The sequence below is a fragment of the Pollachius pollachius genome, assembly GCF_949987615.1.
Source record: "Pollachius pollachius genome assembly, chromosome: 1".
Lineage (NCBI taxonomy): Eukaryota > Metazoa > Chordata > Actinopteri > Gadiformes > Gadidae > Pollachius > Pollachius pollachius.
This window is the reverse complement of record NC_136934.1, coordinates 16,771,095-17,006,094: the sequence shown is the minus strand read 5'-3', so window position 1 is coordinate 17,006,094 and position 235,000 is coordinate 16,771,095. Positions and strand designations below refer to the sequence as shown.

The following is a 235,000-nucleotide window of genomic DNA, read 5'->3' as shown; positions in this document are numbered from 1 at the left end:
ATGGATGACTGAGTTTGTATCCAAACATTCCAACATGCACTGCTCTGCCATCCTGAGCAGAATGCCCCTGCAGCAACCAATCAGCCCTGGCCTTTTATCGCCTTGCTGTGGGGGTGTGTGTGTCAGTGTGTATTTGCGTGAGTGCATTTTGTGCATTGGTGTATGTGGACCCCCTCTCCATTCACACACACAGACACAATCACACACACACACATACACACACACACACACACACACACACACACACACACACACACACACACTCGCTCACATTCATTTTGCATGTCTTGCTCAGATGGTGCTTGTGTGTGCCTGGTGTGTGCATGCGCACACACATGTTCGCATTTGTGTGTTTGTGTGTGTGTATGTCCTCACGGCACCGCATCTCTGATTTATCGTCATAGAAGCAACTCACCCATCTCCTGTTTCCCTTCCTTCTTTTCTTCTCTCTCCCGCCCTCTTTCCATTTTTCTCTTTCTGTCCATATCACCTAACTCCCCAATCCATCAATCCGTCTCAATCAATTGTCTGATCCATTCTCCCTCCATCCATTTCTTTCTCTCTTTATCACTAGCTCTCTTTTCTCTCCTTCTCTCCATCCATCCATCCTTCTCCCTCTCTCCCTTCTCTTCTCTCCCCCCCCCCCCCCCCCCCTATTAACTTCCCACAGGGCAGACAATTTCCTGATTCCCATTGAAGTGGAAAGATTTCAGATTTGATACATCACCCTCATGTGATGTGTGCATGCTTCAGAGGGCAGTGTGGCGGAATGGCAGCAGGGAGGGAGGGGAGGGAGGAAGAGGGGGGAGAGAGAGAGAGAGAGAGAGAGAGAGAGAGAACGGTAGATGAGAGGACATGCTGAGATGTTCAATGGTTGGTTACATGGGTGGATGGATGGGTGGGAGTCGCTGTGGTGGGTGTGGGGGTGGCTGGGGGTTTGGGTGTGGGTGGGTAGATGGATGGATGGATAATGGAGGCGCATTGAGACAGAAGTGGAAGATGGAGGTGGAAACTGAAGGAAGACATGTGTTTACTTTTTTATGCTTTTAGTGCGTTCAAGGCATGTCATTGTAACTTTTGCTATTTTTGGGTTTTGTATAATTTTTATTTTTATAAATTCATTGCCTGCATCTACCCCTTACTCTTGCATTTCTGTATTTGTATGCCCTATTTTATTTTATTTTTTGATTCAACGTTTCTCATTGTCGTCAATCATACTAATACTTTCTTAATTCTAGACAAAGAAATAATCAATAATAATAATAAGTGGAAAGTAAGAAAATGGGATGAGACTTGTAGGTCCAAGATGAGACGAGAAAGAGAGGGAGGGATTAAATGGAAAGAAGGGTAAGGAGATTTGAAGGAGAGAGAGGGCAGGAGAGATGCAGGTTAAAGATGAGTCTGTCCATTGCTCATGCGGTGTGATGGGTAAAATGAGTATGGTCTGTTTATCATGTTTCCTCTGAAATGGAGAGCGAGTCAAACGGATAAAGGGGGAGGGAGGAAAGAGAGAGAGAGAGAGAGAGAGAGAGAGAGAGAGAGAGAGAGAGAGAGAGAGAGAGAGAGAGAAAGTCACATCACATCACTTAAGCTCCACTGTCTCCTGAATGTCTATGTGAATTTGTGTTTACTCTGGTGTTGAGGTGGGCACTACCAAGCACCCACACATACACACACAAACACAAACACACTCACACACAAACAAAAATACACAGATATGCGCATGTGCGTGTTCACACCAGACAAAGTTTATTTGATTGCGCGCAAATGTATGTAAATAGTCAGTGTGTGTGTGTGTGTGTGTGTGTGTGTGTGTGTGTGTGTGTGTGTGGATGAGTTAGTGTTTGCACAGAGGGCTTTCATCGTTCAGTCTGTAAGTGTATCTTGGAACATGAACTGCAATACCAGTTCTACGGCTGAAACAGTGCAACCAACAGCTTTGCCTACTTTTATCAAAGCCAATATTAATTGAATGTTTTACATACATTCATCATAAATACAACACAACCTGACACACCCATTAGGTGTACATCAGTGGATCTGCTGTCATAGGAGCCCTCAGTGATGGATTACAGGGTTAGGGTTGAGGGGGTTGTGATTGTGGATATGTGAGTGAGTAGGTGTGTATGGGGAGGTTTTCCATCTTCTTGATTAACATAATATAGTTTTATCCATGCATTTCCTGACGGTCATTTGGGACCCGGAACACCGGTGTGACAAAGTTGACTGAACCTCTCAAAATTCCAGGAGAGTTGTGGTCAGCAATTGTATATGTTCAAATGCCATACTGTTGAGGAAAACCAAAGGTCTTGAGGCAATCAGATGAAAAACACAATATTTATGATAGTCATAGTTTTAAATCTGTCCAATCTCTCCGAAAACTGAAGGTTAAGTAACACACTACAAGGTTGTCCGACCACTCCAATTTAACCTGTATTATCGTAGTTGGTGTAAAGCCACTTCAACTACTCTAGGAACATTCCACCTTTGTGAAACATACCTAAGTCTATTTTATACCTCAGAGGCTGTAAAGTGTTATAACAACCTCTACTAATCCCTGAAGAAAGCATATTGGAACTGTTCATTTCAGATATCTTCAACTCATCCAATTGTCTAATCAATATTATATTTGATGTTAAAGATGCTGTAATAATGTAAGTGCTATTAATAATTAATAATTAGTAATTTGTTGAATCAGGGCTTGATTTCCGTGATTGGCCCATTCAGGGATTATTTTCTGTGATCGGTCCAGTTGCACTGAAACACTATTAAAAAGAGGGGGACTTTTTTTGTTTATTTACTTTGATGTTGCTCTCTTTCACCCTTTTCAGCAGTCTCTCTGTATAACTCTCGGATGTACCTACCGCACCTTGTATTGATTTGAATGATCTCGATCCGATGGGGGAGAATCCACCGTTCTAGGCTGGTAAACTGGTGGATACTGCCCTCTGCTGTAAGACAAAGTGAGCGGGGGGGGGGGGGGGAGGGGTGAGAGAGAGGAGGAAATAGATAATGTATGTTACTTAAACCTTCTCACGCCCATAATAAGAAGAATAATTCTACGTCTGCAGTGTGTGAGTGTGTGTGTGTGTGTGTGAGACAAACACACACACACGTCAGAGGTTTGACTTTCGAAAGTGTGTGTGTGTGCGTGTGTGTGTGTGCGTGTGTGTGTGTGCGTGTGTGTGTGTGCGTGTGTGTGTGTGCGTGTGTGTGTGTGTGTGTGTGTGTGTGTGTGTGTGTGTGTGTATGCTTCATACAATACTTATAGCCATTACTCATTTACTTTGCTGGCCAGAATTCGTAAATAGTAAATAAATTAAGTAGCCTAGTAATGCCACAATCTGTCGCTCCACGTTGCCCATGCGCAGCTTGCCATAGTCGGAATCTGTAGTACCTCAAGTGTCAGCGAAGCAATTTTAAACACGCAAATCGTTAATGTTATGCCTTGTCTTGTTACGTTCCCACAACAGTTTTGAGGATGTACGAGTTCCGTTCTGTGGCACTTAATTTTTCTTCAAGTTGCCTACTGGAGAATGTGTGTGGATAACGCCAGAGACACAACCTGCGTGATCTGACAACACACCCCAGCGTCGGCCGCGAGCGCACGGTAACATATTAGCGGGGAAGGGGCTAGCTCCCAGCTAACTAGCAACCAGCTAACTATGTCCGTAGCCTAATTATACAAACACAAAAACGTCCGCATTTAGCTCGAATGGCATCTAGCTCTTCGACCACTGTCTAAGAACAACATGACTATGTGCAGCAAGCAAAGTCAATGCAGTCATGTGTTTATTTGTATGAGTTTTGTCAACACTAAACTTGCTAGCTAACGTAGCCTGTTATCACGATAGCATCACTAGCTAATGCCGTCATATGCATTTTTTGTAATTGTCAGTATGTTTTTAAGAGTAGTTGGTTTGTCGGATTTACAACAGAGGATACTGCTTATATGGAGCGGTAGATTAATAAAGTATGTCTCTAAAGTTCGTCTCTAGTTGTTAGTTCTCGTAAAACTTCATCTTGTCTCCTCGCACATTTTTGCATTGGAGCCATTGATTTGTATAGTAAACATGTATTCCATTCTTATTAACCTAGCCAGAAAGTAGGCGTCAGAGATGTGTATTTATTTTATATTTTATACCGATTTTTATAACGTTTGGTTAGCTAGAATATTATAGTAAAAACCTCGATTACCTTCTTGGATTGTATATTTAAATACCATCATCAACTTTGGTTGCTTTTCTCTTTTCAGACAAACTACCCCACTCTGGCACCTAGCCAGCCATGAGTGCATCGTTTTTAGAAAACCACCACGTTCACCGAAATGCCAGTCAACTCCCCGTGTTCATCAACTGATGCCTGATTGCCTAAACAGGGCAAATATATGTCAATAGTCATCCATTCTCTTCAGTATAGAGCTAAGGCTGCGCAAAGGTCAACATGTCCATCACCAACACACCTACAAGCAATGATGCCTGCTTGAGCATCGTGCACAGCCTGATGTGCCATAGGCAGGGCGGTGAAAGCGAGACATTTGCTAAGCGAGCCATCGAGAGCCTGGTTAAGAAACTGAAGGAGAAGAAGGATGAGCTGGACTCCCTTATCACAGCCATCACCACGAATGGGGCGCACCCCAGCAAGTGTGTTACGATCCAACGGACACTCGATGGACGGCTTCAGGTGAGGAACTTGTTGTTTATTTAAAGGATCCCCTTTAGCTGATGCCATTGCAATCAGCTAATCTTCTTTGGTTCCACACCTGACATACTGTCATAACACACTCCATGCAAAGAATGTTTGTTGTTGTTTTTTGCTCATGCAGTATGCGGGACACTATATCGATGAGGTTATGAATAAACCACTGCACATACTCGGGTCTATATATTCAACTTCATAAACGTTGTGTTTTATTGAGTTATTGTTCAATTCCTGACACTCTATTGGACAATGTTTAACTGATTTACAAATTAGCTATATATTGGTTTGTGAATTATCAACAAAGGACAAAGGGAACCACAGTTTTGGAGTTTAATCTTGGCCATGGCTACACCCGTCCTGTGTGGGTTGTTAGTCTCCAGTGTCCCCCCATTTGACCCTTGGTTGGTTTCCATCCAGGTGGCTGGACGTAAAGGATTCCCGCATGTGATTTACGCCAGGTTGTGGCGATGGCCCGACCTGCACAAGAATGAGCTGAAGCACGTCAAATACTGTCAGTTCGCCTTTGACCTCAAGTGCGACAATGTCTGCGTGAACCCCTATCACTATGAGAGGGTGGTCTCCCCAGGCATAGGTGAGGCGTCCTCTCAATATGATTGTCTATAACATGTTTTTTGTTGGAGTTTTTAAACACTTTTAAACCTCAGGATAACAGTTTGTGTGTTCCCAGTCCAAAATGAATAAAGATTTTAGTGTGAAATGTAGATTTTGGAGTATTTCCTTTTACAATTGTGTTCATATAAAATGCTACAGTGTATGACATTTTACATTAGTCATACAAAAGTGAATTCACATCAGTATTTCAGTTCAGTGCAGCTTTAAAATGTATCCTGCAGATATTGTAGTTTTTGAACCAAATACTGTTTGTTCACAAGGAACAAAAATGATATGTTTGTTCAAATTATTGTGTTCAGCCTTCTGTTAAGTATACAGGTTTCAGCGATTTGTAAGGTGACGTGGCACCTCTACCTCGCTGTCGCCAAGCCTCCCCATTGACATGTGCTTTCTGATCTTGGTTTTCAGACTTATCAGGGCTGACTCTGACCAGCTCTGGCCCCAGCTCAGGGCTCATGGTTAAAGACGAGTATGACTTTGATTCTCCGCCTAGTTTGCCCTCCATGGAGGGGGGACATTCCCTCCAGACCATCCAACACCCCCCCTCCGGTAGCCGCCCGGGCCCCTCCGAGGCCTTCGGCTCCCCGGCTCTGCTCCCCCTGTCCGAGGCCTCCACCTCCGCTTCGTCCTCCTTCCCCGCCATTGCTGCTGGAGCCGGGAGTAAGACACAGATACAAACATGGCAGCATCTTGTGTGTCGGTGTGTTATAGGTCCATGCAGAAATTTGGGTTTGAACCCAGAAACTTTCGGTAGAAAGTTAAACTAACTCCAACTCCAAAAAACAAAAAACTAACTCCAAGCTAGACTATCGTCATCAATATTGCATTTAAATTCCCAGCCAACAAATCATAAAGAGCGCCTTGGCAGTGTATTTGTATTTTTGTGACGTGTGTTTATCTGGGTAATGTTTGTGTGTTGATCATTTGTGAGTTTTCAACAGACATCTCTTGCTCCCATAGATGCAAACGCCAGCTGGCCTCGGAACAGCAGCTTCCCAAACAACATGCCCCCCCACCATACCAATGGGCACCTCCAGCACCACCCCCCTATGCCGCATCCCGGGCCCTACTGTAAGTTCAACATACTATAGATCCCAACACACTGGGTTTATATGGTAAATGGCTCAACTCTCTTTTGCGATAGCTGTCAAATGGGAAAAATTGCAATTCAAGTCTAAGGGAAACCTTTTTCACAGAAGGATGACAATGTGCCTGTCCGTTCATGTCAGAGAATGTCAGTATTCAACACATCAGCATGCTACAGTTAGCTTCCTATACTCTAATATAGGCAAAAATACTGTAATGAAAAAAATTCAGCATCGGTATTAAACGGTGGCCGTCTCTGTGACGACAGAAACGGAGACAGAGGGACACGGACAACGATGCGTTCCAGCTCATGGAATTACATCCCCATTAAATTGAACCACACAGTGAAAATACAATAGAGTACCAAGGGAGAATCATTTTCCCCAGTACGACTGGTTTGATATGACAGCTGCTGTTGCCAGTTTGCATTTGACCTTTTTAGATTGTCTTTAATTTACTCTGAAGACTGAGTCATTCCCTCACCCCCACAACAAAACATTGTATAACTCATGGGCTTTTCCTTCTAGAAGCCAAGCAATGCTGTGGTATTGCTCATTTAGCCCCACCCATCCTCCCAATGTCAAGCTGTTACCATATTACGCCATTTTCCCGACACGATGATTCAACAAATAGAGACAATAAAACGCTGACTTAATGTTTTTCTATCAAATTCAAGGACAACCCTAGAAAAATGTCAATTATAATATTAAAAGATAAAACCTGACTCTTTTTTTTCCTAGGGCCAGTGCATAATGAGCTAGCCTTCCAGCCTCCCATATCCAACCACCCAGGTAAGGTATCGTGGTGACACTTGCCTAACCGGTCATGAGAGCGGAAAGCGGTTTTGCTAGCAGTATTTTTTTCAGTAATGTTCCCCCCTCCAATGCTGCAAGGAGGAGAACAATCAGCTTTTAACATTAGATGGAAAGGTCTTCTGTTTGGTTTTAACCCTGGACCCCGGGTCCAAAGTACAGGATCTGATCCCACATGTGTGTTTCATGTTTGGGTACATTGCAGGTTGAAATGTGTGTTAAAGGTTCAAATGGGCATATGGCCTGTCTTAGAGATCTGAAAGTTGCCAAAGTGTGGACATCTGGGGTCTTGTTTCACAACAGCACTGTTGGTGCTTTGATACGTGAACTTCAGATGAAGATGGTACTCTGGAGTGGTTTAATTGTTCTCCTATCATTAACTGATTGCGACGAGAAAACAAAAGCTCTCGGCCACCATTACAGGAGGATGACAGGGAAAGGATCAGCTCCCTGTGTTTGAAATTCCTGGCCTACTCAGTGGTAAAATCTAAGGCCAGTGTAGTGCTTTGTTTTTAAGTTGTTTAAACCCACATTGTTGCTGGGAAAAGGTGATGGTTGTTAATCATAACACCCTTTAAAATATCAAGAACCCCCCCTTATATAAATCACACAAAGCTGGCTAGCATCTTGTTTTATTCCTTCACGATCGGATCAAGTGATTCAAATTACAGACGAATGATATGCAGAATGACATTCCGTGTGTTCCCCCAGCCCCTGACTACTGGTGCTCCATCGCCTACTTTGAGATGGACGTGCAGGTGGGGGAGACGTTCAAGGTGCCCTCCTCCTGCCCCGTCGTGACGGTAGACGGCTATGTGGACCCCTCCGGTGGGGACCGCTTCTGCCTGGGCCAGCTTAGCAACGTCCACCGGACCGAGGCCATCGAGAGAGCCAGGTAGGCACCTGCCCGACACGCCCCAGATCTAGTAGGCAATTTGTACTAAAATTGGTCCCGAAATGGCATACTAAGCACATATTAAGGGATTTGATTATTTTTTTGGTGGGGATATTCAACTTTGACTTTACTCTTATGATTGCCTTACTTGTAATTTAAAATATACACTTACAAATTGGCATAATTCCATATGTGTCAAATAGATTTTAAAAATGCAATACAAACAATGCCTGTCATTGATGATTCAGAAAATAATTGGATACTTCAGAATCTTTTTGGGATGATCCACTAATGGCCGCCATTATGTGCCTGTATTAGCTGAGTGAAGTCAGTCTTGCTCTCAAAAGGAGTCGGCGTCCGATAGATGTGGGTGAGGGATTATAAGTCTTCCTGTGTCTGTCTGTATTCCTACTGAAATCTACGGTTCCCGCTGCCAAGTTGGTTGAGTCTCTGGGAATTGTCTCCCTTACTACTCTGTACTTCCATCCGCTCCAACTTAAAATCGTAGAGTATAAGGAAAACAGTAACACGCATTCTTTATTTTAATAGGATATATGAACATTTCACACACGGCAGTCACAGAATCCCAGGTCCAAAAATAATTTCTTTCTCCAAAATATCACTTAGAGCAAGGGCTTGCATTGTGGAATAATAATAGACTGGGTAGCCCCGCCCATTCTGCCGGCGATTTGAGTTCGCCCTGCACAACGGTCTGGAGAAGAGCAATACATTTCTTTCTGTTTCCGATACGTTTTTGCGGGAGCCAATCACAAAGCTGGCTTTACCCCTGGGCGCGCTATTGGCTGGTTTAAAACAATGACGACAGGGAAGCGACGGCAAGCAGCCAATCGAGTACAGAGTCAGTTGAATTAGGCCCGTTGATCACGCCTCTTGTGCTGAAGAAAATGGCAGCAGCTTCCCCAGACCAACGTGCAATCTACTATTGAGCTTGGTCTGGCATTAGCCAGGCTAGAATAATAAAGCAAACAGTATATTGTTTGCTTGTATGTATTGTAACAGAACCCCCTTGTAATGTATTAAATCAGGAGTTCATGTTACAACTAGCCTTGCTCAAGGGTACTGCGGCGGTACGCAGGTTACAAACCACTGCCCTATACAAACCCCTATATTTCCGTTTCCTCCCAGGCTCCACATCGGTAAGGGAGTGCAGCTGGAGTGTAAAGGCGAAGGGGATGTCTGGGTGCGCTGCCTTAGCGACCACGCCGTGTTTGTGCAGAGCTACTACCTGGACCGAGAGGCGGGGCGCGCCCCCGGGGACGCCGTGCACAAGATCTACCCCAGCGCGTACATCAAGGTGAGTGCCCCGGGCGCACCCTGCTTGACCGCTGCTCGGAGGCTGCCCTCTGACGCACACGTGGTACTCGTCCGACACATCGTATATGTAGGAATTACAAAAGAGATATTTTGTTCACAGTGAGGGATTTCTTTCTTTCTTTGTTTTGACAGAAGTTCACAAAAAGGGTTTTGATAATATTCCTAAATTAATATGAGAATCATTCTTATCATTTATACCAAATCAATCATTTTAAAATGAATACCGCTATCATTTACTAACCATCACTATCAACATTGTATCGAGTACAGTTCCAGACAAGCATTGGAGACGTGGATGAAAAAAAAGACCGTCTATGAACACGAACCATCACAAGCTAGGCGGGCCATCAGAATTCCCGCCGACCTAAACCGGTGTGTGTCTGTTCCTCTCCCTTGCAGGTATTCGACCTGCGCCAGTGCCACAGGCAGATGCAGCAGCAGGCCGCTACAGCGCAGGCCGCCGCCGCCGCCCAGGCCGCCGCCGTGGCCGGAAACATCCCGGGGCCTGGGTCGGTCGGAGGGATCGCCCCCGCCATCAGTACGCAAAAGACTGTGTGTGTGTGTGTGTGTGTGTGTGTGTGTGTGTGTGTGTGTGTGTGTGTGTGTGTGTGTGTGTGTGTGTGTGTGTGTGTGTGTGTGTGTGTGTGTGTGTGTGAGAGAGTGTAACGGTGCAGCTCTCTCACAGTGCTCCTGTCTCGCCGTCCAGGTCTGTCGGCGGCAGCAGGGATCGGGGTGGACGACCTGCGGCGCCTCTGCATCCTCCGAATGAGCTTCGTGAAGGGCTGGGGCCCCGACTACCCGCGGCAGAGCATCAAGGAGACCCCGTGCTGGATCGAGATCCACCTGCACCGGGCCCTGCAGCTGCTGGACGAGGTGCTGCACACCATGCCCATCGCTGACCCACAACCCCTGGACTGAGACCCACACACACGCTCATACACACACACAACCGCAGTGGTCTACAACCAAACCTTAGTTTTCTTTTGGTATAAAGGACTCTCTTTTGAGAGGGAAATGCCAGGGGCCCCTTGAACAGTATGAGTCGTGCTGTCACACTACAGAGCCCACCGCCTCGCAACGGTCGATGGAGAGGCTTTTCTTGGTCCTAATTCTTTCTTTGGGACTAACCCTTTTTCTTAGGAGAGCAGAGACACAGAGAAACTTGAGCCATGGGCAACAGGCGTACATGTGAAAATGTACATTTATTTTTGATAGATGTCGACGGGAATGCTAAACTAAGGATATCGGGAGTGACTTAAATTAGCTCCGGCTGTATTACAGCCTGCGGACTTCCTTAAATTATGATAGTGAATTAAAAAGAATGAAACGGTGTGGGTTCCTGGATGTAACTATATCTAGTTAATCTTGACAATCAGTATTCATAGGACCAGACGAGGAAAACTTCATTCTGGTCATAGCCAGTTGACGGCAGCCGGTCCGAGTGGGATCAGGAGTCCTAGAGCCATCTTGTAGTTGATTGAGGTCATGTTAGCTTCTCCCGGTCTGCTAACATACAATCATCTCACTGTTTTTAGCTCTAGGCCGAGGTCAGATTATTCAAAACTGTAAATGGTCATTGTTTTACACCTGGTAGTTTGGAAATATTATTTGAACTGAATCCTGCAATGTCAGAGTCCCAATATGTGGTTATTATATGAAATGCTGATGCCAGACACAAAGTTCAATGACTGACTTATCCCAAGCATTTTTTTTTTAATCGTATCACCATTAAATCAGTTCACTAACTCGTTTGGACAAACAATTGCGAAGAAATGGGTATAGAAGTGTCCTGACATTACTGTTGATCGCAGTTTCTCTTTGGCTCTAATTAGCCATAATTAAGGCCTATGAGAAGAGTGGTTGCTATAAACTATGTTACAGAGATTGCACTGTCGCTGTGATATTTCGTTTTTCTTCAAATCAGTAACCCCTTCACATTGGTTTGTATAAAGATTTATACTGCTTCCTCTTATTTTCTTTGGCTATATTAAAGGTGAACAATCCCATCTATTTGAAATTGGGTAATTATCAGATTTTAAACAATGCTAAAAAATAATGGTGTAGGGGAATTGTGTTTATCCATTTTCTTTTTTTTACACACTGTATAAGAAATGCCACAAAACCTATTTGCTTACTGAATTTTACTGATGTAGGCTGTTGATCTTGCCCATCAACCAGTTAGTGCACTGAAGATGTCCAATAGAACTGGATTTTAACATTAGAATGTTATTTAAGGATTTTGATATTTTAAGTTTGCCTCTGTATAGGTATTATCCTGGTCTACTGATAAATATAAAATACGTGATGACAGTGGTTTCCCAGCACACCAGTTACACTAATTGGTGTTTTGTTTTTGGCACTTTATTTTCTTTGTTTTAAAATCTTTAACATTCAGTAATTTCCTCTTGAGGAAAATAAAGTAAGGATCTAGGTTTTAGTTCAGTAACTAAAAATGCTAAACGTATGCAGATATATGACACTAGTGACACCTTCATCCGGGTTTCAGCCTTTCAGCAGATGGATTTACATTTTCACCTTTTTTATTTTAGTTTCTGGGTAGCCTTTTTTTTCACCATGTAAATAACCTGTTTTCTTGTAAATATTTGCATGAAATTATACAATATGTTCTAAACATCTTGTATGCCAAACCCCAGGCCACTGACGGTACCATTAATCAACCAGGTGCAACAATGAAAAGTATCTCAACTGTATTCCTGGTTTTACCTTCCCGTCCCGATTAAACAAACAGTTTTTTTGTGATCACCTGCTGCCTTGATTCTATTGGTCAGTATACCAGGCTCGTAAATAAACCATGAATTGCAAGTCATTCTGATCCATGAGCTGTAATAACTACATTGATTCTGCAGTTTAATTAAATAATTTGGTTATATGGTCAGATTTGGTTATGCACCTGTATGTTAGGGAATTTCTACACTCTTTTTTTCTTCATCTTTTTGACCATTGAACTTTCCTTTTATATTTTTGTTGGCAGCTTGCAATGCTGTGGTGGACTTGGAATCAAAGGATTAAGACAACAATTTACATTTTGCTCTGTGTAATGATGCATTGAAGAAGCAACAAAACAGGATTTTTTTTTGCAGGACAAGTTTGGGATAACATTTGCTGGATGACATGTAGAGGAATGACCAGATATCTGATATTGGACTCTTAAGTTGACTGGTTTGGTATAACTTGGGAGATATAAAATGGGAGCCTCTACAAACAGCCTTGTGGTGACTGGCCTATTGCAGAACTTAGTTGAACTGTATTTCTTATGTGAGAAACTCCTTAATAAAAATGGCTTGATATTCTACCTTGTGATCCTTCAATTATCTTCCAAATGAATACAAGTTAACTGGTTTCCCATTCTACCATGCAGATATTGTGATGTATGTTACGATTCTTTTATCTTTTTATTTTATCCAAAAGGACCAGTGCTGCTACTACCATATCAAAGCACACATCAAAAGACCTTTTCAAAGTGGAGTCATTGTAGGATAAACACAGGTCATTTGTAACACCATTATGGGTCTGCTACTTTTATGTAGCAGAGCAAGGGTAGACTGACCTCAACTCCTTTACTATCTGGGCCTGCTACATAAAAAGGGTAGCCCCATAATAAGTGTAATGACTGACTTCTGTGTGTACCCTACAGCGATACCAAGGTGAAAAGGGTCTATTGGAGCCAATACAAAAAAGTTTTTTTGTCATAGAAAAAGTAGTTTAAATCCAACTTTGAAAGGGCCTACATGAGTGGTCTTTGGCAAAGCCAAAGCTGACAGGTACTGGTTCTTTAAGATGAACACCACTCTTGTTAATCCGAGGGCAGCTAGGCTCCAGATTTGGTCCGATCCATTTGACAGTGTGTTTAAAACAATGCCTGAAAGCATCAACTGATCCTCTTTCACGGTTCACGGTTCATCCCATTTTTGCAGCCCCTCTAGCAAGCCTCCTAGTGACCAACCAGAGCTGCTCTCAAGCATGTGATTGGACTTGTGTTTACCCACCATTGAAATATATCTGTCAAGTTTGAAAACAGGAAAAACTCCCTGAAAAGAAAAGGGATTTATGAATCTTTTCGACCACATTATAAATGCAGATATTATTTTTTTGGCTTCATGTGGCTATGGCATGATCAACATACATTTTAAAGGTAAACTATAGTATTCAAAATAATGTCATGTTTTTGATAAACAAAACCCTTCCACCCCATCATTTCCCTTTCAGAAACCCCTTAATCTTTCCGAGATTTTCCTACATTGCCTTAGAGTTGGGAGAGAAGGTCTGTGCTTGCATCTGGAACACCTGGTCAGGGGAACTGAGTGAATCACAATCCGTCTAACTTTAAACAGAATCTTTCTCCAAATCCTTGTTTAATCCCACCTCGTAACTTTATTTTGGGAGGTTGACTTTTTTCTCGTTTCACCTTTTAAACTACTTTGTTTTGCCATTCTGCAATACAAACACTCTAAATAAAAATGTATTGACCCCAAAAGTCACATTTAAACTGAACTTGGGACAAACGCATTACAGGGATTCAAAACCTTTGTGGAGAGGGGGAGATACTGTACAACTTGCCAAGTAGTCTTAATGGAGCTAATTTATTGAAGAAATGGGCAAAAGAAAAAAGATCTATGGCTGAATGTTAGACCACCTATGATGGTATATGGTCACACTGGTTCCGGCTTTATTTGCAGTTGTAATAACCTGAATTATACATTTAATTGGTTGCATATTTTGCAAGATGGGGTGATCATTTTCAATGTATAAATCACAACAACATACATATTCTGAGATGGCTTTAAATGAAACCGTCTTTATTAGGTAACTATAATATCAGAAAAATAAAACTCTCAAATTCTCTTTACAGCAAATATATAATATCAGTGCTTTGGCCAAAATAACTTAAGAGGCCATTATAAAATATAGTCTGCTTTTAAACTCCCGACTTAATTTGAAGAATTTATATGCCATAAGACTCCCCCCTACTTATATACATAAAAGATGTAGTAAAATTAGCAAAAACCGTTTAAACTGTTTGTACAGCTCAATTATTATATATATCCATATATAGATATATTTCTAACATAAATTGTACAATATACCTTTCTTAAATTTGGTGGCGTATAGACGAGAGGCCTTGGAACCGTGGCCTCTTTACAAACAGTTGCAGTGTGAAGTTTACATTGGCGGCTCATGATGAAAACATGCTTGTGTTGCACATTCCATTTCCACTCAAACAACCTGCATCTACCAATACTATTATTATCATCATCAATACTGTCAACAAAAAAAAGAGGAAAAATAGACTACAAGCAAATAGAATGGCAGCCTCCTGCACTGATTTTCAACTCATCACTGCTAGTCATCAATTAAAGTAACAAAAACAGAAAAACTCATCTGTAAACATTTTAATATACATCTATATATATATATATTTATATTTGTCTATATGAAATGTAACAAAATAAAAAATAAATTCTCTATCAGTCATTAAACAGCAATAAAAGTATAAGCCATATGGAGAAAAAACAAAGCATCACTCAGAGATTATGTCAAGCAAGCGGTTATATTGCATTCCATCGGAAGAGAGAGGGCATCCCTAGCCCGCGAAGCTGTGCCTCTATAATGGACGGACAGAAGGCCTCACTAAATGGAATAGAGGCAGAGAGCATTTTGATTAACCTCGGTTGTTTCAAGAAAAAAATAAAATAAAAAAGGCAAATGGGTGCTTTTTTGCACTGTTGCGGCTCATTATTGATAACGCTTGGATGTTCTACAAGACATCTAAGCGAAAAAAAAAGCAATTCAATTACGTCCAAATACTATCCCACACACTCCACTACTGCTGGAGTAAAGTCTCGTTAGCCTTCCACAGCAACGACGTTACAATGTGTAGTGACAAACTGGATCAGGGTAACCTATCCTGGTCTTAATGTACATCGTGGGCGTTTTATCACCCCACTTTGGGATGATGCTACAACCCAAGTTTATTTTGCGGAAACTTGTAGAAAAGACAAGATGGTAGTGTGACCGCAAATAAAGAAGAAGCATGAAAATGTTAAGTGTGCCGTTTGGGTGCACAATGCAGTACAAAGAAAATGTGACTAACAATACACTACGTCGAATCACAAGGATAATTATGTCAGTTCAAAATATGTAAAGCTGTCTTAAGTGTGAACTGATGATAATGGGGATGAACATAATTGTATTGGGTTTAAAATAAAATAAATGTCTGCCTGGAAAGTTGAAGCCCAATTCAAGGAATCAAGAAGTGTTTGAGTTACCCAACATGCACTAGGCGTTTACTCAGGTACTCCTCAGGTACCCTGATGATATAGTATACTGATGAAGTACGCCAAACGACTTGCAATCATGTGACTTAATAGAAAACATAGCGGCGTCTTCTTAGCCTAGGCCTGGTATGGCCCTGGTTAAAAACAATGACCACCATTTGGAAAACGTCCCAACAAGACTGAATTGAACTTGATGCTCTTGATTCTGCCAAACTGCCAGCTACCCAACTGCACAGCACAAAGAGATGTGTGTCATGGCCCCTCCGCACTCACTCTAATGTGTGCAGAACATCAGCCCCCTGGTCACTAGGAGTGGGATGTTTACATGGAAATCAATCAATATTCAGGATAAACGTATTAAAATGGCCGCAATCCAGGCAATATGGAATGTTAACATGTATGATGGTGGCAGAAGCGTACTTAAGAAAATAAAATGTATGCCCATAATAGGGTGGCAAGAATTATATATATATTTTAAATGGCTCTTGGTAGAGGGAGGAGTGTGTAAACATTCAAAATAAAATCTTCAAAAATAAAATGTTTGTAAGAACTAAGCGAAACAAATCTGTGGTTTCAAAAATGGATAATTAAAAAAATGTTTGCAGAAATGTGTTTAAGAATTAAAATGTTAGAAGAATAAGACTCCGGTCATGTGTGTTCAGGGTGCTGTTCAGCTGAGGTCTGACTACGGAGCTGTTGTGGCGGTACTCGGAGGCTTCCCATAAAAAAGGCCACAAATTAGTTAAAAATATATTGCCGTTGTGTTTCCAGAGAACCAGTTAAAAGTTTCTCTTTTTATCTCAACGCAATCAGGCACGAGTAACGTGTAAACAGACGTGTAGGCTTAAGGAAGCCATGGAAAGCAACATGGCGGAAGTGAACGAGGATCAAACACAGGGGTACTCCCGATAGGAAGCCATTAACGACCTCACCCCATACCTTTGGTTGTAGGAGGAAAAGAGGGATGCACGTCTGAACTTTCAGTTTGGAGTGATGTTCGTAGGTTTTAAGCCACTTTTGCCTCAGGTTAAAAGGGGACTTTTACATATTGGCATTGCTTCGGTGGTCATTCTGGAATACATTATGCTCACTTATCCAATGCGCAATCGTTAAAACTCATTAGTTTGTTGCAAGGAGCATTAGATACTCGCGCATCTTTACAGCTAATGCTACCATCGGTTTAGGCTCCGATTCCACCATGACTGTGATAATCTTTTGATCTTGAATGCAAAATTTGTATAGGTTGACAACAAGTTATTTTTGGTCAAGACTATGTAAACACTTCCCTATACTTCCTCTTTGAGGTCAATACCAAAAGGACAATGGATGAGGGGCAACGCAAGACACATTAAAAACAATGGCAGCAAAAAAGAAAAGGAAAAAAAAGGAAAAACGTATGAGATGTACGGATGACAAAATCCAAACTGCTCTTACAAACTTGGTTCTTCACCTAGAGGACTCTTAGAACTCAAAGTTTGCTCTCAAGTCCAATAAATTCAATGTATTCGGGGAGAATAAAAAGAAAAAATATATATATTAACAATATTAATAAAAAAAACATTCCACCCAATGCTACTTGGAGGGTCTTAACCCCTCCACTTATCGATATTCAATCTAGGAAGAAGACTTCACAATAACAGGCTCCTGTACAGGATGGCCCCCCCATACCCAACCTTTCCATTGAAATAAAAAGATGCTCGTACCTCTACCCTGTGGTTTCCCCCTGCGCTCTGGGACAAACCCCTCCCGCTCAATGCCTGCGCTTAGTCCCCAGTGCTCGGCCCGTTTCGTGAGACCCCCCTCCTCCACACACTCCCGTTGCAATTTTGGCCTAGAAGTGGTAGGGGGGGAGGGGGAACCACAGTCGTTGGCCACGCATCACGGGCGATCCTCACGACAGATGGGGGGGCCGGGGGGGGGGGGGGGAGGACAGGGCTGGCGAGTGGTAGGAATCACATGTTGCGGAGCTGGATGGCCTGTGTGACCGGGTAAAAGCACACCGGGCACACTGCGTCTGGGCCGTGGCATATCCGCGTGGCACACTCCATGCAGAACAGGTTGTGGCCGCACGGCACCAGGGCCGCCACTACCTGGCTCTCCATGCAGTGGATGCAGGTCTCCACGCCTCGCCCTGCCGCCGCCGCCGCCGCCGCCGCCGCCCTGTAGGGGAAGGATGAGTCGGGGGGCGAGGACGAGGACGCGGACGCCGTGCTCTCGCTGGAAGAGGAGAAAGCGGGGCCGTAGCCCGAGAAGCGGTGGGACTCGGGGCCGCCGGTGGAGCCCAGGGGGGCCCGCTGGACCCGCTGCGCCTGCGGGTGCTCCAGGGCGTCGGTGCAGAGGAAGGTGGGCGAGAGGCGCGGGGTGCCCGGGTGGCTGGTCTGGAGGGAGAGGAGAGGCGTTACTGCATAGACCACTAGGGCTGTAGGGTTCACTTCTGGACCGGCTTTGGAACCCCGCCACCTGGCAACCTATCACAATAGTACTTCAACTATGTCCATGGCTTTCAAGGATTTTAACTTTTGCTCATTACAAATTATCAAAAATATATTAAAATACACATTACACACCAGCACGGGGACACAATACCTACGGACATTTTCGGGAATTGAACCTTGCAAACCCCACAAACCTGAGTTTTGCCAGCCTCATGGGCCTGATGTTCCACATAGGAGCTCCAGACGGGGGGCTGGGGGAGAGGGGTGGAGCCCGGGGCAGTGGAGATGGTAAGGGGATCAAATCCTGAGGCGGGGCCGCCCCCTCCGGTTCCACCCATCTCTTCGGACCCCAGGGGTTGCGCAGCATCGCCAAACCAGAAGCTCGCCCCTGCGCCGCCGCCGCCACCACCAACACCGCCGCCGTTGTTGTTGTTGTTGTTGGTGTTTGCGTTGACCGAGCAGGTGGGGCTAAAGTCAGCCATGCGGTTCAGGTTCCCGTTGCCGTAGAAGGAATCGGCCGAGCTTGAGCCACTCCCTAGGGAGCTGGAGCTGTCGTTGCGATAGGTGGAAGACATCTTGACGCCGCCGCTGAAGTTGCCGTTGACTTGCGGAGTGCCACCGCCGCCACCGGTCACGCCCATAGCGGGCAGGCCACTGGCGGCCGAGGCCGCGGCATTCGACTGAAGCCACGCGGCGTGGCCCATGCCCGCAGCGGCCGCCGCAGCCGAGAGCCCCTCGAAGCTGACGTCGGTGCCGTTGAAGTGGAAGTCGTTGTCGTCGACGCCGGGGAGCTCCATGCCGCCGCAGGTGCCGGTCCGCAGGGCGATGTGCGCCTCGATCTCCTCCCGCGCCCGGTCCACGTTCTCCGGCATGCCGGTGACCTCGAACACGGGCTCCTTGTCCCGGCTCGGCGTCACGATGTAGGTGTGGGTCTGCTGCTGAATGCGTTTGATGGTTGCCCCTGAAAGGTGAGCAAACGCAAAGTTTTGGTGTGGAAAGATGGTGCCAAAGATAAGGCCAGTTGAGAAACCAAGGCCCCGTCCACACAGAGCCGATTTTTTGGTGAAACTGCATAAGTCACCACACATTTCTGAAACCTTGTCCCAGGGTGGTTTCAAATAAAACCGGACCTATGCGGTTTTGTGTGGACACCTGAAACGCAAACAATGACGTCATTAGCCCCCCACCAGCTGGGGGACGTCTGAGTTGCGTTGATTTTTTTATTTTTTTTTTATTTGTATTCTTGTAGCTTTAAATAGCCCCTTGATCAATTTAATTACCAACTGTACATTAAAAAGTATTTCTGCTCAATTTAAAAGGTTGAATCTCCCCGTGACTAAATGTTTGCGTACAGGCTTGATGCGCTCCAGTTTTTTCTGTGGAGAACCAGCGCCTTGAATATTTACTACAGCGTTTCTACAGCTCGATGCGGTTTCACAATGACTCCGTCTTTACGGAGATATTCCTGAACCGCATAAAACAAAACTGGACCGTTTTCGCCTGTTTTAGCTCCATGTGGATGGGTCCTAAATAAATATGCTGAATATCAGTCACCGTTCATACGTCCTTCGGATTCCAAATAAAGAATTATTTTGTCTTGATACAAAATAAAAGCCTGAATCATAATATTTTTTTAACAAGAGGCAGTGTTTCTGCAACAAAATATATACCAAAAACAAAGCTTTATTTTTCTAATACGGATGGCTTATCCATGGAACTGTATCATTGGGGAATATAGATAGGCGTGAATCTTAATAATAGGGATTTTAGAAATGCCTACAAAAAAACAAAATTGATTTGGTTTTACATTTACTCATTTTTAGAAAACCATCTTGTCAGAACCTAGTTTGTGAGGCAATTTTTAAATTTTCTCCAAAGCCTACACAGCCTTTGTTGGACTTTTCAGCCCCATTTAATTTTTGTTGCACCAGGATCAAAGTTTACTTTGCTTGAGTCCCGAGTTCACTCAAGTCTGAAAAGGAAGTCTCAAGCCATGTCCAAAGTCTACAAGCCAGAACACAACAAAAACTAATAGTAATGAGAAAAGAAAAGACGGGGACCTTCTATGGCTCACATTTAGAAATCCCATCTCCAACGTAAACACATCAGCCCAAAAAAAGTAGCAACCTACCTTTTGGACCCACTACCAGCCCCACAACCCGATATGGAACCCGAACCTAGGAAGAACAATGAAATAAAACGGATAACAAAGAATATATATTAGTATTATTAGCAATACAGGTTCAAAAATGAATCTAAAAAAATACATATACAAATCATTCGTGTTCTCGTTTTTTTTAAGCATTGTTGACATTATCCATATATAGATGTTTATTATAGATTGATATTATATCTGTTCTGCTCATAGAACCAGGGCAGATTTCTTTACACACCTGAATTGTGGTTTGGCCGGGGAGGGTGGGGGCCCCTGGGAGCCCGGGGCCAGCCACGACTGAGAGGGGGCCCGTCTTGTTCCGAGAGGCTCTGATGAGTGAGAAGTGCTCTGCCGCAGACAAGATCTCCCTCTTAGCCATGGCAACATCTTCCTTGCGCCCAGTGACAACAAAGACAGGCTGGTCGCCCCTCACGGGTGTTTTGATGTAGGTGTTGGTTTTGGCCCGGAGGGCTTTGATCTTACAGCCTGCGGAAGGGAAAGATTATGGTCAAAGTAATTATACAAATCATCAACAGTAAAATACCCAACAGAACATGTTCAAAATGCAAGCACGTTGAAACACATGTTACACATTTCAAGTGACTCTTGGAAATCAATGATCTTAATTAAGAACTGATTTCCGACCTCCCTGTTAATGTTTATATACATTTTTCTATTTTTAAAAATGTTCTCACATACTGTTCAAAAGACTTTTTGTTTATAAAAAATAACACCAGTAGTTTCCTGTGGTGGTCAACATGAAAGTGTTGTCTACCCTCCCCCAACTTGGACTACCTCGACATAGCCATACTCTTCAAGCCATATAGTATATAAACCAACCCATTTCTTCAAGTTAAGAGTTGGTGATTTAGGAATTCCCATTAAGGCCCGTCATGTAGCTACATGTTTAAGCAGCATAACGTCAGTGTGTCACAATAAGCTTAACATATGCTTTGGCTGATGTGGCAATGGTGACCAACATTTGTCCATGAGACAAAGCAAACGAAGGGAAGCACAATGCGCAAATGACTGCATCTTAAACGTTTGCGAGGGGAAAGGAAATATGTCTTTACAAGTAACAAGTACACATTGTTAGACCCAGACCTCCTTATGATAACAATTGTTCAATCAATAGTGTTTCATCTGGAATGAAATTTCTTTCGATTAATTAGCATTAAGCTGCTTTGATCAAGTTTTAACTTGGTGGTGTCGGCTAAAACTGCAGTGACTACTCGTTTTAATGTGAAAATGTAATTTCAATCGCATTGCATTAATACAGTCAGATCCTGAGTAATGACATACGATTTAAAGATCAAAGCAGACTCCAAAACAACCAACCTTGTCTGCCAACGATCTCTGCGACGTGTTCAGAGCTCGGCACGGCCACACACTCAGTTGTGTTGACGCTTTTTCTCCTCATCAACAAAGACTGCTCCATTTCATAACTTGATTCTCCTCCATACATTTCCGACGGCAAAAGTATCATCCCGTTTGCCGAATGTAGGCCGCCCGCGTCATCCAGGTCATCGTTGTTGTACAACAAGATAGTTTCGGCCGGTGGTGGTTCAATCCCAGACGGCATGACAGACTCTCCTGGCCCCAGGAATACGTGGTGGTTGTGGGCCTGTGCTAGCAGCGTGCTAGCACTCCCATTTAGGTTACCCTTCCCATTGTTGACTGCAACTTCTGACTCTTCATCGGTCGCTACTGCACCATTTTTTTCCTCAATCGATTGATGAATCGACAGGGGCTTCAGGTCTAGAACTGCACCGAGAAAGCTATAGCTAGGAAAGCTGTCACCGGCTTGTTCGGGTGTCTGGCTATGCGTGCCCTGGTCGCCGAGGCCTATGCCGGCGAAAGCATGGACTAGCGGTGGCGGGACCTCCGACTCTCCCTCTTCCGTTTCCAACAAAGCCGTGCTACTAGGCATAGTGTTGCACTTTAAAGCGATTTGGGAAAATAAATATTATGATAGTTAAATCGAGAATGGAAGCGACTTCACACGGTTTTCCATAAAACTGCTACTACCGTCGTAATATATATGGCTTTTGTTTTGTCTTGCCAGCCCTTCGTGCAGAGCAGACCTCCTCCCTCCTTCTTTTGACTACATTGCCCAAATCCCGTGGCACTAATTTACGCGAGATTGCGCCGTAATTTGGGTTTTCTGGAAAATAAAGAAAACTCGACCATACTTTAAAATTGTAATCAGTGGTGCAAATCTAGGTAATGTAATTTGAGGTCACATTAAATAAGTAAATACATAAATATGTATATGAAGTAAATAAATCAGGCAATATTTCTATATAAATACAAATGAATAAGTCAGTTAATATATTGTAATAAATAAGTTTTTATTTAAAAAAGGATGTTGCTCAAAATAACTATTTTTTAATTAACTTTTGTTAATTTCACGGGATTTCTATTTCAAAATCCCACATTATTTATTAAATGCCACGTTTATTTAATCACGGCACATTTCCATCGGTTGTGTTCAAATAGGTGGGTCTAGTTATCTCGGACAACACAAAAGTAGCGAGCTTCATCTATTCATTTCAGAGCCATATTTATCGATTTATTTTATTTTATTTTATTTATTTTTGAACCAAATGGCATTCCATACAAATCATGATATAAAACGGTTGACCAACTATTCAATATGTCAGACCACCATACGATAAATAATTGTTTGAGACAAAAGCTCTTTTTTGATTCTTATAAAGTACGATAAAATGGTACTTTAATAAAAACAGACCTAAATACAGTGGTAAATCATGTTTTTTTTATAGGCATCATATAAAATGAATCCCAATGCATTTTTACTATGCCATGCTGGTTCATCCTTAGTGCGTTTCTCATATGTTATGTATGAGTATTGCCTACTAGTATTATTTTGTATTATTAAGTATTGCTGTTGTCCTATTATTGTTGAAAAATGAGGAAAGGTATCAAACACATTATTCTCTTCCCCCAGTGATGTTTATTTGGTTTGTAAGAATAAAAGGATACCAGTGCATATGATTTATTTTTTAGAAATGCGTTCAATTTGCGCAAAGAGGCCGCAAGGGGCGGACTTCTAAAAACGTTAGCCAATGGTAACTCACGTCGATACAACGTTCTTAACCTACTATTTGGCACATCCGGGTGAGCGATTTGGGTGAGTGTATTATGGCTACTGCAACAAAATATATTTGGATGAATCAAATGTTAAATCTATCTTTTTTTAAATGACCTCGAATCTGATCATTCCATTGACACATACAATATGATATGACCAACACTTAACCGTCTCCTCTCGTTGGTTTTCAATTAACCGGTATGGCTAGCTAGAGGACTAGCATACAGCTACTTCTAGCAAGCTAATATCAATGTCCGGGTTTGTTGTAGTAGATAATTCACGTTATAATGCCAGTCTGTACTAATTCATGTTGGTATTGCTTTAATTTAACTGATACGCCACTCTTTTTTCTGAATATATATTTTAATATAACAGCCGCGAAGATGTACGGAGCTATTCGGGTGCTTCTGCAGGCGTTCTTTGCCCAGCTGCTCTGTGGGTGGGTTCTGGGTTCAGAGCTCACGTTTGAGCTGCCAGACAATGCTAAACAGTGCTTCTACGAAGATATCATCATGGGCACCAAGTGTACACTGGAATTTCAGGTTTGTATGTTTGTAGTTCTACTTGACTGCGAGTGACTTGACTTCCACAAATATTAAGGTGTGTATAGTAACCGCTGTCATAAGGCGGAAATGTGCTCGCAGGTTTAAAAGTGTCTTTCTGTATTTCTGTCAGGTCGTGACTGGGGGTCATTATGATGTTGATTGTCGTCTGGAGGACCCTGATGGAACTGTCCTCTACAAGGAGATGAAGAAGCAATATGACAGCTTTACATTCACCGCTGCCAGAAATGGCACCTTCAAGTTCTGCTTCAGCAATGAGTTTTCAACTTTCACGCACAAGACTGTCTACTTTGACTTCCAGGTTGGGGAAGACCCCCCATTGTTTCCTAATGAGAACCGAGTCACAGCTCTCACACAGGTAGGTGTATTTTTCAGTTGGATACAAATTAAAATTGTATTTCCTTGTTGAGGAAACCTCAAGCAAAACAGCATTTGAAACAACCAATGCTTTTGATCAGTGACACAATTCAATTGGGCCCAAAACGGGCGGGGCTTTTCCCACTGGTGATGTTTTAATTTAAGTTTGTTTTTTTTACAAAATGAAAAGTCTGATTATAATCAGTAGTGGGAAGCATTATACATCCAAAAAACTTACTTTACTTGCAAGCTAATTGACCTAGGCAGAAGAGAAGAGATCACATATAGAGACAAAATGAACGTGAAAATGACAAACCAAAGCAATTTGAGTAAGCTAACAACAATGTGTTAATGCACTGATTTTTATTAGAATTGTTTACTGCCAAATGTTAAAAAAGGAATGATTACAATCACCTTTATATTCTTACTGGGGACACAACAATGGTTTACCCGAATGGATAAAACATTACAGAAATTACAATTTGAAGTGTATGGCGCTCCTTCTATAAGCGTACTTCTCCAACAGCAGTATTGCCATTTCCAGGTTTTCAACCCTTTTTAAATCGCTTCCCAGCATCAGTTTCCCACGCCAATATTTATTATAGATTTGCCCCCTTCCTTCTCGTATTCATTTGTTCTATTATTGAGTTCGGCTTGCTCTTTGCTGCTTGCAATGTGTGTTTCAGGCAGAGCTGGCATGGGATGATTCCTAGATTTTTCTCTGTATTAGCTCTGTGTTTCAGCTCCAATTCAATGCACCATGTGGATCTTTCTTCCTGTATTCTAACCTATAACAATACTACCCCCCCCCCCCCCGTTGCCAGATGGAGTCGGCGTGTGTGTCCATCCATGAGGCTCTAAAATCCGTCATTGACTACCAGACACACTTTCGCCTCCGGGAGGCCCAGGGACGCAGTAGGGCCGAGGACCTCAACACCCGTGTGGCCTTCTGGTCCATCGGTGAAGCCTTCATCCTCCTTGTGGTCAGCATAAGTCAGGTGGTCCTGCTGAGAAGCTTCTTCTCAGACAGGAAGACCACTACGACACGTGTTGGATCATAATCAACTTGTACTCCTGGGATCGTTTTCATCATCTTTCTTTTGGCTCAATACATTTGACATTTTAGCAAACCATAAGTACTTGACATTTGAATTAGGTCCTGTTGTTTATTTTTGTAAATGTTTTCCTTGGTGCTTTATTGGTCCCCCCCCCCCCCACCGTTAATTTCACACTTATTTCATTTAAATGGTGCACCTAAAAACAAGGTTGAGGAAGGTCGATGGAAACATTAAAGATTCAAGTTGTTTAATTTCTTCCTCCTTCCATTGCCAAAAAAAACAGCAATGACTCCCTCCTGTCTGGTGTTAAAATTGTAACATAAATTATTAACTCCCTAAACACATATGGCAGACTTCAATGTTTGTGGGCTGCTTGGATAATGATGATGGAGCTAGCCATTCATTTTACTTTTTAATCCTTTTTATGTTTCCAAATTAGATTTTATTGAGAGGAATCCGTGTGTACAGTCATGATGTAACATCCAAGTTAGAACAGACCTTGTTTTGACGTTATTACAAATATGGGAGTTGAAAGTTATTTTTTCTTTATAATTCATATGTATTTTAGGTTGTGTTTTGAAGTAAAAAATGGATATTAACTTTGTTTTGATGCCTGATCATTTACTACAACTTGTTAAGAAAAGGGTTTGGGCCTCAACATCAGCCCTTGTTGTGTAATTTATGAATTGCATAAACCTATTTATTCTGTGATATCAAATCGTCCTCATCTTTCTTAGTACACTGGTATAAAATCTTATTGTATTGTTTGTCAAAAGATTGGGATGAGTGTAACATATTATTTCAAATTCTCATTTGTAAATGTTCAATCCATTTTCCTTTTTGTTTTGTAAAAAGTAAACGTGTGTGTTGGGTTTGGAAAGGTTAAGCAACACTTCATGCAATTCATGTTTTTTAAGGGGCTTAGATCTTTAGTGGAATCACCTTGGTAGAGTTTTGCTTGCACATGAGTGCATGTTAGTGGGCTGTGACCAAAAATGTTTTGTTTTCTAGCCTCTTCAAAAGCAAACTGTCAAATGTACAATTAGGATATTATTTATCCTTTTGACATACAATAAGTTTCTCTCTGATATAAATGGTCTAAATTGTGGTGGTAAATGGTTAATTGATGAAAACTAAACATGGATTTCTTTCACCCATTATTTGGTATGACTTGATTGATCCCTGTACATGCTTTGTTCCACCTGGCTGTCTTCACAGATTGCTGGAAATATTCATTCATCTTTATTAAAAGGAATTGAATTTTTGCCACTCATTTATTGTGTTTATTGAACATTTATTTTGTGCAAAGTTACTTAAAATCGCAATTGACCTGTTATGTCTTCTTCAAACATACAGATGGTGCCATAATACTAGAAGTAGCTATACTTGTATTGAAAAGCATTTTAGAATGATTTTCTGACCAACTGTTTGTGGCAGCATATCAATCGATTATGGGTCACGGACATAGCATTTTAAGCCATTAAAACGCATTTTGGCGGAAATCCCCATAGTTCCTTTCAATCGGTCTCTGATCAAAATAGTCGCTCTGTGAAATCTAGGATGCTCTGTGATTGGGCTGTTGACACGTCAATCGGCCAAGTGGGCGAGAGAAAAGACTGCATTGTTTTCGATTTGACAGTACTTAGTCGTGACCGTCGAGGGAAGCAGTGGGTGGACACTGCCCTAGTAATCTTTCCTTCCTCCCGAGACAATAATCGAGACAACTTGCCTTCGGATGACATATATTTGTTGTCTCCCGGATAACATCGCCTGTCGTGCCTCGGTGATAAGGAGGAAGAAGCATTGGTATTTGACATACTGAATTACAGAAGAAACGTCGTTTGTGGCTAAGCTAACCCAGCTAGCTAACTACTGGTAGCAACGAGTGGGGGTGGATTGCTTTTGGCCTTTGTCTTATTTCACACAAAGAGGAAAAGGGGAAATATAATGTCTAACAATGGCGACGACAGGTATGTGTAAAGGAGAAAGACATTTTGGAAAGTAAAAGTCGATGGCAGCGACGCGAGGACAAAACAGTTTCTAAGTCAGCTAGCTGCTGAGCTATCAAGGAAGTTGAAAACACACGAGCCATTACTGCAAACTATTCACTGTGCGGAGGGGGCAGGTGAACGTATGTTATGGCCTTTTAAGATACTAACACTCGACTGTTAACGTTAACGTTCCTGTCACCAAGCGGAAAACATAATTTGATAGACGGGATTGCCTTCCCACCTCAGCTATTACTGAGATTCGCTCATAGCTTGCAGTAAACAAAGGGTTCCACCGGTGTTCACCATAGGCTCCACTATAACATTCACCCATCATTTAGTCACACAATTAAGTGACCGGAGATGGATCTAAAAACGGCAGTATTCAACGCAGCCAGGGACGGTAAGCTCCGGTTACTTCAGAAACTACTAGAGAACAAAGATGGACACGAGGTGACCAAGCTGATGGGAGAAAAGACCAACGGAGCCACTCCACTTCTGATGGCCTCACGGTACGGACACCTGGACCTGGTGGAGTACCTTATCGAGTGCTGTAGCGCGGCGGTCGAGGTCGGGGGTTCGGTGAACTTTGACGGGGAGACGATCGAGGGAGCACCCCCGCTGTGGGCTGCGTCGGCAGCTGGTCACCTGAAGGTAGTCCAGTCCCTGCTGGGCCATGGGGCCTCGGTCAACAACACGACATTAACCAATTCAACCCCCCTGAGAGCGGCCTGTTTTGATGGCCACCTGGACATTGTGAAATATCTGGTGGAGCACAAGGCAGACCTTGAGGTGGCTAACCGACACGGCCACACTTGTCTAATGATCTCCTGTTACAAAGGACACAAAGAAATAGCGCAGTATTTGTTGGAGAAAGGTGCAGATGTTAACAGGAAGAGTGTCAAAGGTGAGTATCTTAACACCAGCTTCTACTGCATTGTACTGTCCCATACATGCTCAACTCACTTTCACGCTCTTCACGCAATAAATGACTTGTCTTCTTTACCCATATGCCTTTCTATAACATATACAGCTTTAGCCACAACATTGAACTGTTGTGAATTTGTGGAAACATGCCAGGCTCCTATCATTTTTTTTTTTTTTTAATTCTGTATTATAAATGACTTGGTATTGACCCATTGCACAGTCAATCTGGTTTAGGTTTATGGTATTTCACATTACACAAGTTCCGAGGTATACGTTGTTTTTTTTTCTAAGGCCAAGTGAATTTGTTTTTACTAAATAAAACACTTTGATGGTAATTGCTTGTTATCATATCTTATGACAGGTTGGTTTATTGGTTCCCTTTCCAAAATTCACTTCCATTATATAATTTAAGGCTCTAAAAGTTGGATATTTAAAAAACGATAAATTCCAAGCTCATATCAACATTTTAAAAGTGGAATGGAGTCTCTTGGTGAAAAGTTGTGGAAGGACTAGGGTCCCACCATTTGTAAGGATGAATAAAGCCTAAGAAGAACAATAGTTGAGCGATGCATGCAGCACTCGCCTAATGATTGAGTAACGTTGATAATTGTGTCTGCTTTTAGGAGGGTGATGAGGTGACGGTCGCCTGAAGAAACCCACAACATAAAATAGCTTTTAGCATGATTCCCTGGGTCAGATGCTATGACGCGTCATACCTGGCCTCCATCTTTGCCCATGCTGTTATCCAGCTCAGAATGGAACTTGTGTCCTCTTCGATTCCAAACATAGCTAGGGCAGAAGATCTGATGATCTGGTTTCACATCTCCTGGTTGACATGATTCTCTGGATCTTTACTACAGGGGTCCATGAGTGTTGACTTGTAGGATAGCTGATGATAAGTGCATTAGTGTATGGTTCTATAGGGCAATCAAACTAGCCTATATACAAATGTTGACTTTTAATATTACATTTAAGACGTTGCAATGGGTTGTTTGTGCCAAAAACTCAAATGATTGGCATATTCTTTCATTCTTTGTCGTTACCTTTGTTACATTCAAATATGCTCTTTAATTTGCTTATTACTGAGGGCTTTTACCCAGCAAAATCCTCAACGGCTGACTGTCGTGTGATCATGTGAGTGATCAGATTGTGAAGTGGGAATTGTAGTCTCTCTTATACTGGAGACTACAATAAGATAACATTGACTTGTGGTTTGGAGAAAATCCCATTTACTTCTGCTGCAACTCAATCATTGCAGTAGCACACAGTACAATTGCTTTGAGTTAATTAACAATTTTGATCTATAGATATGAGGGTTTTCGTAATCTTTTTAGTTTTTACTATATAATACATTATTTATTTTTGGCGTTCAAGAAAAACGGTTGTTGACATCAGATAACTGCACAAACAAGAGCTGGCTGGCCAGGGTCAGGGTTGGTGCATTACACAAACTGAGGTGGTCAGTACCAGCTGGCACAGAGTGCTGACCCAATAGCCCTTGTGGCCATTTGGCCAACAGGATTTTCAATAAGAATGTGCTGGACTTCATAATTTACAGCAGTTATTTGAAGTGAACTCTGGATATGTCTTTTCAATTGTTTTGATTGCAAGAAAAATCCCAACATCCAATCAGGAGCTATAATTTCGCCCATGACGCATCTCTACATACTTGTCATTCCTCTGTCTATTACATAGTGTTTAATACCATTTCAGTTGTCTGTAGTAGAACCAGGGTTCAGTACACGCCCGCTCCATTGTGGGACTCCTCTAACAGGCCCGTTTTCTCTTGTCCTCCCCCAGGCAACACAGCCCTGCATGACTGTGCAGAGTCCGGCAGTCTGGAGATCATGCGGATGCTCCTGCAGTACGGGGCGTCCATGGAGCGAGACGGCTACGGGATGACGCCACTGCTCTCAGCCAGCGTCACCGGCCACACCAACATCGTGGACTTCCTCACCACGCACCAGAAGGTGTGTTTGCCCCCTCTTTTGTTTTAGTTTCTGGTACTTCTAGCGTTTTGTTTCATGCCGTTGGTATGCACCGGGCGGTGGCAACAAGAACGTTGTTGCTGCTTGTTTTAAAGATTAATGATGAGCTCTTTGGTGTTGTGGACTTCTATTGGAAGATCCTCGGAGGCATGCAGGGCGTGTCGCATGTCACCACTGGTATTACTCAATCATTTCCTGAGTCAAATGCAAACGTGTGCAACGATTGAACGTGTGTCAATATTAGTGGATTACCGTTATTTGAGGAGTTCTCTGATGAATGCTAGTAGGATGCAGGTACCACCAGAAACCTGTTTAATCAAGGTTCCTCTGGCAACTGCTTGACGTGTTTCATAGGGCATTTCTTAGCACTATACTTTTGGTTGATGCGTTTGCCAAATGTCTGATATAATGAGGACCTAATGTTTGTTCCAGACGAGCCCCAGGGAGAGGATTGACGCCCTGGAGCTGTTGGGTGCCACGTTTGTAGACAAGAAGCGGGACTTGCTGGGTGCTCTAAAGTACTGGAAGAGGGCCATGGACCTCCGCTACATAGACAGTAACAACATCGTCCAGAAGCCTGAGCCCAAGCATCTGATCATGGCATACGACTATGCCAAGGAGGTAAGGCTTTTGTGGTTCAGTAAAGTTTTTACAAAGTAATTAGTGTTGACATTCGGAACTGAGAATCATCTGCTGGGAGATCATCATGCTGCTTCATTTTCTTTTGTATTTTATTATTAATGTTAACATTAATCTTGACGGGACTTTTTATTTTTTATATACAGGGGTCATTGTTCAGTCGATAGTTGCACGATGTAGAATATAATTGTGAAAGATAGTGGTGATAAGTGAGCAGCATGACCATCTTCTCTTATGCAAGACCAGCTGGCGGTCTGCGTCATTGTCTCTCCTGTGTCCGGTTTTCCAGGTCACCAACGGAGAGGAGCTGGACGGCCTGATTTCCGACCCGGACGAGATGCGCATGCAGGCCCTCCTGATCCGAGAGAGGATCCTGGGACCCCAGCACCCGGACACGTCCTACTACATCCGATACCGCGGCGCGGTCTACGCCGACTCGGGGAACTTTGAGCGCTGCATCAACCTGTGGAAGTATGCACTGGACATGCAGCAGAGCAACCTGGATCCCCTCAGCCCCATGACGGCCTCTAGCCTGCTCTCCTTCGCAGAGCTCTTCTCCTTCATGCTGCAGGACCGGGCCAAGGGCGTCCTGGGCACCTCGGTGTCCTTTGAGGACCTCATGGGCATCCTGACCAAGAGTGTGCTGGAGATAGAGCGGGCCGTCAAGCAAGTCGGGCCGACGCCCCCTGACCCCGCCCAGCTGAGCAAGGCCCTGTCAATCATTCTGCACCTCATCTGCCTCCTGGAGAAGGTGCCTTGCACAGCGGAGCAGGACCACTTCAAGAAGCAGACCATTTACAGGTGGGGGTGTTTATGTGTTTGAGAATAAAAAGGTAGTTTGATACAGGATGAGAGCATTACAAGCTGGGCCGCTATACAGTGATCACCTCATTTGTTTGAGCTCATTGATTTGGGACGGATCACTCAAACTCAGACTTTATAAAGTCATCCTTTTGATCAAGTGCGGAAGAAACTAGGACAAGAAGATAAATGCAAGAAGGGTTCTTTGGGCATGAAACTGATAAGTCGGTCTGTAGTCAAAATATCTTTGTTGATTGAAATGAAACCACTCTACGACCAATTGATTGGTCGATAGGTAATAATGATAATAAAAATAATACATTTATCAAATTAATCAGCGTATCAAGTAATGCTGTTTGGAGAATGTCAGTGGGTCTGACATTCTCCAGACCCCCTGAGACCACTGACATTTGCAGTTGGTCTCATTGACTTGCATTGAGGCAAGAGTGTGATGATGTCACACGCTGCTATCACGAACACAAACATTTCGGGTGTCGCCGAGCTTAACAACGTCAATATTTAACCTAGAAACACAATGTCGAGCTTAAACAGTTACGTTATTTCTTCGGTTACACTGGTGCTAAAATGATTAATCGATTTGAAATGTGATTGTTATATATTGGGCGTTTGTGTTTCCAAGTCCGACTCAGTCATGGAAGAGAATATAGTGTCGCACACCGAATGAGCCACAAAGTGCCGCGTCTGATTTTGATTTTAGGTTCTGCTCTGGGTTTAATATAATGGTGCCAATGGATGGTGCAGGGATTCGTGCTAAGATGTCCCTTCTGATAAGTTCCCTCAAAGTCTATCCACATTAAACACGAGTGTTGACAGAGAATCGCGGATACAAGAACAATGTTATTTATGGCTTACAATTTTAGAGGGTATGCCTACATGTGTTTACTGACATATCTAGTGATTCTTTTTGTGTTCCTTTTTAACCAAAGGCTACCAGACCGACAAATTCTTTGGTGTCAATTAGTTTGGAAACGAGTAAATGTTCAGTATTGTACTTTACTTCCTTAATTTGGGCAAGTACAAAGTTGTGAAAGCCGGGGTGTTTTGACCTCCCGTCATTTTTTGTGAAACAATATGATTAATTATGAATGAAACTATTGAAGGCTCTGTACATTCACTCAAAAATAAACACATCTGTCTGCATATATCCTTGCCGGCCCCAAAAAATATTCATAAAGTTTAACCTTTTTTTGGCTTATGAAAGTAACCCCTGTGATCAAGTGTATACCGGCTACAGCCCTACTAATTAGTACTGTATTACGTTGTCGTCAGACCACTGCTTCATTGTCTATTGTAACGCTGGGTCTGTCTCCTCTTCCCTCCAGGTTCCTGAAGCTGCATCCCTGTGGGAAGAACGGCTACAGCCCCCTCCACCTGGCGGTGGACCGCAACACCACCTGTGTTGGCCGCTACCCTGTCTGCAAATTCCCATCCCTGACGGTGGCCTCCATCCTGCTGGAGTGTGGTGCGGACGTCAACTGCCGCGATGAGGATGACAACAGGTGCTTAGAGATGCTTTAAGAGGGCTTTTATTGGGTCGGGTGATGGATGGTTTGGACGGAGGCCCGAGGTTCAAGCATTTCATTACTGTTGGTCCCTGCACCCGTATGGGTTATTAATGTTAATAGGACAATGAAGCTGAAACTTGGGCCGTGAACTAGATATTTATTATGTTTGACTCCAGCGACACAAATGGTGAAAACCAAACCAGCCATTTATTTTATTTTATCCAAAGCGACTTACAATAAGTACATTCTTCATAAGAAGTGAAACAATATATCGCTGTCGGTACAGTAAAGATATTCATAGAGCCAAGTGCAAGTACTAACAATCGCTAGGCTAACCAATTCCCCGTGTACAGCAATGCTAGCAGCTACTGCAGATGTTACACAATTAGGTACTATGAATAAGTGCAATGTAGATTAAGTGCGTACATTAGGTGCCAGGACGTACAACATACAATGGTGGCCGGAAGGGGCTGGGTAGCTATGCAGAGTCAAGGTGAACTCTGAACAGGTGAGGTTTTTTTTAATATATATTTAAGGACCTCAATGAGGTAATTTTAAATTATAAACATTTAGGACATCACCCCTGTATATAGCCTTTGGTGTTGGTCTATTGGTTCTATTAAGTTTGGTTTTAGTATCATTATTCTGATGCAGTGCTGTTTACCTCTTGTTCACGTCGAAACCGCGTGCCAGTCAGCTATGGGGTTTATCAGGATTCCATTCCGGCCTAAGTGTCTGTCAGTGATCTAGCTATGTTTTTATAAGCATTGTGCATCAGACCAAGCCAGAGACTTTCGAGACATTAATTAGGTATGCTGCCTTTCAGCACTAGGTGTCATGGAAATTTTTCATAATGGCAACGCATCCACTGAGCCATTGCAATATTCCTGACATTCACATAGACATAACATTATCTTTACTACTCCCAACCCGTCTACACCTCTCCCTGTATCATCGCCAGTGTAGCAATCCTCCACCCAGGTGGCTGCCACACTCCACCTATACTGGGCTACTACAACAACCAGGACACAGGGTGACGTAGAGTTTCTTGATCGTTCTGTTTCTCCTCAGCCCGCTCCACGTGGCGGCGTCCAACGGCCACCCAGACATCATGAACCTGCTGATCTCGGGCGGGAGCCACTTCGACAGCACCAACGCCTTCCAGCAGTCGGCCTGCGACCTGCTGGACAAGAAGGAGCTGGCCCGCAACGTCATCCAGCCCATCAACCACACCACCCTGCAGTGCCTGGCGGCCCGCGTCATCGTCAAACACAGCCTGCACTACCGGGGAAACATTCCAGAAAAGCTGGAGTCCTTCGTCCTGCTGCACAGATAGTCTGCCCGGGAGGACGCCATCGGGGTTGGGGGGGGGGGGGGGGGGGGGGGAATTTGACGGGCGCTGACAAGCTGCACTGCCCCCTCCTCCATCTTACATGGTCGTCCGGCGAGAGGGGGCTTGCCTGGTGGAGACACCAGAGCGGGTTAGGACGACTGCTCGCTAGTTGGGAGCGCGTTGGGATCCAACGCACCTCAATGGAAACTTTCCGCCTCTTTGGACGGGTTTTCAACGGGAAAAAAAAAGACGATGTCTCGACTGACCCAACGGAGCTGGATTGGGTGTTCCGTATGTTCTGCCTAGTATCTTCCATGGCCACGGAGAAGGATTGAGACTGGCCGCAGTCTTGTGGGAGCGCATCACGAGTGGATTATGAAATGCAAAACAGTATCTCTGGATGAACTGCGCAACAGGCTTCAGTGTTCTTTTTATTTTGTTCTTTGGAACACATTTTTAGTCATTGTTCCAAATTCCACAAGGCTATTTATTGATCTAATCTTGAGAGACTTATCTCTTCCATGGCCCGGATTTGCATCGAATGTCACTGGACCTTTTCAAATGGATGAGGATGTGTCAAATCAAGCTGGGACTTCAGGTTTTCCCCTGTCTTTGGTTTGGTTTTACTGGTCCCACAGCTGTTGCCAGTAGCCATGATGAACCCTTTCCTCGAGGCAGTGGTTTCAGCATCTCGCCCATCTTGCTCATTCAATGCATTCATAGCTCAGTGGCTTTCATGCGCGTTTGGACATTGGCCAAGTGGTGTGGATCCACACAGTGCAGAAAGTCCACCCTTTCTTTTTCTTATGTTGTCCCCTTTTTTGTTGTGTATAAACAAAGCTTTACCCGAAGGGTCGAACGTCTGCAAACACCATAAGTGCTTTATCCTTCCCTATGCACAGGCCAGGCTGTTTGGAAAGAGAGACTGTTCTGTGCCGGCACTCGTCTGTGCAATATTTTCCTCTTTATGATTTTTAATGTTGGGTTTACCTCACCACTGCCGTTTTTCTGGTATAGCCTCCATCTTCCGAAAGGAGGAGGTACATTACAACATGTGTGTTTGTGGGTGAAAGATTGTGTGTGTGTGTGTGTGTGTGTGTGTGTGTGTGTGCGTGCGTGCGTGTGCGCGCGCGCGCGTGCGCTTGCTTGAGTGAGTGTGGGAAAGCTGTCTGCCTGTTTTTGCAAAGTCTATTTGAGCATAAAAAAAGAGATGTATCAAATCAGCCCGGCTCTGGCTGGGCGGCCGTGATGCAGGACCACAGAGCCAGGCTGCTATGAGAGGGGCCAGCAGGGGCCAGCTGTCTGCATCCATCAGCAGTGTGCAGCCCTTGTGCACTCAGCATGACCTCCTTTTTGTTTTTGTTATTTTTTTCCCTCAACGGTAAACCCCTGAACATCGTCATCGTTATTCAGCAAGCTCAATAGAATGTCTAGATGCATGTGCAGGTTTGAGTACATATTCTCACCTTGTTTTAACTACAGCCAGACTCCTTTCTACAGCGACCAGGCGTATATTTTAACAACCGTAATGAAATATTTTTACCAGAATGCTGACAAATCCACGTTAATTTTCTATAGCCATCACTGAACTTTGAGCTATCGAGGGAAGGGATGCCTTGCTGTGAGATGAGCTTTGTGAAATATCTTTGCACATTAGCTTTAGGTGTGTGTGGTTTTCAAAAGGGCTTTTCGTAACTCGTAGGTTTCATATTTCAACTTATTTAATAATTCAGAAGGTTCAAAACCAGAGATAAATTGTATTGGGGGGTTGGGAAGGGAGGGGGGTACTCCAAGGGCAACTTCCTTTGAATCTGCACTTTACTACAACTAAGTTGAAGATTTAATATGGCATCAATCAAGTTCATGTTTTAAGAACCCATTTGAAAATAAACCCTTGTTGCACTTGTCTTGTTGTCCTGGAGTCTTCAATGCATGTATCTATGGAACTTCCAAAGGGTTTTTGATTTAATATGAATACTTTTTTTTTTTTTTTTACAAATAGTATGCGGGGGGGGGGGTAATCCTACAATACAACTCCACAAAGTACAGGGTTCACGAGTAAGCATGGATTGTTAGTTTATTTCTTACGAAATAAGTTTCCATACCATGCAATTTTGAGTTTATTGTCATAGCAAAGCTGTTGAGATAGCTGTCTGGGAATACAGATGCTAATTATAAATTAGAAACCATTACAGCGAAAGGTATTGAAATTATTTATGCATCTATATTGAAGTACGATGCCCTCGCTGCCTCAAAGTTTCAAGAGTCACGTCGGGCCGTGGTACACTTCAGGGAAGGGGACCATGGGCCTCGGGTCTCCATGTGATAGTTGAGCCCCCTGTTGGGTGATCCCAACCCCCCCTTATCCCCCATAAACCAGAGTGGAATGCAGAACGCTCCTTTACACTGTTTTAATTAAATCGGACATCCACAATTGTACCGCTGGTGTGTCAGTTTAAAAGAAGTGCATTTTTTTAATCAAACGAAAGTTACAAGGCGGCACTTTTTAATGGCGTTAACGTTTTGACTAAACATTGTCAGCTTTTGACAGTGTTTAAAGGGGTGTGCTGATTAGGTCTCCACCCCACTCCCTTTTCCTGCAAGTGATCTTACTGAGAACCTTAAACACTATGCTCAACTAAGCACCATTTGAGCTCAAATAGGTGAAATTATCATAGGTTTAGAGCGAGCTCAGCATCCACTTACTCTAGATATTCTGAGACATGTTTTATTTAATGATCAATAGACCCATTGACCTGTACCTTTTTCCAATACGGCCATCGTTTTTTTTCATTACATGTCTTGCTCTTCTCTTCTCCTAATGTGCAGGTATGCTACATTAGGAGAAGAGGTATGCTATACTGGAACGCTTGAATTCCCTTTGGGGGGTGTTTATCGATCTATTGCCTTTATGGGAACTGAATTTATGTGTCCCCCAGTACTTTGTTTCCATCTCCATTTCCTCAAAACTATCCTCGACTACATTACCAAATGAAAAGGCAAAAGGTTATGCACCTTTCCCCTGCGACTGACGGCTGCAAAGACCCGTGCCCTTCTATTTACATCTGTGGACATAGCGTGTAAGCGAAACCATGTTCTTTAAGTAGAATCGCCTCTTCCACAGTGAATGCAAACTGTTCCACAGAAGGACACGCACCAACAAGCTTCTCCTAATCCCCCGGAAAGTTGACTTTAGTTCCAAGAAAGAGACACAAGTTATTTTTCAAAAAGAAAAACTTGTTCCTCAACTTGTTTGAAGATCTCAATCAAAGAAATAAAACGAATGGCACAAATTGTTGGGCGTACCTGCATATTGACAACACTTGAATATAACATAACATAATTAATTAATAATCAACTCCTCCACTTCCCCCCTCCACTAGGTCACATTATACCTGTGGCTGTTACCTTTGTACTTCTGTGGCCAGGAGCAGCTAGAATGTCACACCTATCCCCTGAATGTTCTGTCTCGTGAATCAGTGCCGGGAAGGAGTGGGTCTCGTGGGTCTATCTTTTGAATCTGATGGACCCACAAATGTTCGGTACAAGAATGCTTCTTCCTTGTACCGAATCGGTACAAGGAGGAAGTAATTTTAACAAAGGATATCGGTAAAGGATGTTGTAGTGAAGCCAAGAGAGATGGTTGTGATTGTTTTATCCAGCCTCGTATCTCTCTTCATCTCTCTTGATCTGTCTGTATAGTTTGTATGTCTAATCCTGTATCTGTCCATCTATCTATCTCTTTATCAGTCTATCTCTTTATCTCTATCAGTCGATCTGGCTGTATACTCTTTATATCTGATCACTTTCCCATGCTATGGCTCTTACCTCGCCTACATATTAGGCAGTAATGCTGAGGCGAGTCATTGATGGTAATTGTGAACTAAAGCAACTCGCCTGTTCTGTCCGGTCTCTAAGCTGTAGAAAAAGTCAGGACTTGTCACTGCAAATGTTAAACATGTGAGTGTCTGTGGCACAGTTTCCCTGAACCCAAGACCACATGTGAACCACGGAGTCAACCGCAGGGGTTACAACAGTTACAGGGCCATAGAAAGGTGTTACAAAGAGGAAGATTGGGTAGATATTAATTCAAGTTTTTGACCTTAAGCCAAATGTCTCTTTGAGGATCCTACATAGAGAAACGACAGGATGGCAGATGTAGGAGGCCATGGCAGGTTAGCGTACATCTCAAATCAAAGCACTTGTGTTGCCAGTTGGTGATGCCTGGCTCCGGGGGTGGTCTAGCGAAGCTTGAAAGGGGCAGTTCAACCCCTAGCCGAAGATCCCCGGGGTTAAAATGCCACGGGTCCAACATCATCGAGGTATCCTGGGCCTTGAGATAAATGTTAAACCCCAACCTACTCCTCAGTGTCCTAAATCAAGGTCTCACTATGACCACTGGTGGCTTTGTTTAACAGTGTTTCAGTAATGATTAAAAAGGCATGTGAATGTAGACTGGCATGGACGTAGGCTGCAGATTGACACAAAACACAGTTCAAATTCACCCTGACCGAATCAATTCCGACCAGGCCAGTCCAACCCTTCAGACACCAACAACTAAACGTACTCTACTGCTGCTAAACATATTCTGCAGGAGTAAGGGCACATGGGAAGGGGATTTTCCCACTACGATCCGTACAGCCGTGATCCCTATAACCACCATGGCACCCACAGTACAATAGGGATGGAACGCCTGTGGAAGTGCAGATATTAGTCCCATCTGAGGTCACCCGCTGAGCCACCGCAACCTGCCTAACAAGGTCCTCGACGGTAAGACATACCTGACACAAACGTCACTCGCTGTCGTCTGTGACTCTTCTCATTATGGCCCCGTAACGCTGAGGGCCTTCAGGGAGTGCTCTGGCCACGGTCTAATTCTGTCCTGTGTCTATATTCAGGTCTATGGAAGGTTGCCCTACATTAAGCCTGCGTTCTCTGTCTGTCTCTGGGTCCCCACAGGTAGACCGGCCCGCTGCCTCTCTCTGTCATTAGACACCCGTCTCTCCTCTTTCTCTGTCTCTCTCTCTGTCTTTCTATCTTCTTCACTGTATCTCTCTCTCTATTATGTCTTTCTATTCCCTCTCTTGTTCTATTTCCCCAATATTTCTGTCTCTCTCTCTCTCTCTCTCTCTCTCTCTCTCTCTCTCTCTCTCTCTCTCTCTTTCTGTCTGTCTCTGTCTCTCTCTTTATGTCCCTCTTCTTCCTTCATTTTCTCCCTGTTCACCCTCTTTCTATTTGTCTCCCTCTCTATCTCCCTGTGCACCTGTATCACTGTCTTTAAAAGTCTCTTTATACCTTTGTTGCTTTTCATTTCTCTCTCTCACTACCTTCCAATACAGCATTAAACATTTCAACAATGTGTCTTTCAGTTACCTTAGTTGTCCTTATCTTGCACGCTGTTTTTCTGAGTTTGTATCTTTTAACTTTTTCTCTGAAGCCTATTGCTCTGGTCTCTGTATTTCGTTACCAGGGCAATAGCAGCTTTGGGGCGGTTGAGTTTAAGTGATACACCTTCATATTTGATAAAACTGAAATCAATCCAGGTTTGTCATATCCCATGAGGGTATCAGAGGCACACACCACCATGTGCATGGTGAAAAGCCTTAAAGGTAGAGATGTTTTAGATGTTCTTTAACCGTTTAACCACTCTCCTTTATTGGTAAACCAATATGAATCTCATTTCAATGTTTGTGAATCCGTAAAGTTGGAAGGTAACTATCGTTCAACATGTTCAACATTGCAATGTTTTCAATGTGGATCGTTCCAAGCCTGTAACCCATGCTTTGTAAAGGCAGCCAAACTGTTTTTCTATCAGGGTTATAATAATGACTTGGCAAATCTCAACAGTAGATAACACGAAGGGTGTTGTGCACCATGTGCACTGAAGTGAAGTTTGGCTCTTCATTTAGATTCATGGACAGCCCTTTAGACCTAGGATTGAAGAGCACCTGCTGGACGTGAAAAACGGAATGAAGTGTTGAGGGAAAACGTGGCGATTGCATAATATGTTCTGTAGCCTCTTGAGTTAAAATAGATAGGCAGGGTATTAGCATGGGGATAAGCCGTTTGAATTTGATACTGATGTGGTCTGGACCAGGGACTCCGGCCGCAAACTCTCTCTCTCACACAACCCGCACGCACGCACACACGCACACACACTCATGCACATGCAGACACACGCACACATGCAGACATGCACCCACACAAAAAAGCACACACACACACGCATGTAGACATACACATAACACACTAACACCATACACAAACAGCACACACACACGCATGTACATGCAAGTACACACACACACACACACACACACACACACACACACGTCAGTGTGTGTGTCTGTGAGTGTGAGTGTGTGTGTTGTTCTTGCACTTTCACACAAATGCTTTCCACCTTGGATCAGCTGTCAACACATATACAAGAGGAAAATAAGAAAGTGGCATGGCAATAGTAACAGTATCCTGCTGTTGATGATCTGCCCCTGGCTTCAGCCAATTAACTTCCAGCGTTAAAGCATTGGGAGAGCCCAGAGACAGCCCAAAAAAAGCTTACTTATCCCCCCCCCCCCTTTCCCCACTGGGCTTCCTTGATGAGAGGACAACTGGACGTCAACAATGACGGGGTTGTTTTGTTTTACAACTACTGTAGTGATTGCCGATTCCTTATTATGCATGACTTGAGACATTTTCCTACCAAGTTCCAATAGATGTATCAATAATTGACTGTTTGTTTGTCTGTCTGTTTGTTTATTGCGTTGTATAACGCAATAAAACACCTGATGGTGGTATCTGCTATGGAGCTCCCTCGGCCCCTTGGTTCTCCGTCTATTCAGGGCAGAGTAGGAACTAGACCCTTCCCGGGGCAGATGAAAAAGGAGGACATGTAAAGAGTCTTGTGGGAGCCCTGATCCGAGGACCTCAGCCATTTCAACTATTTACTGCAGGCATTCTCACTGCCCATGTCTGCACCAACATTTGTGGACATAACTAGCTTAGATGAATTATGTAACCCAGAGGGTAAAACACACTGTGTTACATAATTGGGGACGTCATGAATGCAATACAATACACCTGCATACAATAGTAGGGTTTTTATTTTGTACTGTGATAATGATTGATAATTTTGAGGGAATTATTTAGATAAACAAATGTACTATTTACTTTAAGATAAAATCACTGTCTGAAAGACTCTGTAACACTTTAAATCTGTAATTAACCATTAATCAACCATTAACAAGTTCATGCATTAACAAGCCTTAACTATTAACTAACAGCTTATAAACATCTAACTTATGGTTGAGTAATAATTTACTAATAGTGTTCATGTTAACTAATGGTGTTGGTGTTAACTAACGTTATGGTGTTATTCATTAAGGTTAGGGTTGGGTTAGCCCCAACCCTAACCTTAATGAATAAATGAATACCTTAGCTATGAATATCACTAGATAATGATTACTTGACCATTAGTTAACTGTTAATTAACATTTAGTTGTTACTTACTGCATTAACTAAGGTAAATTAATGGTTAACTATTGTACACTTGTTCTAAAGTGTCACCTACGACTCTATTCTAAGCTTGCCGTCAACATTCTGCCTGACCAACAAAAATATAAATTGTAGAATAACAATTTGGATTAATTAATGAATTGGAAATTCAACAAAGTCCAAAGCACAGCTTACTGTGATCATTGAGTATCATCAGTATACCATACACAGTCATTTGTTCAATTCACATGCATAGCCTGAATATAGATGACTTAAGGGTGTTTCCCTTTCTATGAGACCCTTGGTTATTACTGTTGTTAATTCTGTGCAGGAAGCAAAGGAAATAACATAGCAGCTATGAGTCACCGCTGACAGGGAGTGCCACTCCGAGACGAGACTCACTTTATCTAAGGTTGCCTCCCTATCTGGTGTACCTGAGCAGAATGGGCCTCCTCTGCTGAGTCAGACCAGCAAGGTCGGTTAGGTAAGCAGAACGTGTTGCAAATGGAAAGATAAAGAGAAGTTTTCAATGACATGGATGCTGAAAAGCATGCTGGATCTATGCTGGTAACCAGACATCATTGTGTGCATGAGTGTGTCTCATGCATGAGACTTGACGGAAGACAACCGATACTACAGACAAAACCAAAGTATCCTTTACTTTACGACTATGTAAATGCATCGACATATGCACATGCACCGTCCCTCGCACACACACACACACACACACACACACACACACACACACACACACACACACACACACACACACACACACACACACACACACACACACACACACACACACACACACACACACAGAGACACGCACACATGCACATAGTCACTCCTTCCCACTCTTTCTATCACCAACTCTTTCTATCTCTCTCTCTCTCACTCTCTCTCTCTTTCTCTCTCTCTCCATCTCTCCCCCTCCCCTCTGCCTCTCCCTCTCCCACTCTCCCTTCCTCCCTCTCACCCCTGTCTCTAAGGGGCTGTGTGAGTGTGTTTATGTTGTCTAAACTGGGCCGGCTCTATTTCCATGAGGGCCAGGACCTGGCGGGCCTGGAGCTGGGGGGATCGGGTGGCCTCGGGACAGACGGGTACTCCTGGCTGCTGGTGTCTGTTACCTCAGATCACACTGTCAAAGCTGACCCTCACACTGCCTCTCCCACTCTCTCTCCCACTCTCTCTCCAGGCCTCTCTCTCTCTATCGCTCTCTCTCGCTCTCTCTCTCTCACACACACTCTCTATGTTTCTCTCTCTCTCTCTCCCACTTTCTCTTTCTCTCTCTGTCTTTCTCTCTATGTTTATTTATATATATATATATGTCTCTCTCTCTCTTTCTCTCTGTGTTTATATCTCTCTCTATGACTCTCTCTCTCACTCTCTTTATCTCCCTCTCTCTCTCTATATCTCTCTTATTCTCTTTCTCTCTTTCCCTTACCTGCTCTCACACTTTATGTCTTTGTCCTTCCTTATACTTTAGCTTCTCTCTTCCTCTCCATTTCTATATCTAGGACTCCTTTCTCTAATCCCTTCAATGCTCCCCTCTCTCTGACTCCATCTTACAGCTCCCCCCAATCTCTCGCCTTCTACTTCTCTCCCGCTCCATCATCTTTGAGAAACAACGACCTAGTTCACACCCGTCAACATAGGTGATTCTTCCTCTCCCCCAGCTAGTCTATCCTGAAGGGTCTCCCAGGGCCCCATCCTATGTCCAATTCTGTTCTCCGTTGAGATGCTGACCTGTGGTCAAATTATTATAAAAATCACAACATTTCCTTCCGTTGCTTTAGAGATGACAGACAGCTTTATCTCCCCCTGAAACCAAGCCACCGGTGTAATCAAAAAATTTAGACATTTACATTTAGGGCATTAAGCGGATGCTTTTTCTTCAAAGTGACTTACAATAAATAAATTTGTCATAAGAAGTGAAACAATATATTGCTTGTTTCACAGTCCACCTCATGGATTGCTTTAAGAACATCAAGGGTTCGATGACACAAAACTTTCTGCAAATGTTCCAAACAAGGCTGAGGTTATCCTGTTCAGCCCTCCTGACTCCATCAAATCGATCACCAACAGCCTGAGCAACCAGACCACCCTTGTTTGAGTCTATTTTGAAAACTTTGGTGGGATATATGAACCCGCCTCTTTAAAAAAGGTCCACAATGCCGCTGCCAGGCTCCTGAGCGGTACCTAGAAGAGGGACCATATCAACCCTACGCTGGCCTCTTTTCAGGCTCATGTTGACAACGTCAGTGGGTGTGAGACGTGCCTAAGAAATGAATTTGACTGAAGAGTTTGCATCTATTTGACCTCATCAGACAGTAACCTTATCTGCAGCCATCTCGGATGCTTTTGGATATTTCAATTTATACTTACTTATTGTAGTTCTAATTTCTATGGACTAAAACATATCCCAGCAAGACATCATCAAATATGTTAATGGTCCTTTCAATAAAATTATACTATGCAATACAATGTTGGCTTCAACTGGCAAGAAGACTATTTCAACTTCATTGATCACAATAAAAACTCCAACTTTGGGAGTTTGTTAAAAAGTAATTTCAGGGAATTATCTAGAACAACATAGTATATAGCTTATTACATTATCACAGTGAATCTGGAACTTGTCTATGGTCGTAATATTAAGTTTTGATCTTTCTTTGAGTGTGTTTTGGAAAGATTATACTAGAATATATTGTTATTTTTCAAGCCATGCGAAAGATAGGACCAAACACTTTCCCTTACATCTCTTTATACTTTTTATAATCTCAATGTATTAGATCCTTCTACGGCAGCAGCAGGAACCACTACCACACAACAACTCCTATTGCAACGCAGCAAATATGCACCAAAACTTCAACCAATTGCTGGCATGCAAGCAATCAGCTCCTCTCTTAGATCCTAAATTAGTGTCACACGCACACACACACAGACACACACACACACACACACACAGACACACACACACACACACACACACACACACACACACACACACACACACACATACACACACACACACACACACACACACACACACACACACACACACACGCACACGCACATGCGTGGCCTGTAGAGAGTGCACTGTTTCACCCTTCTGGGACCCTCTAAGAACTGAGTGCTATCTTGGGAAAAACTTCACAACAAGTTGTTGCTTATTCAAATGTAAAATGGCACAACGCAAATATCTTTGAATATGTTTCTCTTTGCAAATGTGATATATTTTTGGATGAGAGCTACTCCTACTCACTTCATTGACTGAGCTGCAGGAGTCTAGCAGGGGGAAAGTAGCACATCACTTGGCGGAGAATGTGCTTCAATGGGTGACATTTAATGCTGATTGCCCTGGCCTTGCACACACACACACACGCACACATGCACACACAAACACACAAACGCGTACACACAAACACACACACACAAACAAATACACGCAAACACACACAAACACGTACGCAAACAGACATACACACACACAAACCAACACTCACACATATACGCACACACTCATTCATGCACACATTCATAACACAAACATTGTGTTTGTGTAAACACTTAAATATATATGTGGTAAAAATATGAAAACTATAAGGTCTCACCATCTCACTATATGTCTGCATATTTTGAATACGACTGATATTAATTTGGCTGACATGTTCTCTTGCTGAGGCGAACACATTTACTGGGCAAATACTTTTCTTTACTGGCCTGCCCAAGCTGAGCGTTTACAGCAGGGGTCATGCATGGTGAAGAGTAGCAGTGAAGTCCTCTAAACTCGCAGAGAGCAGAGGTTAAGTAACAGCTAAGGTTACAAGCTCTTCTTGGGAGGTGTGTTGGACAAGAGCTTCAATGCCTCATAATGGGAGTGAAACTACAGTAATGAAAGACCTTGTGGCATAAGCACAGATGGCCCGGCTTGGGGAGGTTTCTAAGATTGGAAGTGCTGATACAATGTAATTTAATAAACGATCCCTTCAGACCCCTTCTCCCAACACCCCCACAACCCTTTCCTCTTCCTGCCCACCTATGCTTGATATGTAGGTTGACTGGAGTTCCTTGGATTATAAACTTAATGACTTGGAAGATGAACCGCTCCAAGATCGGCATTTGGACAGCTATAGCCCTCCCCTCAAATCAAATTCAAATTCATTTGTTCAGTGAAGTTTATTCTATAACACGTATGTAGGTTTATTCACTGTGAATTTCTCTTTTTCAGTTTCCTTTTTAGAAGATCTTATCAAGAGATTCAACATATTTCTAGATATCCAGCCAACATTGTGTGAGTTTGTCACTGTGGGTCCGTGTGTATGTCTAGGTGTATGTGGTTGTGTGTGTGTATGTGTGGTGTGTGTGTGTGTGTGTGTGTGTGTGTGTGTGTGTGTCTGTCTGTCTGCGTGCAAGCGTGCGTACATGTCGTTGTGAGAGTTTGTGGTTTTTGAATGTACATGTCTCTAAATCTTTAGGTGTCTAATAGTTCAAGCATTTAAAAGCATACTTTTGTCTGTGCATGTTATGCATGTAGTCTATGTAGTGGTTGGTCAACATTTTTAACCATTTAACCCTACAAAGAGGGCAATAAAAATCCAATAAACATTGAGCAACAGCCTTAAAGCGTGTGTGACTAGAGTTACACACAAACACATACATGTAATGTGTTTACCAATGGTAATACATTTGATAAAACATGAATTAATGCACTAGCAAATTTAAATTATTGTGTAAAATTAATCCCTTTCAGTTATAAATATATTCTCCCTAACTTCTGTATGCCTTATTGTGTGTTCTTAGTCTCATAGAGCACAAAGCCTACTTCCTATGTTTTACTTAAGTCCCCATATGTCAAAAATAATGTTTGTATTTAACCTATTATCCCAACATGCTGAACATGAATTTGTGTGTGTGATGTTTCCACAAAGTGGCTGCAGAAACAGACATACACTTTCAAAAGCCTTCGACCCTTGGTAGATACCCAATATCTGAGCTCAATAATGGATAAGAAGTTGTATTTCTCTTCTCTCTCTCTCTCTCTCTCTCTCTCTCTCTCTCTCTCACGTCACACTCTCTTGGCTGGAGCGCATAGTAATTATAGCTGCAGGACAATATAAAAAATAATGGTTCAGAAATAACTAAGGTTGGACCAATGATTTGACAAATTTACAGATGCAGAAGTTGGATCGTTAAGAAATTATGCAATGCCTATAAAGAAGGCTAACATCACATGGCCTGTGTATGTCAATCAAATGTACCATGATCCTATCATTTCCAAGAACAGTGTGCATGTGTTCAGGATATTGGTAACTCACTTTGGTGGTAATTGTTGCTGTCTTGGATGAATGTCTGCTGCAATAGATTTAACAATATTGCATTGCAAAATTAATCAAAACAAATAATTGTAAGGATTGCTATTTGTTCGAATATGACAGGGATTATAGATTGATACTATTACGTTTATGGAGAGGTAGGTGGCACTAGATACAGATGACATGGGTCAGAAGTGGCCAGTGTATAGTACACCCAAATGAAACAGTAACAGTGACCTCTTCTGGCCAAAACAGTCACTACAGCAATATTCTGAGTTTAAAAAGTTGGTTCTACATACAATTAAATATGGCCGCTTTAACAACAGCAGGGCTTGTTGATGAACATCATGAGGTAATAACTTTCATTAAAACCAGACATAAAATAATACTTTGCCAATAAATTGTTGTCTTTCAGACGGTAAAGCGGTATTGTTCGTTGTTGCCCGTTGCTAACAACAAAGTGTCGTCGTTATGTTGGGCTCTCGTTGCTTTCTATTGAGGTAACAGATATCGTTACCTAGATCCTCTTATGAAATAAGATTTCATCATGATGTTTACCATGTTCTAATTATCACCGTTCCCTATTTCACAAGTAAGTTTAACTACGTCGAAAATGACCGAAACAGGGCGACGAGGACTTCAGCATTGTTCCACAAATCAATGGAGTGGAGAGGTTGGAGGACCAAGAGGAGGCTGCAGAGTTCCTCCGGCAGGCTGATAAGATCAAGAGACAGTGAGTGGAGACACTGCCATCCATGTATTTCCAAACTGATGATATATACATTAAGTGTAAAAAGCATTTCTTAAAGAAAAGTTTTGTTTAGCACTTCAAACCTTGACATGTGAACTGCTGTCCTACGTGTTATCCTTTTTCGACAGGATTGAGAAGGTAGAAAAGGAGCGGAATCTCGGAGCTCAGTGTAAGAAGAATGGCTGGAGCGACTGGTTTGGAGAACTAGATGATATCGAGAAGGTTCTGCGGGAACACAGAGATGCAGAGAGTAGGTGCTCAATGAAAAGTCATTAATTTTAGGCAGAGAGGTATATAGATATATATCGTTATTGAGAAGGTAGTGGTTTGGATATCTTGCTCCAACCAATCAATCAGTACAGCATCCTGCCTCTCCATGTTGGACCCCACAGTTATGTATTGCTTAAGAAGCCTTCTGGAAATGTAATGTGTTCTCCTAGAGATGACTCTCGAGAAGGAGCTGCTCAATGTTCATCATGGGGTGAGAAGGTTCCAGAGACAGCTCACTGACGTGAAGCCCGCACCAGAGTGTAAGACAACAATATTACTGTCAGTGTGTGTTTTCTATCTGTAAAAGTAGCTTTTACAAAGAAATAGTGGGTTTATGTATGTTCAACTTTTATAAACGTACCCCTAACAAAAATCGATCTTCTTATTAAATAGCGGATTGCATGCTAGACTAACGAAAGCACTGCTCGTGCTGTTTCAAGATGATTTTGACCCGGGTTGAACTGTTGATGCATGTTATAAAATATATCCACCCAATTTGACTTGTTGTTTAAATTTTGTATTTTCATTTCAGTGATTGAGAAGCTCAAAGAAATAATGACCGACGTGGAAACGGCCATCAGCACTTTCAAAGAGAACGAGCGCTTACGGTAAGGGGGGCTCCTCCGCTGATAAACAGCTGAACTTAGACAATGGGTTGATGGGGGTTTCAATCACACGTGAGCAGCGGGATTTTCCTTTTCTCTGCTCCCCCTCTCCCAGGTTCGAGGAGCTCCTCAAGGAGGAGAAGGCCTGCTCTCAGGAGATCTCTGCGTACGACAGGAAGATCGACACATGGCCCCTGATTGCTAGAGCGGAACTCAAAGCAGCCCCAGCGACAGCATTGAGAGTACGACCCGCAACACAATAGTGCTTTATGTAACTAACAATATATATGTATTTTTGAATGAATGGATGATGGTCTCAAGTTCCAATTTTGTGGGGACTTTGAATTAGTTGTTATTGGATTGTGTACCGTTTGACATCTCTACATCGCTTGCTGTGCTGACATTCAATAGGAAGCATGAATAAGGTAATTATTTAAATCAATTCCTTGTTTGATCCTTACAACTATTTTACACTAGCATCTGGATATATTTAAAAACCCAGTCCAGAATCCATTTAAATCTGGGCCTGCTCCCATCGTGGCTGTATATGTTGAATGGGACTCTTGAGCAGGGGCGTAGGAATGAGTTTAACGTGGGGGGGACACATATCGGAAACCTGACAGATTCGTTAATGGTTTGAACAGAAATATGTCATAAATTAACTACCGTATTTTCCGCACTATAAGGCGCACTTAAAAGCCGGTAATTTTCTCAAAAAACGACAGTGCGCCTTATAATCCGGAGCGCCTTATATATGGATCAATTGGTTAATTGGTTGATCCATACTGGTTGTAAACGGCGCTCTGTCAAAATGTTTCAGTATGAAAAACCAATAAAAACAATTTAATAATAATAATAAAATGTTTCACTACGACTACGATAAAGCCACACCGCTTGCAGCATTACGGCAATCGTAGTCAGTGCACACAGCATTTTACTGCGCTTACTCACAGTCCCAGTATCTCACAGTATCACACTCACAGTATCTTCTATGCTATGCGCCTTATAATCCGGTGCGCCCTATTTCTGAAAAATGTTCTAAAATAGGTCATTCATTGAAGGTGCGCCTTATAATCCGGTGCGCGTTATAGTGCGGGAAATACGGTACACTGAAAAAAATTCACAAATATATTTTATTCTACTAAAAAGATACATTTGTAAATGTAAAGGAAAACACATTTTGAATGGCAGTAATGAACTGATAAATATCAAGTCAATTCTTTAATTGCACGCTCAATCATCCAGTTTTTTAGAATAAGAAGCGTTGACAAGACGCTGTGTTGCGCTTTCAAAATAAAATAAAATATTTTTCTCCCCCGGTATAATTTTTAGGTGGGACAGATGCGCCTGTCTCCAATATTGGAGGGAACACGTCCCCTCCGTCCCCCCCGGTTCCTACGCCTTTGCTCTTGAGTACTACAGCAGCACCCTGAGGTTAATGCGTTTTGTTTCAGGGGTACAGGGCTACTGACTGGGACATGCCCTCTGAAGTGAGGGCCCTTGAGTCGTTTCTTCATAAGACCGGCGGCCTCCATGGTGGCTGGGACCAATACGACCACCAAGCCTTCCTCAAGGTATCCTGCCCCTGTGATTGGAGGAGAGACACAGAGCAGGACAATGTGTGAGAGATGTGCAGTGACCCTCAACTTGCACTTTGTTCATTGCTGTTTTGGGTTTGTGTGCCTGAAAAGCTTTGAACAGAGGCCGCTTTCATACTGAATAGTCTCATGGTAATAGAACATTTACAGGCCTACAATAGAAGACTCTTCCTCAACCTCCTACACCTAGTCTTACAAACGAAACTCAGGCATACTGTGGGTCGTTCCGAATCAACCTGATATACTGAGCCTCGGTTTACTGAACAATTGACCTGCATGTATTACGAGACAGACACCCTAGAGAAGTTAATAGGTATGTCCTGGGGAAGTCGGTTGGCCATCTTTTCGAAGAACTCAACTTTTTTCAACTCACCGTAAATTCCCTAATTGCGCGCGTGTGTGTGTGTGTGTGTGTGTGTGTGTGTGTGTGTGTTAAAGTGGCTTAACATTACTGCATCATTTAATCGTGGTTGTATCTGTATTGTTTGTCAAGGTGTGGACCAGGCACGCGGGGCGGCCGGCCTTGAGGAAGGAAGCCGTGCTATACCTGCCTGGGAAGAGCCTGCAGGAGGTGGAGCAGCACGAGGAATGGTACCGAGAGCTGCTGGAGCTCCAGGACCAGAAGAGAGAGGTACACCTGGGGGAATGGATACACGCATGGGACATTCAGCAGGGAAATGAAAACCCCATATTTTCTATTGCGCCATGATGAACTTTTGATGAGGTTTCCCCTTCGATAGTAACAATTCATGTCCTGACGGTTGTAGTTCTGCTCTACAGGCGATTCAGCGGTGGAGGGCCAGCCGCCTGCGAGAGCAGCATGCTAGGATACAGGGCCAAGAGGAGGTGGAAGAGGCCGAAAGGATGGAGGAGGCCAAGAACCAGGCCCAGCAGCACAGGCGAGATGCACAGCATAGCTGGTTTAGCATAGCTTGGTTATCATAGCAAAGCTTGGTTGGCATAGCATAGAATAGAATAGCACAGTGTGGCATAGCTTGGTTAGCATAGCATGGAATATCATAGATTGGTTAGCATATAACAGCAAAGCACCTTTTGGTTAGCATCGCTTGGTTGGCATGGAATTGAATAGCACAGAATTCCATATCTTGCTTAGCATCGCATAAAATAGCATAGGTTTTCTTTTTATTGATTCAATTGATTCGACTGGGACCACCAGAGGAATGAGTTTTGCTAATTGGCCTCCCAGTAGGAGCTGAACCAGGGCCCACCAGATTTCACCAATTACTTATCCACAGAAAACTTGATCATAAGTGTCATTGTTGTGTGGGAATGAAACCAAGCCAGGAGCTGTCCCCAAAGGATTGAACTGTAGATCAAAGGGGAGAATATCTGTGTGTGTGTATACGTACACACAGAGTAATTGCCTAACACTTTTTTGAACGCTAATGGGTTCAGGGAGGAGAGGCTGCAGGCAGCACGGCGACTAGAGGAGTGGAAGCTGGAGAAGAGGAGTAGAGAGGAGCTGGAGGAGAAGGAGAGGCTGGCGGAGGAGGTTCACCAGAGGAGACGGGCCAAGGTGGAGTTGTCGTTCAAATGGAAGGAGGCCAGTGGGCTCTCTTTTTTTTTTAATCTTCTTTCCTCTTCAATTGATAAAAGTGACTCAAGTGTAGGGATCGACCGAATGCCGATACCGATACCGATTTTCTTTCATCAGCCCTAGCCGCTAACCGATACGGCGATACCGATTTTCTTGAGCCGATATTTGGAGCCGATACTACCCTGGAAATCCAGAGTTCTCGCGAGAGAACAATTTGAATATGCTCACCGAGTCACTCTGGGAGCGAGCAATATACTCACTCCCCGATTCCCCTGGCCCAGAACATTAAACAATCACATCGGTGTATCTGAAATAGGCGGGCCAAAAGCATTGCTGTTTAACCGACCGGATATGGCAAGAGTCTTATCTATTGGTTAGCTTCGCTGGTCTGGATACGTCACCCCTTGTATTCTTCTGATTGGTCATAGTGTTATCCAATGTGTGTTATCCAGTGATAATTTCAAATGCATGCTTGGTGCCACCCCTCGAGTTAGGCCATTTTTATTACTCGTTGCCAAACCCTACAGCTTTCTAGATGTGGGCCTGGATTTCGAGGCTAAGCCGATACTGCTTTTAGTCCCTCAAATTTACATCATAAAAATGACACAATGATGATAACAAATGTTACAAGTCTCAATTAAAAAAAGGAACATTTATTGAACTGTCTGTAAATCATGCAAAAAGAAAATAAAAATCGGCAAATGCTGATACACGGAAAAAACGCAAATAACGGCCGATAAATCGGTCGATCACTCCTCAAGTGCTTGGAATACAAAACATGACAAAACTGTTGGTTATCTGACACATACTCTCATTCTACAAAAAATCATGAATGGAAAAAATACACTGAGGTGGGTCTATACACTGAGGTGGGTCTATACAATGAGGTGGGTCTATACAATGAGGTGGGTCTATACAATGAGGTGGGTCTATACAATGAGGTGGGTCTATACACTGAGGTGGGTCTATACACTGAGGTGGGTCTATACACTGAGGTGGGTCTATACAATGAGGTGGGTCTATACACTGAGGTGGGTCTATACACTGAGGTGGGTCTCGGTGCTCCAGGAGGAGCGCAGGCGCCAGTTGGAGGTGAAGCTGCTGGTGGAGGAGCAGGTCCGACTGAAGAGGGAGGAGGAGGAGGAGCAGGAAAGGAGCCGGAGGGAGGAGCTACAGCGAGAGGCAGAGGAAAGGAGGAGGGAAGCCACGATAGGCATCAAGCATTTTTGGGGACGGGTAAGTATCAAGGGATCAATGGGGTTTTGAATTGGATCTTGAATCGGGAGGGGCTTGTAATGATCAGCATAACGATGAGGCTGTACGGCACGCTGGGAGTTTAACTTTGGTTAACTTTATTCAAATGACTGCAATGTTCGGCCATATGGTTGGACATTGTGACTTCTTGTTTGATCACCATGCATACAGTGTAAACGATTCGAAAGGGATAAGGATTTCAAATTTGCCACAAGCATGTCCTGGTATTCATAAATATACACTTATCTTTGTTGCCATAGACATCCAACAATTCATAAATGAAAGTACATGCAAGTAAACGTTGTAGCTTTGGTCATCCTGCAGTTAGAAAAAAAAATAAACATTGTTTCACAGCCTTATCTAAGCATTTAAGAGTCTCCATTCCCCCACCTCTGTGTCCTCCCTGCTGTGTTCTAGGATCTCCACAAGGTAGAGACAAAGCTGCAAGAGAAACAGCAGAAGGAGCAACAGCAGGTGGAGAGGCAGAAGAGAATTTCTGCCAGAATGAAAGAAAAGGTAAGGGTTAATCTGAATGAAAAACCACTGGATTTCAAGTCATTTCCTCACTTTCTCAAACACCAAACACCCCACCCCCGCCCTTTGAGATAAACAAATTGTAAACAGGTTAGTTTCCTTACCCTTTGGAGTTGTGAATTGAACTTCATTCCATTGTTGAAATGTTCCACCTCCATTACCTCTTATTCACAGATGAATCAGAAAAAAACATTTGTCTTTGTAGCTACTCCAAATTTGGTTGCATCCACCAGATGACTTCATTTTAAACGCTACGAGTCTACATTGTTTTATCTCCGTAGAGGCCCTCTGGCTAACAGCGTCCACCACATGACCTCATGGAAAATCATTACTAGTCTGCGTTGAGTTACTCCCGTACAGTCTCTGGATAATGGTTTCCACCCCATGACAACATGTTATTCTACCTGTCTACGTTGTGTTATCGCTATATGGTCATCGCCGCCGTCTGATGCAATCAATTCAGGTGGAGGGTCACATGGGCCGTGACCCCTCCAGGCTTACCCGGCCAACCAAGGGATGGGAGGAGAGGATGAAGAGCGTGGAAAGCTCAGGAGGAGGAGAAGGAGGAAGAGGAGGAGGGTACCTGATGCAGATCTCCCACAGGTCTTACTCCTAGCTATTTTATGCTTGAAATTGATTTTTTATTTGCAATTATCAAATCAAATATCTTTTGTGTTTTCGGATTATGGTTGTGTTTACATAATTTTATTTTAGGTTGAACGTTATTGAATGTTTTTTAAATTGGAGCCTTCACTGTTTCTTTAAATAACCTTAAATCGTATATATTAAGAAGTATGTTAAAAGATTAAAAAGTATATATTTCATAACTTTAACTCTATTTCTTACAGGGCTATTCCTGCCTGGAGACAAGGTCTATGATAAGTGCCTATTGAAGACCAAATTGGATTCATGCAATTTTTTCTGTTTAATGCCAAATTAATTCAAGTGCAGTGACTTCACGAAAACGTTGTGCCTTGTGTGTTTTGGTTTTGGTACATAGTTTACTTGTTTTGTGTGAATAAAATCATTGTAATACAACTGTCCTGTTTTATAAGATCGCACTTCATTTAATGCTCGTAAGTAAAATAGGATTGTATTTCTGTTTGTAGCATAAACGTCATTGTTGAATGCCTTTGTATACACTTTTACTTTGAAAAATGTTAGACCGGAATATAATCCTCGTAATTCCGGTGGCAAAAATGTCGGAAGAAGGAAACCAAATAGAAGAATTTGAACAAATAGACTTTTTAAAAGATCGACATGTGCGATTCTTTCAAAGATCGCTTCAGGTGTTACCCGAGAGATATTCCTCCTTAGAAACCACCAGGTACGGCTGCCAGAATACACACTGTATCGGTTTTAAGGAACGCGACTAGCCACATGCTAGTTTAAGCTAGTCTCTGTGCCCAGAGAGATGTGGTCCTTAGGGTTGGACACATCCTTGTTGAAATGTCAAAACATGGACAATGTGATGGCTGATGCTTTACCGAATGTTGGTAGTTTGTAATGATATATGGAAGCCTATTTAGACTATTCAATGACTTATAAAATGACCCCTAATGACCAAACTTTGGTCAACAGTTCACCCGGTGACACTCGATTTGATAACTTACTGACATTGTTATTGTTCTTATCATCTTTAGGTCAATGTTAAGGATTACGGCTATTTTACCTAACGAATTGACTTTTTGTCTTGGCATGTCTAGCATGTCCTATCACTCCATTCATAGACCCATTTTAATTATTTATGAGTCATATTACTAGAATGCAAGATTCATATTTTAAAGGGCTAACCTATGTCTTGTGTTTGTCTCTCCAGGTTGACCATCGTGTTCTTCGCACTGTCTGGTCTAGACGTATTGGATGCTCTTCATGTCATTGATAAGGACAACATGATAGAGTGGATCTACTCCCTCCAGGTCTTACCCACCGAGGACGGTGAGTTTAACCTTCCAATGCGGCGCCTATTCAGCAATACACCCGACAAGTTTGAGGTCGATCGAATGAAGAATCCGAAAATTAGTTATGCTCAAATTGTCTAAACGAAAGTGTGTAGCAGAGGGAGTTTTACAGCGGTTAATCGTCACAATATTTCTATCAATAACAACTTATCAATGCCACAAGGTGCCCATTTCAATGCAGATGAAGAAGTCAGATAAGATAATGCTTCATTGTTGTTGTTGTTTTGTCCTCATTATATAATCTATTTTGCTTTGCCTCATAAACGATAGAGTGTTACAAATCCATGGTAGCCTCTTTCAAACCTTGCTTTCAGTTAAAACGTTACTCAACTGAAAGTTATTGTTTTATTTTTTTCTGGCCAAGTGCTTTTGTGTTCATGAATTATAGACCATTTCTATCTGGAAAGCTTTTAACTCTTCTGTATAGTTAATTATTTAATACATCAGCACAGTCATCACGTGATCGTGTTGATTATTTGACAACATTCCAATCATATGTTCAGTATTATGTTACCAGTTCTTTAATTGTCCTTTCATCTAAAACAAATCACATCAGCCGAGTAGATGTGATTTGGTTTTCTATTGTCTATTATCTATTGGACGTGCATTGTAAGTCCACTAGATGGCAGTCTTGTAACTTGTAACTCAGTCTAGCTTGCCTAGACTTGTGCCAAGCACTCTATTCAGCACATTGCAGACACAAAGGATGGCTTGATGCTGCTGTGGTTAGATGATGTTCACATTTTGAAGCGTCAACGTTGTGTGCAAATATGTCTGCTAGCCCTACCCTTGAGTTCTGCACCTCCTGTTCTCCCTGTAGAATCCAATATGCAGCGCTGTGGCTTTCGGGGATCATCGCATATTGGACTTCCTTACAGCTCCAAGGTATTTCCATATCTCAGGGCAATGTAAAATTACCCAGAAGCTAACCTTCTTTTGGCAGTCTTAGCTTAAACTTTGCTTTTAATCCAATACCCTTAGTCCTGACATTTGAGGTGCCTGTTCATGTACGGCAATCAAAGTGAACACAACATAAAACGTCAATGTGCACTGCTGCTCCTGTTACCCAGGGTCCAGGGATGGCCCATCCGTACGACAGCGGCCACATAGCCATGACCTACACGGGCCTGGCTTCCCTGCTGTTGCTAGGAGACGACCTGAGTCGGGTCAACAAGCGGGCCTGTCTGACCGGCTTGAAGGCGCTGCAGCTTGAGGATGGCAGGTGGGTCCAAGCACCAGAAAAACCAACTAAACGCCTACATGAGCTGAGCTTAGTTGAATCGTGACGCAGTGGTTGGACCTGGCTCTTCCAGGTCCTGAAAAGGGGAGATGTTGTAATTTTTATAGATTGTTTTATCCTTGTGCATGAGAATTTCCTCCTGGTTTTCCTTCCCTGTAGCAGACGTTCCTTTGGGGTTAATAGCGGCTTCCAGTGACCTTGAGCAAGGCATTGAACCTTTGGTTGGCCTCTGGGAACTGCACTGAAAAGTGTGTGTGTGTTAATCTTGTTGACAGTTTCTACGCAGTGCCGGAGGGAAGTGAGAACGACATGCGGTTCATCTACTGCGCCGCCTGCATCTGCTACATGCTGGACGACTGGTCTGGGATGGACATCCACAAGGCCATCGAGTACATAAGGAGGAGTATGGTGCGTACGCACTCGCACACACTCTCACACACACTCGTACACGCTTCCGCACGCACACAAACTCACTCTCACACACACACATACTCACACACACATACTCACACACAGATTCTCACCCACACACACTCTCAAACTCTCTTACACACGCTTGCGCACACACACATGCCCAGGGTACTACGATTGAGTCATTATCATAAAGACACTTTTTGGCAGGATTTCGCAATTGAGGTATGAACCTAGAACTTTTGGGTTTATTTTATCACCCTACTAGGATCTTTCTAAGAACTGAAGAGCAATAATGGGCTCACCACAAATTGTCAATTAATTGTGTGTGTGTGTGCGCGTGCATGCGTGCGTGCGTGCGTGTGCGCGCTAGACTTCCTATGCTATGCCATACCTTGAAGACCACAGTTATCGAAGCTTGCTAGTTTCTTGGCTTTAATACATTTTTTGTTTGTAAATTTGTGCAATGACAACTATTTACAAATGCCTTTTATGAAACAAAAAACAAACAAAAAATAGCTTTAAGAACATGGAGTTTTAAATAAGTGTGCGATTAAATACCTAAATACCATTGAAACTATTTAGTGGAACATCAATAGTGGCCCTGCATCTTGAGTTTCGAAAATTGTTCCATCCTATGAAATGGATCAGTTTCTGCCACATTGTCTCTGTGTGTAAAGGTTTTGTAAGAGATCTGTCTCAGTTTTGTAGCCAAGCCTGCTCTACAACCAAAGCCCCGAGAGATGATAGTTGTTATCTCATTCAACACGTCGGCTCCAGTCTAAGGTCTGACCTTTTAATTCACAAAAGAGTGGTGTATTATGACATGCTTGTCTTACACACACACACAGGAAGCAAGCTCAACTGCAGACAGCTTGTTTCTTTTTCAAAAACGTTTTCAGGCCCATCCGCCCCCTTGAGGGATATATCTGTAGATAAAGTTTCCCTGTAGTTTACACAAACTTAACCTCGCGTTCACACACTAACATTATCATGTCCATTGCCCAGATGGTAAATTTACATGTGACAAATCCCATTTTAAATTATCCTTCATCATATCCTTTGCATATATTACCATGCATGTAAAGCAGAATGCTAGACAGAAGCTGGCCATTCTCAAATGGTTGAGACGTCATCGTTTCTGTCCACCGAAGGGGCTGTAACTCTTTGTGATATCTTAATGTTATTGTCATCAGTATTCAACCACTGAAAGGGAAAACGGATATCTTCCAGACCTAAATATAGCCTAATGTATAATCTAAAACCAAATATTAAGCCTTCACTCTGTAGGTTTTACATGCAGCCATCACTTAAAAAGAGTGTAACCTATATTTTAAAAAATCACTGCAGCTGTCAGTCTTGCTTTAAATGATTTGAACTACTAAATCTCAAAGTCTAAAACCCCATCAGCCCACGACCCAGGGATTAATCCACACATTTCATTTTGTGTGTGTTTGTGAGGAACACGGCGGGAAAGTCTAATTTTCCATTCTTTGCATCTGTTTTCATAGGTTGCCTAGCAACAGTCAGTCGGCTGGCTTTAAGTGGTCGAGATAAGGAAACCCACAAAGCTTTTGTGGGATTACAAAGGATGAAACATTAAGACATGAATGCATCTTGTCTGTCTCAGAACACCCCTTCCTTGTAAGATCAGAGACAGGACGGCTTGCAGATACCTTTCAGCTAAATTGAAATAATTGATGTTTGATCTACTTGCTGATACAGCAGCATTTCAGCAGTCCCAACAGAAGTGTTTAGGTTTAAAGCATTCCTTTTGTGTTGTTTTACCCTTTTGCAGTCGTACGACAACGGGATTGGCCAGGGAGCGGGATTGGAGTCACATGGTGAGCAAAAATAACACACTCATTTGTTGTTGACCCTTATACATGCATATGATTGTATGTCTAAAGATATATGAAATTAGTGAATAGGTGTAATTGCACTTTATTTAAAATGCAACACATTTTACAATAACCATTTTTCTGTGTCCGCTGCAGGGCTCCTGCCCAATATAGTAACACATTGTTTCTATAAATAGTGTAGATATCACAGACATGCCTGCAGTCTCTTACAGTTCACTTAACATGCCATGGCAGGTTCCTAACACCTACTGGTATCTTTTATAACCACACACAAGCACATGCACACGCAAACACGCACGGACGGTGGTTGCAGTTGGATCGAAATGAGTTGGTGTGTTGCCAATGCTGGAGGCAAGAACATTGTGTAAAGTGATGGGAGTAACTGGTATGAAAGGATTAACCCTTCAAATCCTTGTGTCTGCTCGTGGTCTTATTAATCTCTACACCCCTCCCTCGAAACTTACACAGAGTTTATGACCAGTTTGATATGGGCACCCCTGGGGTCACCGTACATACTGCAGGACGGCCTGATCCCGTTTTAGATCTCGGGCCCTGTTGAGTAGCCGCTATTTTTGGCTCTACTTTCATGTAGAAATACAGTAGGCTAGAATAGACTGGGTTCTATCGCACAGCTGTAATTTACCGCTTCCTTTTAATTCTGTGATTAAAGGCTTTAGCTCATCCCAACGGCAACCCAACCCACCCTGCTGTTGAGGGGGTGACGGCGTACGTAATTGTACGATAGATTTAACCCAGCTTCCAACCCATAAATCCATGGCCTGTTTACGGCCAATACCTCCTCCGGCAAAATGTATCATAATAGTGCGGTGTAGTAGAAGGACCACTGCGTTTCACACCATCGACCACATTTTGGACTGGGCTGGGGCAGGCTGTGCATGATTGAAAAGACGGAGGCTGGTCATGTTAATGGTGTGGTGTCCATGTGTAGGGCATGAGGAGCTGAGCCAGGTCCAGATTGATGCTTTCACAGAGGCTCTGCCTTCCTCTGCCGCGCAGCCACTGGGCCTCAAGCCCATAGCACACTGCGCAGCACTGATTAGAGGACGAGGAGTGACAGGGATTGACTTGCAGGCTGATTTACACCATAACCACACACCTCACCCTGGCTAGGGTTTTTTTTGTCTCTCACCCTCACGCATCCACAGATACGCAAAGCCAGTGTTTTATACCCAGTGTGCAGGTTGTGGTGCGAAGCGATGGCAGATGATAAATGGTTAGCTGGCAGATGGGTCATTGGATGTGATTGATTGCCCATCCCTCCAATGCTGATTAACAGCTTATGGGGGGTGGGTGTACGAATACATTGCACACACATGTTTTACCATGCTTTGAGTAGCTCCTATTTACACTGTTGCATAAGCTATGATTCACCCCTGTCAATAAACTTCATTCATCTGAAAAAAGAAACATAGTATTGCTTCATGTGTTAAACATCAATGTAAACTGGGGTTTTCCATAACCCCTGTTGCTTTAACCAGAAATGTGTCCAATTTCTTCTTCTTGTTGGAAGCACCAACATGACAACATTTTATTTTGTGAAGAAAAGCCATAAGCCATTTAATTACATCGTTGTCTTAATGTAATTGAAGCATGGTAGGGTGGATACAATATCAGCACTATGCTTATGAACAATTGACATCCTATTCAAATATTGCAAGATATATCTTGCTATATCTTGGTTTAAGGTTAAGGTGTTGTCATTCCATTGACTCTTATTTAGTTATGGTCTAGTACTGCACACTGCATGGGGGATAGTGATTTGCACCCTGTCTGAACCTCAAGAACCCATATCATTGTCTGGAGTTATAATTTTTTTGTTTTTTTAAGTGTGGGTATTTTGTATTGAATGCAGCTGTCTCTTCGGCCTACTCATTCAAACCCTCTCTGTTGTAGTATCTCCCATTTGTGTGGTGTTGCAGGACCTGTCCTGGTAGCACTGTAATGTGCCATAGCCCCTGTGTATTTAATTTGCCAGCCTATCTGTGTGTGTTCAGTTAGATGGACGTTTCTGGCCTGTGTGTGTTTAATCAACATATTCTGTTTGTTGGGCAAACTAGTGGTTGGACTGGTGCTGAAAGGCTCTGGGTTCAACCCCAGTGTTTAAACCCCTAGCTCATTCATGGACTGAATCTAAAAAAAGAAGAAAAATAATTTGTAATATAATAGCACTCCCGCTCACGCCGTCTCAAGGTGGTGGTATACAGCCGACTGATCTGTGCTGTAGCCTGTGTGTTCTTAGTCTGTCTCTCTATTCTGGTAGATTGACCTTCTCTACCAGAGCCCTGTTGAGTTCTCAATTAGTCCATATGTCCTTCTGACATTCTGTCTCCTCGTCCCCTGATGGTTTGACAGTGGTTCATAACCTGTGGGTACACCACGTCCCAACTTGTTATTCAGTCTGTCTGCGTGGCTCACCGTGCTGTACCCCAGCCTATGCACTGATCTAACAAGTCTCTCTCTCTCTCTCTCTCTCTCTCTCTCTCTCTCTCTCTCTCTCTCTCTCTCTCTCTCTCTCTCTCTCTCTCTCTCTCTCTCTCTCTCTCTCTCTCTCTCTCTCTCTCTCTCTCTCTCTCTCTCTCTCTCTCTCTCTCTCTCTCCTGCCTGCCTGCTCTTAGGAGGCTCTACGTTCTGCGCCGTGGCCTCCCTGAGGCTCATGGGCCGGCTGGAGGAGACGCTGAGCGAGCGCGAGCTGGACCGCATCCGGCGCTGGTGCATCATGAGGCAGCATACGGGCTTCCACGGCCGGCCCAACAAGCCCGTGGACACGTGCTACTCCTTCTGGGTGGGCGCCACGCTGGAGGTACGGTACCGCACCACGCCCTCCGCCCGCCGGGGCGGGCCTACAGGAGGGGGAGGGCCTTTGGGTCGTACCGCCCCTTCCTTCGTTGACGCCATAGTTTTCGTCGTGCGGGTTGCATCCAACACAGCTGTTTGTAAGCGTCGAGCGGTTCATGCCCTCTCGCTCTCTCTTTCTGTTCGTGTTCACATCTATATGATGCTCTGAACAGGGCAACGTGTGGACGCAGACGCACTTGTTACCCCTCCCCCACTGTTATTACTCACGCACAACCTTGGTGCAATGCCTACAGGGAACCGAGTTGCCTTTTGAGAATCCGTTCCGTCTATTAACGTGTTTGAGCCGTTGCTGCAATCCAGTGTTAAAGTGTTAAACAATGATGCTCTATGAAATAGCATTTTTCATATTAGAGTGACACCTTTTTATTTTTAACCGTTCACAAAGTTGTGTAAACATTTTAAATGAATGATAATTATGTGTATCAATTCTCAATGAACTTCAACGATACGGAACTTCCCTATCCAATGTTAAAATGTCAACACATCAAACCAAAATTTATTTCCTCTTCCCCAGAGAAAAGATAAGAGGCTTTCCTCAACCTGCAGACACCCTTCTCTGTACTGTTTCTCCAATCCTTTTCCACTCCCTCCTCCCTCCCTCGCAGCTGCTGGATGTGTTCCAGTACACCAACTACGAGAAGAACAGGAACTACATCCTGTCCACTCAGGACCGGCTGGTGGGAGGCTTCGCTAAATGGCCCGACAGCCACCCAGGTAAATATAAACACCCAGCCAGCAGAGAGAAGGAAGGAAGGAAGGACCTTTTGTTAGTTTGAAACAGCCAGCTATTATTGTCGATTAGGGCAGCAAGCAGTGTGGATAAACAGAAATAAACAGATGTACAAAGGCACCAGTTAAACGGAAATAATAATAATAAATGCATGTTTGGTGTGAGTGTCCGGGTGTAGTGAGTTTAAACGCTAAAGAGCCACTACACTGTTTACACTTCATAAGGAGTTTCAATTGAATTGCTATCCATTGGAAAGCATTGGATCACCAAATCTCAAGGGAGAAAATGTACATTTGCGGTTCATTTCTTTCAGGACTTTTATTTACATTGGTTGAGTCATTCTCGGATGCGTTGCCTTTTCTGTCGGGGTGGCTTAACATTGAGTTTATGCCCCAAGACATTTAGTAGCGATGGGGACAGGCTCCTAACGTCATTAGGAATGTATTTCTTATTAATGCGATTATACATACAGCTGACGCATGTCTAAAAGCTATGCCAATAATACATGGAGCTTTTTTCAGCACTGTAGGAACACAGACATGGGATCTTGTTTAGCTGTGTTGTCGTTCAAGTTTGTGTGTATAATGAATGAAAGTTAGTTTTTATTTGTGTGCGTGTGTATGCTTGTGCGCTTGTATGTCGCATAACCCTGCCCAACGCAGGTGTAGAGCGATCACGGTAGTTTTGGTTACCAGGGTGACTTTGGGTCAGTGGAAAAAACAATGGTAACTCTAAACCTCAGGTGTGTGTGTGTGTGGCCATCCTGTGTGATGTCTAATTTATGACAAATGTTCTGAAGCTAGTTTCAGGCTGTGCGAGATCAAACACCCCACGAAACAAGAGCTCGACGGGGACAATGAGGAGAGAAGCTCCAACAAAACCTCCGTTGACAAAGACTAGTCTAGAGGAATATCCTAGGGCAACAAGCAGGGTTAAGATTTGGGTATCAGAAAAGGGAAAGGCTGTTGGAATGTAAGTGCAGTTGGCCTTGGTTCTTTCTATTGACATAGGTGTCGGAACCCAGGCTGGAATGAAGGGAGAGGAACTAGGGGAAAATAAAATGGCCGCCACATATAGGTGGTGTAGACTGCGGTGGCTTGCTTGATCTCGCACACTCATCGAGTTTCAGTTTTCTGTATGGGCTGAATTGTTGGACTAGAATGACTTTTATTATGAAATGGCATAGATGAGCAATAGCTAATTTCCTACTGAACTGAGCTTGTATAGAGATAATGGTTTTACCATGGAAAATCTATACAGCTGATCGGAGTGCTCATGACAGGCTTAAAGGACTGATTGATACATTGGCTAATTTGCTGTTTCATTATAATTCAATTATGGTTCCATTTACTGGTATGGCCTGCTTTTAGACGCTCCCATGGGGTTAGAGGGTATGGAGTGCAACTCTGCATTATTTATGATTCCTAAGGAAAGCAGCCAGATAATGTTCCTATATAATGTAGTGGCCGTTATATCGGTTTAACAAATCACGACAATCAACTGCTTTGAATTGATAGATAACAATCTAAAAGAGGCGGTGTTAGTATTGCTGGTGAAACATTGATTTGGTACTAAAAAAATAAGAGAAATTCTTTGATGTAAAAACCAACTTGTATGTAAGGAAATTGCCTTTGTTTACAGAGCTAGCTTGCATGCTAGCATTTTTTTTGCAGCAAGACCAGGAAATGTGTCCTGTCATCATGCTGCGATGGGTACAGCTTGTTCAGGCATATTTCAGTGTCTTTCAGTGTCATGGTCCACGACATTTGAAGCGTGTTCCAATATCGTGGACCATGACACCCACAAGAAGCATGTCTGTGTAATATAGGGACTTTGGGGAGGACAGCCTTAGAGCAGCAGTGGCAGACACTGAAGTGCTTACACACCATACCCATCCAGCACAGGTGTTGTGACGGTTGCAGTGCTGTGATGCCCCACATCATCTGACCTAGTTTATTCTCTCTCTCGCTCTCTCCCCTAGACCCGCTCCACGCCTACTTCGGCCTGTGCGGTCTGTCTCTGCTGGGTGAGCCCGACCTGATGAAGGTGCACCCGGCTCTAAACGTCACCCAGAGAGCCTTCCAGCACCTCCAGCAGCTGCAGCAGGCATGGAGGGACAACGTGAGCAGCTGTACCTGACAGCACCACCCCGATCCCCACCAACACCACCCACCCCCCTCCACCACCCAAGCCATCTCATCTCAACACGCTGTGACCACATCAGGTAGAATATTCTATTTTCTCTGAACATCCAATGGCAAAGTGTTGACGGCTTCACGGAATCAAAACAACACACGGCTGTTTTGTTGCCACGGCTTCGCGCTTTTGGCCCGTGGACCGACCCGAAGGGTCTATATGTAGACGTTTGAAGGTCCAAAGGTCAGATCCCTGAGCCCTTTTTTGCAAGAAAATGTTTTTTACAAAACATTTTCATGTTCCTGCTATCGCCCGCAAAGCCCCCATCAAAATACAGAAAAATCATGCCCCTAAGACAAGTTGATGAAGTAGAAGATGAAAGAATCAAGAAGCGGTGTTTCTAAGGATCCCCCCCTCCCATCCCCCTCAAACATCCAAACATCTCCCAAGGGCCGCACCCTTGACCTGCTTCTGAACTTGTTGATGCCTTCCAGTCATGCAGATGGCACACCCCTCCCAGCCCCCCTCCCTCAACACACCGAGCTGCTCACCAACCATCTCAACACCTTTCAAAATACTGCTACAGAGTTCCTCTTGAGGTGGTCCACTTCATGTGATGGTTGAACTGGAGTGAAATGGAGGCTAAATTAGGGCTTGCATTCTCCTTTCGTTCTCCAAGCATTTTGCAGGTATTGTTTGTTTTTAATGCAGTTCACGGACACTGGCTTGCACTCGCTCTCTTTCTCTGCCAAAGCCACACCCTTCACCTCTTTTGACATGCTCATGATCACGATCAGGAGGGGGGAATAGGAACATCATCGCAGCTGGACACACATGTAAAAACAGACGTACACATCTGCCACATGGTTCCGATCATCTAAGGTGATGGTCTGCCTGTCTGAAGGTGGAAAGCTGGTTCGGGGTACATTTACCTCATGTGCTCTGGTCGAGGTCTTACAACAAAACAATGCCCCTCCTCAACACTCTTGTTTGTTTTTTGCAATGGAACCCATCACTTAATAAATAAAGGATTCACCCTATCAATTATTTAGGCTGAACTGGCGCAGGCTAGTCTTCTCTCTCCCTAACCCCAGTGGTGTCTGTGTCACTGTGACTATATCAAATAGTGTTGTTTCTGGACTGATAACAACTACCTTAGCCTTATGACTTGTACATTTTATTCATGACCCAATTCATTATTTTATTTTTAATGTATGTATTTTTGATTTCACCATGTTTCGAATAACCTTCTCACCATTCGTTGCTTGGTTTTACTAGTATTATTTTGGAATTTACGGTTTACTGACTTACTTTACTAACTGCAGAATTTGCCTTTACTACTTTTGAGTACAATGTTCATTTTAAAAATGTTGGTGCAAATGTTATGGTTAAAATAAGATGTACATTGATTCCCGTGTGTGTGTACACGTTGAGTTATTTTGTGTTTGAATATTCATGTAGTGTGTACTAGTAAGAACCATAAATGCAAAAGAAATACAAAGATGGAATGAAATTAACATTGCAGCATTGAAATTGAAGTACTTTGGCTCAGGTGGGTCTCCAAATGCACACGAGCCAAAGTAACATGCAGCAATTTTCTCATCTTATTCTTCTACATGTGCCTCTTGTAGAATAACTCTGTTCTGTGTTTGATAAATAAATACTTTATTCTAGACTCACAGCCACACTTTGCCTGTATGGTTTTAACTTGCTCCATCAAGTCAATAGAGTACATTTGAGTTATTCTTCCAACATTTATTTGCTTAATAGACTAAGATCAAGTGCTTTGGCCAAAACGAGTTCAAAAAATATTCTCGCACGATCAATCATTTATTTGAGGGAGAAATGGGAGGGCAGGGAGGAGGTGGTGATTCAGAGGGATAAGCATGAACACTACTATCCCCCTTTTGAGAATTAAATGAATGGCTGAGCAGACACAGAAAAGGCTGCGCGGGTTTTATCGCTACATAACCAGGGCTGCGCCTCCACACTCCTGCTTGTGCTGCATCTCCTTTCCTCCCCCAACCACCGTCACCTTGAGGCCTGGAGGAATCTGAATGATACGGGGTGGACGGTAACATGTAGACACCAGAAAAGTGAATAAACTGTTATTTTTTTAATGCTGTGTAGAAATCTCCCCGGCATAGATGTAATAAATGTAAATGTGTATGAACGTTTTGACTTTGTGCGAGTGCTCGAAATGGAAAGTGGTTTAAAGCCCTAGAAATGAGATGTCAGTGTCTATATGAGGTATTATTATGGTTAGTTATGGAAACTAAGGGACTAAATTAAGTTGGATATGGGCAGTGGCCATTGTACTTATGTGAAATAAAAATGCTACCTTTTTCGAAGGACTTCGTCTTTTTTTCCCACTGCCTTTTGTGACGCTGCACTTTTAAGACATCTTTGTTATTCTGTGTAGTTTGGCATGATCTTGACTGGATATTCCCTGTGCAAGAACTTCATCTGCTAAAATAGTAGTTCACTTATATTGCTCCACATCACTTCCTTTTGGTTATTCTCTTCACCAATATGACTTGTGTGTAACGGTTCAAAGTGGGGGTATCATTATTTTCCTTTCTAAACCATGTGTTTTCCCTTATAACTTCAGAGCTAAGGGATTAACTCAAAATTGCCAGAGGATCCAATGATTAAACCCATTATTTAAACAGTATTCTTGTCATTCTGATTCCATTAATTGTATGCTAAGTATAATCTGTGGTTTTGTATTGGTCTATAACAACCTTGAGAAACAAATATATTTTCGTTAATTAATTTCTATATTAGCAATATTCCATATTTGTTAACATTTTCCAGTCATATAATTGATTTCTTATTAAACTCCATAAAGGTCTGTGCCTGAAACCTCCCACCATATGACAGCAAGCCTGTCGCCCTAATTTACTCTATTGTGTTATCATTCCTTATCATACCCCGTTTGTCCATCAGAGCAATAAACAGGCGTGATCTCCTGTTCAGACATTAGTCCTAATTCCTCTCTATTTACAACACTTATTGACATCCTATCTGGAATATAATTGAGTCATTCCTAATGAAGAGAAACCCCAAAGGAGGTGGACTTAAATCAAGCTGTACGTTCAGTGTAGCTGTTTAGCTTTAATCAATGCCATAAGGCAATTAACCAATGGCTTAAATTGATTATTGATTATCACTTGTGTATAGTGCTCGGCCACTAAATAACATGACACTGGAATATGGATTTCTTAGTCGTAGACCTACTACACTATGTCTACATGTAAAGAAATAAAAAGCGGACCCGAATAGGAATATATTGTCCATGTATTGTTACTTTTCTGTATCTTTTATCGTTTGCCTCATGCATTTTTTCAAGAGAGAACATTGAAGGAAATTAGAAATACATTCAGACGTTTGTGGGTGAATTTGTGCTGAATAAGCGTTGAACAAATTCATGACACACATTTATAGATATGGTCAGACGTTGATTTGTAGATGGGTTGCTGTTTTGTGCCATTGTGTTTCATCATTCATAGTAGGGTGCTGCTTTGTTCCAGTCCGCGTGCCCAATGAGGTGGAAGAAGCGCGCGGAGCCGAACCATCTGCTGACTCCGCGGGGACGCGCATGCGACAAGTGGCATCACCAAGACCTACGCCCAAACTTGAAGAACAAAACATTTTTACAATTTCAAGATTTTTATCATGAAAACCCAATAACATCCATATATATATATATATATATATATATATATATATATATATATATATATATATATATATATATATATATATATAGGCTATATATTGGCATCATCTATATTGGGATTATATATACATATATAAATGCAACATTACTGATATTCATTGCCCATATGCGGGACACATTTAGTTCTACATTTAATTTTTATCCTATTTCTATTTTACAACACGCGAAGGATGCGGTATTTTGCTCTTATTATAAAAACAAAACAAAAAAACGAGGGGGCAATATTATAGGCTCCTTCATGCCCCCATAACAACTTGCTGCGTGAATAACGGGTCCGAATAACGATTATCTTGCACCTGCCCACTCTTTGCCGTGATTCTTCTAATAACCAGAGTGAAGACACCTCATGTCGGGTGAATTTCAGTCATGGACGGATACAAAGAGCTCTGTATGACGAGACGGCGCTGCCCAGGGATGAGCTGACTGGCGTGCCACCCACTGGTGGAGGCGACAATAAGAGACGCGGTAGCGTAGACGCGATTCTGACAGCTGGTAGTGGCTCTGTCCACGTTCCAAACGTACAGGTTAGTCACCAACCAATCACTGATTGGTTAGCAGTGGAAATAGGCACCGCCTACCGTAAAATCGGATTAGAGACTGGTTGGTAGGGGAAAGAGGTTACCGCCTACTGTACGTTCGGACCCTGGGGTCTATTCTGACAGATGTACAGTAGTACACGGGGACGAGGGCGGGGTTTGCACTCCAAGATGATGCCAACCAAAATCTAATTGCCTTCTTTCAGCTTGGCCATATAGTGCAGCCTTTGTAGAGAAACGGGCAAAGACAGCAGGCATACACGGAACACACGGAAATTAGGATGTGGATGAGCGACTAGATTGAATGTCATCGTCTTTAGTGCGATACAAATCCGCTATAGACTTGTTATTCAGGTGTTAAAGGGCTTTCCCATTTGTTTGCTGTTTTACATTTAAATAACCTGTTATCTCTATTGCACTGAAATAATCTGCAGCCATGTCGGATTCCGAGGATATGACGGAGTTTGCCAGTATCGTGGAGAGGATAGAGAGAGGAGAGGTAAGGAGTTTGACGTGCTGGTGATTTATGATCATGACACATTAGGTATGTTGGTTACAATGCCCTAGAGGCCCCGCTGACGAGCTGTCGCTTTGATCGGGGTTTGGAAACAGCGGTTTACGCTTATTCTGTTATTATATTATATCGCTATTATATTCAATCATAGTAATTCCCAATATTAGATCTGCGTCTGACATTCTAAGCATTAGTAGGTTATTACAAACCATATCGTTTGTTCTGGCCTATTTACAAAAGAAATATGGCGAATGTTCCTATTTATAGGAATTCTCCTGGCAATCGACTATGATAGAGGGTACCCACGCACCGGCTCCTAGAAGGAGATACATGACATGCGTACACGGGCCAGATCTATTATGGCCACAAGTGATTGATTGTTTTTGTAATAAGATATAAATCAAGCGCATTCGTTGAATTTGATTAAGAATCCATTGCAATAAACACAACTGTGGGTGTGTGTTGTGTGTGTGTGTGTGTGTGTGTGTGTGTGTGTGTGTGTGTGTGTGTGTGTGTGTGTGTGTGTGTGTGTGTGTGTGTGTGTGTGTGTGTGTGTGTGTGTGTAAGAATTGAGGTGAGAGAGTTCATGCCTTTGAGCCATGGTTAACCAAAAATGTTATTACGTTGAATGCCTTTGTACTACTATAGAGCTGTTACTCATCTAATCAAATTTAAAGACCATATCAAAATTGGCCATTCTATTGTGAAATATTCCTCACAGGGACATTGATCAGACACTGATCAGAATACTTGAATTATGCGAAAGCTTTCTAAATAAATGCAATTAAGACATATTTTCCACAGGTATTAGTTAATTTCTCATGCATGTATAATCAACCAGTATATAAACAAAATTACTAACAATAAGATCAGTTTAACCCTCTCTAAAGAAAGAGGGAAGAATGTGCCTGACAGAGATTTTAAATCCTAATCGACCTTCCCCTAGTACTCTTAGTAGCTCATTTACACAATAATGAATTAATTGAGGTCCAGGCTGGGGGATCGTCGGCTGCGGATAGGTATAAGCTTCAACCAAAACTCCCCATGACTGCATTGAAACTTGATATCCCTCCAGTCGAAGTTCCTCCCCTTCTTTAGAATACCACCGGGCTCCAGCATTGTTCCTATGCAGATTTCCACCCCACGCCGAGTCTTCTACCCGCCCCACTTGGCCACCGAGCCCAGTGTGTTCAATCTGCTTGTGTCCAAACTGTAACTCAGAAACGAGTGCTGATTCACTACCGCGTCCTGGTTCTCTGCAGCGTCACTCTCCTTGATTCTCGCATATTGAGCGATTGTGGTGTCTGGCATCTCCAGTCCGCTTTGGAGAAGTTGAGATTTGGGCTCTGAAGGGCATTTAAAACGTCCACCATGGCTGCAGAAGTGCGGCGTAACTCCATCGCGGTAAGTGGTGGACCAAACAACCCGTTCATTTGGTGGGAGATGAGTGATTCATTCGTTATTTTAGTCCGAGCGCTCTAACAATCGGTCTAACTTTGGCATTAACTATAAACATAGGACGAATATTATTATGTGGTCTTCTAAGTTGGATATTCTCGTTGTTGGTGGTTGTTTCGTTAAGAGAACACATACACGAGTGTCACTCTAGACGTCGTGCTGGCAGGCTTATTTTAAACTTCCTTAAATTCCTCAACTAGTTCTGAAATGTATTATACTTGGTGGTGACTCATACGAGTAGGCCTATATCAGTATAGGCCTACTTCGATCTAATTAGTTACCATATTGATCAATTGCAGGTGGCGCAATACGACGCTCTTATGATGGGCTATTTTATGAATGGAGTCTATTGCCTAACAACCTTTTTAGTATTCCTCCGCATCTCACCATAAGCGGTTGAACTAAAGCAGTTGCTGTTCGTTCATATACTTGTAATTCTCTGCTGTTATGTAATGGCCACTGTCGATACACTTTAGGTGCTGTCTGAATGCACTTTTTGATCATGGATCAAACTATGGAGAGAACCACAAGTCCCCCAACTTTGTCAAATATGACACAGAATGACCTGTAGGCCTACTATTTGTTAATCAAAACTCTTGTGCAACTTTGCATCTAGTTCAATTCATGGTGCTCTTAAAAGTCATTTGCTGCTATATCTTTTATTCTGAGACCTCTGAAGAACATAAAAGGTCCATCGATCTTATGCTCAGCTGAAATAGCAGGACAACTGACGCCTTTGTGGCTGGTTCTCCTTCACCCCCAGGTCCCCATCAAGAACATCGAGAGGGAGCTCATCTGCCCCATCTGCAAGGAACTCTTCACCCACCCCCTGATCCTGCCATGCCAGCACAGCGTCTGTCATAAATGCGTCCGCGAGCTTCTGATGCTCAGCCATGACGACTCGTTCGACGCCGGCTCGGAGTGCTCCATGCCCGGTAGCCCGCGGTCCAGGGTGCCCTCCCCCTCCATGGAGAGACTGGACCGGCTAGTCCGATCAGGTGGGTCCCGGGGTAAGGAAACCAAGGATTTATATTGGGGTCATATCTATATATTCTTTTGTTTTAAGTTCTTGATTGAGGAGTTCATTTTATTTAACTCCCCCCTCGAAGGAAAGTTAGTCTTGGACATGACTAAATGTTGACCTTTTACATGCTGAAATGGTCTTCACTTAAGGTGAAGTGCAGTATCTGTAATGGCATTAACAGTCTGGACTGGGGGGATTCTGTCTCAGCCAGTCCAACCCTAGCATTGTACTCGGAACAGTGTTCTGGTTGGAGCACTGTACCTATTTCAGGAAATCAACACACCGTCTACCGCTGAGCATCCTGGCCATAATAGAGAATGACTCTGCTTTGTCCTGAGTGCTGCGTATTCTTCATGCAATTATCTTTATACTGCCATTTGATTCAGTTTTGAGGAGATGTTTCACACATGCTTGGACTCCTATCTTCCAAAGGCTCTGTGCAAAGTCGATAAAACAAGATTTTCAAGAAAACCCAGAATAAATCTGGTCTTTAATCTACTTTAAACCTGTAATTTTTGGATGGGGAAGTGTACTAATTATTCCCCAAAGGGAGTAATAGGGAAATATGCCCACGGTGCACATTCTTTACCAAAAGGAAACATTTGATATAAGTAGTATCGTTGGTTGTCTTAAGATGTAACTCCTTTCCAGTATAAATGGAACCGACAATGAAGATAATAGTTTCTACATCTGTTGACATGACACAATCTGTCATCACTGCTCCCAAATCCAGACCTGGCTTCTTCCCAGAACAACCACAGACCACCCAAAGCTGTATTGTATGGAACGCAAGCAACTTGCCAGCTCAGATTGGTTTTAATGACCAAGAATCAACAATCCCCCATTAAGCCCTGAATGAATTGTCTGTCTACCTTCCACTGGCCCCCGGGCATCCAGTTTCCATAGCAGGTCCCCTGAAATCATGCTAGCTCCTATTCATTTCTTCTTTCATTCATATTGCTTTTACATTGAAAGAGAAGGCTGCTGTCATTTTTACACAACCCAAGTGTGGTGTTTGGGGGGGGGGGGGGGGGGTATTGAACAAAGCACCCCTCTCAGCTCCAATGAGGTATTTCTACTCATTAGAAACGACTCAGCTTAGTGCAAAGGTGTGTGTGTGTGAGAGTGAGTGATACAATATGCTTTTAATTTCCCCCTGCATGGCATTGCTGGGACTGTGCTTGAGCAGGTCAACGTCTAAGCCTGTTGGAGTCGTGGGACAAGGCTTGCTTTCTGCTTCCCCAAGAGCTCTGGGACACTCGCCATTTCCATGAACTTGCCCTTTAATTGTACCTCTGTGCTTCCTCCTGGTCACAGCCACAATGATGCACAGTTTGGACTTGATTTGTCTATACCGTCTGTAATACTGGCGGATCACGTTGAGTATCACTAATATTTTTTTGAAGGTCAAAATGATGATGGACTGAGGGCAAAATCAGATTCGGGGGGGGGGGGGGGGGAGCTGGTTTAATGGAAAACGTTTCCCAAAAGCTTTCATCTGTTGGGAACCGGTAGAAGCGGACCATATAGATCTTATTTTAGCTCCGCCAGTCATGAATGAGTCAATTCAACATAAGCCGAATCGAGTCTATTTACAAGGGCAAAATGTCAAGTGCTACATTTGGGTTGAATAGCCATAGAGGATCTGTACCAGACCAACCTTTTACTGAAATTCCAAATTCATCTACAGTTCCAACTCAAGCTTGTTTACCTATGGCTAAGCTAACAGAGCGTTCGTTCGTCCACATGGGCTGTTGCTGGGACTATGCAGAACGGGCTTACCACTGAACTCCATGTGCATGTTCACCAGATTATCAAGCATGCCGAGTTAATGTTGTTTTCAAAACCTTGAGAGCACTTGAGCACATTACATCCCACCGGCCGCCTGTTATACATGGTCCACGTTTTAACACCAGAAGGTCACGCCCTATTGGTGGGGAGATCAGATCCTTGGTCGTCATGGTGACGCAACCTGATTGCAAGGACGAACCAACGAAGGATTAGCTGGATGAGGAGAAAGAATAGCCAGCTGGCTATATTTACCAGACCGCTGGTGAGCCTGGCCCTGCTGGGAGTCCCAGCAGGGCCAGGCTGGGACCGAGGGAGGCGCTGACTGTAGCATCGCCGGAGTTGAGTTTCTCCTCATCAGGGGTTTTATGTGACTGGAGTCTAAACAAAGCAGACGCATCTGTTTGGCTGTGCTTGCCCTCACAATTTTGAATATTTCCAAATTGTGTATTAGTTTGGCAGCTGATTCTTGACGTGTGCAATTGTGATGAGAATGACTTTGACTGTAAGCGTTCATTGTAAAAATTTGAGGAATTTTCCTACAATTTAGCTTGAAGTGTTTTTTTTTTAGCTCTCAATTGCTTCCAAAAAAGCGTAGCTGTGTTCAGAAAAACTTTGATTGCAAAGCAAACATGGTTTCCTATTTTGAACAGGACATATTTTTCTTTAATGCGATTCGTTCTTATGGTCCTTTGTTGGGACTTGATGTCTTGACTGCAAGGTTTATGAGTCAGCTTTCATCTCCTCATCCCATAATGCATCTTAAAATGTTAATATTTTAGCATCCATTTTGTGCCTAACTGTATAACATCTTTTGTGTTTTAAAGCTTGGATGATTTTCTCACTTATTCTTTATTTTGCAGCATCAACTCCAAGGCTTTTTATTTCCATCCCCGTTTTGACGGACATGTGTTTTGAGTCTTGCCATTCAACATTGCCATGTTTGTTTCTTTTGTGTTGTGCTCACCTCACCTTTCTGCCGTTGCTTCCAGCCGCAGCAAGAAGGTCGTTTGGGCATCGAGGTAGACGAGGGCACCATGTTGTGGGTAGCTTAAGTAGTGAGTACAGTCCTTCTAGTCCAGTCTTCCAACCCCTCCCCCTCCGACCTCCCCTTCTTGTGAGCCCAAGTGTGCTTCTTCTACGCCTAACTGCTCATCTAGCAAACTTAAGTTTCTTCCACTCATGAACGCATCTTGCTTAAAATATATTGTTATATTTTTCTATACATGTTTCCACACCTTTTTACACAACTTATCTTCCCTTATGCATTCAATTAGTTAGCTGAACATTCCCTTTTTATTCCCTCATATTCAAATTAAACTATGACTTGACTGTTATTTCAAGGCAAGTCATGGTAGCCTCACTGCTAGCATGAATTGCATTAGAGGTACCCTCCACTGACTGGGAGAGATTTGCTTTCCACTATCGATTTGCATCCCTTTGGGAATTGTGCTTTGCAACTGGATGAAATGTTGTGTGTTGTGAGGGAAAGTCTGGGGATGACTCAGGGCAGAAGGAAACAGAAAAATGGAGCAAAAATGGAGAACTATGTATTTAGTCTAGAAGACGGATAGGATAAGAGAGAAAAATAGAAAAGAGAGTGTGTGTGTGTGTGTGTGTGTGTGTGTGTGTGTGTGTGTGTGTGTGTGTGTGTGTGTGTGTGTGTGTGTGTGTGTGTGTGTGTGTGTGTGTGTGTGTGTGTGTGTGTGTGTGTGTGTGTGTGCGCGCGCGCTGCGGAGCCTAAAATGAATTTGCAGAGAGTCTATGCTAACCAGCACGTAAGGGAAATACCGCAACTGTTTGGGCTTGTTTTAGACATTTCTCATAGCTTCTCCTCTCGTAACTAATGTCTCCCTTCAGGGTATAAGCGCCGTTTATTCACCACTTGTTGCTTTAAAAAAACAAAAAATGATTAGGCTTGGCACACGCGTGCACACAAAAGCTGGATTTGACAGACGACACAAGCCCACTAATCATGTAGTCCCACAGAACTCCTCGGAAACGAGGCAAACCAAACAAAGCAAACGGCGCCTTTGTTTATAGATTAGGGCGGCCATGGTCTCTGTTGATACAGCGTTCTCCCTGATGCGTTAACTGCATGATTAAAGGAGAGGTGTCCTTATCCTCCTCCCACCACTGTGCTTTGATCAGACGGTCAAATATTATAGGTGAAAATACCCGTGACTTGTTTCGAATGCTCTGTACCAGAATTGCTCTCAGATTTAAGACGTGCTGACACTATTTTGTCAGGTAGCCTCATGTCCTTTTTGTAGCGATAGGTATGGAGAGACTTTCCTCCCGATGATGTAGTGAAGGAGCTCAGTGCCAACGCCCCTTTTTTTTTTTGTGCTGTCGGGCCCAGCCAGAATGTACCGGTTCCGTAATGACTAGTCGGTTTTCGCCCTTGGCTCCCCCCACCACCCCTCCCATCTGCAGAGCTGCAGACATGCACACATGCACACGGGCGCACACACGCGCACTAGCACAGACTTGTGCGTTAGCCATAGATCTATTTTTTTTTGTGCTGACCAGCCCTAACTTGAAAGCCAAGTCTGAGTGTAGCATGCAAACACGCATACCGGCACATTCATTTGCGCTTATGTGTGCGTGTGTGGATTTTATGATTTGCGTAATTATCATCAGGTCTCGTTTTCACAACTCGGTCCACATATCAGCCTAAAAGGGGTTACATCCAGTTAAAATGGTGTTGCAATACACACACATCGAACTCAAAACATGTTGGATGTTTTGCTTTGCTTGCTCTGTTTGTAACAGTAAATGCCCTTCCTTAGTTGTACCTCAGCCTTCGTTTTGGAAATGTGTTCAAATATTTCATCTAATAGTGGAACGCTGGGTATGGAATGCTTATCAATTTCATACAATAATCCAACATAGCGTTTCCTCTCTAGACCTGAAGTATTTGAAACATTTGTTTGTCCCGAATGGCTTGTCTTTTTGGCTTGCCGTTTTATGCATCATGACTTTCAGTTTGCCATTTGTGTTGATGTGCTGTGTGTGTGTGTGTGTGTGTGTGTGTGTGTGTGTGTGTGAACTTCCTTATTGCTTCTTTGTGCGATATATTCCCTTTTGTATCCACGGTTGCTGAACCTTGTTACTATGCCCCCACCTTGGTGACAAGCCCAGTGAAGTTACCAAGTGTGTATGTATAATGCTATTAAAAGCAATTCTGCTTTAAAATATATCTTGGTGTGTTATGTCAATGAGTCTGGCTGCATTGAACTGGACACATGATTTCAATATTGAAAATTCTTTGATTTCGATTTATCATCGTATCAATTTGTCATGCTATATTCTTGATCAATCATCGTCATTCTTGCAAACCTTTATTTTGACTCTGGGGAGAATCGTGATGCAAATGCCTCTGTCCAGTTCGGCATCAACACACGCAATACTTTTTATTTTATCTCCCCCTGTTTTTAATCCTTTTTGAGTGCTCTTGGTTTCCATTGGCGTTTTTTTCCCTTGATTGATTGACTATGTTCATCCACCCTTGGCCCCCGCCCTACTTTTCCCTGATGTTGTGAAACAGTGCGTCTCCTCTCTGACCGCTGTTAGGACCTAAGGGCTGGGCGAGTTTGTGACCTCAGTCAACAACGCTCACACCCTTGTGTTCTCAACAGCTGGGAAAGGGTGTGGGTTGGAGGCGATGAGAACAGACCCCATTTACATGTTGTGTGCCCCGCCCACACACCTCCTTCATGCTGGTGACTATTGCCCCCCTCCCCAAAAAGCAATCTTGGACCCTCAAAACATTGGTTTAATGGAAGCCATTTTCGTGTTGAATTTCCACGATTGCGGCCCCTCCACCTACGATAAGGCTCGGCAAAAGTCAAATGATTCATTCGATTTGAAGCTTTCTAAAGATTTCAAATCAGCAAAGCCAAGACTGTTTAGATGGGGACCAGCCTCTCCTCGTCTCCTCGTCTCACGCCTGCTCACCGCCCCCCCCCTGCCTCCTTCCCCCCACCTCCTCCGTCCCAGGTTCCATGTCGTCCCCCGGCTGGCGGAGGAACTCGGTGACCCCCCGGGTCACGGCCATCCCGTGCCCGGGGTGCCAGCACGACATCGAGCTGGGCGAGCGCGGCATCAGCATGCTGTTCCGCAACTTCACGCTGGAGAACATCGTGGAGCGGTACCGGCAGGCGGCCCGCGCCGCCGTGGCCATCATGTGCAACGTGTGCAAGCCGCCGCTGCCGCCGCAGGAGGCCACCAAGAGCTGCATGGACTGCAAGGCCAGCTACTGCAACGAGTGCTTCAAGCTGAACCACCCCTGGGGAACCCCCAAGGCCCAGCACGAGTACGTGGGGCCCACCACCAACTTCAGGCCCAAGGTAGGACCCCCCCCCCTCCCCTCCAGGGTTTCAAGCCGCTTAGTTTTTTTGTTACTCTTGAATTATGTAAACGGTTCACTTGGAGTTTTATGTCTTCGCACCTTAACCCTTTTTTTTTGTCTTATGCGGGTAAACTAATTACCTTCTCACCCTTCAGTCTGTTGCATGCATCACCTTTTGAAATAGCTGGGTGATTTACTGGTGACTAATTCCGTGTTTGAGCTGATGACTATCATGATCCTCTCACGCGACTTGGGCAACTAATCCAGTCCGCCTATAATAGATGAAGTTCTAATTTAAAGGTTACTGACATAGCCGTGCAATTCATTTGCTAGACTTGGAATGATTCAGATTCATTATTATGCTTAAACTTTATGAAATAATGTTTTAACAATGTTTTTTATTAATCATTTTAAAACAACCAAATATATAAGTGAATTGGTCTTAAAAATGTCCCTTTACAAATTATTATAAATATTTTAGCTGTACTTTCATGTTAATACTCTTAACCCATTGTAAGCCTTTTGCTGCTGTTCGCTAATCCAACCAGGTTTCCTTCCGTGGAGGCTCCAAAATCCCCTTTTGACACATAACAAATGGATAGATAAGTCAGTGTTTATTTCTACACTTAAAGGACCCAAGTAAACAGGCCTAGTGTACGCCATTAGACTTCACTATTCCCCCAAAGGTCCCAACCCTTCATACGTTACTCGGACAGATAATTGCCATTGTCTAGAATCCATCTGTACTTCGTCATCTGTCTGGCGTGATTGGTCTAATGTCCTCCCGGTAACCCCCAGGTACTCATGTGTCCGGAGCACGAGATGGAGAAGGTCAACATGTACTGTGAGGTTTGCAGACGACCCGTCTGTCACCTCTGCAAGCTGGGCGGTTCCCATGCCAACCACAAAGTCACCTCCATGAGCAGTGCCTACAAGATCCTCAAGGTACTGGTCGGCTGATTTTCCCCACCACCTGTTGTCTGAACAGCTGAGGGGGGTGGGGGGGAGATGCAGTGTCAGAGGGTCTGAAATATGGGTGTGGCTTATCGGAAGCTCCTCTAGAAGGAACAGTTGGAATCCTAGAATGTACGTGATGTTTTTGACACAACGGTTGATGCCAGTCACACGATTTGATTCATTGTGTGAAATGAGACCAGGGTGTACGAGTCAAATGTTGTACAGCTGAGCCTCAACCTTTTTGAAAACCGATCCGGCTCTGACCGCATCCCCCCACTCCCCCAGAACTGTCCATGTTCTCTCAGCCAATAGGAGTGTTCTCACCCAGGCTAGGGATTTGTCTGAAGGAAAACAACTAGGATTGGGCGGAAAAAGACAACTGGACATTGACGCTTCTGCTTGCTGGGGGAATCCCATCACCGCTGGGTAGAAGGGCATTCCAATGTATGTCAGGGTTGCTGTGCATTTAGGCGGGGGATGTGACCCAATACGCCTCTCTGCACACCACACACCCATAAGAAGGGGCACTCTACGGCTGATGCTGCCTGCAATGGTCCAGGAGAGTTGATCAATCCGGAACTCACACCCTTGAAGTGATGCATGGTTAATGTAACGGGCGTGTCCCTGTTCTATTCAACCCCCCGTTTGGGACAAAAGCCACCCACCTGGAGCCACATCCTGTTACACTGGTTCTGCTTTCCTGGCCACGGACTAGTGCGGCCATAGTGGGGCTGGGTTGCGTCCCCTCCTGCTGTAATATTAATGGCCGACCGGTGCCCAGCTCTTGGCGATTAGATTCTATTTGTTTGGAAACTGAAAACCGTACTCGCCAGCCAAGCCGTCAGACGCTGGTCAGTGGCACTGAGACTTAGGCCGTCGACGGAGTGAATCCATTTCAATCAGTTTGTTTTTTAAAGGCCTTGTGTTGGGGGAGGTTCTGGGTTGAGGGCAGTGTAGGGGATGGGTCTTTTTCTAGGGAGGATCAATCAAAACACTGAAGTAAATGTTTTGAGTAGGTTAGAGCTGGGCAGCCCCTTTCAATCTGGCGCCCCTTAATCACCTGATCCAGCTGGATGACGCTTGGCTGTTTGTGCCTGAAATCAGATCCTCCACATAGACCCAGGGCCCCAAGTACTACATATTTAATAAGATTGTTTGTACACTTTAATTTGTGCTGGTGTGTTGTATCCTGATTGTTTCGAGACTGGTATTGGATGTCTGGTCCAAAGTCAAATCTCTCGAATGCGAGTTCTTGCGAAGGAAATAACTTTCCTTTTGCAATCACTTTCCCCGTAAGATTCAATTGATTTTTATTATCTGCTGCAGTAGCAAATATCGATTCTTTGTTGCAGTTTTCTTTTGACATGTTGTTTATCGTATGCTCTTCAAGACACCAGTGCATTGATTGCATTACGGTTGGCTCACTCCATCTCTCCTGATGTTTTCCTGCTGCAGGAGAAACTGGCCAAGAGTATCCATTACCTCATCAGTAAAGAGGACCAGGTCAGGACTCAGATTTCGGATCTGGATGTACTGATCAAGCAGACTGAGGTAAGAGACCGCTGACTCACCGCGGCACAGGATTTAATAGCATGTCATGTGCTCACTCCCAGCCCCTTGGAGTGAGCTCTACCCATTGCCTGAAACATGTGTTGCATTTTAAACATTTTCTGTTTGAGGCCATTTGTTTTATGTTAAACATGTTCTATGCAAACATGTTAAAACAAGTTTGACTGTTTGCAGTCCTGAATGCGTGGCGTGTTATTCAGATGAGATGACACTGAAACGTTATACGATGAGGTCGTCGAAGTGTCCCACGAGGTAAAGGAAGGACATGTACATTTAAATGCGTATTGCAGCATAAATGTATCCTGCTGCAGGTGCTTACATGCTCATTACACATGTTTTTATAAATATAAGAATCAGCTCATTACACATGTTTTTAGAAATAAATCCTCTGCTCAAAGACAAATGGTAGTCCATAGTGTCAGTGGTAACAAAGGCTTATTGATGATATTGTTATTCCTCAAACTTGGTCATTAGCCTATTGCATCATAGTATCGACGGTTCCTAATGTTTTTCTCATTTTCGATATTTACGGTGCTTCTGTACTAATGTGCTTTTGTCCCTCAATGTGATTAACGTATCTACCAGGAAGATTAATTTTAACCCAACTATGAATAAAGTATCTACTTGAACAAGGAATGCTAACTTGCATGCAGCCACCCCTTGTTTAGGTTATATAATGGGACATTGTTCTGGTGTTTATCCCTGACTGTCGGTATTGTCCAGCCGTACAGATGGCAGTCAGTTACAATCCTTTATTGGCCTTACCAACTTAGGCCTTTCAATGATTGACTTCATCACACTCCACATTCAAAAACGATTTTATGATTCAGAGAGCTCCAAAAGCAAACTTTTTTTTTTTGTTGTATGTCGCCCGCTCTCTCAGGAAAATGGGCAACTCTCCGAGCGGGAGGCCATCGTGCACTTCGACCGGCTGTTCGAGACCCTGCAGGAGAGGAAGACGGAGATGTTGCGGTCCATCGATCAGTCGCGCAACCGACGCCTAGACCAGCTCAAAGGCCAGGTATGGTCTCAAACTGGGTGACGGGTTGAGATGGAGTGCATCCCTCTATTCCATGGAGGGCGCGTGTGTATATCACAGTGACGGACTTCATGACCTTTATAACCCACCCCCTGAGCCCTGTAAGAGCAAGGAAAACTCTGGCAATAGAGGAATCTTAGAGAAGGAAGAGGGAAGTATCTCTCCTTCTTGGAATGGATTTCAGTACCATTGGTGCTGCATGGGCAGGCATGAAGTAAATGCCAAATAATTTAGTTTAAGTTCAAAAAAAATTATAAAATAAATGAATGAAAGGAAATGGAACAACATTCTTGTAGTTAAAATTGGTGTATGCGGCGTTGGAAAAAAGTGTTTGTTGGTTTCCAAGGTGGAGGAGTACCAGGGAATGCTGGAGAACAGTGGCCTGGTAGGCTACGCTCAAGAGGTGCTGAAAGAGACGGACCAGTCGTGCTTTGTACAGACGGCCAAGCAGCTGCACGTGAGGTAAAGTGACACACGGAGGAGACTGACTTGAACAGCCGGGCAAAAGAATGGCAGAACAACACTACATATGCTGCAGACCGAGAGTCCTTCTCTTTGCCAAAACCAGAACACAGAGGCAGGCAATGGATATGAATGCATGGAAGTGTCTAAGCATTTCAAGCCATCACAATTAAAAGATACACAATTTTTGTAAAACCAGTATGCTGTAAAACTAGAAGAGCTAAACGCGCATACGTACATACATTCTCACACAAACACTGGCAAACATGCGCAAAGAGAATCTGGTTCATCCCCGATAGAACAGTAAGAAACATTTTAACAAATAATGCTCTTTGTGCTTTTAATAAAAATAAAACAGATGCATAAAAAGACACCTTTCTATGTTGTGAGGCTTTAGCCTGACAGATTTGCTGGTTGCACGCTGAATTGAGAGGACATCGAAATATTAACTTTCAGTTTAAGTTATTGCAGAGAACGTTACACACGTTTCTTTGTTAGGAGTATGTTCGTAGATTTCCAGAATGTTTAAAACCCATTATAGACATTAGTAGTGTGACTAGTGTGAAGTGGATGCACATGTCAACATTTGATTACTGTGTTTTATAAATTAAAGATAGTATAATAGTTTTGTGTGTAGTACTAAATTCCCACCGAGGCAGATTGTGGTTTAGGGCTGACCAGGACCTACTGGTGTATTTCAATGAAAAGGCATTTTCTTTTTATCCATTACAACATTTCTTTCAAAAGCTGTTTCAGTAGCCTGAAACTTAAGTTATCAAGAACGGTCTTCTTGTAAAAAACACTTTAATCATATGTATTTATTTACCAGCTTAAAATGTGTTATTTAACGCCTAATTGAATGCATTCAACCTCACTGAGTTTAGTCATGAATTTTTTGAACTGCTTAATCTGGCATTGCCCTTTTCTAGGACCCTTTGGAATTTTTTATTAGGATTTGGTCAGTTGGTTATTCGAGCACGGGGAGATCTGATTATGTATTTTGCATGACTGGCCAGTGTTGATGCATGTTTTAAATGCTTTAAACCATTGGCCACTCTAAGCTCTTTACAATTGCTAGTGCATCACATTCACCCATTCATTCACACATTCTAAACTGACCGCAGTGTCTACCGTCCAAGGGGACAGTCAGCTCGTCAGGAGCAGCTAGGGTTGTGTGTCCTGCTCAGGGACACACTTACACTTGGTTAGAAGTTGCTGGGATCTAACCAGCAATCCGCCGGTTGCCAGAAAACCCACTCTTGTTGGTTAATTATGCAGACCCACCATGCTAGTGGCATTAATAAAGGGTCTAAAGGAAAGCCAATGACTGTAAATAGAGTTTAACCAATGCATGTGCAGGAATGTAGCACTCGCTAATCCGGCTAATTGATCCTCCATTAGCAGCTTTGGCTATTTGGAGGGCTTTCGCTTTCAAAGACACAAGCTTTCATACTCCTTCTGTGTATTACAGTTCTTGTTCTTTCAAAAATTCCAATAGATATTGATCATATTATGTGATTTAACCTGGACTACTGTGCCGTGTAGCTGTTATACAATGTGTGTAATCTATGTTCAACTCACAGAGCTAGGGTCCTCACATTATTGACATCACTTCCTGTACATGTTATAATACGACACGATGACACAGCACAAACATATTGCTCCTTCCCGGTTTGTTTCAGTATTACTATCCTATACTGTACACAGACGGATCAAATGTCTCGATGCGGTCTTTCATGCTATCTTTCTTCACGTTTCTGTGTCTTAATAAATCAACTTCCTGTGCGTGTTCAGAATCCAGAGGGCCACAGAGTCTCTTAGGACCTTCCACCCTGCGTCCAACCCCTGCTTCGATGAGTTTGTGCTGGACACGTCCAAAGAGGAGATGCTGCTGAAGGAGATGTGCTTCGGCGGAGGTTGGTTCTATTTATGCATATTGTCGTGACATTTCTGTCTAGGACAGATCATACAATCAGGCTTCTAAATGCAAAAAAACACAATAGGTGTAGACAATTGATCTATTCTAATGCATGCATACACTAATCTCTCCAGCAGAATGAGCCCAGAATATGGTTCAAAGAGCAATTTAAACAGTTTCATACCCTCCCCACATTGCAATTGTCAATTTCCAAATCAAATAATGTTTACCATCCATTTGTTCTCATCAAGCAGAAGAATGCATAGGGGGATCCCTGCTCCCTTGTGACCGGTATACCCCAGGCACAAAGGTTAACGTTAGGTAACCCTAGGAACAGGTAGGGTGGCTAGACAAAAAAAAGAAAAGGAAAAGAAGTTTAGATGATTAATAGCATTTAATCACAATGGCCATAACGAGTGCTACTTTTTGATCTCATTTCAAGATATTTTAAATTTTTTTTTTTGCGTTTTTTATGACTTGGCCTGGGACATGGGAAGCTAAGCCATGCGGCCTGCATGGCTGGCACTCCTGGGTTGATTTTAAATGGGAACACAAACCATGGACCTTCAGTTCACTCAAGAAACAGCATTCAGCGCAATGGAGATATGTGTTTACATGGTTCTCTGACAGGAAGGGTCTCGGCACATGTTTTTGTGGTCATGTACTGTGGAGTTGACTAGCGTTCTGGGGTTGAGAGGAAAATGTGATGTACTGTCAATGGCCTGCTCATGAGAGAATGGAAGGAAGAATGAAAAAGGGAAGCTTTATTTTTCTGAAGATGAAGACGCTCTGTGTTCTCTGACCTTTTCTACCACGGTGACCCTTTGACGACATACACATCACTGTGCGTCTCTGACTGCTCTCGGGGGAAACTAAAGTTTTCCTTAACCATAAGAACGGCATTGATGCTGACAACAAAATTGTATATCTATCGTTTGATTTGCCTTTGTCCTAAGTATTGCTAAGTACCAAGAGTTGTTTTGAAACTGTGACTCAAACCCGTACAAGATCAAATTTATATAGCGCAAAGTTCAAATGCATCACTGACAAAAGTTAATCTTGATTCTTTATACAACACACCGTCAGAAGCACCACTAAGTCATTGTAACTAAACAGTCAGATGATACAAGTAAGAAGAAGTTGTCAGTCAAATATGTTCGCTTTGAATTAATCATTTTTGAATTAAAGTTATGACAATAAAAGCTGTACTGTAAACAGCGGCTAGCATGTCTGCTGAAATTGTTGTTGAAGAATGACTGGCAGGCTGTTGAGTCATTGGAGTTGCTAATATTTCATGTGTATATACCTTTTGGCTCTAAAGTCGTATATTTTGGAAACTGACTTTTAAAGGAAGCCCATTAACAAATTACATGAATCGTTTGCAAACTCAAGTCATGCACTTTTGGAAAATAGTTTTGGCATGTCCACCGCTTGAATCACCTCCTGTTTCACCATTTAGAATCCAACCTTATCTTAAAATCGTAATGTTATATGGCTATTCTCCTCAAAAAGGGGTTACGTTTCCGTGATGACCATGCATGAGGAGGAGAGAAAGAGGGATTGATGATGGATTTGACTTGGTCAATGGTTTTGTATGCAAAATGCTTCCTTGGCAAGGAGTAGTGCGCTTTTACCTAATGGTCAGCAAGTACTTAATGGAAAGTGGAGCCCGCCACCGCTGGCCTGCAGGGGAGCTGATGGATGTGCTTTAACCCCGGGGTCTCAGGGATAATTTAACTTATAATTTAAGTTATTTATAATTATGACGTAATTGTTCATTATGCAGATTGCAGCTAGGAGGTAGTCCATGGTAATTATGTTAAGGTTGCTTGTGTTTGTGGGGGCTGTATATTGCAGGATACAACTGCTGGCCATGAATATATTAACGAGAATGAGTTTGTTATAAAGACACTTATTTGAACAAATAGAACTAGATTACCTTCTAGTCAATGAACTGACTGCATAAGCCTATATGCAAGGTGTCTTTATACATTTGCTGCTTATCAATTATCAGTTGCGTGTCGGAATGGTGACTGGAAATACTATAGAATAAGTAGAAAAAATAGTTTCTAAAATGGAATGGGATTTTATGATGTTCTTCTATTATGTTCTAAAAAAAAAAAAAAGACCTCCAATGTGTTTGATCCATGTTTTCTCCCATGCTACGCATAAGGATCTGTTTGTTCACCAGTATACAGAACCTTGGCATCATCCTTACCAAAGGCTTTTGGCGTAGAGCCTTTGTTAGATGTTTTTCCTATGGTAAATGCCGTGTCAAATTCTTAACTTCTAGGAAGGGTTCTGAAGAAAGGGCAGGGTCACAATGTCATGTTGCAGACACTATGACTCTCTCATTCCAACCCTGGTAAATTTCAAAATGTTATAAATGGTCAAACTGTTTTCAATGGAATTTCATGTGGTCCCGAACTTTTCCATGTTGGCCTCGCTGTTGTTTATTGGAAATTGTGGTAGGAAAGACATGACGATGTTGGTAAAAGGCAACCAAAAACCAGCCGCACTGGCTGTCAGGAAAGCCGTCAAGCACCTAGAAATAGGAAGAAAGCGTCTCCCTGTGGCTTTTAAACAAGCCTTGGTGAGATCTCCGGTCAGACCGGAACCATTATCCATTCTAGACCAATAATGCTCAAGGGGTACTTGACTGATGAGCGGATATGTTTTTCCTTCCCTCTTGAAATAATTAGGTGGAGCCTCGTAGTACCAAATATTAAAAAGGAAACGTAGAGAGGACTGCAAGACAACTCCTCCTCATCAGTCGTGGTACAAATAGATTTGGCATATTATATATATTTTGTTTTTAATTGTTTGCTTTAGAGGGGATGCCCTCACTAATTAAATGGGTGTGAGGACATTGCAGATTTTGACAGTGGAAAGTAATTGTTAAAGGTCATTATAATGGTTCTTTGAGTATAGCTCCAAGCCGTGCAGCCGCCATGGAAACGCAGTGCAGTGTTTCAGTGTATTCAGAGACTTTTTACATTAAGGCTCTACTGTAGGCTGGTTAACATCAGTACTGGCATGTCTGGGCGCACCGGCCCTTTGGAAAGGAAACTAATCATGAAATGTGTATCACCACACTCAAATCCTCTCTTTATGGCCAAATAGGTGATGTCAGTTAATGTAAACCGACTTCACTTTGTCAAATTGGATTGAAGTCGTCTTCCAGTAAGGCAAAGGCAGCTTGTGATGAAAACTGGGATTTAACTAGAGATAGGAAGGGGATCCGTTTTGAACGAAACAAAAGAGGAATTTAATTTAGGAGTAGAGTGACTGGTGGGGAGCTGAGTGTGTGAGTGTGTGAGTGTGTGTGTGTGAGTGTGTGTGTGTGGGGGGGGGGGGGGGGAGGTGGGTAAGGAAAAGTGACTCCAATGTACTATATGAGGAGAAATTCCTATAGGGGGGAGTTAATCTGTGTGGGGGGCGCGACTGGCTGAGGTTCTTTCAGACGAGCCTTGGAGGAGGACAAAGATTGTAGTGGAAAGAAGGTCGTCGAACCCAGAGAACAATCACACTAGCGCTCTGATGGATGTCCTTTAAGTTTTTGTGTGGATTTGAGAATAATGTACAGGAAATGGGGAGTGAACGGTGATTGGGTTCGTTCTTGGGGCTGGAATGTGAATAGAGATGACTGGAAAAGGATAAATAGTGGAGCTGAAATGAATGAGGGCTTCTTCTTTGTACAAAGTGCATCGTCTGTATATCCGTCTGTTCGGGAACCTCTTAGCAAACACCATTAAGCAGCTCAATCCTGTCCAGATCATCTCAATACAATCCTCCTTTAGTTCCATGGCCGTTTCCAAGGGTTGTAGGCACTGAATGATTTTTATTTTCTGCCTGTTCTGAAATCTCATTGACTTTCTCTTTTGCATCTCTGCAGATGTTTTGAGTAGTTCTTGATCACTGCAAAATACGTCCTTAATCATGTAATGTGTTTATAGAGGTTATATATAGAGATTAGATCCCTTGAATTGGAAAAAAATAAATGATTCTTAGCTTTTGTTTCATATAAGTGGAGGACAGCTTTGAGGGGGCTAAGCATGTAAATGCACTAGTAGAAGGCACTAGATCTACACATTTTCTTTGAATGGAAGGTCGTTTTTCTTAAATGTTTACACTCCTTTTTTTTTTTTTTTTTGCCAATCACAGTCCCTGACCCTCCTTTGATTGACCTATCACGTAGCAGAGTTTACAATGACGCCACAATATGCTGGAGGCTTTCTGATGACCACATAGCTACGGATCACCAGCTCCTGGAATACCGCAGGTTAGCAATCTTGTCTGTGTGTGTTCATTTATATTGCCCTGCTTGCTATCTTCCCCTGTTGAAGAGTCTGATAAGCTCGGCCATTTTGCATCATTTTAAGAGTCTATAGGGCAATTGCATATCCACAATTCAGAGCCTAGTATGTTGTATTTAGTCGGTTATATTTGTAATATATTTCCACCTGTAATGACATTCGCTGACGTGTCCCCCCTATCCTCCATCCAGGCTTGGGGGCCCGGGCCAGTCCCCATCCCCGCCTCAGGAGGACGGTGTGGACTCGGGGTCCTGGAGGACCACCGAGCGGGTCTACGGAGCCAGCACCGTAGTCTGTGACCTGGAACCCGACAGCATGTACGCCTTCAGGGTCCGGAGCTGCCGTAGCTCCATGTACAGCCCCTACAGCCCGGAGGTCACCTTCCACACCCCCCCCGCCCCAGGTGACGACGGGATGGGTTTTGTTTTGAAGGACCAGATAATATGCTTGGCCGACAAGGTTTTACCAGTTCTACAGGAATGCAGTCGTGTGGTCCCCTTGTCGTTGGGTTACTGCGTGTGCTCATCTTTCACCTAGTTTACCGAGCCATCGATGGGTCTGAGCGGAATGGATCTTTTAAAATCCATACAGCTAGTTGATACTCCCCAGAAGGTCCCCTCTGCTCCAGAAGGGGCCCGTTGTTTTGTACTGTAGAATCAGTTCCCTTTGCTGGGCCTCATTGGACCAAGGTTGAGTCTGAGCCCCAATATCCACTTTAGTTCTCTGGGCATGTCTGAGTTATCATGCGTGCCAAATTTCAGGACAACAGCCTAGCAAGACATTCTTAATTTACTTTTATTAGCTTTTTTTTTGGGCTTTCCCAGTGTGCGCTCTATTCTCCAGCAAATCACCATGACAACAACCTTTTGGATTTCAGACAGCTGAGGCCACCAAAGTTGGTTGTATTTTGGAATAGTTTATTTTGTTTTCTTCCCCCCTCCCTCCCTTTGTTCCTCTCTGCTTTGAGGAGGAACCGTTGAGCCACAGTTGAGTCTGCATCTGTCCGTCACATTTAAAGCTCGCTAGGGTGCCTCCCATTGGCTTAGACCCATTTAAAAAACAAAACATAAACCGCTTTTTTAATTCTCTTTTAATGAACTGTTATCTCCACCGTCCATCTGTGGTGCTTCTTTTGGGTTTTCACACCACGCTCCAGTCTCAATACGAAAACCCTACTGGCAAAATATGAATAGCACCAGTTTATGTGCGCTCGACTTGCTCTTTTGTGCACGTTTGTTCGTCGATGCATTCAGAATGTCCAGTTAAATCTAGGTCTGATGCAGGAATTGAATTAGCTTTAAAACGGCTGACACTCAAATTGGATTTCGAAGCTCTTCCCAGAATGCAGCATATATTTAGAGAAATCCGCATTCAACATTTCCTGGCGGGGAAACCCGACCTGAAGGGGATCCTGATGCCCGCTCATAGTCGTAGCCCCTTCTGTGATTATGGCCATGCTTACTTTGCACATTATCACAGTGTCTCTTTGGTGTTGCATTCACAGCTCACTGCCACATTCCTCCGCTCGGTGACTCTTGTAAGGGGGACAGGAGGGACTCGCTGAGCTGCAGTAATGGGGTGGAATGTTTTGCACTGCTGGGACAACGGCGGGAAGGGGTGCATTGAGAGAAACCAGGAAATAAAATAAAACGCCAACATGTAGGAGGACATGAGGGCTGCTTCTCCAACATGATGAAAAAACAAAGGTGGTGTGGTTCTCTAGCTATCTACACCACACACACAATAGCTGTCGTGTGTGTGTGTGTGTGTGTGTGTGTGTGTGTGTGTGTGTGTGTGTGTGTGTGTGTGTGTGTGTGTGTAAAGCTATATTCATGTTTTAGCCATTACTTATTTCAACTTATTACACTTATAGAAGAAACCTCTATATTCTTATTTATTAAGAATATGGAAATAGTTGCTGAAAGCCTTATTTTATATTCTTGTGCTACTTCCCCATCCCCCAAAGCCCCATGAGCAAGTCTAGTCCTCGTAACTCGTGATAATCCAGGCCCAGAGTTGGAACGTGTAGTTTCTCTTTCTAACAACTTCCCCCGTCATATGGAAGTAAACTGGGTCTCCCATTCTCTTTACCCCCCCCCCTCCCCCATGTGAGCTGTTCAGCCTGCATGCGACGGTCGAGTGAGCAGGTGTTAGCCTCTGTTGGCCTACATGTTTTCTATGTTATGCTAATGACGGCCTATGGCCTAGAAGCTATTTAAAGCGCATGTTTGATTCCACACAGATGAGGTCTATAAATGCCTCATGCACGCGAGAGATGGTGAGTAAGAGTAAGGAGTGAGGTCAGGGATTTTTGCATTGCCTGAGGTAGGCCTACATGCCATAGCCATCTGATCCTCTCCCAGACAAGGGTCTTGTGTTGCAGCGCCCTCTTGTGTCAGCCTGTGAAACATACCATGTAAAGTAAAATAATATTTATTCAGTGTTATATATTAATTTATCATAAAAAAAGTATTAAATACAACAGGGCAGCTAGGTAAAAGGGAAGACTCATATTTTACACAAACAGGCAATCCATGTCATCCGTTTTTTGGGGATATCAGTGTTCTTGCGTGGAAGCAGAATCGGGACGGATATCCTTGCATGTCCTTAACCGTGTTTGGATGTTTTTAACCGACTGCGTCTGTCTCCGCGCCGCAGCGTTCGGGTTCCTCTTCAACGACAAGTGTGGCTTCAGCGCGGAGCGACTGGTGCTGAGCAAGCGGCGCGACAGCGTGGAGAGCCAGGCGGGCATGGCCTTCCTGCTCGCCTCGGAGCGCGTGCAGACCGGCAGCTACATCGGCCTGGATTACATCATAGGGGACATGGGAATCACCCAAGGACGGTAAGGGGACTGGCCCCACGAGGTTGGGGAAGACACGCTTGGCTTTTGCCCCTTAAAGTCGACCGGAGACTGTGAATGCTGCATGACATTGGACTGTTGCTGAGTGTTACAGTTCAATCCTAGTTGGGCATTGACACAGCCCCGATCCCTTCAGGGCTCTTGAGATACAGCTCTTGAGCTAATACCATCTATTCAATGATTTATTAAGGATTACAATTTGCTTTTGACTATTACCTTTTTTATTTTATTTTGATATAAATTTCAGCATTCCTATATGGTGACTCATTTTCTTAACTTTACTTAACCATTAACTTAGAAAAAACGCGTGCCTTTTAGGTACGATCAGGATTCCTATATGATGACTCATTTTCACACAGAGCCTCTTCCTTGTCCCTTCTAATGGAGTTTCTAAAAACGTTGATTTGATTTGTGGTGATTTCTCCTGAGGGTTGAGGTGTTCACTGTGATGGTTTTGCTGAAGAGGTGCACTTCTGCTTCGCAGTCCTGGGTCTTCCCCGAGGCCTCCTCCCCACTGGTCGTGCCTGGAACACCTCCCTAGGGGGGCGCACGGGGGAAGGACTCATTTCCTAGCCGGAGTAGGCAATCCAACGGTTTCCTGCTGAGAGTCCCTAGTTTTTGACTTGGTTCCCTTTAATGGAGTTTCTAAAAACGTTGAGGATTTGATTTGTGGTGATTTCTCCAGCGGGTCGAGGTGTTCGCTGTGATGGTTTTGCTGAAGAGGTGCTCTTCTGCTTCGCAGTCACTTCTGGGCATTCCGGGTGGAGCCGCATTCCTACATGGTAAAAGTGGGCGTGGCCTCGGACACCAAGCTGCTCGAGTGGTTCCACAACCCCAGAGACACCAGCAGCCCTAGGTACGCGACAATCAAATGTGTGAAGTGAAATGTATGCTGTATTAATGATTCCCAAATGAAATGTGTGTCAAAACTTTGACAAACATGACATTCTTGCAAAATTCCAACACCATTTAGTACAACACACACACACACACACACACACACACACACACACACACACACACACACACACACACACACACACACACACACACACACACACACACACACACACACACACACACACAAATTGCTTGAGGGACAAGTCTGGGTGACTCATGCCTAATCCTGTGATGTAAGAGGCCCGGTATAACCCTGTAAACGGCTTAACCGCGCACAAAGCCCTCCTCACAACATCAAGCCGCATAGACATGGGAAGGGAAACTTTATTTTCCCTACTAATGGCTCATGCTGTTGACACACATGGCTTAAAGCAACACAACGGTATCAGAATAAACCTTTGAGACAACGGGTGTACTCGGGAACATGCAAGTTCATAACATACCGCAGAGAGAGGACAAACTTGGAAACTGAGTGTTTTTAAAGGCTCAAAAAGCTTTCTATCAAATTCAGAAATGATCCTCATCATCGTCAAACCGCTTATCCGTGGTCGGGTCGCGGGGGCAGCAGCTCAAGCAGGGGGCCCCAGACTTCCCTTTGGAGCCTCGGGGGGGATCCCGAGGCGTTCCCAGGCCAGTGTGAAGATATAATCTCTCCACCTAGCCCTGGGTCTTCCCCGAGGCCTCCTCCCCACTGGTCGTGCCTGGAACACCTCCCTAGGGGGGCGCCCAGGGGAAGGACTCATTTCCTAGCCGGAGTAGGCAATCCAGCGGTTTCCTGCTGAGAGTCCCTAGTTTTTGACTTGGTTCCTCCAAGTAAACAAAAAAACCAAGACAATGTACACGACCAAATTGTCCAATACTTTACTTAACCATTAACTTAGAAAAAAACGTGTGCCTTTTAGGTACGATCAGGACAGCGGCCACGACAGCGGCAGCGAGGACGCGTGCTACGAGCTCTCCCAGCCCTTCACCCTCCTCACACTGGGCATGGGCAAGCTCTTCATCCCCAAGGCCTCGGCTTCCTCCGTCTCCTCCTCCTCCGCGCTGGTCTCCACGGCGGCCAGTGAGCGCGTGCTGCCCATGCCGCAGCGCGTGGGCGTGTGCCTGGACTACGACGTGGGCCGCGTGTACTTCTACGACGCCGACACCATGAGGTGCCTTTACGAGAGGCAGGTGGAGTGCTCCGGGACCATGTACCCCGCCTTCGGCCTCATGGGCGGAGGGAGGGTCCACCTTGAGGACTTCATCACGGCAAAGAGACTCACCTTCTAGTGGGGGAACGGGGAGGATGTAAGAAACCTGGCTGGTTTAGGATCGGGTCTTCCTCGGGGGGGAGAGAGGAGACTCTTTGATTGGAATGGGAACTGTGCTTCTCCAGGGGAGGAGTCCGCAGTTGAGAGGCGGGTGATTGTCCTGTGTGTGAGGAGGGGTACTCGGCGACAGAGTGCATGTATAACACTAGGTCTTCTGCTTCCGATGCACACCAAAGTCTCTTAACTTATCTTAATCAACTGTAACTCCACCTGGCTGTAATCAACCGCTGTTGTATACTTGTTCATTGTTTCATGATAGGGCTTCTCAGTTTGCCCTGTCGTAGTACTGTTCGCTAATCATTTTAATTGATTTAAATTATTTTATTTCTACTATTTTTATTTTCTTTTGGTACAGTCATGGGTAAATATTTGGATATTCATTGGGATCAAGTGTGTGTGTGTGTGTGTGTGTGTGTGTGTGTGTGTGTGTGTGTGTGTGTGGGTGTAATCTTGGGGAAACTTTGAAGCTAGCATCTTGGTGCCTTCTTTAGAAAATAGGTAATTTGTTTGGCTGCAATGGGCATATTTATTTGTGGTACGTTAATGCACAAAACTATAGAAAATACTGAGGGCAAAAAGTGTGATTTCATGCACAATTTCAGCACTAAAATGTTTTTCTTTATAGACAACGATTTCTTTCACTTTTTGTTCAGGGTTAGGGTTAACCAGCCTTGATTCATCTGTTCACAAATATCATCAGCTGAATTTTGCACATACTTTCTTGCACATGTTGGAATTGCTATTCACCCGTTTGTATCACCGCCTGGTTGCGTCTTTACTCTGTGTGTCGTAGGCACAATGATTGCATCACCGTCTCGTATTAACAGATCTCTCAGCAGTACTGTCTCAACTTGTCTCACAAAGTCACCAATATCATTACATGCTGACATAATAATGTTCAGTTGTTCACAACATCTCAGTTTGCACTCTGCTGCTAAAGCTGTTCTGTTCCAACATCCAGAAGCTACACCCAGGGCACCTTGAACACTGTAGAACTCGTGTTCCCACGTTTGTAGCAGCAAGTTACTTGGCCCTGCAGAGGTGAAAAGAGAGAACATCACAGCTCACTTATGCAGAACACATATTTCTGTGGCATGGCTAGCCACAGAATTAGTTTACAGTTTAAGCATTTATTTTTTTTACAAAACAAGTGCTACCACAGAAGTCCTGATACCCTTGTGGTTGCTTCTTGTGAGACGTGAACACATGGCGTCTCAGTGGTTTAGTGGTGTATCGAGCCTACCTAGCCGAGACAAACATGTAAGCGGTTGATTGGTTTTGGTGAGATCAACCACAGTGTTTAAGTCTAGAAGAGCTCTTGAGGTTAATCCTCTCAATCTTTGTGATTGGGTAAACGGTAATTTGTGCGTTTGTTTTAGTTTATGTCTGGAGGTATAAGGTACTAACTGTGTGTTTTCTCAGGTTTATTGGCCCTTGCTGGTCTCTGTTGCTACCTACCTCCTAAAGCCCTGGAAAACCTTTACTACACTACCTTTCCTCTCTGAACTTTTCTGTTGCAGCTTTGGTAGCAGTCGGTCATTTTTTCTTGCGTCGAATGAACTGTACCTTAGGCTTTTTTAATTACTATTTTAACTTGTGCATATGTGTGTATATTAGACAATAACTTGAGTCAAATAAAAGTCCATATTCAAAGTGTCCATATTTTTTATTTTCATGTTTGTTCAACCTATTTAACAATATACATTTGGTGAAAGAATTGTGTATCCAAGTAAATGTTATATTCTAACTGCCTTTAATGGGTGTGTTTTCTTTGTGGATTTTATTTTCTAATTGTTTCTAGTAACGCACTTTGCTTTGGTGTTTTACATGGATTTTATTGTAATATTTTCAACCTGCATTTGAATCAATCTTATTTAGAAAAAATGCAATACAGTGAAGTTACTCAAAAGCATATCTAAATGCCACACTTTTGTGGGTTTAAACCAATATTTTAGTTGACAAAAATTGGTGTTTCATGACCCCTCAGTTGTTCTGATTGGTTATTTACTAACTGTTATAGTTTTCCAACTCTTTCCCACATCCGAACGACGAATGCTGTACAGTCTAGTATATTTTTAAGGACTGTTTGAACACCATGAAACCAGTCTATGCACATAACAATTCGTACAGCACCTTTTTTTGGGTGGGGAATACCATTTCCTTTGTAGAATGTATTGTGGCTTTTTAGGAGAAACCAACCACTGAAATGTCACTGCATAATTCAGTGTCACAAGCTAAAGGACCACTAAAAGAAAAAGGAGTCTCAATGTCACGGCTACATCACAATCATGCTTATACAAAACCCAAAGTAGCTCCCACAATCTGATCTAAAGCTAGCACTTTAGGAGCATGACCGCACGTGGCTTGGCTCTGTCGATATGTATGATATCTATGTATGTGTGTGCAATATTGTGTAGGCTGTAGAACAGTGAGCAGGACGGTATTGTATGTTAGAACGTATTGACCAAACCATAGCAGGCAGAAGGCACAGGTGGTCACTAGTTGTCCGTGATCAAATGCTGACTACTGTACTAAGTAGATGCAAAAGAGTGGAAGAAAAAGCACAGAAAAAAAAATAGCTTGAGGTTAAAGTAGTGACCATGTTGTGTGAGCAGTGTTCTACTGATGTATTGGGATTGTGTGTGTTGTGGCTTTATACTGTAGCATGGGTGAAATGTCTGCTATAATGTCTGCCCTCTGTATTGATTTTCGAAAACGCTATTTAATTTGTAGTGAAAAGCTCTTATCAAATAAATCTAGCGTTTTTATAATCCAACCAAATGTCTCCATTTAATATTCACAATCACTGTGGTTTTACATCTACAGACACCACATGGCTTGTCAAACTACTTGTATGATTTTTTTTGTGTATTGTATAGTTAATAGGTCTTTTTTACATATGTTCACATACAAAATATTAAGTCATGCATCCACAGTCAAAAAGTAATTGTGGCTGCCTACCTACATTTGTGAGAAAAACAGTACTTGTTTACTTGTGTTTGGCATTGTGAGAGTAGAAAACATGCCAGTATTGAGCTTTCATCTCTGAATCATGCAAACCAATTAAAACGAGCTATCTGATTAGATCAGATAGCTAGATAGTGATACTCCGGGAAGATGGAGCCTCACCAAGAGGATTATGCCTGAGATGGCTAGGACGGGTTGAGGATGGAGCAGGACCACAGCACAAAAGTCGCCTTAAGATGGACACCTACAGGCAAAAGAAAACCTGGGAGGCCAAAAATCACCTGGCGCAGAACTGAGACACAACAGCTGGAACAGATGAACCTGTCATGGGGAGAGGCCAAACATGCTGCCATGGACCAAATGCAATGGAGAGTGCTCATTGAAGGCTTATGTCCCATAGGGAATGAAGAGGAATGATGATGATGACCTGATCTGATTCTAGTTAATTACCTGATGTCTTCTAAACTGACATATCGTGCTTAAATCAAACTAAAATGTTTTAAACAAATATACATGGGATTTTCGATTTACATTAATCGACAGAAATAAATACACGAATGCCACGTGCGAACATCATCTCAGGGAAAACGATGCTGCTGTCGGATAAGCCTGATTTGCTGGATGTCTCTATAATGTGTGATCTATATGCGTCAGGTGTGACACGACAGAAGATGACAAGGGATTGGCTCTGGCCATCCACCTGCTCAGGAACGGTGGGTGGGGCTGGGAAGGAGGAGAGCGGTGGAAGACGTCACAACGTAAACGCTCGTGCCCTTTTTTGCGTTGCAAACACGGAAGAGAGAAGGAGGAAAAGACATTCCACGTCACTGGCGAGTAATATCGCTGTCGGCGCAAGGTGCTATTTTTTCAAGGAATTGAAATTGCTCTTCATGTTGGATATCTTGATAGCATGCTCTGCCGGTTGGAGTGTTTTGTACGAGATAAAATACCAGTTTGTTTGTGGAGCGGCCTAGTTTAATTATACTGGAATTCCGCCGAAGGTAGGCTCATCTTGCACTACGTTACTCACGCCTGGTTAGCCAAACCGACTGAACTGTAGCTACGGGTTGTCTCATGTTGTTTCCCCACGACCTTTTGAGTTGTAATTCCCTCAACAGTCAAACGAGTTTATCCATCGCAAATGCTTCTTGTTTGCTAAACCTCTCTGTGGCAATTGGTGAAGCTTCATCATGTAGGTGATAAAACTGCACATCGAGCCCGGAAGGTCGGCTAGCGTTGTTGACTTTTCGGTTTGACAGCTCGCCTGGTTCTGTGCTCTCAGTGCTGCATCGACGGTGTAGTCCCTACCACCAGGCACCCATCACCGGCTGTGTAGTCCCCACCCTCAGGCACCCATCACCGGCTGTGTAGTCCCCACCCTCAGGCACCCATCACCGGCTGTGTAGTCCCCACCCTCAGGCACCCATCACCGGCTGTGTAGTCCCCGTCACCCGGCACCCATCACCGGCTGTGTAGTCCCCGTCACCCGGCACCCACCCCCGGCTGTGTATTCCCCACCACAAGGCACCCATCACCTAGTCATCCCCACAACTAGGCATCTTGCCATGGCCATCTGGATCCCTAAACAAGGGGTTCTCAACCTGGGCTACGCGTACACTAGGGGGAGGTACCTGAGCAGGTCCCAGGGGGTACTTGTAAATATATTGATGCTTGATAATAGTTAAAAGGAAAGCAGTTCTCTTTCGGTGTTGATACATGGGGACCCGAGCCGTTCTTGTGTTCTTGGGGCTATGGTGAAGAAATACGGTCATAGACTTGCTGAATACAGTAAAGATAAAAAAGTAAATAGATATTATACTGGGCTCAATCAGCATGTTTCAAAACGGTAGGTTTAAGCCGATATAAGGTGAAGGTAGAACACAGATTACTTGTTTTGCTGGTGTTGACAGTTGGGTGAATGTGTGGTTATATAACAAGGTTATCGTTCACGGTCTGTTGGAGCAAGTGGGGGGTTATGACTATGAATAAACTAAAGCAACAAAGACCAGATCTGTGTCCGTCTTTTGGAGGAGACAAGTCTTTTCCAAAAGCCTTCAGCGTGGGGGTCATTAGGGTTGTCTGTTCTGAGAGTTGTACTGCATGAATCCATGCGTAAAATAAAAACAGGGAATATAATCAGACTAAGCGCAAAACCAGTCCTTAAGGAGAAACACCCATTTGATTACTCCCCAGGCACACCTTCTGTTTAGTCATCTGTTTAGTCTGCAGTGTGCGTGCACATATGCTCACAAGACACAAGTGTCTTGGTAGTCTAGGCAGAACAAGGAATACAGAATGTTCGTTTAGCCTACAGTTCGCTTATTGAGAAAACTTAATGAGTGACGGTTGACTCTGGAATACCAATTTTTACTGTCATTCTGATGATGGTGGTGGCTAGAACTGAGCTACTGCTTAGCCTAGCTGAGATCTGTCAGATACGCAAGTGATCCAGCCTCATGTCAAGAGGTTGCCAGGCCTCGTTAAGCTGATGCAGTACAGTCATGAAGGCTCAAACATTATCCTGATCGTCTTACCAGCCTGGCACTGTGTCCCTTTCCGTGCTTTTCTTTTGAACTCGTTTATTTTGGCGTTGACCTTTTCCTCACTGATCTAGATTATGTGACTGGTACTATATGTCAACCATGCCTTAGAAACATCTGTGTGTAAAGAATACTGGTAGTTTAATCAACACCCCCGCAACCAGCCTCCAACACTAGATTTGCCCTAGTTTCATATACAAGTTGACTATTGTTTTTTGCATCAAATTTTATGAAAAAAAAATGGAATGACGATAAGTTTGAATACCCATCATTGAGCATTAATAAATAGCTCAGCCTGTGAACACTTGCCTTTCTAAACCTTTTATTGCCCTCTTGTCTCACAAGGGTGCCAAAGCTCCGCAGCTCTTAGATGGGGGAGTCGGCGCCGCGTCGTTCCACGCTCGTCTCTCGCCTGCCCATCTTCCGCCGCAGCAGCAGCAAGAAGCAGGACTCCCTCCCGTCCTCCCCCTCATCGGGCGGCGTCGGGAATGGCGTCCACACCTCCTCCCCCTCCAGCACCAACTCCAGCTCCGGCAGCACGGGCAAACGGCGGAGCCTGTTCCGGGCGCCGTCGCTCAGCTTTGCCTCCAAGCGCCACAGCGAGCCACGGGTGCAGCCGCCAAACCTCAACCTCACCCCTCCGCTGACGACGCACGGGGGCACGGACGCCAACGGGAACACCCAGCAGACGACGGCGCCCCCCGCCGTTCTGTCGCCGTCTGCGTCGGCCGACGGTGGCGGACGCACCAAGTCGCGACACCCCTTTGGGTTCGGCAGCCACAAGCAGAAAAAGATCACACGCTCCCTGACCGAGGATTTTGACAAGGCATCTTCCTCGTCCTCCTCGACCAATCGTAACGTGTTCACAAACTGCATCAGCAGCTCGGGGACCAACGAGGGGGACGATTCCGGTTACCTTGACGACTACAGCAAGGCAAGCAGCAGTAACAACAACAGGCGTTCGACGCGGCAGAAGAAGCAGCTGCTGCCCAAATCCTTCTCGGCAAATCACCGCTTGTCTCGCACCTCAGACCCCAACAGGCCTCCAGAGGTGACCCTGGAGCCCGCCGGATCCATCGCGGCTGCTGTTCCCACCGGTGGACTCACCCCGGGGTCCTGCCCCGGCGATCTGCTGGGCGCGGGACCCGACAGCTCGCTCCAGTCGCCCATGATGTCGGAAGACAGGACCACCGCTGTTACCCCTTCGGAATTCATCCCCATCACGGAGGACTCCGTATCGGAGGTGGAGGCTCTCCCTGCACCCAGCCCTGCGTCTGCTGAAGGCCCCGGACCTCCCTCTCTCCCTGGGGAGGAGACTGACCCAGCACCCGCTGATCCTGCTCTCCTAGTCGATAGCCTCAGCCAGCTGGACCCTACCTCCCAGGTAGAGTGCTCTGGTCCCTCTTGTATTCCTTTGGGAGCATGTCATCGATCCATCCAGGTTTGACATTCCACTGAGAGAAGCCCTGTCCAACAGTTGTCCTCCTTCCACCCTAGCACTTTGACAGACCTGATTTTGATTATAATCCTTAATGGATTATCTGGATCAGATGAGCAAATGTGTTATTAGGAGGGCAATGTGCTGGACTGGAGCCCTCCAGACTGCAAATGGAAATATTTGTTATACATTCAGTGTATAAAATAGACTCAAAAAGTCAAACCCATTACTCACTCACCTTTTAGTTGACAGCAATGAGAATGAAGGCTGAATGATGAGAAATTGAAAATAAGTAATGCTCTCTCTTATGTGCAAGGCATGCATTACTTTTGTATGAAAGAGTTGTGGATTGTAGACATCATACATCATAAAGCTTGCTTAGATTAACCCACAAACATAAACACATTTGATTTTGTATTAAGCATTTACTGATATATTTATAGATGATGATGTCTGTCTTTTTCTTTCTAGGAGTTTTCCACACCGGCCCAGTCCTGCGCCGACCAGCCTCTCCAAGACACCAGCACCCCCAACCCCACCGACTATGACACTGCTGTCTCCCAGTCAGATCCAGAGACGGCTATACCCTGCCTTCCCCTTCCGTCGCCACCGTCACCACCACCACCACCACCACCACCAACACCGCCAGCCCCAGAGCAGCTGCAGCAGCAGCAGCAACAATCACTGGTGGGGGTGAAGAATGAGCAGGCCGAGCAGAGAGCGGAAGGAGTGCAGGAGAAGAGGACGTTGTACCAGAGGGACAGGAAAGGGTCAGCGGAAGACAGGAAGTGTGGCTACCAGACGGAGACGACGAGCGAGAGTGAGGCCTGTGTGGTGCGCAGCGAGGGCTGGCGCCCCGACCCGGAGCCCACGGAGAGGAGTGGCAGGAACGCAGTCTCGGTGCAAGAAGTGGGTAGGGGCCACTGCTGCAGCCGTCAGGAGCACAGGCCCTCGCACCTCAGAAAGCCTCACGCAGGTCAGCGCACACGCACAAACACGGCACCTGTTGGCACACGCATCGAGACAAGGACATAGGCAGGCACACACACACACACACACACACACACACACACACACACACACACACACACACACACACACACACACACACACACACACACACACACACACACTAACCCTGACTCACAACCACCTACATAAATACACACTTGCTGAACCACCCGCATATGATACGTATCCATTTCACACACACACACACACACACACACACACACACACACACACACACACACACACACACACACACACACACACACACACACACACACCCCCTATCTTCTCTTGGAGACAAAACTCCATCATAGGCTGGACAAAAGATGCTTGTTTACACTGGTATCCCAGAAAACACATTGTTTACAAGTTAAATACTATGCATTGTGTCCGTCATAACTTATTCAGCCTCCATTTTTCCCCCGGTGTGTAGAGTACACCAGTGGAACAGGTCAAAATAAATACTCAACCACAATTATAAGCATAATGACCATTACTTTAAAAGATTAAAAGCAGTGCTTTCGGGGTGTTTCTAAACTGTGTGATTCCATCCTGTGTCGGACGCCGGAGATTTGTTAATGTCATGCTCGTGTTTCTCTTGAAAAGCTCTAATGTTATTTCTCAGCGGTGCCCCGGGTATCAAATTGGATTTGGTACTTTCAGAATAAATCAGAGCCCCAAGGCTACAGCTAAAAAAGTTTTTCATAGCAGTGAAGCTGTCGAACACAGCAAGCAATGGTGCTGGGAAATGATCTTCTCCTCAGGTTCCCAGTGTCCATCGACGTTGCCAGTTAGGTCTCGCCATGGTTTCCCCTCTCCAGATCGCGCTTGTTTTTGGTATATCGCTAAAATGTGAAAGATACCCATGGTGGAAAGGGAACCGCGATGTGGTGGTTGGTTTTGTTTTCTGTTATTGTCTAAATAAGGAACTGTGCGTACAATGCTCAATCACGGGGTAGTTATTGTTGTGTATTGGAACATTGCAGTGGTGTTAACAAACCAGAAGGAGTCATATACAATTTAGTTGTATTGAGCTGTTGAGATGACTAATCCAAAGTGAATTTGAACTGCGCATGGATACCGTAGGGTGGTGAACTTTTCGATTCACCACCCTACCCACTACAGTTCTGCATAGTTCTGGTATAATAAAGTGATACATATATATTTTTTCTATTAACACTTCCATGTTTCATTAATGTGGTAGTTTATGCCTGAAGAGATAGGAAGTGGAAATGATAATCACAGATAGAATAGCATATAAAAGCTCTCTCCCATGGAGTCTCCTACATGCACTCTCATTAACAGAGGGGTCGGCAGGGCAAGTTGTGATTGTTACTGCACTGTCACGGCCTCTGCTCCTCTCCCCGTGAAATTATGTGCTATTAATAGTGGTGCAGAATGGACAGCCTTTTATCCATGTAATAACTGCCCCGGTTGGCCTTCTTTATGCTTGTTTCAACACACGCACACACTTACATGCACACAGACACACATGGGCATGCATGCACATACACCCACACACAGAAGGACTGAACTCTCTGGCTGTTCACTACTCCATGGGGATACTGCTGTGATGTGGTCCGATATTCTTGGCAGCGGACAAAGGTTGCATGGTACCAAACCTAGCGCCCATTCCAATTGGCCTAGAACAATTCTCTGCAGCTCAACGTCGCTTCGAACCAAGGGTTAGGAGCCTCTGCCCAGGCTTGGCTTTGTGAGGGCGGGTTCTTGGTGAAAAATTGCCACGGAGTACCAAGGAGGGCCAATAGATGCTCTTTATCAGTATTAAGAATGTACTTTTGTTGCCGGGGGAGGAATTGATATTCTAGCGGTCGTGTTAATGTTTGTGTAAGGATTCAATGGTTGCTAAGCAATATAATATGAAACTCAATTATACGTATTATAACAGACAGCAATCATGTCTAAGGACAAACCTTGTTCTATGCGTTCGCATCGCACCACGGAAAGACTGGAATGTTGGTGAGATTGGTGGAAGGACAGGGAGGGATATCCGGATTCAGTGCATGTTTTGGATATTGGTTTGTGAGATTCTTTATCAAAAAACTCTGTGCTTCTTCTCCTTGTCGTCGTAATTTTTTAGTCATGTTCTTATGCTTCCTGCTCCGGGCACTGTATGTAGACAGCCCATATAAAGTAAGAGAATCAAAGAACCCATTCATGAGCCTAAATAAGGACAGATAGGTCCAAAAATGATTAGCATGAGAACCAATTTGGTAAGGAGAAATACAGGGGCTGGATCCCAAATGGGCTTGTGGAGCACGGACCCCAATTTGTTCCCTGACTCCACCCCTCTCTCCTCTCTCCTGGGCAGCCTCCATGTGCAGCAGTGTGAGCCCCTATCACGGCGTCATGAGGATGGAGAGACGGCTGCGCTCCTCCTCCGAAGGGGCTGGTGGACCCCGTATCCAAGGCAGCCACGGTGATGCACATGGCATCGAGGGCTTCGGTCTTATCAAGCACAGGAACAACTCCTCCTCGTCCAAACTGGGCAGCCTGGTAGGTTAAGTGTGCTTACGCGTGTTTGTGTCTGTGTGTGTGTGTGTGTGTGTGTGTGTGTGTGTGTGTGTGTGTGAATGAGAATGCAAGCGAAAATGAAAGCGAGAGTATTTGGTGAGTTGGTTGTTCCAGACCAAAAACCTGTTACAAACAATTACAAACAAAATGTCAATCATTCTTTCATAACAAAACTGAAACCCTTGTAACTGATTCCGATAGCTACCACCTATATATACTATTTAGGTTTTATTTGAATAGAGACATACAAAAACATGGATAAGTGTGAAACCGTCATCTGATGTTTGCATCATAGTGTTTTTAGCCAAAGCAAATTCACGACCCTTTTCCCTAGTATATAAATACATCAATGCAGAGCTGTCCGGAGTCCAGGCCTCCCTCTCAGCTTCTCCTGGGGACTCACAGGCCTGCCCAGGCTGACTAGGAGCTGTCATCCATCCCCGCAGAGCATCGTAGCTCTGCTCTCTCTGCCTTCCAAACCAAGACGTCTCAATCCCCATTTGCTTCCATTCAAGTGGTTGTGGTCTTTCCACTTCCTCTGTGCATTTTGTCCTCGCAATACCTTCCTGCCAGTACGTTTAGAAACTTTAGAGAAGAAGTGCGACAAGTCATTTTTACAGGGTTAAGTAAGCTAGCCGTTTTTTAAATCTCTAATACACTGCTTTACAAGAAATTTAACAATAAATCTGGGCCCCGAGGCCATGGCTAAAGGAATGATTTTCTTTTCTGTCTTAGTGGTCCAATGTGTGAAAAAAAGTCACTATCGGTGAAGTTGCCCCAAATGAATATCCCCCGGCCTCTACCCTCCCTTTCCAAGGGCTATATTGGCCTGTACTGGCTGGTATTGTGTAAGGTGCTTGTAGGTATTTCCTTTTTTGCAAAAATTCAACATTGATTTGATTGGCACCAAGGTCGATTTTTGATTGCTTTAGAGACAAAGTCACCATGGTGATTGTATTTGTTGTAGTAGATGGTGGAGGTAACAGCCTATTAACCTTTTCCGCTCATTCTATTCAAAGGCAGACATAAAGATTCTTATTTTCACTGTTTTTTCTTACACTAATAAGACCTAAAACTTTAGGGCACTCCGGTGGCTCACCAGATAGAGCGTGTACCATGAAGGCTAATTCCTGATCGCAGCGACCCCGGATTCGATTCCTCCCTGTGGTCATTTGCTGCATGTCTTCCCCTATATCTCCCATACCTTCATGTCTATCTCACTCTATAATAAAGCAGGAAAATGCAAAACAAATACAAATAAATAAATAAAAATACTTAAACTTTAGAGTATTATATTCCAATTCTGTAAGACAGTTCCGCTAGATGCCGCTCAATTCTACGCAATGGACCTCTATCTTGTGTGTAGCAGGAGCTAAGTATTAGTTTAGCTTGTATCGACAGAGTGAGCATAAATGCACTGCACAGTGCAGTTTATAAATTATGCATTATATTTAAGGTGTTTAACAAACGTGTGTGTGTGGGGGGGGGGAACAAACCCCCAGACTCGACACGGCCTCATGTAATTCACAAGTCATAATCACAAAAGTTAAGGGAATAACTTAAAGTGGAAGGAGATCATTTATCAGTGGTGTGCAGGCGGGAACTCTTTCGACCAGCATTACTCCGTCTAAACAACCTTGAGCGACTGCTGATGTCTTCTTCTTCTTGTGTATAGTACCTCCAAGTTGCTCCCCAGGATGCATGTGTGTTCCTTGGTCAGCACTTTTGCCTCCCTGTTTGTTTGTTTGTTTATTTATATTTTTGTGGGACAGGGATATAGAAAATGAATGGGGAGCTCAGATGGGGGCTGAGCACCACCCATTTGGCTTGGTTCTCTCAACCTGCACAGTCAGGCCTGTGAGGGTGAGGCGAGGGTCCTGTGAGGGCCTCTCCACACCCTGGGGCTTCTTGCTGAGTCTTTAAAAAACAGCATTCGTCCTCCAGGGTTGTGGTGGACCAAGATAATTTCTTAGCCTACACACTCTCCTCTCCTCCACCTGTGATCAGGGAAGCAGCTGCCTCCATTCAAAGCACTTTTTACGTTTAGTGGCGGAATCCAAAAAGTGCGGTTTGATCATCAGAAACATTTAGATTCCTCCTGGACTGGGGTTGTCTGTTTGAGGGAATGCAAGGGGGAAGTCTGGCTAGTGCTTTTAAATGCTTAAAGTTTTGAGCAGTACAAATTCAATACAGACTGGGTACACATACAATGTTGTTTGTAGTCGTTATCACTGCTACCTTGCATTCTCATCTTAATAATTATCATCTTTATTATTGTTTGGGTTGCTCATTCGAACCCTTTGCGACTAAAAGGAGAGCAGCTGGTATAAACCTTTCTGTAAGGATTGTAGATTTTATCCATAAACAATCGTCAACACGTCTGCACCTCAAAAGGCATATTCTTGGATGAATCTATTCAAAAATTTCACAAGCAGTCTCTCATACATTCCCTACCTGTATGATCTGTCTGTCACCATCCGTCAACCAGGCCTTGGTTACAATGGCATTGCTGCAATTCATCTGTTGTGAAATAGATCTACTGATGCACTTCAACATCTTCAGTGATGGAGGTGGATCATCCATGTATTATCATAAGTAGTTGATAGACGAAAGACAGATCATCCGAAATAACCCGTTTAGCTTGCAATTCCAAAATATGTGTGACATGAGAAATGATAACTTGCACATTTCCATGGAAGCGGATAATACAACTTCCCACTGGATGTTCCATTTAATTAGTAGTATTTCCCCCAGGCCAATACATGCTCATACTTGTGAACTACTGCAGTGCCACAGGTCCTCGAACATGGTTTCTTTCCCGCTGACGCCGCTCCCTGGATCCATGTGACCCCGCAGCCCAGAGGCATGGAAAATAAAAGTGATTTACACAGAAAACGTATGTCATTTTCATCGATAGCTCTTAATAGCTTTGGATGAGTCACCCCTCTGTCGGCTACCCGCCTTCTCTCCTCTCTGGGTTCGTGTGTCAGCCTGGCCGCTGTAACGGCATGTCGTCCCCTCGTAACGAGTGCCAAAATCCCTATGATCTCATAATATATAAACTCTAATGTGTATAAAATACGTACGGACATGAGGATTACTCTCCCACGAAACGTACATGCGAGGTTAAACAGCTGACACCTCTGGATTTTAAAAGCCTCTTTTTAAAAAAGTCTTGTGGCTCTAGGCGCCCATTAAAATAGGTAATTTAGCTCCAAATGAAGTCTTGCAGTGGAATAATATGGTCTTCATGGCTTTTCCAATACCTTGTAGCTATTAGCTCTAATGGTGTAAATATAAGCCCTGTGTTCAACTGAATTACCCCTGCCATGTGTTTGAATCCTTTTTCCATATTTGCTCCTGTCGCAATGATCCAATATTGCTCTTTCATACACAGTACAGCATAGCGGCATGTACAAATGTATTATATGGAGATTTTTCAAGATATTGCCATGAAAATCATTTCATTAGGTGTTTGGGGAACATTATTGATTAAGCATATACATAGGCATGCATCACATCACATCACAATGTATGATTTAATAGTTTGATATGATGCTAAGGTCTAGTGCTCCAACACATGGATATCAATCTGAGGTTCGAACGTGAGTGTTCCTCCACCAGCTGCAGAATTTTGTAGAATTCTTTGTAGAATATGTGCTATGAAATAGGTAATCTGGTCTGATATGAGGCCACTAGAAATATTTGATCTGTAAACTATGTTTAATCATAATTGGCCAACTACATGTGCGTGTATTCGCAGAAAATATGCATATTCAGTCAAGCCTCTTTAAATACTCAGTGTATTCTGTCTAAGCCTCATGATTCTAATTACTGACCTCATATATTTATTGCTTCTTAAAGCTGTTTATAAAAACTTCCTTAATTAATATCAAAATGTATTTTTGTCAAAAAATTCTGCCTTTCCAAATTAGGTTTCTCATATAAAACTTAAGTGATTAGAGCAAATTGAAGTGTCTCATAAAATGTATTTGGCTCCATTACTATCTTTGTCACATGGAGGTTTCATTCTTTGCAACCACTAGAGGGCAGTCCTGCCATTCCAAACATTAACTGCGCCACAATCCCAGTTTTACGACATGCAATTATTTTCTGAATATCCATCAACGTTTTTTAGGCAAGGGTATGTAAATTCTGCCTAAATGGCCTGGATATCCTGGGAAGATGAATACTACAGATGGGATGGTTGTGCATGAAATGGTTGAGTGTCATTTACTAAATTCCAGCCCCATAGCTATAGAGCAGTTAATGTATTAGTAGTTCATTCTGCAAGTAGCAGAACAATACCGTGATCCATAATCCCGACAAGTTATAGGCACATTAAAATGGCACTTCATAATAGAAATGTAGACTAGAACTAGGGACTTCTCTCTCCTTGTGAACCTTTTGTTTGATTTGTTTCACATTTTCTTTCCATATACGCTTTTAAGGGGGGTGGAAGGGTGGGGTGGGGGTGGTTCCAAACTGCTGTTATTTGGAACAAATGTGCTGTAATTTCAACGCAAATTAAATTATATCGATGTTGACGATCTGGTTTCGTTCCATATCGCGTTTAAAAAAAAATATATATATTATTTAAATATCGATAAATCGCCCAGCCCTACCTTGTAATGAAAATATAATAATACAAACCTCCAACCTTGTAACTGTTTAATTTGTTCTAATAATATTATTATTTTTGGATGAACCAAGTAGAGGTCACAATTAAATGTTAATATTCTTGACAAGCAAAATCAAAGTATTATGCAAATAATGATGAACCTTTTTAATAAATGAGCTTGGATCGTAAAAACGAATTGGCACACATTTCTAAAATGCTAATAAGTTTTCATGGACTGGATAAGGTGCAGCATTTCATAAAAGTAGCCTGAAACAAGAACCCTCACACCCATGATTGATGATGATTGATAATTATCTGAATTTCGTTATTTTCTGTTTACAATTTTTCACAATGGACGTCTCTCCCTCCCCCAGGATATGCTGAACAACATGGGTTCCTCAGAGTTGGACGAAGATGATCTGATGTTGGATCTAGACCTCTCTGACGATCAGCGCCATCGCCATGGTAACTACACAAGCTTGATTTCTTTTTACAGAAACACTCACCTGTTCTTGCACACCTGGTGGTCTTTCTCCTTGCCTTTGGGTATGCCTTACTCCTGCTGGTTCCTCTGGTAAAAACACTACTTATTCTCTTCCTGGTTGCCCTCCTTCCTCCTTAAACTCATGCCAGGCCTACCTTCCTTTTACTTTGCCCTTATGTGTCTTTTCTCTCAATAAACTGACAGATTGAACAGCTGCATTCTCTCACTTGACGGCTCTAAGTCGACACCTGCCACATGCTTTTATTGGCGCAGCTTTGCTCTAAATCTGTTATTTTGTTGTCGCTTGGGCTTTTTATCCGCTCACTTCTGACGCCCTTCACATTTCAAAAAGCGTTTCAAGATTCTACCAACAAATCTTGTTCTTGTGTGTTCTTTATGTTTTTCTAAGTTATACATGTATTTCGGGGGTAGGTCTCAGCTGAGTCAATTCCAAAACCAAACTCCACACCATCTGTTCATAAAGAACTGCAAACTGTATTCCTCCCAGTAACATGGGTTTAATGGGATTTAAAATTTGTGTACTTTTAATGTTTTATGCAACACTCTTTATTGTGTTTGACTTAAATGGGAGATGCAGGGTATTTCTTTGACTCTGACTCTGATCCAGGCTTTAGGTTAGTTTCTGTGTAATTGATTTCAGGACAATGCACATTGATGAACATGTACAGCAGTACACGTAAATGTGCCAGATTGTAGCCCGGGGGCTCCATCTGTAAATTGGATGCAGGCTATGCTCAAGATTATAATTTGACTCAACACATTTTAGTTGAGTACCAAATGCATTTTAATATGAAGTCCAAGACAATTAAATAACGATTGCTTGTCGGGATATTTTAAATGAGCAAAACAGTAACTGCCTTCATCCTAATCATTTTTTTGCTCTGGGCAAAATGGAGAGTAAACAAACACGGCACATCAACAGGGTAAGAGTAGATGATTGACACATACAGTACAAAGTCCCTCGTTCTCACACATAACCAACGCACATGCATACCGAGGCACACATACAGACAAACACACACATACATGGCTCCGTGGTTATTCGCAGCCTTTCCTTTGCATGCCCCGTTATTTCTTTATTCAGACTTAATGGTTCTGAAGGCCGTAGCATGAAATTAAAGGTTTGATAAATTGTTTTCATAAAGTCAAGTGACTAAGCCTGTGTGCTTTGAGACAGTGGAGTTACGGTCTGCAGCATGAAATTATTCATTCAAATTAAGATTTAGAGTCGGAGAGACGCACTTTGGGTCACACAGAACCTGAGGCAGCTCACACAGCCCTCACTCGAAAAAACACGCAAAGGGGCAATATGCACGCGTATTTGACCATGTAGATAAAAAGGTGGGCAAAGTGCAAGAGAGCGCACACACACACACACACACACACACACACACACACACACACACACACACACACACACACACACACACACACACACACACACACACACACACACACACACACACACACACACGCACTGACGCACTTAATAAACCCCCCTCTGCTACCACCACCAACATCATCGCTCTCTCGCACACACGCAATGACGCCCTTATTACAATCCACCTCCGCACCAACCGACGTCAGCACCATCATCGCTCTTTGCACACACTCAAAGGGGCAATATGCACGCGTATTTGACCCCGTGGGAGAAATGCAAGAGAGCGCACACACACACACGCACTGACACACTTGTTCCAAACCTCCACTGTCCCCACCACCACCACCACCATCCCTTTGAACATGTACACACACAAAATAACACAATGCACTTGGACGTCCCCACTCGCTCTCTGAATGGCACCCATCCTCGTACTCCCCTCAGGTGGCTAGTTGTAGCCTTTATTCAAAAATCTGGCAGTTTCGTGGCAATTGATGGCCGGCGGCACCCTGGACTCCTGGGCTCCGGCGTTTCCTATTCCAGCTGTGACTCCTGCCCTTTAGCATCACTCGGCGGGCAGAGGGGTTTTAACACTGGCTGGAGAATCGGCCCCATCCCAGCCCCGTCGTCAACCCCGTCCAGATGCTCCGGCTCGGGTCAACCCGGACTGCAATTAAAAAATGGACCAATTATGGTTTAGGAGTGCCTAGGGACTCGCCATTATAGTCCCCCCAAAAAGGATAATCCACCGTTGAGTCTAATAGGCTGCTTGATGCGAACGGCCAGCGCAGTATGATTGATTTCGTAGAGAGGGACCAACGGTAATGGAGCAAAGCAACTGTATTTGGATCTGTTGTGTTCAGAGATGCTTTCACGCCTAAAATAAATGTACTGATAAGTGTGTGTGTGTGTGTGTGTCTGTCTGCGTGTGCATGTATGTTGTGGTGTTTGTGTGCGTTCAGTTTCCAGGGAGGACTCGAGCCAGTCCCTCGCCTCGTGTCTGAACCTGCTCCCCTCCCCCATAGAGGGGCCCACAGAACGCCCCCCAGGGAGAGAGAGCTTCCACAGGTACCCACACACACACACACACACACACACACACACACACACACACACACACACACACACACACACACACACACACAGATTTGTCATATCGGCACTTAAAGAAATGCAAAAAACAATTACTACAGTAGTTATATCAGAGTAAACCTATAATAATAGGTTTATTATAAGTATCATGATACTTGGTGGTAGAATAGAAGTACTGTCTATTGTTTTGTGTTGTTACATTTAAGCAATTTTCTTTAAATCTGGGCTTGGCATCTGCCGCTAACAGCTTGTGTTGCCTGCCTGGATCTCATCTGGTGTTATGCTGCTCGAATATAGTGAGAGAACAATGCCGAGTAACAAATACACACACACAAGAACACACACACACACAAAGTAGGATGTTCATCTGGGTCATCTGATGTTCAACTGTGGTTCTGTCTAGGGCCCCTGGTTCTCTCACCTCCAGACTGAGACATTTAAGACAAGTTCTTATAGTCAGTGTTTTTTCGGTACGTGTGCTACTCTGTGTCGGATGCCATAGTCATCTGTCTGTATGCCGTTGGCATAAGTCCCATCCCACGGTTAGTCTGGCAAGATGTTAATTGCTCCAGATGGACTGATGTTTTTATACGCACCTTTTTCATAATGTAAAGAGCATGCTATTTGTTCATTAAATCATACACGTACAGTGCACCATTATAATAAGGCTGCGTGTTCCCGGCAGCTTTTAGGGCTAATGGACTAAAGACACAGAGGCGAGCACCGTCTACATGGAGACGAGAGCCAGAGGGAGCTATCTGGGTTAATGGCCTGGCTATTGCTGTGCTACTACCTCTAGATCCAAACCCTTTGCCCCTAAGAAGGTGTTGAAGCTGCACTGGTTAACTTTTTTGCACGGTGGCCCCCTCTGGTCTGAGTTGGAAGTGCCAAGACTAATGAGTTATTTACCAAGGAGCCAAGGTTACTGAATCAGCGGTGAGAATGCCTTCCATCCTGATTATGACGCCAAAATATTTTTATCCTATTAAACTTTCACTTGAACATTGGTAAATATTTGTTACTGCCAGACATAGGTAATTACCGGAACCTGCATTTTTTTATTCATTTATTTCCATTGGTAATAAGTTGTGCTTACGCTTACCAATACAAACAAGTGACTAATTTGGAAGGATTTCATCATGTACACACACAACATGCAGGCGTTATAACCTATGTGTCGAAGTTTGCATCAAGGTTTCTCAACAGTGGGGAGGTGTTCCTGGAAATAGTCACCTTTTTCTTCACTCTTTGGTATTTGATGGATGAATGGGGGATTTAAGGGGGGGCGGGGAATTTGATGTTGAAGGAAAAATGGGAGCGAGCCGAGAGATATTTGGGTGTAATTTCCTTTGCTAGAATCCAACATTTCATTTATTTAACCAGAAGCACCTATTTATCACAAAGGCATCCTGGACAAGATGGCAACAGTAATAAAAACATGTCACACTGTGGAACAACAGAAAACCAGACTAAAAATAACACACAAACACAATACAAAAACACCAGGGAGCGAACATTATCTTTCTGCAGGGACTCATGACAACAGGTAAGGCATCGTTGGCACGGTGAAATCGGAAATTAAATACCTCAGTAGGTCCTTTTTACCCCCACAAGGCTCCCTACCAGTACCTCTAGTGCTCAGGACAAAAGCTGGTATTCACAAAATCAGGAAGCGCCACACGGCCAAACAATGTAGACACGCACGCACACATACTGATTCGCTCAAAGTAGATACACTTTTCGTGCGCCAGTCCATTTAAGCCAGTCAGCACCTTTTTGGAGTTATTTATGAAAAGAAGGGATGAAGTCTTCTTTCTTTCTTTCTCAGTTAAAATGTATTGCATGACTGTCCTTCTTTAACTGTGGGTTTATGAGTGTTATTTGGATTGGTTGTATTGTGAGACTCTAGAACTTGCCTATGAAAGCCAACAGTCAACATGAAGAACCAATGGACAGAGATGCGCTCCACTCAAATCCAAACCACAAATAAATAGGAACTGCTGAGTGCACTTTGAGAAACCTTTTGAACTCTTCCCAGAACAAGCCTTTATTCAGGATGAAATTGTCTTCTATTCACAGACACGGCACACTGAACTGGGTTGAGGTTTTCCCAAAATTGAGGTTAAGGTTATAAAGACATTTAGGCTGCTGGGACAAAGCCTCCTTAGTATTGCTCGTCCCAGACAAGTGATATCAAAATGTCACTTCCATGAGCGTCTGCAGGGAAAGCCTTGGACACCAGATGTCCAAACTGCTCACTGGGTGCATAGTTGTTGCGTAAAGGTATTTAAGGAGACAATCAGAGCTTACTCTCTCAGATAGCTGTCGCGGCCAATACATCCCGCGCTCCCTACAGGGCTTTAACTTATTTACCAGGGCCTGGTTGGAGCAGGCTTACGGAGTAGAAGGTGAAAAGTAAATCGGCTTACTCAAAGTGAACAAGTTATGTTGAGTGCCGAGGACTAGGGTTCAAGGAATGAGTGAGAAAGCCTGCAGGATCACCCTCAACCCTCGAGTCAAGTCAGGCATCCAGTTGGCCCGACTTTTTGACTTCCCTCAAAAAAAAAGCAGTAAAGCAACTTGATGCCTCACTTAGTGAAAGTACTGGGTGTACATGGAATCCAAGCCCCGTGTTGGCTTGTCTGCTGCTCTGTGCCACCGTTTCCTGCACAGAATATTGATAAAGAGTCGGTTGGGGAAAGCTCTGATTTTGGGGAGGAAAAAGGAGCAAAATGTGTTTGCCCAAGGCTTGCTGACTCGCTCTCCCTCTTAATCTCTACCTCTCTCTATTTGTTGTTCTCTCTCTCCCCGTCTCTCTCATTCCCTCAAGGGGACATCGATTTGCTGCAGGCAAGGCAAGCTTCCTTCTTTTTTGGCACGCACGGGAGACATACACGTGCACGTGCAAAATGGTACACATACACATACAAGTTTATACACTTTACGAGTCACACAAACAGCAACACACTCACACACACACACACGGTTATACACTTACGAGTTTGCACAACACCAACATACACAAACACCAACACACACACGCATATGGTTATACACTTGCTAGTCCACACAAACACACACACAGCATCAGTTAAAGGTTTTAGCTCGCTGTATAACAGGCTCTGGCTACACTGATCATCTGCTGTCGCACAATCACACTCACACACACGCACCTACACACACACACACACTACTATAAACCAACATTGATTCCTAGATGCCTATAAAGTAGGTTCAGATATGCATATCAATATAAAGGTCAGACTACATTTAGAGACATTTAATTGAAAGGACACTTGTGGAGGACCAATAGATGGATGAGTTTATTAGTAAGATTGGAGATGGGATAAGAGAGAACGACAGAGAAGGAAAAGGGAAGGACGAAGTTAGGGAGACATCAAATGTGTTTAATATAATTTTATATAAATATTCATAGGATGACACTTGTTTCAGTGAAACACTGCTTTGAGTAAAACAAACATGAATTTGTAGGAGTTCAATAAATAAAAGTGTGCTTTTATGCTCACAAAATCAATAATTGCAATATAAAACGGTGAACACTGGAGCTGCGCCCATTTTTGGATTACCAGCATCATGTTTTATTTCTCACAAGCATTTCAATATAAGGCTTTTACTCACCATGAGGGTAAGATATAACACTTTTGCCTGCCAAGGTTCAAGAGAAAATGCTTTGACCTGCTTAATGTAACCTGCAAAATGTACACGAAAGTGGTCGTATACATTTAAATAGGAGCAGAGAACATTGATGCATCCAACTCATTACATTAAACACACTCTTTCCACCCCCCTCCTCCTGGTTCGATATGTGCCCTGCATCGCCTCGGGTAAAAGGGGAAGAGGGAGGGAGGGGGGTGGAGAGTGGTAATAAAATAGTCCACTCCTGTGAAGGGGACACCTGCTGCTGCACAGACTGCCTCGTTGTTACTCCATGGATACCTGCTCCTCCTATTAGGCCAGAGACAACCAACGGAGGATCAGGGAAGAGTTCACGGTACCACAGTGGGAAGCGCGGGTGAGGAAGGGGGTGGCGGGGGAGGTCTAAAGAGGAGCGCCGGTGTTGCCTCGAGGCAAGAATGCGACGAGGAAGATGGCTTTCTCACGGTAAACGGAGGTGCACTCCGAGGAGACCGGTACTTTCTGCCTCAGAAAGAATCCCGACATGCCCCCGTGACGGATACATTTTTTATGTGGTGGGTCAAGAAAGGATGTGTTCACAAGATGGAAAATATCCACAGAACAAACCTGAGAGAGACATTATGCCTGTCAGGCTCCAACGCAGATACTACAAGAGCCCCCCGGGTCGGAACAAGGTCTTAACTATTTAGATACATGGATTTTTAGCACGATCCTTTCCTAAAGCGTTTTGTACGTTAATTGTTGGATGGGCAGATCGTTAACAGACAGACTTGTTTGTTAACATAGGTTGACGGCGCGAGTTGTAGGCACATAACTCACAGAAGTCACATTTCTTAGCATTTATCTTAGCATACTAGGCCCTGCCTTTGTTAAAGGCGTAATGTTGTAATGAGCTTTGCCTTTTCCGCCATTGTCAGTCAACACTGAATTCTGCTGCTCGCCCCCGAAAGCCCAGAGAGGACCTCCTTTTTAATGAGTTCTCTCACCTGATTGGAACAGGAAAAAAATACCAGAATTTTGTTACTGTTTATTGTAGAGCGGAGGGAGTTGGAGATCCATGTTACTGATCAGACCCTCTATATCAGGGAGGGATGGCTGTCAGAATAGAGATTTTCAATACTTATTGTAACAAATAAATATTGCTTTAAGTACTTTTTTTGATAAAGGTGGAGCCTTAGCATTCCTCATTCAATATGAATGGTTTCACTCATTTAATATGAATGGATGCAACAGATATTAAAAACGACAGGCCTATTACAGCAGGGTCTCACCCATAGGGCATTTCCCTCAAAGGATTTTAAGCATTTACATTTTCAGACACTAATAATGAATCAATGTCTTGTTGTAATGCCCCCCCAAAATAGAAATTGCTAACATTTGGTGTGACTGTTGACAGGCCCCCTCAAAAAACAATCTTTTGGCATGGTCATAATGGAAATAGTCACATTAGTCCCATAGCAGTGTCCTATTTCCATAGTGGTTAAAGACATTATTGCGCTGGCCATCCGCTGAACGTGTTGAATATCAATATCTGTTCTCTGTGACAGCCCTGACCTCTCCTGCTCTCCCCACGTAGAAATATCCACGGAGGAAATTATTACATTTTGAGAAGTAGTTTGCCTGTTGCTATGGTTATGGTGCTCTCTGCACCGTACGCCTTCAATCCTGCTACCTTCTCTCTGTTCCTTCTTTCTTCCTTCTGTGGCCTCCGATTACTATGCAGGAGAGTAGTAGTCCAATGGGAGGACGGTCAAACACACTCAGATGTTCCAGTCTGTCACTGTGTGTAGGTGGGGACACTCAGTGAAACAGACAGTCTGTCTCTTCCGGTGTTAAACTGTCTTTACCTTCCTACCTCTCCTCCTCCCCCTCCCCCTTGTTTTGTGTTTCCTTTCCTTGTCCCTTGTCTTCTGTTTCTGCCTCTTTCTCGATTCACAGAAAAACTTTACTTGAACCCTATTTTAATCTTTTTTTTGTATATTAGATTTGACTATTTTGTTATTTAATTTAATTTGGTATTGAAACATTCCATGAATAAATGATTAAAGACTGAACATTGAAACATATTTGTAATCAGGACGGCATAAGATATAAATTATTTCTGTCCTATCATGTTATGCATGGGGAGACATTTATTTGTCAATAAGATCTGGGATTAAATTTCTTCAAATTACATTTCTCTAAAAAGCTACTTCCTGGTCCTCACACTATAAATCTAACTTATTTTTTCAATCCCTAGCTTCTGAGTGTACAGAGATGCATCCATGCGTCACAAGACTCAAGGAGTACCCTCCTGAAGCCTAGGCTGCGTATAGGCTGTTAAGTGCCCCTAATCAGAACATAGGCCAGGGACTTTCACATGTCGAAGTAATGCATGTACAACACACAGTTGGCTTGGAGACCTTGTTTTTTCTAATAGAGCATAACAAGATTTATACTGGTTTGAGATTTGTTGTCACAAGAGCTCAATAGATGGAGATGATTGGTGAGCTTTCTATTCCAATCTCTCTTTCTTTCTCTTTCTCTTTCATTTATTTATATATATATATATATATATATATATATATTGTTGTTGTTGGTAATCTTGTTTGTTTTTAATCATAGGCAAGCAGGAGATTCAGGCAGCTGAAGTAAACCAAAGTTAACACTATGATATTATTTGAAGGACACAGTAGAGGGGGGCAAAAAAGTAAAGCAAAGTGTGCAAGAGCATCCTTGCGTCGTCATCTTTGTTCTTTTTTAAGCCAGGCGCTACTAACATGACTATCCACCCACCAGGAGTGAGCCAGTGTCTTATTCCAGAGTGGTTATATTAACCTGGGACAGCATAGACCAGCCCCATGGACAGACATTACCCTCGCTCTGGTTACCAGGGTAACTAGAGGTAGGATCAGCACCATCAACAGACATTAGCCTGGGTACCAAGGTAACTAGAGGTAAGTTCAGCACCCTGAACAGATGTTACCCTGGTACCAGGGTAACAAGCTCCATTCAACACCAAAGACAGACACTACCCCCGGTAACAGGGTAACTAGAGGTACGTTCAGCACCATGGACAATTATTACTATGGGTACCAAGGTAACTAGAGGTACATTCAGCACCATGGACAGACATTACCCTGGTACCAGGGTAGGTACGTTCAGCACCCTGGACAGACATTACCTTGGTACCAGGGTAGGTACATTCCGCACCATTGACAGACATTACCCTGGTACCAGGGTAACCAGACATACGTTCAGCACCCTAGACAGACATTACCCTGGTACCAGGGTAACTAGACGTACGTTCAGCACCCTGGACAGACATTACCCTGGTACCAGGACAACTAGACGCACGTTCATCACCCTGGACAGACATTACCCTGGTACCAGGGTCAGTAGACGTATGTTCAGCACCCTGGACAGACATTACCCTGATACCAGGGTAACCATAGGTACGTTCAGCACCCTGGACAGCACATACTCCATAATTGGTGCCTCCATGAATGGAACAGATTTGGAATGGAGCCGTGCTTGGTGATAATTGTGGCCGGGGTTTTACTTTTTTTTTCTCAACCTTTTGTCTTGATTGCTGCAAAGTGGAAAATTGACTAGTCAGAAGAAGGATATTATGCTATCGATTAGTGCTAATTAGGTAAATGGTCAGACAATCTTCCCTTTGTCCTCTCCTCTCTCCTCCTCCTTCTCGGTGATGCGTCTCACTACTCCCGGTCTGTTTCCAGGGAAAAGGAGTTTTTGTGTGAAGCACTCTCTTCTCTGAAAACACTTGGAACATAGTCTAATGTTCTCCCTAAGTGGTCCTTTGGGAACACCCATTAAAGGAACATGGTGGCTTAATGTTGGCTTAGGGCTATTGTTAGAGGGACGTTATCTGTCTTTAACAAAGTTTGGGTCCGTCTCTGGACGTCATGTATGGTTTGAGTGGCTACCCTTCCACTGCGTCAAGCGCAGCTTACGTTCATGTTGAAAATGTGCAGCAGAACACTCGTGGCACACTGTTAATATTCGCAGAATTACATTGTTCTTCAAGGCGAGGACAATGAAACTGGCCAATGGGGTGTATTCTCTTGCTGTGTTTATCAGCTCTTCATTGGTCGAGGCGTCCTCACAGCTGCAATCAAATGCGCCCTTGGAGGCTCATTGTGATTAAGGGCCACACAAATAAACCTTCCCCGACTTGTCTCCGACTGTCCTGATTGGACACTCATTTCTACAACCTCCAATTACAGCCAGTCGCAGAGAGGATAAAGTCGTCTATCAAAAATTAACAGGCAGACATTTACTGGGTATTCAGCACAAGCAGTGGCGACCGTGGTTTGGTGACGGGTTCTGAAACATCAACTTATTTCGGTAGCAGAGGGAAACTCCATTATACAAATGACGTTGTATAGTCCCAAAATGTCAATATAAAGTAAAATATAAAGTTGACTTCAGCTATCCCACACTGCCAGACCATGATGCGACGTGAGGATCCCTCCAGGACCCCACAGTGACGGCTGATTACCTCCTTAATCAACATCCTGAAAGCAGCAACATTTATCAAATAGCTTTTGATTCATTCTTATTGTTAATGCTCATTTCAATTTAACTATGAAGTCATGTTGTGTTATTTTTTGTATTATTATTACTGTCCTTTCTCTTTTCTTATAACAATAACAAAAGAGAAAGGGCAACAATAATGTAGTTAAAAAAATTCAACTAATTAATAAACAAAATAATAAAGCCACTGGAATAACAATGTATTCATTTATTTGATATAATTGGATGTCTGGTGGTGGCAGTGAGAAATAAAAACAAGGGCACTACAGTCGAAACAAGTTTTAAAAATAGAAGATGAAGATATGCCTAATAAGATTTAAAATTGTGTAAAGGGAAGGGAATCATTATTTTAGCCTATCAGTTTATTAGGCGGTTTACAATTATGAGGCGGCTTCCTGTATTTAAGTGGCAGGGTTAGTAAATGACAGGAAAGTGCCCCTGCCCTTAATAGGACTTTGGTTGTTGTTGCGCTCCAGCTTTGATTGATTTTGAAATGTTCGATTTTTTCAAGTACATTTTAATCGTCAGGCAGAGACAAACTGTTGAATCATTTAAACCTTTCTTGTAAAATATCTAAAGGATTCTGTATCTCATTTCACGGTTATGTCTCATATTATACCTCTTCATAACTATGTCACTTTTTCTCTCAGCGGACATAGATCCTTTTGCCTTCTTGTTGACCATGTTGCCATTGAAATTAGCTGGTCATCATAAAATACTGTAAAATAGGCATGGGATTTTAACATAAAATATTAACATTAAAGCCTTCTCAAATTGGCCGTGGAACAAGTTAGTTGATTCGATTAAACTTTCCGGACCAATATGGAACTATCGGAAGAAAGCCCCAAAACTCTCAAAGTGACTGAACTGTACCCTGGGCGGTCATTTCTAGTGTGCTACAAATTAATACTCACTACTTGAGTGGACAGTTCTCTGCCAGAGATTATACTTTGTTTTCCGTTTGGCAATGCCTTTCGTACTTCTCAAAAACTGGAAAAACAAATGCAACACAGGGCACATATAAATGAAATGGATCTCTTTGGCACAATGAGAAGCTGCTATGGTTAATGGTGCATTTGTGTTCAGAGTTACTCCCCAGAGTAGCCCTGCTATTTTGATTTGAAAGTGGCCTGCTGTGTTTTCTCTGAGAACGGGAAAAGGGAGACCAAAATGAGAGGGGGCTAGGAAGAGAGAGGGGCGAACGAAAAGAGAGAGAAAGAGAAGGTGAGAGAGGGAGAAGGGGACAGTGTAACAACAACAACAACAAAAGCATCAAAGAGACACCTGCTGAGCCTGAGACTGAACAGGTGAATCACGCCACACGCTTTGTTCCCTGGTCAAGGGACGGTGTAAAGTATGCTGTGATCAGTGCATGAAACCACAATGACAAGGGAAATTTTTTTGAGGCTTTCTGAGACGCAGGCTGTGCTTTTAGAGCAAAATGGGCAAAACAAAAAGCGTGATTTTAAAGGGTAATGTTGGTGGTTGTTGGGTTGAGCATATAAAACAGGTTTGTCTTACATGGCTTCTGCCTAAAATGATTTTCACGCCAATAAGGGGCACTGGTCAAAGCAAATCATTGAAGAATGAGGTCAGAGAAGCCTGGCATGAGGCAACAGATGGTCCATAATTAGTCAAAAGACGGTACTATTCCTGTGCCAAAATCCTCTCAATGAACTGTCACATCTTTGACAGAGTTTTTTGGCTCATTGGTGCCATACACAATTGTGGTCTTTCTCTGGGAAAATAAAAGTGAGCAGTTGGCCTGAATTGAGGGGAAACATGAACCCTGGGATGTTTGAAAAGCATTAAAAAAAAGCATCCTATTATATGGGCTTTATGCTGCTTGCAGCGGTGTTGGATGTGTTTTGTATGGGCCGGGTCTCACACAATCAGACTTTAGATAAGTCATCTAAACTGTACAGGCAAGTTCAAATCTGAGTCTTAATTTGTTCTAGCGAAAACAAACTCGGCCACCACTAGTTGACAAAAGATAATTCTGTAAAGGGTTCAGATCAACGACGAGTACACTGCCCTCTGTGCAAATACACTCATTACAATCCTCTTTTGAAAGCTTCATCAACTCATGAAAATTAGCTTCCTTTGGTATAATATCTCCGCAATGAAACACAAAACAAAGTGCCACTCCTCCCCTTTTTAGTTTTTTGGTTTCAGTTCTGCTGTAACTTAGTATAACTGTTGGGTCCGATATTATAATGGGTCTAAAATCAACAATGGAGTTATTGTTGATTATAAGCCCTCCCCAAGCAACACATGCTTTCCATGAATGTTTTATGTCGACTTTAAAGATGCAGTCGTTTCTTTCGCCACGTCTACGCAAGCTGTGGACCACCGTGACCGGGGATCAATCCGATCTAACACGTATAGCCCGGGAGATGTTCTTTGGCATGAGAGCTGCACTAACCATCCATGTTAACAACTGTGGACCAATCCCAGGAGCTGTAGTGGGCCAGCATCCATTGGGAATGCGCTTTGAGGAATTCTCAGTGAGTCGATGCCACTGTCGATCGAAGACGAGAGGCGGAGGGGGGGTTAGAGTAAGACAATATTAGTAAGGGGTCCCCTTTGGTTAGTCCACACGCCATGGTGTGACACAGAGACAGAGCTTAGATTATCTGTGCAACAGGGGATACCATTACAGATCCCAGAAGCCTGCAAGCAAGCAGGTAGGCAAGGGAGTCGGGGGGGCTTAGAAACGTACCGCATCCCCCTTGCTCATTAGTACTTTATTCAGTTTCTTAGTTGAGTTTGCCGTTATAATTAACTCTTCAAATCTGCGTTATAATCAACGTTAAATTTGCCGCAAAATCACTCACCACCAGCTTGACTTGCACACAGCATTCTTTAGTCACGGCTCCATTTTATATTGCTGCAAAATAGTGGCATTAAACAGTGACAGCCCCAGGTAGTGAATGCGAGAGGAGCGCACCGTGTCTGTCAGGCCCCGAGAGGGAGTGACGGACAAGGACCATCATGCTCCAATATACAGCTGTGCGGCACGTGGGCCTTTGCCTCCCGTTTGCCCACAGTCATACAGTGCTTTGGAGGTACATTGGGAGTGCACCTGGATGCATGGCAGTGTTTACAATCACACACACATATATGCCTGTGTGCACACATGCACACACACACACACACACACACAGACTCACACATGCACACTCACATAGGCACACACACACACACACACACACACACACACACACACACACACACACACACACACATACACGCGCATGCAAGATCTTAATTCACGTATACTTATACGTGCACGCATGCCTGCACAGGCACACACACAAACACACATTGAAAGTCCACACACATTCATTAATTTGATTATCCTCGTAACAGTTGTGGTCCTTGCTGTCTGTTAAATGTAATTGGTAAAAAGGGGGCAGCTCTTTTTGCATAATTTCTCTCTATCTTCACTCTGTCAATGCAAACTTTGCTGTTATCATTGTGGAGAAAATGCAGTGTTCACAGCGCAGGTTGATATGGATTTAGTCTATTCCTCTCGACTGCTGTTCCATGTAATGCACCTCGGGCACACATCATCTATTTGACTCTGGGTAATTATTTGTCATTGTGCGCACCAACCAAATAGGAAGCATTATATAAAAGCTAAGTGTGGAGTGTCTGGTGCCAGAACCCAGAACCTCCGGCCGAAGAATAATATTTAGTGGTAAAATAATGAAAGTCATAAAAAGGCAGATAATTGGCTTCTTTTTTTCAGGTTGGAGGAATGGGTCACTTTTTATGCTGCTGTTGATAAATGGCTCGCAAGGGGGGATGTGTGGTTGGGGGCCGGGGGTAGGGGCTAGGACCGAGGTTAGAGGGCTGAACATTGGAATGAGGAAGAGAAGGGGACGGTAATGGCCGAGCTGTGAGTTGTGGGTGTTCGATGACAGAGTGGCGGAAGGGAGGGACAGTTATGCTTTTATATATAGACAGAGTGGAAAAGGGAGGCAGCGATGAATGTACATTAATACCAAGGAACACAAGTCATTTGGCCCAGGGGGCTAACTGAAAAGAAGAACTCTGGGATTAAGGAAAAGAGACGAATGGTATACACGACAAAGTGGGAGGGATGGGAATCCAGGAAATGAAAGGACGTAAATGCACAATGGCAGAGGAGAGGAATGACCTAAGCAGAGGAGAAGACTGAAAGAAAAGTATATTTGACGCGAGAAGGTGAGATGGAGAAAACTTAATTAAGTGAGGGAGAACGTTATGGTAAATTAATAGAGAATGCTTCAAAAAAAAGGAGAAAGTATCTCAAGCGTCATGATTTTAATTTGAGATTTAGCGTCATTTAAACCACGGACACCACTTTTGTTTTTGTAATGTGATTCTGAAATGTTTATCCAAAATATGCCAGCAGAACAAAACCAAATCCATTGTGATAATATCCTGCCGTAAGTCATTATAATAAATACATCCCTGCTGTACTGGGTACCACCACTAGATGGTGCAACGTGACATAGCATTATTTACAAGTAGGAAACCTTCACCATGTCTTACAGAACCGACGCTCCACCACCATGCTCCATAAATTATATATATATATGTATATATATATATATATATATATATATATGCCACTGCAAAATGCGACACGTGTGTGTTTGTGTGTGTGTGTGTGTGTGTGTGTGTGTGTGTGTGTGTGTGTGGGGGGGTGGGGGGGGTTGGAGAGTGGGTGAGGGAGGCATGGTGAGTGTTATCAGCTCCTGACAGTGATAAGACAGATGACCCAGGGTAAAGGAACAGCCTCCCTGCCTGAATAGCATCCATCATTTCTCAATAGACTTGTTCTCACCCACACATTCTGCAGATTCAGGTGCACCTTGGTGCGTGCAGCAGAATAATGTATGTACGTGTGTCCTTGTGTACGTGGATGTGTGGCGGGTAAATCCCCGGACCATATGCTCCAACGTATTACTATTTAAGTATACTTAAGTTACATCGTTTATATCTTCTTTCTCTGTACTCAAATATTGGGCTATATTAAACTAGCACGCACACGCACATGCACACATAAAACCTGGCATTAGGTTGAATCTCTTAATCACCTTTGGGTTGCCAGGAGTGCAATGGATAGTATAAGTCCAGATGCTTATGTTAGCATCTCTCTATTTTATCGTGAAATGTTAAACTAAAGGAATTTTTGGGATTACCCTAAATATGATCTAATTCATAGGGCTGCATTTTTCGGTAGCCTGTTAATCGTTCAATCATCTTGCTGTGAGTGAAATTACGTTGGGATGAATTACTCTGCATTTCGTTAGCATTTGATCATTCGGAACGTTAATCGGACAAGAACGCCATTACAGTGGAAAGGGCCGTGACACATTTGAACACACTCTTCTCGAGCTCAGCGGATGACGTTCTCATGGCGAGGTCACCTCACACGTGGGAGCCTGCCAGTACAACCACACCTTTTCTATTCGTCCTCGGCCTCCATCTCCCCTGCCAGCTGGGCCCTCAGAGGCTGCCGTGTGCTGTACCCTGAGTCAACCACTGGGATGACTCCAGGGAACCCACGTTAAGAGCCTGCATCTCCCTTACAAGCTGGGAATAGACCGGCTACTTGTCTGTTGTGCAACATGCTCCCAAAACTGGGAACTGATCAGTGATGAAACGCTGACACTTAAACATATGTATGTTGTGTGTGTGTGTGTGTGTGTGTGTGTTTTGCAGAGCTAAGCTCAACTGCTTGACTCCTATAAAGTCAGCAGGGAAGAGGGGTGATTGATCATGGGTTGTTGGTGATACCAGGAAAGATAGGGTTGCCATCATCTTTTTTGTCTTTATAATGAATCAAACCAGTGGGAAAAACGGAGGAGGCCGCGCTACGCTGGTCGGAGGATAACGAAAAAACAGAAATCAGCCATCTATAAAGATGCAGAGACGAACTGCCTACAACAAATTAGAAACAGAACCAGCAGGCGACTTTGACAGTTGTCCGATGTGCTTTTAGCCGACTTCCTGGGGAGGATCTGAAGCTTTGATTCCACGTTTGTTTTCAAAGCAGCTATTAGATACATTGGGTTATAAATTTAGAAAGTTTATGGGAGAACGCATCCGGATCGCAAGGGTGGGGGAAGATGAGAACAGATGGCAAGGTAAATTATACTCTGCGACGGCTGGGAAGGAAAGGGCACGGATGGGGTGGTCAAGAGGAGAGGGCCACAACCATCCAGAGATGGGACAAAGAATGACAAAGGTACAGTTTAATGGGGTTTAGTATGTTTATGTTGACATGATATACGTAGAATACGTATGTCATGTGAGTAATGGCTTGATCCAAGCCGGTCTTTGAGTGTCCTCCTGCGTTTCCTCCTGCTATCGCCCTTCTCTCTTGTGGTTGTTGTTGATCTGCAGACTGTGGGCTCTGATTCTTTCTCAGCTGTGGTTTGTGTACTTTTCATACAGTGCAGTGGTATTTAGCGTCACCTTTGTAAATGTCATAAAGAAAGCCAGCCCATGCACTCCCCTGTGTGCAATTCGGTTGTGATATCACAGAGCTGGTAGACAATAGGAATGGCATTTTACACAGCTGTGTGTATCCCAGGCATCTGATCAATGTATTGATGATCAGGAGTTCATTTTTTATATGTTATATTTTGTGTGGGCAGCTTTCATTTCAGGCCCTAGGCAGTGTTTTTGATGGGAAAGGGCCATTTCTCAAACAAAATGTACAATATCTGCCAGCCATTGCCTGTGGTCATTAAGACCTCAACAGTGAAGTGAACAGTGAGGAAACATGCTGATGCTATTGAGCGTTCAAATGATCCCCTGTTGATCCATTTCAACCAGAGAGCTTGATGATGGGTTTCACAAGCCATCAGCATCTGCAGTATAGTACTATGTATCTCCAGCTTGATAGGTTTAATGAAGAATGACTTTTATGATGTTTCTGAATCATACGCCAATTCATTTTAGCCTCCTTTTCTTTTGTCAGCGATTCACAATTTACTGGAGAAACGGAGGCAAAATTGGGAAAAAGCTTGGCTGCCCTCTAGAATCTCTTTTTGATTTGGGATTTGTGGCTGATTGAAGCAAATTCAAATATATACGTCCTAATGGGACCATTTTGTGGTCAAAAATAGACACCTGTTGATAAGTACAGTGTATAGGAAGGACTTTGTTATTTAAATGTGGTTCTTAGTGGATCACCTTGGTTTTTCCACCTTCTTTTTTAAGCAGCTTGCTTAGCAATCACCCCGGGTGCATGTTTATATTTTAAAATATTTTTTATATTGAAGCCTCAAAGTACAGATCACAGGAAAGGAACAAACCAAAGTCACGCTGACCTTGAACAACGCTGACAGAATGTGTTAGTGTGAGGAGAGGAAGCGTTTACAGGGGCCTCCTCAGCCCGGCTAGCCATCTGCAAGCCCGGGTCACCTTGCCTCCATGACAGCCCGCCGACGGCCTACCTATGGAGGAAACAGCTGAGCAGAATCCTGCCACCGCCGCAAACGTGCCGGGCTGAAGGAAGAGGCCCTCTGCTTGGACACGACAGGGCAGAGACACGGGTGGTCATGCAGGACCCCCAGCCAGTAGGCCGCGTGAAGCACCGGATGGGAGGAGCGCCGGGCAGAAAGAGGGAAAGAGTGACAAGAAAGGGGAAGAGAAGAGCGAGTGTAAAGGGCTTGTTAACCAGTGGTACCACAGTCACCGGGCTCCGGAAGCACACTGTGTTCCTGTGAATGCTGGGCCGTCTGGATGAGGATGTGCAGGCCAGATGCTCTACAGCTCTGCTAGCTGTCATCAGCTTTGCAGGCGCAAGAAGAAAACAGCCATTGAGACTCCTGAGAAGGGCCACTGAGAAAAGTTTTGATTAGATAAAAAAGAGGGTAAAAGTGTAGCTGACAGTGTATAGTTTAGGATAGTAACGACGATGGGTTTATTCTCTGCCAGCTCTGTTGTTGTTGGGGCTCGAGTGTGTGAGTGTACATAGACAACTTCTTCCATTTGCTCATTCTTCTAGTACTCCTTCAAGTAGTCATTTCATCCATTCTACCATCCATATGTCATTCATAGCTTCACCCATCCATTTATTACTTCTTCCATCCAACCATCAATCCTTCCTTCCTTCCCTCCTTCCTCCAATTTGTCCTCATTTCCTTCCATCCTTCTTTTAATTTTTCCTTCATCCCTCCCATCCACCCAATCCATTCCATCCATCCAGTCCAAGTTATTGTTTACCACTATTCATACCCATCGATGTCTGAGGCAGAATGACCCAGAGCAATGGGCAGTGACCCTTCGTCTCACATTTACTAATGGCGTGTCAGGAAGGACCACACAATGCATTATTCATCAGCCCTGATTATTTGAAGCCTCATTGGCTCCAGAGTCAAATAGTCATGCAGAAAGTTGGCAAAACATAATTACATCCATTCAGTGAAACGACCTGCCAAATACAAAGAAAAGTTCTGAATCAAAACAACGGCGACGAGGAAGCTATTAACGGAGGACGGTAAAGGGATTCCCAGCCACGCGAGGCAGCGTGACTTTCCAACCCAGCTGACTACAACCATGGGTAAAAGGAGATGCCTCCTGAATCTCATGCCAGTTCATTGCTCCATTACCTTTAACACTGGAGGCACTTCAGGATCTTGAGGTTGCGTAATATGCACGTCTTTGGGAGGAAGGAAGAATCTGCAGGAAGGAAACCCACTGGAACACGAAGAGATGATGCCAGCTCCACAGAGACTGGACCCAAATACAGAATTGCCTCGCCTTTAAAACATCAAGCCCCTATATTTAGCTAGGAGGGACTAGTTGCATAGAGCTAGCTGGCGTCGTCAAATAGTTTGCCATTTTGGAGCTCAAGTGATATTTGCCTATCCTTTCTTCCTTTTTTATTTGTCAAGCTGCATATTAACCTAGTTTCCTGGCGTCCTCGAACGCCTGGAGCGGGCGAGAGTGAGTGGGGGGGTTCAAATGTGTGTTATTGGCGAGATAGAAGGCGGGACATCCCAGCATGCTTTGGAGGGAGCCACATGGGATTATTAGCAAAGGGCCAGAGAGACGGGCTCATCCTGTGTAGAGGGAAATCGGTTCTGTTAAATGTTTGGGATATCGCTTTGTCAAATTCTAATAAGACCGTCCGTTTGCCTAACTCAAAGGGAGTGAGACAATGGAAATTGCGTTGGGATGGACCGGGAAAATGTTATAATTCATGAGCTTTTCTCAGCCTACCTATGTTTGCAGAAATTGACAGCTTGACATGTAGCTATTGGACATTGAACATCTTGAAGAAATCCCGCACGGTCGCGGCTGCTTATTTTAGTAGCAACTCACTAATGTTGTCTGCAGTCAAACAGGCATCAGTGTCAGCCTGAACTTATGAAAGATTCAGGACACTGCAGTTTTACTTCTGATCTATTTTTGGGAGGTTGAGGTTGGCATGTAAAAATAGTGCTTTATGATTTTTTTTTACATTAGCATTTATGCATCTTTTGCACTGAAAGTCAAATGGGACATCTGGCCTTAAACATTCGCTGAGAAAACTTAGGCATTCTCTATTTTTACATTTCTACTATACATATGGAAAAGGTTGTTGGATATCGCTTTCTCTCACTCACACTAGCACACACAAACACACACACGCACACGCCCACACTATCACTTTAATCAACTAGCTTACTAAACGTATGCATATATGTTTAGTGTGCCTGTCACAAACCTGTCATAATTTTGCATATATCTATATCTATATATATATATATGCTAAACATTTTATTTTGAGCCAATGGCAAAAAAATGCCCTAAATTATGGTCAGTCCAGTCAGCATTGCACAAAGCAAAGTATTATAACACAGCAGAATATGTGCGTCCTTGTCACAGATGAATGGGCTGTGTCTCTGGCTCTGTTGGTGTATTGATTGGAGATAGGCATTGTCCCCAGAACTAGCAGTGTGGTGGTTCAAAAAACTATTGCAATCTGACATTTACAGAATCATCAACAGCCTTTTTCTGCAGCGGCAAGCAAAGAAAAACACTGCAACATTCAGCAGGTCAAAGAAAGACCAGAACCTGGTATAGGCCACCCTATTACTACTCACATCCACTTCCTTTTCTTCCCTTTTGCCCCCACCCTGCCTCACCCGACCTCCAGACAGCCAAGCCGTCCAACCAGCCTGCTGCCCACCGACTGGACCTCGGCACTGGGTTTGGGAAAGGAGGAAGACCCGCTGCCACCGGGTCTGGAGGCCCTGCCGCTCAGGCTGATGCAGCAGGACTGCACTTCTGTGAAGACTCTGCTGCTGAGGCTGAGACGCACACTACAGGAGGTGAGGCGCACACACACACTCACTCCCTCTCTTACGCACATACACTCACACACATACACACCAGTTCCTTAGTATGAAGGAAAATAATCACTTAATTCATACCAATTTTAACATGAGCTTCATACTTCGAAACCAGAGATATATAATTAAACCTGCGGCAGATTTTTGTTGGGGCGGCAGAAGCTCAGGAGGTAGAGAGGGTTGGTAACCGGAAGGTTGCTGGTTTGATCCCCGGCTCCTCCTAGCTGAGGGTCAAGGTGTCCCTGAGCAAGACGCCTCACCCTAACTGCCCTCGGCGTCCCCTGTCAGAATAAGCTATAGACAGGAACAATGATGGCAACCCACCATGACTCCCGAGGGGACTCGATGATCTATTCTTCTATTCTTCTATACTATTTTAAATCTGCGAACGGAAGGAAAACAAATGCATCCTTCAACCCATGTGCTTCCTGGCCTGCCCTCATCAACACATACCCTCAGTTACAACCTATCCTCCCTCTTGTGAAGGACGCAGGTAAACCTTGAGATTGAAGTCAGTTCAGTACGTTTCTGTTGGTTTCCTCTCTTTAAATAAGAGACAGCCAGCAAATTGGACTAGCGTAGTGTACATTAGCGTTTTTTCAGTACACACGCATGCAAGCACGCGCACACAAACACAAATGTGTCTCTCTGCTCTTTAAATGTGTAATGCAAAAGTGTAACTTGAAACTATTAAGCCATTTCCGAGGATAGGGGTAACCATTCAAATTATAATCACGCCATTTATAGATGTTTTAATGGCCAATTGGAGAGGCACTCACATGTTGCAATAACAGCACTAAACCTAACTGTTAAAGGCAGGGAAGCGTTTTGATTGCCACCATGTTAAGACATGCAATTTCCCATCTCCCCATCCCACATTCTTTATAACAGAAAATAATTAGCAGCGAATCACTTCCTATGATTTAGTGTTTCTTGATTGTCTGGACTTTATTACATTCATTATTGCAGAATTGGTATTAGGGTTTTTTACCTAATTGAACTCACCATTAGGATAATCCTACAATGCAGTTTGATTAGTGGATTAAATACCTATCTGCAGTTAATATATCTGATGGTCATATGTCATTCATGGTTCTTGATTTCACATAGCTCTCGCATGTCAAAAATGATTTCAACCTGCCAAGGATACCACAGACTGGAAATAATGTTACGAGGCGCCGGAGGTATTCAAATGGGATTATGCAATAAAAATACCTTGACCCATGCATTTGTTAATCAAAGCATATGTGTACTGAAAACAAGTATTGCCAGTACACAGCCCATCTGGTAGAAAGGGATGACATCGTAGGTGTTTAATGAAATGAATTGAGGTACTCAGTAAAAGGTGTTGAAGGTGTTTTGTGGAATGAACAAAGGCGGTTAATGTATGCGGCGTAGGTGTTGGATATAATAAATGTAGGTGTTTAATGTTCATCTCGAAGGTGTAAAATTTAATGAATGTAGTTGTTTATGGAGACGTTGTAGGCGGCGTCTGCCATAAACACTTTGAATGCTGCGATACTGTGATGCGTTTCCATCCCCCTTAATGTTTGGACTTTTTGCGATAAAGAGCCTTGGTTGATGTGCGTCGGTGATAACAAAACCTTACAGAGACTCAACAAGTTGAGCTGAAAGCAAAAGCCATTAGTTCTGCCAGGCTTCCATTTTCCTGTCCTCTTCACGGCTGGCTGGGCCTTCCAGAATACACCCAATTTTAGATGCATGCATACACATTACTGCGCTTGCATGTGTATTTGCACGGCCCAGACACACACAAACGCACACAAATGCATACGCCTGCACACAAATGCGCATGCAAATGCGCACGCAATTGCACGTGCACGCACACACACGAACACTCGTGGACATATGAAAGGGTGGCCAGCCCTTCCCTAACACCCCACCATTAGTATGTCTCTGTACTCTGGATCAAAGCTTACCGTCACCAGCGGGGTTGTGGGTTGAGTTGTCCTCCGGGCCTGGGGAGATGTCCAGGACACTCTCTGATGAGTTTCATTTTCACTTTTTCAGAGGGAAATGAACATGAAAAAAAAAGAATAGGGAAGAAAAAACCATCAATAAAAGATTCTAAGTGAGAGTCGTAAGACAGAGCATGGAGGGACGTGGTGCCAGGATAGGACGAAGAAGGATCAGGGCCAGAGGGGGTTAGTGACACCAGGTCTCGACATGTACACGAACAAGGCTCTGGCCGTGCCTCTGTGCTTTCATTAACTTGCAAATTCCTCCGCCTCTTTTTCCATCGACCCCGGTGAGTCAGTGTGCCGTGGCTGAGCGGATGTAGCACGTCTCCTATCTGTTGCATCTCATCACCTTCCCCTGCCGATATCGATCCGCCTTCGCATGGGCCTGTTCCTCGCCGTGCTTCTGTTTGCTCAGAGTGGTCTATTTTGTTTTCTTCTAGGTTGCGTACTCTTTTCTTGATATATAATTTAATGTTTTTCTTCTACTCCTCTTTTCTCTTCTTCTCTTCTCTCCTGTCGGCTCATCTCCTGGTATTTTGTGTCGGCCCACTGGCGTTCGGTCACCATATAGAATCTCGGTGTTCCTCTTAGATGAAAAAGTCCACAAGCCAACCGAATAAGGCAGGAATGGATACGCTCTCAAATCGTTTTAAGCGTTTCATTTCCTGATTATACTGCTTTGTGCGTCTGATCAGGAGCTGCATCCAACCCCAAGCCCTGTTTTCTTTTGTTAGTCGTTCATCATCTTCAGACAACATGCTCCGAGGCAGACCAAGTCATTAAATCCAGCATTCCCAAGTCGTTTTTTTGCCCAATCCTGACTGAAATGCTTTTTCACTGAACCCCATCTAATTGTAGGGGCATTTGTGTGCTAAGGCTTGTTGGACAGGGCTGACCTTAAAGATGATTTGTGTGAGTGAATGAGTGCGTGTGTTTGTGTGTGTGTACATGTGTTTGTGTGTGTGCCTGTACAGGTGTTTGTGTGTATGGTATTTGTATGCATACAGGTGTGTGTGTGTGTGTGTGTGTCTGTGTGTGTGTGTGTGTGTCTTTGAGGGCACGCTCGTGTGTGTTCCCACACACATATAAACACATAGATCTTTCTTGACACATTAAGGACCTCATGCCACTGCACACCTTACGCAGTGATGGGGAGCTGTGCTTCTGGGACAGCCAGGGACAGACGATGCTTCCACTGTTTAATGGCTCAGTATCCCAGATCTCCCCTCATCTGGGGCTCCACTTAAAATAATAATGAAAGAGCACTGTTCTTTCATCTTCTGGATTATTATTAATATTATGAAGTTGTTAATTAGCATCTTTGATCAGGTTGCTTCACTCTTGTTAAAGTGTTCCATTCCTCTTATACGTAAGTGGTGGATATTCTACAGTAGTTGATGATTAGGCAGCACTTAATATGATATCACATCACGGACCGTATCGTAGAGTACCATTGATTGATAAAAATGTCCTGGGGGTTTCTTTTGTGGTTCCTGGTTTTCTTTCGTATATAAATATGGTGAGGCTTAGCGAGAGACTGAGAGAGGGCAGTAAAAGGCAGAGCATCAGCCTGATGCAGTCTATGAAGATATCTTTCAACTCTAACTCCAGGATCTTCCTCTTCATCCTTCTGTACTTATACCCTATTGTTTATTGCCACATCCTAGGCTGATGAGATTGTCATCATCATTTTATGACTCCTCTGCCATCTGGCACAGATGACATTTGGCATTGTGTGTGTGCATGAGGGTGGGGGCACACGCACTTGTCCTCGAAGAACCTCTTGTTTTTTTGCCCTTGCTCCCTGCCCATTACCCACCTGTGTCAAACTCAACAGCTGAAGTGTGACCGATGTGCTTTAGGAAGCACAGATATTACGGAACTGGTCACATACGCAAGACGGTTAAAACCTATGGAGACTGTGTGTGTGTGTGTGTGTGTGTGTGTGTGTGTGTGTGTGTGTGTGTGTGTGTGTGTGTGTGTGTGTGTGTGTGTGTGTGTGTGTGTGTGTGTGTGTGTGTGTGTGTGTGTGTGTGTTTGAAGGCTCCAGTGCAGTCCTGTGTGCTCAGTGCGGGGGGGAGGAACGGGTGGTGTGTGCATGCGTGCATGTCTGCCCAATACCATTCACAACCAATTCCTTGTATTTCATGCGGTTCAATCAATGTCCGTGGTTTTCTTTCTTACAGAGCACAGAGACGAGTCCCGCAAGCAGTCTCCAGTCTCTTCCCATCAGCCCTTGCAGTGAGAAGTCCCTCCCTCTGAAGGTAAGCTGTGGGAAGCAGTGGCCTGTATCTTTGTGATGGTCGTGTAAGGTGGTGTTGATCAGTGCATCCTGACCTTGAGGTAGCCAGATATGCATGGTGATTGTTGACCTATAAACTTTTGGTATTTGATGGTACATCCTTGAAATTAAGATAATAACCTTCATCATTTAAAAGGTTTGAAAGGTTTCATAGAAGGTCCTGTCTGGGCCAACAGACAAACTACTAATCCGTCAGCATGGTTCCAGGCTTATACTTTTACTGGGACATGGATATTACAGGCAGTTGTTGATAGGGCTAAAACAATGTCGGGGGGAGAGGATGGACACAATGTTGGGGTCACAAAAGAAAACGGTAAAACGGTAAAAAAAAAGAAAATGGTAAAAAGAACACAAAAAGGTTGGGAACCACTGGTTTAGAGTTTCGTCTGCATACGTGCAAGGGAGGTTCAACAGTTTTTGCCACATCCAAGATAACATGGATGTGGTTAATTGGGTTGTAGATGTGTGGATAGGATTGACACATGCAGAGTATTGCAGGCTCCGTCAGGCATATCTTTTGCTATCTAAACTTCCAGTGTGTGTGTGTGTGTGTGTGTGTGTGTGTGTGTGTGTGTGTGTGTGTGTGTGTGTGTGTGTGTGTGTGTGTGTGTGTGTGTGTGTGTGTGTGTGTGTGAAGCAAGAAATGCGTGTGTGGGCACTAACACATAAAACCTTCCCTGTAAAGTTTGTTTAAATACGTAGCTTAGTATATTGAGAATTGAGCGGGCATTTAAATGCAAGCTACTACATTGTTGTTAAGATCCATAAAAGGACACAGCGGTAGTTTTTTATTGAGACTCACTCATTTTCAGCAAATTAGGTGTTTAAGTATGTACGTATGTGTGTACATATGCACATTCGGAAGATTGAAAGGAAGACAACAACTATTCCTGCATTTTAACATCTGAGGTAATTGATGAAAGCATAAACACACAGATCCAAAAATTGCTATGCACACACACACACACACACACACACACACACACACACACAATGTCACAGACATCTGGGTTACACATGGTTAAAAAACAAGGGCCCTTTGACTCCGTTCTCATACTCAATAGTGATGATAAGTTTTAATATAGACACACTCACTGCGTGGCAGGTGAAGTCTCTTTATTTGCCTTCGTGGGCTTTGTAATTTGGAGTTCTAAAAAGTGTCCCCACTTGCAGAGTCAAAGTTGTTTCCACAGCTTTTGTCTGGCTGGGAAAAACAAAAAGAAAAACCCAGAAACAAATCTATGTTTGATCCTTGAGTTTCTCTTGGCCTGGTCCTTGGGAACCCGATAGAGAGCTACGTTTCCCACTCTGGCTCCTAATAAAGCAGCTTGACATCAAGCAGAATGGAGATTAAAAAGAAAAGAGAGAGAGTGAGAGAGAGACTGAGACGGAGAGAGATAGATAGATAGAGAGAGGGTGTGGCAGAAAGTCTTTCTGTCTGTGGCTTGACAGTCTCGCTTTGTCACCCTCGTCCAACAGATCTATGCAATCTATTTGAAATATATTAATCTCTGAAGGGAGGAGACTGTGTGTGTGTGTGTGTGTGTGTGTGTGTGTGTGTGTGAGAGAAAGAGAGAGACAGGCTGAGGGAATGAGCCAGCTCTGGTTTGTATTAATGGTAGGCCTCTCTCAGGGTACTGTGGGAGAAAAGGATTTAGTTAGGTGGCAGCAGAGAGAAAGGGGAGGCGAGGTGCACTTGATGGTGTTCACCGGTGTGCGTGGTGTGCTAATGTGTTGTATGTTTGGTTGCACCTGCACACACATTCATTGAGATTATTTGTGTGTCCTCATGGCTGACCTACATGGACTCTCCAGGCAGCAGGGTAAAGAGCACAAAGATTACAACAATATAGTGGAAGGTTATAATGGGACATGGCCGGGGAGAAGCTCTGACCCAGCTCTCTGTCTGTCTGTCTGGGGGTCTGTCTGTCCCTCTCTGTTTGTGTGTGTGTGTGTCTCTCTCTCTCTCTCTCTCTCTCTCTCTCTCTCTCTCTCTCTCTCTCTCTCTCAGAGTAAAGAGATGGTCTTATTAACGGGAGGAAGGAAGTGCACCCAGCACTGGGGGGATAGAGATGGAAAACGACACATCTTCTTTTTTAATATGTATCAATGCAGAGGGGTTCGTTGAGGATGGCTGCTCGGGAGACCCGTGTTTAATATCCAGCCCATGGAATCCCTGATTAAGAGTGAGCGAGGTTAGGAAGAGAAATGCAGCGCCGTGTCTGCTGTGTGCGACCGACCTCAGTCCTGCTGCTCTGCATCTCACTCCACCGACTGCCACCGTGTCTACGTCAAGTTCAAGTCCTTGATGTTGGCGCGCAGATGTAATCACCGGGCTCGGCACCCACCCACCCACATCACATCCCTCATCCGTGCCTATGTGCCCACCCAGCCCTCCGAGGCCCACTAATGAACGGTGTCTGCCAGTGCCTCCACCACGTGGAACTAATTTGCTGTCCAGAACTCTTTTCATGTGCGGTACCCCGATGGTGGAGCGAGCTACCTGGCTGCATACAATCTGCAGAATCCCTCCCCCGTCCACACATCTGAAGAGGGCCCACATCTTCTGAGGACATATTTTAGCCATGCATTCGTATTAATTATCTTTCAGTTCTTATGGACTTTAGAGCGCACTTAGTTGAGATGTTGTATCTCTGTGTCCTTGCTTGAAAAGCTGCTGCTCAAAGTAAATATGCGGTTGTATTAAATTTAAGTGTATACACTCAAAGGTATTTTTATACACAAACACTTTTTGTGTACAATACCTTCCTGTTACCCTTGAGCTGGTATTGCAGAGACATACTTATTTTCCTATTCAGTCTTTGCTCAAAGAATTTGGCCGATTGGTTCAATCCCAAGGTTAATCGTTTGACTTTTTTCTATGTCGGGATGACAATAAGAATGAAATAATAACCCTGCCCGATACACATAATCAAACCATTTCTATTTGTTTGTTTTGTGGGCACTATTGGATAACTTCCAGTTTCAGGGCAGTTTGTATTCGCTGACATGTGTTAGTCAAAACAAAGATACAGCTGTGGGTGCTGCTAAACACTTGTTTGGAATATAATGGATGTCAATGGATCGGCAACTATTCAATTTCTGTGATTTGAACAAAGACCATGGCTAATCTCGACTTGACAATGTCAACAATTAACCTGGGGTTTTAACAAACAGGCCAAATCCTTAAGTAACAAGAAAAGTACTTCCTACCTCATTGGTAGGGTATGACTCTCTACAAACCTACATGTTCTATAAGTGGCCAACTCTTCAGAGTGCATGCAGTGCGTGCAAACAGTAATTCTCAAACATACAGTTTGTTTGTTATATCGGGGCAGGTTATCCATTCTGTATAAGGACATCACAAAATGGAGCGAGATTGGCGCGCAGCAAATCGCTCAAGTGGGATAGAGAAGGAAAAAAAAACATAGCGTGTGGAGGGTAGTGGGGGCGAACATACCTGCTCCTCCGACAACGCAATGTCATCTAAAACCAAAGAGGAGAGAGTGACAAGAATAGGGAGACGGGACATCGCGAGACGGACGGGAGAGCGCTGTGTGTGTGTGTGTCTGTGTTTGCGTGCGCACCCGTGTGTTTTAGGGATGGAGGGTGAGTGTGTGTGTGTGTGTGTGTTTCATGTGACCATGGGCATCCGGGTAGGAAGCGAGGGATTTGAAGTGAGGAAGCGATGAAGTAGATATCCTGTCCTCCCGGTGTGTTCCAGAAAAGCGGGACTCTGTGGGTGTAAAAATAATCTGCCGGAGCCACTTGAGAGGCTGGCGGTGTCACGGCGCGCCCTAGTTTAGCGCCGACCCGATGCGGTACGACACCATTTCCACTCGGTTCTGTCCCACTTACATCCCCGGCTACTGTATTCCAGGAGACGGAACCGGGAAAGAGAAAGCTGTTCTCCGCTCTAGCCGCCTGCAGACGTAGGTCCCATTCACATTGTCCGGAACCCGAACAAGCGAATCAACACATCAACAAACACAACAAACATGCAAAAAACCTACACGCGTCTTTACTGTAATTTTCGTGCTTCAATAGTTTATTCAATATTATTAAGTAGTTTAAAGTAGAGCCCTTACCGCAATCACATCCTTGGCCAGGCTGGTCCACATTCTGAATGAGAGAGCGCCAACCCCCAACCCCTAACCCTAGCCTATCAATGAGTGGGAGAAGAAAACTAATCACGGGTTTCCATTCATTAGACCAGGACAATAAAGCCACAATGAAAAGCAATCAGCATCGCAAAGACTTGGCATCCGCACACAGAATATCCATGAATACTTTGGCGGACACAGAACAAACATCAAATAGATTCTTACAATGGGGAATGCACAGGGCCACAAACCCACTTGACTGCATTTATTCCCGGGCTTTATCTGATGCCAGGGCATAGCGGTAAACCAAACTGAAATATCCATCTCTCCATCTGTCTCTCTTTTGCTTTGGCCCTGTCATTCCAGATAACCTTTTCCCCAAATACTTTCTCTTTCTCTTGTCTATCCCTTGGATTAACACCTAAGCCGGTCAATTTTAGATCCTGTGTGTGTGTGTGTGTGTGTGTGTGTGTGTGTGTGTCTGAGAGTATGAAAGAGGCTAAGTTAGCTAAGTTATTTACTCCAATCCCTTTAGCTTGCCCTTAGCCGACCGGCACATTTTGTTTACTCCAGCATTTCTCTGAAACTTTTCCTCTCCTCTATATTTTGACTTACCAACTATAAACAACAAGCCATTTATACCTAACTGGATATCATGTGTATGCACTAGTTAAATAAGGGTAATAGTCTTCTTTCACAAGCCCTGATGGTATCAATACCCTTTGTCAAATAAAACTAGGATGGCCATACACGGTCCACGGATACACAGATCTGAGGATACAGGGGTGTCATGTCAGCTTTATAGGCTTGGGCGTTCATTTTCATTCATCCAACGCGCCTTCACTTTGGATGGGATGTCTCGTTGACTGTTTCTCAAGGACTGCAGTGGATGGGGACTTCTTGTTGACTGTTTCTCAAGGACAGCAGAGGATGGGGACGTCTTGTTTATGACAGCAGAGGTTGGGGACGTCTTGTTGACTGTTTTTCAAGGACAGCAGAGGATGGGAGACGTCTAACTCATGACAGCAGAGAATGGGGACGTCTTGTTGAATGTTTCTCAATGACTGCAGAGGATGGGGACGTCTTGTTGAGGACAGCTGAGGGTGGGGACGTTTTGTCTTCTGTTTCTCAACGACTGCAGCGGATGGGGACGTCTTGTTTTCTGTTTCTCAAGGACAGCAGAGGATGGGAGACGTCTTGTTTATGACAGAGGATTGGGACGTCTTGTTGACTGTTTCCCAAGGACAGCAGAGGATTGGAACGTCGTGTTGAGGACAGCAGAGGATGGGGATGTCTTGTAGACTGTTTCTCAAGGACAGCACAGGATGGGGACGTCTTGTTGACTGTTACTCAAGGACTGCAGCGGATGGGGGCGTCTTGTTTTCTTTTTCTCAAGGACAGCAGAGGATGGGGACGTCTTGTTTATGACAGCAGAGGATGGGGACGTCGTGTTGACTGTTTCTCAAGGGCAGCAGAGGATGGGGATGTCTTGTTGAGGACAGCCGAGGTTTGGGGACGTCTTGTTGACTGTTTCTCAAGGGCAGCCGAGCACGTGGGAGTCATAGGAGGGACTCTCCACCCATTCATTTGAGGGTTGATCTCGTCAATCTCATTTGCATTGCAACGCGCTCACCTGCATGCCTCCTCCGCCGCGGGGCCAGGGTCTCTCCTTTCCGTGCAGAGCTAAAACGTCAGTCTTTCATTATGATCCCTTCCCTTTGAGTGTTTTCGTCGCGGCGCTCTCTGTTCAGCGCTGTCAACAAGCAGAGCAGGCGGTCGCCATGGCGCTGATTGATCACAGGTGCGCCACTTCCCAACGCGTGGGGCGCTGCGCGCACAGCGGTCCGCGCCGATGTTCTGCTACCTTCACCTTCACCTGTGGAGGATGACGCACGTGCGCACACAAGCACGCCCACACGCCCACGTACCTACACACACCAGCGCTCCGCACATGAATCTGATGAATATGAAGAACCAGATGTCTTTTTATTGAAATTGGCTCGAGGGGACAGAGGAAGCCTAAAAAGAACGGAGCAATAAAGCCCGTCAACTAGTCGTGTTCTCTGAGCGCTGGGCAGACAACAGACGCTAAGAACAGACGTCGGTGTCTTTTTCTGCATTCCACTTTATAGTACATTCGGCTCAGGAGCTTCGTGCAAGTTGTCCTCCAACATCTGATGCAATTGAGGGTGATTTGGTTCTTTCTTTGTTTTGCTTTTTTTATCAGAGAGGATGCTGGTGCAATATGTGCCGTGTAAATATATGATATGATGAGATTAGAAATTATTAGAAAATACATTGGTAGTTCCTCTCCACTTGCTATTCAAAGCGAAATGTCGATAAAGGATGTATGGTCTCTGGTGTGAGACGATATCTACCTCTACGTGTTGTTTGTTATGTCTAGGTTGTGACATTTTTTATATTCTTTTGTATTTTTTCCCATCGGAAGAAGTGTGGCACCTTTTCAATTTTCCTCAAATGAAAAACAACAAGAATACACCTTTTTGTTTGTTTGTATGTCCACAAAGGAGCAAAGCCTTTCAAAGTATTCACAATGCCCCAGAAGTTATTTCCTGTGTTTTTCCCAGTGTCGGGGATTAGGAGGCAGCTTGATGGACTGTTCCAACAAAGAAAGATATTTTGGGCGGAGCAAGCAAAATGTAGTCATTTTACATTTCAAATCCTTAAATTCATATCACACCTCTAAAATCTGGAACACAGGTTTAAGAGTGAAATAACTTTGGAGCAGATTTATGTCCATTCCTTTGGCCATTTGTTATAAATAGGTAGTGCAGAACCCCCTACATCTATCAGAAATGATCCTCAGTGCAGCGACATTAGAAAAAGAAAACCCACACGTAGACTTTTCGTCAACCACCATTTTCTTTTCTAGGTTCTAGGTATCTGAACGTTTGTTAAGATGGCAGGGAAAAATAGTATGAATGTGCTTCCAGTACATGAACGCTGAGGATATTAAAGCCTAACAGAAAAATGACCATTCCGTTTTACTATTCTGTTTTCCTGGATACTCTCCAAAGCAAGTGACATTTAGACCCATGTCATAATGGAGCAAGTAGCGGTAAGGCATTTTGCTCACGGATGCCTAAAGGTAAACTTCAGAGAAGGGTTTCGGTTTTGCCTGGAATGGTTTGGCTGGGAGACAACCATCATCTGTCGCTGGAGTGGCAGTGTGCCTTCTTCTCTATGAGGTAGGGTGAAACAAGGGACGGAAAAGGTTAAACTCGGGGTAAGCAGGGAGAAGGAGCTCTGGGTTTATTTGAACCGCATATCACGTCTCAGGGTACCACGGAACATGTGCTCATGTGACATTTGTTCATACAATGGCAATAACCGAAATGACATCACTCAGGCTTTAATAAAAGTGCTAGTGCGTGTCATCGTGTGAAGGTCACCTAAACATCCAGCACTTTGGTATTGGGCCCTGTGTGGTCTACTGGGAGAATGTAACATTTCGGTCAGTTGTCTGTCAAATGCCTCCCCTTTTTACTCTCGCTCTCACCCTCATCCTCACTCTCTTTCTCACTCGCACTTGCACGCGCTCTCTCTCTCTAGCTATCACAACCACTCAGTTTATATGTGTATTCTCCTTAGTTGTGTTAGACCTCTTCACCAACTGCATGATAACACATGGCTTTTCAAGCCCTGTTAAGCCGTGTCCCAAGTCATGTCTTAAAGGAAAGCTAAAAAGCTGGACAAAAACAGAATTGCATACCTGCATTGTACTCTCAGACAACGCATGCACATGCTGTATGTTGAATGTAACGGGGTCTTTTTAGTAAACCAGAGCATTTATTTCCATTGCAATAGGCTGATCCCAAACAGCATGTTAGTGGTTCCAGTATACAATCAAAATGTCTTAAGTGCATTTACAGTTATGTTTTCTAAGGTAGCATTACCTTATTACTAATCATGGAGAATAATCATATGTTAATGTTGTACATTTTAATTGTATATTCGTAATGTTTCATGTTTTGGTGTGACTTTTTCATTATGCAGTTTTTCTTACTATTCTTAAGAGGCATCTACTTTTGACCCACCTCTGCAAAAGGGATTTTAACCATGATTGGAATTTACAATGCATAAAATTATCTTGTCTGACACATTCTGCATTAGGGAAAAGTGTTATTATATTATATAGCTCTGTGGATTCAGTCTTTTGTTCTTTCCCTTCAAACTGTCTTTGTTGTTGAATTCCTCAGAAAAAATATAGTTTAAACTCTCATCAAGGATATCTTGTGTAGGATATACTTAAACTTTCGGCGAAAAAAAATAACAATCCTAGGAGGTGCCCCCGTGCCATGCATAATAAGTCATAGAATAATACCTTGACCCCTGTCACTCCCAATGCATCTCAATCTGCTCTGCCCTGCTGCTCCCTGTTCGAATGTGCTTTGTAAAGCATTCAGTGGGCCACAGGGGACATTATAAACACATTAGACAATGAATAGTTGTGTATGCGTAAAATACATCTGTATTGATTTTCGACCTTACATAGGGAATGTTGGTTTTGATATGTTCAGATGGAGTTTCTTCCTATTGTGTGTTAGTGGGGAGGGTTCAGGGAGAGAGTCGTATGCACCATCATCAGAGGTTGGGTGGAGGATGCTTACACAACGCTAGGGTGCGTCTCCCTGCCTCTCTTCCTGTGCATATGTCCTTCAGCTCGATGGCTCCCTACGGCCTGCTTGTTTGAGACCGCCCTGCCTCAGGCTGGCTCTGTCCTCAACCTCTACTGTATATCTCTCCCTCACTCCCTCGCTCTCTCTCTCTCTCTCTCTCTCTCTCTTTTTTGTCCTTGAAGAACAATCTCATTCAGTCTGCCTCTCATTCTCCCCTTTCTTCCCATCGCTCTTTCTTGTTTACACCTCAACCCTTTAATGTTCTCCTCTCCCACAACACTCTTGCGGTACTCTTGCATCTCTCCTTGTTCACCTTTCTCCCACTCTCCTGTCTTGCAATATTGCTCATGTTCTCAGTTTCATAGTCTTCTGTTTCTATCTCTTTTCTATCTCTCTTTCTCTCTATCTCTCTTTTTCAATCTCTTTCTCTGCTTCTCTCTTTCTCGCTCTTTTTTTCTCTCCCTTCTTCCCTTCCCTTCCCTTCCTTTTTGTCTCTATTTCTCTACCTCTCTAGCTCTTCCCTGACCTTCTTTCTCTCCTCCGGTCTCTCTCCCTCTCTCTCTCTCTCTCTCTCTCTCTCTCTCTCTCTCTCTCTCTCTCTCTTCCCCCTCCATCCTCAGAGCTATGTCCTCTGACAGGACAGGGTCATAGTTAAGTGCCGTGTGCGTTCTGCACTCCAGCTACAGGGCCACCAGAGCCTGAAGCTCTGGTGTGCCACCCCCCAAACATCTCTTTGTGATTGGGGGGCGGTTACAGGCCAGATATTGCATTGATCGTTGTCAGTATCTTACTGCATTCTTTAATGTAACGTGATTAAGTTAACATGCTGGAGCGTCATGTGACTAATATTTCTCATGCTAATTAAGCTAATGCGGTTGAATTGGATTACATTGAGAGGGGTGTGAGAGATAAAGAGAGCTATGGTTCATAATACAATATTCACATTGCACATGGATAGCAGCAATTTAAAATAAGTCACACATAGATAAAATCCCTACACACTAGTTGCACACACAGTGCCTGAATTCTCCCAGCCTGTCTGCAAGATGTATGTCTAGCTGTAAACCCCGAGGCTACAGTTTTCCTTCCTGTGTAACACTGTTGTTGTTGTGGTGTGTGTGTGTGTGTGTGTGTGTGTGTGTGTGTGTCTGCACACACGCGTGTATGTGTCTACCCAGGATCTCAGCAGAGAGGAGGCCCTTCTTCAGCAACTACGGGAAAAGGACGAGATCATTTTCCGTCTTCAGAATGAACTGGTGAGATTAAACCACAAGACGCACACACACGTGCATACGTAAATACATAGAGGGACACACACGCACACACACACCTACCCTGATGGATGCCTAATGGAACTGATGGGGCTGATGTTTGAAACTACAACACAAAGCACTTTGTCAGAAAGGTTGTTTTTTCCACTCAACTTTGTTGAAACCTATCCGTCACACACACCCCTGACCCTTCCTTGACACCAGATTGTAGAATATCTCGATTTTCACCTCCTCCACTTTCTTAAAGTTATATTACTTTATGTCTGCCCTTGTCCTCTCTCTCTCTCTCTCTCTCTCTCTCTCTCTCTCTCTCTCTCTCTCTCTCTCTCTCTCTCTCTCACTCTCTCAGTATATGCAATGAATTATTAAAAGTAGCTTGAATGTATTTGAAGGCAATGCGCAACATGGGAATGGATTGGAGTTGAACCATCAATATTGAGTAGGTCTGATTTGTTTATTTTATTAAAAATCCTTTTCATGCAACTAATTAGACAGCCTAATCTAAATATTTGAAACACATTGTTAATGTACATAACAAAACAGAAATGCATTGAGTCAGAAAATATTTAGTTCTGGAGCTAATCATTTTATGACGATCAGTATTGCTGATTTTACTACAACTAGTGTTGAAGTAAAGAAATAGTGTTTAAAAAATATACATACTATTTTAAGTTTACTATATATATTTTAGAATTCACTGTGTCGCAGCAATCTCCTCGGGCAGTACTGCTCCATGACTGCATCCAGTATGTAAGGCATCAAATACTTCAGTCACTTCTATCTCTCCTCTTGCTCTTGGCTTTCCCCTGGCCCATGTCTCCTTCTGATTCAGTGTAATGCAAACATTGCACTGGGCCCAGGGCTGTGCCAGGCGGCATTCCAGACTTCTGAGGTCCATTCCATTGGCAATACTGATCAAAGATTTGCGACGAGACTACTTGCAACATGCGATTGCTTGCAAGAGATTCATGGGATAATGTTCTGAAACTGGGCCCTTCACTTCCCTGCACCGAGAGCTTTGAAAGCTGTAAATGCACCAGCTTTCAGTTATTCTGCTCGCCTTTTTCCGGAATCGACTGGAGGAGTTGGTGAGACCACTCATTAAAAAAACCCCACCAAATTCAAGGACTGTACTTCTCTTCAAGAGAGACAAATTACGCAGCGCTGCTGTGCTACAGGTGAGAAACGATATAAAAGGGGTGATATTTCCTGATATTTCATTGCAATGATTTCCCGTTTGAACATAAGGGGATACATGTCTTACGTTTGGTATTGCACAAACAAGTCACAGTTGTGATCCATTTCCAGCAATGTATAAATACCAGTGTAGATACTTTAATAAGGTCAATACGTTCCAAAACCTAAATCTCTTGAGGTTCCATACAATGGCTTCAGACGCAAAGTAATAGTAACACAGCTACCATCTCTGAAAACATTTTTTCTTATTGTAAATCTTTGATCTGAACTGGGCTTTAGTTACCTGCCAAAGCTAGGGTGTTTTGTTTCATCATATCTTTTTTCTTTATTTGCTTACTTTTTTTTTTTACAATTAGCTTTCACTATCTTCCTCACATTACAAAATTCCTCCTACTCCTCCTCCTCCTCCTCCTCCTCCGGCTTGTCTTCTTCCTGTCCCTTCTCCTCCTCCTCTTCCTCCTGCCTTCCAGCAGCAATTCTTTCTTTCTCTGTTTCTGAGGAGCTTCTCTCCATTTCTCTGCTGCCTCTTGTTCCTTCTTCACCAGTAAAATCACTAAATATCTGCTCCTCAGGGCACGTCTATGACTATCAATCTTTCACACACACGCGCACACACCTCCCCTCACTAACAAGTCACCGTCACATCTGCTCACAGATGTAGATGGAGATGTATAAGCATTGAGAATCTACCAGGATTTTGGTTGCTTACTACGAGCTATGTGTTCCCATGCCAACAGTGTGAATCCCTATCCAGGCATGTGTCTGTGCTGCCACAGCCCTGCCATCACATACCAGCTACTCCGCTTAGGAATATAAGGCCCCTGTCCCATACACTCCATCCGCAGATTTGTTACAACAGGATGTACTGTCTTAACTAACCCAAAGTACCGCTGCCTGCGTGCTGATCGTAAGATAGGGGAAATTATAAATACTATCAAGGCAGTTGAAATTAAAACAAAGAATATATTTGCGATGCCTGAAGACTGAAGAATTAGTTTCAGTTATGGTTACCTCAAGTGTCATTTAAAGAGGCGTGGTCATATATATATCAGTGTTTAACAACACAAGGAAAAAATCAAAGAGCTCACCCCATAGTTCATAACGGCCCGTGCTACATTTATTGAGTTGCTGAGTAACAAGTTTATGCTGCTGTTTCCATGGGATACACAGCATGGCAATGGGACAAAATTTGGTGTTTTGCTGTTGTTATCTGAAATAAATAACATTTATTTTCTAGAAATATTCTCACTGAATTTGGTAATGGCTAGAAATAGCTAGCCCGAAATGGCTTATAAAATCACTGATGGATTTTATCTGACCTTAGACTCGAGTCAAGTAAAATCCCAATTTGAGGCACAATCCAGGCTTCTTTGTTCCGCGCCTTCTGCCAAATGCAGAGGTAAGAAAGTGTAGTGGCTCAGATGTTCGACTTCCAGCCGAAAGGTTCTTGGTTCGCTCCCCAATGTCCGCAGTGTTACCCAAACTGCCTCCTTTAGCAAGATGCCAAACACCTACCTGCTAATTAATGACACTACAAAAGACTTGCTGTAAATCGCATGGATGAAAATGGCTGCTAAATGTCTAATACTTCCCTTTACTTTTTACGTGTGTGTTTCACAGGCTCCAAATTAAACGCAAGAGTGGAAAAGTACCCGCCAAGCAATTGTTTGATTACGTAACCCTGTGTTTCATTGTGTTAACTGTGTTAAGGTGTTACATCTGGGACGTGAGGTTCATATACACCTGAACGCGGAGGTTCCGGCTGCGGTTTAGTCTGAGGAGCTGGGTTTTATGTGGGATTGAGAGAGAAAGTCAGTCAGTTTGTTGTTTCCCATATCCAAAAGAGGAGAAATGCGTAGTGCGGCTAAGTCGCTATAAAGACGCAGCATTTCACATTGGAAAGGGCAGCTCATCGCAAGCTCTCTTTCTCTCTCTCCCTCGCACTCCCACGGCTCGTCTCCTCCCCGTACCTTCTGTTAAATCTGCCAGTGAAGAGCCCTTAATTATTTCTCCTAGAAGGACCTCCATGCTGGCCGCCAAGCCAGAGCTGTCACGTTTTATGAGTTCCCCCCACCTATGCCAGCTCTCTCTGGTGAAGTACTGCGCTCCAACGGCAACTTTTTGTCATGGAACACTTCTTCCCCCCATCCCCCCATCCCTCCTCTCCCCGGCGCACCCTTCCTCTAACCGTGACTAATCAACAGATTTAGATTGTAACTCGGCCTTGAAGCCAGCCCGTTATGAGGGGCTCATTGTAATGTGCGCAGAGTTAAGGTGAAGGTCAGAGGAGGAATTTAACGCATGCTCATCACTTTTTGTGCTCCCGCAACACCTGTTCTCTTTTATTTTGTTAAATAATGGTAATTCATTAAGAAACCCTCTGAATATTTAATAACCGGCACATAGCTCTTCTTAAAACCCTGGCCCCTGAGGGCCGGCGCCAAATGATGAGGGGAATTGTTATTCTCTCTCTCTCTCTCTCTCTCTCTCTCTCTCTCTCTCTCTCTCTCTCTCTCTCTCTCTCTCTCTCTCTTACTCTCTCTAACTCTGTATCCCTCTTACTCTCAATCTCACTCTTGGAATCTTTGCTCAATCTCTCTAACTCACTGTCTCAATCCAGCTCTTTTTCCATTTATTTAAATCTTAACTCTCTCTCTCTCTCTCTCTCTCGCTCTCTCTGTCTCTCTCTCGCTCGCTCTCTCTCTCTCTCTCTGTCTCTCTCTCTCTCTCTCTCTCTCTCTCTCTCTCTCTCTCTCTCTCTCTCTCTCTCACTCTCTCTGATTCCCATGAGGCAGTGAGAATTCAGTCCACCTGAAAGAAAAAACAATCAACCAGAGATGAGGCCAAATCAAGGGTCCGGTTTGGATTGATTTTTGGCTCGTTGGAAGATGCTGTATTTGAGGGAAAGAGGCCAGAGCAGCTTCTCCTGCCAGTCTTTAAATCTCACACCGAGAGCCCGTGAATTAGCAGCTGGAAAAACCTCGCGGCCGGCCCGCTGGGCCTGTCACCGTTTTTATTAGTCCCTCTCCTCTGCTGCACTTTCTGGAGAGACCCAGGGCCAATATCTGGCAGCAACAGAGCTTCTGTGCATCTCGGAACTGCTTTATGTCCTGTTCGATATCCGGGGGAAGTGGTGAAAGGGGGGGCGGTGGGAGGGTGAATCAGGGTGGGTGCTGGTGTCAGGGGTACGGTGGAGCCTTTTAGTGTTCGACTTTTTTTCTTTTAGACATTTTTTTCCCGCTTGGGGCTGAGGGTGTAGTTTTGAATGGGTGTGGCACAGAGGTTGAAACGCGAAGCTGAGAGGACATGACTGATGGGGCGGGGGGGTGTTTGTGGTGTGTGTGCAGGAGAGTGCCAAAGCTGCCCTGAGGACGAAGGACTGCCAAACGACTGACCGTACGACACAGACAGAACACACCGGCCCTGAGGTGAGCTATAGACAAGCACGTGTACACACACACACACACACACACACACACACACACACACACACACACACACACACACGTCTACCTACACAGACACACACCTACACGCACATACACACACCTACACACACACAAACACACACACACACACACACACACACACACACACACACACACACACACACACACACACAGAGAAAGGCCTACAACATGAAGATGTGGCCATTATTTGAAAAGAGTACACCTCTCTTTATGCTGATAGATCATGTTATTTTTCTCTTCTGTTCTCTTCATCCTTCTTCCTCTCCATCCATTCCCTCTACTGCAACTATTGCTTTTAATTTTTAACAAGCAACCTTTATATGCTGAACAGAACAGGCCATCAATTTTCCTCTCTCTGCTACCTTTACATTTTCTGGGTCCTTTTTTTCCGATCTTATCCCCCTTGAGTGCATTCACTTAATTTGTCTCATAGTTGATTCCCTGACCCCCCTTCCAGCTGTCCTTCCTTCCTTTCTTCCTTTCTTTCTTCCTTCAATATCTTGCAATTTTCCTTGCTTTCTTCCTTTCCTTTCTCCCTCTCTTCCTTCCTACCTTCCCAGCCTGCTTTCTCTCCTTTTCCTCCTTTCTTCTCTTCTTTGCTATGATATGGTGGCACATCTCGCTTTGCACCCGCAGAAGCTTTAAGGAATAGAGAAGTTGCTTCTAATCCATCAGGTTGTACCTATTTATCCCTAAATAGATACCGTTCTGACATTGATATTGTTGGCCCCTCGCTCACCAGTGTACGAGGAGAAGGGGCTGCCGTGAACACAACCCCCTCCCTCTCAGATGACATGGCCTCTTTGGCTGCGCTAGGGGCTGACAGTTTGGGAGCGCAGCGGACTTAATGGATGACTGTCTAAAAATGGCCACCTATTAAGGAAACAGTAGCGAAAGTTTGGGGGTTTGTGTCCCTTGCTTCCTTTGTGATTTATTTATTTATTTTATTTCTCTTTTCAAGTCATTTTGTCATCATCTCTGCTTCTGAACAATGCAGTCCTTTCTCTATGTTATCGCTGCCGTGCCTAAAGATGACAGGAAATGCCGTCAAGGGGCTAAAGCTTTGTCATTGTGTAGGAGAACAGATACACAGTGCACTGATCTTGTATAGTGTGCACGTTCACACACACACACACACACACACAAACTCGCGTTCCATACATAAAAGGAAGTGCCCATATGCCCTAGGGATAATAGAGTTGCATGTACTTTTGAGCATAAAATCTTACCCACTCAAGCTAAGAATTAAAACTGTCAAGCAAAACATCGACTTGAAACCAAACCACACCATTTTTACAACCACAGATGTTTTCTATTTTATCTGCTAATATTGCTTGTATAGATTTAGTGCACAAACACTGTTTTTTTTACTTATGACAGTGACAATAAAATCCAACCTTTTTAAGCAGTTGTTACCCTTTTGAGATATTGAGTATAAGTTCCACTTTCCGTATTTGAACACATGTTGCTCTCAGAAAGGAATTGAGGTCAATAGATTTTTTCAGTCTGGAGATGAATCACTTATCTAGCCTCACTCAGTGTCTCTCAGCACTTCTTCTCCTTCACTTGCTATCTCCACTCTCCATGACTATGGTTATTCGTAAAGCCTGTTTGTCTTTTTCTTTTTTTTGTTGTTGTACACCATCTCCCAATAGTTTTGGAATGGACTTTAGTCTCTCTCATGCACATACTCAAACGGACACACACACAGACACACACACACTCTATTACTGCTTAAAATATCTCCCTGGCGCCTTTACTGCCTAATGCACTTTTTTTCCTGAATACAGATTGAAATGGCTTTGAGTAATTGCTAGTTTGCTAGTTTGGAGACTAATGCAAGAAAATTCATGGGTTTGTCCTCTCTTGCTCTCTCTATCACTCTCCCACAGACAAATGCATACACCTTCTCTCGCTATGTCTCTCTGTTCCCCGCTCTCCCGATGCCATTAGTCTTGTATTATATCATCAATAAAACTCCTTTTGAACGTGTCCGGGTAAGTTTTGTCAAATAGGTCGCATTTAGGATGCAGACAGTATAATTCACCCATTATTGGGTGTTTCTGTGTGTGGCTCTGTGTGGCCATGTCTCAGACAGCATTAATCTCTTATTATTTACCTTGTTGCTCTTAAGAGCTCTGGCATTCAGTTCTTAAATTGAACTTTCTTGGCCTGAATTTGTAAACTTTTTGCCAACTGCTTTTGCCTCATTCAGTCTAATGTGTCCAGTGTACTTACCGGTGAGTATGTAGGTATGTATGTACAACGTTTTTTGTTCGGTCTGCAATTTTGGAGAATATCTGAATAATTTCCAGTAATCTAGTAGCCGGGCAACCATCTGCAGGCTCATGTTTTTTTTTGCTCTGAGTAATAAGATGACAATACAGTGACTATACACAGTGTCCTATTGGATGGCTGACACTGATATCTCAAATGTTTCTTTGCTCTGATTGGCTTTAGGTCTATCCAATTGCATACAGAGGCATTTTGCTCTACGCCTGTTGATAACGCCCCTTGAAAATCAAAACAGGATCCCAGAGGTTCCAGAGTAATACACATTTGCAAATTGGTCTGGCCCTGACTGGCTAGTAATCTAGATAAATTCTGTTTCATTCTTCAAAACTTAACTTACGTACTTCAGCCAAAGACATGATATGCTGTCTGGAGCCAATATTCCTCCATCCTAATTGGCTAGAGTAGATCGACAGCAGTCTCTCCTTAACAGTTGAAACTCCAAGCGCCGAGAGAGTGATAACGACGAACCCCAACCTGTAACCGCCAAGCTGCAAACGGTTCTGGAAGCAGCCGACACAACCACACTGATCGAACCGCACTCATTACAGTCCGCAAGCGATATTGGCCCCTAATCAGTGTTACTTACCGACCACTGTGATTACAAAGACCGCAGGGACACGGAGAGGGGGAGGGGTTTGGGGGACAGGGTAACCTTGCCTTCGCCACAGCTCCGTGATTAGAAAGCCGGGGCTGTGGTCGCACCGTATGGCGTTGCTATTTATTGTAGGACCAGTCCGCGGCTATCTATTCCTCCTTATGCTCCGTTCCCCTGAGTGGATGTGCTGTTAATTAGAGGAGCAGCTGGCTGTCCGTTAGCACCGAGCAGCTAGCGGCGCAGGTGACTTTACTCAGCAGTAGCTTACAGCGTGAGTGGCCTGGTTTTTAGCCCACCTCCCTCTCTCTCTCTCTCTCTCTCTATTTCTATATCACTCTCTCTTGCAGCGCAGACCTATATAGGTTACCCCAGTCCCGTGCTTTGAGGACAGTCCGCTATAGTGACGGAAAGTGTGTCTACAAGTGGGGCAGCTATTTCTACCGCTTCTACCGTTTCAGGAGGTCAACCCACGCCCACCATCACAGCCACCACCCAACACACGCACCCAAACATGCACACTAACGCAAGCACGCACGGATGCGAGTGCGTTTAAACACACAAACCCATTCCCCTTTCTATTTTTTTTGGAGCATCTTCCTCCTTTCCCAAGTCCTACTGCGGCTTTTCATGTCTTCCTCAAAGTACACAAAGTCAGCCCTCAAGAAGTTTGGGTGCTTCTCTTCTCTCTCCCTCTGTCTTATATCTTCTTTTCTTTCTTCTTCTCTTCTCTCTTCGCCTCTCCTCTCCTCTCCTCTCCTCCACTCCTCTCTTCTCCTCTCTTCTTCTCATGTCATCATCTATTCTCTTCTCCTCTCTCCTCATTTCCTTGCCTCCTCTCTTCTCTCCTCTTCTCTTCTCCTCTCCTCGTCTCTTCTCCTATCATCATCTCTCTTATCCTTCTCTTATCCTCGTCTCTCCTCTCCTCTTTTCCTCTTCAGAAACACACTAGGGACAAGCCTGTCCTGCTTTCCCCACATTTGGATCGCCCATCTTGAGCACTGCTTTTTATTAGCAAGAACACTTTCGAAAGACCACAAATCTCATTACCCCGGCCTTGTTGTGACTTTGGCTGGTGCAGAAAAGGCAAAGTGGAGAGGAAGTGTTTACTAATTGGTCAAGGTCTTATTTCCTTTGGTAAACACATAAAACAATTTGAACTATTTTCCGACTATTCTTTATTCTTAACCCAACAGAGTTTTCGCAAGAAACCAAGGCATCATTTTAAACTCCTTGTGCTTTATTATAAGGTTTCTGAATCCTCAAAAGACCGGTCCTATCTTTGGAGCGAAAAATGGTAGGATCAAAAAGATAGAGAGAGAGAGAGAGAGAGAGAGAGAGAGTACAGATGGGGTTTGTTTCTTTGTCTCTTTCTACCTTATTTCTCCTCAATCTTTCTCTGCTCCTGTGATTGTGTGCATCGATTGATTCTGTGCCAAGTTTTTCAACACCAACACCTTGATTCGTCTTCCTACAAGTTGACAACTTGTTAGTAGAGCAAGCTCTGAGAACAGGGGTGTTTTATCATGTGGATATTTGCACACACACACACACACACACACACACACACACACACACACACACACACACACACACAAAGCCTCTGGGTGCCTTTCCTCAATTCCACTTTTTCTTTTATTAGTGTAAATATCAACAGTTAGGTGTTACAAATGGTTGCTTGGTAAAATAAACAGACAAACTCGCTGCCCTGGTGCTCCTGCTAGCATATCCGTGACCCTAAGAATACTCAGCATTTATTTATCTCATAACAAGTCTTGTTCAGTACCACAAACCCCAGTGTGTGTATGTGTACATGGATATGCATGCATGCATAAATGGATATGCATGCATGTGCAGTCAGCGGACATGTTCCCTTCAGAGGCAAGGCTACACACACAGCCTTTGACACGGTTCTGCAAGTCCAAACTGCCACATGTGGGTGCTATACAAACATCTGCAGAGGTCCGCTAGAACGTCACTTTGGCAGAGCAGCAAATGCAGGCTTATTAGATTAACTATAAATTGGCCTTAAATGCATGCATCTCTTCTCAAAATTGTGAAAATTGTAGGTCATTTTCTGTTCACTAATTGGGTCAGTTCTATATTGAATTCAGTTCACACAGACTGAATGCTCACTTTAGTCTGTGTTAAGTGGGATTCAAGTTTTTTTCCCCCATTCAGTTCAGAACCCAGTGGATTCTTTTTTGCTCTAAATAATGAGGATGCATTTTTTAAAGGGGGTAGGATATCGTTTTTGAGTGATCATTCTCACAATGTTTTCATAATAAAGGTTTGATACCCATTGCCATCGCCTAACGGCCTCCTATTATGTGATAAGGGCTTTATGAAAATAGCGCTTATGGGTCATCCATTATCCTTCGAATGGCACAAAATGGAATTGAAAAAACTCAAAGACCATGGCACATGCAAGACTGATTACCTTTGCTCTACTTTGTTACACCAGTAATGCCCAGCAGTATTTTCACTAGAGATTTCTGAATGCGTCACCGGTATTCACTTGATTGCTAAACTGCCAAAAAAGGAAGAGACAAAAAACACAGACTAATGTCAAGCATTGTTTGAAATACACTTAAGCAGACAGGGGCTTGTATATATATATATATATATATATGTATATGTATATAGTGTGTATATTTTTAACCAAGTCAGAACCAATGGCTCAACGGCCGTTTGGGTTCAGAATCTGCCTGCAGTCTTGCTTTCTGTGCAATGGCAGCAGCAGAATGCAGTAGTTGCGGAACTGACATGTGTTAGCATAGCCGTGGCTAGCCTTATGCAGGGGCCGCACACTTTTATGAAGACCATTTGTTGAAGCTTTATATAGCTTGGCTGCAGGGCAGGGAAAGCCTGCATCAATATGTATGATGACATAGATCATGTGAATGTGTCTCTTCTGTGCTTTTCATAGCTGTACTCTCCTCCGCTGTGGATGAACGAGAAAGAGGGCCGAAGGCAGAGACAGGAAGTTAGAGAGAGAGAGAGAGAGAGAGAGAGAGAGAGAGAGAGAGAGAGAGAGAATGAATGTGTGTTGCTGGTAGCGACTATGTGGGCCCTGTAAACTGGATTACTTTCTGCCCTGGCTGAAGAGAGAAGAGTGTCACTTTTTCGCCCTACTTAGCTCTGTATTCTTGGACCTCTGTCGTTTCTGTTGCAGTAGTATCTCTGTCCTTTTTTTTATAGTCTTTTTCAACTGCCCAAACCATAACAGATCCTTTTTTTTCCTCCAAAATATGTATTTGGCTCTTATTAATCCCCTGGCTGCTCTGCCCTGAGCTTTCATTTGCCCCTCAAGCCGTCCATCTTCATATCTCTTTTCCCCTCCTTGATCATCCCACCTCTCCTTCCCCCCCATGCTCTCTATCTTCATGTCCCCAATTCTCAATCCTTTCTTTTTCTCTCCCTTTTTACTGTCCCTCTTTTCTTATCCATCTTTCTTGTCCTGCTTTGTCTTCTCTTCTACCGTCACCCTGTGCTTCTTTTCCCACATCTTTCCCCTCATCTTTCTGTCATCGCTCTTCCATGGCCCTTTTCCTCTTTTTCGCAATAGGTCAAAGCTTCCTCATTGTTAATACAGCTCCTTACATGTCTCTGCTCTCCTCTGCTCTGCTCTGCCCTACCCTCTCCTCTCTCCTCTCCCCTCTTTGAACCCATGATGCAGAGCGTTAGGACCTCTGTTCAGAACTCTGCGTCTGCCCATTACTTGTGTACTTGTGTGTGCATGTGTTTCCTTGTAAGCATTTTTTTATACAAGCGTGCACGTGCGTATGTGTGTGTGTTTGTGCGCGTCCATAGTGTGTTTTGTATTGGCGTGCAAAAAAAGTGAAAAGGCAGCCATATGTTATTCATCATCATCAATTTTTCCTTCTACCACACCCCAGAATGATTTATCTCTCACATGCCAAACCACAGAGAAGAATCTTGAAAGACTTTGCTAGTCACGTGGCTAATGCTTGGCGCTCTCGTTTGAATCCGTCTGATCCATGACTGATCACTTCAAGGGTTGTCTGCTGTCTGGAACACACTGTCAAATGTGTTGAGGTATTTTATTTATTTATATATATATATATATATATATATATATATATATATATATATATATATATGTATATATATATATATATATATATATGTATGACTTCTTCTCACTGTATCTAACAATACTCTGTGTCTCTTCATCCCCTTTCTGTCTCCTCATTGGTCGCCCCGTGTGTGTCGCTGTATGTTCTGTTTCCAGGGCAGCAAGGCGCACGCCGGCACATCTTTGTCGTCAAGGAGACAGCTGAGTGAGTGTCTCTGTTATGGCACCTGACTTGACCCGCCTGTAGTGGTGGTCCTGTGGATCAGTCTGCAGGGGGTCTTCAGAGCGATACTTGGTTATCATGCATGGCTCCTCCACCCAATTGACTGCAATCACACTGACTGTGTGACTTCACATGTTCCAATCACTCAAGTGATTGGAAGGATTTATTCCATTTATGAAGTTTTATTCGAAATTGAGTACAGAACGATCCCCTTAGTTGCGGTTGACATTCTAATAATGTCCTCAGTCAGTTACTTTATTACTAATTCTCTAACCTATGACTATTAAGTGTAACTTCCTTCATAAAAAGAACCGGCAGACAGATATTTGAATGGTCTTCGATCAAGGGGAATGTAAGACTGGATTGTCAGAGTTGTATGAGCACTACTGCAGAGTGAGCAGTAGAAACACAGGCTGGTGTGAGCCATGTGTGAGCATGTCAAGTCTCTGAGCATGAGGGGGCCCCTCTATTTGTAATGTCGTCTTTTCCTGTATCCTAGCCAGGAATGCTGCCTCCCTCTGCACTTATCCCCGTGCGACTTGACCCTCCAGAAATGATAACCTCAATTATGGTTCTGATCTTGTTGCGTTAACAGAACCGATATCGTTCGCATTGTATTTGTTATTCATTAGTTGCGTTGTTCTCTAATTTCATCCATTTTACTGTGATTAAGTTTCCAATAATATCAAACAACGTAATATAATTTTAAATGTATTGAGTATATAAACTGTACAGATCCTTAAAGTTGACTAGTGTTTCTTAAATACACAGTAAAACAATTTAGGATACTATATACAGTGCGAACCAGCAAAGCGTTTGACCAGCTATAGATTTGGCTATGGTTATTTTTGGATGTGTGTGAGAGATGCTCGTTTCCTCACCTGATTTACCCTTTCTGTGGTACACAGGAGAAAAACAACCATTTATCTAGACATGAAATATGTAGGACCCCAATAACACACTTAACCTCCTTCCCCTTTCCAAGTAGCAGAGCGTTCAACCGACGAGTTCAGAGTGTGTTTTCTTTGCTGTATGATACCCTGCTCAGTGCACCTCATTGCTAGTAGTTGATATTACAGAGCTTTTCTGATGGATTATACACTTATGTGAGCATTAAAATATCATAGAGAAGGTTTATGCCCCCACATTGCATTGGGCGTGTCATTAAGTGTTCAATTCGAGTACTGATTGTTTTGTGTTTAGTTCCAGTACTGGTCGCTATTTGCTTCTTTCCAACACTGGCAAATACGATCTACCTTCTCTCAATAGCGATGTTCTGTGTTAGAATGAGCATGGTCCAGGTTCCCCTAGAGCCCCGGCCTGCAGCATCCATCCCTCCTTCTGTTTGCATTGAAAACCTCAACCCCTTCCACCGGACTCTTCACTGTCACCTTTAACCCCGACTGTCACAGCCCCTCGCATCCTCCTCTATTGCCTCTGTCACCTGTGACCGAGTAACGGGCTACTCATATAGTGTGCTCATACACACACCTATAAACACACACACACACACACACACACACACGCATACAGACACACACGCGCACACACACACCTTATGTGACACATATAAACATAGATATATATAAATAGACATATATATATATATATATAGACATTGACATATGTAGACACACACACACACACACACATATATATATATATATATATATATATATATATATATATATATATATATATATATATATATATATATATATATATTGGGAGAGAGGTGAAAGAGTGCAGGTAGTAATCCTGCGGTCCACTCCATGCTGGAGCCAAATTGTCCCCAATAACCAACCCGCACTGCCAGTCAAAAACTACTGCAGTGTGTGTGTGTGTCTCTCTCTCCTTTGTGCACATTTGTGTGTGTCTCGTGTGTGTGTTTGTGAGTGCATACGTGCGTGTGTGTAGCTCCCGCACCCTGGCTGGCAGCCAGAACACTTATCTAACTGTGATCCACAGCGCTGCTCGCTGTGACTTCTAATTATAGCCTGCGCCACTCAAACACACACACACACACACACACACACACACACACACAGCCCTAGCTGGTGGATGCTCTCCTGCCTCCCGTTCACACTAATGAGGCACCCCCCCCCCCCCCCCGAGGTTGTCTCTCCCACCGGGACCAGGACCCGCTCCCCTCGACCGCCCCCCTTCTGAGCTGTACACACAGAGAGAGAGAGAGAGAGGGAGATGGATGGATGGATGGATGGATGGATGGAGAGAGAGAGATAGACAGGCAGCAGGCTAGGGAAAAGAGCATCAGCGAGGTGGAGATAAGGAAAAAGAGCAGGAGAGAGCAAGGTGCATCGAGAGATAGAAAGTGGGGTGCATAGAGAACAAGAGAGAGAGGGTGAATGATGTGATGGATGGATCTGGTGATGTGTGGGACAGACAACATGAGGGCCAGGCAGAGCAGAGAGGACCAGAGTGGAGGAGAGGGGTTTGGGGGTAGGGGTTCGATGTGGGGGGGGATGAAAGGGGCTGCCGTAGGGGAGCAAAGGAGATGACAGAGGAGAGAGAGATGGAGTACCGAGACGCAGCCAAGAGATGGAGAGACTGAGGCAAGGGGGGGAGGCGGGGGCGAGGTTGGAGGCTTGCGTTGGCTTGTGGCGATAACGGGGAAGGAGAGGAGAGGGTTGGTGTTTGTTCTGTTTACTTATTAAAAAACCCAACACACCTCAGGTATTGTTTTTGTTTGCACCTAGCCCTTTTTTTTGGCTTAGCTCTTTTTCTATTCAGTGAGCTCTTTCTCTTGTCTTCATTTGTTGACAAAATGTGACGATAGCATGGCATGAAGATTTCTCCCAAGCCGAATAATTCCTGCATCACCTTAAGAAATGTTTACACTTTTAAGTACACGTTCAACGATTCCCACTTCATTACAACCAGTCAGACAAGATGCCTGCAGTAGAGCATTGCAGTGTGTGCGTCCGCAATGTAGAGCACACTTACTTTTCTCCAAAAGCTCCCTCAAAAACTTTTATTAAGACGGTGCCACCTCTGCCACCAGCCCTGCTCCCCTTCCCATTTAATGCTGACCAAGCAGAACACACAGAAGGGGACAGAATAGGGCCAGAAGGGCCCACTGTGAGGCGCAGTGGGCCGTCCTCCCCAGCTCACCCCACAGGGCCCCTGGGGCCACGCAGGTTAGGGGGGGGGGGGGGGGGGGGGGGGGGGGGGGGCTGAGCAGTCACCAGAAGGTATGTGGGTGTCTGTGTGTGTGTGTGTGTGTGTGTGATTGTTTTTGTGTCTGTGTGATAAGATCCGTGGCCCCGTGAACAACTTTCTCTCCCCGCGGGCAGGGCAGCGCGAGGCAGGGAGGCGAGCACCTAACTGGGCCCAGATGGCACCAACAGACAGACAGACAGACAGGGGGCGGGACGGGGGGAGAGAGGGCACGTAAACCTCTTAATAACGAAGTCCCTCGCCGATGACACTGAGTGTATAGCTTGGGGAGGGGTTGGGGAGAGGGTGAGAAGAATATGAAAGGGAAGGTGAGGTCGGGCGGAAGTCATGGAGACGGGGAGCTGATAAACAAACACAGATGGAGGGATCAGGAGAAAGGGCGAGAGAGAGAGATAGAGAGAGAGGAAAAGATGGAGGAGGAGTACTGATATACCAGAAAACACGGCTTCAGTGAGTGGAGAGAAAATGTGACTCGCGGCAGCAAGAGGTGGAGTATGCTTGCGGGGAACTGTAAGTGAGAGATGGCTAATAGAGAAGTGATAGGGGAGAGAAAGACATGGTCCTTCCGGCATTGAAATGTGCTTTACTGTATGTTTCTTGTTGTTTTTTTTATTAGTAACACAATCTGCAAAGGTTGAAAACACAGAGGAAAAAATATTCAATATAGAGTTGGGCCGACTGCAAATACTGTGGTGCGAGGTCTTCAATGAGCTTGGGAGCTGACCCATAACTGGTTTTATCATATCGACTGGAGCCCTCATTCTGACCCAACAGCTCTCCCCTACCTTTCACGGTTGATAATGTATTTTTTCCTTTCAATTACGACTCCTGCTCTCTGGATCCTTCCTGTTGGTTCCCGTTTGTCATCTGCCTCTCTCTGGCCCGCACATTCACTATCAACGACCATATTTGTGGCTTGAACATGGGTTTGTGGTGTGGTGGTTTGGCATTATTAGGAGCTCAGTTTAATTGCAAAAGTGTGTCCGTATGTAGTCATTTGTGAATGCATGTGTGTGTGTGTGTGTGTGTGTGTGTGAGTGTGGTTCTTTAACATGCCTCGCGGCAATCCAGGCCATTAACCTGCAGTTTTGACTTGGACTATCTTGGTAATTTCCTTTTCCCCTATATTTCTCTAAGGGCAAACGTTTCCCTCTGCACTCCTTTACCAGGATCCATTCCCCTCACTTTGATGCTACAGCCAGCTCAGCTGTGCCTGATATAACTTGATTGGCTGTTGTAACTTTTGTTATACCTACCTCAAAGCTAAGCTTTGAAACGCATGCATTATTAAAGTTGTGCAGCCAACAGATCCTAAGCCCCTACTCAGAATGCCTTGGATCACAAACCACCAGTAGGCACACCAACAAGTTCTCACTTTGTCATTGCCATGCTGTCCGAACTGCTCAGTTTCTTCAGGGCTTCCAGACACCTGACATGTACATAGAAACAACAACACCAGAGGTCACAAAGAGCAACGTAGGAAGAGCCGGGAGGGGTTCAGTCACCTTGACTGCAAGTAGATCCAGAGCAGTGAAACCACTATGAAATACTGTGACGTTGGGCCAGGGGGGTTTATAGCAGCCGCTCGTCACGTAACTCCACAACACTGAGTGAAAAGGCCTAATCAGTTGGTAAAGGGCTTCCATGACCTACATTTACAAAGCATTGGGAGAACAACCAACAGCCCTAGGCGTTAAAACCCCTCAGTGACCCGCCATTCTAACACAAGTCACATTCACACCGTTCACAAGGGCAGTTTGCCGCTCTGATGACCAGCGTGGCAGTCAGACACAGCCGTCAGATGTTGACCGTGTCTAATCCTCCCAGACCTGACTCGCCGGGGCCCAAACCCACGTCGGTTTGGCACCAGTACTCCTCCTCTGTTCTTTCATCTTGCCGCCCTCTCTTTCCTCCGCGTTTCCTCTCCCGTTCCCCGCTTCCTTGTCCAGACCTCCCACAGTGCTGGCTCTCTCTGCCCCGCTGTTCTCCTCCAGTCGACCTCCAATCCCCCGACTCATGTCGCCTCTGGTTTCCCAGAATGCACTTCAATACAACAGGCTGGATTGGAATGGAAGTTTTAAATCAAAGTTGGCGTGTGTGTGAGTGTGAGTGTGAGTTTTCTTCTTTATGTCACATCTTTAGTGCCTTTAAATGTCTGCTTTTTTAACTGTTGTGTGTGCGTGTGTGCAATGGCAATCAAACCCCTCAATCTTGTTTGGTGTGTGTTGTGTTATGGTATGAAACCGTGTTTTATGTGAGTGCATTGTTGATGCATGCATAAATCAAAACACTTTATTCATTTGCTATCTTCTTTTGTTATGTTTTCTCCAAAATAACAAGCCTATTCCATATTATATGGAATACTATATGAAGGTATATGGTACCATCATAATGGTATGTGTTATACCATGCCTTTCTGCTTCTCCAGTATGTATTTGGCTTGTTTTCAGGATGGTCCACATCACGTGCCCGGATCTGTCGGCACACATAACCGTTCCTCTCCATGTCAGTGTCAATGTGTCAGTCTGCTTCTCCCCTCCCTCCCCCCTTGGTCTGTATTCATGTCCATGTTCATGTCGACATGCAATGCAAGTAGTCCAACCTGACAATTTCACCTTAACGTCTTCATTTGTTATGTTGTCTTGTCTCATTTTCTTTTCTTGTCTTTCCATACATCCATTCATCCATCCATCCCTCCATCCATCCACACATGTCTCACTCTGTCTGTGCTGGAAGCAGTGAGCGGCATGTGGTGAAAGGAGACCAACAGGTAGGGTGCTGCTGTCTCATTCAGGTCATGCTACAAACCTTGGGCCAAATACTGGGATTAGTAACACAAATAGTTTTCTCATTGAAGCACATGCTTTTCTAAAGCCGCTTAATTAATAAAGCAGGTAGGGGTTTTAGGCCTGACCTTGCTCCAGGATGCTTATATGTAGACCCTGGGAATCAGGGTTTGGTCCAGACCCTTATGGCTGGGAGTCAAAATACCATGACCATTGGACTATCCTGCCCTTTTCTGAGGCCAGAAAGCAATTATTGAACAACGTAATAAATCTGGGCAATATGAGGAAAAATACAACAGGAGTCTTTATTTTTTGAGTACTAGTTTGACTAGTAAGACTTCATCTTTTGGTGAAATGACTAAGCATTCCATCTTATCAGGAAAACCAGTTCCTTGCAATGTGAGTTAGGGGTACACGTGACTCGACTCTGCTCAGTAGGGTTCACGCTGGTAGCTTCTCCTCACAGATAAGTCTGCCTGTCCCCCAGGGGCTGAGCAGAGACGCCTTGCCCAGGTTTATGTATGCATCTGTAATCAATGAATCGCTATCCATCCATCATTGCTAACCCAATCATATCATAACGGCTAGGGGACTGATTTACATCTGCTGGGGTTAATATGCACTTATGGGCACATTATACCAGCATATCATTATTCTCTTGCTGTGTTGTTGTTTTTTTAATTGCCTTTTCTTTTGCCCCTCTGCTGTGGTTTTAATCTGCACTATTTAACCTATGTTCAATTACATTCACCAAATTAAATTGTATGACACAAAATGGCATAATGAGAAACATTCAGCTATTTCAGTTATCAGTTAATCAAGCAGTGGTTCAAGTGGGTCAGTATGCCCACTCTATCCACTGTCTTCACAGACCCTCTGGGGCTACATACTCGAATCAAGAGCAAGCAATCCGATCTACCCATTGCTGTAAAAAATTAACACAATTATTATATAATTATTATTAAAATATATAATTGTTTGTGTGTGAGTGCCTGTATGTCCACGTGTGTTTCCAAGTGCCTGTGTGTGTGTGTGTGTGTGTGTGTGTGTGTGTGTGTGTGTGTACGTGTGTGTGTGTGTGTGTGTGTGTAATAAAGATATGGCTGTTGGCAGCAGGGATGTCTAAAGGTCATTGTGGTGAGTGCTGTGAGTGTTGAATTGAGAGTTTTTTCCACTAACTAAATGTCATGCTCAGAGACGGGGCTATCAAACTGTCCTGGAATTTAATTCTTATTTTGTTTTGGACACAAGAGAGACTTCTCATAACATCGGGATACTTCAACATTGTTCAATTAGAAAAAAGGTTGGCTTATGAACGCTGTTCCTAGAAGTAGCTAAAACGCTATGTTTTTTTTATTCATATTTATTAATATATTTTCTTTGTCAAGTCTAGATCTATTCTAAATACACAGTTTGGTTCGGTGTTGTTAACATCTCTAAAATTAACAATAGTCAACCTCCAATAAATGGGAAGATGCATTTAATCTTACTCAGTATAAGCACAGTCAGTCAAGCATAACCTAATCCAATAACCCAGGCGTCAGTAACAAAAAGCGATCACACGAAACTCAGAACACAATACAGAATAATAATATCAACAGTCAATCCAGGCCCTTTATATTGAGATTCAGTCCAAGAGCTTTTTATGGAGGTTGTTGTTATATTGAGATTAATAGGCTGCTCAAAGCACACTTGGACAGTGATATCAGCTGCACTGGTTGACCTTTTTAAAGTTGCAACACACATACACTCACGCAGACACTGCAACACACACACAGACTTGTTCTCTCCCAAGCATGCGTGTGCGTACAAATGCACACACACAAGCATGCACGTACTTAGCACACACACCCACTTATCACCCCAATATCATTGTTTAAAGAGGTGGGAATTGTTAGGCCTATATTATCCATATAAACCACTATATATAAATACATTTTTAATAATTGCATACTGAAAATGAAGCCTTGAGGATCAACCATAGAAAGGTGTTTTCTTGCCCGCTTGATCGATGGTCGGAACAGGCGCGTGTGTGCATGTATTGTGTGGACACCGGTGTTCGTGCTCTGTGTCTGCATGTGTTTTGGCCGGCGTCCATGTGGGCCTGCACTTGTGGGTTGGAGCATCTGCCTGTCCAATTGGCTGTTTTGTGATTCCATGCACGCAAGACAGGTCGTGCTTGTGTGCAAACAACAAGTGTGCGTCTGCGTCTGCGTACGTGTGTGTATGTGCACAAGAGAGCGAGGGAGAGGCAGAGAGAGCAGCAGAGGAAGCAGCCGGCGGTGTCTCAGGATGCGAAGGGGTCTCAAGGGGGGAGAGACATGAGATTATCTTCTGAGCACCAAAAGGAGGATACTTAAACACTGACTGAGCCTTCCTCTTGGTTCCAGGGAGGGGGAGAGGGAGAGGGAGGAAGAGAGAGAGAGAGGGGGGGAGAGAGAGAGAGAGAGAGTTAAGATTTAAAGAGAGAGATAGATTCCGGCAGGGCCTCAAAGTGCCAGCCACAGAGTGTGTTTACTCCAGCACAATGTTGCTTGGAGATGTTGTGATCGTTCTCTGCAATTAGTGGCAGGTAGGTGTCCACCTTACCAACATGTGAGAACCTGTATAGTTGCATAAATCAGTAACTAAGTGAGCGAATGATTGAAGAAGAAATAATAATGAAGGAGGGAAGGATGGATAAACCGACAGGCTGGTGGATAAATGTATCTTATCTCATCAATTTTAAGGAGGCCCCAAGGTCGTTGGTGACGGATACTTTTATGGCTTGTGCAACTCTTCTGCAGAGTCTTCTTTAAAGTTCTTTGAGGTATTGTGCTTTATTGCTAGTAATTGGGAAAAGGAAAACACTGGGGCCAGCCAAAATCTGCCCACAAAATTAAGGGAGCGCCACAACATTCCCCTAATGAAGTCACTTATTCCTCTTGAAATTTCTTCTTTCAATTGTTCCTTTTCTGTGTGTGTATAGGCATATAGGTATGTGTGTTGTATCTCTGTGTGTACTCTATCTGTGCGTGTATGTGTGTCTGCATGTGTGACCCTACGTGTGTGCACAAACACTTAACACACTTTTTATGCTAACTTTTATCATGCCAAGACATAACAGCGGGGAACAAAAAGTACAATTCCAGCCGTTGCGCTAATTTTCTCGGAGGAGACTGCATTATTGTTAAACACTGTGCCAGTAGTCCGAGGGGCGCAATAAAGGCTGAGATGTCTTTTATTGGCTCCATGCTGGCACAAACAGGGCTTAATGCAATGGTTTTACTTTAGTGGTGGGTGTTTCTGCATGCTGATGACCTTAATGCGTCACTGCCAGTGGGATGCCTGTGCGCATATATATGCCAGTAGACAGGCGTTCCTTGTTATGGAGTGTCCGGTTAATTAGAGCAGGTAGATGGCTATTAGCGAGCAAGGAAGATATGCGACTGGGTGGGGGGAACCAAAGTGCATTCAAATAGAAGGGAAGTTGCGGCACATATGTTTCTTCCCCTGGAGAATAATCCAGTGAGTTTCCATGCTGCTACTTAAACATGCATAGAAGCACAGTACTTTGTACAGAAACAGTCACATAGGCAGGCACACACACAAACACACACACAAACAAACCCTCCCACACATGGACATACACGCGCACACACCCTCACTCACACACATGCACACAACTGCTCTCTGCCAACAGAACATTGAAGGCAGCAGTAATGGATTGCATTAATCTTAGTTATTACACCATGGGGCAACACTATGTTTCCTGACTAATACTCGTTATCAAAGTACAGTCAAGTAACAAGCCTATTCCCTCCTATTTCCTTAGAGTTGAAGCCTTTGAAACGGGGGCAAATGGTGTTGTAACCTGCTTACAATGAAGGGTTGATGGGGGTGCCTGGTCAAAGCTAAATTGAGGTTTGGGAATAGAAATGCAATTGATTCTGCACACTAGGACTGACATGGGAGGACACACTAGGACTGACATGACTGACAAAATTAAACCGGAATAGAAAATATCAGCATGCAGGAAAATGATGAGAGAAGGGAATACAGAATAAAGAACGCTGCAAGCAGTGTCCTGCTGTGGACAAGGTTGGAGGTAGAAACATTCTCTCTCTCTCTTTCTTGCTCTCTCTTTCTCTCTCTCTCTCTCTCTCTCTGTTCCTCCCATTATCCTCTCTCTCTCTCTCTCTCTCTCTCTCTCTCCCTCCCTTTTCTCTCCATTTTCCTTCTTTCTCTCTCTCTTTCTCTTTCTCTCCCTCTAACCAAGGTCAGAGGGAGCCACAGCAGGATCACAGGGGTCCCGTGGAGGCCCGGGTTATAACTGACAACCATAATTAGGCTAATTAGAGGAACAAAAGAGTCATTTCTGGGGCTAATGACCTGGGCAGGTCGGCCAGGGTGATGGATGGAGGGACGGAGCAGTGGAGAGGGAGAGATGGATGAGAGGGAAGAAACGGCCACCCATGTACAGCATGTGTGGGTGCCGGCTTAGGGAATGAGGGTGATATCTGGCGAAGGCAGGGGTGAATGAGTTGGCACAAGGTAAGCCTAGAGTGACAGCCGTGTCATGTATGTCGCGGGATCACAGGGTCAGAGCAGAGGGTTGGGGTTTGGTTGCCCCTGCTAACAGGACACAAACAGGTTGGGGCCCGCTACGATGCTGCATGTCCCTCCACAAGTCAGCGGTTTATTTATAGGATCGCCTCTTTGTGATGGACAGCTCGTCTATTGCATACTTGTGCCACCCGCCTCACACACACACACACACGCACGCACACGCGGACACAAACACTTATGCACGAGCACACACACTGTATACCCAGGCAGGCACTCACTTAAACCCACACATTGGATGTCAGCATTTGTATTGAATGACCTTTGGTTGAATGTTTATTAGTCAATTACGCAGCTGCAGCTATCTGGATGAGCGCACCACTGATGTTAGAAACGACAATATGATTTGTCTAGTGTGCGTGTGTGTGCCGGCCTTTATTGCCTGAGATCTTTCACTGATGTGGGGTCAGGTGAAACATGGCGGCCCAATGGTAAAGATTGACCTGAATTGTGTTCAGAGATTAATCATGGACAGTGTTGCCACTTTTTATGATTATTTGGTTGGATTTTAACAAGGTACGTTTTTAATCACAATGTTATGTTTTGTTATGTTTATTACGATTGTAGATTTTGCTATTTATTCGTTTGTATCCACGACCAACAAATTATTGCTCAATAAAAGTCTAGAAACCAATGAGGTCATGAATTAAACGTGTTTAGCACTGCTTTAGTGATCTCTCTCTCTCTCTCTCTCTCTCTCTCTCTCTCTCTCTCTCTCGCTGGTCATATCCACTTTTTTGCCCAATCTTTGACGGTTGATCGCTTCTTCATCTACTTAACTTCAAATTATGGAGGAGCTGGGGATATCAAGCAACCAGGTGCCTTCAAGGATATGAACAGACGGCTAGATGGATGGATGGATGGATTGGTGAAAGTGAAGGATTAAGCAGGTTTCTAGTGGATTGATTTACAGTGGGTCATTGTAAATTATACCCTTGCTCTTTCTCTCAACGGATAGAATGTTTTGGTGCAAGGATGTTTTCTGCTTTAGGTTGTGGATGTGAATGATGGAGCAGTTCAGTTCAGCAGGGCTAGAGGGAAGATTTTAAACACACCACCTACGTGATAAATGACTATTCACTTTCTGCAACCGATACGTTTCGGTGGAAAGATGATAGGAGGCACAAGGGAGGGGTGTCTTGGTTCCCTGCACCGGATCCACAATAGTTTAGGATTGTATCATGAAGTATTGATGCAATTTAGTAATGTTTCCTTGCTCAAGGCGGACGACAGAATATCTCTCTCAGCGCATCTCAGGTTTTTGCCTAGTTAATATTGCTGCTTTCTTTTCCTTTTTTTGATTCCTCCATCTCTTTCTTTCCCTTCTTGTTTATCTTGTGGATAACATTTTTTATTCAGGGAAACCTGTGAAAGAAATCCCACTGTTGTGAAAGTGGAGAAGAAACACACCGATAGTGCAGTAGGTACGGAAATGTGAAGTTCCACAGACATCAGACCTTTGAGTGTATAAGACAGACTGCCTCCTCTGTTTATCAATTGAAACCAACTGGGAAGAAGTTGAGTGCAAAACACAATAAAACAGGGAAATAGAAGAAGAAGAACTAAGATTCAATAATGTTGATAAAAAAGTGGTCACGTCTTTCTCTCAAGAGATGGGCCCAGGGGTTCCATTTGAGGTGCACCGCTTCGGGAGGCTCTAAATTACATTACCAACACGCATTGTAGCGCAGTACCATAAGTAGCATTTAGTCATTGAGAACGTCGTCCGAGGGGTTTATGGCTGAGAAATTTGAGAATCTAATTGCTCAATTAATTTGATGTACCTTAATAGGTTTTATAGGCCATTTCAAACAGCTCTGATGGGCTGAAAGAATTGAATGCTCAGGCTAAAAGGAGGAGCGTAATTGAATAGAGAGAGAGAGAGAGAGAGAGAGAGAGAGAGAGAGAGAGAGAGAGAGAGAGAGAGAGAGAGACTCAAGAGACAAGAAGAACAGGACGACACAGATAATGGGTTAAAATGAGATGTCAACCAAACCTATGTATAACAATAGAAACAATCGGACCTAGGAAGGACAAAGGGTAGGAAGAGCGAGAGGTAAGGGAGATCGGGAAAGAGGCCTCCTACAAACAAAACCCACTTTAGCGGCAATTTGTTTTTGTATATTAATCTCAGATGTACACCGAACACCTCAAGGCCAGATTAAAGTAAATATATGCAATACCGATCCATTTTTTGTTCCAAGTAGATCATCATTCTCTGAGTTCTCACTTTTTTCTTGTGTATAGGCTTCACAGTGTCTAATCACAAATGAGATTTTAAGATCATGGCTACAGCAGACCAGCCTTACTTGCTTACTTTTGCTGTGGAAATGAGTCCTTTGTGTTCAGCTGTCCATTTGTATTCTTTCATCATCGTCCAGTGGGCCTACTTGGGCTGGATTGTAGCACAGTAATGAGTTGCTTTGCCATGTTGCCATGTCCCTATGGCTCCCAGTAGGGCTGCCCCACCATCTGCATCTGCAGTCGGTTGGCTGATGGGCATGTTACCCGCTCAGAAAGCCCTCCTGGATGGCTCATAAAACAGTTTTTTGATTTGTGACCCACCTTGACCCAAATATTCTGCCGCTGCGGCAGCGGAGATGTAGTGGCTTATTTTGGGTCGGGCCGGAAATTGCTGCGAAGAGTTTTTCTGCGATGAGGCAATATGGCATGTGATTAGTTTGCTACAGGGGCTTCTGCTCAAAGTTTTCAATCCAGCAATTGACTAGATATTAGTGTATGGGATTTTCCCGAAATTCTCATCCTCTTTGAGGTTAAATGATTTGTTTTACTGTCTAATATAATTTTATATTACAACATGAAGACAAACAAGCTTATACCAAGTATGAAGATGTCTTAAAATTATAGATTATTTTTATCTTGATTTACTCTTTGATGCTTGGACCCTTGGCATTCAAATCCTTCGCTCAAGGATTTGAATGTATGTGCATGTATTACCCTTTTTCTCAAGCCAAAGCCAGAGTTGACACAAGATGGACACACTAGAGGGACACATAGTCACTCACACTTACAAAAATATGACTGGCTTTGACAGCAACAGATTTGCTTGCATGGATACAGGAGTCTGTGTGTGTTGACATTGGACCAGTCACTCAACCAATGGTCTGGTGAAAGCATTCCAAACATTAAACGATATCCAAGCTATTAGCATATTGAATAACAAAAATTCTGAGATAAACAAATACTGCATAAATAACTGTAGGCGCTGGAATGAAAAAGAGTCAGGTGGGAGAAGTGGGAAGTGGGGTCAGTCTGTGGTGCTGCTGGCAAATGGAGATGTTTAGAACAAGTCTCAGAAATAACGTGGCAGTAGAAAATAAATATTGAAACCAATTCAAAGTTTTGATCCACGCAAACAAATCCGATATGCAATCAAAGCATATTTGCAAGAGGAAATTGCATGGCCAAGAGTTTGCAAAGATGTTCAAAAATAGGTGTTTTCAAAAGCCATGTCTGATGTGAGCTCCAAATCAACACTTTCATTTGCTATACCATTTCCTTGTTCTCATGCTGTTCAATGGTCTTTTATTTTGGACAATATATATTTCAGAGCAGATTTATTGCCACAAATCTAATTTCATAAACTTAAAGAGTACAATGTGCCCTTTATTTAATTATACAGGCCACCATTCATTTTTCACATTAGCTCAATAAGATCACTAGAGAATGGTTTTGCCGATTTTAATGAGTTTTTCATTATTCTGTAATGGAATATCTTTTTTGTATCTAATTCTTTACAGCAATGTGGCTCCAGCAAAACTGCCACATAAAAGTTATGCTGAATGTACTATTACCGTTTGATTCACGCTCTTAAATTAATTACGGGCAGACAATCTTTCAAAGAAATCTTCCCTCGGGTAACCTAAAATATTGATCCATTGATAAGAAATGCGTCCAGCAAAAGACAATTATGTAAGGTTTGTGTGTTTTGAATCTCATGCTATATCCTACTTTTGAATGAGGCCTAGCATTTAATTCTTGCATACAAAAATATTGTATGCAGATATCGCTCTGCTCTCACTGTATTCAGTAACAAATCAAAACAAAATCTCTGGCTCCATCTGCAACATTGCGAGAAATGTGCACTTGTCGCAAGACGAGCAACGCGTGTTGGATTACATTATTGGTAAATTAGTGTACATCAGTGCCCACAGCTCGCTGTAACATTTAGCATGGATACTTTTATTTCACACTACTTCGTGCATAATGAGGCATAGTAAAGTCTCTGTAAGCCCACAGACTTTCCCAGAACGGTTATATCTCTCTCATTTTATGCAGTCAAAGACTAATTTAAATGCATCATACTCCCTTTGCTCTTGGTACAATAGAGAACTCACAAAAACATGCACGTCATTTAATTTATTAATTTATTGAACAGGGACAATGGACAGTTAGCAGCTGTCCAAGAATTAGCTACAATGCTAAATTGAATTTGTAGTCCCTGGCAGGCAGGTAATACAATGACAGATACGTTTTACAAACTAGTTTACAGCAAAAGTAAAAATTGCAATGTCCAGGAATTAAACATTATAAAATACAAAAGAGAAAAAAATTGAATAAAACAGAAATGCTTAGTACCTTAAGGGAGCCAATAGTCGCATGATTGATTTGATCTCAGGCATGACTTTAGTTGTAATTTAAAACTACTTTGTCGGATATTATTGGGAATAGGGTTCGAATTGATTGTAGCGCTTATGGAAAAAGCTGATCGACCAGATGCGGAGTACCTTGGTTGCACTCCAAAGTTGACTCTGGGGGAGGCTCTTGTTTGCCTGATGTTGTCTGAACACAGTGAATCAAATTATTTCAGAGGGGAAGGAGCAAGAGTATGGGTGGTTTTGTACATTAAACAGGTGTTTGCATAATTGACAACATTATAAATTGTCAGAGTTACATTATACTTAGAAATTATATAACACAGTTGATGGCTAACTGGCATTTTGGACAGGTGTATTTGTATAAACTGTATATCGGCTTGAGAATGTTTTTTCTTGCCTGGGACCAAGTGCTTATACAGTATGATTAGTATGAAAAAATGATAGAGTGCATGTACAACTTGGTAGCATCTGTTGATAATTGGATATCAAGGAGATAACAAGGATATCATGATGATGGACCTCCTTCTTGCCGATTGAGAAATGCAAGCATACTGTCTTGCTAATATTTAACGTGAGACAAGACTGTGTGAGCCAGTCAGAGATGCTAGACATGGCTGCCGTTAACTTATGCGACACCTGCTGTCTTCTTTTGGCATGTAGATAAATAACGGTGTGGTCCACATACATCTTGGTCATTACCTCAGGGCATATAGTAGGTAGGTCATTACCAATACACTCTTTGCTTGTGTATGTACATGAAGAGCCCGCCAACCCTTTTCTGAAATAATTGTACCCAATTATCATTGTACGGGCAGCTACAGGTGATGAATCGGTTAGCCAAGTTTCGACAAGAGGGCCAAATTTGGGTCCATAAACAGCTTTTGAAGTTGCTAATCTTTTGAGACAGCACTTCGTACATTCAATTGTCAATTGTCTTTCTTCTGCCTTTGGTTGGGTCATCTTCCACTTTCACTTAGTGCCCTGCTCTGAAATGCAAGGCTCCCTCTGTTGTTTCTTATACTGACCTCCATGCTTAATTGAGAACACAAGAAATAACTTGACCTGCCAGGTGCACTCTGGGAAAACAAGGGTAGTGCTTGGAGACTTGGAGCGGTGCCCTAGACACAGTGAAGCACAGCTCTGTATTACATATACTCTGTCAGAGTCCTGTAGCATCATGTGTTTGGACTATTCAGGGCATCTCCTCTCTGTAGTGAAATCCATCCCCTGAAGCTCCCACAGTCAATTCCAATCAATCCAGCCTACTGAGGATCAGTAAAAACGACATTGATTTGATTCGTCCTCTCAACCTATTGGCTATCATATAGGGTTATATATACACAATGATGTTCATACCATTGCCCTCTCGGGCATAGTTACCCAGCAATATAATCCTGATAGCAGCAATAGCAGAACATATTCAAGGTGTACATTAATGTCTTTCAACAACACACTCATTCCACAGATTTTTCAGTGACAGCAATAAACTGTAGGCTTGTTTCGAACCCAGGTCAATGGAGTTATTGATCACAGACTTTCTGGTTGAGCCACCACTTGCCCTAGGTTACCTCCTTCCTCCCTCTTCCCAGCACACCCTCAACCTTAACATTGCTGGCCAGCTGCAGGCTAATCTCGCTTAACTGCTTTACTCTAAGGCATTTAAAAACAAAGTTACCGCTGAGTTTGAAAGCAGGACCATGTGTGACGACTACTCATTAATGCAGTAAGGATTTAGTTTTGCCGTACTCGAGAAGAACTGTCTTCTGCTTCTTCTACTTCTTCACTATTGTCTTTGGACTGAGAGCAGTGATGTATTCTGAACACGGCTGCTGGAACCCTACTGGAGGGACAGAGACAACATCAGTGTATAATTCCTGTTTTATTCTCGCTGTGGAAGCACGCTCCCTGAGGACTGACCGTAAAACTCGCATGACCATGCACTTGTGAACATGCTAACCACAAGAAAGTAATTACACAACAAGCTCAATCAAAAGAACAGTCCCTCTGACTAATTGAAGTACCCTTAAGTGCGGGCTCCTAAGTGCTTTCTTATTAATTCTCTTTTGAAGGTTAGAATATTCCATTTTCAAATGGGCCTCATAATTGTCTTTTTTCTCTGCAGCGCATCTAGGGGTCAGTTTAAGCATGAGTGTCAAAGGAAGGTACTGCTACTACTGTTATTATTCTTTTTCATCAAATAAGTACTACTACACCCAGAAAAGTGATGTGAATACTTCACCTTTTTCTTACACCATGTAAGCAAAACAAATGTACACACAAAGCTGCTTATGACGTCTGGCTTTTCTAGATGCCATAAGATGGAGAAACACGAGGCTGCAGGGTTCCCATTTGTTAGACATTTACTAGTACACCTATAAAACAACACAAAAGCTTACCTCATGAGGGGACAGAGAGGCAACGGTTGATTTAGGGAAATTCCCATCTTTGACTTTAGATGTACCTCTAAATTGTTATCAAGACTTTTTGAAGCCTACCTCATATGCCAACAGTACGAGCAAAGAGTGCCAGTGCCACCTTGATGCACATTTTTTACCGCAAGAAGCCCATGGCCAGTGGGAAACCGTGGAAAGATAAGTCAACAACACTGCTCAGGCTCCAAGTGTGTTTATTTAGCAAACACAAAGAACACAAAAACTCAATGGAAAATGTTTTAACTGAAGAAGTTGGAAACGGAATCTGGCGTCTGCGGCTTGCAATGGGCACCCGCGTTCTGGGGGTTGAGAAACCGGAGTCACAATTGTGTAGCAAACATTCACTGCTGGTTAGATTCTCCACAGGCATTTAACCCTGAGAAATGTGTCTGCCGGAACGCCAAAGAAGAGGTCTTTTGCATGAAGGCGGCCCACACTCTAGATCTAGGTGCAGATAGAGGCCAAAGAATCGGTCGCTGTTCTGCCAAGTTCATAAGCTCCCTTCCAATATATGGAAGCGTCTTAAAACTAAAATCCCCCCTCAGGAAACTTCTAATTTCAAAATGTTCTCATAATCCAGTGGTGTATCATGCAAAATATGTTTCTCAGCTCAAATGATCTGAGATATAAAGGTAGCATTAATTAGGACATATTGTAGGCTCATTAACATTCTGCAATATCCTTGAGTTATTTTGTTCAACATAACTAAAAACAAACTTGTCTTCTTCTAAAGTACAACTATTAGGCTGCCATAACATAACACACACCTCGATACTTAATTTAGAAGTTTTGCTCAGATCAGATTTCATTGCGGCAAATGTTTGTATTCATGTATGTACGTGACCCATATCTGATGATATGAATCAACACAGAACTCTTGGCCTGACAAGGCTCTGCATGCATGCATTTACAACAACACCCCAGTGTGTGTGATCTGCATGGATGCATGAACAACCACAACAACAACAGCATCCAAAGGTGTCCTATATGCGATGCTAGTCCATGGACATAAGTCAATGTGCAGGCCAGCAGTGCAGGCCTTCATCGGTTGGGTAATCTGCTGCGGAGGTCTGTGTGACAGACCGCCAAATGTTGGGGAGGGCAGGAAAACGGCCAAAGGGAACGAGAGACGTGTGGGAGCAGGATAGGAAACCAACAGCTGAGAAAAACACAGAAACAATATGTATTCAACAACACATCAAATATGCATCTAATCTTGGAACCACACACAAAAAAATAGCATCTGGTTGGATTCCATGTGGTGTTGGTGCGCTCCACAAATCCACAAACTGAGTCGGTTAGATTCAGGCCACCGCAGTGATGTGTTCCTCAGTAAGTTCTCCCTGCAAAAGCAAGAGAGGTCTGTCTGAAATGAAAAAACTGCTCAGCAGTTTATCCTTCCCAAAAATAGGCAGGACTATATCCAACACTTAACTAGAACTCCTGGATCTCAAGTCAACGTCTTGAATACATATTTATTTTCTCTTATTGTTTGCCTCCACATTGACATGGCTTTATTTGTTATTGTAACCCACAGCCACATCTATAAGCAATCGTTGTTTTTCCATGTCTATATTTGATCGACAAATTGGTGGCCTTACTTAACTCCAATTTGTTTATAACATCAGCTGGAACGCACACAACGACAGCACTAAGTTAAAATGAAGAAGAGCGTGAGATTAACAAAGACAGAAAAGGATGGCTCTAAAACAACATTAGCTGTTAGGTGTATACTGGGAGGGAAAACTCTGTGTAACCTTGGTATGAGAAACCAGACTCACAATAACACATAGGCTAGAGAATTGTAACACACACACACATACACACACTAACTCACACACCTAATAGACGCTCACTGTTGGTAAGATATGAAGGGAGCTATTAAAAATGCAATTAACTGCAGCGGCGTACTCTTCATATGAGGAATGGAGGGAAGGCTGTGGGGATTACGTGCTCAACTCAGATGCATTGCCTAGCATGTTCTATTTAGTATAATCACTGTGCTTATGTATATTTGGGACATAAAGCTCAAGGATTTAGATATGAGGGGAAGATGAAAATGAGCACAGGCAAATAATGTTGCCGTCTTGTGGGGTTCTGCGACAGGGAGTTTCAGCAAGATGTATGGCATAGATTAACTGAACAGAACCGAATCCCAACACCCACACACGGGACTATACGAGGAGCCAAACTGGCACTTGAGGTTGACGTCGCCGTCAAATGAGTTTTATTTCGGAGAATTCCACTCACCATCTGGGGTTCAATGCAGAAAGCGTTGAGTCTCTGAAAACAATTGCGGTTATTTATTCATTGAGTCATTATTTTTGTTACAATTTACACACCCAATTCCTGTTCCACTTCTCCCAGCTGCGAGCTTATCAGTGCTTTCTATAGACGTGAGTTCGGGAAGCAAAAGCTTCTAGATTTGTCTTCTTTTTTTATCTACAGCTAATAAAAGTGCAATTCTTAGAACACGGGATCCTACCACGAGTTTCCGCAATTATTTTAATTTCTCTGCACTCACTTTCAATCTAAATTCAATTAATTTGTATTCCCGGTGGAAATAATGGAAGGAAATGAAATGGCAGGTGATCATGATAGACATTTTTTGGACTCACCGTGTCACTGTCAGTGGGCGAAAAAAAAGGCAAGTTAAAAAGGTTAACTTCACCTGCAATTTAATGCATGTCCTTATTGTGTTAATGCTGCTTTTTTTTTTTTTAATTCTGAAAGTAATCAGGTGCCAAGCAAAATTAACGTTCAGTTATCCTAGAAGTCCCCGCGTTGAGGGACTTCATTGACTTCCATTTGCTTGGCTACTAGTGCGGCTATGAAGGGAAGGATTTTGTAACAGTGTTTCTATGATAGGAAAACCAGGCCAGTGTTGCTCAGCTTGCTTTGGGAACGGTTTCCAATCATTGGTTGCAATCCCTGGATCTCGCTGATAGACACATATGGTGCATGAGACCCGATTACATGTTTCTCATTAACTCGTATGAATTCCCCTTTCGAAGTCATCTTCATGCGCCATGTATGTTGAGACCAAAGATTAGAATGCCGCTTATAGGCACATGCCTACTTACATGTCAAGAGGCCACCCATTAGATTATATTGTATGTAAATACACAGGAGACACAGGAGAGCTAGATGGCCATTTGTGATAAATATGAAGCAACGAAGCCAAGATCTTTTCATTTTCTCACTTCCACTATCTACTTCCTCTCTCTCTCTCTCTCTCTCTCTCTCTCTCTCTGCACATGCTCTCTTGCCCTCTCTCTCTCTTTGTCCCCCTCTGTCTCCCCTATGGTGTGTATGTGTTCTATATTAGCAGAGAGCATCTGACCGTGCTATTTTTGTCCTGTATGTGTTGCCGTAGGTAAAAGACCACATTTGGTGCAGCTTGTAGGTCACACTGTGACGGGGGGAGAGGGTGTATGTCATATCATACCACCTAGATGTGCACGCTTGGTGCTTGTGTGCGCTGCCGACAATCTCCTGTTGATTCAGATGACTACAGGGGACAGTTGTTTTTTGGAAACATACATACACACCTACACCCACCCACACACACACAGTGGAAGCATGAAAACACAAACAAGCAGAGAGAGAGAGAGAGAGGGGGGGAGTGGAGCAGTAGATGGAGATATACAGAGAGAGCCAGAGAGTAGGAAAGAGAGGTACTGGTACTTGGTCTGACTAGGGTGGTGTAACTGGGCCTTTGGTGATCCAGGACCGATTCAGGACACTTAGGGCTCATAACTCAGAGCAAAGTAGGGCATGCATTGCTCCTCACTTATCCTCACACTTTTTCCCTTTTCTCGCACCTTGTCGCATTCCATCTCCTCTTCTTTCTACTCCTCCCCTTTCCTCGTAGCCCCTCATCTCCTCCTCCACATCGCTCCTACCTGCTCCCCACATTCCAGCTGTTCTCTTCAGCCCGCATCGTCTACCTTTCTGCTTTTTCTCCTTTTCTCCTGTTCAAAGTGACTTTTTGCTCTGATACAAAAACAGCCATCTGTTGCAGTCCTGCCCCTGTCTTTGTTCTCCCCCAGCTCTCTCTGTCTCTCCCCCCTCTTACTCTGTCTGTCTGTCTCTCTGTCTCTCTCTCTCTCGCTCTCTCTGTCCCTCTCTCTCTCTCAGCCCTTCCCTTTCTCTCTCTCTCCAACTCCAACATGTTTTGCTCACTCTTGGTGTTTGTCTGATGTACCAGTGTGGACACAGGGTACAAGCTGCGAGTTTGATTCGTGACAATTTGCTGCAACATTAATGAAAGCACAAACCTCCATCAATATTCATGAGCGACTCTTTTGGAATCTGAACTTTCCGGATGGCCTACCGGTGAAATAGCAAGACGCGTGGGTGCGTGTGTGTAGACACACGTGTGCGCCAAACAAAGATGGGAATATTTCACTGACAAATATTGCAAATGAATATTCAGAGGCGACATCAAATCTGATGGGCATTAATTGTACTTCAGCGTATTCCCCTTTGAGCGAGTCAACTCTGCCAAGCACGCACACACTCAAACACGTTTGTGTTGACTAGTTGTGTACTCGGCATTTTTGCCTGTGTGTGTGTGTATATGTGTGTGTTTGTATGGCATATCTGAGAAAAAGGGAATTCTTGCATAGGGAATCAAGAAGTTGTTGCATAATTAATTTGTGTGTGTATGTGTGGACCAGCATGTGATTATCATCTCATGGGGAGAGTTCCCTGGAGCAAAATGGAATATTTTAAATGTCATACACAAGTTGTGAAGTAATGTCAACTTTTTACCTTAATTATAAGATTATTACTATTATTATTATTATTATTATTATTATTATTATATTATCATTATTAATAATAATAATGAAAGTATTAATTATTATAATATTATTGTTAACAAGAATATTGCTATTTTAAATTATATTAATATATAAGTATCATTATTTATTTATTATTGCATCTTTAAAAGCAAAGTTTACAAAGTGCTATAACATTTACAGTCAGAAACTTGACACTAGAGCAAGTGACTTAAGCAATGATTTGACAGAGGCAGAGATGTGTGTACAGAAATGTAAAGATATCAAGTACAGAGGGATAGGGTGAGCAGCAATCATTGAAATCCGTTAAAATATACCATAAAAATATAAATTAAACTTGCCTGTATATGTGCGTCTTTTCCACTGGCCCCACCCCACTCCATACCTCTGTTGGCTGTGCAGCCATTCAGCCTCTGCTCAGTTACTATAAACATTTTGCAACTGTAAAGTGAGGGATTTTTATTAGAAATTAGAAACCAGCAACTATTGCAAATCAGGAATCAAATCCTTCATTGTCTCAAAGTGTCACCATCAGCGATAATAGCTTCACGTTTTTGTAGAGAGTTTATTCTCAGTTCTCTTAACTTGTGTGCCATCGTTATGTTTGAGCATGTGTGTGCCGCCGCGTGGGGGGTGTAAATGCTTGCATAAATATGTTGTTCTTGTTGTGCATTGTTGGCTTAGTATCTTGGCCCTGGGCAGGATGAGGACAGAGAAGTGTAACGCATATTCAGTCTCAACATAAACAATCTGCTTTTGAGTTCCCTCTCGCTGTCTCACACACACACACACACACACATAAACACATACTTGCAAACTCACATGCAAGCACGCACGCATGACCGTACACACATGCACATTGACAACCACATACTTATGACTACACCCACACGCATACACACACACACACACACACACAGACACACACTTGGTCAATGTCATCCCTCTATTCACTCACTAGTCTTGTGTTTTCCTCCTGCTGCCTAGTGTGAGATCAGTTGGGGGTGGGGGGGGGGGGGGGGGGGGGGGGCTCAGATGGACAAATGACAGGTAGAGCTGTTGATGTGGCTGTCAGGGCCCCCAATGGCTACCAGACAGGAGACATGCTACCCTATGAGGAGGGGGTCAAAGATCATCCCTCTGTTTTCCTCTCTCTGTCTCTCGGTCTCTGGTCTCTGAGTCTCACACAGACTTGTGTTGTTTTCTGATCCTCTATTTATCCTTCGGTCCGTCCGTCGCAGTTCTGCCCTCTTTTCCTCTCTGTCTGTCTCTTTGCTCAGACTCACTCCCTCTCTCGTGGTCATTTTTTTTCTCTCGCTCTTGTTTTCATTTAGTGTTTGCTTCATGATGTCATCCCTCTCCGTGACATCAGCCCCACGGTGCTGCACCTGGGAGACGATTGCATTTTGAAAAACACACTTTCTTCTTTCAATTCACTGTTTGGTCTCTCACGGTAGAGCATGCGTTGGCGTGACCTAGTAAGTTCCATAGTGGCAAATAGATAAAGTGGCTGCTTCTTTTGTACTGTAAACCACAGAATGAGCCGTTATCTGTGTTCCTTTAGGTGTCTCCGTCCATATGTTCCCGTTGGAGATCGATAGGAGACGTAAGCGCTCACCATCGCTATCAGCAGAGGACTTTGCTTAGGCTACGAGGCAGGGAGGCTTAACACGGATCCTCGCAGCTAAAAACAACGACAAAAGCGCCGCAGAATGTAGGCTAATGATCCCAGTAGCTGGTTACACGACAAAGATTTCAATTATTCCAAATGAAAATAGTTCATTAAAATCATAATTGGAACAAAGTAACTTCTGCCGACTAATTTTTCCCTGTCCAACCTCATTTGGAGAATGGCTCACTTGGAAGGCAGGAGAATTATTCCAAAAGGGTCCTAAGGTGGTTTGCTAGGCCTTGTCGGTCATGCTCAGTGCCTCGATGAAGAGGGTTGAGGGAGACGCTAACCGAATGCTGCGAGGTTATTACGCCTCTTCATCATGTAGCACGCCAACTTGTGTTCATGTCCCAGGGTTGTGCTTGTGTCTGGCCCAGCCTGTCATCATAATCACCGGCACATCTACCGGTTGACCTGTACTAAGACCCATCCCTGGGTCCCTTAAAGTGTGAGGAGTGGAATTCTTCTGGTGTTGCTGACATGCACGGTTTTTGTCAACACAGCATGTTTTCAAACTGTGTTGACTATTCTCAACTGCCTGCTCTGTCATTCTGCCTTTTTACACACACGCACACACACACTCTCACACATACACACCCACACGCACACACAAAAATACATACATATCAGCTCATCTATTGGACAAACTAAATCCTATGCCAACCAAGCCTTATCAGCACATTTCATTATTTGTTTTCTGCCTAACTGAACGCAAATGTAGCGCACACATAGTCAGACACAATCAAAATAGAACCGGTACATCACCTTCTAAATATGTGTTTGCTTGGTTTATTACAACTCCCGTAATCATGAGACAGATGGAGATCAGGCAATCATTGCGAAGCCGTACCCGCTATCTTCGCAAATACAAACACTAGGTATTTTATACTTTTCGTCGTCGTCGTTATTATTGTTGTTGCGTGGCAAAATTCCCTCCCCTCTTTACTTTCTCTTACTTTGTACCGCTACACAAATAACCGGACCCAGCGCTGCCCTGTGCAATCAGTGTTTAACTGTTGGGGGCCGGCGGTTCCACCTGAGCAGTTGGGGGTTAATTGTTTTACTTCAGAGTCCTGCCAGTGGAGCCTCAGGGGATTTGTAACTCCCCCCCCAGTTTGCCCATAGTTCAGGATTTCATTTCTTTTTCCCCCGGGATTTCATTTCAATATTTTGGGGAGGACATGGCCGAGGGGCTGCCATTATGAGCCCAAACGGTTCTATATCTTTTGAACCTTGTAATTTACTCGTCCTCTCTTCTCTTCAGTCCTTCCGCTCTCCCCTCCCCCCATGCCCCTCCCCCCTCCCCCCCATGCCCCTCCCCCCTCCCCCATGCCCCTCCCCCCTCCGCTCTCCTCTTGGAATCCCTCCCCCTCTGGCCGGCCAGTGAGGCTGCACTGTGGCCAGCCAATTGTTTCTGCTGGGGGACTGGCACAGGTGGCCACCTCCACGTTTTCTCTAGATCACATACACACCAAGACCACGCTCTCACAATCTGATTCAAGCCACTCACTATGCAGTATATATATATATATATATATATATATATATCATTTAATATTATCTTATCTATCCATCAATATTCTCTCTCTCTCTCTCTCTCTCTCTCTCTCTCTCTCTCTCTCTCTCTCTCTCTCTCTCTCTCTCGCTCTCTCGGTGTACGTGTGCACATCTCTTTGTCTCTCTGAGTACACATGTCCTGTATTGTCTTCTTCATCTCTCTCTCCTGTGCTGTGACACGGAAGACGAGAAACCAGTTAAGAAGCTTATCTGCAGGTGGCTAGCCGGGTCTGTGTGTGTGTGTCTGGCCACGCTTGTGCGTGCACGATCAGTACAGTCAGGCTGTGATATGTGTGTAGTTCGACATTCTAAACTGTATGTGTGTGTTTGGATGTGTGTGTTCTTGTGTGCTTGCGGGGTGAGGTCTGGCTGAGGCTTTGATGTACACAGACACAGGCAGTGATTTCTGGCTTCTATCAGCTTAACGCTCCATCAGCGCTCATCATCATGTTACAAGCCTCCCTGCTCACACACACACACACTCACTCCCCCACATGGGCACGTCAAACCCTTACTTGGGTGTGCACAGTGTGCATGTGCACAGCCCCAGTGCCTTTGCACACCCCCTCACTCCAGCTCTGTGACAGTCCCTGCTGTGCATTCCTCTTTAATCTACAAAGTATCTCTGCCTTTCTTTTTCTCAAGCCCGTATTTGCCTGCCTGCCTGCCTGCCTGCCTGCCTGTCTGTCTGTCTGTCTGTCTGTCTGTCTGTCTGTCTGTCTGTCTGACTGTCTACTCTTCTTTTTGTCTGTCTGGCTACTCTTCTTTCTGTCTGTCTGTCCATCTGCACGCCTGTCTGTCTGTCTTTCCTCCATTTATCTGTTTGCCTGCCTGCCCCTCATTTTGTCTGTCTTCACCCATCTGCACTTCATGATACATGCTGTCTCCCTGTTTGTCTGTATGTCTCTCTTTCTCTCTTTCCATGTATTTTTTTTATATTTTCATTCTTTCCTTTTCCTTCTATGCTAAAAAATACACAATTTTCTTTTGCCGTCGTGTCACTGTTTTTGTCTGTTTCTTTTCTTATTCCCCTCCCATTACTGCTGTACCTCCCACCCTCTCTGCGTCTCACGACACTCTCCCTCTCTGTTGCCATCTGCAGTTTTTCCATTACGGCCCTTTCATCTTCACAGTTGTTGTTTGTGTTGTTGTGCTCCTCCTCACCTCCGGCCCCTGGCTGCATACTGGCGCTGGCCCCGGCTGTGTCTTCCTGAACTCCAGTCCCCCCCTACCCAGTGACTTCTGGTGTTGTTCACCCTTAATTGTCATCGTCTTTCATGTCTTTTAAAACCTTTACTACTCGGCCCGCCATCCTGCCTGCTTTAGTTCATTTGTATGCTACTAAACTAAGTCCTTTTCCCCTTCCTACTACTCCCAGCGTAACTCCCGCTCTTCCTCCTCCCTTCCTCCTTCTTCCCTCCCTCCTCCTCAATACATTTTTTTACCACTTTACTTGGGTTTTTTCAGACCTGTTTCCTTCCTCTCTCCTTCCTCACGGTGCTGGGTTATGGTCAAGCAGCATTTTGAATACGACATCATCTGGTTGTTGAGTACACAAACACACACACACACACCCACACACCGGACACACACACATACGTGGAGACACACTTGGGCAGACACACTCGTGCACAGACAAACACACATACTCGTGCACACACACACATACACTTGAAGACCCACTCGTGTGCACACACACACACACACACACACACACACACACGGTCCCGGCGCTGCAGCGTCTTGGCGCTGGCAGGGGGCTGGTGTGCAGTGCCAGAGCCCTCGGTGTCCATGCTCATCCAAATGACCTCATTAGGCCTCCTGGCCACCGAGTGGCGCTGGCTTTGCCCCCCGTGCCCACCTGTTCTTACTCATGTGGAAGAGCTTTTCGAGAACAAGGACATTGTGCTCCTTAGCCATAATGAGCACACGGATCGCTAGCCTGGCCAAGGGAGTGGCAAGTTTCAGGATTTACATACTTATTTTCCCCGTTGTCCCTTTCATCGCATATGTATTGTGCATATACTGTTGCATACTCATTTTGAGTACCCGTAACCGTAATAGCCCAGTTGGTTTCCAGGAGTTGTGCTCATTATGGACGATATTATAAAAAAACGTAACAAAATGTTGTTGTACTGCTTTACAACTGCAAGATGGCGAGTTGGCCTGCGATAGTGAGCTGGTCAGCAAGCAAAGCATTGTGTTAGTGTGATAAGCATTCACTGCTTATTGGCACTGGGCACACCTTCCCTCTTTGTTTAAAAACCGTGATGAATCCGCCCCTTCTCCAACTGCACTTTGTTGACGGAGGGCAGAAATGACCTGCAGGTAGGAGATTCTTATATGTTGAAATGTTAATCGATGAGATTCGAGTCTTTTCCCGACTTTTTTTTTATTCTAGTTTAAGGAATACAAAGATAGAAAAAGTCCATATTAGAAGTAATTGCAAGTGTTGACATTTTAAATGCTTAAGAACATGTATCATCATGATGAACAAGGTTTTCACACCAGACGTTGTCTGTGGCCCATTGTTATCATGTTGGATGGAAAGCGTGAAGGTTGATAAAGAAGCCAGATTAGCCTCATCCAGAGAAAGCGCTGACATTAAGAACTGTCACTTCCGACTTCAAGCTCGGTGAACTATTTAGTGTTTCTGGCCAGGCTCTTACACGGCAGAGAAAATGCCAGCCTGTTTGTGACTGACTGCTAGCAGGATTTGTTGCACAGGAACTAGCTTGAAACAAATCCAGACAGCCAGGGGCTATCTGGAATGGAGTGGGTTTGGTAGGAGGAAATGTGGCCAACGACTATCCAGCATGCTAGCACACTAGCTGTAGCCTCAAGTTTGGGCCAACTGAATGACAGTAGTGTGCAGCCTTACACAGGCACACAGGCACACAATCACACACACACACACACACACACACACACACACACACACACACACACACACACATACATACTCAAGCACAGGCACACACAGAAGAATTGGTAAATAAATAAATAACTCCTAATAATTATGTTTCATTCATGACTGAAGTGGCCGTTTGACGGGCAAAATTTTTATGATGCCGGCAAAGTCTCCTTACTTGATTCAAGTGGGAGTGAGCAGCTGTCCCTAAGCCTTCTATATTGGGCTGTGCCTCCTGTGTAGCAGCACTTTAGAATAAGGTTCCGTGCCGCACTTTTGACACATTAGCTGTGAGACGGGTTCTCTTTGCACACCTGGGCCTGTAGCTGTAATATCCTGCATGTGACAGCGAGCCAGCTGTCAGCTGCTATGTTGCAGTGTGCGCTCTATGACAGTGGGACATACCCTCTTCTTCGTCCACTCCGTCGTCCCTATGTCATTATGGTCAGACAACACGCTGCTGTTTCAGCCCTTACATTCTCTCCCGTACTATTTTCTGTGTGTGTGTGTGTGTCTCTCTCTCTTTCTCTCTCTCTCTTTCTCTCTCTCTCTTTCTCTCTCTCTCTCTCTCTCTTTCTCTCTCTCTCTCTCTCTCTCTCTCTCTCTCTCTCTCTCTCTCTCTCTCTCTCTCTCTCTCTCTCTCTTTTTCTTTCTCTCTCTCTCTCTCTCTCTCTCTCTTTCTCTCTCTCTATATGAATGACTCTCTGCATCTTTCTGTATTTGGCTATATTTCAACGACTGCATCTAGAAATGATCATACGTCTTTGGTTATGTAGTCGCCTTCTGAAGCACCGAGCTGTACAACAGGCAGGCAGGGAGGGATGGGTATGTGGGAGACGATAATGAAAGGGACGTGGACACGCCAGGTGAAGCTGTGGCTGAGAGGATTTGATCCTAGACAGGGAGACAAAGAGACAAGAGCTAAGGTGAGGAGTGACACGATAGTGGGTCGATAGATGGATTTAGATAAAACTCCAAAAAACGTGCTCTCCTGCTGTAGCAAACGATGTAACACATTTCTCGGCTTAGTCCCACAGAAATGACTTATGGATGGTTGGATGGATGCATGGTAATGTAATGGTTACATTTTCCCTATTCTTCCCCCATCATTGCCTGCAGAAACATCCACACACACAATATATATAATATAATTGCAAAAAGCTACGGTTTTGTGTGTGACAGTTTCATGCGGAAAACCTAATAACTGATGCTAAAAGAGACAGTACTCTAATAGATATTGACGGTTTTGGCCAGGCGTAGCGCAACATATTTCACTACAGTTTAAATGGGCTTTGGAGCACCAGCTGCGTGGGTGTTCAGCTCCCTATTTTTGAGCAACAGTCTGTTTGAGAACTGCTCCGAGCCGCAGAAATTCTCTCACTTCCAAAGGTCTACGAGTATTCATTGTACATTGATTGTGTGGGTGTCGCAGAGTGTAACTCATCTGAAAGAGAGGGAGAATGAGAGAGAGAAAGAGAGAGAGGGAGGGAGGGAAAATGGCAATATTTTTCCATTTGTTTGGTTTTGAGGCGTTTTTTGTTCGTTTTTTAAGGATAAAAGAGGTGAATCACCAATCCTTTACTCTTTTCTCCTTTCATCTGCTCACTTCTCCCATCCTCTCTCCTGACCATGCCTCCTTTCGTCTTCTCCTCCCTTCAACTCTGTGTTAGGAATAAAACCCACTGGGGCAGGTTATAGACAAAGTTTGCTTGTGAGTGCTTTATGGCTTTTAAGGGAGGGCTTTTATGCAAACTCTGCCATTACCACATTGCTGTTCTTCACCGCCCAATAAAAACCAAGTCCCCACCTTAAATCACTCAGATTTAACCTACCCAGGTGTGTATGTCCCCCTGTGTTGGGTCGTGCGTACGTACGTGCGTGCTTGCATACACACACAAAGACAAATGTGTGTGCGTGCATACACAAACAAACACAAATGTGTTTGTGTACAAGTGACTACCCACACACACACAAACATGGGCATGCACGTCCAGTTGATAGAGGTGAGGGATCGGGACATCGGTGACGTGGTGTGTTCTTGAGAGAGGACACCTGGGGGAGTCAATCAATTGTTGCTTCTTCTGTCTGTGCCTCAGCAGCCAGATCACAGTGAGGGACGGACACAGAGAGAGAGAGAGAGAGAGAGAGAGAGAGAGGGGCGACCGAGCGTTGAGTGTAGGCATGTGCACGCTCTGTGATTCAGCTGTATTTCAGCCCCCATCGACCCCCGCACACACATTACCTCACATATTGGAGATCTGTTGAGATGGTGTTCAGATGAGTATCTTAGCCCTAAGGAAGTCCACATCTATTGACACCGATTGACACAGTGTGGAGGTAATCCAACAGCGGGGGTATCCAAACAGTTTAGCTAACTCATTTACACCATATGTATGCCAACAGTATAAGTAACCAATAGTTTATTTACGCCAGATGCAGGCAACAGTGGAAGTGCCCAATACTTGGGCAAACCCATTTGCACAAAATGTACACTGACAGCATTGTTATTCCACAGTTCCACTGTGTAGGTTTCTGCTCTTTATATTGATTGAGTTTGTATTGCAACTCTTTGTGCTCTCAATTAGAGGAAGAAATCAGCGAGGAGTCTTGTAGTGGTTATCCCTCCATTAGAGACCATTAGAAAGCGGATCTGCGCTCCCCGTATCCCCTCTTGGAGAGAGGCGGCCGCACACTGCTTGTGTGTCAGACTGCTTGTTGCACACGGACTGCTGGTGCTTCGGCCCGGGGGGAGAAGGATGACCAGGAATAGGTGTGCCTTCAGTGGCTCAATGCAGGCGGAATTCAATCAGCGACACTTGGTTTTGGTTTAAAATAGTAGGATTTTCTACAGTTTCATGCAAAGGAAAAGTCATGCAAGCACTTGTTTATTCTCTCACTATGTATTCAGCGATGCTCCAACAGAAGAACATCTTCTTCAAAGCGAGTGTATAAGAAAAAAGGTTGTTCAAAGGTGAATCATTCATTTGAGCGAAACCAACTTGCAATGAACTACAGGGATTAGGATGGGTCTTTTAAACATGAAGCAAATCAAAAGAAGTATATACGATGTGATATGCTTTACAATTACATGCTTACCCATACATGCGAAAGCTCTCCCCTGCCCACTTCACCATCCCACCCTGACATTAAAGTGCTAATTATATCAACACAGCAGTGCAATAAAAGGTATTTTTTCCCTTATGTATGCACTTATGCACCATCTCAGAAGTAGCTAAATTAGCACACATGGAAATAGAAATGTCAGCCTTATTTTAGCCTTATTAGTGTATTCAGACGTCACATTTACATGTGACACTTGTTGCCAAAAGCCCTAAAAAGATTCAGTGATAACACAGACGAAACATACACACGCTCACACAAGCACAGATATATACATGCACGAGCACGCGCCCACTCACACACGCTTACACAAGCACACATTTACACCAGCACACAGACACGCAAACATACACACACACACACACACACACACACACACACACACACACACACACACACACACACACACACACACAGAAACTCGCTCAAGCATGCACATAGGCATGCGGCTTCACATCCTGACATACACACTCAGAGAATCGAACACATACATACATGCAAGCACACACAGAGACTTTCATTGTGTTGTATTAGGCTATGAATATATGTTATTCCCGGCCCGCTAAACTGGAATTATTCAGTTATCTCAGCTTGGACTGATTGCATGTCTGCCTTCACCAGATCTCTTTTCGACAACATTGAAGCAATGATCACATTAGAGTCAATGTGAATGTGCACTGCAGGATGTAATTAATCTTCTGGCACAAACAAGTTATTACATTATGCAAACTGATGACTGAGGTATGGTACATGCTTACTATGACCTATGCACTTTGAACTTAAACTTTATGTCTGATATTATGAATCTTACCATTTTAGGATTCACACACACACACACACACACACACTCAAAACCTCACTTTGGTAGTTCTTTGTGTGTCTCTGTGTGTGTGCACATGCAAGCGTGTGTTTGTGATTATGCACGTGTGTGTGTGTGTGTGTGTGTTAGAGAGATGGAGAACTGGGGACGTGTTGCATAAGGCGTGCAGTGAAGTGTGAAGGGGAACAGGTGGCTCTGCTTTCTGCCATCAAGCGCTATGTTCCACATTCCCTACTGTGTGCACGTGTGTGTGTGTTTGCGTTGTGTGTGTGTGTGTGTGTGTACTTTCCCCTCTGTGTGTTTCCCCCACTGTGCATGTGTGAGTTGTCCCTGCTGATTGTGTTGGGATGGCTGCATAGTAGTTTTCTTATATGTGTGTGTCTATACAAGTGTAGGTGCTTCATATTGTGTATGTGTGTGTGTGTGTGTGTGTGTGTGTGTGTGTTTGTGTGTGCGTGCGTTGTTTAGTGAGCAGGGTTCCGGTTGGTTTGGAAACAATTAGAACACGCTGCAGGAACCAAGAGAGACTGTTTTCCAAATGTCACCCAATTAACTAGCTTCATCTAGACTGAACGCACTGCAACAGTCTCCTCTCTCCCTCCCCCTCCCTCACGCTGTCCTGCTTTGTTTGTCCCTGCGTGCTTCTCCTTTCCTCTTCAGCTCCCTCTTTTGTCTTGACTCTAACTTTATTTTCTCTCTTTTTGTGTCCTCTCTGAATCTCTATCTCTCTGTCTCCTCGATGACTCTCTAACTCTGTCCATATCTTCCCATCGTTATCCGTCTATCCTCTCTCTGTCCACTCAATGTCTCTCTCTCTCTCTCTCTCTGATTATCTCCATCACTAGCTCTCCTATCCTCTATGTCTGTGTTTCTCTCTCTTTCTCTCTCTCTCTCTCTCTCTCTCTGACTATCGCTATCTCCATCGCTATCTCTCTTATCCTCTATGTCCTCTATATCTTTCTGTTTGTCTCTCTCTCTCTCTCTCTTTCTCTTTCTGCCTCGCTCTCTCTGAATGTATCTCTCCATCTCTCTCTCTCTATCTTCTCTTTCTATCTGTGTCTCTCTCAATCTCTCCCTCCCTCTCTGTCTCTCTGATGGACCGCTGGAATACATCGCTCACTTACAGCGGACAGCAAGACGCTGTTAGTTGGGAATCCTTTCTAATCAACTCTCTTTTTGTGTTTGGCCCGCAAACTGCTCATTGTTCACCATCAACAAAACAAGAAAGTGATGTAAAAAGTTTTGTTGAAAATTTTAATCTCTCTCTCTCTCTCTCTCTCTCTCTCTCTCTCTCTCTCTCTCTCTCTCTCTCTCTCTCTCTCTCTCAGGCCAGCCTTCCAGGCCGGTGGGCCGGGCTAGGCAGCAGCAGCAGTCTGGCTCTAAGGGAGCGAAGGGGAGTGCGGGTCGGGGGGGGTCCGGCTCTCGGAGGGGACCTGTCTAGCCAGCACCTCCCCCACCACTACCCGCGTCCTCCCGCCACCGAGCGCTACACTGCCAGAGAGGAGCGCCACTGCCAGGGGGTTCTAGCGCAGTCCTCAGCCCGGCCCGGGGCCTCATCCTCGGGCGTATCCCCAACTACAGCCCCAGGCTCCGGGGGCTTCAGCCACCAGGCCTCGGCTCCCGCGGGTTCCCGACTTCAAGCCTCCTTCCAGGCCGCCTCCCAGCCTGCCTACCGGCCTCCAACCCCTCCCACGGTGCCGGCCCCCTGCAGCGTCGGCATGGCCCCCGCCGGGGCCCCGCCCGACGCCAGGCAGCCAGAGGGCCCGCTCTCCTCCTCCTCTGAGTCCCTAGCAGCCGGCGGCGGAGGTCCCTCCTGGGGGGGGCGGCGGCGAACGGGCGGCAGGGACGGGCACCTCGCCCTCAGCCAGGCCCCCTGCGCCGGGGGCGGGGACGGCACCCCCGCCCCCGGCTCCTCCACCTCCTCCAGCCTCCACAGCCTGGCGGGCCGGGGGAGCCCCTGCCCGAGCACCGCCTCCGCCTCCTCCTCCTCCTCCTCCTCCTCCTCCTCCTCGGTGTCCCCCGCCACCTCCTCCCTGTTCACGGGGCGGCTGGGCCAGCCCCCCCGGGGGCCCCTCTCCCTGCACAGCTACAGCCGCAAGAACGTCTTCCTCCAGCACTCCCTGCACACGGCCGAGCTGCAGGCGCTGGCGCACAGAGACGGCTGAGCTAAGGGGCGCGCCGCGCACACACGCACGCACATACGCGCACGCACATACCCACAAATGTACATACACACACAAACACGCATACATGTGCACATTCAAACACACACATATGCATATGCGCACACACACACGCACACACGCGCGCGCGCGCACGTGCACAGACACACACACACACACAAACACACACACACACACACACACACACAAGACTTTTCTGAAGTTTAGACCCCAGCCATCATTGACATTTGAGGTTCAGAACAATGTGAGAAAAAAAAAACACAGACGCACATAACCGCACACACACACACACACACACACACACACATACAGAGACATGAGGTTTGCAGACCACAGACACATACACACTCCTACGACCGCACGTTAGGCTGTGAGGGTTAACAAGGCAGCTCAGCTCTCTGCCAAGGCCGCCTGCGCACTGTCACTCTGAGGGTTGAGATGGTTGTAAGCCTGTAAAATGGCTCACACTCACACACACACACACACACACACACACACACACACACACACACACACACACAGACCTGAGCACTGAGAAGCCTCAACATGTGCATATGCACACGTGCACTTCAGACACACACAAACCACCCACACACGCAAGTACACACTGTGACACACGCAGGCACACACACTGACACACACACTCACATCTCCGCCACCTTTGATGTCTCTCTGCTTTCTTGAGATTCTAACCAAATACCTGAGAGTTTACAAGTGGAGAGTCGGAGATTTGCGTCGTATAACTACATGTCCATAAGTGCGTTTAAAGTGGAAGGGGGGGAAAAAGGAAATGTCAAAAGAAGAAAAAAAACACATATTTTTTATCAATTTGTTGTACCATTCCAATTCATGTGCTGCTGAGGGAACCGCTCTATAGCCACCGTAGTTTGTGATGGTAAGAGTCTTATCAGAAACGGTGCCAAATCCCACCTCAGACCTCGTCAGCGCTCACACACTTTAGGTATTTCACCAAACTGCATGCTTTTTAACTGTTACCGGGAGGAAAAAAAACGTTTACTGCTGTGGACTTTTTGCACAGCAATATATAGGACAAAAAAAAGAACAGCTTACACTTGTTTTAATAATGTTAGCAGTATCCGATCTCTCCATATCCACTAGAAAAGAGAATTACGGCTTTGAAGACGTTAATATATACACACGGATGCACCTGACTTCACTGGTGCGTGTTGGTGATTTTAAGTGATTAGAGCAGTTTGATAGGACAAGTTCCATTCCTGCTGCTTGTCTTTATAGATTTACCGGCCGTCCATTAGCAGATTATGGCTTTGGTTTAAAAAAAATAAAAGGAACAGAGTCATTTAACTAAATCACACTCATTTCCACATACGGGGAAAAAAAACGAAGCATATCGCCAAAGTGCTCTGTCAGAAATATATAGAAGCTCCGAACACGATGAAAAATCCCAGACTACAAAAGATTCTTCACTCATCATTTTATGTTGCATAAAGACATTTATATCGAAAACATGAAGAGATTACATTTGACAAACATTGGGGCTACACAATGGCAGCATGGAATATTTTCAAGTAACTATTTTCAAGAACTTTCAAAACAGTAGTTTACTGGGTAGCTAGCTAATCCTTCAAACATTCTTTATCACAATGCCTACATAATGGGTCAGGTTTCCCATCATGGATAATTTGATACTAAAACAAACCATAACATGTCTGTGGTGTTTTGACTGCCATCCAATAGGGCCTGGGTTCGAGTCCTGCCATCGTCAGAAATAGGTGCTCTTGAGCCAAACATGGAACCCCTACCGATGCCCGTTGCTGGTGAACTAAACCCGACCCATTTGTCGGGCAATACTGGACAATAAGGGTACACTAATTAACCATTAACCAACATAATTGAATGCAGTAGTAAGCATTTTTATATAGCAGTAGCAGTAAGGTTTAGAATTGGTTATTTAATAATGTTTAAATTAATACATGAACAACATTTGTATGCATGAACATGATTAGTAAATGATAACCTGACCGTTAGTGAACTGTTCATTTACTGTTAGTGAATGCTGATTAATGCATTAACTAATATAATGGTTTGTTTCTGTACCCTTATCATAAAGTGTTACTCTTTGTTCGCAACTCTTTGAAGATCAGAGAAAAAAAGATCAAAAGTTACAAAACGCTAGAACTGCTGAATTTTAAAAAACATTATTAATCTCCCGCTTCCTTAATCTCTGCCGACTCCTGGGTCTACCCTCACCTCTGCCTAGCGACCGGCGATGCTGCTGCTAAATAAATAACTAAAGATGCAAATTGAAGTTTAGCGGGCCAGCCGACGCTGAGAGGTCCGCCCTGAGGTGCCCTCCTGGACTGATTCGGGCTCTTTTAATGAACCCGCTGGCTGTAGACCCGGGATAAGAATGTGCTGCGATATCAAAGCACGCCCGGAAGAGCCTCTCTCCGGGGCTGCTGAGGGGGGAGCAGGGGTTCACGGACCTCAGCCGGGCACACACAGCACTGGGTTTAGGATGGATTAATCCACCCTGTGTTGCTTGTTACCAACTGCAGCTGTTGGTGCGATTGTGTGTGTGTGTGTGTGTGTGTGTGTGTGTGTGTGTGTGTGCATGTGCATGTGTGTGTGTGTGTGTGTGTGTTTGCTTGCATATAGACTTACCTGAGAGAGAGTGTTTGTGTGTGTGTTTGTATGTGTGTACGTTTGTGTGTGTGTGTGTGTGTGTGTGTTTGCTTGTATATAGACTTACCTGAGAGAGAGAGTGTGTGTGTGTGTGTGTGTGTGTGTGTGTGTGTGTGTGTGTGTGTGTGTGTGTGTGTGGAAGGAAGGAGTTTAAAAAGCAAGGACTTGGTAGAAGTGAAGGCAGACCCATAGAAGCACAGATTTACTCCCTCTGGTCCATGTCCCTCCTTTACATGCGTCCCACTTTAACTCTGTTTCTCTCTCTCTCTCCCTCTCTCTCTCTCTCTCTCTGTCTCTCCCTCTCTCTATCTCTCTCTCTCTCTCTGTCTCTCTCCCTCTCTCTCTCTCTCTCTCTCTCTCTCTCTCTGTCTCTCTCCCTCTCTCTCTCTCTCTCTCTGCACTTATCCTCCTCTCCCCACTGTGAATGCTCTCGTTTCCGACACCTCTTTTTATCACACACCCCTTTATTCAGCCCCGATTTTCTCTCCTCCCAGGGGTCTCTCCTCACCACGGCATTGTGCCCTCTTGTCCTCTACTCTCCCCCCCACCCAGTCCCGCATCTACTCCTGTCCCTGTTTTCTCTCATTCCCTCTTTCCTTTCGCCTCGCCCTGACCTCCATCACCCTGTCCCCGTAACCCCCTCCTCCAACCCGTGTCCCTCCTCCATTCCTCTCCTTCCTCCAACCCGTGTCCCTCCTCCATTCCTCTCCTTCCTCCAACCCGTGTCCCTCCTCCATTCCTCTCCTTCCTCCAACCCCTGTCCCTCCTCCATTCCTCTCCTTCCTCCATCCCTTTCCTTCCTCCACCCCTCTCCTTCCTCCAACCCTCTCCTCTCTGTTTTCCGGCCCTCTTTTCTCCCCTTGCGTTCTCTCTGTTTCTTGTTGACTTGCTTCTTCACGCTCCATGACTTCTCTTAATTCACCCCCTATTTCTCTTAATAATCTTCCTCCATGGTTTGTTTCCTCACATACTCTAACTTCCACTTTTATTCTGTCACGCTCTCTATCTCTCCCTCCCTCACCTTCTTATAACATATCCCCCCCCCCTCCTCGTTGGCCAGCTCTCTTTAACTTGCCAGTGGGCCTATTTGCTCAGACACGGTGACGCTGTCACATTGCCTAATAAACAGTAGAATCCATCCTCGTCGGCCCACGGTTCCATTTCGGTGCACGCAAAGGTCACCGGGCGGCCATGATGTGCTAATCTCCGCTGACCTCAAACAGAAGTTCCTATCAAATGTTTCCAGACAGACCGAAATATCAAGGAGATTAGTTTGTACTGCAGCCGGGGAAAGCTTATTTTTCTTCTTCTTTTTTATTTTTCATTTATAAAGTATGAGTATTTGCAGATTCTACCTAAACTCTGAAACTCAAAGTAGAAGGTGGATTTCTATGTGTTCCCCTGATTAAATCCCATTGGAGAGAAAAGAGACTGAGGAATATCTGGCAGTCTGACAAGTCGACATAAGCCCTTTGAAAAAAAACGAGCAAAAAAAACAATGCATTAACTTTTTTTGGTTTGAAGGAAATCCTTGGAATGGCACACACATTTAAAACAGGTGAAGCGACCACAGCTGTATCAAACGCCCTTGTGTTCATAGCTAATGTTGTTCATGTTGTGATTGTTTGGTTTATTTGATGCCTTATTTTTATTTATTGTGGAAGCACTATTTTCCCTCAACCAACCCAGCACTAGTTCTAAAGATAATAATGTGTCCAGGCTGGTGACCATTTTTACTGTTTTCGTATGTGTCGTTTTGTTTATTTCAAGATTGGGACAAAAAGTGACGATTATAAGCACTGATGCTAGTATATAATTTGGGCAAATCTGCGTCTATGAATGTTTTTTAATAACAGATGCAGATCTATTTTGATGACTCGATAATCCTCAATGAAGTTGAACTGTATTATTGTACATACATTCTCGAACCCTGTTATTAATGTACAATAACTGTGAGGTTATTTTTGAAATCGAAAACACATGATAACAGGGTTTTTTAGTCCCAACGTGAGTTGGAAAGTGAAAAAAGTGTCGGTTTGCACACAAATAATATATATATCAGTGGGTGATCTTCAGCGGGTCGTCTCGGGGAGGAATCAGCTCCGGGCCGGTGGCACGCCGCCAGAAGACGTGTGTGTTTCGTTTAAATGATGACAATCCATCACAGCTGCTTCGTTAGTCGAGGAGGGCGTGTTTATTGTTTTGACTTCTAGTCGTGTCTCAGACCGGCGGTTTCCAGAGGGTTTGCTCTAACACGTGTCCCAAGGCTCTGACCAGATTTGGGATCTTCTTTCTTCCAGATCACTGTTGTGCAAAACGTGCAGCGGCTAAAAGGGAAAAGGGAATCCTTCTTCACAATGCCTTGACTGTCTTGGAGTCCTTCGACAGGCTGATTGGAAGAACTGTCCGATGGGATGCTGCTTGGATGGTCAGGTGACCTTGGGGTTGCTGCTTGGATGGTCAGGTGACCTTGGGGGTTGGTGTGTTGCTCGTACAGAATCCCTTCGCTGTGGTAGTTGACGGGTCGGTTTAATTTATTCCACTTTGGCGGTTGTTTGATCATGAACAAAATGTTGCATTGAAATTTGTTTTATGGGTTTTATCATGATTAATATTATTGTTATTATTAAAATAGAACATTGTTCCAGAAGGTTGTCGACTTTTTGTTTTTTCTGACCTTTCCTGAAAATGAGTATAGGATAAACACTTATAACACAATATCTTCAACTCCCATCTCAAATGTCATGTATTTGATCCCCAATGTCCACAGGTAGGCCTACAGGTTGAACAAATGTAACAGAATTAGCTGGCAGCTGCTCAGGATAAAAGCACCTGCTAAACAACTATGGACAACAGTAATATACACACTGTAGAGATAAACAACATATTTAGATGTACTCTGCAATCTTCAATGCAGTTCAATCTCAGCATTCCTCTTGTCCTTAAAAAACTAGGTCATTTCAGCAAGAAAGCTCCTGGTACTTGCAGAATTCTACCGGAGCAAGACTTCTCTTTCTGAGGTGATGAGATAAGAAGGTGAAGCAATATGGCAGCTGGGGTCCAATAAACAGCAGTGAGAAACCTGCATTCATGCTCATCCCTCAGGTTCAATGGATCTTTTTAATTTCATGTAAAAAAAAAAAAAGATTCCTTAAAAAAAATGGGGATTAATGTTCCACAATGCACAAATCTATGACTTCAACAGAGGAACGGTTAAACCCAATCACAGATATTAACCACAAATTATTATTTCTTAACTTAACTAATTCATGTTTCTTTGTGTAATGCAGACTGAATAACGGTAACAATTTCTTTTTCATATTGCCCCGCAAGCAATTTCAATTTGTTTTTATTTACTCGTGTCCAGGAAGTATGGAGTCTTTAGAAAATCAATTATGTTGGCGTGCCTTGTGCGTATGAATGCACGTTTGTGCGACAGAGAATATGACTGTTTACCCCTTAGGGTAAATGTGTGCTTCTCATTTCAAAAGTAACTCAATTGGCAGTAGAGATGTTATGACTGGCTGCCTTGCTTTATCTCTCTATCTCTCCCACACACAAACATACGCACATGAGCGCGCACACACACAATCAGATTGAGAGTTGTAGGGGGGTTAGGGTGCTTCCAGACAGAAGAGGCATGATGAAGGCAGAAGAGGACGCACAAAGTCCTTTGTGCTTGGCTAACAAAGTTTTTCACTTTTAACTTCCTCTGCTGCAGATTTGCCTGTATAGCAGTATATATAGCATACAGTATAGCATATAGCATACAAATGAATATATCATAAAATCATATAACATTTAATATATTGGATTATTTATTTATGTTGTCTCTGTGTATTGTTTTCTCGTTCTTTTTTTCCATGTCAAAACCGAATCGGAAAAAAATATTTTTTTTTTATACTGTACAGTACAGAAAATTCCTTGGCTGTTTTAACTGAAAGCTTATGAGGTTATCAAACTGTCTCTGCTTCTGATCCACATAATTCCACAGCATAGTGCCTGAAGACCCCCAAAAATTATGCAGTAAAATAAATAATTTTGGGTAGCTATCCTGCACTTCTGGTTTCTGGTATCTGGTTGTTATGCAGCCTGCAAGAATTCCTAGCTGCTGGAAATACTGTATATAGGTAACACAAGCATATTGTGTTGATTCTGCGTCTCTCTGGATTTACCAAGGCGGATATACAGATATCACAGAAAGTCCTGCAGTCCACTGAAATAACGACAGCAGGAATAATCTGTGCTATTGAAGTATCTTTCAAACCATTAAAATGAGCTACAGCGAATGACGCCTGTATAATAAAATAGTTCTTTCTATGCAGAGCCCGACGACCAGAAATGAAAGTCTATGTAGCAGTATATTGACTTATTGGAAAGATCCAGCACCTATGCAAATCTAGTTTCACTCGGAAGCAGACATATTTCTGGGGGAAAACAGCATTATTCTGGTAATGTGCCAGAACGGCAGCACTAGTTCTAAATTGAAGCCAACACACACAGGCTTTACTTTTTTTACATCTGCGTGAATGCAATTCTCAGTGGTTGTGTAGCATTTCTCGCCGCCTCCGTCGTCAAAGCACTTCTTTGTTTCTTGCCTCAGTTATTTTGTCTGGACTTCTTGACAGATCAATAAGGTTTCTTCCTTTCTTTCTTTCTTTCTTTCTTTATTTCAAGGCCCTACCGCTCAGTTCGCCTGTCGCTACTGGCGGGAGATAGATTAGTGGCTTACGTCTGCTTCTGCTGCAGACCGGGGAAACCTACTCCATCACTTTTCATTTGACTGTTTCTGCTTCCATGTTGATTCCAGCCGATTGTGTCACCGGTCAGGATTGTCCCCCCAAGTCATTGAGGCCTTTGGTCTGGTCAATAGTTTTAGTCTCATATTTGACGTGTGTGTGCTTGTGTTTACATTATGTATGCGTGTGTGTGTCTGTGTGTGTCTGTGTTTATGTACATTATGTTTGTGTGTGTGTGTATGTGCGTGTGTGTCTGTATGTTAATGTCTTCTCCACTTCCATTTATTCTGCCTTCCTGCGGTCCATGCCAAGTCTCCCTCGTGTTTGTCTTCCTCTACAGTCTCCCCCCCCCCCCCCCCCCCCCCCCGCTGGCCTCTTCCCCTCCAGTTGTCTGCGGCGGTCTCCTTGCTTTGACATTGCCACAGGGCTGAGCTTACAACCAACACTGCCGGCGCAAACACGCCTCTGTGCATCCACAGGGCCGCGCACTGCGCAACACAGTGTCACTGTGGATACCTGCTGGCACCACTCTGTCTCTCCCCAAGTTACCCTCCTGCTACACAAACCAGGACACAACGCGCAACACACACAGACACACACACACACACTCACACACAGACACGTACACACTCGCATACAAACAAACACACTCGCACAAACGCCACCGCTTGCAAACTGGTGCGTCGCCTGCTGAATTTAAATGACCTTCCATGGAGAAAATAACATGGGATGAAAGCAGGTGTTTAAAGAACTGAACAATGCGAGAAACCAAAAATTACACAGAGGCATTCACACACCCACACCGACACACTCCCACAAAGATGTAAAACGCAACGCAACAATAGCTGCTGCTATTTCTAATGCAGGCCCCTGGAACAGTGGACGTGGAGGGGGTCACCATAGCCCCTATGACTCAGAGCCACCAATGTTTATCCTTGGCCTGAATTAGAGATGAAAAATGTTGCCATACCCAGACAACATAATAGCTAAGCTTTTATAGCGCCAAATACAAGAGGGCTACAGTTTGGCAAGCATTGCAGTAAGCTGATGCACTGCTTCTCACTGGGGTCTATATCTGACTATATCTGACTCTCGCTCTTGCTCTTGCTCTCGCACTCTCTCTCTTTAACTGTCTGTCACTGCCACTGTCTCTGTCTCGCTCTCTGTCTCTCATTCTCTCTCCCTCTCATTCTCTCTCTCTCTCTCTCTCTCTGTCTCTCAGTCTTTGCCTCTCTCTGTCTCTGTCAATTTCACTCATTATCTGTCTCACTCTCTTTCTCACTGATGTCTCTGTCTCTGCCACGCTCTCTCTCTCTTTCTCTCTCTCTCTCTCTCTCACCCTCTCTCTCTTTCTCTCTCTGTCTCTAATTATCTTTTTTTTTGCAGAAATGATGAAATACTCTTGCCAAAGGATTTGACAAACATGGCAAAACAACAACAAATAGTTACAAATAAATGAATGATAATATAAAATCGACAACATTGACCATGAATACATTATGAACACCAAATTAGTTGATAGCCAAATTGAATTTCTGATTCAACATGAATGAGTTTGAATAGAATCAACTATCAATCATTGCAACGCATCGGTCTGTCTTGCCACACAGATATGGCAGTTTCTGATGGCAGTTAAGTTTAATTAATTCTCTCTGATTACTATTTAAGTTAAGTATTGATCTCCTACCTCTTCATATCTCTGTAGGATTTACATTGCCGTAGAAAGTGAGCTCCTGTCTCTATCTCCTGGGGACAGAATAGACACAGCATGGCTTCGGGTAGCCAGGTCTACCCGTGACGGCTCTTCCCTGTGGCCAGAGCGCTACTCTGTCAGGCATTTCTTTTGTTTTCTATAAATCGAAGTGGACAGATATGTTGCGTCTGTGCTGTCTTTATTTGGGGTTAGATGAAAAATTACCTTGACGTTTTGTATTTTCTTTTCCAGTGTCTGATGTGTTTTTGTACAGGGATAACCTGATTGGGCAGAATTGTCCGAGAGCTGTCCTGCATGCCTTGATCGGAGTGGGGGGTCACTGGATTAGAGCTCTGAAATTTTATCCATGCCAGCAAGTGGGAGGAGAACCATGCCACTTTTCTATGTGTTTAAGCGGAACCTGGTTGCCAATCATTTAAGTTCCTTAAAACAAATGAACATAAAAAGAGAACCCCTAGCAAAGTTTATTTATAATTTATTTATTACTTTATTTTATATCTTATATTTTTGTCTTTTGATAATTTGCCCCATTGTTTTATATAATTTAAGTTATCATTTTATTCATTGTGCATGGTATGTAAATAAGGTGTCATTGTCATCTCTATGCCAACGATTTTGGAAATGAATTCATTTAAAAATAAAAAAAGAAATGTAGTCCCTTCCGGCAATAGACATCATGCTCCGTGTGAGATCTCACGTGATCTTGCGTGATTTCAGTGCTGCTGAAAAAGCTGCTGTCTGGGACTTTTTAGCATAGTAGAATAGTTTCAACAAACTATTCTTCGCTTAAATTTGACCAAACTGCCACTAACAACTGTAACGTGTCGGGAGAGGACCCAAATTCAGCACACGTAGGCAGGCAGACAGTCGGTAATGACGTTCCTGGGAGGACACGCCGTGGGAGCCGGCTTCTGACAGTGCAACAGGCAGGTATGTGTGGGAAAGGCAGATCCGTTGTCGGGGGCGGAAGGCAGGGTCGATCACCGGGACAGAGACAGAGCAGCCAGGTCGGGGACAGGCAGGGTCGATTCAAGGGAATCAGTCCGGAAGACATTGGAGACACTACTATGCATGACATAGGACAATCTGGCACTGAGTGAACTGAGAGGAGAGTCTATATGCCGGGTTGATTAGTGATCAGAGGCAGCAGAGCGGAAACAGTTGAGGAGAGTTGGACCCCACACTTCACTCCTATGTGCCAAAATATCGAGCAGAAGTGATTGTCAAACTGCAAGTGTTGATATTTCTTTGTTTGTTAAAATTCTGTATTTCTACTGTGAAATTGTGTCGCTGAGAATTAACAACGATATTCAGGGCTCGAAATCTTGGGTCTTTTTCAAGCCCATGTTTGACTGAATTTAAAAAGGATGCCTGGGCTCAGTTGTAGACCCTCTTTTGAGGGAGAGAGCAGAACAAGGTCATCAGCAAAGATTAAGCAATTTGTCTCTCTGTCTACTAGATTAACACCAGGAAATGTGGTGATTTTTTAGCATGTTTGTCTGTCTCTCTCGCTCTCTGTCTCTTTCTCAGTCTGCCCGTTGTTTGGGGTACCTTGACCCCAGCCAAGGAGGTCGGAAACACAATGAGAACGGGACGGAAGCATTGGGGGGTATTAACATGCAGACCAGTTACTGTGCTTGGGTATATTAGTGTTGAGTAGGTGCTGCCCTGACAGGTTTATTAATTAAGGGCTGTCCCATCACTCTGAATGGATGTACTTCAAATGGCACCACAGATCACACTCTTAAAAGACTCCATAGACATTTTAATGTGTGTGTGTGTGTGTGTGTGTGTGTGTGTGTGTGTGTGTGTGTGTGTGTGCGTGTGTGTGTGTGCGTGTGAAATGGGGAACCTATCCCGTTGGACAGATGAAAAACTACAACAGAGCAAGCCATCAGATTTGTATTCTCTGAATTGCAAAGGTAGTGCACGCTCGTCCATAAAAGATGACGATTGATTCTGCATGGCTGGCCGTGTCCCTGACTGTCTTGCTGGGCCAGCGATGGAGCAGGGAGGTTAATACACTGATATGCACATAATGAGGTACTTGATAGCAAACAGCAACACTCGAAGACGCATCACTTGCCAAAGTTAGGGTTTTTCTCAGTGAGGGCCATTTTCGATGAAGTTATAAGACTGATGTCTCTAAGTATGAGGTTATAGACAATAAAGATATGTCCTTTTATGTCATGTTATAGAATAGTGTTTCTTTACAGTATTTCTTGGCATCCCTGCGATCTGGCTCTGTCAGTGAGGTCAGTGCGCGTCAGTAGCTTTGGTTTAAGATTTATGCCGGACAGAACCTTGACACCACAGCCAGGGAGGGTTGCAGAGTGATTGGCTGGACCGGGTCAGTCGAGAGGCACTTTGTTTGAATGGATGGCTGACAGAGAAAGGGCAGCCTGAATCACAAAACAACTTCTGTTGATGTTTTTTTGGTTAACATGCTTGTGTATGTGTGAGTACACTACACTACACGCACGCACGCACACATGCACACACAAATGCACACGCATACGCATACACGCACACACACAAATGCACACGCACACACACACAAATGCACCCACAGACACACACACACACACAAACAAATGCATCCACAGACATCCACATAAATGCATTCACATCAAAATGTTTATGTATTTTGATGTGTGTGTATTGGGTGTCATTGGGGGTGTCTGAAGTTAGGTGTGTCCATCCATGTGCTTTCATGCAACCTTCCATGAGTGCCTGTTCTTATCTTCAACCGGTCTCCGGGTAGTGATGGGCTGAGCACGGTGCCTGACAGTGATATGTCTGGCGCTGTGAAAACCTTCTGGACCCAATCATTGGAAGAAAACTCCTGATAACTTCTACAGACTTCTGTGCTGAGACAGGTTTTGGGAGAGAAGCTCATGAACACCTCATGTGGTAAAGCATGAATATCTCAATATGCATATATAAATAGGCCTGTTCCTCTATTTCAGTAATTTTTAAGATCAGTTGTTTCTTCTCAGTTTTATTTTCTCCAATCATGTTATCGTGAAGCCATCGTTTGATGACGTCAGATCCCCAAACATCTTTTGGGGAATATTACTCGGAAAAAGTTATTTTTTTCACACTGCAACTTTATCCACTACACTACACTATGACACTTTCCTCAACTAAACACAAATGAAGAATTAAGAAGCAACATGTGTTAGCTAAAGGCGTAGCACACGGAAACCATTCAAGTCCTTCATTATGGAAAGCTTTTTAGAAAGCTGCCAAAGCCTTTTGAAACATGAAACATCTCCTGTGTTAATCCCCTGTACAGAGTTTTGCTTGCATATGGAAGATGTTCATTGATTCCATTCATCATTGTTTACCAGACAGATAGCTAACATCTTTGACTCTCTTTGTTCACTCGCTAATCTGCATGTGTTTCATTGAGTTCAAACGAAAATGTTGAACTTGTAGCCAAAGAGAGATATTAGTTTCAAAGGTATTCTTTAAAGGGGGCTATTATTTTCACACAACACACTTCCCAAATACAAAGGCTTTTTTTTTTTGGTGTACAGTTTCATGCGATTTAGTCTGGGGAATTATGCCAAGGATATTCTTAAAACTATAATCCTGTTTTCATTAACATTATCATGCTCATTAGCTTAGTTTTACACGGTGCTAGCTGAGGCTTCAGCACAGTTCTGAAGCTGGTTCCCGCCACTGGATTTAGTGAGGATACACTTCTGGGCTCACCAATTATCACTGACTTAATTCCCAACATCTCTGCCATTCTCTTTGAATTTGGAGACTAACAGTGAACGTTTTCCAGGCAAAACAGTGCTTTCAACCACAGTGTTGATATCAGGCTGGCCCCAACTCTAGTGGGACATTTTCCTTTATTTAAAAATGCTCCTTTTCGGTCTGGCTTAATTTGGAGATGTACTATAGTTGCAATGAAGCTGTCAGTCTCTGCAATAATGACTTCCTGACCCCTCTTCAATTGAAAGAAGGAACAGAAGGAAAACCAATACACAGAGTGTATGATTAAAAAAATGTAAAGGTGTACGTAAACTCAATCCCAGCGTGAAGAGGTAGGAGATCAATACTTAACTTAATCCCAAATGTGTACTGTGGGCAAAAAAACAACTGATATTTACAATGTGGGTTTGCGTGGTTATAATGCATACAGAGCTTTACATTTCATGGTAATTGTTTACAATATTTCCTCAAGATGGAGGATAAACTTCATTATAAAACATCTCACACAGGTGTACAACTCATTCCATGCTTTATTATCCAACCGGTGCGATATCATGTTTCATCGTTATTTGCAATTGGTCATTCCCTGTCCTACAAAGTGAAATGCTACACCACAGAAGTAAGACAGGACTTCAGATGAGTCCCACCGCACACATAAGCACAATGGCCCACTGGTCAGAAAGAGGAGGCCTCAAAGATGACGCATTCTCCATTTGAAGTGGGACACTGCTTTCGCCCGCTTGTTTTTATTTAATAAACAGGAACCGTTGCGTGGCTGTCTGGCCCTAGCGTTCAGCAGCACTGTTGGCAGAGGCTCCTGCTGGAGACCCTCTGGGGGCGCAGGGAGCCCACTCATTGCTCCGTTGCTCTTTTCTGCCTCCAACGCACGCTCTGACAGAACAGAGAGCATTTTAGACCAGACTTTGGGGGGCTTTGACAGGACAGCAGATGGCGGTGGGTTGGGGACTGTGTGTGTGTGTGTGGGGCACGGGAGGGGGGAGGGGGGAGGGGGGAGGGGGGGGGGGGGGGGGGGGGGGGGGCGAAGATACAGTTAGCCATTGATGACTCATCCAATCAGTAGGATGAGAGATCGTTCCCTTCCTGGTCTGTACACACGCTCGGGGTTCAGCGCGTCATTATGGAGCCATTTTGAGTCCTTGGAGGAGAGAAAAGGAAGTCATTGGCATGTCTGAGATTCATATTTCTTTCCAACCAAACAATGATGTGTATGTTTAGAGAAGAAACGTACGTAACTGCGTACGTAAGACGCTGTTGAAAGTGGAAAGTGTTCCACGGGCTCTTCAATGGCGAGGGTCTGGTTTATGTGTCAAACGCTGTTCATATTAGCATTCTTCCCCTCTGTGCCGTCTCCTTCTCCTGCCACAATATACCCTCATATCTTTTCTTTTGGCGTGCTCGCCGCTTAACCGAACCCAAACACGACTCACCAAGACCGGCTACAAATCAGGAGCACTCCTTTCTTCCCCTTGACCGCAAGATGAATGGCAGCCTGTGAAAACATGGAAAGGAAAAATGTATGTACTGCTTAAATGGACTGCCTATGTCAATGATATCACCGCTATATGTAAGGAAGGCCATGAAGAGCAGCCATATGTCACTGTGTGTAGCAGCCTGTGTCCGTGGCTTAGTGCCGTGTTGCCGCGATAGAGGGGGGGGGAGAGAGGCTGGGGAAACCACTGATAGTGGAGCGACATGGGAGATAAAACCTGGAAGATATCAGGACAGAGTTGAAGAGAGAGAGATGGACCCACTGACAGATAGATGGACACACTGGCAGGCATGAAGGCAGGCAGAAAGAATAAGGCAGGCAGGCAGAAAGACGGTCAAACAGACTGACAGGCGGATGGACGAATGGACAGGGGAGGCACAGGGGGACAATCTAAGAGACAGCATGAGGCTGAGGGAGAGAGAAAAGGAAAAGAAAGTACAGCAAAAAAGATGATGTGTGTGTGTGGGGACGTATTTTTCAGCATGTGTATGTTGTGTGTTTATGTGTATGATTTTCCACACAATATTCGGGAGGAGTTTATGCAGATCCTGTGTGTGTGTGTGTGTGTGTGTGTTAGGGGAAGTCTGCACTACTGCAGCTCTGTCAAGGGACTGCCACACTGACAGCAGGCTCATTTGCTGGGTGATTATCGACGGGGTTGTTGCTACTGAGAGGCAGAAAGGCAACACACAAACACTCACACACACAAACACACACACACACACGCACACACATTCTTCCACATTAGTCCATATGGCTGGTTCCTGCCTTGCATAATTGGTTCAAACAAGAACCAGTCTGTGTGTGTGTGTGTGTGTGTGTGTGTGTGTGCGTGTGTGTGTGTGTTATTGACTTAATTTGGTTTGTGGCTTCGAAGAAACGTGATTATGAAGCGTATTTTCTGGCTCTGAAGAATTCAATGATGAAAATTATCCCAAAAGTTTCATCTCAATATTCTCTTTGTTGAATTACTTGGTAAAAGTGTTTCCTTCTCTTTGGAATGCAAGCAAAGTGCATTTATATTAACTTTGTATATTTTATGCATAATTTTGTTGTAATATGATGGTATAAGCTACTGAATTGTCCATGTAGTAGAAAAGTGCAATTATATGGTTTGTCAATGTGATTGATTTTTAAAAAGCATGAACATTAACAAACTAACATTGAAATACGTGGGATCTTCTATGCGAATAAGTGCAAGTGATTGTAAGTGATTTTCGAATTTTTTATGCATATTTTAAACAGATGCATTAATGATGCAATTAAAACAAACTATTTCAAGCGATTGAGACATTGTTGCATTTTCCATTAGTCTGCAACTCAATATCATTCAACCCTAATAACACTTTATAGGACCACAAACACACACTCCATAATGGTAATGTGGAGATATTGGAGAGAGACATCGTCCAGATGGTTGAGTTTGATCTGTTCATGTTGTAAGAAAAATGAACAAAAGGATGACATGGGCAGATGGATGAATTATTGGAAGGAGTGATGGACGAGAGTAAGCTATTTCTTATGTAATAGAAAACAGTGGCTCGAAGTGCCTTGAAGTTGTTGTATAGTAATTGATACTCCATGTGAACCAATCTCTTCTCTTAGCATGCTAATCAGCATCACAAGTGGAATTACAACTCAAGAAAGCAGATCCCTTTCCAAATCATCATTCATGATGTTAGATCCATCATCCCAGAAGCCCTGTGTGGATGAATGGAGTTGAAAGGTCACAGAGTGGCAATGCAGATTCATGCTGAGGACTGAGGACTGTTGCACTGTATTGGTGAAACCCAAGGATTTGAAAGAGGTGAATGAAGAAATCCCATCATGGAGACCCAGGTTCTAGTCTCCACACTGTCCCAGCCAACCGTCCACGCAGCCCCAACACGGTCCCAACATTTAACCATGACAGATCCCACATGTTACCATCACAGTCCTCAAATAGTACCCACACAGTCCTCACATAGTACTAACATAGTCATCACATAGTACCCACACAGTCCTCACATAGTACCAACACAGTCCTCACATTTAACCAACACAGTCCTCACATATAACATTCACAGTACCCACATGTTACCAACACAGTCCCCACATTAACCAACCGTCCTCACATGACACATCCTCACAATGCTGTGACAATTGCTAATGTTATTAGGCAAACTGTGAAGGTTAGTAGTCTGTTAGTAGACTGTTGCTAGCTGATTCAGAAGGTTTTTGGACTGTGTAATGTGATCAAAAATATCAAGAAGCCCCTGGCCTACAAGGGCTTTCACAAACTCTTACAAACTCGTTAAACACTTTAACACTCACACAGTCACGCACACACAAACACACACACACACACACGCAAACTTGCACACACATATACACACACACATACACACACTCTTTTACCGTAGCTGGTTGTGTACTTTAAAATAGTGCTATAGGTGTGTGTACTGGTGGTTTAATATGTTGTGTGTTCTGGAAATTCTTTGACAGTTTTATGTTGTCGTTTGTGTGTGTATGCGTTAATGCAAGAGAGTGAGGGTGTGTGTGTGTTACTGCGAGACAGCGTGTGTCTGAGAGAGATAGTGTATGTGTGTCTTTGTGCAAGAGTGTGTGTCAGAAAGTGTGTGCTTGCATTTGTGTGCGTCCGTGCAGGCGTGTTTTTGTGTGTGTCGTGTGAGTGTGTTTGTGAGAGATAGAGAGTGTGTCTAACCCTGTCTGTGTGTGTCCTTGGTTTCTGGAAGCAGGGGATTCCTCTTATATTAAAAAGGGCTGTAATATGATGGTGACAGCCATTCCCCCCGCTCAAAGTCATTTGGAGTTTCCTGCACACTGGTGGCAGGAGGGAGGCTGCTGGAAGATGGATGGTGTCAACCCACTGAACTCTGGGACCTGACCCCACACACAGTGGAAACACTGATGGACAGAGACAGATGGAGAGAGAAAATGGCAATCATTTTATCATATTTGTATACTACTTTGTATGAAACATATTTGTTTTTCATTTTGTGACTCAAAGTATCATTATTCTTTCAGCCCCGCTGCAACAGTCATGACAAGAAACTGTGTGTGTGTGTGTGTGTGTGTGTGTGTGTGTGTGTGTGTGTGTGTGTGTGTGTGTGTGTGTGTGTGTGTGTGTGTACTCCACATGGTCCCCCATACAAACAAAACAAAGCTAATGGTAAATACCAGAGGGCAGCCACATGTAACACTCTCTCATGAAACAGCTGAGTGAGCTATCTCTCTCATACACTCATACACTCACACACTCTCTCTCTTTCTCTCTCACTCTGTGTGCGTGTGTCGTTCTAAATGCAAAGCGTGCGTCTGTTAAATATTTATTTTGACCTGCTCTCTTGTCTCCCACGCGACTCGTCACTGTGGTCACCCATGTGTCTCATTGATAATGAAGGGAGAGAGGAAGAGAGAGAGAGACAGAGAGAGGGAGAGAGAGATTTCCTTTTGATAATGATGACCTATCAGCTCAGAGGACTTGTGCGTGTGTCGCCTTCTCTGCAGAGGGGGGAAACAATTTGACACGCTCAAGACTCACTCTTTGGTTCCTACCTGCCCCAATTAAGTGCCTGCTGTGTGTGGTTTCAGGGCTCATGATTTAACTAATCTGATTGTGTGTGTGTGTGTGTGTGTGTGTGTGTGTGTGTGTGTGTGTGTGTGTGTGTGTGTGTGTGTGTGTGTGTGTGTGTGTGTGTGTGCACGCTTGTGTGGGAGAGATAGAGAGAGAGAAATCCTTTTATGCCCAGATTCTCTTCAAGAAAAACACCTATTTTTGTCTCCAGTATGCCGCCACATTGCCGTTTCTCTGTTGAGTGTTGACTGACTTGCTCTTACACTGGAAACAAGGTTCACAGTTGACTCTTTGTCCTCTTCTCTGTTGATGTAAATGAAATGACAGTCAATTTAAAGCTGTGTTCCCTCTCTTCCCTCTTCTTTTGTCCTTTATTTTTGAAACCTCTCATGCATCCACTGAATTCATCTCACATTAATTAGAAAATATTGTGCATCAGCTCACAAGCATATTCCAGAATATTCTGTCCCCTGCAAATGCCATTGTAGGGTGATTGTTCTTAATGGAATTAACACAAAATGGGGAATTTATAATTGGATATTAAATCGTCATGCTAGTTTGGTTAAACGGATAAATAGTCAGGTTGCTAAAAACGTTTGGATCACGCCTTAATGTTACCGTGATGGTAATGCTATCCTTCTTCTTCGCTTCTGCTCTGGAGCTCCTGTTGCTAAAAACACACACGCACACGCACACACACACGCACACGCACACGCACACGCACACGCACACACACACACACACACACACACACACACACACACATGCGATATGCTTAGAATTAGTCAAACTCAATTGAGATTAACCTGTTTTCCGTTCATATGTGACACATAACTGAAGCCACTTTAATGTGACTATAAATTCCAATATTGTCATCGGCAATACCTGTCAGATACTCTCTTAATCTTCCCTTTACGATGTTTTGACTAGCCTCAAGCTATGTGGGTTTTAGGCTTTGCCTTAGAACACATACGCACACCTATATATGTGTGTATATATATATATATACACACACACACACACACACACACACACACACACACACACACACACACACACACACACACACACACACACACACACACACACTGAGTAGTCATTTTGAAAAGGACTGCTTAGCAGTTGCTATGATTCTACCCCCTCTCTAATTAGATGTTGACTTAGAAAGCTGTGCTTATAACTCAATTGACCACGACACATATTTCCTGGGCCTGATTACGTGCATTTTCTTTCGTCCCATTATGTTTATCAAAGGCCATAACTAAACACACAATAACTCAGTCGTGATATGAAGCAGTACTGGATTCACTATTGGCCATTGATTTATTGATTATCTCTCCACAAATTAATTGCATTATACTGTATATAGTATTACCCAGGGTACATGAATCTGCTGTATTTCGATGTAGTTGCATCCGTAATTATTGCACAGATGTCTTTAATTGGTCACGGTAGGTAACATTAGGTTGTATGTTATTTGAGATGCTGTTTGTACATTGTGAGCATGTTCATGTGTGTTGATATGTACATGTATGTGTGCCTAAAGGTTTATAAACCAACATTTTGTAAGATATTATAGAGCCAATGAAATCTACTCCTCAGCCCTACTCTCCTTCATTTTGCTTGAATTGAATTAAATGACAATGTTGCTAACATAAGTTAACAGTTCAGTTTGAAACTCATCTTTTCCACTCGTCATTATCTTCAAATCCAAATAAATAACAATGATGACTGATGGCGCTAAGACTTCTAGATTTATAAACAGCTTGGAGTGATATTAATGTACACCCTTGGTTCAATTGATAATCATCCGCTAGAGAAAACTTGAATTGGGTGTTATCAGTGGACCCTTTTCGCAATATGCACCGATGCAAATATTGGGATAATTTACATGAGTGCTTGAAACGTCTCTGGCTAACATATTCTAAGATTTAATAGCATACCTTCCCTGCTTCTCTTCAGGGGGATGAGGGAAGAATATAGATGGCCGAAAAGGAGGGAGGAGAGTGAGAGAGATGGCCGTAAAAGGAGGGAGGAGAGGAGGAGAGGAGTAAGAGTGCCATGAGGTGAAAGCTACCAAACCAGAGGGAAATATTAGGCACACATCATTATGTCAGGTTCCCAGGGTGCCGAGTGAGGCGTTATTGGTTTTGGCATCCATATATGAAATGTTTTTATACATCCCCATATACATAGATATATACTCCCCGTCAAAAAAAACATGAGGCTCAACACCCAGGCCACTGCTTTTATCCACAGTTTTAAATAAGTCATATTGAAAGAATAGGAGAGAGGGACATGGGGGGGGTAACATTTAGGCAGGATGTGTGTGTGTGCGTGTGCGTGTGCGTGTGCGTGTGTGTGCGGCTGGAAGCCTTGAGTGTCAGTCACACTCACTCCAGATTCCAGTGGTAGCTCTGACTTGAGGCCTTCTAACAATGAGGCTAAAGCAGTAGCGCACGCTGTTCTAAGTGTTAACGTCCCCAGCCGACTGCGTCTCCAGGGGACCCTAATGATAAGCGTCACCATGGCGACAGCAGCGTGTCACAGACCTATCGTCCGTGGCGCTCAACGACCACCTGGTTTGCCTTTGGTTAGCCGTTACACGCCATTTCAGAATGACATCACAAGGAGGAGTGTTCATCCACATCGGAGCTGACTGGTTTGTGCATTCTGTGTTTCTATGGCGATGCAGTCGTTTACATGAATACAACTAGCTCATTTACATTTTACTGAAGGAAATAAGTGCAAGTCTGGTGTTTTCTCCAAATGGGCATAATAAGCATTGCATTTTTGGACTTTGTTTTTCAAGAAGGGCCAGTTACACTAACAAAATTAATTGTAAATATCACTAGGACATTGCATTTATTTGGCAATATAACATAATAATTATGTGTCCCTAAAGTTAACCAGAGATATGGATTGGATAGCACAATTAATTTCATGTTTTAGCACCTGCCAGTGCTATGGAACAAGTTTAATTTTGAGCATCATGGCTGTTGTATTTAAAACAACATTTTGAGACCAACCAGACCAAACCTAATCTAACATAACAAACTACTTTGCCTATCATACACTAAAACTAAGGTTAACGTCTAAAGTTATGGTGAACACCTTGAATGCAGTTTTTTTTCTCTTTCTCTCTCTCTCTCTCTTTCTCTCTCACTCTCGCACACTTTGTTCTCTTGCATATTGTTGGTAGTTTGTGTGCGTGTGTTTGTGTCTGGGAAGACTCACCTTGGGGAGAAGGCCTCTGATTTTCCTAAGGAAAATCTAAATGCGTACGCCCTTGAAATTTTGCAAGCTAAATTCAAGGGGAACTCACCTTTACAAGTTATAATATTTCATGAACATGACACCCAGCAGATGTTACCAGACCAGTAACCCACCACCATTAATATAGAGGGAGTGAGAGAGTGTGTGTGTGTGTGTGTGTGTGTGTGTGTGAGTTTTTTTATAGGAACGGGAATCAGCAAGGACCTCATGATACAACATCACTATAAATTAGGAAATTATATCACAATTCATTTGTGCGATTTCATCTTTTTTATGGTGTAACCTATGGATGTAAGGTTAACATCAACATTTTAGGCTTTCATTTTTGGATGTATTGTGTATGCAAATGTGTGTGTCTATACACATGCATCATTGTGCACCTACCATAACCTTCTAGATTCATGCAGACATTATTTTCTGTTCTGTTATTTCTCCCCTTTTATTATTATCCTGCAAAGTGTCCTATCTAGTTTGTTTACACGGTGAATTTGCTTCATTTAAACAGTCTGCTGCGGCAGAGCCATCGCTGCCTTGAGAACAGCAGACTGGTGTTACTAAACGGGCACTGCTATTCAGTGTGGATTACAGGAAAACTTGTTTTCACCACACCTGCATAATAGGTAACAACAGTAATTGGCTAAATGTCAGCAAAGATATGGGGGATCGGGTTTTAATCGCAGTGAATACTAAATATATAAACACGATGATGATGAGGAGGAAGATGATGATAGCTATACTGTGTGCTCATAGTGTGTAAATGAAGGCAAAGCCAAAGAAAGAGGGGTTTGCTTGACTTCTTCTCAGGTATGGCGTGTGAGAAGTAGCAATGCTATTTTACACACGTTAACAAAGAAAATCCTTGTGTTTTGTAACACTCTTTATTTTTAGACCCTATTTATTTATTCAAGATTTGGAGTACCGACAGACCGACTAAACTCTTTGAACTGGTCTTGTATTGAACAAGCTAAATTCAGGATGTAAGAAAGGCTCCGTACAAGTACACTGTATAATGTTATATAGCAGAAAGTTATAGTGAACAAAAGAGCCTTTTTGTGGCCCAGAGTTTTACGATGCTGGATTGCTAAAAATATTTTGAGATCCATAGTCCCATCCGGGGGCAGTTGCTAAATGCGCATTGGAGGAGAAAGCTTGATCAAATGTTTCCCATGAATGTATTGTAGGTATCTGCCAGGTGGAACATACCCGGTCGAAGTAAAACATAAATCACTGAAACGGTTACCCTTGAAAGGTATAATATGAAAATCTATCTCAAAATCAATTGACGGGACTCACGCCAAAATCATGTTAGTTTAGTCACTTTTATTTCCGTTTTGTAATTTACTTCTAAGAAATGTTACATGTTAAACCTCAAAAATGTTTCCGAAATTATTACCCACACACACACATCCCCCCAAAGGTAGTTACACAAAAACACATACACCAGCAGACTCACACACATGTGCAAATAGACATACCTTAGCAGTCAAAAAGTACAGTGCAATTCATGCGTGCGAGGCGTTCTCTGTGAAATGTGGAAGTTACGATGGATTAAGACACATTGTCATCCAGCCAATTTATTAAAATATGTCACCACTACTAATTTGATTATGTATATATATTTTGTGTGTGTGTGTGTGTGTGTGTGTGTGTGTGTGTGTGTGTGTGTGTGTGTGTGTGTTTGTGTGTGTTTGTGTGTGTGTGAATGAACACATGAGATCATAAATGCAATCATGCAAGCAGTTAATCATAACTTTACATGGCTTGGTCCTCGGATCGAATGGATCGAGAAAACACACTGCAGGTTAAAGGGAAGAATTCAATATAACATTACTTTCTTTAAACGCCTGCACATGCAGTTACCAACACACACACACACACACACACACACACACAATAATGTAGAGTCAAGAGACAGATGACATTCAAACATTATGGAAAGAATCCCACCAGAAAAATATACTTTCTCTTTACCTTCTGCCATATCCGTTCTAATTGTTACTGTCTCCAACCATTCTCGGTAAAGGAGGAATCTCGCTCTGAAATGTTATCATTGCAGGAAATATCCCTTTTGTGATCTCAACTCTCTTTCCACCACAAATGCTTCTCTCTCCAGCTCACGCTTACCGCCATGTCCTCTCCTTGCAACCCTTTTTTTTTTTAAAGGTTTTATCCTTTTTATTGTAGAGTGAGTAAGACAGGAAGGTATGGGAGATAGAGGGGAAGACATGCATCCAAGGACCAAGGGCAGGAACCGAACCCCGGTCGAACTGGGCTGGGCATTGATGGTACGCGCTGTACCCGGTGAACCACCGGGGAGCTCACAAGGACTTCTCCTTGAACGAGATTTGGTTGGACACCATAACAAAAAGAGCAGATCAAGGGAACTGGGAGCACTATTGCCCCAAAGGAATACATTAAACCCCCTTGTTGCGGAAGATAGCCGATTGTGCGAAGACATCACAACCAAAAGAAAATGTCACAGAGTTCCTGTTAACCGGGGTTATACATTTTCCGACAGATACATTGGGTCTGGAGATCATTTGTAATCCCACCTAATCCCCCTTCCGCTTGCTGTGCACACAGCAACACTGTGGTCACACTGTACCTGTCTTTCTCTAATCCATCCATCTCTTCAACATTGGTGCGTTTATGTATTCAATACGACCAACTCTCTAGGTAACCGGTCCATGCCAAATCAAGCTTTGCTTTCACTCTGCAGGAACTCTGAAGGACTCAGTTTAAACCGAGGCTCGCCCTCCCTTGAACCCCAGCACGTCGCTGCCATAAAGCGTTTTACTTTCCAATTACTAGCCCTGCTTTAAGGACGTACACTTTGCAGAACCTGTATTCTATGGATATTTCATTGCCCCATAAAATGCTTTTGTCGTCCTTTACGGGTGTTGTTTGTTATCTGCCTTTATGACTTACCTTGATCTTGATGACTTTTCTTTTTCACCATCGACTATGCTATGTCTGCATAACCCTGTGCACACACTCTGCACATGCCTACCTGATATTGACCTCAGGCTGTTTCCTCACGCCCATTAGGAATCACAAGTTGAAGCCGCTGGACTCTTCTGCTGGCCCCCCTTGCCCTAAACATTTCCTTTCTCCATTTTCCTCTATTTGAGTCCAGTCGTGTCAGGAAGCAGTGGTCACACAGTCAACACCCTTTATTCCACTGCCTTGACAGGATGTGTGTAGCTCTAATAAATTAGTCCTAAATGTGTGCTGGTTAAAAATTATAATTGGAGATTAGGTCAAATGCAATATAAACGCGCATTATCCATCATAATATCCATCTGTGGCCTTTCAATACTATGAGATTTATTTAAATGTATAACACGAAGGCTATGGTTTTGAGGACTCTTGCTTCAAAGATTCATTATTTACAAGATGTATTTATAATGAATGGTTTACGGTCATACTATTCACCCTACTGTCTGAAAGAATCAATTTAATGAAAAAAGCTAAGCTAAAATAATAATAAAGATTGCAGTCTTTGATATTTAACAACATCATCTCAAAATAACAATACCTTTCGACCTCCTGCTGGTTAATATTCTATTCGTAGTCTGATTAGAGAAAATATAACACATCTGTTGTATGAAATATATATAATAAAAGGTGTCGCTTCATCTGCATTTCTAACTCTATAGCCCACAGGTATTCATGACTACGAGCTAAGATTTGTTATAAGTTAACAGGCAGTCAAGGAGACACTGTCGGTTGTTGCTGGACCTTTGGTTCTTCCATGAGCTGAACACATATAGCCTAGAGTATGACTCAGTGTCTTTGAAGGGTAAATCCTTGAACTGGTTGCAATTATAACTTTCAGCTTCATCTTCTCCTCATTCATCCAGGCAAGCCTGAGGTTCCCCGGCTGCAACCGGGGCTGTAATGGTTTTCTCCTGTGTTATTTCTTCTACATATATAAAAGCAGGGTGCGCTGCTGCCTTTCATTTTCGTTAGGTTATCATGACATGGGCTGGTTCTCCCATATCCTGACCACGCGTTTGGAGTTCTTCATGTTATGTTGTCTTATTTTTCAAATTAAATTCTGTTATTGGCATATTGTGAGCAATACATGTTATATGCTGTATTGCTTGTTGTAGGCTCCAAAGAATTGAGAGCAGATGAGAAGATGAAATGTCAAAACGTTTATTTTTGATGTTTGGAAGTGGGGTTATATGTAAAGACACACTAAATAACAATATAACAAAAGATAAAAAAATAAATGATGACCACTCAGTCAGTCAGTCACTCACTCACTGGCGTTAACCACAAAATGTGGAATCCATTTGCGGCGCTGTGCACTTCCTTTCACCAGTGGTCAATACTCAAGTACACTTCTTTCACCGTTCCTCTCCCATCACAAGCGGCCTCTCCGAATCAAAGACAAACATTGACCTGCTGTAATAGTGGCTCACATTATCTTTCCTCTAATCTCCTCGCCTCCCCTCGACACAGAAAGGCTCAGCCAAGCACCCCGGCCACCTGGGCTTTAAAGCAGCTTTTTGGGGGATTGACACTTTGTACTTTAGTTAGCATAGCGATCAGTTGGGAGGGGGACTCGGGCAGATCAGTAAGCCTGGCCTGTCCGGCCCCGGCGGCCTCACTCTGTCGCACACCGCACTCATACACATAAGGTGGCGATATTCAAACGGTGTGTGATGTCAACGTGAAAGATGTCTGGTTTACGGTCTCCCTTTCATCCGCAAGGTGTATGTGTGGTGAATGTTGTTGAGGTCAGTCTCTTGGCACGTGACACACTACTACGGTTGTCCTCTACTGTTTTACCGCCTTCGACCATGCTTTGAGTTCGCCATTGGGTGCTGCAATATGTATCTTATATTCGATACGTATTATTATATTAAAGTGGCATTGGACTGAGAGATTTTTGGGCTTGTGGCCAACATGCTTTATTTGTTGTCTCCCCGGGGAGCCAGCCTAACGCTCTTCCACCAAACCCTGCGTTTTATTCCAATTATAAAATATGAATGAATTTCTGTGGTCATAACAGTCCCCTGGGGTTCTACGACCGTTCTACGCCCTCCACCTCACATTCAGTAGTGCTTCTGAGTATAGCGGATAACATAGCGGTAACAGAGCCCTCTGCTGCCAGCATGCGGTATTGCAATTTGGTACTCGAGGAAAAATGGAATGTAGCAATGCAACAGGCATAGGCAGGTTCCATTTTGTATATTCCGTTCATCCTCCTCTCCTCTATGACTGAACGCCGTCAGCAGCCATTTATGTGGCCTTGAGCCTAGAGCGAGAGAGAGACTGAGAGAGAGACAGAGGGAGAGAGAAAATCACACAGTGGAAAATAGAGAAATTAGAGAGACAGAGGGATAAACACACAGAGAGAAGGATACAATACAAAAACAAGTGAGAGAGAGAGAGAGAGAGAGAATGAGGTTAGGAGAGAGAGAGATAACAAGAGGCCGAGGGACAATGAGAGAAAAAGTGCAAGCAAAATGTGAATAATCAGTATTTCTCTCTCCCACGCAAAAGAGATTTAATGGCAAACTTTGTTCCTTAGTGGCAAAAGCTTGGTTTCAGGGATTATTACATCAGACACAATGAAATGCACAACATACCAACAGAAACCGATTGGAAGCTGTCAACGTTACTTGACGTTTTGCTCTATCATGTTTGTGAGTAGTAAATGAAATATATTTACTACAGTTGTTGGGGTATGCACGTTCTTTCCAGTTGGAATTCCAGTTTAAATGCTGCCAGCATTCTGAGTGTAGACAGTGAAGACAGACTGTTGCAAGGTATGTGTCCTATACCTGGCAGTCTTCTCTTCAAACACTGCTTTGAGCTTAGACCACAAGGTGGTGGAGCGCCATGTTGAATATTATACCAGAAAGAACATCTTAGAGACCGTCACCTCACACTGTAAGGTGATTCCTTCCTTCCTCCTTCCTTCCTTCCTTCCTTCCATCCTTTATTCCTCCTTTTTCTGCCTTCCATCTATCCTTCCTTCCTTCCACCTATCCATCCATTCCTATTCTTCCTTCCGTCATCCATCTGTCCCTTCCTTCCACTCATCCATCCTTCCATGCTTCGTTCCTCCCTTTCCTTCAAGCATCTATCCTTCCTGCCTTTCCTTCTTTCCTTCCTTCATTCCAACCCTCTATCCATCCTTAATGTCCTTCACTGGTATATCCTTCCTTCCTTCTATCCATCCATCTATCCATCCAACCTTCCTTCCTTTGTCTCCTTTCCCTCCTTCCTAATGCCACCTCCTCTTCCATTCCGTCTGCCACCTCAGTCTGTGCGCGCATAGTTGGCTTCAATACTCCTGGTACTACTTTCGTGCAAAGACAGGAAAGCACCAATCATATTTTTCCACTAATTATTCTCGTCAGTGTGATAGACCTCGTAAGAAGGCATAATTTCCCCTCTGATCAAATTCCTGGAACATTGTCTAAATGAATTTGGCGTCTGATCTATTATTGAAAGCAACATATCATTCTGTGCTGCCGCTGCGGCTCCTACTGCTGGTGTGTTGTTTGGTTAAGGTTTTCTTTCATTATCTAAAACATGTTTCAAGATTAAAGCCTGCCAGACAAGGGTGTCCACTCCTCTAATTCCAAGCATCTCTATTACTTCTCAATAATCATCGTGTTCTTTTGATATCAGATCCGTATCAGCATCCCCGACGGTTCGCAATAACACCAACAGAATCATTTAGCTTCTCATATTTCTCCTGGAACCTTTTATGTTGAGTTTTCATTTGTCACACAATCTTCTAATGCGTAATATTCCCTCTGGTGCGCTCCGCCATCCTATCAGTGCACTCGCCTGTGGCCATCTGTAATAAAGCAGAGGAAAGCTGCCTACTGTTTCCTATTTGTGCCTCGGTTAGACAAATCCTTCTCTCTGCCTTTAATGGCTTTGACCATTCAAATTCAGTCAGTGTGTGAATGTTTCTGGGATAATTGGAAATGCACATTTAACGTGGGTTGAGAATCTAAACACAGATGCCATGTATAGCCTTGGATGTAGTAGCTCTAATGTTTTCTTTCTTTCAAATTCGGCCGTGTTTAAAAAAAAAAATGCACTTGGAAACACGCTGTCATCAGCCCTCTGGTCATTCCTAATGAGGAAGTGGGGAGACACAGGTCTGGGTGAGCGAGGCTGGAAGAGACATGGGGCAGCCTGGGAGAGAGAGAGAGAGATAACGAGAGAGGCTGTGGGGGGGAGGGAAGCTTGCTGGTTTAAAGGTGGGTGGCAAAAAGGTGAGAAGATGGCAATTTCAAATGCAGGGCGAGGGCAGAAGTTCACAGAAGGAATTCAGAGACCAAATGGAGCAAATGACTGAAGAACAAGGGAGGGTGAGAGAGAGCCAGAGAGCGAGAGAGAGAGGGAGAGAGAGAGGGCAAGAGTGAGTGAGAGGGGGAGAGAGAGCAAGGGTGAGAGAGAGGGGGAGAATGAGAGTGAGAGAGAGCAAGAGAGAGTGAGATGGAGAAAAAGAGAGAGGCAGAGAGTGAGAGAGCAAGAGAGAGTGAGATGGAGAGAAAGAGAGAGGGAGAGAGAGAGGAGGGGAGAGAGAGAGATGGGGGCTGAGGGAGTCATGGAATGAGGTGGCAGGCTTAAGACTGCACCACAGAGAGACATGAAAGTCAAATTGGGCCTCAGCTGGGGTAAAGCTGGGCCAGCCCGCTAACTGCTGAACAGAACAGAACCCAGTGGACCGGGCATCTGCAGACCCTCCACCCACCGTCTCCCTATCCAACACATCAATTACAAGGATTGTTGCTCCAATCGCCCCGGAAAATTCCTTGTTAGATCCAGTACACTGGCAAGCATGGTATAGAACAGCATCTTATGAAATGTAGATTTATGTTGTACACTGGATTACTTCACCCCCCCCTCCCCCCCCCCCCCGTCCATTTTCCTATAAAGGAAGTGCACTTCCCCATTTAATCAAATGGATGAATTGGCACCCACCCTTTCCCACAGATACATCCCCTTAAATGCTCTCAATGCCACCCTTTGTGTGGTTCCTTCATTGGCCTCCAAAAATAACCACATTTCCTGTCACATTGTACTTGTATTTATTCCATCATCTAACATCGAGGAAGTTGGAAGGGTGGATGGGATACACCTTAACCAGAATGGACATGGGGCTGTGTGGCTGTGGGCCCCTCCCTAACCCCTTCATCTCTCAGCGGCTGGAAGCGTCTTTGAAGCCTCCGACATCGGAGGTCTGTCAGTGTTGGCTAATCGCTGAAGATTCATTTAAAACTGTGTTCCTGTCTCTTTCCATTAGTGCTCGTGCTGCTGGGGATTTCATGCCATGCCTTATGTGATCGTATTCACTTCACCATGTGCCTGAAGTTTCGCGGAGGTTGTTTGTTTGAGAAGCATTGTTTTGTACTGATTTATATTGACCAAAAATACAGCATCCATACAGACATTGAATTAATAGACATGTTGCTCGAAATCAGATATTCAAAATGGGAAACACTTGCTACAGCTGATGTCCCCTAAGGATTTACCCATTCCTTGGGCAACCTCTCTACTAAACTGCTACACAGACTGTTAGATGGATCGAAGAATACCGATGTATGTAACGTTGGATCAAAGTGTCTGCTTGATAATAAATAAATGTTCCACACTTTCTTCCACTTACTGCTTTTCTCACCATCCTCACGGCACATGTTCATGCAATCACTTGCAGTGTAACTCCTCTGTGTTTTTTATATTTTTATTTAAACTGTTCAACGGATTTCTGTTCAGATTACATGCATCACAAGCTTATCCAGCGATGGCGTCCGGGTCAGAGTAATGGTCTACTTCAGTCACGCTTACAAATCACAGTCCAGTCCAGCTCCTTTCAGATGCTGCAATCTAAATTTAAATTCCTCTCAAAGCTGTGTGTTCCCTGCTGTGACTGCGCACTGTACGGGGAAAAATGCATTACAACAGTGAGTGAGTGAGAGAGAGAGAGAGAGAGAGAGAGAGAGAGAGAGAGAGAGAGAGAGAGAGAGAGAGAGAGGAAGCAAATAAGGGGGAGTGTTAGATCAATCTAGAGATACTGAGGAAGAGAGAGAGGGCAGCTAATTTTAACTTTATTCTGGGGAAATATATGAACAGCATAAGTTCTCAAAGATCCTCGTTTTCATCAGCCATGATAGTTGCAGATTCCTGTTGGGATAAGCATTAGATGGTGAAAAACCCTTGGCATTTCCCTGTAGAGTGTGAGCAATAGAGAGAGAGAGAGAAAGGAAGAGAACCAGAGTGAATGGGAGAGCAACCATAAAATGTTCTTCTGAATGTGAAAAAAGCAAGTATTACTAGTTAAACCGTCCCGCTGGCTGAATAAAATGATGTCACATGGGACATTCTCCACCTGTGGGGACATTTTAACACCCAGCTTGTCCCATTTAGAGCCAGGGTTAGTCTTTACTGGGTGTAAATAAGTAGAACTTCAATGTCCTGTTAGCACCTTGCTGTCACCCACTCCAGGACCATGCTGCCCTGGTTTCGGTTCTGTGCATTCAACCAGGTGAATCATACACTAATACGAACATATTTAAAAATGTGATATAACCGTTGTTTGAATAGCAAACCAACCCATGTAGATATTTTTGGTCCATGTAACTTGATCTAGTTTGACTATGCTATAGCCAAGCTTCTGGTGGGAGACTGCACAGCGCCTTGGCCGGAAACCAGAAGGGACAAGGATATATGTTTTAAATGTAACGGATATATTCTTCGTAAAAATATACTCATTAGAGTGCACGATCCAACGATCCTGTTGTTTTAGTTATTAGTCCTCTTGTGAATCCGAGATTACAGGTCAGACAAATCACGCTTGGGTTTCCGCCGGTCTGCTTGTTTCAAGCAGTGACCAATTAGTTGCAATCACTGGCTGTGTCCCTGCCAAAGCTGGAACCAAAACTACGGCCTTGTGCACTGATCACTTGGACCCAAAATGATTGGGAGATAGGGTTATCCTATAGTTATCCTTTATGCCTTAACTGCTCCTTCATACAACTAATTCATAGAACCAACCATACTGTAAACGCAGGTTGTGACATAGGCATCATAATCGGTTGAAACAAATAAAAAAAGTTAAATGCCCTGTAAAGCCAGATTTGAGCCACTCTGACACATACTTTAGATGTTAATTGTCGGGTCTGATTTGGGACTTTATGATTCAGTTGGCACAGATAGCTACTTTACTATGACGGTATATATATATATATATATATATATATATATATATATATATATATATATGTATATATATATATACATCTATATATATATATATATATGTATATATATATATACATCTATATATATTTATATATATGCCAACATAGTAAGGTGCTTAGGCTGGCAGTGCTCACCAAATAGCATGCCTTAATGTCGTATACATTAGCATATCTTAGCTCCGCTCAGAGAACACAGATTCCAGCATGTTGTTCCAGGTGTGAATCCAGTGAAGGATGCTGGTTTCACCATCATGTTCTGGAGGAAGCCATTAGAGGGTTTTCTGCTTTAAAATCACCATTATACCAAACCAATCAACTGGTACAACTGAGTTGTTGCATTTCTCTTGAATACTGTACTGAAAAGAAACGTGTTTCTTCATAGAAGATTGGTTGATTCTCATTCTTCTGCCTTTCTTTCACCGAAATATGAGATGTCAACATTAGTATTATTAGGAATACAAATTATAAGAGTCACCTGGAAACCTAGCTAAGCTACTCAAACATTAGCAATTATAACAGTGTGATGTACTGTTGATATTGTACTGATGTGGTTTGTTTTCATATACACATTAGCAGAATGTTCACGTCGTTCCTCTAGAGTCTAAAGATCATGAGAACATAAAAGGTGTCATCACGCACAGCTGCTGAGCAATTGAATGCGAGTAATTTCCACTCCATACCTCGCACGGTTAAAAATAAAAACAACTGTTTAGATTGCGTACATTTGTTTCCTCCGCTCAACGCAAATCGATTGGCATTCATCTTGCGGGGCCCCAGACCGAGTCACTGGTGTTGGGGGGGCCGTTTAGCGCTCTATTGAGGGATTATACCTATACACAAAAGCCAAAGGGGGCTCGCTTGCATAGGATTTTCCATTTTCGAGCGGGATCATTCATTCTAATGCACAGCCACTCCTACCCCCCCAGCTGCTGCTGGGAGTGCCTTTTGGATGAATGAAACATTGACTATCCCCCACCCCCACCTACCAATCACCCCCCACCCCCCACCTTTAAAGAGCCATCCGTATAGTGGACAGCTTCCATGCTGAGGGCTGCCCGAGTCTGATAAAGAGACAGCCTTCCAACACCACTGAACAAAGTCTCCTCCCTTTCAATGCGATCCATGTTGGCTAGGTCCTCATGCTGTTAGCTGCTTGGCGCCTAATAACAGGCTTACGGAACAGATAATGCAATAGAGAGCAGAGAGCTGCTGCACCGCTGTACTTGAAGTGAAGGGTTATCCTATAGAAAGCGGATCTTTGCTCTCCTATTCCAATGGACAGCTTATAGCTTAGAGAGAAGAGTAGTATTATTATATTTCTAATCCTTAAATAAAATTCAATTTGCACTCTGCGTAAGGACATATCATCTAGACCATTGTTTCTTTGATTTTGCTGCCATTAACATCGATTTTATTGATGACGGAATTTCAAGGGTAAATTACGAAGAATAGAATTTAAATTATATATTCTCACTACATAGAATGAGCAAAAGCCCTGCTATGCTCAAATGTATCAAGTGCCAAAGCAGCACTGAATAACTTATGTGCAGACCCTGTTCTGGTCAAATTTATGTTTCAGAACCCCATGGACAGCTCCCATGCAGCGCACAATGGCAGCCTCATAGTGCTTCAGCACCAGAGGTGGTGGACAGCTCCTACTGAGCTTAGCTATTCAATGCGATTCAGTTCAATACAATTCAAAATAGCTTTATGGCATGGACAACAGTAACCGTTACATTGCCAAAGCAGTCAAAAACAAATACAACAATGATGGCAGAGTAGATTATACAAATAAAATGTAGATTTATTCTATTTTTAAGAAAAAAACATAAATATATAGAGGTTGAATATAAGATAAAATAAAAGTAAGATATGAATTACTATAAAAAGGTAAAGGTGTAATATTAAGTATCAGGAATATACAGTAAGTGAGTATATATTCAATAGATAATATTATAGAGCGGTACTCTCGCTGGAGGCAGTGGATTACAATAAAACATTTTGCCCCCTTCTGCGTCCATCATTGTAACAGGTAGGGCTACAATGATGACTTTTGGATGTTTCGACCTCAAACCTACTTTCCGATGATTTTGGGTGTTTGAGTGATTACTGCAGATACATTTTTCTTAAATTGGTCCAGTATTGAGCGCTTCAGCCATTAACCCTATGGGGCAAAAGCACCCTGTCGAATGTTTTTGCAAATGACAGGCTCAGAAAAAGTATTTTACTCCGGTTTTACCTAAATTACAGGCCTATTTCAGTAACGGTTACCAAATGGCATAGGTTACTATGATGACAGATAAAAAGAACGGTTTTGGGTTCACTGCCCATTTAAGGATTTGGGTGAAGGATGGTTGAGATTGACAATAGTGACATTCCCTGCACCAACCTTGGGGATTTCAGAATGAGACTTTTCCTTGAGCAGTACGAATTGGTTCGACACAATAACAAACAGACCAGATCTAGCTAAAGGTTATGAAAAAGCCTTTATATCTCTGTGGGGATCGTGTCAAAAATGTTGTCAGAGATTTATAATAATAATCTGAGCCTGTCAGTGGCAAAAAAACAAGCACTTTTACAAGACGTACATTGACTGGCCGCCCTAACCCCAGTGACATTACAGCCTGTTTTCACATTACAACCAACCAATGAACAATGAACTTGTCTTTCAGTCTTAGAGAACTCAACCGGTCAACTGTACGTGTACATCTTACGGGTCTGGTGTGGCTCAGAGTGAATGGCGAGTGCTGTAATTTACTTCTCCAAACAAAAAAGAAGCAACATACTTCCAAGCTCATGTTACCAAAATGTCAAAGAAATAGCACATGGATGGGCCGACTGAGTGCTGACTGACTGTCGGCTTCCCAGATGTAACAGTAGACAAGTAAGGTCAAGGCTTGATGTAGGCCAAGGCCTACGACAGATGACAGCTGTTATCTGGGTTTTAATTAAGAAAAGGGTGTCAGCCAACACTGCACAACATCGTTTTGGTGTTCGTTTTGTTCAAATACAACTGTATGAGTTGATACGTTTATTCTTTTGCTTTCATATAAAGAAAGCAGCTTCAAGGGATGCTGGGAATGAGGAGCCAGAGCTGGGCTGCGTGGGGCGGGTGTGATGGTGCTGGTAGCAGGGCCCGGTGCAGAGACTATGACAGGTTCAGCCATGCAACAGTGCACGGTAGAGTTGCAATGAACAAGAGTGGTTTCATGGAGCTTAGTTATCTCACCTGTAAGGCATGCATTTCAGTCCAAGTCCAACCCTGTTAACATAGTTATACATTATGAAAGACAACTGCGAAACGACAAGTTCAACTGTTATTAGCTTACCCATCATTTCAATACTGTCAAATATTTATTGTTTCTCCAACATGGGCTGTAAAGTACAAAAATATGTTAATTAGAAGTGATAATAGTTGTTGAATAATGCTGTTGAATGAATAAGATATCATTAAATGAAAAGTAAAAGTAATTGCTTTGAAGGCACACACCAGTGATCTGTGGTAGTTGGTAGATAATGGTGTAGACAAGGATTGTCGAATCTAAACCCTGACAACTTAATTTCATCTAAAATACTTGCAAAAAAACATGCATTTTGTGTTCTACACGTACTCACTGCATCCTTGCCAAAGATGGAATCCAAGCTACTCCTGTGCATATTAGTCATTTAGACGCAACATTATGGGAAAATAGGGTAGGGTCCAGAAGTTATCCTTTATGCCTTAACTGCCAGATATTTAATTTATCAAACAACCCATGCTGTGAACGCAGGTCGGACGAATAAAGCATCCTAAGCCAGCGCAACCAGGGAGAGCACCACTCTACTTTTCAATATTCAAAACTCACTTATGTTTATCCCTTATACGTTTTTCCCTGATAAACATAAGTGACCTTTTTAACACCGTTTTATAGTAGTTTATAATTAATTGATCTTTTAAGGATTAGACTAGAGCAACCTTGTCTCGTACGAGGGCAGTTGTGACTCATTGCCCTCTCATTAAACCCTGTATAGGGTGGCCCTGGCTGACAGACAGTCGCTGGCTAAGCAGTATGCATTGAATGCCGCGAAAGCTTGACCGTGACCAATGAGCGCGGAGACCGTGGCACAGAGATTCTATTACACAGCCGAAATAAATGCAACCAATAAAGTCCCTAACTGGACCCATGTATGTATGAAGATAGAACCGTTACACGTGATTGCACCGGCGCCTATTTAAATATTAATCAAGACAAATAGCTGACTAAATACGAGAGAAATAGGCAATTATTTAAATGTGGGCAATGCAGCGTGGAGAACATTTGCAGGAGCCATGCGTGCTGTGCCCCCCCCCCCCCCCGTGAGCTCTGAATCAAGCTGACGTGCAATCCTCACCCTGATGAGAAGCTCACCACAGCCCTCCCAGCAGGGGCTCCGAAACCGGCATGGCAGTAACCCCCCCTCCCTACACACACACACACACACACACACACACACACACACACACAGATACACAGAGAGAAAAAGTCCCAACAACATCAGGACAATGGGGAGGCTGGCTAGTGGCGCTTGAGCGCAATGGACACTATGTCTCTGTCTAGTGGAGATATAGGAGGGGGCGTGGCTCTGCCTGTAGGGAACATATAGGAGGGGGCGTGGCTCTGCCTGTAGGGAAGATATAGGGGGAGGCGTGGCTCTGTCTGTAGGGGAGTGATAGGAGGGGGCGTGGCTCTGTCTGTAGGGGAGATATAGGAGGAGGCGTGGCTCTGTCTGTAGGGGAGTGATAGGAGGGGGCGTGGCTCTGTCTGTAGGGGGGATATAGGAGGGGGCGTGGCTCCATCTAGAGGAGATATGGGAGGGGGCGTGGCTCCGTCTAGAGGAGATATAGAGGAGGGTGTGGCTCTCGGGGTTAACCATTAGGGAACAGGTAACTTAGTGCCAGATGTTGTCATTGAACTAAGTACCTGGGTTCTCTGTAAAACACGGCAGTAGGGCAGTAGGGGAAATGGAAGAAACCCAGTACTCTGTAAAAGACAGTGCCTCATGGCAGACTTTTGAGTGCACTCCTCCGCTCCTTTAGGGGCTTTGGAACCTTTGTCTGCTACTCCTTCACAGTCATGTTACATCAGAGAATTACAGTGAGGATGGTCTCTACCTAGGGGCTGGTGATCATATGATAATTATATAAGATCAAATGTATTTCACGCCTCCCAGAGGGAATATTAGTGGATATACATATAAGTGCCCTCGATCAAGAGAACACAAGTCCTCCTGAGCTCTGCCTTCCCGGATGAGGACCGCAAGTCCTCAAAGGCTCCAAGGCGCCGCAGTTGGCCCAGAGACATTTCAAGAGGGACAGATTTATTCTAAACATATGACAATATGAGCCGTCCCCCAATGTGAATAAGGTAGGAGCTACCTGCAACCGACAGCAACCAAAAAAAAAAGAACCACAGAAAAGAGAAAAAGGCAGCTGAGGTCTATTTCAGAGCTGTCAGGTGTCCACAGCCGGTGTATTCTTCAAGCTTTGCTTCCCTTTAGGAACCTCATTGGCTGCCGGTGCCCGACCCGAAGAAGGGGTCTCAAGATTGTGGGGAAGTCCCATTGCACTCTTTGCAAAGAGTGCAATGTGTTCCTGTGTCAATTATTTTTCTATTTATTTATTGACATACTCTGTTGTCCTGAGAGTGCTCAGAAGTGCTTTGTGGCCTGAGTGGATCCTCTGGATGTTGTGATGGGACCAAACAACTCAATGAATACAAAGACACAGAAATGAGTCAAATCTTTCAGTGGATAAAGGAGGACTGGCCAATCGCTGGTGTTCTGATTGTGTGATTATCCCCTCGGGGATGGAGTTTGGTCTCTAAACAACCTGCAGAGAGTTGGCTCGGATCAGCACAATACAGCACTACAATGCTAGCTATACCAGAATGTGTCTCACTTTGAAACCTTTTAGGTGGATCGATGGGGCACTCACGGTGACAATGCCGACATGCTGGGACACTACTGGTTCCATTTTGTGTTTCTGAAACAGAAATATCGAGACATCAACAAGCCTGCACCCAAGGGAACCCATTGAAGTTATTTTGAATGTGTTAAGTTTAACCTAGCGATGGTATTTTGACTTTGCTGTTGTAGTTTAATTTTGAACATGTTCTCTTACAGAAAAAAAATGAAAAAGGCGGTTGTTTTTGGTTGTGGTTCAGTTTTTTGCATGAAAATCAAACAACTGTGTTTGATCTGTTCGATTTTTTTCATTTCTAGGTCTGAAATCCAGGAGATGACAATTAAACAAGCCAAACTGTCTGATTCCTGCCCTCATCTGTTTTAATGATAGTATATATTTGTAAAACAGCAGGGAAATACATTCAGCAGGGTTTTCTTACAGCAATAGCGAATTCATAAATTTGCAGCCAATATATATCGAATGCATTCTGCATCATGCATTCTGTCTTAGCTTACCCTTCTTTCAGAAGTATCTTCTAGCGTAGCACTCTGGACCCTAAGTCATCAACATCTAAACTTAATACCAGTAGGAAACAGAATAAAGATGATTGTTAAGAAATGGCTATGAAACACCCCATGCTTCTGAAACCTTTATTGTCATCATATTCAACCTTCTTTGGGGTCAATACCCTTGTCAGCAACATATTCTGCATGCATTCCTTATAATGATTACACCTTAAAGCTCAGGCTAAAGGAAGGGTGTGGGGGCATAATAAGACTACATTATCCCATCGGCCAATGAAAACCAAGGCCATATACCATGACATAAATGGCACCAATGTGCAGGCGACTCCTATTCATTGCTACTCCATGGGAAGGTGTGTGCACCTCTATAATGCAGTAGAAGGGGGGAAGATCAAGAGAGAGAGAGTGTGTGTGTGTGTGCGTGTGTGTGTGTGAGAGAAGGAGGGGGCTTGGTATTGTAGTATAATTGACCCTTGAGACCCTCCTGAGCCCATGTGTTAGTTCATAGCCAGACCCACGGCAAGGATCTCCCCACCACCTCTCTCTCTCACGCTTTCTCTTTCTCTTTCTCTTTCTCTCTCCTTCTTTCTCACATTCCCCACCATGCTGCATAAAAGCCTTACCGCCAGTTTTCTGCACCAAATCTTTTTCTTCTTCTTCTTCTTCTTCTTCTTCTTCTTCTTCTTCTTCTTCTTCTCCTTCTCCTTCTCCTTCTTATTTTACTTATTGTTATGCTTCTTCTTTTTTGATCCATTCTCCCCATCCCTCCCCCCCCCATCCTTTTTTTGCCAGTATAAAAGGAATGAATGTATTTCATTTCAGGGCTCACTGCAGAGGCCTTCGTTTTATCTCCAGTCCATTGAGAGGTGAATACATGGGTACACTTGGAGGATTGGCAGATGTTTTCTGTACATACAGAAAGTGTAGGGGATATCCTGGCAACAATGAAAATAATAACACATTCACACAGCAAACCAACATACACACACACACACACACACACATGCACACTAGACATCATGGGATGTCCTGGCAACAAATAAAATGCTTGCGTAATCACACAGCAAACAAACACGCGCATGCTTGCCTGCACTTGTACAGACACACACACACACACACACACACACACACACACACACACACACGCACACATACGTGCGCACACACACACACACACACACTCAAATCCTTATCTTTGCAGAGCAGAAAGCCTGTTTTGGAATGAGACAACTAACCCTAACATTTAAACAGAGCCGGGTTCAAAAAGTTGCTCCACTCAAAATTCTATTGCTTCTGTCTGGCTCTCAGAGGGGTTTCTCCTCTGCATTGTCCACGCTCTTTTGGCATCATTCCTCTCTGAGCCCCTGTCTCCGTTTCATCTTGCCTAGTATCGTTTCTCCTTTCCTTCCTCTCCTCTCTCTCCCTTGCCCTCCTCTCCTTTCCTCTCTCCTTGTCGTCATCTTTCCCGCCCTTATCCCCTCCTCTCCTCTACTCCTCTCCTGTCTCTCGCTACTCTTCCCTCCTGCCTTCTCCCTTTTCCCCTCCTCTCCTCTCCTTTCCCCTTCCCTTCTCCTCACCACTCCCCTCCTTTCCCCTTCCCTTCTCCTCACCCCTCCTCTCCTCTTCCCTCCTGCCTTCTCCCTTTTCCCCTCCTCTCCTCTCCTTTCCCCTTCCCTTCTCCTCACCACTCCCCTCCTTTCCCCTTCCCTTCTCCTCACCCCTCCTCTCCTCTACCCTCATGCCTTCTCCCTTTTCCCCTCCTTTCCCCTTCCCTTCTCCTCACCTCTCCTCTCCTTTCCCCTTCCCTTCTCCTCACCCCTCCTCTCCTCTACCCTCATGCCTTCTCCCTTTTCCCCTCCTTTCCCCTTCTCTTCTCCTCATCCCTCCTCTCCTCTACCCTCCTGCCTTCCCTTATCCCCTCCTCTCACCATCACCTCACCTTCTCTTTCCCCTGCTCCCTTCTCCCCTCATCCTCTCCTCTCTCTTCTCTTCTTACCTCCTATTCTCTCCTCTCCTCTCTTTTCTCCTTCTATTATCCCCTCCTCTCCTCCTCTCCTCTTCTTTCCCTCTCCCCTGCTCCCTTCTCCCCTCCCCTCCTCCTCTCGTCTCCACTCTCTTCCCTTCTCACCTCCTATTCTCTCCTCTCCTCTCTTTTCCCCTTCTGTTATCCTCTTCTCTCCTCTCGTATGAATTCCAGATAAGGGGCACTAATGATAGTTTCTGTTGATCAATTATTCACCCAAATCAGCGTAGATCACCTCTTGTTTCTCTGTTGACTTTTTCCTTGTCCTTTATGTGTGTATCGTGTGTCCACGCGGAGGAGTGAGTATGCGTATGTGGTGGTTGTGTGTATAAACAGGCTGTGCATGGTTGTCTTTGCATTTGTGTGTATCGCTTAATGATGTGGCTAGATTTACGGTGCCCGGGAACACGGCTCTCTTAGGGAGGTAGTGTGCTCCGGTCTGGGGGTAGTTGGTGCTACAATCGGCCTTGTGACTGAGTATACATTCTTCCAAGTTACATTAGGTTCACCATTAGCAGCCACAAGCTTTGGGTAGGTGGACAGGAGGGACATTCTAAAATACTGCATCATCAACAAAAAGGTATAAATAAAAGTGGCGCAGCCAATTATGAAGAAGGCAGCTGTAATGTATAGTGTCCTGAATAGTGTTGATAAATCGACGTTCATGAAAGGCGTTGTTTGCCATGGTGATATTTCATAGCCGCCGCAGTGTGCGGGAAAGGGGAAGCTGCGAGACTTAAGTACCGGACAACTGCCAAATATCTATTCACTCTAAGATACACCTAATTCCACTTATGTGTTGGGATATAAAAAATATAAATAAAAAAACCGACGTCCAGCATAATGTCTATTGGAGTGGCCAGGAATTACTCACAGTAAGTACTCACAGCCGTTCAGAGATGGTGGACATAAAACATGTTGCCCGGTTAACTTATGTGGCAGAAAGCAAACCAGGCTGTGCTTTGGTCTGAAACAGAAGCATTTCATCTCTGGGCGATTCGGCGTGGAAATTGACGGGGCTGGCTTATGTAATGGATGGACCTGCAAGGTTTCATGCTGATCCCAGCTTTATGTTTTTGGTTAGTGTGCACTCAATCTCTCTGTGTCATTGGAAATTGAAATGTGGCCTGTTCATCTCTGTCTTACTAATTGTTGTCAGTCTTTATCTGAGAGAACACCCATGCAGTGAAAAGTCTTCACGTCACTGCGTGGTATTTAGATGCTTGCAGCTTACAGGCGGGACACCAACCCACTACCCTTCACACCCCACCGTGCACACTTTCCTAATATAGTCATGCCACACACACACATACACGCACGCACGCGCCTGCATACTCACATGCTCACGCGCGCACACACACTTTCTCTTCTACTGAGGTAGTAATGATTGCCTATAATGCACTTCCACTTATTGACTTCAGTTGCAAGATGGAGAGAGAGAGAGGTAAAGTTGCCTAATGTGACAAGTATTGTATGCCCTTGCTCTCACACAGACATGCACATTCATACACACAGACAGACAGACAGACAGACAGACAGACAGACAGACAGACAGACAGACAGACAGACAGACAGACAGATAGACACAACCATTTGCAAACACAGACAGAAAGACACAACCAATTGCACACACAGACAGACAGACACAACCATTTGCACACCCAACCATCAACACATCCCTTTACCACGCAAACAGACAGTGTCCTTGAGCGCCAATGGCAGCAGCCAGCTTGCATACTAACAAGTTACCAGATCACACCTGAATTACTCCTTTATCTTACTTCCTGAAAGGTATATTGACCTGCACGTCTTGGCACATGTGCATGTGTGTGCATAAGCATGTTTCCTGTTTGTATGTGTGTGTGTGGGATCTGTGTTTGAACATCTATATAGATCTGTGTGTGTGTGTGTGTGTGTGTGTGTGTGTGTGTGTATGTGTGTGTGTGTGTTTGTGTGTGTGTGTGCGTGTGTGCGTGTGTGTCTGCGTGCGTGCACGTGTATGTGCTTTTGGGATCTGTGTTTGTGAGTCTATCTCGTCTGTACATGGGGGTATGTGGCGTACGTATCTCTGTGCACATATCTGTGTGTGTTTGTGTGTGCGTGTGTGTGTGTGTGTGTGTGTGTGTGTGTGTGTGTGTGTGTGTGTGTGTTTGGGAGGCCATGTCCTTCCTGTTCAACTATGAATGTGCATGTGCATCCACTGCCTTTGTAAAGCCATTTCGAGTGTCTCGTTCCTCCCCAGAGGACACAGATTACATCAAAGATCACTCTCACACATTACCCCTCTCAACCTTTGCTGCCAACCACCACCTGCCCTACCAAGGTGACTCCTTGACGCCACGCAGCCCCAACCAAACCACCACCACACACGGAATACATACACACTCCCGCGGATGAAAATAAAACCATTGACATTTAATGAGAGCTATTCGATTGGGGGGAGACGGAGAGTGACGGGAGTCAATGAAAGCGGACACCAGGGTAACATCCAAGGAGCCTCTCCACCTGATGGAGGGAGTAGCCGGACTCTTCAGAGCTACGCATGCCCAGTGTCGTTCACACGACCCACTGTGATGGGCGGTTCAAAGTACTCGTTTACAGCCCCTCCTGGATAAACACAAACCAATAGGGTATGCCGTTCAGAGCTGGCCGAAACCACAAGATGATGCGACACGGAGGTTGTGTTAAATTATACGTTAACAGCAATATAAAATTGGGAAGGTGCAGCATGTCCTATGCGCAGACAATTTATTTAATACCCAGGGAGAGATTGGGGAGAATCGCAAAGGGGATAGAAAGGACAAAATGTGTAACGCTATTGATTTTTTTCATTAACATTACATGAACTTTTCACATTACTATAATAACAGTGGATTGTTCATGTGTATAAGAAAGCCAAACATAGCACAAATTACAATATGTTCAGGGGTATACACATTAAATACCAAAGAGTACAACAAATAAATCCTTGGCTTTGAAAGCACATTTACTCCCGGTGTGTGTGTACAGACAAACACCCACACCACATGGAAAGAAATTCATAATATTTACCTATTTCCTGAATAAGAGAAATTTCACCATAAATTAAACAAGCCACATACACATTGACACACAGCCATACACTTACCATACACATTAGACATTCTCTCTCTCACACACACACACACACACACACACACACACACACACACACACACACACACACACACACACACACACACATTTACACACAAACACACACACAAACACATTAAAAATGCTGGATTATACCACAACAAAAGTGTATATATAAAGTTGGATGGAAACAATAACAATGCCGTAATACCATATTAATAGGTGATGCAATATTAACTCTGCAGTCAATAACGCTTAACGGACGGTTCTAGGCTGGAGGACATCTTGTTTCTGCTTCGTCGGTCGGAACAGGCGGGGGAGCCAAGAGAAGCATCCGCCTCTCTTTTCCTTTCAGCCTCCGTCTTTGGCAGCAGAAGAGCGGACCTGAAGGTTGGTGGGAGACAGGTGTTAGATCTGCCTCCCCCCCACCACCACACTCGTGGCTCGCATCCATTTCTTGCATTTTTGT

The 235,000-nt window shown here is 43.8% G+C and overlaps 8 protein-coding genes across 9 annotated transcripts; 7 read left to right on the top strand and 1 right to left on the bottom strand.

Annotated features, from left to right (window-relative positions):
• The first annotated feature begins 3,379 nt into the window (after positions 1-3,379).
• Positions 3,380-12,775, top strand: LOC307081934 (mothers against decapentaplegic homolog 4-like). Its single transcript, XM_079745306.1, has 10 exons — positions 3,380-3,610; positions 4,256-4,683; positions 5,119-5,293; positions 5,743-5,994; positions 6,295-6,405; positions 7,161-7,211; positions 7,944-8,127; positions 9,274-9,442; positions 9,862-10,000; positions 10,169-12,775. Exons 2-10 carry the CDS (start codon positions 4,444-4,446, stop codon positions 10,378-10,380), a joined length of 1,533 nt encoding a protein of 510 aa, XP_079601432.1. The 5' UTR covers positions 3,380-3,610; positions 4,256-4,443; the 3' UTR covers positions 10,381-12,775.
• Positions 12,776-14,271: 1,496 nt separating this feature from the next.
• LOC307077254 (RNA-binding protein MEX3B-like) lies at positions 14,272-22,407 on the bottom strand. The gene is made up of 5 exons (XM_079738602.1): positions 21,687-22,407; positions 20,587-20,834; positions 20,325-20,370; positions 18,388-19,154; positions 14,272-18,136 (listed from the first exon to the last, which is right to left on the bottom strand). Exons 1-5 carry the CDS (start codon positions 22,276-22,278, stop codon positions 17,711-17,713), a joined length of 2,079 nt encoding a protein of 692 aa, XP_079594728.1. The 5' UTR covers positions 22,279-22,407; the 3' UTR covers positions 14,272-17,710.
• A 1,049-nt stretch (positions 22,408-23,456) lies between these two features.
• On the top strand, positions 23,457-26,714 carry tmed7 (transmembrane p24 trafficking protein 7). The gene is made up of 4 exons (XM_079738652.1): positions 23,457-23,502; positions 23,839-24,005; positions 24,139-24,384; positions 25,208-26,714. The coding sequence occupies exons 2-4, from the start codon at positions 23,847-23,849 to the stop codon at positions 25,442-25,444; spliced, it is 642 nt and encodes a 213-aa protein (XP_079594778.1). The 5' UTR covers positions 23,457-23,502; positions 23,839-23,846; the 3' UTR covers positions 25,445-26,714.
• A 384-nt stretch (positions 26,715-27,098) lies between these two features.
• fem1c (fem-1 homolog c) lies at positions 27,099-36,403 on the top strand. Its single transcript, XM_079738613.1, has 6 exons — positions 27,099-28,336; positions 30,157-30,326; positions 30,777-30,965; positions 31,273-31,784; positions 33,128-33,304; positions 34,382-36,403. Exons 1-6 carry the CDS (start codon positions 27,793-27,795, stop codon positions 34,644-34,646), a joined length of 1,857 nt encoding a protein of 618 aa, XP_079594739.1. The 5' UTR covers positions 27,099-27,792; the 3' UTR covers positions 34,647-36,403.
• Positions 36,404-47,756: 11,353 nt separating this feature from the next.
• ccdc112 (coiled-coil domain containing 112) lies at positions 47,757-54,898 on the top strand (the record flags this gene model as incomplete). The annotated part of the gene is made up of 14 exons (XM_079738625.1): positions 47,757-47,801; positions 48,076-48,182; positions 48,329-48,450; positions 48,641-48,730; positions 49,003-49,078; positions 49,191-49,317; positions 50,530-50,649; positions 51,167-51,304; positions 51,454-51,572; positions 52,090-52,210; positions 53,300-53,467; positions 53,903-54,001; positions 54,483-54,622; positions 54,868-54,898. 14 exons carry the CDS (start codon positions 47,757-47,759, stop codon positions 54,896-54,898), a joined length of 1,503 nt encoding a protein of 500 aa, XP_079594751.1.
• Positions 54,899-55,176: 278 nt separating this feature from the next.
• pggt1b (protein geranylgeranyltransferase type I, beta subunit) lies at positions 55,177-67,587 on the top strand (the record flags this gene model as incomplete). The annotated part of the gene is made up of 9 exons (XM_079738647.1): positions 55,177-55,346; positions 55,839-55,957; positions 56,801-56,865; positions 57,051-57,202; positions 57,496-57,628; positions 59,430-59,475; positions 62,130-62,314; positions 62,976-63,084; positions 65,082-67,587. The coding sequence occupies 9 exons, from the start codon at positions 55,177-55,179 to the stop codon at positions 65,237-65,239; spliced, it is 1,137 nt and encodes a 378-aa protein (XP_079594773.1). The 3' UTR covers positions 65,240-67,587.
• Positions 67,588-69,950: 2,363 nt separating this feature from the next.
• trim36 (tripartite motif containing 36) lies at positions 69,951-94,372 on the top strand (the record flags this gene model as incomplete). The annotated part of the gene is made up of 14 exons (XM_079738591.1): positions 69,951-70,013; positions 72,250-72,484; positions 75,291-75,320; positions 78,301-78,650; positions 79,451-79,597; positions 81,065-81,160; positions 82,062-82,199; positions 82,564-82,679; positions 84,474-84,595; positions 88,762-88,879; positions 89,105-89,316; positions 91,572-91,755; positions 92,516-92,629; positions 93,576-94,372. The coding sequence occupies 14 exons, from the start codon at positions 69,951-69,953 to the stop codon at positions 93,943-93,945; spliced, it is 2,295 nt and encodes a 764-aa protein (XP_079594717.1). The 3' UTR covers positions 93,946-94,372.
• A 3,399-nt stretch (positions 94,373-97,771) lies between these two features.
• Positions 97,772-196,796, top strand: ccser1 (coiled-coil serine-rich protein 1). 2 transcript variants are annotated; one of them, XR_013811926.1, is made up of 12 exons: positions 97,772-97,954; positions 99,839-100,877; positions 101,403-101,907; positions 104,275-104,459; positions 109,473-109,563; positions 111,947-112,052; positions 130,423-130,597; positions 134,787-134,864; positions 144,824-144,901; positions 149,461-149,541; positions 190,646-193,342; positions 196,465-196,796. XR_013811926.1 is itself a non-coding variant. In XM_079738575.1 (11 exons), exons 2-11 carry the CDS (start codon positions 99,864-99,866, stop codon positions 191,480-191,482), a joined length of 3,150 nt encoding a protein of 1,049 aa, XP_079594701.1. In that variant the 5' UTR covers positions 97,772-97,954; positions 99,839-99,863; the 3' UTR covers positions 191,483-194,627. The 2 variants fall into 2 exon arrangements, 1 of the variants encoding a protein (XP_079594701.1); XM_079738575.1 differs by lacking the exon at positions 196,465-196,796 and having other exon boundaries at positions 190,646-194,627.
• The last annotated feature ends 38,204 nt before the right edge of the window (positions 196,797-235,000 follow it).

Excerpts from the sequence above, each read along its gene's own strand:
- LOC307077254 (XM_079738602.1), bottom strand. The coding sequence starts at position 22,278 with ATGCCTAGTAGCACGGCTTTGTTGGAAACGGAAGAGGGAGAGTCGGAG. Across the intron at positions 20,371-20,586 it reads CCGGCCAAACCACAATTCAG|GTTCGGGTTCCATATCGGGT; the intron begins GTGTGTAAAGAA and ends TGTTCTTCCTAG. Across the intron at positions 19,155-20,324 it reads GCTGGTAGTGGGTCCAAAAG|GGGCAACCATCAAACGCATT; the intron begins GTAGGTTGCTAC and ends CTCACCTTTCAG.
- LOC307081934 (XM_079745306.1), top strand. The coding sequence starts at position 4,444 with ATGTCCATCACCAACACACCTACAAGCAATGATGCCTGCTTGAGCATC. Across the intron at positions 5,294-5,742 it reads GGTGGTCTCCCCAGGCATAG|ACTTATCAGGGCTGACTCTG; the intron begins GTGAGGCGTCCT and ends CTTGGTTTTCAG. Across the intron at positions 5,995-6,294 it reads CATTGCTGCTGGAGCCGGGA|ATGCAAACGCCAGCTGGCCT; the intron begins GTAAGACACAGA and ends TTGCTCCCATAG.
- tmed7 (XM_079738652.1), top strand. The coding sequence starts at position 23,847 with ATGTACGGAGCTATTCGGGTGCTTCTGCAGGCGTTCTTTGCCCAGCTG. Across the intron at positions 24,006-24,138 it reads AGTGTACACTGGAATTTCAG|GTCGTGACTGGGGGTCATTA; the intron begins GTTTGTATGTTT and ends TATTTCTGTCAG. Across the intron at positions 24,385-25,207 it reads GAGTCACAGCTCTCACACAG|ATGGAGTCGGCGTGTGTGTC; the intron begins GTAGGTGTATTT and ends CCCCGTTGCCAG.
- ccser1 (XM_079738575.1), top strand. The coding sequence starts at position 99,864 with ATGGGGGAGTCGGCGCCGCGTCGTTCCACGCTCGTCTCTCGCCTGCCC. Across the intron at positions 104,460-109,472 it reads CGTCCAAACTGGGCAGCCTG|GATATGCTGAACAACATGGG; the intron begins GTAGGTTAAGTG and ends TCCCTCCCCCAG. Across the intron at positions 130,598-134,786 it reads TGAGACGCACACTACAGGAG|AGCACAGAGACGAGTCCCGC; the intron begins GTGAGGCGCACA and ends TCTTTCTTACAG.
- fem1c (XM_079738613.1), top strand. The coding sequence starts at position 27,793 with ATGGATCTAAAAACGGCAGTATTCAACGCAGCCAGGGACGGTAAGCTC. Across the intron at positions 28,337-30,156 it reads TAACAGGAAGAGTGTCAAAG|GCAACACAGCCCTGCATGAC; the intron begins GTGAGTATCTTA and ends GTCCTCCCCCAG. Across the intron at positions 30,327-30,776 it reads TCCTCACCACGCACCAGAAG|ACGAGCCCCAGGGAGAGGAT; the intron begins GTGTGTTTGCCC and ends TGTTTGTTCCAG.